This window comes from Brachycentrus maculatus, unplaced genomic scaffold, assembly GCF_059751285.1.
Source record: "Brachycentrus maculatus isolate JH-2025_06_01 unplaced genomic scaffold, ASM5975128v1 h1tg000042l, whole genome shotgun sequence".
NCBI lineage: Eukaryota > Metazoa > Arthropoda > Insecta > Trichoptera > Brachycentridae > Brachycentrus > Brachycentrus maculatus.
The window spans coordinates 1,668,992-1,957,349 of NW_028280796.1; the positions used below are offsets into that span (position 1 = coordinate 1,668,992).

The 288,358-nt window shown below is 31.3% G+C and overlaps 13 protein-coding genes across 28 annotated transcripts in view; 6 read left to right on the top strand and 7 right to left on the bottom strand.

Moving 5' to 3' along the window:
• The first annotated feature begins 9,524 nt into the window (after nt 1–9,524).
• Nucleotides 9,525–50,776, top strand: LOC148312389 (uncharacterized). The gene is made up of 13 exons (XM_088277399.1): nt 9,525–9,813; nt 11,042–12,192; nt 13,528–13,654; nt 42,251–42,451; nt 42,934–43,282; nt 44,462–44,681; nt 45,156–45,339; nt 45,990–46,117; nt 46,303–46,485; nt 47,039–47,366; nt 47,688–47,819; nt 47,902–50,505; nt 50,598–50,776. The coding sequence occupies exons 1-13, from the start codon at nt 9,788–9,790 to the stop codon at nt 50,755–50,757; spliced, it is 5,793 nt and encodes a 1,930-aa protein (XP_088133525.1). The 5' UTR covers nt 9,525–9,787; the 3' UTR covers nt 50,758–50,776.
• Nucleotides 50,777–53,210: 2,434 nt separating this feature from the next.
• LOC148312390 (integrator complex assembly factor Brat1) lies at nt 53,211–62,240 on the top strand. 2 transcript variants are annotated; one of them, XR_015839244.1, is made up of 6 exons: nt 53,211–53,614; nt 54,007–55,430; nt 56,476–56,680; nt 58,560–58,732; nt 58,999–60,065; nt 60,164–60,649. XR_015839244.1 is itself a non-coding variant. In XM_088277400.1 (5 exons), the coding sequence occupies exons 1-5, from the start codon at nt 53,485–53,487 to the stop codon at nt 59,959–59,961; spliced, it is 2,895 nt and encodes a 964-aa protein (XP_088133526.1). In that variant the 5' UTR covers nt 53,211–53,484; the 3' UTR covers nt 59,962–62,240. The 2 variants fall into 2 exon arrangements, 1 of the variants encoding a protein (XP_088133526.1); XM_088277400.1 differs by having other exon boundaries at nt 58,999–62,240.
• Nucleotides 62,241–63,552: 1,312 nt separating this feature from the next.
• On the bottom strand, nt 63,553–73,142 carry LOC148312391 (mitochondrial glycine transporter-like). 4 transcript variants are annotated; one of them, XR_015839245.1, is made up of 7 exons: nt 72,762–73,142; nt 68,231–68,361; nt 67,976–68,063; nt 67,071–67,252; nt 66,240–66,415; nt 64,964–65,840; nt 64,129–64,891 (listed from the first exon to the last, which is right to left on the bottom strand). XR_015839245.1 is itself a non-coding variant. In XM_088277401.1 (6 exons), exons 1-6 carry the CDS (start codon nt 72,843–72,845, stop codon nt 65,551–65,553), a joined length of 951 nt encoding a protein of 316 aa, XP_088133527.1. In that variant the 5' UTR covers nt 72,846–73,142; the 3' UTR covers nt 63,553–65,550. The 4 variants fall into 4 exon arrangements, 2 of the variants coding, with proteins under 2 accessions (XP_088133527.1, XP_088133528.1); XR_015839246.1 differs by lacking the exon at nt 72,762–73,142 and adding an exon at nt 68,475–69,223; XM_088277401.1 differs by having other exon boundaries at nt 63,553–65,840.
• A 7,306-nt stretch (nt 73,143–80,448) lies between these two features.
• Nucleotides 80,449–119,010, bottom strand: LOC148312392 (uncharacterized). Of its 5 annotated transcripts, none has more exons than XM_088277405.1 (19): nt 118,883–119,010; nt 115,143–115,222; nt 114,502–114,600; nt 110,003–110,119; nt 109,118–109,192; nt 108,385–108,521; nt 107,042–107,138; nt 103,997–104,122; nt 103,305–103,533; nt 101,382–101,564; nt 101,168–101,252; nt 100,301–100,612; nt 99,398–99,594; nt 98,751–98,888; nt 97,904–98,060; nt 92,578–92,734; nt 88,751–88,885; nt 81,730–81,839; nt 80,449–80,662 (listed from the first exon to the last, which is right to left on the bottom strand). In XM_088277405.1, the coding sequence occupies exons 2-19, from the start codon at nt 115,212–115,214 to the stop codon at nt 80,515–80,517; spliced, it is 2,574 nt and encodes an 857-aa protein (XP_088133531.1). In that variant the 5' UTR covers nt 115,215–115,222; nt 118,883–119,010; the 3' UTR covers nt 80,449–80,514. The 5 variants fall into 5 exon arrangements, with proteins under 5 accessions (XP_088133531.1, XP_088133532.1, XP_088133533.1 ...); XM_088277406.1 differs by lacking the exon at nt 118,883–119,010 and adding an exon at nt 117,294–117,375; XM_088277407.1 differs by lacking the exons at nt 114,502–114,600; nt 115,143–115,222; nt 118,883–119,010 and adding an exon at nt 110,375–110,492.
• Nucleotides 111,074–114,213, top strand: LOC148312393 (zinc finger BED domain-containing protein 4-like). The gene has a single exon (XM_088277403.1). It carries the CDS (start codon nt 111,074–111,076, stop codon nt 114,089–114,091), a length of 3,018 nt encoding a protein of 1,005 aa, XP_088133529.1. The 3' UTR covers nt 114,092–114,213.
• LOC148312394 (uncharacterized) lies at nt 118,915–164,234 on the bottom strand. Its single transcript, XM_088277426.1, has 28 exons — nt 164,133–164,234; nt 163,243–163,469; nt 161,877–162,040; nt 161,469–161,600; nt 161,190–161,395; nt 159,717–159,942; nt 158,858–159,079; nt 158,047–158,147; nt 157,792–157,960; nt 156,874–157,040; nt 153,751–153,974; nt 153,003–153,166; nt 152,303–152,446; nt 151,841–152,040; nt 150,133–150,364; nt 149,384–149,605; nt 148,154–148,254; nt 147,572–147,740; nt 147,009–147,177; nt 124,582–124,809; nt 123,871–124,028; nt 123,240–123,374; nt 122,273–122,478; nt 121,272–121,500; nt 120,610–120,831; nt 119,985–120,082; nt 119,469–119,637; nt 118,915–119,081 (listed from the first exon to the last, which is right to left on the bottom strand). The coding sequence occupies exons 2-28, from the start codon at nt 163,458–163,460 to the stop codon at nt 118,915–118,917; spliced, it is 4,842 nt and encodes a 1,613-aa protein (XP_088133552.1). The 5' UTR covers nt 163,461–163,469; nt 164,133–164,234.
• Nucleotides 125,791–134,106, bottom strand: LOC148312395 (cytochrome P450 9e2-like). Of its 6 annotated transcripts, none has more exons than XM_088277415.1 (10): nt 134,026–134,106; nt 132,225–132,445; nt 131,330–131,490; nt 131,115–131,249; nt 130,085–130,290; nt 129,203–129,431; nt 128,625–128,846; nt 127,908–128,005; nt 126,934–127,102; nt 125,791–126,521 (listed from the first exon to the last, which is right to left on the bottom strand). In XM_088277415.1, exons 2-10 carry the CDS (start codon nt 132,440–132,442, stop codon nt 126,340–126,342), a joined length of 1,620 nt encoding a protein of 539 aa, XP_088133541.1. In that variant the 5' UTR covers nt 132,443–132,445; nt 134,026–134,106; the 3' UTR covers nt 125,791–126,339. The 6 variants fall into 6 exon arrangements, with proteins under 6 accessions (XP_088133541.1, XP_088133540.1, XP_088133539.1 ...); XM_088277414.1 differs by having other exon boundaries at nt 133,889–134,106; XM_088277413.1 differs by lacking the exon at nt 134,026–134,106 and adding an exon at nt 133,913–133,931.
• Nucleotides 135,806–145,941, top strand: LOC148312396 (cytochrome P450 9e2-like). Of its 3 annotated transcripts, none has more exons than XM_088277419.1 (10): nt 135,806–135,941; nt 138,070–138,319; nt 139,593–139,753; nt 140,483–140,617; nt 140,903–141,108; nt 141,415–141,646; nt 143,056–143,277; nt 144,209–144,300; nt 144,563–144,731; nt 145,460–145,941. In XM_088277419.1, the coding sequence occupies exons 2-10, from the start codon at nt 138,099–138,101 to the stop codon at nt 145,633–145,635; spliced, it is 1,614 nt and encodes a 537-aa protein (XP_088133545.1). In that variant the 5' UTR covers nt 135,806–135,941; nt 138,070–138,098; the 3' UTR covers nt 145,636–145,941. The 3 variants fall into 3 exon arrangements, with proteins under 3 accessions (XP_088133545.1, XP_088133543.1, XP_088133542.1); XM_088277417.1 differs by lacking the exon at nt 135,806–135,941 and adding an exon at nt 137,237–137,282; XM_088277416.1 differs by lacking the exon at nt 135,806–135,941 and adding an exon at nt 137,237–137,279.
• A 2,208-nt stretch (nt 164,235–166,442) lies between the features above and the next one.
• LOC148312397 (uncharacterized) lies at nt 166,443–204,913 on the bottom strand. Its single transcript, XM_088277428.1, has 39 exons — nt 204,785–204,913; nt 202,808–203,029; nt 201,945–202,108; nt 200,706–200,846; nt 200,414–200,619; nt 199,591–199,807; nt 198,567–198,788; nt 197,525–197,625; nt 196,791–196,959; nt 195,279–195,462; nt 190,783–191,001; nt 189,654–189,817; nt 189,059–189,199; nt 188,767–188,972; nt 187,705–187,921; nt 186,781–187,002; nt 186,032–186,132; nt 185,185–185,353; nt 184,912–185,078; nt 184,356–184,409; nt 181,244–181,467; nt 180,339–180,502; nt 179,506–179,646; nt 179,214–179,419; nt 178,831–179,047; nt 177,741–177,962; nt 177,444–177,544; nt 176,797–176,965; nt 176,543–176,715; nt 175,526–175,664; nt 174,237–174,465; nt 172,687–172,850; nt 172,062–172,193; nt 171,786–171,991; nt 170,962–171,187; nt 169,383–169,601; nt 168,601–168,701; nt 167,681–167,849; nt 166,443–166,763 (listed from the first exon to the last, which is right to left on the bottom strand). The coding sequence occupies exons 2-39, from the start codon at nt 203,023–203,025 to the stop codon at nt 166,591–166,593; spliced, it is 6,657 nt and encodes a 2,218-aa protein (XP_088133554.1). The 5' UTR covers nt 203,026–203,029; nt 204,785–204,913; the 3' UTR covers nt 166,443–166,590.
• Nucleotides 204,914–207,410: 2,497 nt separating this feature from the next.
• LOC148312398 (cytochrome P450 9e2-like) lies at nt 207,411–220,671 on the bottom strand. The gene is made up of 17 exons (XM_088277429.1): nt 220,324–220,671; nt 219,836–219,999; nt 219,590–219,730; nt 219,298–219,503; nt 218,678–218,894; nt 217,868–218,089; nt 217,337–217,437; nt 217,081–217,249; nt 216,696–216,859; nt 212,431–212,524; nt 211,493–211,633; nt 211,203–211,408; nt 210,498–210,714; nt 209,701–209,922; nt 209,224–209,324; nt 208,625–208,793; nt 207,411–207,717 (listed from the first exon to the last, which is right to left on the bottom strand). Exons 1-17 carry the CDS (start codon nt 220,539–220,541, stop codon nt 207,539–207,541), a joined length of 2,931 nt encoding a protein of 976 aa, XP_088133555.1. The 5' UTR covers nt 220,542–220,671; the 3' UTR covers nt 207,411–207,538.
• Nucleotides 220,672–227,473: 6,802 nt separating this feature from the next.
• LOC148312399 (uncharacterized) lies at nt 227,474–277,066 on the top strand. The gene is made up of 29 exons (XM_088277430.1): nt 227,474–227,533; nt 231,158–231,377; nt 232,366–232,529; nt 233,318–233,464; nt 234,656–234,861; nt 235,013–235,244; nt 235,965–236,186; nt 237,313–237,413; nt 238,063–238,231; nt 239,295–239,469; nt 244,327–244,554; nt 245,090–245,253; nt 245,366–245,509; nt 245,947–246,152; nt 247,300–247,531; nt 251,317–251,538; nt 252,532–252,632; nt 252,987–253,155; nt 255,357–255,526; nt 256,146–256,314; nt 267,092–267,311; nt 268,458–268,621; nt 269,978–270,115; nt 271,737–271,942; nt 273,743–273,980; nt 275,220–275,441; nt 275,836–275,936; nt 276,248–276,416; nt 276,774–277,066. Exons 2-29 carry the CDS (start codon nt 231,160–231,162, stop codon nt 276,956–276,958), a joined length of 5,082 nt encoding a protein of 1,693 aa, XP_088133556.1. The 5' UTR covers nt 227,474–227,533; nt 231,158–231,159; the 3' UTR covers nt 276,959–277,066.
• A 725-nt stretch (nt 277,067–277,791) lies between these two features.
• On the top strand, nt 277,792–281,799 carry LOC148312400 (innexin inx2-like). The gene is made up of 4 exons (XM_088277456.1): nt 277,792–278,135; nt 279,381–279,569; nt 280,096–280,235; nt 281,148–281,799. The coding sequence occupies exons 1-4, from the start codon at nt 277,877–277,879 to the stop codon at nt 281,667–281,669; spliced, it is 1,110 nt and encodes a 369-aa protein (XP_088133582.1). The 5' UTR covers nt 277,792–277,876; the 3' UTR covers nt 281,670–281,799.
• Nucleotides 281,800–286,390: 4,591 nt separating this feature from the next.
• The window catches only part of l(1)10Bb (BUD31-like protein), a 2,125-nt gene continuing 157 nt past the window's right edge, over nt 286,391–288,358 (bottom strand). Inside the window, exons 1-2 of the mRNA XM_088277458.1 lie at nt 288,341–288,358; nt 286,391–287,912 (exon numbers count right to left, since the gene is read on the bottom strand). The exon at nt 288,341–288,358 is cut by the window's right edge and continues 157 nt beyond it. Of these exons, the coding sequence (XP_088133584.1) occupies nt 287,572–287,912; nt 288,341–288,358 (359 nt within the window). The 3' untranslated portion in view covers nt 286,391–287,571. The remainder of the gene's footprint in view (nt 287,913–288,340) is intronic.

The following is a 288,358-nucleotide window of genomic DNA, read 5'->3' on the forward strand; positions in this document are numbered from 1 at the left end:
TGAGATCTGATCGGGCACCATGTGCATCGAGTGTCGCGGGAAACTTAAACCGAATTGGAAACTAAAGAAAACTAAGAAAGTTTATTGGTTTTACTCGTTTTTTAATTAAGTTAGAAACTTTATTTTAAATATAAGTTTTACATAGCAAATACCACTATTTCTTAAAATCTAATGTGGCGCGCGTTTGGATGCATTCTGCATCATTTTCAAATACCGTATGATGCAGAATGCATCGCAACACTTCACGTCACAATAGATTTTAATAAATAGTGGTATTTACTTAGCAAAACTTAAATTAAAAATTAAAGAGATTTTACCACACAGTGACTGCCGAATAAATCAATGAAAATATAGAAACTATGTTGATAAATAATATATTACAATAAATTTTCACTGAAAGATATTTTTTGAATGTGGAAGTTTTCTATCACCTCGTGTAAAAAAATTAAATGCATTTTTTCAAGACAATATAAATATAAACACACGGTTGTAAATATTGTACATTCATTTTTCTGTATGTGTGTGTGTGTGTGTGTGTGTGTGTGTGTGTATGTGTGTGTGTGTGTGTGTGTGTGTGTGTGTGTGTGTGTGTATGTGTGTGTGTGTGTGTATGTGTGTGTGTGTGCATTAATAATCGGTAATAATCGATTTAAGATTTTGAACGAACGAACATTTACATTTTTATTTATATAAATTATATTATTTAAACTTTAGTAAATTAATTTTATTTAGACCTTAATTAAAATTATATTTTTTTATGGAGATTTTAATTATTTTGTTTACACTCTAATTGTTTTATCGTTGATACAATTGTTTCCCATCATTAGATTTATATTGTAGTATATAACCAAGAAGTTAAAATATATATACGGAAACAGTTTCAATCAATAAAATCATTGTTGTACTGAGAGTAATAAGCTATCATTAAGTATTTATTTTATGATATTAATTAATTTCATTAAGTATATATTTATTATTTCAGCATCGAATCTATCAATTAAGACCAAAACGGTTTTACCAGCGAAACTAATTTCCTCATATAAAACACTTGAGAAATTAAATCAAAATTAAAAAATATATGTAATAATATTGTTTTATCGGAAAATTAATACGATTGATTTCAAAACCTGTTTAGATATTTTTACAATTATTTTGTGTTCATCAATATTGAATAAATATTATTATATTTTTAATTATGTCAACAGCAGTGACTTTTTAAATATTCAGTCTTTTAAAGGCATATAAACATTAACATACTTCGTTTTGTAAAAATATAATACAAAGTGTCATTTTGAAAACTGTTACAAATAGTGCTCTGACGAAAAGACTTCTAGTGCATTTTTATTAGGGTGGTTCCGAGGATTTAATATAACTAAAACTACCCCTCACAATGTCGCAGAACTGCGAGTCGCCCTTCTCCTCCTCACAGAGGGATGCTAACAATAACATGTACTCCGGAGGAGGATGCACAGCGAAGCCTTATAGCAAAGGATCTGGAGGAAGCAATAAAGGATATCAAGTAAGTTTATATTTTTTTCTAAAGTACAGTTTTTAGTTTTTCCCAGTTTAGAAAATAAACCGGGTTTGGATCTACTATACAAATAGTAGGGTATCTGCAGAATGAAATTTTTCTTTATCCAATCAAAGATGGCTGTTGTGAACTCAACCACGGAACGTAATGAGATGAAACATATAAGTATGACTTCCAAAATTTGATTACTGTGGTTGTCAATCATGGATAGAATGGTGAATGTTACACTTGTGTAAAGTGATTACTTAACCATCCTAAGACATGACGTAAGCCCTGTAAACATTTAGACTTTCATATTGTTCTTCATCTATGATAAGATGTCATAAATTAAAATTTCTTTAAAATTAATAATTATCGATGTCAGTCAATCTCGTCAGTTATATGGTGATGTATTTTATAAGATATTATTTTGAAACAAAGATTTATTTAATGAGCAGACTGGTAAACATTGCACAAATATATAAAGTGATCACTTAAACCAGACAAATGTCAGGTTGTAAGCTCTGAAATGCTCAGACTTCAATCTTCCTTCGTAAAAAAAAACAATAAATGCCTCATCTCAGTTGAGGAACCAATAATATGTCTCCTGAAAAATATCATTTCATACTCTGGTAATTGCATTCATCCTCCTATATGATGGTTAGCGCTTTTAGCTACAGTGAATAAGGGTTAATTTTTTCCAGGTTAAATTTCAAGTAAGATTAAAATAAATCAATGTTTTTTTTCAATATTTCGAAGTCATACAGGAGAAAATGACCAAGTGCATTTTTTACGAAAACGTGATCATTGACTATTTGATATCTTACTAGCTTAATATTGCCCTGAAAAAATCCCAACAGATTTTAAACTTGGAAGTATAATATATTGACTTGTTAAAAATGACAAACTACATTGATGTTTATTTTCTTGCTAAGCAAAAGTGACTTAAATGGCCCTCCTGTACATTTTACGTTTTGGTAGTTGGTCACTTTCTCCTGTACGACTACGATTTATTTAATACGTTACCATGGATTGACATCTGAATCACAGTACTTCTTATCTAGCCCTCCTTATTTTTAAAATTATCATAATACCGAATTAGGTGTTAACCTCTTAAAATTACAAACCATTAAACAAACAAATTGTTAGTATCGAGATTAAGCTAAAAATATTTTAATTGAACCGTTTGTTTTTCAGCAACAAGTCACTGCAAAAGTTCTCTTCGGTACTGTGGCGGCGATAAATGAATTAAAACTTCAGGAAAGAGCCGCTAGGGAGGCGCGGAGGACACACTAACAAAATGTAAGTAAATACTTATTAGTAAAAAAATCTCGGAAATTATCAATTTAAATCTTAGTGGTTGAATTTATGGTGCATCTGTCGGAGTTTTCCAAAAGTATTAAAGTCGAGATACATATCCGCTTCCGCAAAGCCCATCTGTCAAGTTAGCCAAGACCCGAACCACGACCAATCACTATTTAGCCTCGTTGAAGTTTAGGAAAATGTATGTAGATGTCATCGTGGTTTGTATTTTTATTATTTGCGTTGTAATATTTTTCCTTCGAGAATATTTATTATTTTTAAAAATAAAACAATTATTTAGTTTCATTTCATTAAATAATGGCTAGGATTTTAATCGATGATTATATTTATCAAATTGGTATTATATTCACAAAAAATCCCTATATGTAGGTACTTGAAATATTTACCAGACATATAATTGCATACAAACATATATCTCTCTCTTATCCGTACATATTAGTGCATAGGGTACTGCATCGTATTGACGCAGTGTTATCTTGATAGTTACTTACATTCTCCTGGGCTTCAGGGACCAGTCCAGGATGTATTAAAATAAAATTTATTAATATTAAACACTTGAATATACCACTTACATTAAAATAAATAATTCACTTTTATGTTACCCCCCCCCCCCCTCTCTGGGAATTTAACCCGGGAATTTAATATAAATGCTCTTTCCACTACACTACAGAGGCAGACAAACATACATACATACATTACATATATTACTTATACTTGTAGAGTATGTAGTTTGAAGAAAAGTAAAAATATTCAGTACATTTTCATATAATTTGTTTATTTTACATGCACACCGTACTATGGAAATATCGTTTTACGATACAATTCAGGCAAACAATCCGAGTAAATGTTTAAAATTTAAATTATAAAATTACAAACACAAAAGGTTTTTTTTTGTTGTTTCGGCATTCACTTTGTGCTACGACATGATCAAATGGTAAATAATAAAAAAAACTAGTTTTATTTTACAATTTTCATTTTACTCAATTGATAAAAAACAAATGTTTTAATTTACAATTTAACACATACGGATCTCTATTCCATAAGTTTTTTTTAAAGATTTATTAGAGTCACAGAGACCATTGCATAATAAATGTTAGATTAGTGAAAAGTGACATTACTGTGTGACCTTATGCGTAATAACGCTTGTGTCACAATGTTTTATTCAGTTTATTGCATTTACGTGTGATGATTTCAAATTATACCAGAAAAGGAAGCATTACGACATGAAAAAAGTCGACAAAATAATGCAAAGCAGATGTCAACAACCAAACGTGCGAATTCAAACAAGTACGGGGAAAAACGTAAATTAGATTATAAACTGAATGTGTCGAACGTAGACGCGACATTTTTATAAATTATTTTTATAAATGTCCCGTTTTAGACTTGACAAGCCATGATTATCTACGGACTTGATATTCTGAAGTTTAAGAATGATTTTCAAATAATTTCATAGATATTGATGATGAAGTATTTTTTGCATTACGTCGACAATTTTCTATTTTCAACTGGGAGTTATGTGAGAAGAATACCATATTTTTTAGTTGAAGGTTGGTTCTACACGGCTCTGCACACATTTTGAATGTTTAATATCACAATGCTCGTGGGTATACAAAACTTCAACAACTGCCATGAAGCAATTCTATTTAACCTCCCACCGGTCTGATGATGTCGTTAATGACGCAACCCAGTCACTGGTCTAATAAAATAAATATTAGTAATGCAGTTCTACCAAAAAATATCAGTCCGAAACTTACGTCTAAAAAAACATTTGTAATAAGGAACATACAAAAAAGCTATGTGTTCTTGTTGCTACATGTATGGCTTCAATCTTCTTTCTATATTTTATAAACAAACTATTGAAAAATAAAATAGGGTTTTCAATCACCCTCCAGCGAACCCTTAGCATAATGAATAGATTTATTTCTTTTTTGTTTCTGTCAACTTTGATTTGCTATTCTCATATATATTCGTCATCATACTTTCGTTTTCAACTAATTTATTTTCTGCATAATCTGTTGGATATTTAAATAAATAACCACTCCTCGTGAAAGATGCGCCCTCTCTAAAAACTTTCGAGAAATATTTGAATTATTACTAAATACCTCTCCATTAGTTAATATTCATTGCTCATTACAGTTTTTAGTGATTATTCGCCATTATCTTGTTAAAATATCCAATTTATATTGCATTAATTATCAGCACTATTTACTATCCACCCATTTCACTTTACAGATTAATTTACATATAAGTTAATATTTACATACTTATTGAACCGTTTATTTACACATTATTTTATCTTTTTTTTTTTAAATTGTATTTTTTTATTATGGTTAGTGTTGCGGACTCATGAGTTAGAGTTGTTCGGTTAGAACCCACTCTACAACAATTCGAAAACTACATATTTCTAATAATGACCTAAGCGGCTCACAAAAATAGTATGAAATTGAAGTATTTTTGTAAATAATAAAATGAAAATAAATTCTCTTTTAATTAAAAATAATAATAATAACCTAGCGTTTTCTTTGGTATTTTTTTATTTAATTTTAATAGAACAAACCAACGATTTCACGATAGTATAATATTTCATTACTCTATGATGAACGTGATCGGTTTATTGATTACACATATCATTTGCTTTCATTGTTGTCTCTGTCACAACAACGCAATTGTTTCATCCATGCATTACTCAAAACAATAGTTCCAATAAGTATCTTCAATGTAAGAGTGCCTGCAAATAATCTACCACACATGTATGGTCACGTTAGAAAGTGCTTTACATTACTAGGCAAAGGTCATAAGTTATAAGTATTAAAACGTGAATCAAACGTTCGTGTGCTTATAAAATCTTCTTCGACCCTTATCAGTACCCGATACTATTCCGAGATACCAATTATGGTATCTCGGAATTTCTATTAAGAAGTAGACTGTATTTTAACACATTGAACTTCCGAGACGTTTATTCCCAAAGAATTAAAAAACTGCGTTGTTGATTGACTTGAGATGAACACTCGTGAATCCCGAGATCTGCAGAATCGACATCACTACTGGTCTTTCCGCTTTGAATGTAAAATAATTTGAAGAAATAGAAAAACACCTTTAGACCCGAGAAATCCATCCCGCAAAAATTATTGCGCATGCTTAAAATATGTTTTATTTACGAAAAGCTGACATTTTTAAAAAAAATCACAAAATAGAAAACAATTTCATAAATTTCAGGTGACAACAATAGTATATGTCAAACAAACGATTGTAAAAAAAATTAAATGACGAGAACAATATCTAGGAATATCTTTTTCTATTTGCTATTACTTCTTACCCTTATCCGCACCCCAATGGTGCATAGGGCACTGCATCGTATAGAAGAAATGTTATCTTGATCGTTAAATACACGAAGGAAAGGTGATCAGCCTTCCGCTTCAGGTACCAGTCCAGGGTCATATTAAATAAATATTAGACTGAAAAATCACTAATATTTATTTTGAACCTCTTGGGAATCGAACCCGGGACCTCCAGCATGGTAGCCAAGCACGCTAACCACTACACCATGGAGGCGGACAAATAGGATTTTTTTTCTATTTGATATTACACACCTTAATAATGATTATTTACCTAAATAACGAAACAAAATACAAAAGAGCTATTCATAAATGGATAATGGGTGTGGGTAGATCTGAAACAGAACGCATCATTCAGCCAATCTTATTAGATTGCATGTCATATAATTTTATAAATTAAGTACTGTGAATTTTAATTTGTAATTATGTGTATAATAAAATAAAAATAAATTATAAAAATATATAAAACATGCGTGTGTAATTAAACTTGACTGATACCTACACAAGAAGCAATGATACAGCTTTTAGGATGATTGACTTGTAGTATGTACACTTACCTACACATTGACAAGTTAACTAACTTTCTACACTAATCAGACAGACACCGTAAGCAGTCAATAACCCTTGAGATTTTCTATTCAAACCTGTATCTTTATACATATTATTACGTACATATCCATAAACTAGCAGAGTATCGGATTTTCTTGTTATTGACATGTAATTTCTATTACTCATTGACTTACACCTTGTGTTTATACAACACTTATAACGATTGATATTATGTCCAAATTTTTATACAAAGTATGTCAAAATCTATGGTCACAAATGCTGGATTAAACCGAAGGATCATCACGATATTATATAAAAATAATAAAAGGCACGAAATATCTTTGATCATAAAAATGTTGATGAACTGTTTTTTTATTTGTTAATATCCGTTTTTATATCGTCATTAAGGTGGAAATCCAGTGCCTGATGAAATTTATAAAAAAATCTACAAGTAAAATCATTTAATCCAAACATCAAAAAAATATATACTTATATACCTTCGTTTGTTACAATTGTTCACGGATTGTTTTGAAATAATGACACAACGTTGCACTCAAATACGCGCATGTTTTTATGATCAACAGATGGCGCGAGGGCAGTGCCATCTGTTTATCATTTCAGCAACACACGCAATACTGAAAATTGCTCATGACAGATAGCTTCTAAAATATTGTATACCTATAAGCATTGTAAAATTAAACATATTAGTAATATATGTTTTCTCTTATCTATGTTTTCTTTTGGCCTGACTGAGGCATACAAACGTGTGGCCTGGGTACAGCTAGTAAAAAAATAGAAACAATATAATGTTTTAGAAAACATTATAAAGTTTCTATTTTTGTCTTTGCTATAGATTTTATAGATATTTAATAGAAACAATATAATGTTTTTCGTTCGAAAAAAACATCAACGCATGGTTTACTCTGAAACCTGTTAGTGTTTAAAAAAAAAACAATCGTTCAGCATTGTTACACAGTTAATATCGTTACTTCTTTTTAAAAAATCAATAACTATTGTTTTAATCTACCTTTTACAATAAATATTAAATTATTATTTGAACTCTTGAATACCGATATTAATAAATGTTATGGGGATTTTTTTTTAATGTTCCAATCAAACGTGTATATTTTATGAGCATTAAACCCTTACATAAAGGTATTTTTCCCCTTAAAGGCTGGATAACGAGTAACTGCATACAAACAAGATGACAGTTACTATTTATACGAGTATAATTACCTTGCATTTTACGACAAGTTACGGTGTAGAGCGGAAACTCGTGAGTAGATGCCAATAACAGAGATGAATTTTTTTGTTCGTAAAATATACAAATCTGCATATATTTTATTTATATATTTTTCGAAAACATTGAATCATGAAATCGTTTTTATATTTTTGATGTGCAAGAAATTTCCCAGGTACGCTTATTTTTTCCTGTAATGTTATTAATACCCAATATTTTGTAATTAAGTTTTATTATTATAGATTTTTTTAAATATATAATATATTTAAGGTGTCTAAACTGAGAAGATGCGTCTATCGTTTACAATATACAAAATAAGATATAATTCTGAGTATTCTAAGGGCTTAAGACCTGGCGTTTGGCTGGTTTAAGTGATCACTATATACAGTTGTGTAACGTTCACCATTCTGCATTTTTAAACATCCGAATTGAGTTATTTTTCGAAAGATGTACATATGCAATGCTGTTGGATTCCTTTCGTATGTTAGTTGTAATTTTGATAGAGGTGGAATCTTTTTTCCCATTAAAAAAAGGTAGACGCTTTGTCTCTTTTGAGACATCTATTATATAAGTACCATAAATAATATATTGATGTATCATTTGTATGGTAAGTAATCTAGTATATTTAATATAATGTAAAAGTAATAATTTTATTTATTATTATTGTAAATCTGTTTTAATCGTATCTCTCTTATTAAATACTGTAGTATCATAAATCTGTTCCTTTAATAATTTTGTAATGATTTTCAATATTTAAAAAATAAATTATTCACAGTTGTTTCATTCTTCACACACCGTTGCCATGTTCGGTACTACGTACGAGTACATAGAAACGTCAATAACATAATTATAGTTCCTACTTCCATGGCGAAAATTGGATCCATCATCAATTATTATTCCGCCTTTTTCCTATTTTGCCTGAAGCGTGTTCGTTGTAACAATTATCTGAATAACAAAACGAACTCCAAACTCCACTTTAAGAGACTGCAATAATTATACAAATTCTTATCCGTATCTCATTCATTTGATAAAGGTTTGTGAATCTAGTACTTTTTGGTTTTAATTACAAAATCCTACTCGGTGTAAATATTGTCTGTTCTACGTATGGTTTTAAAGTTTTTCTTAAGTGATCCTTGATTTTTGCGTGAATAACGCTATTGTAATTCGATCTCCGTGTCTTAATGGTTTCTTGTCTGCTTTTTTTCTTTCTTTTGTCACACTTTTTTCGGATCGAGTTTAACGACATGCGAGATGGTTCTTCCTCTTCCTCTGGGCAGTGCAAATCGCAGCCAGAACAGGATGAGACACAAGATGGCTCAACACTAGAGGTCGGATAACTGTATTTCCATATCGGAGCGTCCGGCGCTTCCTCATCTGGAGAAGTACCTACTCAGGATCAATTCGAGTCAAACTGCTGTTTAGATAAGTCGCATCTCTATTTCAAGTTCAAGTTCAGAATAAGAACGCGGACAAACAAGTGAACGTCACGGACGCCGAATTTTGACGTTTGGCTTGGCGGGAAATCACGTACTATTTTGACATTTCTCTCGGCGAGGAAATTTGCAAATTGAACGTTTTATCTTCCGTTTCGTTTAATTATTTAACATTCTTGTAAAGAGAAAATGCAAATACACAATTTCTCTTCTTGCGAAAAAATGTCAAACAGTTAGTTTGTTTATAAATCAATTATTCAAATAGTTTAAGCTTGATTATTTAGTTAACAGATTACGTAATGTATAACGTAATTTTTGTTGAAGTAAGCAGATGACGTAATTGGTATTTTGTTTTTAAAAAAAAACTAAAAGATTTGTGAAATAGTTGTGTGGCATTATGGATCTGTTTTGTATTTTAAAATGGTGAGTAAATTATTAAAAATGTCCACATAAGTCTTGTTTTTCTCAAATGTTACGTATTTCTTTCGTGGATAATATTTTCCTCATACATATATCGTTAAAAAGTAAGTGATATGTCAATATACTCTATGGAGAAAGTCAAAATCTGCATAATTTCTACACACAAAATTAATTTTTAAATGTAAATAAATGACAAGATGTGTCAAATATTTTCTGATTGTTGGTTTTTATTTATTTTTGGTTTGATTAATCTTTAAAATTCTTAATGTGTTTTTTTTTGTCTTGATTAACAGTTTTTTGACAAGATATTTCTTAAAATTTGAAGGATAAAAATTGAATTAATATTTTCATAAAAACACTTCGTATCGTTGTTAATAAACATGTCGATCATGATAAACAAACATTTCGATGTACTGAATAAAAAAATGTAAAGGGGTAAAAAAGACTGCACTTTATATTTACTTTTAGGTTTCTATTCTTTTTGGTATTTCTTAATGTAAAAAATGTGTTTATCAAATAAAACACAACATTTTAAAAACATGTTATGCAGTTTTTTTCTGACTTTATATGGGCGGGTACATGTGTGTCTGTGTGGGAGAGAAAGAAATGAAAAAAAACATATCACACACAAATATTTATGTACATATGCACACACGTATAGAGATACATACTCATACATCGATTCGATTATAAAATATTGTGACTGATTTAAAAAATAAACAAAAATGCAAGAAGGAAATAAAAAAGTATAAGATCGAAGTGTTACACCTATACAAAAAAGAAAATAAAAAAATCAACGAAAAACAAGTATTCTTGTCAAAAAAGTAATGTTTTTAGCCGGTTTTCCGCTAAAATTCAAATTCGACATATTTATTTGACTTAAGCGTTGTGGATCTCTAAGGTTTATAGTTTGGTAGCTGACATTAGATTTTAAGGTCTCCTTTTTAAATATTAATATATCTTAAGTATATCCCCCTTTTATAAATCATACTACCATAGTAAATTTGAAAATACGAACAACAAAAAATATAATAAAGGTTTCATTAAAAATGGTGCCACATTTTATAATATATTGATATGTCATCCGATGGTGAATAATCTAGCGTATTGAATAAAATGTGTAAATAATTATTTTATTTTATTGAAAATCAGTTTCAATCGTATTTCTCTTCCTAAATCTTCATGTTATTATTGAAATGTAGTAATATTCGTTTTTTTTTCTTTCTTCCAGTTCACCACTCTTCAGGATCGCTACGCTGTTTGCTGCCTTTCTTCTCACTTTCCCTCCAGCAATCGGCACGTCTATCCAGCATCCTGACGCACCAACACTCTCTCCTTACTCCGACCCCGACATCTCCAATCCTTCGTCGCACCAGAGCGACACTAAAACAGAAAGTACCACAGACGACCAAAGTAAATTAAGTCAAAAGCAGAAGTTGCAACACGCTGGTGGCAATCTTTATACTCAGTCAACCACAGAGAGAATTGGCGATGATTTTTCTACCGGAAAAGATTTGACACCAAGTTTCGTAACCACACCTAGCGTAATATTAACGGAAGATTACACAACACAAAAAATACCGAACGAAATCGTTCGACGATTTACAGTTGCAGAAGATAAAACCGAAGGTACCGCTTCAGAAACCGATACATTTTATCCATCTCGCTCCGTTCCGACAGATGATGACGCGCCAATTAAAGCGAAAGAAAATCCACATCACGCAATGCTCAATGGTACGCGACATGTTTCCTCATTTGAGAGAAATGAAAATGGCGTTTTTTCCTCTAGTTATAAATCCCACGATGACACAACTGACAAAAATTATATTACAACAAAACGAGGTGAAAAAACATCGAGACCTGATACGGATATTAGCAATGTCACAATATTTCAATATTGGACAACTCTCTCCAGTGATGTACGAAACAATGAACACACCGAGAGACCGAAAAATAATAAAAACGATACTAAAAACATAACTAATTTATTTAGAATAGTTAAGGATAATAAGCATTTGATTGGACATTTGATAACTCAGGCGTCTACGATTGTTTCAGCAGATGATGATCAAACAACTAACGCTAGTTTAGATAAGAAAACGCCTAAAAATAAAACAAATGAACAATTAATAAAATCACTAGACGAGACATTTAGAAATATCACACCATCTCCAAATATTGTAAATAAAAATAATGGTGATTCATTAATGTCTAAGGAATTTGGAAAAATTGATAATTTTAAGTCTAATGGATCCAAACAAGATTCAACTACTGATAATTCTTCCATAACTGAAGATAAGAACGTTCTTGAAGCAATTGACTATGGTTTGAATAAGATGAATCAACTCTACGGTGTTCAAGAACCGATGCTGTACAATTTAGGTAAGTTAACAAATCTCAGCAAACGGTAATTTTTGTGTATTTTTTTAACCGGTATACTAAATATTACTAACGATAAAAAGTACGAATATAAATTGTGCAATAATTTAATATGTACGTACTATATTAGATTAATATAAATTATTACATCGTTTTCTGCATTTTTCAAACACAGCATTGAAAAACGAATTTAAATATTTACCTTACGTTTTAACTTTAAAATGAGTTTGTTGGAATAAAGTCGCTTTTATTGAGTGAGAAGTGGTTATAAAATGAACGAAAATGTGGAGGAAGATCATATATATATTTTTTTGAAACCCTGTTAAGCAAATATTTCCGTTATCCACATTAAGTGTGGGTTGGACAATACTAAGCACCATATATGACCATGCCAGACATTGAACTTAGGATTTTATTTCATACGATACTTCTAGCTACAGGACTCAGTCTGATTCGGCTCAATGAAGGATTACTTACATATTTTGTACGTTAAAAGCATTGTTAACTTTGTGGTATGGTAATATAACACTCTCTTTATCATCCATCGTTTACTTTGTGTAATAATTTAAATGTTTTTAAGTGATATTACACACAGTGAACGATGATGTGTTTTTTATTATTATTTATTTATTAATATGGTTACAAAAGTTTTTTTTAATAATTCAAATTAATTTGTAGACATTTCTTCTTTTACAATCTTAAAATTAATAGCGCAGTTCCCTCCAATAAAGAGACTTAACTCTTGTGCTTGGAGAGGGACTTACACTTATTATTTATTGTTTATGTTTGTTGGTTTATAATTTATTTTTATTATAGCAATTTTAGTGTTTTTTTTTTCTTTCTTTCTTAGATTAACATGTACACAATTTATTAAATTTGTTTTTTAGCATTTTAATGTCTTCATTTTTTTATCTGTAGGAAGGTTATTGAAGCACTTGGTTTCCAAATATTTAAAGGTCTGTTGGAATTATTTGGTATTGCATTTTGGAATTGAAAATTATTGAAAAGTTCAATTTCGACCCAACATGACGTTGGGTCGGAATTGAACTTTTCTCTACATTTAAATATTATAAACTTTATAAAATTAAACAACTTTGTTTTAATCACTTTTGTATTATAAGTAACTTTAATCTACCGGTTTCGACAAGTACCTTGTAATCATCGGGGTTTTTTAAATTCTAAAACATTAAAATACTCATAATTAATCACATTCCCTTACCAAAAACTAAATCCTCAGTTGGATTTAGTTTTTGGTAAGGGAAAAATGTGCCACAAAGTATCTGCGAAAAACATTCAAGAAATTAAAGAATATAATCCATTTGTATGGTATTTTGCCAGGATTATGGCTGGAGCCAGACAACCCTGCCCGTTACGTGGCCACATTCAACTGGCAGTCGGAGGAGGCGAGGAACCTCTCCATGTATGGATATGCAGCACTGCAGGCCTCCAAACACCTCAAGGACAAGTAAGATCTTTTTATTATTATAACTAACGTTTGAAGCATTTACTTTGTGATTTTCTACTTTCACTTTGTTATAAAATCGGTGTTATTTAATTATGACGTCGACCGGTTTTGAAGCAATAGCTTCTTCCTCTATACTCATTAATACGACAAAATATCTACTTAATACTTTCCTTCAAATGGGACCGATGTCAATCTTCCACCAGCGATTACAAGATGTAATGAGTAAGATGATCTAGAGAAAAAAAACCTAAAACGCATTTGTTTTGTTAATCATTTCTTCAATATTATTTTCGAATCACAGAGAAATTTCACGAAAATGGAGCATAATATACAATCAACAAAAAAATATTTATTATGACTGTTTTCGCACAAATATGTTCGCCTCCATGGTGTAATGGTCAGCGTGTTTAGCTTCCGTGCTGGAGGTCCCGGGTTCGATTCCCAGGGAGGGTGAAAATAAATATTAGTGTTTTTATGCTGTAATATATATTTAATATATTACCCTGGACTGGTTCTTGAAGCGCAAGAATGATCACCTTAACTTCATGTAAGTAACGATCAAGATAACTCTGCATAAATTTGATGCAGTGCCCTATGCATCATTGGTCACGGATAAGGGTTAAAAGTAAAAAGTTTTTGCACAGATAAATGATTTATAGTGTTTAGTTTTCTATTATTTAAACACGGTTTTTTCATGCGGAAAAATGATTTGAAAAACGTGGAAACATAATATAAAAGAAGTCACAAAAAAAATTAACGGATGGAAAAATCAATCATTTGAATATTCGATTTCGTTTTCATATAGCGCCTAACCCACTTAATAAAACAACCATGAAGCATTGTAAAAACAATGAATTAAATAAAAATAATATATTAGATCAATAGAGAAAATGCAAGCGATGAAAATGTATAATAATGGAAGAAATTTCAATGAATTATTATGAAACTGATTGTTATTTAAGTGGGAAATCACCGGCCAGAAAATTGAAACGTATTAGAATAGATACAGACTACAGAAAATATTTACTCGCATTGATAGCTTTGCGTCTATCCAATGCATTATATGATTGAGTGAAAAGTATCTATTTATGCATATTATATGGTATTTCAATGTAATTCTATCCATATTTTAATGTCCGTCCACGGTTGAAATCATATGAAACCGATACCTACAAGACGTTAGCAAAAACTACTTATGCGATATTTACTACTTTCATTTTATCAATTTCAATTCAATCATTTTATTTGATTAATTTTTGTTTTAAATATCTTGTATTTGAGAGTGTTTATTAACGGGCGTATTGTGTAAACAATATCCTTCAACCAACCAAAATATTATATTTTCTTACTTTAACTATAATGAAATTATATTAATTTAAAATCTATCGATATTTAATATGTTTAATAGATGTAATTACCTTTTTTAAAAGAATAGAAAAATCCATAATTAATTTTGCAATTTCCCAGTCTGGTCTACCCAACTACGCCGGTGCGTCTGTAATGTTTTGATGGTATATACTCACTGGTTTTTAAAATGAACCTGAATGAAGGTTATTTTTTATCAGCTTTAGAATCACTGGTATATAAAATTAACTTTAAACTCAATGATGTGCAAAATTAACTATAATCTCACTAGTTTACAAAATTAACTTTATATTATTTTAGACCAGCTTTAGACTCACTGGTATATAAAAGTGACCATACACTCACAGGTTTACGAAATAAACATTATATTATTTTAGACGAGGTTTAATCGTAGTATATGTACATTGTGGTATTGGTATAATAAGGCAAGATATTTTAAAATAAATAAAGTAATAACAAAAATCATGAAATAAATACGTATGTTGGGAAAAAAAACTAATTGCATGTAAAACTTAGCGGGATAATTGATTAAATGATCAAAAATTTATTATTTTTTGTTTCACAAGCAGCAACTTACTAGATTATGTATGAATTAATAACTTTTAACCCTGCACGTTGATTTCGTGAGAAATGAAGAGAAATCTGTGACAGTGTAATTTCGCTTAATTTATATATTATTTTAAAGATGTATTCTTTTTCATTGTTTGAAAAACAAGAGACATAACCATAGAGAAAGTGTTACGCACAAATTGCATAACGTATTGTTAACTTATTTTTTCCACGCTCCATAGATAAACGTTTTATTATTCTTCTTAAGAAAAGAGGTAGCAGCTTTCTTTATTACGAAAATGCGTAAGTTATAAAACGTATTATAGAGGTAACGATGAATTACCGTGAAAATGAATATATTTTTTTAATAAATTTAAGCTTTTTAATAAGTGCACAATACAATGATTTGTATTATTTTATTTCGGCTAAAATACATAATCTAAAATGATGTGGGTGATTTATACTCCAAAATTTATTTAATATTACCTTAGACTGGTCCCTGAAGCGCAGGAGTGATCACCTTGCCTTTATGTAAGTAACGATCATGATAACACGGTCAAAACGATGCAGTGCCCTATGCTCCATTGGGGTGCACCCAAGATAAGGATTAGAAATACCTGAAGCGTAAGACTGATTACCTTGCCTTGCCTAATAATTAACACTCAAATTAACATTGCTTCAATTTGATGCAGTGCCCTATGCAGCATTAATTAACCTTTTGTTATTTTTCATCTACCAAATTTAATGTTTCTAAAAATAAATTTATGTTATTTAACCTTATTTTTTTCTCTTTATACGTAGGATTAGAAAATAAACATACGAGTACAAACGGAAATTCCCTGAAAAAATATTACAAAACTGCTCCGTACAATAAAAGTATCTTATTTATTTCTAATATGATCATTATTATCCATAAATATCAATACAAATATATTTTAATAAAAACCATTACGAATCGTATAAAAATGTTAACAACTCGTGTTACCTTTCATTGCCATTTTTACTATTTTCCCTCTTTTTTTGCAATCACTCAAGAAGTAAGATATACTTTGCACAACAATTAAAGTAAGATAATGAAAAACAATCAGTTACGCTCAAGATTAACAAACTCTCAACAAAATGGTCAGTCATTAATCAGAGAACTCTATTGCCGAGTCAGTTGGACTCATTCTGTTAAGATTAATTTCCTGTGAGAACAGTATTCAAAATAGTCATAGAAAAAACTGTCTACCTAATTATATACATTCATGCAGTATGTGACAATGAATGAGACATGGATCCATCACTGAGGATGGCAACCGGCGAGAGCCGCCAACACTGACCAAAATCCATATCGCTCACTCCTTTCAAGAACGTCATAAACACAAAAATCGTCAATTTTCAGTAGTGCATGTTTTCGGAATGCAAATAAAATGTACTATATCCCAGCAAAAGAGGCATATTTTTAACTTAATATTTACCCGCTACAAGGCAGAAAGTGTTGTTTTTGCATTTTTAAGAAAAGGTATTATTATTTAATTATTTTTTTAAATATTCAAAATATTTTTTAATTGGAGAAAAAACCTTCAAGTTTAACCTAAAAAGATCTGTTGCACGGTAAAAAGTTCAATAAGTGGCTTGATATTATTTTTAATTCATTGTATTATATTTTTAAACTTTAAAAAAGTTCTCCTGAAAAATCAAGTTTTTTTTATTTATGGCGTTCATGAAAGGAGTGGGCGATATGTCAACTTGAATGCGCACGGTATGCCTATTAAAAAAAATTGACATATCAACATAGATGAAGAAAAATATGAAAGTCTGACGGGTTTACGACCGTCATAGGCTGGTTTGAGTGATCACTTTACACACGTGTAACATTCATAAATTCTACTCACGTTTGACAACCACACTACATACTTAAAATCTTGGACTTCTTTATATATTATTCAAATTCGAAACAAAGTACTTGAATTCACTATAAATTCACAAGAATTTCACTAGAGATATATATGGTGAGATGAAAGAAGATTTTTATTAAGCAGAAACTCTTTCATTTGAATGTGAGGTCCGAATCCTGGATTATATTCACATACTCGAGAAACGCTAGAAAACATCCTTTTCATTTTTCATTTTTAGCTTATAATTTGACCAGTTAAGAACATTTAGTTTTGTGAACAAGTATTTGGACACACTCCAAATGTTTTTAAAAATATTAAAGCTGAAACCAAAAATAATTACCTTATTTTTAAATACCAGTCTCTTAAAAATGGTTTAAGCTACACGTCTTTATTTTTTTTAATATTCTGAATCGTCTCTCCAACAAAGCAAATTATTGTTTAAAGTATTAAAATCATTGAAAATTATAATTGTTTGACGCGATTAAAATATCCATTTTTTTAATATTTTTGACATTTAAATAAAAAAAATAAAAAAATTCCTCTCAAAAAATTGCAAAGCCTTCGTCCTTTGACCCTAACATTGATCATGAGAGGCGAAATTAGTAACTAGTGCTGAATTAGTTAATTATATTTTATTTTCAATCCCTTTTTACAATCCGTGAATGAATGAACGCTTCTAAATAAACTAAAAAAAATATAAATTACTCGTAAATTCACTTATTCAACTACAAATTTCAATACATTTTACAACAAAAATAATATTTTTCACATCCCATATACCCTGAGAAAAGAGGAATCATTAATAGCGAATATTATATGGCAATAGAAAAAATTACAAAAATCAATAAAACCTATTTTGATTTCCTAACTGTATTTTATATTGTATGTATTTAAGAAGGTTAGATAGTAAAAATAATAACTTAAAGGGTTTTAAGGTATTGTTTTCAAGATTTAAAAAGCAATTCAACTGGAAAGTGTAGAATTCCCTCTTTTATTTTCTTCAGAGCGCCAATTATGTTTTCTTTTATTTTCTTTTTTGTGTGTTTAGTGAGAGGAAGACTCGTGTTTAAGTTGATAGACAATGGTTGACAAGTTACGGGAAAGGAAACCATTTTAGAGTAGATAGATACGCCCGCACATAACAGGTATGCTTTTATACAATGATGAGAACCGAGCATTAATTTAGTTTAGAAAGTATTTACTATTCTCCATTCTCGTATGGCATGCTAAGCGCTACGTTTTGTGTAAGCATTACATTAGTAGAAATCATTATACAAAGGAACACGATTTTACGTTATTTTCTTTAGAAACGATCCATTTGATGAATTCGATTATCTTTTTTTTCACACGTATGAGAATATATGAACGAGACAAACGCCTCAAGCTCCGAGTCAATCCAATTCAAACAAGTACATAGTAGGCACAAAAGATCTATATTTTATTATAAAATATATTTTTGATGACCCTTGTACTTTGATAAAGATTTTTTATCAATTAACATCTCGGACAATCCAACAAATTTTTTAATATACATCATTTTGAGTGTGTCCAAATACTTGTTCACAAAATCTGGATTATTTCCAATTACAGGAGTTATTATCATATTATTTTTGACATATCATCAAATCATGAAGAATAATATGGAAGTCTGAGCATTTACGGGGCTAACGACCGTCATAGGTTTCTGCTCAATAAAAAGCTTCATTTCACCTCACCAATATATATCTCTAGTGAAGTTCTAGTGATTCAAGAATAATGTTTCAAAATTGGTTCATATATATATATGTAGAACTTCCAAGAATTTGAGTAGTGTGGTTGTCAATAATGGGTAGAATTGGTGAATGTTACACGTGTGTAAAGTGATCACTTAAACTAGCCTATGACGGTCGTCAGCCCCGTAAATGCCCAGAATTCCATATTCTTCTTCATCTTTGATGAGATGTCGAAAAAAACAAACAAAAAAAAAAGATTTATTTTAATAATTAAAATATAAGTTTGTTTTAAAATCACCATAATTATTTATATTGATTTTAAAACAATGTTACATTTTAATTATTAAGAATTATTGGTTAAAAAACAAGGCAGTGTGTAATCGAAGTAGGAATCAATTTCAATAACATCTGCGTAATGTATTATAGCGGTTCCCAATATATTTCTAACCAACCCATTTGAAAATAGGACGCTGACATTCATTTCATACAGTTGACATTGAAAAATGACAGTTAATTAAAAAATCTTTTTGAAAAAAAGTGAAAAGTCTTTAGAGAAAAGTGAACTCACAATACCAAAATGAAATATAACTTAGTATTGTAAGATGAAATATAACTTGACTCCACTGAACTGCATTCAATGCTTTCATTTCTTTTACTGACAGCCACATCTTTTATTGTAGGATTCATTATTTTTTGATTGTCAAGTTTAAAAACAAAACAATGGTAATTTGGAATTAAAAGAATTGAATGCATTTTCTCTTACAATTATGTTCTCATGTTTTTTTATTATACTCGCTTTGATTGACTTTTTATTTTCAATTTTAAAGATTGTACTTTCTCATGGTTTATGTTTATTATGTACAACAGAAATATGTATGTCGTTATTCACCATATTATTCAAGGTATATATAATATAAAACCCTTATCCGCACCCAAATGGTGCATAGGGCACTGTGTCATATAAACGCAGTGTTATCTTGATCGTTTATACATGAAGGAAAGGTGATCAGCCCTCCGCTTCAGGTACCAGTCCATGGTAATTTTGAATAAATATTACAGTGAAAAAATCACTAATATCTATTTTACCCCCCTTGGGAATCGAACCCGGGACCTCCAGAACGGTAGCCGAGCGTGCTGACCATTACACTACGGAGGCGGACAATTCAAGGTAAGTTGTGAAAAATTATATGCGAATTTTTCTCGTTTAAATTAAATAAACTATTAGGTGTATATTGACATCTCAACAAAGATTAAGAAGAATATGGAAGTCAGGCACATATGAAACATGGCTTACGACCTGTCATGGCTGGTTGGCTGGCTGGTCTCATTCACCATTTTGTTGCTATTACACTAGTTTTGAATAACTTTAGGAGATTTTAGATTTTTTAACAAACGAACATTTATGTTTTTATTTTTATAGAAAGAAAAAAAACGCATGCATTTGAATCCAACGTTATGTCGAATTTATAACAATCATAAGTTGACTTTAGGAGATATATCATTTTGAACAAACAAACACTTACTTTTTTTATTTTGTATATTAAAAGCATTGATAACATTGTGGTATGGTAATAAAACACTCTCCATATCATCCATTGTTTACAATGTATACTTGTTTACTTTTTTATACAAATGTCAAATCGTAATGATTTTATTTTAATGACCTGATGATGGAATAATTTTCCGAAACCGGTAGTCACAAATAAGTGTTTATAATAGTTGTATTACATAAAGTAAACAATGGATGATAAGGAAAGCGTTTCACTTATATTTTTGTTTATATTGATTACCCTGGACTGGTAACTGAAGCGCAGAATTGATCACCTTGCCTTCATGTAAACAGCACTCAATACAGCAGTACCCTATACACTATTAGGTGCGGATAAGGGTAAAGGAAGAAGAATAACTTGAAAGTAATATAAATAATCATATATATAACTTGAAAGTCAAAAAATTCCCCACGTTTGGGCACTAGAAAAACATTTTTATATAATACATATATCGGTGTATGTCCTCCTAACATCACGAGAAAACTTTACAGTGCCAACTCGCTTGGCGAATCCGAACGCTCGGTAATCTGAAACGCTTTGTTATCCGAACGATTTGACGGCTTTGATGACGTCGAGCAGCTAATGCCAGTTTGAAAAATTCCACCTTCTCAAGTCGTGAAAGCTTTCGACATAGCATCAACTGGGCTGAAGAAGTCGTCCAGAACACTGAGGAATTTACGGTTTTGAGACGAATGCGTGATTTGTCCCTTGAACACTAGTTAGGTTCGTTATTTCATAAGAGCATTTTCATTAACTGATGTTTTCTTTTTTCTCTCATTTTTCTCAAAACGCTCTGTAATCTGAACGAGCATGATTTACGTTTAGATTTTTTTAAACGTTTCAAAAAATAAGAAGTAGTAAAAAAGTATTTTGAAAAATAGTACGACGACATTAAAATCAAATTAAGTATTTGATTTTTTTTCATTGAAATTTCCCATTGTCGATATGGTAATGACCGTGAACGCAGTTGTCACCGATCATAAATTATTTACGTATAATCTATTGTCGGGTCCAAAGTGTCGGCTTTTTGTTATGCAGCGAGATGTGGTCCGCCGAGAATCGGGGACGACCAAAAAACGAGATGGAATAAGAAAGTCGACTGGTGAGATACAAGAAGCCTCGCATAAGGTACTGGCATAAGCGCAAGAGGAGAAAGCTATCGGGACTCGGTACTGATGGTGTGATACAAATAAACTGATACGTAAAACAGTTTTCAGTTTGCTTTTGCGGCAAAAAACGGAAACTTCTTATTGAACTTTAAAAACTTTTTTTGCAATCGGTGACCGTGTCTTCAAACCCGACGAATATTTTTTGTTGTTTACCTTTTTGCATATTTATTTGTTACAAATCTTATATTAACATGTACTATCATTTGCCATTAACTTTGTGGAATGTACTGGTGGTATAATATAAATAAACCGATAGGTAAATCAGTATTCAATATGCAACTGTAACACAAAAATGGTGAATTCGTCTTGAACTTTAAAAACTTTTTTTTTGTAATTGGCAACCGTGTCTTTAAAACTCGACATAAGACATTATTATCGATTATCTTTTATATAATACATATTTAGTTGTGACAAATTATATATTATTTATTGATTTGCCAAGAACTTCGTGAAAAAACATTTTATTTATTATAAATGCTCTAATATATGTTTTTTTAAGTACTTGACTAAAATATGCTTATGAGTTGATTAATCACAATATTTTTAGTGTGTCCAAATCCTTGTTCACAAGTTTGGGATTCTCTACTTAGGAGTTATTTATATTAACAATTCTACATATATGAAGAAGAATATGGAAGTCTGGGTTTGCAACCTGTCAAAGGCTTGCTTTACACACGTGTAACAGGCATCATTTTACACACGTGTAACATTCACTATTCTACCCGTGATTGACGACCACCAACATTGAGTTCGCTTTTAAGCTACTCAGCTTAAGTATAAAGTGATATTTTTCATCTATGTTGTGAGTTTATGAATGTAAACACAACTAGTTTCTAAAACTACAGATTTACTCATCGGAAACAAGTGAACAGCAGTGATAAAAGAGTTTGTATTTTTACCTGTTGATAAGGGTATTTGTAGTCCTCGGAACTAGTCGTTTTTCATTAATAAACTTAAAAATGATCTTATAGTATTTTTTTATATTTGAGCGACAGATCAAAATAAAGCGTGATAAATGTTTTTTTTATATATTTTACTTCATTATTACATTTCATTTAAAGTAAAATGCTCCTAAATTACTATTTTTATTATTTACTTGACTCTTATCCGCACCCAATGATGTATAGGCCACCCTAATGATTCAATACAGTGTAAAGGTTAGTAAAAATATTTTCACAACAAAAAAATAACACTTATATTTATTTAAACCCCTCGAAAGTTGAACCATTGTCTAACACACTTACAATACCATTATTCACGATGAAAAATATTATTTGTAAAATAACTTACTGGTTAAAAATAATTATAGGAAATTAATTCTACTAAATTTGCAGTCTTGTCTTAATTGGGCAATTTATTAAACATCGAATAATAAAATGAACATAACACCATTCGTTAATATATGCATACATACAATTAATTATTTTTTTGTAGAATGTAAGAATTAGGTAATGGATACACAATGGTGCAGATTTATTTTTTTGATAGCATACTAACTTGTATTTTAAAATAATAATGTTTAATATAACTAGCACAATTAATTGTGCAGTTATCAATAATTTTCTAATAGTATTCGAGGTTACACGGCAGGTGTCAATCACGCCGTATTATTGGCCAGCGGTTCTCAATTTATGGTTCGTGGAATCTTCATTATGATGAGGGACTTTAAAAATATCTGGAAATTAAATGGCGTAGTTGGATGGACGCTTGACTGCGAAACTAGCGTCGCGGGTTCGATTCCCGCCAAGTGCAAAATAAAATCAATAAATTTATTTTCAATTGATCCGGGTGTTTGTGATGTATTTTGACAATTACTTTCCCTATCCTGAAGCAATTGTCCGCCTCCGTGGTGTAATGGTCAGCGTGTTTAGCTACCGTGCTGGAGGTCCCGGGTTCGATTCCCAGGGGGGGGGGGTGAAAATAAATATTAGTGATTTAACACTGCATATTTATTTAATATTACCCTGGACTGGTTCCTGAAGCGCAAGAGTGATCACCTTGCCTTCATGTAAGTAATGATCAAGATAACACTGCCTCAATTTTATGCAGTGCCCTATGCACCATTAGGTGCGGATAAGGGTTATAATAATCCTCCAGCAAGGCTCTTAAAATAAAATCTTTTTAATGATTTTTTTTCTTAATTATTTTTTTCTATTACTTGATCAATTAGTGTTAACTCGTTTAGCTTTTTTTTTAAATATCGTTTCAAATTATTTATTTAAATTGTAATTTAATAATATGAAGGAATTCTTTAAAATTTGTTTGAGTTTACTCTCATTTAAGTTAATATCCTGATTTTGTATTTGATAAACCCATAATAAAATTTAGAATTAAATGAAGTCTTAATCGGTTTTTATAAAATACGTCAATAAAATGAAATGCAATACCTATCATTTAAATAATTCATTCGACAAATTACATCGAATATAAGATAAAACTTAATTTTTAACAAATAAACTCTGATTATGTCGGCATTGAATTCAATTCAATTCAATTTCGCAAGCCGCAAAACCCACAGCGGAGAAAATGTAGTACTTCAAGTAACTTTTGTGAGAGCTACAACACAAGAAATTGATCTGAAAATACCCGTTTAGTTCTAGAAAACAAGATGAGAGCAATGTGAGACTATTTCATGCCGAGTTGTGCTAATGATTTCATCGGATTTGAAGCTCATTCTGCTGAAGTCACGAATAACAAATTGAAATTGGAAACAAATCGTGTTTCAAAGAAATACATTTCGTCGATCTAATTGAGAGCATTATTTGTATCGAATACAAAAAATTGCATTCCTTTTTTCATATATTCATTTAAAACCTTTACTAATCATAATGGGAAAATTACAAAGAATGTTTTTGAAATCTGAAAAAAATGCGTTTAAAATGGTTTACATTTCACTTTGATTATTTATATCTAACCACACATTTCTGTGGCTTGTTTTAGTTAAATAAAAAATAAATAAAATGGAATAAACGCATTTCTAAAATGTTTTATTTCACAATCCTTGTAAGGCATTGAAAATATTATAAATCTATGAAACAACAATGTAGGTAATCGAAAATATTGAAAACGTTTAATGACTGCAGGTATCAATAGAATCGCGTGAGTTTCTGTCACATTTAACAGATGGCGCTGCCATCGCGGTCAAAAAAGTGTTTTTACCTAAAAAGACGTGAAAATTCCAATGGAACGTTGTGTCCAAATTTCAAAGCAATCAGTGTATAACTTTTGGAGATTAATTATGTTGAACAAACGAACGTGTATTTTTTTATGGATATAGATTAATATTGCGCATTGACAACCCTCCATACACAAGACCATTGGTCTATATCAAATCCACGAACAGCAAAAAAAAACATTTGCATATAATCTCAACGAACTTTTTTTCTATTAAATATTAATATTTCAAGTGGTGAATTCGTTAAGTAATTATATTTAATATGTCTACTTCACTATAGATCTCTTTATTTTAATAATGATAAATTGGTATGTGTGGTAACATTGATAAGTTTGACCTTAAGTCGTATCCCGCCGGAACATCCGGCACCCAGTTCCACGCGGCTCCCATTGCCTCATAACACATGTATATTAAATTGATAAACCAAATTCACGCATTCTATTTATCTCAGGAAATACAAACGCCATTTTAAGTAACATCAAACTATAGTACCTAACTTCTTATCGCGTGAAAACTATATTCATCAAACCATACGCAACGGATACATATGAATAAACCGCTGAACTTTCAAGCGACGTTTTACAAACAAAAAAATATATATTTATAGATTTGGCGTTTAATTTGTAGGACTTAATCTTAATTTATATATTTAATGTTAAAATCAAACACGGACTTTTAGAGTCTACTAAATTGTATTTTATCGTTAAAAACACATTTAAATACAATTTGTGACAATTGTTACGCCTTGTTATGGCATTTTCAAACTATGTCATTACATTGTGTCGGGTTGTGGTCCCGTGGTTAGTGTCGCGGACTCTTGAGTTTCTCGGTTCGAACTCACTCTACCACAATTTGATACATATTTCTAAATGAGCCGCTTAGGCTAACAGAAATCGTATGTAATTAAAGTATTTTTGTAAATAGTAAAAACAAAAATATTTATCTGTTCATTCAAAAAACTAAGACTTTGAGTAAATAGCCGAGTAGCGGCGCAATAGCTTATAAACTCGAAATACCTCTGAATTTTCCACCTGTTTTTTACCCTTTTTTAATATCATTTAGTAGACTGTAAAAATCAGTATTTGATTTTAACATTTAATATCTAAACCCAAACGTAAAGGGTGAAGATATAATTTTTGCTCAATCGTAAACGTTAATTTAAATTAGTTTTATTTAATTTAAATTATTTTATTTGTCGCCAATATTGGTACATATTTAGATAGGTACATTTTACGTCTATTTTCTTTATGAGCGAGGGAAAGCCGAGTAGGTACTGTGCAAGTCCTACGTACACCGATAGTATAAGAACGAGTGAAAGCTTTCATTTAATAAGAAAGTAGAACATCTGTTATTGATCACTTTCTCGAAAGCTCACCATAGAACAAAACAAACCGATTCTATAAAATGCTTATTGTTGATTTTTTATGTCTCATAAAAATTAAAAATAAAGATATGACATCCGTTTTTTTTTTTATTTAATCATTTGTCATTGTTTCCCCACATCAATTAATTAATTACCTATCGTTATCACTTTCTTTTTAAAAAGAGATATTTTGTGAATTAAAAATGTTTATTTTCATAATTGATTCTGGAAATAATAATGTATTCAGGAAACGATTTAAAGATTTCGTTTTTAAAAAAAGAAGTATCTTTATTTTTAATGATGTCGTCGTATTAATATCTGAAGTGCCTGTTCATTTGTCTTAACATTACAGGAAATATAAAAAAATTAACTTTCGAGCATAATACATCGATTCTAAAAATATACTCATTCACAACATTTGTGTGTCCAAATACTTGTTCACAAATCTGGTTTTTGTCTATTTAGGAGCTTTATTTTTTTACATCTCAACAAAGATGAAGAAGAATATGGAATCAGGGTATTTACAGACCTATCAAAGGCTAGTTAAGTAATAACACCTAAAATTCCTTTTAAACACATAGATGAATAAGAATATGGAAGTCTGGGTATTAACAGGGCTTATGAGCTGTCGTAAGCTAGTTAAAAGATCACTTTACACACGTGCAACATTCACCATTCTACCCATGATTGAAAACCACACAACTCAAATTTTCGAAACTCCTAGATATATGACCATTTTCATGACACATTTACTGTACTTTCATCTTATATCTAGTTATAGAGTTCCAAAAATTTGAGTAGTATGGTTGCCGATCATGGGTAGAATAGTAAATATTGCAGTGTGTAAAGTGATCTTTTAACTAGCTTACGACAGCTCATAAGCCCTGTTAATACCCAGACTTCCATATTCTTATTCATATATGTGTTTAAAAGGAATTTTAGGTGTTATGGTTCGACTTCGTGAAAAACTTAGAAATATGGGGTGTGAGCCAGCTACATATACTCGTATATGGTCACACTGGTCGCCAAGAAAATGCGATTCAGTTGTCTAAGCCATGTATTCCGCATCCCTTCCAAAAAAACACCATCAGGATAGTGAGAATTTTCTAAAAATACCTCAGAATCTACTATAATGGAAAATTTTAGTTTCGCAATGAATATCCTAAAATATTAAAAATAAAAATATATATATAAAACCCTTATCCGCACCCCAATGGTGCATAGGGCACTACGTCATATAAACGCAGTGTTATCTTGATCATTTACACATGAAGGAAAGGTGATCAGCCCTCCGCTTCAGGTACCAGTCCAGGGTAATATTGAATAAATATGACAGTGAAAAAATCATTTATATTTATTTTACCCCCCTTGGGAATCGAACCCGGGACCTCCAGAACGGTAGCCGAGCGTGCTGACCATTACACTACGGAGGCAGACTAAAATATTACTCAATAATATTATGTATTTCTTAAATATTCGTACATGTATATTAAATCAATTTAAAACTATCCTCTTTTTAACATTTTTGATGAATATTACTTTTTTTATAACACACGCGTGTTCAAAAATGTAAATATTTAATATTTTCAAATATTCTCCAAAATTGAATTAAATATCATATTATTAGCTGCAATAACCGTGAAAGTCTAACACTACTTGCCATCACGCTAAACCCAACGAGGTCACAATCTGAAGTTTATAGAGTGAAAGGCTCATAGATAAATATGTTTATTATTATCTATTTGCAGATATACTGTCCTAACGACAGAACAAAATCCATTTCAGAACATCTAAGTAAATAATAAGGTAACTTTTTGTTTATTCAGGTGTTTTGAAATGGGTTTATCTATCATTTATTTTTTCACTTACAAAATATTAAGTCCTAAGTCAATAAGACCTGTGTTGGTTGGGGAAAAAACACAAAATTAAAATAAAATGAATTTTATGATAAATGTAAAATAAGTTTATTGTTAAAATGTTTAAATGTATATATTTATATAAAAAAAAGTATTTTAAACCGTATAAAAATCATACTCGTACAAAAAAATTATTTATAATAAATATCAAAGGAATGCACGAAGAAGTAACAATATAATATGAAACAAAATACATAATATATTTTTTTATTTAAATAAGACGTTGAGTTGTGGTCCCATAGTTAGCGTCGCGCTTTAAAGCTTTAGATTCTGGGTTCAAACCCACTCTACCACAATTCAATACCTATTTTTTATAATGAGCCGCTTAGGTCACGAAACTACAATAGTTTTGTGTCGTGTTGTGGTCCCGTGGTTAGTGTCGCGGACTCTTGAGTCAGATTTTCTGTATTCGAACCCACTTTATTGGATACCTATTTTTTTCTAATAATGAGCCACTTAGGCTCACAGAAATAGTATGAAATTGAAGTATTTTTGTAAATAATTAAAACTGAAATTAAATTAAAAATTAATTTAATGAATTTATTTTTTAAATTAAAGTACAAAATTAAGAAATGTGTACATACATAACAAAACATTTGTGTATACATGTTTTGTTATGTGTAAACAAATGTGTAAAAATTTATTGTAGGCGTATAAATGTCACCTTGAAAAGGTACCTACCCACTCAGTTACTTTGAACAACTGACCTAAAAATGACTTTGGACTTTGAGAGGATCAAAATCACTCAAATTATTATCAATAATCACTCAAACTATTCAAGGATTTAATAATAATAATTTTAAATAATTTTTTTATGGTAAAACTTACTTTTTCAATCAAACACCGTGATTTTTTTAAACGTAGCTTTAAAAACATTTTAGTAGAAAGCGGGGCAGTTCTTAATAGGCGCATTGTAAAAAATATTGTTTTTCGATGAGTTTGCATTTCCTGCGTCAAATTTCTTGTCGATCAGGCATAAATTATTAACTTTCTATGATGGCGCCATTCTAGATAAATCTGTGTATTTCATATTCCGTTGTAAGCACCTCTTAATTTTTAAACGGGTTCTATTCTCTAAGAAAAATGTGTAATAAAATGAAACAAATAAAAAATAATGATTTAACGGATATTCTTCTACCACATAACTTCTTCATATTTGTATAATACTAAAATTCATACACTCTGTAGTGCAGTGAATAGTGCTTTGGTTACTATACATAACTTCTTAGATTCGATTTCCGATCGGGTCTAAATAAACATTATTTACGAGTTTATTTTCACTCTTATAAAAATAAATTTAATATTAAATTGATCATGAAATGTAGAACTTAAGTAAATAAAAGAGTGAGTTACAGAATCGCTCCATGTATTTATGGTTTGTGACGTACCTAATAAATTTCCGATCAATCCTACCGAATTACGCTCACCGATAGGTACCCGACATTAAAAAAACTCAGCACACATTTTGTCCCATTTTGGAACTAGTTGAGAGACTTTTTGTACATTGAAATTTATAATGACGACTGGTTTTTTGTAAACGAAAACGAAAACATCTGAAATGTTGCTAACACTCCGACGCCGATGGGCGTAATACACAGCGAGATACGAACGATAGCAATGTACTCGTATCTAATAGACACACAATTTATTATTACTATTGTAATACTTATCAGAATTATGTTATAAAGATATTTTGACCTTATTATTCTGAGGAATATTAAACTTATTTACATTTTAAAGAACATTGACTGATTTATCAATTAAACTTCTTTTAGAGAACATATGTACATGGCGGGCTTATTTCTAAGAAGAATATTTTCCAACCAACCAAATTTAAAAGTAATTAATCACATATATCACGACAATAAATAACATATTTACTCTTGTTTCCACGTTTCAAGCTTCGATTATACATATATATATATATATATATATATATATATATATATATATATATATATATATATATATATATATATATATATATATATATATATATATATATATATATATATATATATATATATATATATATATATATATATATATATATATATATATATATATATATATATATATATATATATATATATATATATATATATATATATATATATATATATATATATATATATATATATATATATATATATATATATATATATATATATATATATATATATATATATATATATATATATACATTTATATATATATATATATATATATATATATATATATATATATATATATATATATATATATATATATATATATATATATATATATATATATATATATATATATATATATATATATATATATATATATATATATATATATATATATATATATATATATATATATATATATATATATATATATATATATATATATATATATATATATTTAAATATAAATATATTTATTTAAATACATGTATAAATATATTGCGCAAGCTGAAGCGCAAGATTCCTTGCCTTCATGAAAGTAACGTTGGAAATAACACTGCGTCAATACGAATTGGTTACGAATAAAGGTTAGAAGAAAAAGAAGAAATGTACGGTCAATTAAAATTTTGATTGTAAAATCTAAAACAATTTCAATTAACAATATACGAAATGTGTTAAATGTGTTAAAATTGTACACATCAACTCACTCCTCAATTCCAGATTCATTCCACATTTTTTAACTAACAGGAATGCCTATCGGCTTGACTTGGGAAGATATACATAATAAGAGATGAATAACTTTATTTATCGGAATAAATAACGCAAATAATAACTAACGGCGTGTCAGAATAAATAATAAATAACTTTATGTATTTAATTAATACATTGTGCCCAACAGAGGGTTAACATCCATTTGACTTGGAGTCAAACCGTGATCAAGTGATTACAATTATAAATTCAGATAGTTGTTTGTTATTTTTATAATAAAATTCAGTTTGTCACGGGACTGTATGCTCAATTTGTCATGCTCTCCTGATAATAAAAAATGGCATAAACGGGTTTTTTAAGCATGTATATTAATAAGCGATGGATATTTATGTCTTTATAAAACGTTTCTAATTCCAATAGTCTAATTAACATTCTCTTTCAATCAAATATAATAATATTATCGTGATTAAAATAGTTAATCTAAAGTAGAGTGAGTCGTGTTTCAGAAATATTTTCGTACAGCTAGTTTTATTTAAAAACAAAACATTCTTTCCCCACTCTGTTAAAATGTGTCTCCATCAGCAGGTGGTATCTAAGTGTTTAAAACTTGATAAAAAACGATTCATTGTATTTATAAGTGTGATTCTTTTTCGATTAATTTATTTCTTTATAGCCGCTAGGGAGAATGAATTCAGCATGATTTCTAAGCGGTACAAAGTCGAAATAGAAGACTGATATCGTTTTTACATGCAACGTCATTGTAAGTTATTTTATTAGTTGAATTAATTAAAAGCATGTCTTTTTACTACTTTAGGTATTTATTAGGTGCATTTGAAAGTGCCGTTTTTTTGTTGCTAAATGTAACCATTTTTTTCGATATCAAAGGGAAAAAATACATTTATCAAAATAATTACCGTCGCTAACTACTACTTTCGCCCATTTTTCTGGCAATGAACGGGATATGTGCTGGAAGAAGTCATGGTTATTTAAGGAAATCCATTATTGGACTGTCCAATTTTGAACTTCTTTGTAGGAACCAATGCGAAGTAAAATAATATCCCATATGAAATATTGTTTTATACCATCGGTGTACAGTCCTAAAATATCCAGCGTCGGTGACGTTTTTTTATATTAATTTTTCAAACGCAGTAACACATTCTATAAATAATAATTATCTGCTCTGTTTTAAAAGTGAGTAAGTAGATACCTGTTTTTTTTAATGCCTGGCTGCTAACGTGCGTTCTCATTAACCGATATGAATGGACATATTATTATTATATTCAAAACGTTCGAATTGCAGCTGTTTCCCGCCAATCAAAGCCGTGAACTTGAAACTCGAAAACGAACGTGAAAGTAGTTCAAATATCGAATTTTCAAACATAAAAAAGAACGTTGAAAAAATCAAATCGAATAATCGAACGCTGCGGTTTTAGAATAAAAAGTAGAAAAAGCGAATAGCTTTTTCATAAACCTACTTTCAACGGTGACTTATTGAAACATTATTTGTCATTTTTAGTCTTATTTGACAAAAAATTAGAAAACAATGACATCGCGCCAAAATTATTTTCTATATTACCCTGTATATTTTCCTAAATAAACATGTGAATAAATTGTTGTTTGCAAGACATAAAATGCATCTCATAAATATACAATTCAATATGCCAATGTCAGCTTAGAATCCTCCTCGGCATTTTCGCATTTTTGTATCCATTTTTAAATTTTGTCTTATTTCTTCAATAAATATGGCCTTGCCTTTTATTTATTCAATTATTCAATAAAATCTAGCTTATAAATGATTACTGTTGAAGATAAGTCGAAAATTTAAATGATCAAATCAAATATCAATAACTGTAAACGAAAAACGCAGTGTTAATTTGTGTATTGTATGTTGACCTTATTAAAATAAATATAATTCATTTTATTTACAGTCACACCTTTTTTTTAAGCCCTCCTAAATTCTTATCTCTATTTTCTTATCTTGTTATAATAAAATAATTCTTTATCCTTTTAAAAAAACACACGTTTTATTATATTATCTTGTGTCGTATTTGCGGTTCTTGTAATATTTATTTTTCAAATCCATATTACGCAAGAATTCAACAGCATGAATATTTTTTAAATGTAGTAATAAAATAATATAATATAACTTAACTGACATTTCTAGATCGGTATTTTAGGGATAAGTTTCTTTACGGACTCGAATGAAAAAGAGTTTAATTTAATATATCCTAAAGACATACTTATAAATTATTTTGAATACACAAATACAATACAAAACAGTATTGACAAAATTAAATATACTTAGGAAACTGATAAAAATTCAACATTTTCCTTTAGAAATTAAAAATGTAAAAGACACAAACACTCCAAAAAAGAAACTTTACGAAGACTATAAGCATATACAGACTATATAACAATGATAAAAAACTAAACAAGATAACTTCCTTTGCACCGCATAAAAATATATGTTCCCCAGTCACACATTTTTTTGATGTTTAAATAACATGTTAATATCAACAACAACAAAAAGAGTCCCTCTCCAAGCACAAGAGCTAAGTGTCTTTTTTGGAGAGGCTCAGCGCAACTAAAATTACAAGATTGTGTAATAAAGTATAAATGTTTAAAAAATGTCATTATAAAACACTCTCCTTATTATCCATTGTTCACTTAGTGTAATACCACTTTTATAAACACTTTTTCCTGACTACCGGTTTCGGAAAATCATACCATCATCAGGTCATTAAAATAAAATTATTACGATTCGACATTTGTATAAAAATAAAATTTTGAAAGAAAAAAAGAAGGCAAATGAAAAGATAAAGAAGAAAAATGTGATCATACATATTTTTTAATGAATTAAAAATTAAAGTCAACAAGACAGCCTACTCAACTGAATTCCCTTTTCTTGACGTCAGCGTCGGTTGTAACCACGGGTGGCTGCCATCTGCGCCTTATTTCCTGGTTTCTCACAAAGTCAAACGAACTCAAGGATAAAATTCGTCATAGATATATACTATCAAAGATATATGACAGCTCTGGGCCCTTGTAAGTTGTACCATGCTTCACAGCCGTATAAAATAATATGTAAGTATAATCCAGGCATTGATTGAGCGGTACTTGGTCTTCAATGAGTACAAATCCGATCTCCAGACAGTCTTCGGCTGTCCAAACTTAAAACACAGTAAGGGACATTTTTTTGTAGTACGTTTTTTTTGCATTTTTGGACTAAGTAGAATCTACTTAGCCCAAAAATTAAAAAAAAAGTACTACAAAAAAAATGTCCCTTACTGTGTTTTGAGTTTGGACAGCCGTCTTCATACTGTTGAATGTGGTGCTTCAAATCTTAAATGCACATTTTCTATATTGTGATGGTCAGCACGCTTGGCTACGTACCGTGGAGGTCCCAGGTTCAATTCCCTGGGAGGGGTCAAATAAATGTATGTGATTTTTCACTCTAATATTTATTAAATATTACCCTGGACTAGTGCCTGAAGCGGAGGGCTGATCGCCTTTCCTTCGTATGTTAACGATCACGATAACATTACGTTTATATGATGCAGTGCCCTATGCAACATAGAGTGCGGATAAGGGTTTGAGGAAGAATTTTCTGTAATGTACGCTCCCAACTTGAAACTCTCGAATCTTTTGATGAGCTATGCTAAGCTTAAAATAGAAGACATAATTTGAAATAAAAGAAATAAAATGGAACAAAAGTGCCTTACCTTTTACAAATTATTTTGGAAAAGGGGATATTTTCTTATCATAAACATTTCTCACTTTGGTATAACAGAAATTTAAATTCTACTAGACAAAACGTCAAACTGTTCATAAAACATCGCTCGCTATTTTCCGCTCGTTTTTATAAGAAATTCAAATCAATTAATCAAACACATCATCAAATCTTTGTTCAAAAGGCATTGCATTTGTGTCTCATTACTTGGTATTTTTCCAATCGACCGGACCGTTTAATTGAAGTAATCAGATTATTGTTATAGTAATTGAACGGCATAACTTATCCATAAAAGTTTCAGTCGTCTGTTAATGTTCAGGCTATTTGTATATCGCTTCATATCGTCTATGGTACGTTGGACTGGCAAACACTTTCTACGTGCGACATGAAAATAAACACTCAAAGAATGAATCCGCAACCATTGATTGATGAAACTATTAAAATGGTTTAATCCCTTGGTCGTCAAACTGCGGCCCGCGGCAATAAAATATCCGTTTCCGAATTCGATATAAAAAATGATTCGGATAATTGCGGATGTTACTCTAAATTACATTTTCAATTGACATGACGCGATATTAATATTTGTTTTGAGTTAAGACAGAGATTATCTTTGACTGTTTTAGCACTGCGACTAACTTTATTTTTACAATATTTTGAGTAATTAAAATCTCGATAGAGACAAAGAATATTTTAAATTTATTTCAGGGAATAGCATCAAGTGGCCACTTAAACCAGCCAATGACAGGTCATAAGCCCTGTAAATGCCTAGATAGGGGTAGGGGTTGGCTAGGAGTATGTATAGGAGCTTCGAGCTGGAACCTAGCATGTAACAGTCGGCTATCGTACATAATACCCAATTCATAAGTGTGCGGCCCGCAGTGATACCTCACATTGCCCCATGTGACCCTTGACCAGAAAAGTGTGACGACCGCTGGTTTAATCGCATTTACCTTTAGTTATGTCTTTCACCTGGGCATTTAAACTTACGTGATCCATAATCCATAAAATATATTCCATTCCTATATCGAATGATGCTTCCACAAGGGTCACAATCTCAGTAATTTTGTTTTATTACTTTTATTGTTTTGTACCTTTTGTTTTGTTTTTTTGTGATCAACTTCAGTATTTTTTGTGAACTAAGCACATCTTCTTACATTTTTAAAGATATAAACTAAAAATGCTTCAAATCCTTGTACATAATAGGCAAGGAAAATTTTCTATGGCAACTAACAAATATATTTTTTTAAACCTCAGTAATGATGAGTAAGTCGGAGAAGAAGACAAGAATATCGAATGATATAGGATTGGAATCAATTTGATGTTCAGAACTGATCACCTTAATGTGGTTTTTCATCACGTTAACACTGTGTTGATCCGTAGAGGTGCCGTATGCACTATTGGGTACAAATAAAGTTAGAGAGAAAACGTATGATATGTGTTAGGTACCTAAGTGTTTTACTTAAAATAATTTAGATTTTCGTTCATTTGGCAATTTCAAACGCGATTTTCCACGGGTACCTACTCGTCAGTGAATTCATACTAATGATTGCCGACACCTGTCGTACGCAGGCTTCGCGTGGCACGATGCCTTGTATTTAAAAGATGCACCGTTTTCGATTTCATCAGTAGGCCGCCTTTGGCCATTGAGTGAAGTCGTCTGCGGATAGCTAGTGTCGCCAGTATCATGGTTTATACAATGCAGAGCGGTGCCTTGCTTGAAATGCCGGGAAAACGTGGCGGGAAATTCTTTATTGCTGAAAAGGTAAATCTTCTTCAAATACTTCTTGGAAAATCAAACAAATCTTTATTAAAATAACTTGTGCATTTTAATTTTATAAAGAACATTCCATATTCCTAGTATTTTAGACATTTGTTCAAACTCCTTTGTTCGTAATATAAAAAAAAATACGTTTAAAATATCCATATTATAATTATTATTTTATAATTTTTTCTTGTTTTATAACCATCACCTAAATTAAACACGTTTTAACCACTATTTTTTTATTTTTTTTTAAATTTTAGTATTGTTTCAGTTTTTTTAAGTTATATTTATCGAGAAGCCGTGAAGAAATAAATTTAAATTAAAAATTATTTTAATTTAAAATATTTTTATTCATGAAAAAAAACACGTGTTTTTAAAATCGCATGTTGAAGAAACCCCATTTTAAGGTTAATTTTTTTTTACAACTTTTAACAATAATTTTTAAATATTATTCAACACATAACATATTCAAGATAATTTATTTGGTTAAAAATATTTTAATTCCTTAAAAAAACACGTGTTTTTGAAACCGCGTGTTGAAAAAACCGCGTTTTTCTTAAGCTAGGTATTTTCACAATAACTACGTTTAATAATATTTAAATATTAATGGTGATTAAAGTTTTACTTTACATTTTACAATTTTATAAAGAAAAACTAATATTTAAATAAATATATATTTGTTGTTTTTTTTTAATACAATTCGTATTTTTGATATACCTACCTAACAACAGTCTAAAATTGAAACAAATTCCTTCGATCAACATTTAAAATAAAAAAACATTTAATTTAAATAGCAGAACATAAAACAATAAAGTATTGTTTAAAGCCTGTGTTCATCTATTTAAAAAATTAAAACACTTTTTGTAAACTTATTAATTCTACTCTCAAGTTTTTTCTTTTGTATAAAATTCTGGTTTACTTATTTTTTAGAACATCGTCCTTGTAATCCTGTCTTAAGGTTGCGATATTATTCCAACCGAACAGCCAAACGATTATTTTAATTTGTGTACCTGAGCTGGGTGCAACATAACATAACATTATATGTGAATTTTCTTGCTTTATTTTATCCACAGTGTGTTATTTGCATGTTTAATTTCATTTGATGTGCTAACATATACGGAAAAATAATGACCATATATATTTTTTATACTCTGATGAGTATAATAAAATCATTTTCGAAATTCAGTATGTATAATACCGCAGTATATCTTACCTGTTTTTAGAAAAAAATATTTATATGAAAAACCTTGTTCTGAACAAACCTGTTTTTAGTTCTTAAAATGTTTTTCAATAAAACTTAATATTTTCTCGGCATTTTAGTATAATCTCCCAAATGGCAGATACGTAAAGTAACATAATCTTGAATTAGAAAAAAAAAGTTATATCAATAAAACATTATTAAATATTTTAGAGCAACAATTGAATAAAAAATCTTACCACATTTACTATGTATTGTCGATATGTATTTATATATATATATATATATATATATATATATATATATATATATATATATATATATATATATATATATATATATATATATATATATATATATATATATATATATATATATATATATATATATATATATATATATATATATATATATATATATATATATATATATATATATATATATATATATATATATATATATATATATATATATATATATATATATATATATATATATATATATATATATATATATATATATATATATATATATATATATATATATATATATATATATATATATATATATTTATATATATATTTATATATATATATGTATATGTATATATATATAAATATATATATATATATATATATATATATATATATATATATATATATATATATATATATATATATATATATATTTACATTTAATTTTAAAGAAAAAAATGAAATAAAATTTATATGTTTAAAGTCAATGATTAATTTATACGATATATCACTTTTTTTTATAAAATAAAAATAAACATTGTCCAAAATTCAATTTTACAAAAGAAAAATAAAATATTTCCGTCTCCCAAAAAGACGAGACTATTTTTTTATTCATCGTATTTTTTCAGTGCCATTGTACTCATTTATTTTTAATCTAAATTATTACAAATAACCTATTTGATTCTCAAGACGTTAATTACAGAATAGCAAATATTATCCAATTAACATAGCGATTAAGATAATTATGAAAACAGAGTAATTAAATATATGTTTATACATAAACGTAAACGTATATTTATATACGTAGATAACCCAATTAGACGTACGATTGTTAATTTAAGCTCCAATAATTTCTGGAAATTTAAACAAAATAATTAAATATATTATTTTAATTTATTTTCTTGTGAGTTTGCCAGGCCAACCATATCGTAGGCTTTTATTTATTATACTTTTTGCGCGATATATGTATGCAAAAGTGGCGTTTTTGGATAGAAAAGTTATAAATAAATTCTGTAGTAGGGCGAAGAATGGATTACTCATATGCATGGTATTGAAAAGTTTGTGAAATGTCGCTAAAAGCAGTTCATTAAAGTTCCCGTAGTCACTACATTCCCGTTTCTAGCACGTAATCCGTCAGCAGGGTACGTTAACTCCGCGGTAACACTGAGACGGCACGGTAACAGGGCTCGCAATTTTGACTTTTGCAGTCGAAAAATGACAGGCGCCGTGGCGTAGTTTGGTAGACGCTCGACTACGAAATTGGCGTCGCACGTTCGATTCCCTCCAATTGCAAATTGAATTCAAGAAAGATTTATTTTAAATTCACCCGGGTGTTTGTGATCTAATTTTCACTCCTACCTTCCATATCCTTACTATGTCTTTGCGGGTTCTTCCTTTAAAAAAATAAAAATAAAAACGCCATGAATTGTTCGTTTTTCTTGCAGATTTATGTTATTTTTCATATGGATTTATCAACCAAATAAAAATACAACATAATACATAGTTTATTAGATAACGAACTGCATTTTTTTTAATGTCTGATTTTTTTCTTTAAAAAAACATAGTATTCATTTTGATAATTTATTCAAACTTTGATTAACGGTAGCACAATGATTAGTTTAGTACTTTTCGATCATAAGGTAAACATAATAAGATTTACAATAATTAAAGAAAACACTTTGTTTTTTACCACTTGAGTTTTTATTAAAGACTACATGTTTCAGAAGTTAAACTTCCATCATTCAGGTCTGTATAATAACTATACTATACTGTATAATAACTGTTTTCTTTAATTATTGTAATATGTCTTACCACAAAGTTAATGCCGAAACAATAAATAAAATAATAAGATTTCGTTGTAGCTGTACATTAAGTAGTTATAATGTGTAACCAATCGCTAAATCTGCTTCCTGTAACTGATCAGGAATGCCACAAATCTCACCGCCGCCATGGACAAATCCATCTTTTCATTACAATCCACATCCACTTTCTCTAATATTTTTCTCTTTCATGCTTTTCATCGCGTGGTTCATCTAGTACGCTCATTAATAATAATTAATCTCTGGTAATTTCTCCTAAGTCCGCGTGTTGTCCAGTCGCAGGCGATGGTGGGTAATTTGTTTGCTTGTGAAGATTCTTGTCTGGAAAAAAACTCATCGGGTATGCAAAACACGACACATTTACAAGTGAAAGTCATTTGAGCCGTAACACACTCTCACTAGTTGGAAGCATGTATTGTATGGTACTTTATAGAGACATATGGACGTACGATATTATTATTACTATTTAATGTATTAGATACTGGATTGTTCACCCTACGGATGATATGTCAATATTATCGTCTTTTTTTAAAAAAAAAATTCTAAAAAAATATGTAATTAAGTTTATAAGAGAAATGTTGAGTAACAAAAAAGACAATAATAAATTTAATTTCATCCCATTGATTTTTTGGCATTCATTTTAAAATATATTGATAATAGTCCTATTATTAACATTTATCCACCTCCATGGTGTAATGGTTAGCTACCGTGCTGAAGGTCCCGGGTTTGATTCCCAGGGGGAGGGTAATTTTTTTAGTGATTTTACACTATAATATTTATTTAATATTACCCTGGACCAATCCCTGAACCACCTTGCGAGATCACCTTGCCTTCACGCAAGTAACGATCAAGATAACACTGCATCAATACGATGCAGTGCCTTATGCACCATTGGGTACGGATAAGGGTTAGAAGAAGAAGAATTATTAACAGGATCCTATGTCTGTAACCTTTATTTTATAGTTAAATATGAGAAAGAGAGAGGAATTTATTAGTTATCATTTTTTATATGACTCTAATAACGAATGTACCTGCCTGTTATTTTTTTAAGAACGAGACACGAGTGTAAAGAGAAATTTGTATCGGCGTATTTTATTTCCTATTTCACATATCCGCAGATGTGAAAACCAGAAAACCAGTTGTGCTGACTTCTGAAATGTCCATTTAGCAGCCGGCAGCTAGTCGAGTGGGCAGATGTAGATGCTGCGTGACCATAAACTTGTGAAAGTCACTCGGATATGGCGATCCGTCCGATTCTGTACTGGTTTCTTATGGCGCAGCTCGCATGGGGGAATGCCGTGCGACGTACACACTGCGACCGACGTCATGTGAAATGTTATGAATTAATGCTATCAATATTCAAGTCATATTAGAAAGTGTACAAATGTATGCATTGACAGCTGGTTAAATAACTATCGGATACAAAAATCTAATACGCGATTCTAACGTGTAATTTTCCTTCCTTTATTGTATGTATATTATGGAGCTTATTCATGAATATGTGCATAATAATTTTTGTCGAGTTAATAAACTTTAGTAAAGGACTTAGGGAACAATCATAATGCTAAGATTTTTTTATTGCTGAAGTTTAACATAGACGAAAAAAATGTAAAATTTCGCAAAAAAAAAATTTGAGTTACAATAAAACCACAGATTTCAACTATTAATAGTTTTTTTTTTAACATTTAAGAATAGTTTTTATTTCAATTAGACTGTTTCTAAAGTCTACTATATTTTTTCCACATTTCTTATTCTTCAAACCCTTATCCGCACCCCAACGATGCATAGGGCACTGCATTGTATACACGCACTGTTATCTTGATCGTTAAAACATGAAGGAAATGTGATCAGCCCTCCGCTTCAGGTACCAGTCCAGGGTAAATATTGAATGAATATTAGAGTGAAAAAATCACTTATATTTATTTGACCCTCCCACGGGATTCGAACTCGGGACCTCCAGAACGGTAGCCGAGCGTTCTGACCATTACAATACGGAGGCGGACATTCCTTATACTTGTTATATGTATGTATGTTATATGGTTAGAATCAATATTAAAATTATTTTTAAAAAATTGTTCTCACACATGCCTACACTGACTTACACACGAATACACACTTACATACTAATATTTGTGTTTAATATTGTATGGTTTTTGCGTTTTTATTTTGCTTGCTTTGGTACTTTTTTTTATTTTCTAATTTAGATTATTAGGTACGCATACACAATGAAACTGAATAAAGGATATGCTAGTTAATTTAGAATAGGGTTGCCATTCATCGCGTTACATCGAGAAATGTCATGGTTATCGACAGTATTATCCCGGATATGTTCGGATATTTTTTTAAAAAATCTGAAATCTTCTGTTAATCTGAAAAATGGCAACAAGGAGCGTAAATTATCATCCGCTCTTATCTACAAATCTTGAAAACCCTGAAAAATATTAGTTTGGTAATCTGATTGATTTATTTATTTCATTTTTCTTTTGTCAACAGATTCCCCGATGAACTAGAAAGCCGCATCACACCGGATGAAGAACTCAATGATGATGATGATGATGAAGACGATGATAGTGATGATGAAAGCGAAAGTAGAATAAGGCCTCCGCGCCCGCCGCCTCCCACAGTTCGGGAATCTCCGCTCAGGCAACAGTGTCCCCTCAGGGGTGATCCGAGATGTCCTCCCGCTTCAAAAAGGTAAAAAATAATAATAAATGTAATTTTTAGTTAGGATTTTAATCTTTTTCCTTTAGCCTTTTTTTTAGCCGCAAAATTGTATTCATTTGATACAGGTGTTGGCAAAAATCATCATTTTAAGTTAACTTTAAACTCGCTTACCTCAAAACGACTGCTTTTAACTTGCGGCTATTTTTTTTGTTTTTTAAAGAGAAATATTTGTGTTTTTATTATTTACACAAATATTTCAATTTCATACTATTTCTGTGAGCCTAAGCGGCTTAGAAATAGGTATCAAATTGTGGTAGAGTGGGTTCGAACCGAGAAACTCTGACTTAAGAGTCCGCGACACTAACCACGGGACCACAACCCGACACTGCCCCTTATTTTGCCTTCGCACATTAGAGTAGACTCTAAAAATCGGTGTTTGATTTTAATATTTACAAAATGAATTATGGAGTTCCTCAAATTAAACGTCAAATAATAAAATATTTTGTCGTCAGGTATCGCACGCACGACGGCACGTGCAACAACGCGCGCCGGCCGCGCTGGGGCGCCGCGATGTCGGCCGTGCAGCGCTTCCTGCCAGCGCACTACGCGGACGGCGTGCAGGAGGTGCGGCTGGCGCGCGGCGGGCGGCGGCTGCCGTCGGCGCGCGCCGTGAGCGCGGCCGTGCACGCGGGCCCGTCCGCGGCGCGGGAGCCGCGCGGCAGCGTCACGCACATGCTCATGCAGTGGGGGCAGTTCCTCGACCACGACGTCACGTCGTCCTCCCAGGCGCGCGGCTTCAACGGCTCCGTGCCCAAGTGCTGCGGGAGCGGCGGCAGGGAGTTCATACCGAGGGAATTGCTGGTGAGCACTCACTCTACATTCACTATCACTTTTTATTTTCAAATAATGTTTATAATATAATTTTTTGACATCTCATCAAAGATGAAGAATATGGAAGTCTAGGCATTTACGGGGCTGACGACCATCATAGCATTCACCAATTCTACCCATTTTTGACAACCACACTACTCAAATTCTTGGAAGTTCTATATATATGAACCAATTTTTGAAACATTGTTCTTGAATCACTAGAACTTCACTGGAGACATCTATTGGTGAGATTAAAAGAATTTGAGTAGTGTGGTTGTCAAAAATGGGTAGAATTGGTGAATGCTATGACGGCTGTCAGCCCTGTAAATGCCCAGACTTCCATATTCTTCTTCATCTTTGATGAGATGTCAAAAAATAATATGAAAATAACTCCTGTAATTGGAGATAATCCAGATTTAGTGAACAAGTATTTGGACACACTCAAAAAGTTTTAAATGTTCAAAATGACTCACAGCAACACCAAACCGATTTTCAACAAAAAAGTTAATTATTTTTTGATATCTCAACATAAAAAAGAATCATAGATATGGAAGTCTCGGTATTTTCACAGGGCTTATAACCTGTCATAGGCTGGTTTATGTGAATGTTACAAGTCTGAAAAGTGATCAGTCATAAGCCCCCTAAACGCCCAGACTTACATATTCTTCGGTATCTATGTTGAGATGTCAAACAATAATATGAAAAATAACTCCTATAATTGGAGATAATCCAGATTTGTGTCAAGTATTTGGACACACTCAAAATGTTGTAGAGAAGTTCAATATTATAATACATGAAGGCAAAATGAAATAGATGTAAGGCCGATAAAATCAACTTAGTTTGGAGTTAGGTCCTTACAATATATTGCCTTTACCCAAATTAACGAGCTGCCTGACGTATAAAAAATAGAACCCAATCAGGGATCCAAAATGAAAAAACTGAAAAAATACTTCATGGAACGTATTTTTTTACTTTAAACATGCTTCTTAGTTTATGTTTTTTTATATGCCTATTTACTGTACCTTTTATTGCTTTATATTTTACATTTTTGTGTTTTCTTGTTTGTTACTTTCTTATCTGTTTTTCAGACTTGCTTATCTTAACCCTATGGAGTTAAGTCGTTGCCTATAACTGACAATCAAATATTAATAGCCTTTTGTTCTCCGCCAGCATCCTGAATGTCTGCCAATATCCGTGCACGAAGAGGACCCCTTCTACGGGCCGAGAGGAATCCGCTGCCTGGACTTCATCCGCTCCAGTCCGGCCCCTCGGGCTGGCTGTGAGCTCGGATACAGGGAGCAGATGAACCAAGTGACCGCCTATATAGACGCATCTCCAATCTACAGCAGCTCAGCTAAACAGTCTGATAAACTCAGGATATTTAGAAATGGTAAATTTTTACTTTCACTTTGAAAGCATACTATTTTTAAATAATGTGTCTTTTAAGGTGGGGACTGACCGGAGCATTTCGTCGTAACGGAACATTCCCATCGAGCATCCGAATATCAGATGGAGTACTCAGAACGAGCTCGGCTCGCTGTACTGACTATACGAATGCTCACATCGTAACGTGTTATGTTATAACATGATATAGTATTTATTATTTCATTCATTTAAACCCTTACCCGCACCCCAATGGTGCGTGGGGCACTGCACCATACAAACGCAGTGTTATCTTGATCATTTACACATTAAGGAAAGGTGATCAGCCCTCCGCTTCAGGTACCAGTCCAGGGTAATATGGAATAAATATTACTGTGAAAAAATCACTTATATTTATTTGAGCCCCGACCCGGGACCTCCAGAACGGTAGCCGAGCGTGCTGACGAAAACACTGAATACTGAATCTGTATCAAATTTCCAGGCATGTTACAATACGGCCGACTGCAATCGCGTCGTCCCATCCTTCCCCCAGAAGCCCGCGATACGGAAGCACTGTGTAGAGGAGGTGCTTTGGACGCTTCTTGCTTTAAAGCCGGAGATGGAAGGGTCAATGAACACCCGGGACTTGTAGCAATGCACATTGTCTGGCTTAGAAAACATAACAGGTATTATCTTCTATATAAATATCGATGTTTGTCACATCGTCCTAGTTTATATGAAAACAATTTTTAACCATTTGCCATAATTATGTAAAGGGAGAAAAGCTGTAGAGATAAAAAATTTGTTGACTTCATTTTTTCCTGGCATTGGTCATGGAAACTCATAAGAATTGATGACTATTCACGATCATCTCAAAGTATTTTCCGGCATCATTCTGATGCTGACACCTGGTTTGACTTCACTGTGTTGTTTATCTGTAACTCTTCCTAATGTAAACTCTTTTTTTATATTCCTTTTTTTTCAATGAGTTATAATTTTTGTCTAGCACAGAACTCAAACTACTGAAGCAAATAAGGAAACATTTTTACTATATAATTGTCTTCTAAAGTATTTTATAATGTTTTCTGAATCGCTTATTTAAATTGTGATAAATGGCATCTACATAAAATGGTTTTTGTTAATTACTTCCGTAAGAGAGCGAAAAAAGGGTGTATTTTTTTTATTATTTCAAAGCTAATGATGAAATTCATGCTGAAAATTTTAAAAATGATGAATTTTTAATTCCTCGTTCTGAATGCTTTTGTAAAAAAAATATATAGTATTTTATTCAATTTATAAATTGAATCTATTTAGAATATTTCTTTTTAATACACAGGCTGGCTACAGAACTATCTCACCTGAACCCTAATTGGAGCGATGAAAAGTTATATCAGGAAACAAGAAAAATTATTGGAGCATTTGTGCAGCATATTACTTATAAAGAATTTTTGCCCATCGTCTTAGGTACATATATTTCATTAAATATTTAAATACAACTTTATTCACAGATAAAATTTTACTTTCTTGGTTTATATAAGTTTTTATATTTGAGTATTTTAAAAATATTCTAGTATTACAAGTTACAAAGTAACGCAAAACTTTTGGTGCGGCCGAAATTGTATTGTATATTGTTTATTGTATATTTTCAGGGTCAGAAGTTATGCGCTTGTTTGATTTGGAATTACAAATAAAAGGATTTTACAATGGATATAATTCCAAAATAAATCCTAATCCAGCTAATGCATTTGGAGCCGCAGCATTTCGATTTGGCCACAGTCTCGTTCAAGACTCTTTCATGAGATATGACCGCTTTCATAGACCAATTGATAACAGTAAGTTGAATCGTTTACTCCCTACCACTTTCACTATCAACAAATAATCTGGGTTAAAAATGTTTTTAAAAAATGCCAAAGTAATCTACTTTTGATGATAAGATAATGATGAATTCCTGTCTGATATTATTTAAGATGATGATCTTATAATTCCTCGTTCTGAATGCTTTTCATCATTAGCAAAATACCCACTTGTGTATTTACATTCGTTTTTAATATTTTCAAAAACATAATGAACATAATAATTTGGCAGTATGTACCAAATAAATTTAAACAATTGCTTGTATTTATTCAATGTTTAAAGTGTACAATGTTGAAAGTGTTTAATCCAAAATGGAAAAGGGTATTTTTACATATTTTATAACTCGAAAATTCAATTGGTACTATTCTCAATAAAATCTCTAATGAGTATATCATTTATAGATGTATTTTTAAATTATTTTATCATTTATTATCAAGCTTTATTATTTTTTATTAGAAAAAATCCACAAAAAATAACATATCTTAATAAAAAAAGTAAGGGAGGAATTAAATACATGATTTAAAATTTTAGATGTGCCTCTCCACGAAGAACTTACAAACCCTTCCAACATTTGGAGCTTCGGAGCAGTGGATCGACTCCTACTGGGTCTGACCAATCAACCATCGCAACGGAGAGACGAGTTTATATCACCAGAGCTCACAAACCATCTGTTTCAATCCGGTCGATTCACATTTGGTATGGACTTGGCTTCAATCAACATCCAAAGAGGAAGAGACCATGGCATTCCTCCTTACATCAATTGGAGAGAACCTTGTGGACTTACTCCGGTTGAAGATTGGTCAGATTTACTGAAGATAATGCCTCTTCGAGCTGTGCGGAGCCTAGAAGATGTTTACAGGTAAATATTTCACTTTTAAAGGATTCATCTGCATATTTTTTTGCAAGATCTCCACTTAACTTTGGCTTTCAAAGTCTTAAAAAAAACTCTACTTCTTTAAACTTTTGTCAATGTCACCCACCGGTCTTATCAAGAATACTTATTACTTTTTAAAATTACATTCTATTATCAATGGTGGAATGTTTGATTTGACAGGATTAAAAGCCTTTATTTATTTTTATATTTTACTTGTCTTGGCTGCACATCCCTTTATAATCATTCCTAACTTATCCTCAGGTTGCATCGGAACATAATAGTTAATTTGTGTCATTTTATTTACAGGGATGTAGATGATGTTGATTTATTTACTGGTGGGATGGCAGAACGCCCTGTCATAGGGGGCCTTGTAGGACCGACATTTGCTTGCATCATAGCTCAGCAGTTTTCTAACCTCAGAAGAGGAGATCGATTTTGGTAAACACCGTTGATTTTACCCGTAATATTATGTTAATTATATTCAACAGTTTAATAATTTAACTTGTTTATCTTTTTAAAGGTATGAAAATGGTGGGTTTCAATCATCATTCACCCCAGCTCAGCTACAACAAATAAGGAAAGTTACTCTCGCACAAATCCTTTGTCAGACTATGGAAAATGTTGAGACTCTTCAACCTTTTGTCTTCCTTCCCCCTGACGATTTTCGCAATGAACGAGTTCCCTGTGACAGTTTCCTATTTAACAACTTTGACCTGACCGCTTGGAAGGAACGCGACTTTGAGTTTGACAATGACATCAACAGTTTTGACCGAACGACTAGACAAACCACAGGACAACCAGACTTTAACCAGACTTTAAATAATTTACTCTCAGACTTATTTTCAAATAAAAATACAACCCCTGACAAGAAACCGACTGTTACCCCTAGCCCGATCCAACTTGACGATAAACTTGACATACCTATGAAAACCAAACCTACTAAACTGACAACGTCTCCCCGACCACCAAAACCTAAAACATCCAAAAATCCTTTTTTTACCAGACAAACTGTAAAAACCAAACCGACTTCACGAACTACTACTTTAAAGTTGGATGACAAACTGGATTTTAGCAAAACTTTGCTAGGTAAAAATATGACTGTTGAGACTGACGAAACTAACGTGACAAGAAGTAAACGGTCTTTGGACAATATTTCCAATACAACCTCTTCTAACCAAAAAGACAATCTTCTCAATCAACGTGCTTCTGAGGACAATGTCACACTAGATTCTAGAGAAGGGTTTGTAGATAAACTTCAGAGTGCTGTGAAAACTTACGGAACCATGCTGACTAACGATTTCCCTTTCTTTAGTAATCTATTTAGTAACAAACCAACTACGACAAGACCCCTTCGACCTGTAATTAAACCTCACGTAACTCTTTATCAACAAGACTATCAAACAACAGAAGAACCCGAAAAATACACTTACCTAATCAATATAGTTCCAAAGGCGACCACTCCAAAATATGAAAAAATCCAACAAACAATTAAAATCACAGTACAAGGACATCAACCAAACATACAATTCCCATCCATGAGTTCCTTTTCTTTTAACAAGAAACCAGTTTACAACCAAAACAAACTTGAATACCGCCCGGCTTCTGATTACAATAGACCAGATTCTGGATATAACAATCCCATTTCAGGCTATAATAGACCGATTTCTAACAATAATAGACCAATTTCTAACTATAATACACCAGATTCTGACTATAACGAACCCGTTTCAGGCTATAATAGACCAATATCTAACAATAATAGACCAACTTCTAACTATCATAAACCAATTTCCGACGATGACATACAATACAGCACAAATACCCCTAGTTATTTGAGACCGCAGTATATAAATAGCAGACCTCAGATATCCCAAGACCGCTACGACTTTGACCAAAATCCAGACCACCACTATAAACCAAATAATTACAGACCGACTTACGACTACACCACAGAAAACAACCCTTATGGGTTAGTGACGTTCAGTCATATTGAGACCACTAAACGACCTGACTTATTTAACAGACCCCGACCCCAATACGGATCAAATGACAATCAAAATGACGAGACAACGAGTAACTATGATCGACCAATTATTATATCTGCTGATGACAATTATGGTATCAATACAAGACCTATTCGTCCACAAACTTTAAGACCGATTAGTACAGGTATAACGATTTACATTGACAACAAACCCAAACCAAAACCAAAACCTCCCCAATCTGATGAAGACGTTAATATTAATGACGGATATTCGTCTACATCTTCAGACGATGAAAATGTTCCTCTTTTTACGAGACCTAACTATCAAAGACCTTTCTCCCAAAAACCAATAATAGACTATAAACCAGACCAATATGACAATACTGGACAAGACTCTGACGACCAAACTTACAACAGACCTTTACAAAGTGACCACGGACAGTTTTCATCCTGGAGACCTGATGATAATTACCAAGTGACTGAGAGTGACGATAATGATAATGGATATTCCATTGTGCACAAATCTAAACCAAACAACAACAGACAAACAACCCGACGCCCTTACAGACGTAAACCAGCTGTAGACATTAGTGTAGCTTCGGAGTATGGAGCTCACCACCATAGTGACATTCAAATAGTAATTGATTCTAATCAAAAATATAAAAATACTCCGAGGCCTAATACCAAACCGAGTCACCGAACGACCTCAAAATCAACAACAGTTCAACCGATTAAGCATTTTTACATCGGAAATGTTCTATATAAGTATCCACTGAATCGAGATGCCATGCAACATTATCTTTCCAGAAGTAAAAATGTATCTGAAGAAATATCAACAGACAGTGATACAATCATAAGAGAAAATTATAATAATGTCTGGAAACCTGACAAAATTGAACGCAGAAACTTTTTTGGAGACGACGATGGAAAGGGTGACTTAGAAAAAGACAATAAAGACAAAAGCTTAAATGATAACACATCAGTTAAAACTAATGACCCTGTGCAACGAAAAGATGATTCAAATATTGAATTAACACCATTGGTTGATAGAACAGTGCTTGATAATTCACCACCACAAGCAAAAGCAGCTGATAAAGCAAAAGATCATGTCTTTTTTGAAGTTATGCCCAGCGAGAATAGGTAAAAATTATACTACGTACTGTTTTTAAAAAAATGGCTACTTTTATTATATAATAACAAATTGTAATCATTTTCCTTTGCTTTAATTTTAGTCCAACAAGATGGGCATTTTACCATGAAAAACAGGAAGAAAATCCCGTTCTTAAACTGGCAATGCCGTCAATCCATTCAGACCCGATGGCATCTCATGAACTTCCAAGACCAATGTTTCACACTCCAAAAAATAAAATAAAGAAGCACAAAAATCCATAATAAACATGTTTCAAACCAATCTTTTTAATTTTACTATCATTGAAAGACCATTTTTACTATTGAAGTAGGAACTTAACTTAAAATTGATCTGACTTACAATCCCTAATATTTCTTATTTTAATGCTATCAAAGCAAAGTACCGATAAAGTTTATTAACTATTTAAAGTTTTGTTGTGGCAACCTTTTTAATAATGTAAATAATTATCTTGCCGAGAGTTTGAATCTTGTGTTATTATTACTCATTACTCTTTACCATTAGAAAAATAATTTGTAAAAGAAAATTGAGTAAAAATTGTATATAATGCAACTTTAAAAATGTCTGTAAATAATTTTTTCAAAATCATTAAAATTCATATTATAAATATATTTGTGACTAGAGGGATTTCTAAATGTTTTCAAAAATTGTATTTGTATTTATTTTATTAACTAAATCATATTTACCTTTATAAAACCTTTATGTATGTGTTATTTATTTTAAATATATTTTTATAACAATACAGTGTTTGGTAGGAGAAAAAAAACATTATCATTGAAATGCATTAAATATTTATATTTAATCAAAGGATATATTTATAAGGAAATATTAATATTTTTATTGCTGGCCTGAATTTATGAGTAAATTTTGTATAAATAATTTATTTTATTTTTATTTATTTCATCCCTATCATTGCGCTATATAGCGACATCACATGATTCCTGTTCCTTCCAATTTTTTGTATTTTTTATTAGAATTTGTGTATTAAAATTGTGTCATTGTAACATTCACGTATGCGAGAAGAACAAAGAGACGCAGTTCATCGACTTTAATTCGTTTACATTATCGTGTCCACCACATGTAACTCCTTTAAAATCATATATAAAGGGTGGAGGACAAATTTTTGTGTGCTCTGATTAGATATACCGTTAAACTTAATACGTCGCGCTTGCTCTTTGTCTATTGGCGTCGCTTTGTTCTTCTCGCCCTTATAACTTTTTAATTTTCGTAAAATAAATAATCGACATTCATTTCCATCTTCCTCATCATAAGTGTTCCAATACTGTTAGACGTTACAATTCCCTACTGACCAAATACTATCTTATTTGTATACTACTGGTTAAATATTGCAAATAAAATTCGTATAACTACCGAAACTCTTACTGATCACATTTCGCCAAAAAATCTGATAATAATTACCGTTACCATAGAAAACTATATTGTTTATTTAATAAAATGCATTCTTGATACTAACAAATAAATTAGCTTTTAACACTCAAACTCTTTTAAAATGTGTGTGCATAAATTTTACTTCAATAGATATTTCAAAGTGGTGCAAAAAAAATTAAATTAAATTATTATAACATAAAAACCAAATTTTAGGTCAGACTTTTTTACAGCTTGGTTTTAGAATACTTTCTGGAAAACGGGAATTTAGGATTGTTTATACCTTACATCAGTACAGTATAAGTAACAATTTTATGCTACAAAGTGACCACAAAAACGCCATTTCTACAATTTGTAACTTCACTCACACCTCTCTATTTTTTTTGTAAAAGTATTAATTTTAATTATATATTGCCTCAAACAATTATTATGTTGATAACTAAAAAACTAACCATTATGAAATGGAGCTAAGGGTTTTGCATTAATTAAACTAATTGATGCAGTGTTAACTTGATCATTAATACACCAGTGCAAAGTAATTCGCCAGGTTCTTCAGATAACAGCCAAAACAATTTAACATAAAACGTTAATATTTATAATCTTCATGTTCATAATATTTTCTAAAGGCAAAAAAGTCTTTCAATTTCAGTAAACAAAATAAAAATTTCATTATTATCTTTATTTCACTTTTTTAGTGCCTGTAATATGAAGAGGTAAGAACTTCTTGTTTTTCGAACCCTCATCCGCACCCAATTGTGCATAGGGCACTGAATCGTATAAAAGCAGTGTTATCTTGATTGTTAACATAAGAAGGAAAACTGGTCAGCCCTCCACTTCAGGTACCAGTCACCACACCAGTATTGAATAAATATTGGTGTGAAAAAAATCACTCATATTCATTTGACCCCTCCCTGAAAATCGAACCCGAGACCTCCAGTACGCTAGCCGAGCGTTCTTACCAATGGGTAGCGTAAAGACACTACGAAAGAGGACGAAAGTAAGTACTTAGGTATAGATTATTAGTTGCTTTCTATGAATCTATGGACGTCATAGCGTTGCCGCACATGTTTTTCGATTTTGGAATCCCAAATACACAAAGGACAAAAACTGTGCGCGTTAGTGAAAACTGAGTATAGAACGTTTGTATTGAAAATAGTGAGAAAAAAATAGAATTGACGTGTTCGGATACAGATTTTCTGTAAATTGGATTCCTGCATTCCGAATTGCCCATTCGGAAGACGAAATTAGAAAAATAACGTGTGCGGTTATCAATTATGTCACTTGTTGCGTTTTTTTATCTTTACTAATTTTTGTCTTTGACGTTCTTCTTAATTTTATTTTTTATTTCATAAAATTCATTCAAATGTCATCATTGTCATTAATCGGGGTTTTTACGTTAGTTCCGACACATGTTTGCACTTTTGCATTATTAAAAATAAATAACTGTTATTAAAATCATAAATTTGGTGATTAATAATAACTGTTTTGAAAAATACTGCCGAGGGATTTTAAATGTCGGAACATTTCTGTAACTAAAGAATGGAGATTTGTCTGTAACAAGTCAATATCAATTAGACATACTCAACATGAATAGTATCACGCTGAATGCGAAGCTAAAAGATGTGTTCTGTAAATTATCCGAACCTGGATATAACCCCAATGGAAATTTTTGTTTTGAAAGTCTTCTAACTCATCTTTCTTCGGACAAAATTACAGGTAACATTCGACGGCTTTCGTCAATTAGCTAATTATGTTATGTTTCTTTGTATTATTGTGAATTTGTGGCCAGGCCGATAAATCACAATAAAAACGAGGATATTTTTTTAGTATTCACAAACATAGCAAACAAAATTGCCAACTAAAAACCACCGTTTATTAATTTCTCGCCCCCAACTTTATCAACCTTATTACTTTTATTGAGCAAAAAAATATATATCCATTATGTACTACGACAACATGTTTATTTTTTTTTAATTGGAGAGATCAGTCAGATAAAGCCATGGGTAATACCCATACTCTCTCGTAGAGAAACTTCAAGGGAATACTAATGCTCATATGACCCCCAAATAATTTTGGTTTGTGTGTTCATTGCTTGTCCTTTATTTCAGGGTCTGAAGAAACTCTAATTACTTTACCCGCGGTAACAGAATGGTTAATCTACTACTCGACAGAATGGAATGGATCAATAAAAGAGAGCAACAAATTCATCAAATCTTTTATTCTGCGTCTGACTGCAAAAGCCACGGAAAACAAGACACTCTTTTCCAAATTCTTAGCGAAGAATGTTTATCAAAATACTTTTGCTTCTTTCGATCTCAAGACTGAAAGCAATCCTTCCATCAAACTCGCCCTCTTGGAAATCATGACGGCCATGACCCTTCACGATTCAGGAGTCCAGTGGCTGTATGACAATAAAAAATGGCTGGACTGTATCGAGTTATGTCAGCAAAACCAAACAATATACTTCTCGAGAGCCGGATGCAAATTTTTCTCCTCGCTTATTTGGAATCTGAACGATCAATCTAACGAGATCGCCTGCGAAAACATTCTCAAAGCTATAGCGACGCCTATCTTAGACAATAGGTGGAAATCCAGCACTCTCATAGACGACGAAGAGAACTCGCTGATGCACAACGCTTTGTTTCCTTGCCTGAACATTTTAACTGAAATAATGTATAATATCGAACATTTCGGACGGTCCAATATTATCATTAGAATCTTAAGCACTAACTTTAACTTGGATTGGCATCTTTGCAACCTCATTCAGCTCTGTAGAAGCACAGAACTTCTCGGGAGTATATCTAAACTGCTCTATCTCCACATGCTATCGAAAATATTTGAGAATGAACACGTGATGGAAATAACTAGAAAAGAGCTGCTCGAGTTTGGATTGATCCACTGCAATGCGATGACGACGTTGCTTTCCAAACGTAATTCTGAAAATATATTAGAAGTCAGCAGTTTTGCCTTTATTTTCATGGCGAAAGTACGCAGCCACCATAATTTAGTTTTGGAAGTAGATAAAGATGGCAAATCATTGGAATTAACGAACCAAATCATCGTTATGTGCCTAATGCCTATGTTGTGTTCTCTTCGACTCTGTCAAACGGAATTTGTGAATACTTATGTAGATAAGTTAGTATCCATCGTGTGCGAACACACCACGAGATTGTTATATTCCTTCCGCGACCTTATTAAAGAGAAAAATGACCTCACGGTAATAATCAAGGCGATTCAATATGCCGTGATTTTCCGAAAATATCTCAACCAATCTCAAGCTGTTTTGATTTTCCAATCTTTTTTTTATGGCCTGCAAGACTTTGTTCCGTCGTATGATGAGAAAAATACCCCATCCAGCTATGTGGTTGTTGGTGTTAACAACAAAGAAACTGTGAATCTTGTCCATACCTTATTAGACGCCATTTATATTTACATTGAAGACTTCGGCATAGCGTGGCAAGAATCCGTTGAAGTTTTATGCGTGCATAATTTCTGCGTACGGATAATAAAGACCAGCAACATGGACCCAAAAGTAAGTACCTTTTTTGCACAATTTATACATCATCAGATCTTGACTTTCCAATGTAACAATTAATCATCAAGCATAATTTTCCAAAACTAACATACGTAAATATGTAAACTCAATGTTACAGTAATAATAAAAAGTTTTTTTTCTTATTCTTCATGACCAATCATGTCTCAAAAAAAAAACTCTGCATCAATGAATAATGTAAACAATTTGTAGTAAATAATGATTTTTTATTATAAACATTACTTTTACTAGTGCATTAATTTGCTATAATTTTCTCTAGTAAATTACCAGTGCTCACCCATATGTCAAAAAATTAAATGTATCATTCTACCTCTAAAAAGGTTCCATATATTCTGTATGACGTGCTAAACGAATAAACATTAAGAGGGTCTATTTTCCACATACAGGAATACTTTATGTTTTTGCTCTCCTTTGACATATTGCTTGAATGTCTGCCATTTTTGTATGCAGTGTTCAATTATCACGGTTTTATAAATAAAAATTCAGCACGCTCGGCTACCGTTCTGGAGGTCCCGGGTTCGATTCCCAGAGGGGTCAAATAAATATAAATGATTTTGTTCACTCTAATATTTGTTCAATATTACCCTGGACTGGTACCTGAAGCGGAGGGCTGATCACCTTTCATTCATGTTTTAACGATCAAGATAACACTGTGTTTATATAATGCAGTGCCCTATGCACCATTGGGGTGCAGATAATGGTTTGAATTGAACTCCTTTGAAACAGTATTGTAGTACAAATATAAACGTGTTAGTATAAGCGGGGTATTACTGTATCTGCACCCAATGAAGACCTCATTAGATCAATAGTGTTAACTTTATCATCTATTATATAAATCTCTTTTGTAAAAATGGTGATTCATCCGGTGGTCCCAGGTTCTTGGGTATAGAAATGGCATCATAAGCAGCTACTCAGAAGACATACTGATAAAAATGAATGTGTCTAAAACTTTTATAAAAGGCTTCCTTCCTTTTAAAAAAATGTACTACTATGCTTTACATATTCATTTTATTTTTAATTGTAGCTCAGCATACTTGCATTTAAATTGGCGCAGCTAACAATAAAGAAGTTCCTGTCTCCAAACCTGGCTTTGCTAGTCAACTCATCACAGGGCTCCATAATAGAGGAGATCGGGAAGAATATCTACACAAAATTACATGATCTGAACTGGGGAATACGAGACTCTGCCATGGAACTGTTGTGCGTTGTGGCCGATATAGGGGAAAGCAGTAAGGGCTTTTGTATTTCCTATACTACTTGAACATGAATGTATTATTTTGAGAAATAAATGACTTTGTGTTTTGATCCACTCACATTTTTATTAACCAACTAGTTTCGGCAACAACCTGTTGCCCTCTTCAGGGTTTAATTTATGACATTTTCAGGGTCATAAAATACCCTGATGAGGGCAACAGGTTGTTGCCGAAACTAGTTGGTTAATAAAAATGTGAGTGGATCAAAACACAAAATCTATTATTTCTCAAAATAATATATCAATATGATCTACAAAGTTAATGCTTCCAAAATTCAAAACAACATAAATGTCCCCCTACTAACTATCTATACCAAGGGCGATTGTCCACTACACGGGATCTCACCGTCCGGCAGTCCGGTTTTTAAAGATGAAAACGACTACGACAGTTTAGCGTGATCGAATTTACGCGCAGCGTTTTCACGCACCGATCAAGAGCACCAATCCCAAAAAATATGGACTAAAGCACATGCCAATCCTAGCCAATCGTCGTTTTAAAACGCTAACTGACGTGCCGGACGGTAACCTTCCGCGTAATTCCGTGAAGTGGACAAACGCCCTTACACTAGTATTTGCCTGGTTCCCATTCAAATAGTTTTACTTACTTACTTATAACCCTTATCCGCACCCAATGGTACATAGGGCACTGCATCGAATTGACGCAGTGTTATCTTGATCATTACTTACATGAAGGCAAGGTGATCACTCTTATGGAACCAGTCCAGGGTAATATTAAATAAATATCACTAATATTTATTTTCACCCCCCTGGGAATCGAACCCGGGACCTCCAGCACGGTAGCTAAACACGCTGACCATTACACCACGGAGGCAGTAGTAGTAGCTTATGATTAATTAACCCAAGACCATGGGACTTGTTTCAATGCACCTTAATGCATTATTGTAAAATGTACAACGATGAGAAAAACCAACATTTTACCAAAAATGTTTGGTAAAAACATTAAAAAAATTAAGTAACATGTTTTTCCAGAATTTAAATAAAATACGAACATAAAATATTGGTAAAAGATGTATGCTAGTTGTCACTACATACTTATATATGTTGCCTCGGTGCTCCCCACAAATTGGATGTCCGTTGTAAATTTTATGAATGTCCCGTAACCTAGGGTTAAATTAAACCAAACTCTTTTGAGTTGTTTTTGTTTTACATTCTTAAAAAAAAATATTAATAAACATTTCTGCTCTCTGATATACACAATGTTCAATACTATTTTCAGGTAAACCCTTAGCTGTTTGTATTTGAAAATAGGAATCAAATTATGATGGAGTGGAATCGAACCTATCAACTATATATATATTTTCATGTACCTACTTGTAATTATTATATTTTGTGAAATGCAAAATAATTTTTTAAAAAAGAAAAAAAAATTAGTCTACAATGCATCCATAGAACCACAACCAGACCCAAATTATAAATCTATTTCCTATTTAATTACAATTAAACGATAAGCGATTATATTTCTTCCCATGCTAAAAATGATCAATATCAGTATGTTTGCTAATAACAGTTTGCAGTTTGAAAACTTAGCATATTTAGTAATTGTTCTTTTTTTTTTTTAAATCTTCATGCAATTCTCAAAAATGTTTATTTTGTCACCAATAAAATCCGTAGTTCTTTTTATTTAGTTAAAAACATATTTATTTCACCATCACCTTTTCCCATATTTTTTCTACTAGGGTTGGCTTTGATTATGTGTCTATATAGAATGCACACAGTGGTGTGCATTCCATATAGACTACAGAAAATAAAATATATTTATGGCAGTGGCCATAAATATATTTTATTTTCTGTAGACACTCGTATTTATTTTTTTCAATTGATGTATTTATTTTCAGAATTCCCTCCATTCCAACAACAAATTACAGAGAATGAGCTACCAGAGCTGGTTATCACATTAGCTGTGGATGATTCTGAGCCATATGTGCGCGCAACTGCTCTCAAATGCATCTCTTCAATGGTGCAAATCAAAGTGGTTTGGGACAATCATCTCAAGTATCTCGACTTACCGGTAAGTAATTCCATTGAAAACTGACATTTTTTTGCTAATCCTGAAACTGACACTTACAACATTTGTACCATGTTTATGAAATTGTTTAGGCAGCAATATGCATGAGACTGTCTGAAAACAAATTCACTCACTATATTCTCCCATGTTTATTTCTGTAGATGATTTAGTTGTTAGTCAATTTTGCAGTTAGTAATATGTAACCCCATAAATAATGATATCAGCTGTTTTATCAAAATATTACAAAATATTGTTAATTGTCTTCCCAGGCTAAAATGATGAAAATCTTACACGAAGAGTCGGAAGGCTTAGTACGAAGAGAGGCAGCCAAAGTCGTTACTAACATGTACCAAGGGAAGAAATTTGCTGCCGGTATCCTCGATGACATATTCATCACGATGTTCCACTCTGCCGTTAAAGATCTGCATTGGGAGGTTCAACTGACTGCGCTCGACTTCTGGAAGAAGGTCATCGCCAGCCAAATGTGCCACCAGGGAATGATAGACGGAGTTTTCCCCTCAGTCACATTCTCCAAAGAAAACAGAAAGATTGTACAACTCAACAACGTCGAAATCAAAAAGAGATTAATGAAAATTTTAAATGAGCTAGCACTACGGGGCGGCTTAGGCGCTCTTATTTGCTGCTTGGATGACGAATCTGACATTGAAGTAATGGAAAAATCGTTTGATATTATCTCCGACTTGATGAAGCTTCTGGAAAAATATAATTGCCTCGATATTACCGCAGTTAATACCGATACATCCGTCACTGTTAAACGGCCGATCATGGATGAAAACTTTTTGAAAACTGATGATGGTTTCACTCAAATCAGCAAATTCAGAAATAATGCCGATGTTAGGAGTGATGTAGCCGTTACAGAAATCTGCATCTCGTTTCACAACGACACAAATTCCGATACTATTATCGAGTCTATAGTGTGCTCTGATGATGTCAATCTCTTGGCTAATGTTTATAACAATCAACTGAAAGTAAACCAACAAGAAAAGAATAATAAATACGATTTCGCAAAGACAAACGGTATCAAAGATATCAATAACATGTTTGTCGAGCCCGAAGTCTTCATGAAGACGATTAGAGAAAATGATTATAGAAAAATCATTGCGGATAAGAAAGCATGGAGGACTGGAATTTCAACCGATATCAACTCGTTGATCGAGGATATCCTCGCTGTATATAAAGCAACGGATGTCAATAGCATGGATTGCTATTGATCATGTATACGTAAATGAATGTACCATCAAGTGTATTATATAGTTTTAAATATATATGTAGTTCACAGCACGCAAATAATAATCACTTTTGTAATACCACACTGGTACGTGGCAATCAAAGTGGAATGAGAGTTCAGTCATACGGGACGGTCTTCTATTCCATTCAATTAATCTGGTTAGCACCTGGTGTCACTCACTGAAGATCTACCTCACCTTGACTTGATTTGCAATCATGATAGCACTCAATTAGCCTGATGCTCTGTGCACCATCTGACAAAGGACAAAAAAGAAAAGTGAGAAGTCTAGGGTTGCCAAAATTGCAGTTCATAATTCGGAACTGAATGTGTATGTAGAAATGGATGTACAATTCATCATTACTGTTACTATTACTACTTCTCACCCTTATTTGCATCCCATGATGCACAGAGTGCTGCGTTGTACACAAAGTTACTAGTTCTACACCTTATGTACCAGTCCAAGATAGTATTACATAAATGTTTCAGTTTAAAAAAAAAACACTTATTTTTATGTTGACCCTTCTGGGACTCGAACCCAGGACCACCTGCATGGTAGCCAAATGTGCTAATCACCACGCTATGGAGGCAGACAAATACTGTAATGTTGCACTGCATTGTATATGTATTACGTATTCCATTCTCAAGAGAAAAGAATAAACATTTTTGATAAACATATTGTTTTAGTTTAAGACTACAATTTATAATTATTTTTCTGTTTATATTTTTTTAAATAAGTCATCTGTTATATATTATTCCATTAGGTACTTTAACCTGTTGAGCTGTGAATTTTTTTTTAGTTTTTTTTAATGACTGAAAATGCACTATATGGTTTTATGTATATATGTAGGTACATATTTTAAATATCTTATTTAAAGATTTTAAAACATGTAGGTATGTATCGATGACATGCTGATTTGGAATTAAATAATGTGCACTTTTATGTAAATACTCTTCTAGGTACTAGATAATAGATTACATCTTGTTGTTACAGTTGATACAGTTTGTTCTTACTGTTCCACTGATTAATATTTTGGTTGTTTTATTTTTATCAAGTGATTTTGACACAATAAAACATCATGTTAAAAAATAATTGACGTTTATTTCCATTATAATTAGAAGTTGATTCTACCCAATTACGTTCATATTTGTATACTCTGGGGTGTTTTTTACTCTAAATCACATTATTTTCAGTTGAGTCGGGCTGAAATTAATAGCTACATGGCAAACCTACCACCAGTAGATAGATGTCGCATTTCTATATCTTTGAAAAGTCATTTATTTTTTATTCACTCACAATATTATTTACTAAGCATCATTTATATAACCGTTATAATTAAACACCGTCAATCAGTATAATAAATTGATTCCCATTTCAACGAGCATTGCGCTTTTGCCAACTGTCTTTCAAACAAAACATAACCTCAAATTTTCTATTTGACATAGTAAAAGAATATGTATTTGCACTCGTAAAGTAAGCCATGTTATATTTGTTCATTTATTCTAATTCAATAATAATATTTGTCCCCAAAAATCACAAATATTCACATTGGCATTTGAATCACTTTTCAAATTACCCATTTGATTGATTCTTCAACTGCATTGCTTGCTCAAATTTAAAGAATAATATTTTTTTATACCTAACATACCACAAAAATAAGAAACAAATGCTGTTTAAAAGTCAGAGACTCACATTTATTGAAATTTTTGTAGTAATAAGTGTGTCACATGCATATTATGACTTTAGGGGGGGGCTTGGGCTATGGAGTTATCAACACACAGTTCTGAAGAGTGTTTAAATTGTATGATTCTGAAAACGTGCTTACTTTACGACACATAGATCAGGGCTGTCCAAAGCACAGCCCACGGCTTATATTTGTGTGGCCTGCAACGTGTTTTTGATTTACAGAAAATACAAAAAAAAATCCTATAACAAAATTTATTTCGTAGAACAATATTTTATTTTTATGGCAACCCAAATAAAAATAAAATAAAAAATGTGGACAAATAAACGAAGAACTAGTAAAATCAATGTGTCAGCCCTTAAATATTTTTAGTTATTTTGATTGACCCGGGATCATTTCTGGTTTGGACAGCACTGACCTGTGGTTGCAACTCGGGAAGTAATCACAGAAAGATGCAGGAAAAAGTTATATTTATAAATTAACAGTTAAATCTCTGTGTCGATTTCACCATTAATATCGAACAATGTTGATTACTGTTTTGTATCACCATGTATTTCAAATAAATTATTGTTAATCTTTATGCATTTCTTTTTTTATATAAAAAGATCTGGTAGACCAATTTCGATTATTACTTTTAGCATATTTTTTACATACTAAAAATAAATCTGATGATTTTGTTTTTATTATTTTTGTTATGGAATGGATATTCTGACTTTTTTTTTTGGTTATTTTAAGCTCGGTAAGCTAGGGCATTTTTGTTAATAAATCTAGTTCTGCTCATCTGCTCAAACTCCTTAAATCATAATAAAAAGACAAAAATATTTTATTTTAAATCTTTATTATCAAAAAAATATTACAAGCATATCATGGAAGTATAAGTTTATATAACATGTATTTGTATAGGTACATAAATTCTTAATTTTAATTAAAATTCTCAATAAAATTAATGTCAAACATTCATATACAGCCATGAGTTATAACTAAGTGATATCTAAGTGCAGACTCCAATATTTCATGTGTGATTCGGGCAAAGGTGCACTTTAATCTCATTTACAAAGTAAATGTTGTCTATAATAGTTTATTGATGCCAATTATAATCGTAATAGAATTTACATTGACTTACACATGGTACTAAAAAGTCAATGAACTTACTGTACACACGCAAATGTTCATTAAAAAAATATGATTATCGTAATCTGAATAAATAAGAGGTAAATTAAATATCATTAAAAAAATAATGAAATACACCCGATTGGTATATGTATTTTTGCTGGAATGTTTTGTGAAGAACTGAAATATAAATAAACCTGAATTAAGAAACAAAATGACAAAGCATGTAAACGCTGTTAAAGAAAAAAATTAAGACTTTTTTTAGTTAATTAAGTTTTCATAAAATGTAGAAAATTTGTTACATATTATTAAAAAACTTCAGCCTAAAACCAAAATGTCATTACAGGTCAATCAATTGCTGATTTTAAAAAATCTGACAATTTATTTATTTATAGTATGTTTTGTATATACAAATTGCAGATATAGAGACTAAAAACAGACATCAAATCCCTCATGTAAAGTAGTGATTCTGTAAATCCGACTTTTGTCATTTGGGCGAGTCAAATATACTTAAATACTTACATAAATACTTAGTACCAAATTAATATAATCAGACGTTAGAAAATGTTATCGGTAAAAGAAACAATTTTAAACAATAATACAGAATCCATAAAGTTGAAAACAAAGTGCGCAGTGCTTTTCTACAATCAGCAAATGAAACAACTTGCGGACAAAGCGTGAAAAAGGCCAAAGTTTATCAGATAGAACCATTTATCTGTGTTAAAATTATATTTTCACTACCAAGACGTATTAAATTTACATATTTCGACAGATAAATCCTCTTTTATTAAATTAAGTGATGAATATTGCACTTTACCATTGCTAATGAGATTTTTCCACTTGAAACCTCAGTAAACATGATTTTTATACTAGCCCGTTATCACACATAAACTTCACTCTATATTTTAAATCAATACCACTAAGTTATGTACAATTATTTTAGGTATAATATAGCATTTAATATTAATATAATATCTTTATTCAGCATCCAATACCACTGACAGAATGTTTAATGTAATCACAGAGCATAAAAAGTTAATTTACGATTTTTTTTTGTACTTATTTAAACTATCAAATGTCTTCTTCTAACCTTTATCCGCACCCAATGGTGCATAGGACACCGCATCGTATTGACGCAGTGTTATCTTGATCGTTACTTACATGAAGGCAAGGTGATCACTCCTGCGCTTCAGGGACCAGTCTAGGGTAAAATTAAATAAATATTATGGTGTAGAATATTATGGTATAATATTTATTTTCAACCCCCCCTGGGAATCGAACCCGGGACCTCCAGCACCGTAGCTAAACACGCTAACCATTACACCACGGAGGCAGATAAATGTATGTACTTATTAAAATTTATTTTATTTTGAGTCTTTATTTCATTTGAGTGATAAAAATACAAACAATGAAGTTTTATTAAATTTTGATATTTATTATTATGATAATAATAAATCATTTGTGGTATTAGACGGTAAATAAAGATTTAGTTCCGAATCCTAAGATAGAATATATAATAATATCAGTTTTAAACTTATGCTTATTTTATTGAGACAACTCTCTATTTCAGATTCAAATGCATCCATTACATAATTACATGTTTGAAATTATTGCATTCGCATCCAAAATTTGACAGTTTGCAATTTCCAAAATAATCTTTGGTAAAAGCACTATTTAAGAAAGAAATAATATGTACGTTCATAAGAGAGGCTAGAATTAACAACGTTTAACATTAATAAAATCATGAAAATAAAAAGTATAAAAAAAAAACTTAAGGTACTTATAAAATAACTGCAGATCTTTGAAAAAAAAATTGGTTTTGAATTTATATATTAACTTCATTATATTTTTTGGCATTTTTATTATTAACTGTCGAAATATCAAGGAGTTTTAGTTCCAACATGATTAAACATTTTTGAAAGAATGGCAGATAAACTTAACAAGAATTAATATAAGTATTGATTAATAAAATATGTTTCACATCACACAATTAATAATAATTTTTGAACAACTGAAAAACGGGTCCATTAAATATTGAAAAATAAAAAATGAACACGCTTGCGGCGTTTTGTCATTAAAAAACCAAGAATTGACAGGTAAACCCCACAAACAGATTATACTCTGTATTATATGATATCAAAATAATTTAATGGTTTTTATTGGTTTTCTGAAGAATTTAAGAGTGAAATAAACTCAGTAAAATAATATGATAAGTATTGCAATTATTTAAAAGAATCGTTTTTAAATTACCACAAGTTTTACATGCACTGATATATTATGACAGGTATACAAAATAACAGCTACACACGAGTACATGCAGGTATTTTAATTTTCTGTTGTCTGAAAATACATATCTGTGGTGTTATTCAATTTATGACAAGTAGGTACAATAAAAAAAGAATATGTTTTTATAGTAAGTGACATTTGACACCGAGTACTAGAAGAATGTTTGTAACTAGGAAAAATCTCGGAAAATATGATCAAAAATTGAAATGTTCATTAGTAATTCTTTTTTTTTAAAGGGCAATCTAATTATATGAAGTACTTTAAAAAAATAATTATTTCAATGATAAATAACGCATTAAGAGCATTAATAATAATGTCTCATCTTAATTTATTACCATTATCATAATTTGGCACCACAGATACATTTACTAAAGGGATTCTGAAAAGTCCTGTATTTGTGTAAATGGAGTGTACCTGCATTCATTCGTTGCTTCGGAATTTTATGCGAAAATTCCATTACATAAATCCTTTTCTGTATCGATCCAAACCCGATGTTACTTGAGTCCCACGGACCGAGTGATCTGTTCATAGATGGTCCAGGCCATAGCGGTCATGAGCGTACGACGGAGCATCCTCGGCACGACTCCCTGCAAGTATCCGGAAGGTCCTTGGTTCTGGTTGATGTACAGGATAGCGCTCAGGATGGTGGGGAACTTGTCCGGGTATAACTGCATGCGGGTCTTGATTACATCCGCCGGGTTCGTGACCACAGAGGCCAGAACACCGGCGAATATTCCACAAGAGAAGTAGAGAATGCTGGATTGAGTCGGGGACTGGAGCCATTCTGTGGAAGAAAATAAATAATTCTTTAACAATCGGTCATTCTCTTTTGATCTTCCGTTCATTTCTCAATCCAGTAGTTCTTACACTTTGGGTGTTTGCTTGTCTATGATAGCATTATATATAACAGGAATCGAACATGAGATGTTATATTCGATGAGCAAAATGCACTAAACACTGGAAAAAATTACCGTCAATATGTTTCTTGGGAATTATTACAGTAAAATTAACGAGTAAAAAAAATTATTCAGGTATATAATAGAGGTTGGTAAGGTAATGAATAGAAGGGGGGGAATTTAGGAACGCGACTTTTCGTTAAAGGAAACAGATAATAATGGAGATGTATTTTGAAAAAGCAAATTTATTGCCAAATTAATAAATAATGTTTTTAAAATGTAGTTACCTTTTGGAATGCTCTGCTTCCCTTTAGTGTAGAACATGAGGTAGAGTCCGGAAAAGGGGGCATCCCTGGCGAGGGTGGCCCCCAGTCCGCAGTACAGTCCCCGGACGCCCTCCGAAGCCTTGATGGAGCGCAGCGCCCCCAGGACACTGCTATAACCAAACATTCCCGACTCGAATCTATCAACAAAAAAGGCACCATGTTAGTTTCATTCTAATAATTTTATTATATTTAAACATACATATTATCAAATACTTATAAATGATGTTTTTTCCAAAAACCATCAACATTGCAGATTCTGTTTCCCTGATTTAAATTTACAAATAATGACATTTCAAAAATCATTATGAAAGTAAACCCGTTTCCTTATCTCCACTTTTTTTCATCTAGATACTATAAGCCTACAGTACAATGGACTTTGTGTAATATTTTAACTAAATAACCAACCATCATGCCACTTCTCCACAGGGGTAGGTGCAGAGAGAATAGAATGCCACACTGCTCTGCAACTCGACAGCCTTGCATTATTTCCTTATTTACAATATGCAATTTTTTCTTATGTTTAATTTTCAATTTGGAATGTGGTTATACCAGTTCAGAGATCATCCCGTTAAATACTTAATATTTTAGTTTTCAGTCAACTGTTGATGATTGCTATTAAGAAATTAACAGTGAAAAATTAAACTTCTAATACTAGCGATAAAGTTATATTATAAACGAGTCCACTGACTTCAAACTTAACAGACCAAATTGTCATATCCCAATAATTTCTTTAAAAAACAAAACAGTTAAGTTTTCAACAGGATAAAATAAAATTTTAGTAAAGATTGTTACCTGGTCTTGATGACGGTGAACGGATTGAGGGTTACTCCGGTAACAGTCCTTGCGACTATTCCCAGCCCGACTGTCTGGAGCGCCCCCAACTCTCCTCCACCCTGAGCGTCGATAGCTATTCCCTTCAGGAAATGCAGTGATGAGAAGTACAACCCCACGCCAGGAACACATCGAGTAAGAGACTATAACAAAAGAAATATATTGAGCACATCACTTATGTTCAGAAAAAAAAAAATGTGTATAATAATTTTAAAAAATTAAATACTAACTGCATGTTATTTCTTAAAGAATCATGTAGTATTTTTTTAAAAGTAAAATTTACCTATCTTTTAAAACCAAAGATAGAATCATTTGAAATTTGTATAATTATTTTATTAAATTAAGAGTTTAACAAAACTTAACATTAAATTTAAATAAGCCTTGTAAATATACCATGATACATTATTGAAACTAAGTAAACAGGGTATTTTAGGATGATAATTTTTCCCAAATTAAAACATAATGTCAGTATCAAAAGCTAAGATGTATTTTACAATTATTTATTTAAAATGCTGATATTTTAATATATGGTTACATTTATGGAAGTTCCAATAAAACACTAAATAAGAATAAATTAGTGTGTAACTTATAAAAGTCTGGTATAAAATTAAAATCTCCATTGTTCTATTTTTTTATTGCATAATTTCATATTTACGCATTGTATTCAATGCATAAACGTTTACGTCTTTTAGTTTTGTGCAGGTTCTGCATTAATTACTGTAATTTATTTTGTTCTGATAAGGAAAATTCAACTGTCGGAAATGATTGAATAAGCAAGGCAATTTGTAAAAAAGTTACATCATTATGATATTGTATGTGTTATCAGTAATAGATAATTAATTATGTGTACCATGAACTGAACTTACCGGTGTCATACCACGCCATAATCCCAAGATATGATCCTGTCGTACAATGTTAGTAAAAACATTGATTAATCCATTTTGAGTGCGACCCCTGAAAAAATAAATATTTATAAAATTTTGAGAGTTTAAAAAACATATATTCAGATATTCTTGACACACAAATAGCAAGACATTAATGCCTATCTAACTAACATTTTTTTGTGATTAATTGAGATTGTAATGTGGCTATATTTAAATGTTATTATAAAATATACTTACACTACGGCTGTCTGCATAGGAATGGTCAAATTCTGCAATCTTGTCTTCACAAGATCTAGTGGTTGAAATAAAACTGTGCTGAATGTTCCAGAAAGAGATCCCGCCAAGAATGCCTTGAGGACAGGGTGAAGCTAAAACAACAGATAAAAAGATATTTATTTTCCAGAAATATGCAATAAAATACATACGTTTTTAATGCTTTTGAGGGTTTAAAGGTTGGATGGTGATAAGGAAGTAAACTTACAGCTGTATCCATCTTTTCTAGAAGATTGTGATCCTTCAATAGCGAAATATATCAACTTCAATGGGTATTTATCCTTCTCGATGTAGTCTGGTCAATAATATCAGACGTTGGACAGTTGGACAAATTTAGAATTCTTCCAAAGAGTGAATGTCGAAATAACAAGCCAAAGCGAGAACTATCAACGCAAACTCTCTCAGTCAGGAGTGAACACGACTCCGAAATGCTTTTTGCGCTTGGTGTGCTTGAACTGCAGAAAAGCTGTAAATATTAGTAAGCATATGTCTTTAGACAAGTGCTTTAAATATAACAGCTGGTAGCAATGGTCGTATCCGAATAGTCTGAATAGTAAATTGGGTTCACGCGGAACAAACTGAAATACATTTTTTCCACTGTTGAATCTTGAGTAAAATACATGAAAATTCAATTCAATGTGCGACACTTTTGATATGAAAAGTCTTTGAAGAAAATATTTCGCAGTCTGCTTTTAAAAAGCTTTTCCACGGTTTTTACTACTTTTTGAAGTAGCTCTTTGGAACTTTTGATAAAATCGATTTGGCACAAACAACTCTTGTGTGAGTGAACACACTAATAATTTAAATCCTTCATTGAGAAGCGATGAAATTATATCCGGTTTCTGACAATCTCCAGAGACAGACAAATGTAAAGAACTCGAGTATGGCGTAGAGTCGCGGCGTTTGAAGGAGAGGTAAACTGAGGCGTAGTAATAGCACCGTGTTTGGAATCAAACTGAATGTGGCGGGAGCTGTCGCGTTTATATAAACGCAAGAAGCCCCTTATCTCTAGTGCCTACAGAGATTACGTCCAGCGCAAGAGGGGGCGGTCAGAGATCACCGTTGCCACCGAACCGTATCAAGCCCGTTTTGATTCTTTATTTATGCAAAAACACTTACATGGCTTGGAATAAAAGAGGTCATTTTGCTCATATTTGGTTAAATAATTCGCTGAATAATTAATTTCCAACAAGCAATATTTATGCAAAATAACGCTACACGCTACACCTTGATACACTGTTGGTGAAAAACTGAGCATTTCTACATTTATTTTGGTATACTTAAAACATGACATTAAAAAATATGTAAGTCCACAACCTGAATAATTCTATGGTTATAAAACATTAGATAAAGTTGAGTTGTAAGCACACAAACAATAATTTACGAAAGGTGATAATTTTAAAAAGAAAGGCACGTGTCTCTACAGAAAGATAACACTGACAAATATGATAAAAATATATATATCAAGAAAATAATTGACTAACCTGCAATGTTAAAATGTTATCACTAAAATTTCTTTAGGAAGTATATATGTATCTGAACTTGAATATTAATGATTCATTTACATAAAAGAAAGAATTGATAAATAAACAATGATTTATTATGGATGTAATTAATGTAGTGTGAGAATATCACATTATAATAATGTGTAATTTGTGTAGAAACATTTAATGGCAGTAACATGGATAAGTTAATTGTATTTTATGAATTACACTCATTCATGTAATATCTATTTATAAATGTTTTTGGAAATTTCTGGGTTAAAAAAGTATTAGAGTTTTGTTTAGAACTAAGCTTCATACATTTATGAATTTATTTAACTATACAATAGAAAAAGTTGTCGGGTTGTGGTCCCGTGGTTAGTTTTCGGGACAGTCTCGGAGTTTCTCGGTTTGAATCCACTCAACCACAATTTGATACCTATTTCTAATTATGAGCCGCTTAGGCTCACAGAAATAGTATGCAATTGAAATATTTGTGTAAATAATAAAAACATAAATATTTCCCTTTTTTTTAAATAAAAAATATAGAAATGTATAGTATTTACCAAAATTGATAATGTATTTTTTTAATGTTATAACATACGTAATTGTATACAATTATGTATTGTAGGACATGTTAATGTTTATTATTTCTATTAAATGTACTTGTATTTCACTATCAAGGGCAACCCACATTGTATGTGATAATGACATTGACATAGTAAATACAAACAAATCACATGGTATCTCTCTCATGACTCTAATCCCAAGTGCAGTGATATAATTAATAAAATATGTTTATATAAAATTGAACCACAAAATTCAGAAATCGCAAATACAATTCTTTTTTTCTTTATTTTTTTTCTATATTTTGACAGATTTTCAAGTATTTGTCAATCCATTTATAACTTAAGTTTAGAATATTTGGAAAAATAATTAAATGAAGATTTCAATACCTTTCTATTCTGAACCACTTGTCTTTTCTCCCAGTAACAAAAAAAGGTACCTATTTGTAACTGATAAGAGTTAAATAACAAATAAGCTCAATACAGATTGCAGTGCCTCGAATTTGATATTGATGAACGTATCTATGTTTGCCTGAATTAAATGTTTTTTTCATGGCTATATATTTATCCTTATGAAATTTGCAAGCGTTTTTAAGTGAAATTATCTTTGGTAATAAATAGGGAGAAAAATATTTTTGATTAATTCAATGACCTTTAATATAACCTTTGAGAATTAATATATTTGCGATAGCATATATCAATTATATGGTGCTATAAATACTATTTTATTATTAATATAAAAAATATATGTAGAATGAAAATGTTAATTCAAAATAAAAATTCATTTATATTAACATTAAATCTGGGTAGCATTGAAACAAAATACAAAATATTCCATTGCTATTTTTTATCTCCCTTATAACTACAGCAGTATAACAAATCCACATATTTTTTGTTAAATTTATAAGTGAAATTCTAAAAAATAAAATGAAAAAACAATCATAAAAAAATATTGCCAATGAATAAAAGTAACATTTTTCTATCAGTTACGGCTCTGAATGGTTTTAATTAAAAAAGAAAAAGAATTTATACAGTTCATTGATTCATAGATGTGAAATCAAGTAACTAAAATTTAAAAAAGCATTCAGTGTTGCCTGATTCACATAGTAGTTTATAACAGGTACCCACTAATTTTAGAATTTCTTACTGAACAAAAAATGTGTATTTGACATACAATCAAAATAATAAAGAACCACAACAAAAATATTTTATTACAACTTTCAGAACAAAAACAAATTCAATTGCAAAAAGAGCAAAAAAAATGTTCAGTTACTCGAACTGAGTATATTCCATTTTTGTTATTCTTTTGTTTTCTTTTTTTCTATCTTTTATCTATGAACAAGTCTATCTTTTTGACATCTCTTTTGTTTTTAATAAATAAATGAGATTTATCAAACAGTGAAGCTAGTTTAAAACATACTAAAGGAAATATTATAAAACTTGACAACATAGCAAGACAACTCTCAAAAGATTGAAACCCATAAAATAAAAAGTAGAAGTATTTTATGCTGTGTTCCGTTTGATAAGAGTAGACTGATTAACAATGGCATGGAATTACGGTTCAGATGCCAGTTTAAGGGAAGCTGTTGTGGTGAAACACGCGTAATATGGTAACCCCCGCTAGGAATTGAACCTGCAACCTCATGTGCACTTCCCACTTCACTAAAAAGCCAAACAATGCTTAGCATACAATTTTTAACATATTTAAGTGATATTTGATTTTTCCCCAAAATGTGGAAAACGATCAACCAAATAAATCAATATTAAGACAACAATATAATCGCTCACTCCTTTCAACAATGTCATATATCAAAAATTGTCAATTTCCAGTTGTGCATGTTTTCGGAATGCCCAGAAAATGTACTATATCCCAGCAAAAGCGGCATATTTTTAACTAAATATTTACCCGGGCAGAAAGTAATGTTTTTGCATGTTGAAGAAAAGGTATTGTTTAATTATTTTTTTAAATATACTAAATATTTTTCAAATGGAGAAAAAAACAGTCAGGTTTTACCTAAAAAGGTCTGTTGAACAGTTAAAAGTTCAATAAGTGGCTTGATATTTATTTTTAATACACTTCATTATATTTTTAAACTTTAAAAACGATCTCCTGAAAAATCAAGTTTTTTTTATATGTGACGCTGTTAAAAGGAGTGAGAGATATGTAAACTATATTCTAATAATCTAAAAATTTTAACAATCAAAATTCTAAACAAAGATTAAGACTGGGGTAATTTCTATGAAATGATTATGTATTTAATAACTGATAATATATTCTAACTTCATAGCATACAACACAATCAAATTGTTTGATTCCACGGCGACAGTTGTCGAATTCAATTATTCCGATAACAACAATGTTTGGAGTAATAATTGCGCTACGGGGGGGAGACGTCTACGGGCGCAGACGATAATTAAAAAAATATATATATAAACAATTTGACTTACGTCATGTTTGCTTATCTTCGGCGGGTCACTAGTTGGGGGGTCAGGCGATAAATCGAGAGGGAGACCTTCCACGGTCGTCGGCATACTATATCTTGGCCTGGATAATTTAAAAATCGAGTCACATCATACGTGTTAGGCCAAATGAAAATTACTCGACATACAGGTTATATTTACAAATTGGTTTTTAATTGAAATCGCTAATTATCATAATAGAAGTATATTGATTTGTAAACTATTGACTATTCCTATGAAAGTCCGATTATAATTATTTGTTGACATAACTTATAACACGGTTAAATTTAAGAAAGAATATTGGCATCGCGAAAATTGCACAATTATCTATTTTTGTCTGTTTTTGACGTTTAGCAAGTGACATTAGGTACCATAGATTATGAAATTATTTTGATTTCTAGTCTATGATCAAACTCAAATCAATCAAATATTATTTTTATCAAATTCATTTTGCTGTACATATTTTTCCTTTTTTTAAATTCACTTCTGCCTGAGGGTACAATATTTTGATAAAAAAAATACAAATATATAGAAACCATTGTAAAACTTACACAGCTTCCATGAATATGGATATGCAACCCCAAGTGGCTTAGCCATTATTTCTATTCTACTTGTGCTTATAACGGTAATATACTGTTTACCCTGAAATCATTTACGGATGTCACATGCATCCTATCAAATATATTCCACTACTTTATCCAAGAATCTAGGTTGCAGGACTATTTACTTTGCTTTTATATGAATAATGATCAAACACCTTGTCAACCTGAAACGGCTCCTTATGCTCTATAATGTATCCAAATTTAAATACAATATGTTAAAAATATATGTTACTTAGAAAAAGATAATTATTGCTTCTTAACAGGTAGGTATACGTAAGAAATGTATTTGAATTGCCTATTATTTTGATAATTTTTTTAAGCAGTATGTTTACAAACATTTGCAAAGATTTTCTAAATATTATTATCTCATGTTTAATATAGTGCTCTGATAAATCAACGTATTGATTTATATGAAATCAAAGTTCACTGACGTAAGAACATGGCACGTTGCCTAAACTATTTACAAAACCTTAAAAACAAATCTTAGTGCTGATAAGGACCCCCAGCAAATAGTTTTATCTGTTTTCAATTTGACATGTGACTTGAGACCTTCTGATAAACTCGCAGGGGTCTATTTTTCCAACGCTCAATAACATGACACTCAAGCAATTTTTATGTACTGCGTATCAATACAGAGATAATGAATATATTGCGGGTTGTTATGTTGATTGCAAAAACTCTGCTGTCGTCGAGAAGCTAATAATAGTTTGTTTCTTATTCTGTTTTATGGCAGCTTAAATAATGAAATAAATATGCTAGTCTCGAGAAATTAATGATTTTAATATCAACAAAGTCTGTTTTACATTTTAGTACATATTTGGGATTTCAATATTTACAAATCTCCATTATTTTTATTGTCAAAGCATTTGTCACCTTCCTCGTAAATACATATTTTGTTGTTAATAACTTTTTTTGTGGTGTTTTCTATATCAAGTCAGTCTTACTTGCAGTGACATCAAAGTGGTTATGTTGAATTGGCGGAATTCAAATTATTAAAGTCAAATTGCTTAAACCTCCTTTATCTCTTGTTAGATTTCAATGAGAATATTTCAGGTTGTCTAATATATATTTGTAAAATTATTTTATTTGTAGATTAATTTATAAAAATAAAGATTTCTATTCTGAAATTATGCTCATGATCTCACTTATTAATTGTTTTTAATTTCCACTAAGTACTGAGACCTATTTGTAATATTATATAACATTATACATTCTTAAATAAAAATAAATAAAATCTGAGATAGATATTTTTCAACAAAATAAAGTTTTTTTATGTTTTTAATTGATGCCATTTATCTTATAAAAAATATACATAAATACTTGCGTCGTTGTTCCGCTAGAGCATGGGTCGGCAACCTGCGGCCCGCGAGACATCTTGGTGCGGCCCGCGAGATTCTCGCCGCAACGCACATGACGGACGATATTATACACAATCGAGTGAAAGGAAGCGAGAAAGGGAGCGAAGGGAATCTCATTGATTTTATGAAATACAATAAATGTCGTTAAAATATACACTTGGCGTTTTATTTTTAAAACTAAAATATTTGTACATAAATATTGTATGTATACCTACTGCAAGTGCGGCCCGCACTGATCCCCATGAAAAATATTTGGCCCTTTTACAACAAAAGGTTACCGACCCATGCGCTAGAGCATTGATACTTAACCTGCGGCCCGCGGGAGGCACGCGGCCTACCCAGCTTTTAAATCTGGCATCTAAATTTTGTACATTAGTTTCAATTTTGATGCACAAATAGTAACACCTGAAGAGGGTTGTCATTATGGTCCACACCAGATCTAGTATTCTTATACACTCTCGTGTTAATATTACACACGTTAGATTTATTCCAAAAACAAATTTTTGACAGACAAACGTATGCACGCAAATAATTTTACTGTGAAATAGTATGCTGATAAGCGATATATACTATTATTATTTTGTTTTAGTTTATAATTTTCAAAACAAATTTTTTTCTAAAGGGGGGGGGTGTTTAATGACTTTTTTCGTCATAGCAGTATAATGTTGCGGCTCGCATAACTTTATAAATATATGTTTGTAGCCCGAATAAAAAAAAAGGTTGGGTAGCATTGCGCTAGAGGTATGAGTGATAATTTGGACACACGCTTCCATATTTTTTTTTTCTAAGTTAGCAAATTGATTACATAAATTACAGGAAGTTAAATTTACTACACAGATTGTTATGAAAAATAACTTCTTGTTTGATATTATAAATAAAATATCCCATGACGTATTTCACGTAAAATGCTTACTGATAACGAGGCAAATAATCACTATCTTAAGGTGATCTTCTCAAAAGATAAAAGAATGACATTTCTTATGAATAGCAAAACACTTAAGGATGAAAAACATCTATGACGTTGACTATGATGTATTTTTCAATAGATATAATTTCATAACATGTTTTGATATTTTGAAAATTTGTAATCCAGATTAATCAATAGATTTTCATAATATCTCTTGATATCATATTACGTTGTAAATAAATAACTTTTTTTGAGAATAATAATTTTAAAATATACCTTTGAATTGATGCTTTAACATGAATTGCAATATATATTTTTAACAACAGACCATGGACACCACTTCCATAGGGAAGTTCAAATTGTAAGTATGTGGTGCTGATAACTTTAACATTACTTTTGGATATTTATTTTGAATTACTCTGGCTTTGAAACTGATTATTGATCCGAATCATCAGGTTATTAAAGAGACCAGTTTTAGTTAAACTTATATAAACTTTATAGTTAATGTGTTAACATCTGGTTGAAACACCAATCCTAGGGCTGTGAGGTAGACTGCTGTCTGGGTGTTGTGATATACATATATCTCATACCTTCCTTCCCCATTATTTCTTTCATACACCTACAGATAAGAGTTCAATTTGAATTATAAATGTAATTCAACTTTATGATCAATATAAATTTTTCTCGGACAAAAATCAGTTATCATTACAATGATATATTTTACAATATATACCACCTTAAAACATAAAAATACATCAAAGGAAATCTAACACCATACCTCATTTGGTCAAAGGAACTTTGCTGCTTCCATTATCAATAGTCATTAAATAACAAAAAAAATTAATGAAAAAGCTAGCCATAAAGTAAATAATAATGGTGGGTGGATTTGAAATGGATCATCATTCAGCTATATATTTATTGATTGCAATAACATTTAAGAAAAGTAAGTTTTCACGATTCAATTTATTTAAATGACAACGCATAATACAGTTTGGTCACATTGAGCTACGTAAATAAATTTAGTTATGGCAGCTTATTTTTTTTCAATAAAGTACTTCAATAAAGATTATTGAATATTTTTTCCACATTCATTTCTAAATTGCCCATTATGTGAGTCCATGCTGTATGTTTGAATTATTATTATGTACCCAAATGGTTTTTTTTTAAGCTAACATTTAAATTTTTTAAATTAAAAAAAAAAAAAACAGTTTGTCGAAATGGCACAAAGTCTGGAATATTACACTCAAATATATCTACCTACTCTAAATCAATATTATGTAAGCATTTATAAGCAATATATACTCAGATCATTAAGACCCTCTTGTCCTGTTGCTGTTTAATGTATTTTTCTTTTATATACTCATTTTTATCTGTAATTTTATTTCTTCTTTCTTTTTGTTTTTATTTTATTATCATTTCTTTTTATACTTTTATGTCATATTTACTAATTACATTTTTTTTCTATAATGTATGATATATACGCCATATGAATCTTAAAGACTTGCACGCTCCATTTCAAGGTTTGGATAACTAAATAAATAATAAATTTATTTAAATTTTATGGTATATAAATGAGGAAACACATACTTCCGTTAAAATTTTACTGATAGAATATAAAAATCCTTGTAGCTTTATTGAACCTAATGAATGTCATTTAGCAAATTCATTAATTAGATGTTCACTAACTAATTTAAACATTAGCTGATTGCAGAAATAATTAATACATATTTTGAAATTAATGTCTGGTTGGCAATATACTTAAGCTATTATCTCTCATTTACAATGAATAACCCAAAACACTTAGCATCACCACAAGGTTAATTTTTCTTGACATTCCGTCTTAATGGGTCAACGGTTTGTTTTATGTCCACGTGATCATCGATAAGAAACGCTTCTAATACTGCGGAACAATTCTGAGTCCAACAGTTCTGTAAATAAAAATGACTGATAAATTTTAGCAGAGATTATTTTATTTCATAAAGAAACCCAAGGAGATTTTTGTTGTTCAGATAAGTTAAATTTCTTCATTTCAGTACCTCATGCACAACCAATATTAATGAATGTTACACGTGTGTAAAGTGATCACTTAAATCAGCCTATGACGGTCGTCAGCCCCGTAAATGCCCAGACCTCCATATTCTTCTTCATCTTTGATGAGATGTCAAAAAATAATATTAATGATCGAAGTTAGTTTTACACAATCCAGGAAAAAATTCACCGATTTTGTTGCTATTCTTCTTTTCCGCTTTTGAATTAAAAATACCTACTATTCATCCTTCATTTCCTTTCACATATAGCAGTATCATCCTTCACTGTATCTTATCAAATACATTCTTCCCTAGATCTAAGAATCCAGAGTACAGGGCTCATCACCTTGCCTTGCCTTGCCATATAATCAACCATCAACTCCACACAATGTCAACTCAATGTGGTTATCTATAAGCCGTAGAGTCGGAAGAAGTTTCTTTAGTAAACTCCTTACAAAATGCAATTTCAATTAATAATACCTACTATTTTTGTTTGCTTTTCTTTCCCGTATAGCAGTAATGTCCTTCAACAGTGAAGGACATTACTGATTTATGGAAAAGGATACAGATACTTTCAAAATATTCTACTCCTAGATCCAAAAATCCAAAGTACAGGACTGATTACCATGCCTTGATATTATCAACCATCAACTCAACATCCTGTCAACCTAATGAGGTGTTCTATGCGCCGTTGGGTACGATTAAGGTCAAATGAATTTTTCCTAGTAGACTCTTCACAAAACGTAAACCACTAGGTACTCCGCAGTTTGATTCTCAACAATGACACAAAAAGTGGTCTGACTTCAGACTGTATTGTAATAATTTAAAGTTTGAATTAAATATGTTTTATGTACACTGCACGATGCTTTTATTAATTAAAAAAAATATTTATCACGACGTTTTACTCAAACTGCTGTCAAAACTAGCCTACAGGATATTTTTCGTAAAATATTAAATCAATCACACAAAATTATACCTCCGTTTTAGAGGGATGTCAAATTAATATATGTTTTTAATAGCCGCTGCCCAAAGGAAGATACACTTCTTATTTTTGGAATAACCCAGATTTTACTCTCTAGATAGTCTAAATTAACACCATTCTAGGTTTAATAAATACATCCATATATTAAGCTTCATCCGTAATATTATTTTTTATTTTGTTTAAAAAATCATTATAATTTGTCATTGAATATATTTTTACATGTGTATTGCATGCATCTCAATTAAATTTTCAAATAAAGTCCACAAAGGCATTAATCACTATCTTCATGGCAGGCGGAAGCATGTAAATATAAATGAACCATACTATTGTGATAACTCAGTCCAAAGATATATCCGTATCCTATAAATATAAATTTGCAAGGCTCAAGAATGTCTATGAGAGATTAGAAACGGGAAGCCATTAAACCAAGGGTGGCCAACCCGCGGCCCGCGGGCCGCATGCAGCTCGCCGGGTGTTTACTTGTGCTTGTGGCCCACGGAGCATTTCACACATTTTTTGAGTGCTCTAGTACTCAAAGTGACTCACAGCGACTCAAAGTCAAAATGCTATGTGAAAACTAGTTATACAATAGCCATGATACTAGTCGAATGAAGCATATTAAATCTCAAATGAGAACAAGATTCACTGACGAGCATTTGGAAAACTGTTTGCATGTAGCAACAACATCAATCGTTAACGTATCAACATTGATGCACTTATTTCTGACAAACAAAATCAGACATTCAAAACATATTCAGACTAGAAAATTCAAAAATGTTTAGTTTTTAATTTTAATTTTTTGTATTACCTAACCTTTAATATGTTTGATTCACATTTTTGTTATATCTTCTTTAAAAAAAACAGTATATTTTATGTTTGCTTTGAATAATAAAAGACATTTTGTTTTACGGCCCGGAAAGAAATCTGATTCTAAAATCTGGCCCGGCTACTGAAAACGTTGGCCACCCATGCATTAAACAATAAATTATTAAAAATTACAGATTGATACTTAACAAATAAAAACCCAAAACGACAAAAGAACTTCAATGATATCTTGAGGCTTTATCATTATTCGTCTACCTCCGTAGTGTAGTGGTTAGTGCTACCGTGCTGAAGGTCCCGGGTTTGATTCCCAGTAGGTCAAAATAAATATGTCATTTTCACTCTAATATTTATTTAATATCACCCTGGACTGGTACCTGAAGCGCAGAACTGGTCACATTGCCTTTCCATAACTTAGGTTCAAAATAACACTGTGTCATTGTGATACATTGCCCTATGCACCTTTGGATGCAGATAAGGGTTAGAAGAAAAATGACAAAATCAAAACACAATAGAATAGTATGTTTCTGATAGTTTTTTTTTCCTCAAAATAAAATAAATTGGCATTTTTGAATTTTTTTAAACAATCTATGAAATATTAGCAGACATTTTCATCTCATGATTTCGAGAGTAGTATGTAGTTGAGTAGAGTTATCTTAAGCGAATTGGTTCAATCAAGATTGAAACCAAACAACCTAAGCATGTGGTAAAATAATTAAGAACAAATAAAATGCATTGATAAGAAAAGAAAGCTTGAAATTGTGATTAACTGGGAAATTTAAACAATACTCCCTTTTACCAAATGTACTTTTCTTTTCAAAGTAAATAAACTTTGTAAGTTTTCATGTTATATACGATATTCCTTTAAGAGAAAGATTTTTTTTTATTAATAACATAAATAAAAATCTAAGTCTATGTTTTTACATAATTTAGAATTAATTAAATTTTAAGCCATAAAAAAAAATAATAAAACAAAATAACATCTGAGAATATATATTTACAAAACAATATAAGTACAATTTCATTATGAGATATATATTTTTTTAAATAAAACTTTTTTCAAACTGTAGTAGTATACATCCTTGGTCACAATCAACATGACAATCCAATTCATCGTGTGAACTCATCAGTGCGGAGTCAGACGGCATCATCTCACATTGTAATACACCACTGTTTATTGTGCCCTCATTGCTAAAATAAAAAATAAAAATAAAATTTATTATTCAATTTCTCATACTTACTTATATAAAATTTTATAATTCAGGTTGTTCAAAATTGATACAATATCGTCAAGTTGTTTCTAAATTGATAAAAATAATTAACATGTTTTTCAGTTAATAGATCTGTATTTAATAAATACACTAATGTATCAATAAAAATATTTTATAAGGTCAAATAATAGTTCCATCAAGAAATACCAAACAAAACATTTATGGTACAGATATTTTTTGGGTAATCCCATATTAACTTGATTTTTGTCTTACCAAACCACTGGAAAAAAACACAGAACTCTCCAGAGAATATCTTGCCACGAACTGTAGCCGTGAACATCTATATTTAAAACCAATAATACCCTTTTGTACTTCTGGTAATTGTTGTTATAGGATACGCATTTCCATAGTCAAATGTTGACACATCTGATTATGTATCTTATTTTCTGATAGTACATAAAGACCTTGGTTAAATTCCCAATTATGTCCACATAAAACTAGAGTGTATTTAATACTTTTCATTTCATTGATTCAGCAGTCACTTTTTGGTAAAATATATCCATTTTAAATTAAAGTTAATAATAGTGGTATTTACCGAGTAAAACTTAAATTAAACATGTATTTAACACCTTAATGATGGCACTAGCACTGGTATGTCCACACACTTAATTTCATAAATGATCTGGTTTTAAAGATTCCAGGATTTAAGCCAAATTCGGGAATTATCGTTAAAAAGTAATCATCATTGGATACATGTAGGAATAGGCAACAGACGCAGCAATCCCCTGCAAGTGTTCAGTTGGCCAGACCGCATACTTCACATATCGGACTCTCAAGTGTGCCTCTTTTACACAGCATTAAATCATCGCTGCCTGGTCTACTCTTGACAATTTGTGAGCAGTTCTCAGGACACTAAGAAGCCACTGGCTGACTGAAGAGCCTGGAGGCAGTTTTTGAATTACATACTCTTTACATAGGGAGTTAACATGAATTAAGAAAGTAGGTAAGATATTATTAATACTTATTTAAATAAATAAATAAACCAACCTTGTATTCTGTATTTCAACACTAGTTGGTTGAATATCAACGGGTTGCGGAATTACTTGAAGGTAGTTCGGGCCTCCGCTATTCTGATGAACAAAATACTTGACGGGGGCCTAAAAACAAAGATAACAAGAAATTTATAAACAAAAACATATGTATTATTAATACCACTGGTCTTATTAATTACCATACATGTTGAACGCAATAAATTATATAATACAATATTCTTTATCTTTTCCCACGCGTAAGCAAAACAATATTATGAAAGTACATGTTACTTAATAAAGAGTAAGAATTGTACTATCAATATCATACACAATAAATTATTTGTGTATTTTTATTATAATGTAAAATTCAATACATTTCAGTTGTAGAATTTTACTCTATTTCAGATTAAAACCAATTTTTGCATATATGTATAAAATTATCTTCATACAAAATAAATGAATCTTCAATTATTCCTTTACAGAATTATATTGCATTCTAAAGACCAGATTTTAAATAACTATTTTTTCATTCTCTTTCTTTCGACCACTACTCTACGTATCATATCTACACTTATGGCGTATCATATTCACTTTATTATAATTAATACCTAGCCTCATGGCTAGCTATTTAAAACTACAAGAAAGTTTTGTTTTATTAAATGTATGATGTGTTAAAATACTACAAAAGAGAAAAGCCATCTGGGTACCTGCATTCCTTCAATAGCAATAACATATAGTACATATATGTGCATTGTCCAACTCAAATAAGTTGTGATATTCACACTGTGCGGTGTAATAATGACATATTTTACTTCAATTTAAACACTATAATACTTGAGAAACATATTTTTTTTATTGATGTAACAAATATAAAAAGAATTACAAACCATTTACTTAATAAACATAATTTAGAAATACATAAAAATTAAAATTCAGATAAAACAATAATTAATAATATACTGTTTCAAAATACGTCACCATTATTATCAATGTTTCCTTTCACAAAAAAATGTTGTACCTTAACCCCCCTACCTATATTTATTAACCTATATATACACCTAAATATATTTATATTCGTTAGTTTTAATTTGTACCAGAAGATGAAAACAATTGTCGTTTTCGAAACTAGTCATAAATAAAAATAAAACTCGATTAAGTGGATTATTCAAGTGTTTAATTTTAATAAAATACTTAATAAACTGCTAAATACGGGATTTTTTTTAGAATATTATGCTGCTATTTATTAGGAAGTTAACATACAATTATGAATATGGTTGTATAAAGTTTATGTGTTCATAAACACCTTTATCTATCTTGAGACATCAATAAAAAAATCTAGATCCTCAGGGGACTAACACACAATAATTTAATTGCATTAGGTAGAGAAAATATCTTGTCAATATTTATTCAGCTATGTAAATTGGTTTTGCTCATTTAAAAACTGATAACAGTACAATGAGAAGGTGTGTCAAAATTTTACCTGATAACTGGTTAACAACATAAATGGTCATCTTATCTGTAACAAATGTTCTCTGTTCTTGTTTTGATAATTTTTCACTGCGCAGAAAGCATGACTATAATAGCAACTGACAATTTGCATAATAAACCACATTATATAATAAAGTCATACCCAAATTATCTTCAAAGATTTTTAAGTGCCTAATATTATATTAATATTATTGCCCTGTTGATATTTTTCCCTCAAGTATAAATTATAACAGATGATGAAATACATTATAAATGGCCAAATGTTTATATTCCCATCTCAGTAGAATTTCAATAAAATGTACAATATTATTCTTTTGTTTGCCTTTGTAGTGTAGTAGTTTGCGCATTTGGTTAGCATGTTGGAGGCCCGGGTTCAATTTTTTGTAAGAATTATGTGAAATTTTATATCAACTCATGGTAATTTTTTAATCCATGGTCAAAATAACAAAAGCTGATTGATTTTTTACATGATGAAATTCTTTCAAATGCATCCTCATACTTTCATTTGATAGTCAGGTGATGTAGCTGTTAACTGCTCTTTTTCATGTCTTGCCTGATGTCTGTCAATATTTGATGCGCATATTGAAAGAATAAAATAATAATTTTCATCAAACATTGGTCATTGGTTAGGAATCAGTAAATAAATACATAATAGTACAAAATATTATTAAAAGAATGGTTAAATAAAACAGGCTTAGAATGCATTTAGATTATATATTATAAATTTTTTAACACTCATCCTACACTGCATCATATTGACATAGTGTTTTGTTAATCATTCATTACATTAAGGCAAGGTGATCAATCCTTCAATGTGATCTTACAATATAGTACACCTTGACTTTCTATTTTAACAGACAACATAAACATTAATTAACGGTCTAGTAATGTTATCTTGAACAAACCAAAATAAAAGCAATTACAATGGAAACAATTAATGTTAATGTTTCCATTGTAATTGCTTTTACATTGTAATGTAATGCTTTTGAATTGTAATGTAAATTAAATAATTTACTTACAACATTTTGAGTGTTTCCAAATACTTGTTCACAAAATCAGGATTATCTCCAATTACAGGAGTTATTTTCATATTATTTTTTGACATCTCATCAAAGATGAAGAAGAATATGGAAGTCTGGGCATTTACGGGATAATAATAATATAAGAGTTTCTGCTTAATAAAAAGCTTCTTTACATCTCACCAATAGATGTCTCTAGTGAAGTTCTAGTGATTCAAGAACAAGGTTTCTAAATTGGTTAATAAATAAAGAACTTCCAAGAATTTGAGTAGTGTGGTTGTCAATAATGGGTAGAGTTTGTGAATGTTACACATGTGTAAAGTGATCACTTAAACCAGCCGATGACGGTCGTCAGCCCCGTAAATGCCCAGACTTCCATATTCTTCTTCATCTTTGATGAGATGTCAAAAATAATATATAAATAATTTACCATTGGAAATATTGTTAAAACACCACTAATTAAATATTTATTTGATATTACCCTGGACGTGTACCTCAAGCGTAAGACTTCATATAATTAACACTCAACCTAACATTGAATCAATTTGATCCACTCCCTTATACACCATTGGTGCAGATGGGGTTAAGAAAAATAATTTTAATCAGTCACCATACTGAAAAGATACATTCATGGGTCCTACATGCCGGGAATTTACTATCCAAAATGATGATTTTAAATGGTTAATGGTAGGATACCGAACCTGTGAATATAGTTATCTATTAATTTAGTATGAAATTTTAATCACAAGGTCAAATTTTGAAAGGATTTGTGAATTCCAGTATTAAATAGGCACGCTTTCATAAAATAAAGTATAAATTCACATATAATTATCTGATAATTAAAAAAAATGTGATCAAAATAAATAACTCGTAAGAGCAATGCTCCTTCGAGTTTAAAGACACTAGAAGGTCAAAAATTTATATTAAATCGTACAATTTTAAGGACAGATTATAAAAGTGCGATAATGTTTTTTTTTTAATGAAAAACATTATACTGATGTTATCAGTCCATTAAAAACGTTCACTCTGACATTGCAAGATATAAATCAATTGTATTGGCAATATTTTTTGTTTGCAATATAAATATAAGAAAATATATAAACAAAAAAGAAAGAAAAAAAAGGTAATTGGTCAAATCCATCTTGATATGAAACCATCCATAATGTCACCTAATATTATTCAAAACTTTTAAAAATATCATTACAATAATAATTGGAAACTTCCGGTAGTTATTTATATTTTTAAATAATTTAAATTTGGGTAAAGGTGAAAGAAGTTTTTTTCTTATTAACTATAAATTTAAGAAGAAAGCTTTTATTATTTATATCCTTGGAGTTGAAAAATGATAAATCTACTGTTGCATTTAAAAATAAATACTTAGCATGTGCCAATAACTAGACAATTGATAGGGAAAATGACTGAGATTAAAATGTGCCCTCGGCACGGGAAAACTCAATAAGGGCATATTATTGGAAATTGTAATTATGTATACAGTAGAACCCTGGAATCCAAAATAATTGGGGCTGTGGCCTGTTCGGATTTGGAAAAGTTCGGATTAGCCGAGAAATTTGTAATATAGTACTTTAAACTACAGTAATGTTGCAGGCGCCGCCTATACTGCCTAATATTCAACATATGAATCTATGTTAAGTCATTAGAGACATTAGAGTTACCAGCTTCTAGTACTTGAGTAGCAATACAGGTACAGTACTGTATGCTTTATTAACTTTTTAATAATTTTTAAACAAAATTAGGTTATCTATAATAACTTTATGTAAAAAGAAATGTGTTCTTCGTTTTTTTCTTATTTTTCAAATGTATTCCTACAAATATTTTTCTTCAAAATATTGTTCTGATTAAAATCAGAACAATATTTTGAAGAATAAATAAAAGAATAAATCAGAACAATATTTTGAAAACTCTAGAAATCCGATACCCTAAAGGGTATCGGATTTCTAGAGTTTCACTGCATGATAAAATAAATAAATACATGAAGAGAGAGGGAGTCAACAACATCATGGTTTATCCCACCTACCTAATATACTTATAAGCAGAGCTTTTTTTGAAACAAAAAAAAACCAGAACTCACTTCATGTCAAGCTTTTTTCTAAAAAAAATAATATTCAAATATCATTGAAATATTCATTACAATACCACATTTTATTAATTTCGACAAGATATATAAATATAGATTGTAATAAGGTAAGCGCAAACATCGTTTCATCTAATGAATATTGAAAATTTAAAAACAAAAATGTAAATATATGTATATATAGGTATATATATGTATATATATGTATATATATATATGTATATATATATGTATAAAAATGTATATATATGTATATATATATATATATATGTAATAAAATAACTAGGTACCTACCTATACATTTTATTAAATACATTTTACTAAGTACCTACATAAAACAGTTCTACCAACAGATGTCGCATGCGTCACTCAGAAGAAAACAAAAGACTTCCGATAATATTATTAACTGTCAGAATCATATAGATATAAAAATTATTGTAAAGATTAATTAAGAATAAACTTTTATTGTCGTTTCTTTAATTACAAAGCAACACATTGTTTATTTTATTATTATACACCCACTTTACATATTATTTACACTTAATTTTCAAAAGGAAAATATTACCACGTTATAAAACGACAATTTTGTTAATTGGAAATGGATTATGAAACATTAGATATATTAAAACAATTACTACAATATGTTCGGAGTGAGAGAGAAAAATTAGAAGATGATCAAAGAAAACGATTAGAAGATAATCAAAGAAGACGTGGAAATCTAAGAACTAGTGATAAAATTAAAGATAAAAGTCCATGTAAGATTTGTGAAAATTTAAATAAGGGAACTCGATATCACCCTGAAGCAAAGTGCTGGTTTAAAACAAAGGAGGATGATAAGATTAATAATAAAAATGAAGATTTACAAATTACACAGAAACAGTGCTTGAAGAATGAAAATAAAAATAAAGTAGAAAAAACTTCTACGAAAGATAAAATAAAATATACTCCAGGAAAGAAGAATTTTGAAGCAGATTGTATGAGCAGGAATCCAGTATTAGAATCGAAGGAAAATGCAGATGAACAATTAAAAGTTGTAAATTTGGTTAAATTAGAAGATATTTTAAAAGATCAGAATAAAAATGAAGACATACAAATAACACAGAAACAGTGCTTGAAAAATGAAAATAAAAATAAAGTAGAAAAAACTTCTACGAAAGATGAAATAAAATATACTCTAGGAAAGAAGAATTTAGAAGTAGATTGTCTAAGCCGGAATCCAGTTTTAGAATCGAATAAAAATGCAGATGAACAATTAAAAGTTGTACATTTGGTTATATTAGGAAATACTTTAAGAGATCTGAATAAAAATGAAGGAATTCAAAAGAAAAAAACAAATGGATTGAGAAAAACTGTGTCTACTTTAAAAGGGTCAAGAAGAAAAAAAAAATACAAAAAAAGAAAGAAAAAAAAGAACGGAAAAAAGAAAAAAAAAAAAAAAGAAAGAAAAAAAAAACAAGAAAGAAAAAAAAAAGAAAGAAAAAAAGAAGGAAAAAAGAAAGAAAGAAGAAAAAAAAAAAAAACTTTATCATATCACTAAACTTATACCAGTCCCTTCACTACAAGAAGATGATCCGGAGGACGAGTGAAAATTTTACTATGAATTTTCATCCCCAAGGGGGGAGATGTAATAAAATAACTAGGTACCTACCTATACATTTTATTAAATACATTTTACTAAGTACCTACATAAAACAGTTCTACCAACAGATGTCGCATGCGTCACTCAGAAGAAAACAAAAGACTTCCGATAATATTATTAACTGTCAGAATCATATAGATATAAAAATTATTGTAAAGATTAATTAAGAATAAACTTTTATTGTCGTTTCTTTAATTACAAAGCAACACATTGTTTATTTTATTATTATACACCCACTTTACATATTATTTACACTTAATTTTCAAAAGGAAAATATTACCACGTTATATATATATATATGTATATATATATATATATATATATATATATATATATATATATATATATATATATATATATATATATATATATATATATATATATATATATATATATATATATCCGCCTCCGTGGTGTAATGGTCAGCGTGTTTAGCTACCGTGCTGGAGGTCCCGGGTTCGATTCCCAGAGGGGTGTGAAAATAAATATTGGTGATTTTACACTGTAATATTTATTTAATATTACCCTGGACTGGTTCCTGAAGCGCAAGAGTGATCACCTTGCCTTCATGTAAGTAATGATCAAGATAACACTGCGTCATTTCGATGCAGTGCCCTATGCACCATTGGGTGCGGATAAGGGTTACAAAAAACAAAATATATATATATATATATATATATATATATATATATATCCGTGAAAAAAGGTGCCGAACCACCAATCCATTGCGTTACATGAAAAAAAAAATTCCTACTTATAAGTAAATATACAAATTACAATAGTAAAAATAAGTGCTCACCTGAACTACGGGTTCGGCTGTAATGTCAGGACAGCAGGTCTTCATGTGCAAAGTCCTGAGGTCCGAACGAGTGAAAGCTCCTCCACATTTAGGACACGTGTAAGGCTTCTCTCCGGTGTGGTTTCGTAAATGTATCTTAAAGAAATACAAATATATTGCACAACTCGTAACTTAATTATCGTAAATTATTATAAATCTAAACAAACTTCACAAACGGAATTGAATAATCAAAAAGGGTGCTTTCGGTCAGGGATGCTTTTCACAGTGAACTAAAGAGTGTAGACTTCCAACAAAAAACGTCCAACAAAACTCCCAAATTTTCTTGGCTCCTATCCGCACACTGATGGTGCATAGAGTAACACGTTAGACTGATCATTAATGATAATGCGGGCAAGGTGATCAATTAAATTAAAGAGTTCAGGATAAATGACTAAGAAAAAAGGAATAATTGTGGATAGGAAAAGGAGAATAGCACCAATAGGCTAGGTTAGGTTAGAAAAGGTTATGTGGTTAGGTTAGGTTAGAATAGCAACAATGACTAGGGCACTTGTGGTTGGCGCACTCAGAGAATACCAATAGTCCTACAAGCTTGGGTAATTTTTTGTACACACAAACCAATGGAAATTTGAATGTATTTTTCAAGGATAAATGAATCTTATTAGAAGAAACCATGTACCTTATTGATATTTTTTTAAATATATATATATATATATATATATATATATATATATATATATATATATATATATATATATATATATATATATATATATATATATATATATATATATATATATATATATATATATATATATATATATATATATATATATATATATATATATATATATATATATATATATATATATATGTATATATATATATATATATATATATATATATATATATATATATATATATATATATATATATATATATATATATATATATATATATATATATATATATATATATATATATATATATATATATATATATATATATATTTATATATATATATATATATATTTTTTTTTTAAATATATACAAAACCTGAAGGTTGAATAAGATGGTAAAATTGTTTAAGCTTTTTCTTTATACGTCTTAAAAGATGTACGTATAAAGAAAAAGCTTAAACAAAACCGAACGTGATTCCAAAATGATTTTAGAATAACAAAATGCAAGACCAAGCAATTCCAGCAATACAAATATTTGGGAATCAGATATTTGAATAACCTTCCTAAGGTTATTCAAATATATATATATATATATATATATATATATATATATATATATATATATATATATATATATATATATATATATATATATATATATATATATATATATATATATATATATATATATATATATATATATATATATATATATATATATATATATATATATATATATATATATATATATATATATATATATATATATATATATATATATATATATATATATATATATATATATATATATATATATATATATATATATATACCTACAATTTATATTTACACCCTCCTGTATCACCAAAAATGACCCAATTCAAAATTCTAATCCATAGCCTCTCATGATGCATAACGCTGTTTGGTTTTATATGGGAGTAGAAGCGAATATTACAGTGTACAAAGTAATCACTTAAACCAACTAACGGCAGTTCATAAGCCCTGTAAATGTCCAGACTTCCATGTTCCGTCTACAAAAAACTCCTTACACTCCATTGAGACTATATGTACTTATAATATCATGTTTATACATTTTTAACAGCAATTTTTTTATAATTAATTTTCTGGAAAAAAATCTTATCACTTTTATCATTATTTACTATATTTATCTGCACTATTGATGTTGAAAAAACCAACTCCTTAAATGAGATTATATCATATGAGATAATGCATTTTTTAAATACATGATTGATAACTTGATAAAAAATAATAATTAGACATGCGGAAAATTTAAAAGTAGATTAAAAACACATCAAACATTTTCTGGATTAATTTCAATGCATAAAATCTGGTTTTAGGATAAATATCTACCTTGCCATATGGCGCCATCAATTGGTAATGCGACAGATTATTGAATAATAAATTAGCCATTAAATAATTTCAAAAAGAATAATAGACCAAAAAAACATGTATCCATAATGTGAGCCATATATAAGTTAATGATACATTTTCCTATTTTTTAAAAATTTTCAATGCAGTTTGATTTAATAACGGATTCACATAAATGAATATCTATAGTAACAAAATTATGCAAATAATGTTGAATTAAAGATTATTAATTTTATTTTTAGCGTACAGTTGAGATTTAACACAATCCAAAACTTCAAGACTGTGTAACTGTTTGTAACATTTTACAATGCAGTTTGATTTTATAATGGATTCACATGAATGAATATCTATAACAAAATTATGCAAATGATGCTGAATTTAAGATTATTCATTTTATTTTCAGCGCACAGTTGAGATTTAACACAATCCAAAACTTCAAGACTGTTTTGGGGTTGTAGGAGCCATTGTTTGGTGACTCAGATAGGTCCCAAACGGACAGCGGACCTGCCTAGCCAACAACAGTGAGTTAGCGAGAACAGTGACGTAGTGGAGACTATAAAAGCCCTTATACACTTACCCTCTTTTCACCTTCCCGCTAGATCAACTGCATTCAGAGCCAAGACCTTTGCCCAGCAAGATTATTGTTGACTTAATTCATAATAATAATAATAAAACCCTTATCCGCACCCCAATGGTGCATAGGGCACTGCGACATGTAAACGCAGTGTTATCTTGATCGTTTACACATGAAGAAAAGGTGATCAGCCCTCCGCTTCAGGTACGAGTCCAGGGTAATACTGAATTAATATTACAGTGCAAAAATCATTGTATTTATTTGACTCCCCCTGGGAATCAACCCGGGACCTCCAGAACGGTAGCCGAGCGTGCTGACCATTCACTACGGAGGCGGACAAAATTGCCCTACTACTTATTTGTTGACTTAATTCAGTCAAAATTGCCCTACTACTTATTTGTTGACTTAATTCAGTTATTTTAATTTTTAAGAGCGAGGTATTCACACATCATCATATAATATTCTCACCTCAACTGGTGACCCCGAACACCTCAAATGTGAAATGGTTTCCACGATCATGTGATTTGATCTACGTCTAAAAGAGGAGCCATATCCGAACTGGAGATTTATAACCAGGCCTGAGGATATCAAAGCAGGACTCCGGGTAGCATAGACCAGGGGTCAGTAACGTACGGCTAGCGAACCACATGTGGCTCTTTAAGGAATTTATATGGCTCTTTCTTTGACAAATTCAAAATGATATTTTTTACAGAATTTTTAATTATAATTTTTTTAACTATTCAGCGCATAAAAATAAATCAATTTTATATTTGTACTTTAGTTTTATTCTGTCTCCTTAACTTGATAAATTAAAAATGCATAATCAAATACATAAATCATTGAATGTTAAACGGTACCCTTAAATATTTTTTTAGTAACAGCGATACATAAAAAAAACTGAAAAAACATTTTGATATAGGTTTTGTCAAAATGTTTTTTCACTGATTTATAAATCTATGATAAAAGTATTAATATGCGCAAATAAGTATCTCTGATTAAAAATCTGTTACCTAAAACATACTTGTATGTAAAAAGTACTTGTATAAAATTACTGTAAATTAAAAATTGGCTCCTCAAAAATTTCCAAACTGTTTTTCTACTCACATTTGGCTCTTTTGGTCCAAGAGGTTGCCAACCCCTGGCATAGATCCATCTAGATTCCCGACTAGAGTAAGATGAGGGATTACCTTGAGAGCGGTAGAAGTAGCGCATGCCTTATTGCAGAAGTGACATTGGTAGGGGCGCTGGCCAGTGTGCGTGCGACGGTGCACCACGTAACTGGAACGAGCCGTAAACGCCTTGTCACACGATTCACACTTGTAGGGACGCTCACCAGTGTGGACTCTACAGTAAAATAAAACCATTACTTTTATTTAAACAATAAAATGTTGTAAATAAAATAACCGGTCAAATTATAAAATACATAAAAAAATCATGTTTTCAGGCAAGTAAGTGAATTTATTACAAGATTCGGACCTTATATATAAATAGAAAGAGTCTTTGCTTAATAAAAGGTTTCCCCATTCCAACATAGATGGCGGTAGTGAACTTACATAAACTGCGTCACGAGTTTGATCAATAAATCTAGGAGTTCCGAAAATTAAGAAGTGTGGTTGTCAATCATAGGTAGAATTGGTGAGTGATCACTTGTGTACAGTGATCACTTAACCAAGCCTATGACGGTTATAAGCAACAGGTCTTTACACATTTACAGAAATACTCAGATTTTCATATTCTTATTCATCTTTATTAAGATGTAAAAAAAATATATATATATTTTTTTGTACGCAAGATATTTTTTTATTAAATATGTTTATGTATTGGTTAGCGAAAAATGTATTTCCCCGAATGACGCTAAACAGATAACCTGATAATTTAAATCTATGATTAAATATATATCAAAGTGATCGATCTTTATAAAATCAATAACAATTTCCCAATTAAAATGTCATAATTTATTTCGAGATAAGAAACCCAATCCTTAATGAAAAAATGAACAAACAGATTTCAAAATACTGCCATAATTTCATTTATCAATATTTTCCATCATTCAACAATTTCCATTGCAAAACTAGCACTTTTGCCCGTTCAAAATGAGGGTATAAAACAAGTCCAATTGGAAATATTTTAAATTTGTTTTGTTGATTTGCATTTTTGACTTTTAAGAATCTGCAATAATATCTTTTTAGCCAAATTCTTATCCTGTGGTAAGTGGCGCGGATGCTGAGTCAGAGTTTCTAGGTTCTTCGCCACAACTTGATTCTTATTTTCAAGCATAAACTCAGGTTTACCTGAAAATAGTGTTGATTTTTTAAATATTTGTGTCCTAAAAACTATAATATTCCTTTTAACTAAAATATGTATATCTTTTAAAAATAGCTGAGTAATTAATTAACGGGCTAATCCTATTTCAAAATTTTTTTTGGGTCATAATTTTTTTTAACACAAGAAAAGAATGCAAGGCTAAGACAAGCATTATCGATAAAATTAAGAAAGGTGTGTTGAGATGATGGGCATGTAAATCGAATGAGTGAAGAAAGGATAGTTAAATAAATTCGATCAACCATATTCTGTGAATGTGGCTGTTGAAAACGTGGCATTATCAAGTATTTCAAATACTTGAAAGTGGTCAGGTCAGAAGTCGAAATAATCAGCGTGTGTGTATGAAAAGACAGATGTATTAATGTGGAAGAGGCGAAGATTGTGAGCAAAGACGTTTTATTCTTTTTGCCTACCCCTGCGGAGGAACGGCATGATTGTTAGTTAGTTAGTCATAAAATTTTGGGTACCCCTGGCATAGACTTATTATAAGTTCACAAGTAAGGCGTCTCAAGTTAGGATTTACTGGTAATACTAGTATTTTCCAGGACAATAAGTGAAAATTTCGGCTACAATATTATGTATGTAAAGGTGGCATAGAATCATTTACCTAAGAATCTTTATAATTTACAACTGTCAAATCTATAGGAATGAGACAATGCTTTTTTCCCAGATAAGGCAGCAAGTAACCGTTATCACAGCAAGCAAAAAATATGTTAAATTATTTGTAGTGACTCAGTACTGAAGCTATCTAAGCACTATCTAAGCACATTCATTAAAAAAATGTTTATTAAAATTTACATTCTTGTTGCTACAGGCTAGAGGAGATTAATTTTATCCTCTGCAATGCAGTAATTAGTACTATACTACAATGGAAGATTGGGAAAATCCAGAATGCAACCGGATAGCCATATTTCATTTTTGCTAAAACAGCTCTGGTTTACGAGATTCTCACAAATGTAACACCAGGATGGAATCAACACACTTTTTATTGGAATATTATGAACATCTCTATTTTGTTGGATCTGGCTTGTTAAAATTTATATTATAAGCATTAATTGGGATATATTTATTATGTTTAGATGGTCAGCTGGAGTGTCTCTTAGAGATAAAATAAAGGGTTCACACATTCGCGGAAGCCTAGGTGTAACTGATATCAATACATAGTAAGGTAGAGGAAAGGCAATTGAGATGGTATGGGCACATGGGGTATACAGAACCTGAACATATTGTAAACCAGGTGATCGCCATGAATCTTCCTTGAAAGACATTTAGAAGAAGATAAAAAATTCATAAATGCTACAGAAAGATAACATGATTCAAAGGCATGACCTAGGTGACATATTATATGATAGAAGGACCTACAACCTGAGTAAGAGGAGAGCTGACCCTGACACTCTACAAAGACATTGGGATGGAGCAAGGAAGAAAAAGAGTTGGGATATATTTATAATACCAATTTTAAAGTTAATTGCATAACAAAAGTTCAAAAAATATATATTTTGAAAATTTTCTGCTTTCATTTGCTTCCCTTATTTATTTGAATATTCAAAACCATACTGCTTCTTTTTTAAGTAAAAAGCAGCTGCAGCTGATGAATACAATTTGATTAACTTTATTTAATTTATTCCTTAGCAAAAACCTACTTTTTAATTGTACAAAAATATTTTTATAAAAACCTTTAATATATGATATTTTGAAAATATCATAGTGTATTTGGGTTACTTACATAATTCATCAGACATATATATAGATACATACATAATTCTCTTGTCATTCTGTGATAATAAATTGATATAGACATCTATAAAGATTAAATAGTAACTAAGACAATATTATTATTAGGAGAATGTGTTCAATTTTGATTAGAAATGAAAACAAAATACTAAAGCAGCATTTAATTCTACACACATTAAATTCTACCAGAGATAGCTTAAGATACATACAAAACAAAAATCTTTAATTTATTAATCACTAAGCCTTAAACAATGTGAAAATGAGCCTATGATAAAAACCTCCACAGACTCTCACAATATAGAAGCGTACTGTATACTAACAGCATTTTATTTTTAAAATGTGATGCTATTTTTTTTAAATCATAATTTTGGTAAAAACACCATCATACGGTGGATTATATATATTTTTAAAGTATTTTACACATTTAGTAGTTTAAGATTTATATATGAAAATCGAGATTTAAAAAAAAAACAGAATGTTGCACACCGCTAACGCAAAGAAGAGCAAGCGAGACAAAATATGCCAATCTGTGCTTAAAAATTTTATCGAGTTTTATATCTATGTTTAAAAATGACATGTTTTTCTTTTATAATCTCACTTAGATCAGAAGACGTAAAACACAATAATTATGAGCCGCCCGGTAATTTATAATAAAAATGCCATCTTTTGAAATATAACTTATTATAAATTTCATGTGCTAACATACAGGGTTTTTATTGGACACACATACAGATAGACAAAATGAAATTATTATTAGCATACTGCGAAAATTCCCTAGTCAAAACAAAAACTAGAGGAATTTAATGACATTATACTTAATTATCATAGATTTAAGTTCAGAAACAAGTTTCAAACTTAAATGTGTGAGTGTATTACCATAGAAAATAAATATTTTAAGGTAGTGAACTCAATAAATGATAGATAGTAAAATTATTAGGGTATCTGGAGTTAAAATTAACATTGATAAGAGACAAGTTTCATAAATCTGCCCAATTAGCCTAGAAAGATTAAACATGCAATGTATCAGATACAGTTATCATTCTTCTGGTACTTGTCATACCAATTCAAAGGTTTTGTAATTCAAATTATAATATAACGTGTTAAATTTGTATGCGGATACAAAGTATGCTTCTAATGGGGCCTGTGTACGATGAATAAAAGATTGCCAATGTGTTTTCGTGATTGACAGTTTTTATTGAAGTAAGATCGCGGACTGTCCATGTTTCGTAAGTATGCATACATTATTTGAATGTTACTTTCCGAAACTCTGTAAAATTGCACTATAGTTTCAGATAAATAAATCAGGACTGGGGTTTGTGTTTCATTTTTATCTCACAACATCAGTACAATATCCAACAAATTAAACACAAAATTGGAAGAAAATTATTAATTCTCAGACATAATTTGGCAGTCATTTTCCCGCCATATACAAATTATGGACACCTGAGATAAGTCGAACAATAAGAAGTCGCAAATATTAATTACATCAATTGCTGCTAAAGCAATCAATTCACACAAAAAATACAATCTTATTGACCGTCCCCAGGGCATGTAATATCTTAAATAATGATACATTAACATTCCGATTTAACCTTTGCAACATACAAGTATATCTGTTGAAGTAATTAATGTATCATAATGAGAAATAAATTAAATTAATTAATTTACTTGACCGGAAGAGAACTCAATGATGACATGAAATATAAACATAGGTTCGAAGATCATTCGGGAAATATATTTTGGTTGAAATAATCCAAGGCTATTTGAGTAAATAAAATATGAAATTGAAAGCTAATAAAACACATACTGAAAGAAAAAGTTGAAGAAAAAATGCAATATAGCAATGTCCATTTCTAACGCTAGAATCATGGGTGTCCTTCGAATATGAAAATGTTGATGATTTAGATACCGTTTTTGGAATAAAGAGTTTAATTATTTTTTTTGCGTTGTGGCCCTTGGGCATTTTACCAGCGATATGTTTGGTACCTATGAAAAACATATTTAAAATTGTATTATTTACTTGTTTTTAAATAATAAAATTCTATTTAAAAAATACAAAAACTATTACATTAAGTAAAAAGTTTAAAATATTTAAGATTTCTTAAAACTATCAATCAGTTATATCATGTTTGATCACAATAACATTTTTACCCACAGTATTAGTTAATCCATGATAATGTGAAAAAATACTCCCCTATTGGATACAGTTTAGTTATTTGCCAAAAGTCGGTATTACAGAAAACTGTATAAAAACATCAAGAAACTTTGAAATCATATTCACAGATGTCACTTCAAATCCCATTTATTTCTGTAGAAACACAAATTTGACATGTCTATAATTCTTTAGGGCTAATTTTGCGGACAGTAAAGTTCCTCCATACCCTCCGAGGATTTTTGGGGACCTTTAAAATCCTATTTTTTCCTAGCGATTCCCAACAGTTCTCATAATTAACTAACCTTTTATGACGCAAAAGCTGAGAGCAATCCGAAAACTTCATTTTGCAATGATGACATTCATAGTTTTTGATTCCCGAATGAACCATCTTGTGTTTATTCATAGAGCACTTGCGATTGAAGCCCTTCCCGCATAGGTCGCACATGAAAGGAAATTCACCTGCAATAAATATTAATTTTAGAAAACATAGTTTGTGAATAAACGTAATTCATATCACAAACCGATTGCTCGTTGAGGATTTTTTTTTTATTGCTGCGTAGTAAGTGTTTTAAAGTCAGATTATACAACTAAACTATCTCAACTGGTTGGCAACACCTTTTCCTGTGAGGATAATTAAAACCATGCATCTTCCCATTTTTTTCCTTTTCCCTAGATAAATTGTAAGCAATATTTGCCAAGGGCATAGGAAATCTCAGTGAGGATATCTTTTTGCAAATTTTATTAGTTTATTGCTTGTATGATTATTGCTAAGTTAGATATCTAGGCAGGCAGACAGGTGCAGAGAAGCAGACAAGCGTGGGACTGATCACCTTGTCTGCATATAATAAATTATTAAATGAACATTGCATCAATTTGATGCAGTGCCCTATTGGGTGCAGATAAGAGTCAGTAGTAGTATATACCTGGTTTATACCTTATAGTCTACTAAATTACTAAACACAGTTCGGTGAAGTAAACTGACTTATAATTCCAAGACTCCTTTAGGGAAAACCAGCATCCCTTTTATCTAATTCTGAATAATGTAAGTAAATTCTATTTAGTTCACCGCCTTCAAAGGGTATATTTATTTTCTTCAGGAGAAGGCATATGTACAATGGATTCAAACGTATTATTTATGAATATATGAACCTGTATGCCTTGTAAGATGTTGCGTGAGACCAAATTGCTGGTTGAAACCGACTCCACACTGTTTGCACTTGAATGGTTTTTCTTGGGAATGGGTGCGGATATGGCGTGTGAGATCTGATTTTCTCGTAAAAGATTTACCTGCAAAATAAGACAAGAGCATTCTATATCCAATCAAAACATACAAAACCTCAAACACAATGAGAAAGCTCTATATTTGAAATTTTTTTCCATATTTTGAAAAATTATATGGACAGATTTTTGTTCTATGTCTTATTTATTAGTCTATTAAGAGTCAACTCTTTACCGATGGTAGGCACACAATTTGTGAAACTTTTGAAAATACCCCGCACGTTTAGCACATAGATTGTGACTGCACAATTTTAACACGTTGGGTGCTGACATTGTATTAATTTTTTCATCAAAACTATTTTAAATATTATAAAACTATTTTAAATATAATTTTGAATTATATTTTATTTATCATCAATTTACGCTTTACTATTCTAACAATTGGCTACTGTCATAATATCTTTCATTTAAATTCTTAGGGGAAAGTGTTCATTTATAAATCAGAACAATTTTCGATACCGGCTATCTTCATTTACATATTTCATGAAATTTCTATTATCCGTTTTAAATTAACTCACCGCACTCTGTGCAGAGCGCCCTTTTATCGGGAGAATGAGCGTCGACGTGTTCTTTTAGTCTTTGTGGATTGGCAAAAGTGCGCCGGCAGCCATCTTGCGGACACGGCAACTTGTCACGCGGATCGTGGATGGACTGGTGTTTCCGCCAATCTGTCATGCGAGTAAAACTTTTGCCGCAGATTAAGCAAGGGAAAGGTCTGTAACAATTGTGACAATGGTCAATACACATTGACAGCAAGGTGAAGCTTTATTTTGTATTAATGGTTTGGCTAAACAAGATAAGGTGATCAGCCCTCCACTTCAGGTACCAAAAAACTAACTAACTAACCATCACGCCGCTTCCCTGCAGGGGTAGGCAAAGAGAATAGAATGCCACACCACTCTGTCTTTGCAAACATTCTTCGCCTCTTCCACGTTCATACATCTCCTCATACATACCCGCTGATTATTACTACTCCTAACCTGACCACTTTCAAGTATTTGGGATACCTGATCGTGCCATGTTTTTCTCGGTCTTCCTCTGCTCCTTTTTCCAATTACATTCGCCTCATAAATTTGTTTTACCGTTCTTTCCTCACTCATTCGTTCTACATGTCTAAACCATCTCAACACACCTTTCTTAATTTTATCGATAATTCTTATCTCAGCCTTGCATTCCTTCGTCCAGAGTAATATTTAATAAATATTAAAAGTGAAAAAATCACTAATATTTATTTGACCCCGGGGATCGAACCCGGGCCTCCAGAATAGTAGGCAAGAGTGCTGACCGTTGATTACACTACGGAGGCGGACAAAAAATAAATAATATGCACCACAAACTTGAAGAAATATAACATGAAATTTCTCTCCCTGAGAGTAAAAGCCTTTCGTTAGATCTGATATAAAGAATAATAGGCGAGTTACCTCTCGCCGCTGTGTACCGGTTTGTGCACAAGCAAGCTCTGTTGAGTCGCAAACTTTCTATCACATCCTTCCACGTCGCACAAGTACGGCTTCTCCCCTGTGTGGATTCTCAGGTGGGATTTTAAGAGCTCCTTGGATACAAACGCCTTACTGCAGTGGTCACATATGAATTTCTTCTCACCCGTGTGAGACCTGAGGTGGATCTTCAGCTTCGCAGAGCTTGCGTAAGTCTTATGGCACAAGTCGCACTGATAAGGTTTTGCACCAGAATGACCCGACATATGAACGACTAGTTGCTTGTAGAGATTGAATCTGTAATTAAAATCTCATATTATAAAAAAGAATCATAGCTTTAATAGTGGTTTGTGGGTTTTAATGATAATAATAATTTTGGATAATTTATATAGCGCCATTTTTGTATAATAGTACTTCAAGGGCGCTCACGCAGACGTGAATTGTGATATGAAAATGTTAATGACAGACAAAAAAACTTTTTTTTTAAATGTCGTCAATCGACTGAGTCTGAGGAAAGTGGAGCTGCCATATTATTGCACCTTCTCCTTGGCCTTCATGAGTTGAAGCATGGCTAAGCAGGGTGTTTCTCTGAGCGATGGCCACGCTGGAGAGCAGCTTGTGGAGCAGTACCGCCAATCGTATTGTAGCTTTCATAGTGTGATCAGATTCAATAGACTTATTAGGTCAGTATAAGTACCTTTTGCATTTACAATTTTTACTGTGCTGCACTCTTTACCTTTCTAGCATTTTTGCATGACGGTTATGTCGTATCCTATCCTAACTTCAGCAAATAAAAGGGAAAACAATAATTTTATATTTATTTTATTATTTAAAAACATACATATATCTCACCCTTTTCCACAAAGTTCGCATACAAATTCTCGTTTATTACTATGCCTTAACATGTGTTCCTTTAACCTGTAGGAGTAACAGAAACCTATAAAGAAATAATTAACAAATAAAACAATGGCTACCGAGGATTAAATTTAATTTTTCTTTTAGACAAGTCAGACTTGCAAAGTTTCAGAATTTAGGCGCAGTATAAAATGAAAAAATAAGTACCTACCTTTAGAACAAATTTGGCATTTAAAGGGTCTATCCTTGGAATGAGACTTGAGATGATTACTAAGATCATATTGCCTGAGATAAGATTTCCCGCAAACTTCGCAGGTAAAGTTACGGTCCGGGTGGGTCTTCATGTGAAGCTCCATACATCGGACGAGCTTGCCGCAAACTTCACAATATCTGGCTGCAAAAATAACCAAATCGCATTCTGGCAATACCTGTCTTTGAATAAAGATAAGCCAAATAAAAACTTACAAAACTCTACACATTGACTCCTACATATAATAACAAAAGCCACAAATTGATGATACCAAATTATTTTTATAGACTTTGTATTTTATTACATTCCAATTTCCATAAAAAATATTTTGCAATTAATTAAAAATTTTATATAGGTAACAATGTGAATATTTTCAACATGAAAAAGCATTACTAAATAAAAGTATTTTATAATATCAGATACCAAAGTTCTACTATCATTGAAACAATATTAAAATACACTTTATCTGCTAATACGCAAAACAGGAAACAATAAAGAAAAGCTGAGAGACGACTGCATATTGAGTGAAAATTGTGATCAATTTGAAAACTGTTGAGTTTGATAACAATAACTGGCTGAATACATTTAGAATTAGATAAAATAAAATAAAAATAATGTAATTTAAATAAAATAAATTAATGTAATTTTGTTTCAGGATTCACATTGTGGTAAGACAGGATTAAATTATAAATGAAACACTTGTTTTTTACCACTTGAGTATTATATTGTTATGACTAGTTTTGGAACCTACAAATGCTACCATCTACGGATTTAAATTTTAAAAAATCTTTATATTCAAACCCGCAAATGGAACAATAACTTTTACAGGCAACAGATAGCCTCCGAAACTAGTCAAAACAATATAATACTCAAGTGGTAAAAAACAAGTGTTTTATTTGTAATTTAAAATATATTTTACTAAAAAAATTATACATATTATACAATATTGATAAAAATGTCAAAATTTATTGTAAAATTTGTTGATTGATTCGTTATTTGAGCTTAATAGCTGCCAATAAAACTTCCTATCTAAATACATGTTCCTGGATATTTGATACCCTAGATCGAATACTAAGGCAAAGATTTAGTAAGAAATTAGAAAAATAGAGAAATCAACACACGGATCACTTTGTAATTACCAATCAGTACATCCATTATCATTAAGTTGGAGACTGACCGGAGCATTTCGTCGTAACATAACGTCGAAACATCGCTTGTGGCGAGCACCACTGAGCATCCGAAACTATGGATGGACCGTTCGGCTCGCTGTACTGACTGCCTGAATGCTCGCGTCGTAACGTAACATGTTACGATGCGAGCATTCAGGCTCCGGTCAGTCTCCGCCTTTAGATAACCAAATGGTGTAGTGAACAATGAACCTATAACCCTAAGTGCAATCATTTTACCTTTCCTGAAGCTTGTATAACGGAAATGTCAATTAACACATAATTCGCGAGAAATGCTCAAAAGTTTCTATTACATACTGTTGGTAGATAGCGGGAAACGCTTGTAAGCGTCCTATTTGCTTTCTTTTGATAGAGCGCGAGAGACTAGTATACTAAGGGTCAGGAGGCAAACTGTCTGAGAATAATTCAGGTTGATGAAAAAAACGCCCGATAACAGTATTTTAAGAACCCTTTAACAAATAAATCATTTTAAAGTACTTAATTTATGCTTAAAATTTTTATCACAGTGTGAGAATTCCTCAACGATTCCCATCAATATGTAGCCACCAGAAATGATAAAGAATAAAGGAAATAATTAATTGGTTATGGGATTTTGGGACCAATGATTATGATAAAAATAAGCAGATTTTATTATTAAAATAAGCGGATTCTACTGTATAATCACACTACTTAATTCATTGATCTGAATATCACTTACGTCTTCCCATTTTCTTTCTAGGCACTCTTAGTAACTCCATATCATCATTTTGCAATAGTAATTTTTCATTTCTATGAACATTACCATTATTGGAGTCAGTTTCCAAGTTATTATCTATATTAACTTTTTCTTCAGTGTTACCAGGCGATGGGACATTTTCCATATCTAAGAGCATTGTGTTTAGTTCTTTTTTTATATAATTTGATTCTGAATCATCTTTTTTAACAAACTGAAATTTTATAAATGAAAATATTTCAAAATAATGGATCACATAGGAAACCAAATTAGATTTTTAAATGATAAAATTAAATGATAACTAATTTAATTTATTTTTTTTAATTGAGATTTTCTCTCTTCACCTACATCTTAAAAATAAGAATTAAAAAAAAAACAACAAAATATCAATATTTTTTCAATAACATCAACATAGATGAAGAAATCTATTTGATAAAATGGAAGTCTAGGCATTTACACGGTTACAAGACTTTACGACCTGTCATTGGCTGATAGTATATATCATATGAATTATGATAAATCTCAACACTGTTTATGTACTTAAAATATACAAAATTCCAAGTTACACAGTAACACAGTTCGGTATTATTTAGGAAATGGATTACATATTTTGTAATCTACGCGACCACCCCAAGATTAAGTATGTTGTAAAAATTAACAATAAATAATAATCCTACCACTCCAAAATATTGCTTCAAGACAATGTCCGCATGCTCACATTGCTGCTTAAAACAGTATGAAAATGTTGCACTCTGCAAGCAGTCAATGCAGATAACATTTGGCAATTCATCATTTATTGTGATCTGAAAGACAAAACACCAAATATATACTTTGCTATTAACGATAAGTTAATAAAACCAAGAATTAAGGTTGAACCTTTATATTTGAAAACGACATCAATATATCGGCAATGGTTCTTGACACACCATCAATTTGCTCCTCTGAAGATAAGCAAATCATGTTTGTATTTTTTAATAAGCAAGCGCGACAAATTTCCTCGAAATTCAATGGAATTTCCATATCTGAAGATTTAAATGGAATTTTCACCTCCATACTATTTCTCATTAACGCTTCCATGATTTTATTTGGAATATTGCTCACTGTAATATTTAATAGACTTCCTTGTACTTTTTTACAGTCAAAATATGCATCATTGTGAAATCGAAAATTTTATCAATATAACAAATTTTATATTGGACTGATATTTTGACATCGACCGGATCGATATTGACATTTCGTTTCTTTGACGTTTATTTGTTGTTATTTCTGGTTTTAATCTATGGAGTATACTATGGACCGACTTTTTTTGTAGTAGGTAAGTTGTTCATTTCATATCAAGTGTAAATAAATACGTAGGTACCAGAGAAGGAAGAAACAAAATTATTTCGTGGAAAAAATATTACTTTAGGTATTTTTAAAGTTTTAGAAATTCTTAAGTATACAAAATACATTATTTATTTATTTATATTCAAATATAAATCGTTACATTTTTTACATACTATTACATCTGATCTAATATTTTTTAGGGTGCATTTCGCCAATTGGATACCATCATTGCCTATTCTGATTGTCTAAAAGTGAACATTTACATTCAATTCATATAAATCTTTTTACATTTATTTTAATCATATGATTTGAAGTTTAACTTATGCGTAAATTAGATCAAAAACTTTATCTCTTTCAAACGCAATACAAGTTTGTTTTGTTGGTGATGTGAGGAACTAAATTTTCTGAGTGATTAATCAGGTTCAATAAATTTATGTTTAATTCCTAAAAACCGTCAACATAAAATTCTGAAAAATTGTAAATAGTTATCTCCTGAAAGCATGATGTTTGAATTTAAATTTTTTAACCATCTTTATAAAACACCTTTCATAATTATGACTATATTATTAAGAAAATGAGGAATGTTTTAGTAGAGTAATAATAACAATTCATCCTTCCATGGTAGAGGTGGGCATTATTTGAATAAAAAAATATTCCAATATTCGCAAATAAGAATCTGTAAATATCCTAACTTCTATATTCCCTACTCATCTCTATTGAGAAATCGATAAAACAAATCTTGAAAATAGAAACATTATGAATTTTAGCCAGCCCGGCGAATACAATGCTAACTAATTATTAAAATGACTGATTCCATGGTCTTTAGAACCCTCCTAGCTAACAAGTAATATTTATTTATAAGTAGTAAATAGCTGACCGCAATATCCTAATCATAATTTATTTTTCATAAAAATAGTAATACATAATAATAATAGAAATGAAATAATCATGCATGCTGGTTAATGTTTTATTTTTCATATTTACAATTACTTTCTTTTATATATTTTTGGTTGATTAAACATAAATAACAATTATTTATAAATAATATGGATGAATTCTGAAAGAATGAATTAACATTTTAAAATATGTATTAACTTTATACTTCCATTAAATTACTTATTTACATTAAAAAAATCATAACTAACGTAATTATTCATCTTATATTAAATATTAAAATTGCGAACTCATTGTATAATTTTGTACTATTTACAGTCTTTACATCTTTAGTAAAACATAAAAAAAAATACTTCTAAATACTGGAAGAATACTACTAAATACTGGAGCATACCATCATAGATCACAGCTAATGGTAAAAATTCGTTAATTGTACTTCCTTTATATGTAATAACCTGCAAAGTGTATATTTCACAAGCCTTTCTGCTGGTAGGATAGTAAGGATGGAGAAGGACGATATGAAAACATATCACAATCACTCAGACCAATTAAAAATAAGTTATTCTTTAATTATTATTTTTTAAATGGCAGGAATCAAATATGCAAAACTGCATGTTGTATATGTTTAAATCTTGTTGATTTCCTAATAAACGGTGCGTAACTGAAATATTATATCAATTGCATTTTAAAATCTTCATTATTTACATGTGTAATAAACATTTTGAATGTTGATTTCTATAAAGGGTCAAATGTATTTAATTCGGAGGATTCATGATATCGAGTTACTAATTTTGTTCGAGCCAAGAATACTGACAACAGTGTCATAAGTGACTGACAGGCAGCAAAACTTAGTAGAGTTATAACAATTGGTTGACGATATCTCCTAATATGGTTGATCAATGCATCAAAACAACCCTGAAAAAAATACGATTCAAATCAACATAAAAGTTTATCAGTCATAATATGTTATAATTCACAATAAATTATGTAACAGGTTGATAAAATGTTACTAATATTGAAGTATTTACATTGTGGTGATATTTTAACAGACTTATTGACCACAGCTAAAAAAAACACACACTCACACACAAATTGTAAGTTATGTAAGTATAAAACTACTTAGTGAGTCTTAAGTCTATCAATTTCTACTTGCACCCATGTTTTTGTCAGTACAACCAATACACCGCATACAAACAGTAACATCACAACCAAACCACTATTCAAACACCTCCTAACTACAAAAACTACATAAATTATTATATCACATGCTAGACTATCTGAAAACCAAAATGTACATTAACTTTACCCACATTCTTTTAGACACTTTAATGATACACCCAATTTAACCCATTGACTTCTAATTTGGTAAAAACAAAACTATGATATCATGATTTTTTTATTATTATTTTAAATGTTTACATTAAATTTACAAATAGTAATAGAAATTTTGGGGAATTCCTGGGGAATCAACCTATTAAAAAAATAAATAAACACAAATTTACCTTTTTATATGGATTGCATTTATTATTGTGAGGGCGACAGCATGATGCAGGAAACATGGTACCCGTCATTTTTTGGAAATTGGTACCTTGGAAATCACTAGAAATAAAATTAATGTGGATAGGTATATCTGGTACAGTCAAAGTTGAAAATAATATAGTGCACATACAGATGCATGGATAATGTTTACTAAGCCTAAAGCACAGTTAGAGTATGTTCTTGATATTTTGGAGAGTTACGCAAAGGAACGTACAATAAAATATTTATCATATATACAACATACAGTAGACTATTGATTTGACGGGATGAATGGTAAATAAATTTTCCAGATAATCAATTTTATTTTTTATTTAATTATTGAAAAAATATATAACAATTACAATAATTAAAAAAATAATAATGTCAATTTTAACCCGCCAGCATTCTGATAAATATTAAAGACTTAAAGATAAGGCAACATCAAATAAAAAAAACCTTTTTTAAAAATAAGGATCGTTTTTATAACATGATGATATTTGTCTAAATGCACTCCACCACTTTACACCGTCATCAATTTTGGTCCTGACTTATTAAGTTGTTTTCAAAATACAAAACATCCCGATTAGTCGGCTTTCCAGTTAATCTGACCCCGGTAAACTGACTTCTTCTTCTAACCCTTATCCGCATCTAATGGTGCATAGGGCACTGCATTATATTGACGCAGTGTTATCATGAATATTACTTACTGAAGGCAAGGTGATCACTCCTGCGCTTCAGGGACCACTCCAGGGACTATATTAAATAAATATTAGAATGTAAAATCACTAATATTTATTTTTAACCCCCTCTGGGAATCGAACCCGGGACCTCCAGCACGGTAGCTAAACACGCTAACCATTACACCACGGAGGCAGACAAACTGACAGTTACTGTATAATACACACTCCTGAGTATATATTTATTATTTCTTCTTTTATAATGTAAAAAATACCAACTTCGTAAAAAAAAATATAAAATTAAATTTAAAAAAAAAACAAAACAAAACAATTATTTCTATACAAATAAAAAAACTTGGCACAATCAGGTATGTCAAATACTTCAAAGCGGCTGGGTCAGGAGTCGTAATAATCGTCGGGTATGTATGAGGAGATGCATGAATGTAAAAGAGGCAAAGAACGTTTGCAAAGACAGAGTGGTGTGGCGTTCGATTCTCTCTGCCTACCCCTGTGGGGAAGCGGCGTGATGGTTAGTTAGTTAGTTAGTTTAGGTTTCAGGTTTGATTCCCGAATGCATGCGTTTTTTGTAAGAGTGTTGAAGAGTGAATATAAGGTGAAGAAGAAAAGAAGTAACTAAGCAAGTTGTTTACCTGTAGCTGTTGACTCCACAACACTTCAGAGAGGTAAATATTTGGTTCCACAACACTCTCTTGGAACTCGGAGATGTTGAATTCCCATATTCATTCATCATATTGTCTCGGAGCCAGGAACGTCCTTTCATCTCTATCTACACAAAAATATTTTTGAATCTCAATCGAATTTTCTGGAATCCCTACATTTGAAATACAGATAGTGAAAACCTTTATATTACCCGTATTTCTTTACAGATTATTATAGGATTTTTCATTAATGATTGTCTTTTTTTTTTTAATTAATTAACCTTTACAAGCCTGATTTGACTATATCACATACAGGCAAAAAAATGGGGCTTTGCAGATTTGCCCGTACCAGGTAAAAATTACCTTAAACCGATTTTACCATATAATTTTATGAGGTAGTTGAATATTTTCTCACAGGGTAGCTTTATGTGTTTGTACAGAAGTAGACTCCGTCCCCGAATGCCGGGTGACATATTATTTTATATGTTTTGAACAAATCTTAATAATGAAATTTAAAAAAAACTTGTCCTTTTTCCAAGTAAAATCTTCATTACAACTCATCACTCAAAAGGTTCATGACTTTTTATCAATCTCTTTGCTAGTATATAAAAAAACATCATAAACCTTATAATCCATATGAGATTTACTGTCAAGGTAACCTTCTTTGTGCTGATAAAATGGAAGGGAGACATTAAAATATAATAACTATGGTCCATAATCTAACCTCAGCTCTGTACATTGTAAGCCCAAATCCACACGATAACTGCAGCAATATACTAACTGATACTATGGCAGCATACTGAAATCAAACAAAATAATAATATCATACATTTTATTCTGAAAAAATGATCACATTAAAAATGTTTGAATAGTGAAATAAGAAAGAAATGCAAAGCTAAGATAAGCATTACCAATAAAATTAAGAAAGGTGTGTTGAGATTGTTTAGACATGTAGAACAAATGAGTGAGGAAAGAACGGTAAAACAAATTTATTTACCGAGAAAAACTTGGCACAATCAAGTATGCCAAATACTTAAAAGCGGGCAGGTTAGGAGTCAAAATAATTGGCGGGTATGTATGAGGAGATGCATGAACATGGAAGAGGCGAAGAATGTTCGCAAAGACAGAATTGTGTGGCGTTCTATTCTCTCTGCCTACCCTGCGGGGAAGCGGCGTCATAGTTAGTTAGTTAGTCACAATATTTTTTTTTTAAATCTTTTTTTTAACACTAGATTTTTTTAATAATTTTAAGGCCATACTGCACTTTTTCTTAGTGAAGAGTAGTAAAAAAACAGAGCATGCTATACTTATGTTATACTTAATTATAATAAAATTATGATAAAAATAAAAGCTTTCAATTTAAAAAGAAATATATTTCTAAAGGACCGTTTTATAAGGTATGAATCTTAAATGAATTTGCTCTCAAAAAAATTCCCTTATAAATGGTGTGTATCAATATATCTTCTAATCTAAAAAGCATAATACTGAATGCTGATAAGCTGACAAATCTCTATTATAATTGTTTTCCAATTTTTTGTCATTATTATTAGTTTAATAGAATAAATATTTATTTTATTGATGATAAATTCAATTTAAAAAGTAAACTTACAATATACAAAAGACCAGGTCTTCCCAAAATAGCTCCACAACATCCAGTTATACCGGGGATAAAAAGAAGACAACCAGCAATTGCCAGAACCACAGTATCGAATGCTCCTTTTGATATCTGTAAAACCAATAAGTATGCACCAATAATTCATACATTTGATAATCTGTAACCATAATAACCAGAAGAATGAAAATTGATGACAGAAAAGAATGTGTAGGAAGCAGGATCAAATAAGGAAATAGATATTAAAAATATGTATTTAAATATTCGCAAACTCGTTTGTATGTACAATTTTTTCGTACTAAATTTTAAATAATTGGCCAACCAATCAAATTTAAAAATAATAATAAATTTTCGCCAAAATTAGGTCACCATTTTTAACGATTTTCGAAAATATTTTTGGCGCCAAAAGCGCTATTTCCTTTCCATGGGAATCCTAGTACGATTCTCGGTGGATTAAAAATAATCTTAGTTACAAAAAACGGCAAAAATCCAGACTTTCGGTTGATAACACTAAGCAACCGACTTCAAATATTATTAATACTTTAGTATATTTTTTCTAGTTATCTTTTGATACTTTGTTCCCAGCTTAGCTGTGCACGTAGGTACTAGGAGTGTAACGGGCGTTCGAACAGAGAACTGCTCAAACTGTTCATTTTATAGCAGTTCAGGCACTCGAGTGACAGCGACCGCGGCCATGTTCAGTGTTCGTTTGCGCTGACCTCAATTACAATTATCACGGTTCCAAAACAAAAAACGTTATTTTGATTTCTACAATTACAGTGTTTTCCATGTTAATAACAATTTGAAAGTAGTTTTGTATGCATTTTGACTATTCTCAGCATATTTCGTGTGTTTTGGTGAGAAGAATCGAGAACTCGAACGACATTTTGACATTCGTTTATAGCGGTGGTCACGAGTTGTTGCCGGACTGAATCGAGAATCGGGTACTTCTTGTACATGTTTATTTCCGATTTAAAGATTCGTTTAGTGATTTCGAAGTGAAAATGATGATCGCGTACGTTATTTTTTACACATTCGATTATTAAGTGTCGAAATAATCGCCATATTATGCGTAAGAAGGTGAGTATTGTATGGAACTATTTCTCGCTGGTTGACGGAGAGGAGTCAATAGTCGTATGCAAATTATGTAGTCAGGCATTGAAGTACACTTACTCGACATCTAATTTAAGAAAACATCTCGCTAGAAGGCATCCCGAAGTGTCTCTCGTCGAAGAAACAGATCACGAGGAAGTCGTCGCTGGAATGGAAACGGAAAGCGACGAAACGGATCCGTTTGCGGATTATCAGATGGAGATGATAGTCGTGGGGGAGGAGGAAGTGGATCATGAGACGGACGCGGCGATCTCGAAGAAGAGAAAGAAAAGAAGCGCTATCTGGAATTATTTTATAGATTCTGTAGACCAGATCACGGCGCAATGCAAGATTTGCTCCAAGATCTTGGCTTATAACTCGGCCACTTCCAATTTGAGAAGACACCTCGCTAATATGCATAAACATCACAGAGTACCGGACGAAGGCGAAATGGGCATGTTTCGCGAAGAAGACGCTGTTCCTCCTCTTCCGGCTCGCCCGAAGCAGCTGGACCGAGAAGGCGCACAGCGCAAGGCGAGCGGCATCTGGAACTACTTCAAAGAGTCCGCCGGTGATAAAATGGCATCTTGCAACTATTGCCAAAAGATTCTTTCGTTCAAGTCCTCGACGGGTAACTTAACTCGGCACATACAGACACAGCACAGTGATCTTGTCAAACAAAACAAAGTACTCTCGGAGGATTTACACGAAAGCGTCACTCCGGAGGCACCGAAGAACTCCAGAAGAAAGAGTGTCATGTGGAAGTATTTTGTAGACATTCCAGAAGAGTATCAGGCGAGATGCAAGTTTTGTAGTCGCACGATACGCTACAAAGGGACGGCTTCCAATTTAAAGAGACATTTGGAATTGAAGCACCCTTTCAGGGTGAACTTCAGCCAGAACCAGCCTCCAGAAGTAAACGATGAAGAGTCGCTACCGGGTTCGGAAGATGAAGACTGGAAACCCTCTGACCTGCGTACTAGGTCAGCTGTGACCGTGGCCTCTCCGATCACCACTCTCAATAAGAAGGAATCGTTCCTAGAATTTAAGAGAACCAGCGAGATTTGGTCTCACTTCATATCTTTGGGAAACAACATCGCAACTTGCAAATATTGTCACAAAAATCTCTCTCACAAGACTACAATTACCAATTTGACGAGACATTTGCAAAGAAAACATCCGAAATTGGCTGTGGACATTGAGGAGTTAGATATGCAGGAAGTAGAGGTAGAAGAACAGCAAATGGACGAGGTTGAGCAGCGGGTGGAAGTGAAGACCTCCTCGATGGAGATAACGCCCCAAGAGTTGGCCGCGATACAGGAACAGCTGGACATAGAGAGCGAAAAGATCTCCCAATCCCTCGGCAGCGTGAGTACTGTACACGCTGAAAACGGTCGACTAGCGAACCAGTCTAAAAACAAAGTCAAACTGACTTTATACACTCCCAAACATTCTGTAGCATCAGACAAGAAAGCGAACATAGAAAACGCCATATTGAAACTTTTCATTTATGATTTACAACCATTTAGTATCCTAAAAGATAGAGGTTTTCGAGGACTTTTGAATGCTTGTTTCCCAGCCTTCGTTATTCCGGATGAAAAATATTTTTCAGATTCCTTACTACCGTCCTTATATAAAAATCATCGAATAAATGTTCGGAACAAAATGCGGGCCGCTAAAACTGTTTGTCTTACTACAGATGTATGGACGTCCGTAGACAAAGACAACTTTATGGGAGTCACTGCGCATTATATCTCTTCCGATTATGTATTCAAGAGTATACTGCTGGAATGCGTTCCGCTACTCGGTAACCCTACCAGTGCTGCTATTGCGAAAGAATTAGACAGAGTTATAGAGGAGTGGGATTTAAAAGAGAAAATCTTGATGGTTGTGACCGATGAAGAAATCAACATGAAAAAGGCTATCCGAGAATTGCTCGGCATGAGACATTTCGTTTGCTACGCAAACACTCTAAATTCCATCATGGAAGATTCTCTTAAGGAGGTAGAAGGAATTTTGGAAAAAGTTAGAAAAATCGTAGCTTATTTTGAAACAAACTCTAAAGCCACGCAAACTCTTTTAAATGTACAAAGAGAAGCCGATATAACTCGACCGAAAACACTGATCAGAGATACTCCCACACGATGTATAACTATTAACTCCATGCTTCAGAGATTTGTGGAAATTCACGAATCAGTGGATCAGGCTCTGACATCATTAGACCCTGATATAACACCATTAAGTGCGGTAGACTTCGAAACGTGCGTTAAGATTTGCGAAATTTTAAAACCTTTTGTGGAGATCTGCGAAACTTTAAGCCGAAGCCAAATTGTTACTGCGAGTCAAGTCATCCCCATGTCTCGGGGTTTAAAAATTGCTATAAAGAAAATGTTATACAAAGAGGTTTACAACAATGAAGCCGGGGAAGTCGTAAAGAATCTGCAGATCGGTTTGAATGATAAAGTTTTTTACTTAGAACGAGATGATACCTTTGCGATGTGCATGTTTCTCGATCCCAGATTCAAGCATTATTTTGAAAGTGAGGAAGCGGCGTCCAATGTAAAGCAGATTGTCATAGCGCTGGTGACCTCGATAATCATAGACAAGGAAGAAGAAAGTACTATCGCGGGTACAGATGATAATCAAAATACAGCCAACGGCCAAGATTCTTGTATTTGGGAAGAGTTTGACAAGTTGACATCCAAAATAGCGAAGCCAGCGGATGCTTTGAACACTTTGGCAAACTTGGAAGTGGAACAGTACATGAGAGAAGGAGTCCTGCCGCGAGAGAAGAATCCGCTAGATTGGTGGAAGTGCCATGATCACCTGTACCCAAACTTGTCGCAGTTGGTCAAACAAAAATTCTGCGTTCTGGGAACTTGCGTTCCTAGTAATACATTGTTTTCTAAAGAGGGATACATCCTACTAGAAAGAAGAAAGCGTTTGAATTCTCGAAAAGTTAATGAATTGATGTTTTTGAATATTAACTCGTAAATATTCTTATTATTTCATTATATTACAAACATTCATTTAGTTGATACCGTGTTAGCCTCTCGCTAACAGGTGAAGTGTGATCGCCATTCAAGATATATGTAAATATAAAAATAAAATAAAAACATTTAAAAAATATAAATAGTGGTTGTGAAAAATCACACAATATTGTTTTTGGCTAAATTATTATGTAAAAAAAAACGCAAATGTTTTACATGTTTATTAAAAAAATAATAATTGATGAACATGGAAATCATTTTAATAAATGGAAATATTATTAAATACTTTATTTATTTATTTATTATGTGATTAAAGAGTTTTTTTTTCATCATCTATAGCCTCAATTTTTCAGAATCCTTTTACATAATATAAGAATTTTTAAATCAAAAGTATAATTTATATGAATAACTCACATTAGCCACTGCCGGGTTAATTCCTTTCAGCGCAATATCCAGGCTGGATGGATGAAACATCGTCCAAGCAGAAAAGCACAAGAGTCCGAGTCCGGCAACCTTCAAATTTTAAATTAAGTTATCAATATTAGTAAAATGACAAGTCACGCTATAAAATGGATGCCTACTTTTTATTATTATTTTTAGTTAAATTGTGCATGCACTTAATTAATTTGTTTTCCATAAACAGTTTGAAGAAAATTTGACATCTTTCAATGAAATTCTGATTTTACGTTCGAACGCCTGTTTATTTTTTCTTTTTATACAAAATCGTAGCCTATTTTTTTTCTCATATTATCATGGGTTACGAATCCTAACTACGAATAATTTAGATTACGAACATGGAGTCACATGCTTCACAAACTGAGATCTATGGAAGATAACTGCAGTAGAGCAGCTTCATTAAGGCCAGCAAAAAGTGTTTCAGGTCGCTAACAATTTGTGTTACAATTTCATTACCCGAGGTTCAATTATATTGGGTAAAAAGGTAAGAAAGGGACAGAAAATTTATTGGATATTTGAATCAGTCGATCATAGTATCATGACAAATAGTACATAATTAGAAAATCATAGATAAATAAAAAGTATATTCTTCCATTTACCACAAACGCAGAGTTGAACAATACCAGTAGAACCCTTGCAGTGTTGGCACCGCATGCCATTGAAGTTACCATGGTTGAATCTGAAACAATTATTGTAGTCTACAGATTACGACAAAATTATGCAAAGAACACTGATTAAAATTATACAGTTTCATTTTGATTGAAACATAATTATTGGGGCTACATACCTACATACTATTACTTATATTCAATGGACTTTTTTAAAAATAGTAATCGTTTTTGTGAAAGTCGTAACAATATATATAAAAAATTCTAACCCTTATCCACACCCAATGGTGCATAGGACAATGCATCGTATAGAAGCAGTGTTATCTTGATTGTTAAATACACAAAGGAAAGGTGATCAGCCTTGCGCTTCAGGTACTAGGTACTTCAGTCCAGGGTGATATTAAATAAATAGAATAAATGGAAAAATCACTGATATTTATTTTGACCCTCTTGGGAATAAAACTCTAGACCTCCAACATAGGTGGCCTAGTGCGCTAACCACTACACTAAGGATGCGGACAATATTTACCGTTTTCATTAATAAAGTTTTTTTTTTTAAATTCTCTTCATATTTGTAAAAGTCTAAAATTTTAGTAATCTCATTTAAAGTTATCACTTTTATTAGCAAAATTCGCTTATTGAAACACAGCATTTTAGTAAGTTGGCTACATAATGCATATATGTACTATCAGAAAATTAGTACTGTTACTGCTAACGGTACCGGAACATTTTTCATTGGGAAGACGAAAACGCGCAAATGAAGACAATCATTTATTTATTAAAAATTACAAAGTTATAAGTGTAAAAATAACAAAATTACACCAATACATCGAAAATTACAAAACTCAAGGGGCGAGAAGAACAAAGAGACACCAATATAAAAACAGAGCGAGCGCGGCGTATACACGTTTCGAATCTTATTTAATCTGAGCACACAAATATTTGTCCGCCACCCCTTAAATACTATTTTAAAGGCGTTGCATGGGGTGGGGACAGTATTTGTAACATTTAAAACTTACTGAACTGCGTCTCTTTGTTCTTCTCGCGTACATTTATTAATACTATTTTTAATACATAATTATTCTGTAAAATACACAGATTTTGGCCGAAACAAGTACTAATGGCTAACCTAATGGTGTACAGGGTTAAAAACTCAGAAGCATCTTGTGGAAACAATAATGGTGTGATAACATTTCTTTAAAAAATTGCGGTGTTGACTCTTGCGATACCCATGTACACCAATGATGTCACAAAAAGGATGTAAATATCTCCTTTATTTCTTTACAGATTTTAATAAGATACCAATTGTCCCTTGATTTTTTTAATAAGTTTATTTACCAATTAAGAAAACATGATAATTGCATATTATGTAGGTACTTGCATAGATTTTAATGCATTTATTGACATGAGTATAGTACCTACTTCACTGTTTGGAGGGTATTATGAATTTATGATTCTCAAAAGTAAATATTTACTAACTCTTTAATTGTTCAGTGCAATAATATCCGTTGTGTTTTTGCTGTTTGTTATTGATTTATTAATCAACAACCGCTGCAAAGGAAAGAGTGTTCACTGTTACACAGGCATAAAGCTTATAGGATTGTAATATGTGTATGTACTTTAATGCACAATTATATTTAATTTGAAATTATCTCTTCCTTTGTTGTGCAGAATCAATCAATCAGCACTCGATCATTAGAATTAATGCAGTACTGCATTCATTTGATGCAACCGGAGCTGTCTTTTGTAATTGATTCAAATGCTCTGGTTTTTATCCTGAAGCTATATTTTCCAGAATCGCAAAACCGAAGCTTGAGTTTTGAATCATTCTTGTCCATTTTGACACCATTGTGTTTTTTAAGCAAATCTTGGGCCATACTGTAATGAAAAAATCTCATATTTCCCGATCTAATAATCAAATCAATATTTCGTGCATGGTATCTTAATGACCATAGAGTTAATTTCTGTGAATACATAGTCACCGTTTTCCTTTATGGTCATAGAACATTGCAAATAAAATATTGATTGCTGCATTAGTCCAATCTAATTTGTCATATTAGATCCAGTAATTTATTATTTAAAAGTACAAAAACCCAAAACAAACATATACATTTTACAAAATTATTATATTCACAGTTATACCTTTATTTAACTGGGGGCACTAAATGGTTTCTTTGATTGATAACATGTCACCAAAATATGAATATCATTTTTGCACATAAAATGAACACCCAACAGCACTGACGAAAAATAACAAATTAATGAGAGGCTTCTGTATACTTGTACAGTGTCTGTAGAATTGGTGGGGGCGCCACTGTCTCCATTGGTGATACAAAAATGATTTTGACCATGCAAAAATTTGTATTAGTGTATGAAAAGATGTTAGTTCCATATTTGACCACATGTAGTACTTATATGGATATATTTTTAAAGAGTTTTATTGATTATCACAGACAATCCCAAAAATCGTCAGTCTTTTTTTAATTCTGCTTTATAAATTATGATATCTTAAAATTACAGACAGTCGAAAATGGGAATGTATTCCATTTCAGGAATTTTTTATGGGGTTCATGCATTCAGAATTTTGAATGAGTAAAACACCGATTCCCGGAGTGGTAATGAATTTTTGATAAGGATCAAAGACAACATTCGAGTATTTGTCGCAGGTTACCGGATATTAGTAATGTAATAATAGGTTTGGTGTTTCGCCATTAGTTTTGTTTTTTAAATTAATATAAAAATTAAACTTTACATCCACCACCGATTTTGGCGCCATACGATGCTCAGTTTAACTGACTCCGCTCTACGATTTTGGTATGTAGGTATAAATAATAATATGAATCACAACATTTTGAGTGTGTCTAAAATCTTGTTCATAAATGTGGGTTTCTCCACATAGGAATTGTTTTTACATTTTGACATCTCAACATATTCTTCTTCATCTATGTTGATATGTCAAAATGTAATAATATTATTTTTAATGATAACATTCATCAATACAGTGTAGAAGGTGATCACTTAAACCATCTAATGACAGATCGTAAAGCTTGTAAATTCCCAAAATTTTCCCCCAAAGTTTCCGAATAGTCTTTTCAATACGCTTCTTCATCTATGCTGTATTATTTGAATAACTCCTATTATAACATTGGGTCATTCCATGGTCACTGAAGTTACATTTTACTCCAGCTCGTAAATCTCTCATGCAAATATTGTTAATATTCCATATTGTTATATATTCTAAATTATGAAAAATCAATATGCATAACATTTAATACCTCAACACAAATTATTGATATAAAATGAGTGTTTTTTTTTCTTCATTTACTCCTGTCTCATCAGTCGCAGACTTTATTTTTTTTTCATATATGCAAGGTGGAGAATTCCAATCTTCTATTTAGGATAGTATAAAAAAACAATAAATATTTTTATAATTAAAAAGCAAAGAAAATATTTATTATTTTTTACAGGTAAATAATATTTTTATTTTAATTATACATATTTTACACAAGAATTATATTTTTAAAAGGTAAATATTTATCTCCTTTCATTACTGTGACTGAAGCATAGATGCAACTCTTCTTTGTCCTGTTCATTTGATTGTGGTCTTAATCATGAATGGCATGAAATGGATACCCCATACATAATAGCAAAAATACTAATCATTACACTACAGAGGCATACAAGCACTAGTATATTTTAGTACTGTAAAACAAATTTATGTTACTTCATACTTTTTTAAAGTATACAAAACATCGCTCAATTATCAATTCCTTGGTTTTAGGGCAATCCAAAATCCATTTTTTGGTTTTAACGAAACAGAAGTGTTTTTCATTTTTAAGGGTATCTCAGTTTTCGAAGTCACCAGAAACTCAAAATCTGCCAGAAGATAAAATATGATCGCTTTTGCCTGCATAAGAGCAAAGCGGGAACCTGTAAAAATAAGTTAAATTATGCAGTTTCATTTAATTATGTTTTTAAAAATATATTTGTCTTCTACTGACCGACTCTCATCTGTATCCAATGGTATATGGGATAAAGGATACGACATTGAATCAATGTATTAGCTAAAGCATTCATTTATCTCATAAAGATGAAGTGATCAGTCTATTTGGCAATATTAAAACAATTTCAAACTGAAAAAATCACTTTTATTTGTTTTCACCCCTTGGAAAATGGAACGCAGGATCTTACACTGAAATAAGTCCGCTTTTTTATTTTATTCTGAAATATTTAAGTCTTCTACATGAACCCATCATTTGTGTTGGACTGTAAAGTGACAGGTTATTTGAAAGCGAGTCAAATATATATTTTATATACCTATACAATTCCTCGGACCTATCCCAAAAGGTACAAATGAATATGGTATGATAGATCCCTTGTTCTCATCCGAAAATCTCTCTGGATCAAATTTATCTGGATTTGTGAAGTACTTTGGGTCATGATGCATGGCATACACAGGTATCCAAATAGAATCATTTTTGTTTAACTGAAATAAATAAATAATAATAAAACCAATAGATATTTTGGAAACATGGTAATAAAATCAATATAGGAAAGCTTTTATTAATTTAATAGCTGTGCACCAATTCTACAAAAATAACATATAACTTAATAAATGCCCACACAATGGATTGGTATCTCTGAAATTGTCGGTTACAGTGGTTCAAACAACCACTCATTGCACGCCTTTCAGCTCTAGCCTTTCCTCAACCAAACCCTTCTGAAAATATTATCAATATCATCTGCCCATCTCGTTAGTTGTCTATCCTTTTTCTTGAATGTTAATATTATATCATACCACAAAGTAACAATTAATTTGAATATGTAAAATACCTGATAATTTATTCCTGTACCTTGGGGTGGAGGAAGAGTATATGACTTAACACACACTCTATCAGTTAATCCTACGGGTGGCCAATGTCGTAATGTTTCTAAAACCATAATTATATATTTGAAAGTAAATAAACTAGTAAAACTCCTGGTGTTTTTCATTGCACTGAACCAACATGAACACTCAGTATAAACGAGAAACATTCTGAATGCGTTAGAAATGTGGTTCTAGAGACAAACATTACACATTTCTATGAAACGGTCTTGTCGATCTCGCAAGACACACAAACCTCTTTATCCTCTAGGAAGTGCCAGTAATCAAAAAACTCTCAGCAACATTTTAGATATTACAAAGAAGAATGCAAAAATCCCTGAAAAACTTTAGTAATAGTAATAAAATTAGTTGAGAATGTGAGAGGACATTCACCACAAATTGGACCAAAAAAAAATAAAATAAAAATTTCTCCTTCAATTTGACCCAGTTCTGGTAGCAATTGATTGGAATCATATACCTAGTATAAAATATCTCAGATGCTCATGATATTAATTTGTTCTTAAATAAAGCAATGTATAAAATTGTCATTAATATACATACTTAAGGCTGCTGGGTATAAAGTGATGTTTTTACCTGATATAACCATATCCAAGTATTTAAGTTTATGTAAATCATCATATGTCAGCTTTCCCTTTAGACCAGGTTTAACTGCATCTATTTCTGCGTGAACCTTGCTCTGAATATCAGGATTTGCAGCTAATTCGTGGGCAACAAAACTCAGCAAAGTAGAAGAGGTCTCAAATCCAGCAATGAAGAACAGGAGTGCCTGAGCTGTTAGATCATCATCAGACCACTCTATAAAAACACCATCTTAGTAAGATTTACACATTACAGCAGTAAAACATTCCAGAAGTGATCTAGCTTGTCTAATTAAATAAAATAAAAATATTTAATTGAAAGGTGTCTCAATTGAAACAAAGCCTCTAAGGTTTTTTTTTAATGTAAAAAAAGATGAAAGTCTGGGCATTCCAGGACTTACGACCTTGCATTTGGCTAGATTAAGTAATCACGTTATACACTTTTGTAGTTTTCACCATTCTGCGCATTACTGAACACCTTTGTTCAATAACATTGTTTTTAGTGTTCTTTTTTTATACAATCAAAAGTTAAGTAAACCTTTCAAAATAAATAGTTTAAAATAAACTGAACATTTACTTCTTTCGTAATAAAAAAAAACATAGATTTGATAAATGATTTAGTCGTAAATCAATATTGACTGAACCTTTATACCATACCTCTTTTAGTAAGGCTATGTCCCGTGGCAACATCTTCTGCTGTTGCAAATCCTACATCTTGTTTGTCTTCCAGCGAATCTTGCTTCAGAGATCCTTTCTTAGCTTCCATTAACAGGTGTATCATATCCTCTCTTATTATATTATTTTCCTCTCGGTTCTTCATCGTACTTTGCACAAGTGTCCGGAAGAAATTAATTATTTCCTGACTCATGAGAGGAATTCCTAAAAACTACAAATAAAAGATTGATGAAATAATATTATATTTGAGGGTAAAAAAAATAGCAACAATATATGGTACCACTTCTGTTCAGTTTGTAAGCATGCAATTTTGGTTTTAAGTTTATAATATTTAAAAAAAATACATATTTTTATAAATTTTTAAGAAAAAAACATTAAATTATTTACAATTAATTTTATGTATCCAAATTTAGGTTTACAAATACTAGATTTGCTCCATTTTGGAATTATTTTTATCAAGATTTTTATAGACGAAGATCTCATTATAGATGAAAAAATCTTTTGAGGTTTCGACCTGTCATTGGCTGGTTTTCCTAGATGTGAAATCCTTTGGGAAAGAATCGCACATACATTTCATGAGGGCTTCTAAAAATAATAATAAAATTACTAATGTCAACCATTTCAATCGTAAAATGGAATTGATCTTTTCAATTGAAGCATAAATACAAATTTCTGAAATTTTAGTAAAGTTATCAACCATGGATAGAATGGTGAATGTTACACAGTATATAAAATGATCACTTAAACCAGACAATGTTAATTCCTAGACTTCCATATTTCCACCTCAATAGACTTCTTCATCGATTTCGGGATATCAATAAAAATCTGAATATTATATTCTTATTTAATTTAAAAGATATACCAGAAACAATTGACATTATTTATGCCATTGTGCATAACCTAAAAATTTTGTCATATAGAGAAAAAACAATCAATGTTCTTAATTGACAACTCCAAATTTATGATGTTATTTTTATACCAACCTTCATCAATTTAGGCATCAGGCTGTAACCAATGAATTTGAATAAAGTAGAAATCTTAAATTTTGAAAACTTAGTTCCCATAGTGAAAAAATCATTATTTTTATCTACTAATGAGTTTACTTTCAATCCAAAAGCACATGTGGCAATCACATCATTTGCATACCTTGTGAAGGTTTCTTTCATTTCCAGATCTATTGAATGTTTCTCTATAAAAGAAATAGCATATAATTCAAATAATATTATTTATTGATGTGGTTTTAACATGATTTAAATATAAAAATAATACAGTTGTATGTGACCACTATTGAATTTATTATTAATGTACGCACTACTATTTTTGAGAACTTCAGATTTTATCATTATCGGGTGAAAATACTAACTGTTTTGTTTACATCAATAAAATCAAAAATAATCCTAAACAAGTTTTTTTATTTTTATATTTAATTAAAATAAATTATCTTTATTCATTGCTCCTTGCATTCTTGTATCATATTTATTAATCGAATTTCACAATACAAAAACATGAGTCTGTATGCCAGTAATGATACAATGTAACACATCTTGTATTGTGGTACACCGTTTTGACATTGACCAGCAGTATTTACAAGATTGTATGGTAGTACTATTGTGTTGAAATATATTACTACGGTTGTCATTCACCCCTGAAACCTAAAATCTTAAAAAAAGTCTAAATCTTTACCCCATCTATTAAAAATGTTGGGTCCAGACAACCTCAACATATGGGAACCTAAACTACAACCATTTGACATCCATTTGACACCTTTGTAAATTGTGTGAACTCTTTAATAAAAGTATACAAATGTGGTGCCATATTCATATGTACATATAATTTGTGTAGAATGTATTTTAAATTATATGGTTTCTCACTAGTACTAAGTAGTGCACAGTGTGCTTGATAGTATGAATGGAAGAGTGAAGAAATTCAAAGTTAGTTTTGTACATGTACCTATATTTTTACTTTCTTTTTTATAAAACATTGCTGTTTCTTCTGCGCATTCAACAACAAATGTAAACATGGATCTCATTTTTGATGATGTAAATGCTGGAGTCAAAGTTCCTCTCATATCTTTCCATCGTTGTCCTTAAAAAAACAAAATATACATTAATAACAAAGCATTAACTGGAAGATTTGTAATAGATCACATCGTTCAGCTATGTCGTATTTGATTGCATGTCATAAACAATTTTATTTTATTTTAAAAATAAGCATTGTTAAATGAAAACTTAGTTAGAGCACATTGTTGTAAATTGTATGTAATTTATAATTATGTGAATGATGAAAAATATATAAAATATAAAACATATTTCAAGCATAATTATTTTACTTATAATTTAATACAAGTATGTGTTATAAAATACAATTGGTGAATTATTTCCTCATAATTTTATGTGCAAGACTGGTTATTATAAAAACACTAAGCGATCCATTGATTTCATTATCTGCAATCACAATAATCAGATTGTAGATGATAAAAATAAAATGGATAATAATCAAGTTCTGATTTAAATAATCATATCCATCTCAATGACCTTAACTTTGCCACATAGACAATATTATATAATATTAATGATTTTACCTTTCAGTGCAAATAAGTGTCTTGAAAATATAGAATCATCTTCATTCACCCTTCGATGGTCCGTAAAATGGTCAAAATCTTTGATACATAATTTCTTTATTAACTCTATGTCTTTTAACATGATGACACGCCTGCTGAACTCAAAACATCCCACATACCTAAAACGTTAGACACGATTTATATGTTTCACACACACACATATATAAATTTGGAAGCCTTATTTTAAAGGTTTTTTTAATGAATTATGTTTATTAAATCTAAATTTTCCAGATCTATCTTAGTATATTTAGCTTATTAAAGTATTATTTTGAAAAATATGTTCATATATAAATAAAAATATAAGAGTTGTTAGTAAACTGCCATTATATTTAATGCTCAGTCTTTTCTGTTAAGCATCTGTCGCAGATTTTAAATTGTTTTTTTATTGGAACCTGTAAAGAAATAAAATATGAACTTATAAACTTTTGGAAATTATGACTAAAACTGTATAGGGAATTCCTTGAGATTATCCTTTTGTTACTTTAGTAAAAAATCAATATAAATAGATCCTCATGAAGTTTATCTATAGTAGTGCAAATAGATTTATATTTTGGAATATCTTATACAGAGATCTCGCACTGGAACCAGCACCCATCAGTGTAAGCTAGGCATCATCATTCTTGATTTAACATGTTTAAATGAAAATGCGAGTAACCAATTTTATTATACTACCTTTCTTCCGGAAATACGTTGTATACTTTTTCAATGACTGCAACAAAATTTTCCTGTCTGGTAATCAGTCCAAAAAAATTACCAAACAGTGGCACAGACGGCTTAATACATTTAATTCCGTATCTTTCAAAGTATCCATATTGATATTTTGCATAAAGAAATGCACATCCCAAAATACATCCAATTGCAGTAATCCACTCCCATAATGTAAAAACCATTTTCTGCAATATTTTCAATTATTTTATTTTGCAGAATATGAAAAAACAAATACATTGATTAAAAATTTTAACTCGTTTTATGATTAATTTAATGGAATAGAATTGAAAATATTCCTAAAAATAAATTGATATATTACTTACTAAAATTGGATATATGTAGTTAAAACAAGATTTAAATCAATTAAATAATATTTGTTTAAAAAAAACACCTGAACAAAATTGCATATAGTATGAAGTTGGGACTAAAGCTTTAAGTCGTAACACCTGTACTACTTTTTAATTCCCATCTCAATCACTTCATCTCTGTTGAGGTATGAATAAAAATATTTACAACCATAACCTGTTTTTTTAAAGTACTTATCTGCTTATTTTCACTATTGACAAAAAAAAACCCTCACTTCTTACTGTTATGGATTGTACTTGTATAAACTGTTGTGCAATATAAACTGAATCAATATTACGCTTATCTTTTAACCCTTTATGGAACAAAAATTATAATATTCAATTTTAAAATAATAATCCACACACGTTGCCAGCACACGCGGGCTTTCAAATGGTGCTTTCTGCTTTTGAAACATTTATATAACAATATTCATTCATACAATCCTTTAACATATTAAAGTAATGTTTTTCGAATAAAATCACTATTTTTATATACATAATCTGAAGAAAAAAATCACATGAAGATTGCAGCCTTTTGAATGATAATACCCTATATATATTTATTTATATAAAATAAATCTTGTTCTAGTATAAAGATTGTCGCAAATAATTATGTAACTACTAATTATTGTAATTTAATTTTTTTGTTGGCAAACCTTGCACTACACACACATACATTCAATATTATGCACAGAAACTTTCACATATTCGGCTAGGCTAAAAATAAAATGCTTATCTATATTTTGTCGAATATCATTGCACAAGTTCTCAAAATTTTCCAATAAATAAACTCCAATAAAACTACATTATCTTTATAAAAATAAATCAATTTAAATTTTAAATGTTTTATTGAACTCCAAATTATAAAAACATGTAAATAAAAATATATAAAAGTAATAATAATTTTGGATACTTTATATAGCGGCATTCTTCAGCGTTAGTGACATCAAGTATTATATTTTAATGTATCAATATGCGAAACTGCAGTAACTAAGGGTACAACTATGTACAGAAGGACTTACTATTCATTGCCGTCATCTTTGTTTGGGAAAATAACTAAACTTTTATTTTAGAGTAATAACTCCCCTTCCCCAAAGATGGTTGACTATGGATGTTGCTGAGTATTTTTATACAAAACCAGGTAAGTTTCGCATATTTATATTTTAAATTATTTGTTGATACATTAATTTGGAAGTCCCGCAGCCAGTTTCTCGAACAAACAATATTATAGATGGAACTCATCATTATTATTTTATAGTTCAAACTTCCATTTTTGAAAAACGCATTTCAAATTTATATAAAAAAGTTAAACACTTATATTGGTAAAAGATTGAATGAAAATGACTGTATAAAATATATTATACATATGGTTTGTATATTATATTTCCAAATTTGAATTTCTGGGTTTTAAACCTAACCAGAAACCCCCATCGGGCTTCATAGAAACGGCATTTTTACTTAATTTCAATGGAATCATAGTTTTGGAGGTCACATGAAACTCAAAATTTGATAATAAATAGAAGAGTACTGCTTTCACTTCCATGAGGGCAAAACGGGAACCTGGAAAAAGTGTTCAATCATTTTAAAAGACAAATTTTACTGAAACTATTTTCACAAAAAATAATAGATTATGATGACTAGAAAAAAAAACAACTGAATATCTAAGTAAATTTTACAGTCTAATATTAAAACGAGGCATTTTTAGTATGAAATTTTAAATGTCAATTAATTGATATTTCAACGAAAATGAGTTTAAAGTTTCTTAACTATTTTATCCTTCCGCCAATGACAAATTTTACCACGTGCCATCACTAGTTCCAAAGAAGCAGTTTATTGAATAAGTTTGGGAACTGGTGGTACCTATATCTCTGTTAGGAGAGGAGATATGCACTAATTTAACAACAAAAATGTTTAGTTTGCCTTTTGTACAGGTAATGCCTAAAGTTTACTCGGTAAAATGTATAATATGTACCAATGCAGTTTCTTGGTCCAATCCCAAATGGCAAATAGGAGTATGGCTTGATAGAACCTTTATTTTCGTCTGAAAATCTCTCTGGATCAAATTTTTCAGGATTTGGAAAATGTTCAGGGTCACGGTGAAGGGCGTAAATAGGGATCCAAATGGCATCATTCTTGTGTAACTTAAATGCATAAAATAAAAAAGATTTACTCATCAATTTATGTGTTATCATATATTGTTATTTTCATACTTGACAAAATTCAAGATCTTTTTCACCGCTCTGATAGTAAATTATATTATTGTACACTGTTTAATGGTCAAAGGTCTTGTCAATTGTGGATCAAAAAGAAAATGTACTGATTCAAAGCAAGATAATAACCAAGATACAGTAGAATCTCTCTTGTCTGCTTTCGGCTGGTCTGCCACCTTTGTCCGTGCTTAAACTGAACTTGCAAAACAAAAACTGACTTTTATGACTGTTTTTTTTTACTATAGGATACCTTCAATTTTTAAGGTGGAAACTGACCGGAGCATTTTGTCGTAACATAACGTCGTAACATCGCTCGCGGCGAGCATCACCGAGCATCCGAAACTATGGCTGGAGCGCTCGGCTCGGTGTACTGACGGTGTTACGACGAAATGCTCCAGTCAGTCTCCACCTTTATATGTTGATATTATTACATATTTATTTATATTTTGTTCTTTTTAATAAAAATAACAGCTTTTGTGCAGTTTATTGCAATGTTTTTAATGTAGGGAACTATACATAGTTATTTTTTTGTTCAGAGATTGTTTGTTTTGCTGTAAATCTATATTTTCTGATGACAGATTAGAGGAGTTCTACTGTATTTAAATAAACACAGCTTTTTCCTACCCTGAAGCAATATTTAAGTGCTTCACAAAGCGAAGTAGTATTCCAACTTGCCACAATCTATTGCGATTCCTGATATCAAGTTTAGTGATTCTCACAAGTATATAATTTTCACCTGGTATTCTCTCCCTGCATCATGTGGAGGTGGTAAAGTGTATGGTTTTACACATATTCTATCTGTAGCTAAACCTGGAGGCCAACATCTTAATGTTTCTATAAGAAATATGTATATATTTAATAAATAAAATAAAAACTCTATATAAAATATTAATAATACATGAGATAGTGAGATAAATCTGTGGGAATGAAATATTTAACTTTCATTATTTCTTTAAAAGAACATTAACAATTAAATTACTCAATACAATTCGAGCAGTATTTTTTAAGGTTCTTCAACACCTTTAGATCTGAATTAATTTGATCGGATGAAAAACATATTTTTGGAGTCAAAGGTAGGTATTGTCAATGACAATAGAATACTGGTAATTATAAAAAAAATATTAATAAAACTATATTCAGACAATTATACCATATTACATGTAAGTTATATTATGATCATATTTTCAGAATAGTATTTACGAATAAGTAAAGTACATAATTTCAAATAATTAATATTGCCTTGCCAATTTGCCATTTATTTTAGAATCACAGTTTGTAAAAATTATATTTTTTAAAAGTTAATCTTATCATACAACATTTTACTTCTCTGAATATGACTATGAGCATCAAGACGTGGAGCCCAAATTTAGTATATTGCACATTTTATTTGCAAAGATTAATATGTGAAATGTTATTATTATTTTTGAGTGATTTTTCAAAAGTTTTTTTGTACCTGAGATTACCATATCCAAGTATTTCAGTTTCTGCAGATCATTATAAGTCAGTTTTCCCGTTAAACCAGATTTAACATCCTCTATTTCAGCATGGACCTTGCTCTGAATATCTGGATTTACTGCAAGCTCATGGGCAAGGAAACTCAGTACAGTGGATGAGGTGTCGAATCCGGCAATGAAGAACAGAAGTGCCTGAGCCGTTAGGTCATCGTCTGACCATTCTTTTATATGCATGTGTAAAAAATGTAAATTTTAATATTAAAAACAAAATTTGAATCCCTAAAGCAATATAAAAATGAATATTTGCATCCATAAAAAAAACAAAAGATTAGTTTTTTTGTTTATATTGCTGACATGATATATATTATGTTCTAAATATTCTCCTACCATAAAAGACCTCGCAAATATTAGGACATTATCTGTGTTGTCTGGACACCACATTTAATGATGGTGACATGTTCAAATATATCAGGATAAATAACAATCATCCTTTTTAAATAAATTGTAATAAATACTATATTCCTTTTTAGTTTTCATTGCTTAAAACATAATTAATGGCCAGTTAAGAGTTACTTACCATTTTTATTGTCACCATGTGCTATGTAAATGTCTTCAGCCACTGCAAAACCTGCATCTTGTTTATCTGTATTCAGCTCGTGTTTGAGAGATCCTTTCTTAGCTTGCATCAGCAAATGTATCATATCCTCTCTTATTATATTGTTTTCTTCCCGGAGCTTCATTGTTCCTTCGACAAGTGAACGGAAGAAGTGTTCCATCTTTTTATCAGCAGGGCTTATTTTCAGAAGCTGTGGTCCCAAATGAAGGTTAGTAAAAGCTACATATATACTATTAACGCCAAAATAACCATTTATATGGTACCTAGTTTAGATTATATAAGAGGCTGAATCTCTTTCACTAGTTTAAGCATAAACATCTTTCACTTTTTTCCTTCCTTTTGGCTCTTTTTCTGAAATTCTTCATACTGTAATATTACATTTCAATTCAAAATGGCTGATTTTTATTAGTAGTTATTAATAAAATTGGCATATGATCATTTCCTTTTTTTAATTTTTTTAGATCAATTTTAATAAATATGTCATTCACAATTAAGAGACATTATTTTGAGTGAATAAAAATACTGCGTTTTCATAAACATTAATTCTGAACCCCGCTCTGATAAAAATATACAAAAACAATCTTGGAATGTAGTCTTAAAAAAAAAAACTTAATTTTGGTGTAAAAAAATCATGGAATGCCTTTGTTTTAAGTGAATAAAATATTTAAGTGTGAAAAATTCTTATATTTCATACATAACGAAGTTCGTTTTTTTAAACAGATTATAATATTTATCTAACCTTGACTTATATACTTGTAGTATTTATATTTTATAAATACCCTATACAATGTAACTGCCCTGTTGAACTTGCTTATAAAGTATGATAAAATACAATTAACATACCTTCATAAGTTTTGGCACTAGACTATAGCCAAAAATTTTCAGAAGCACCAATATGGTGAATTTCGTTAATTTTTGACCCATTTCAAAGAAATCATTCTTGACATCTTCAAAGGAATTAATTTTCAAACCAAATGCACACGTTGCAATTACATCATTTGTATATCTTGTAAAGGTGTCCTTCATTTCAATGTCAATCATTTCTTTATCTACAAGAGACAAATACTTCAATTATTCTGTAGAATTTCTAAGTATTAATCACATTATTATAGTTAAATCATAGGTTAGTAATAATCCACTTCCATGCTTTGTGTTACTCAATTTCTAGGTATATTTTAACCCAGAATAATAACTGTAACTTGGGAAACCATATGAAATCATTGTTTAGATAATTTTTATAGTCTATAATTTTTTAAGACAAGATCTTCATCCATCTCAATGCAACCCGAGACAAAATAGAAAATGTAAGTATATCATGCTACGATAAACATATATTTTGCTTAACCTTTGGACGCGTAAATTGACTAGTCGCCTGAATGTTTTTCTCTTTTGGACGCGTAAATCAACTATATTTGTTTCAGCCATGTCCATGGCTTTTACAAGCCATGGACATAGCTTAACCAAATAAAAGGAAATGAAAGGAATTTTATACAATACTTTATTTTTTATGAAAAATTAGCATTTTCCAAATCAACTTTTATTTTTTGATTAACGCGTTCAAAGGGTTAAGGTTCGAATAAGCAATATAAATTATGGAATTTTTATAACACCAATTTTCAAGTAAATAGGTAAATGTTTTTTTGTAAAAACATCAAGTATCACATAAAATCGTTTATATTTATGAAAGAACTCGAGAAAGAAGACACAAAAGTGTGAAAAGTTTGGATGGCGCAAGTCAATAGTGGCATATCTTGTATATATATGTTTTTCAACTAACCTTGAACATTTAAAAGAAGAATAAAGCAATTTGTTACATGATGGAAGGAATAAAAAATTAAATAAAAAAAAACAGTATTATTCCGATATGTCTTACCTGATTCTTTACACTTGCTAGTGTAAAATCTAGTCACTTCTTCTGCACATTCGACAACAAAAGAAAACATTGATCTCATTTTAGATGATGTAAATGCTGGACTCAAAGTTGCTCGCATATCTCGCCATCTTTGACCTTAACAATATTAAAATATTGATGACAGGAATCTTACCAAGCATGAAAATTAATATTTTATTTCTTGGTATTTTCATTACCTCTTAAAGCAAACAAATGCTTTGAAAATATTGAATCATCAAAATCAGTAAAACTTCGGTGATCTACAAAATGATCAAAATCCTTTATACATACTTTTTTTATAAGTTCTATATCTTTCAACATTATAAGACCCCTGGTAAACTCAAAATATCCAACATATCTGAAACAAAATTATATTTAAAAATATTGGCTCCGATATTTTGTGTTTTTGTGTAAAGGAAAAATCATTTACGTTAGGATAAGACATGATTTACATATATTTAAAGTGTATTTACTATATTAAAAATACAATTATGCCTTGCATGACGAACGCCAGTCCAGGGTAATTCTTAATATCAAATAAATATTAAAGTAAGAAACACAATTTTGGTACCCCTGGGAATTGAACTTGGGACCTCCCAATGGTATGGTAGTCGCGGTAACCACTACACTAAGGCCTGTAGTACAGGCCTTAGGAAATAAAATGGATGACTGGGAAGTGACAGTATATTTCTATTCATTTTCCTAGAAATGAGGGACATATTTATTTTTTTAATATTTGATGAATTCTCTGAAAGTCTAAAATATGGACATCATAAATTATTCAGAATAGGACCTTTTTACACCTTCGAATTTCGTAATGTCACAGTTGTGAAGATTGGCAGGGCATTTTGTAAAAAGGAGAGAGTTAAAAAAGAAATGCGTCCAATACTTTTGACTTCTTATGATGATAATCCATCGGTGAGCCTTTTAAAATATTCGTATTTTTAAAAGAGAAAACGTAAATGAAAACATAATCATTATTAGAATTATACAACTTACTTTACGTGTGGCTATTAGAATCATAAAAATATGCTGTAAATATTCAATATATTTAAAACAAAACATTGATTTTTAAAATCCTATTGTACTTACTTTTCTCCGGGAAAAGCGTTGTAGAGTTTTGATGTTATCGTTGAAAAATGTTCCCGTCGAGTCAACATTCCAAACGTATTCCCAAAAAAAGGAACAGATGGCTTGATGTTTTTGACTCCAAGTCTCTCAAAATGCCCATAAGCATAGTTTCCATATATAAGGGCACAAACGATAATACTTGCTATCATAATTCCCCACTCCCATATGGAAAAAGACATTTTCTGTGAAGGAAGAACACTTTACATATTTCATAAATATTTAAATTTTCAAACAAAAGTACTTCTCACTACTAAGTGACGGGTCAGACATTGGACCAGCTAGTGTGGAAACACACTCACATAATATCTAATATAATTAATTAATTATCAGTTAGTGTGGAAACACACTAACTGATGAAATATTCTTTCCAACTTGTAAAACCACATAATACGAGAAATCTGAAATTTTATTTTAGTATTTTAAGTTTGTCCAAACATTTTAAGTACACTAATACTAGATTTATTTCATCAAAGGATTGCTAATGAAATGAAATATATTAATAACATTAATATTATGATTAACCGCGGGGCTTTAAATCGACTCTATAAGCATCAAATATTATTACTGGTTTGATCAATTTATATTCATGATTTTTTAGGAGAAAAATTGGACTCTATCCATTTATTTGCATTTATTATGATGCTCTATAAAATTTAATTAGCACTTTTAATGTGTACAAAGTTCAAAAAATACGAATGACCTAAACTAAAATTTTATTTTAGTATGTACTAAAATTTTTATTATTTAAACCGGCATATTTTTTCTCAAACGCGTACCTAATACACTGCATAAAATATTTTTATGCACTTACAATATTAAGTTAATTTTTTACTTATTCTAGTATAAAAAAAGGGTGTAATATAATATTTTTTACATTTATTCCTAAAGACAAAATGGTTGAAATCAATGCAAGTTTTTTTTTTATTTACCTAACGTCCAAGTGACTGAAATCTAGCTACATCTTATGCAATACCGTTTATCATGTCCCTACTCAGGCTTCAACTTTATAAGTTTCATAGCTTATGCCTACTTGTGAGTAGTTTTACTATTTATGTTTAAAGTTACTATAATTTCATGTAATTCATGAGTGAAAATTCTAGGCAAAAACACTCGCTAAATCAATGCAAGCAAAGCTTTTTTTATTTAAATCTAGAAAGCGCTGGAATTACAACACACACTGATAAATTTCAAACGATGTTTTGACAGTCAAATTTCCCGCTATTATTATGTTTACAGACGCAACATGTCATTATTTACGTACCAAATATCAAAGAAGTGAGCCTCAAATTGTGTATATACATATACCATTTATTTAGACACACAAAAAATAGATTTAAAAACAAATTTAAAAAACCAAACCTTAATCTGGTATTTAAGTCCAAGGTCCTTGACATATTGATATTTCGTCCTGAGAGTTAATTTTTTTTTAACACAATAAAACACAGGAATTTAAATATTTTTTTAAGGCTTATCATATCTTGTTATTTCCTGTGACTGGAATGGAACAGTGAGTAAATATTGTTTATCTAAACAAAATTATACCTACCGTCAGAGGTTATAAGAATATATATTTACATATAACATATATAAGTGTCAATTGAAATAAGTATAAAGATAGGTATTACATAATATTTAGTACTAAAATTTACGTCAGAACTAGGTGGGTACACTTGTTTTTAGCACTACATTGCATAACTGCGAGCAAAAGGGCTTTGAGATCTAAACTATGCTCTACCGCCCGAATCTTAACATCTCAAATTACCTCTTTTTTATTATCGATGGACCGGTATTTTTCGCGCACCTATTTGTTTACGTCTTTAGCCAGGTAAACTTGAAATATAAAAGTGAACCGTATAATCCGCGAGTCGATCGTCGATGTATAGGTATTATATGATCAGCGATTCTATATCTTTTTAAAAATATAATCTCCGCGATTAAAACTGGGTAAAAATATTGTTTTGTTTATTATTTTTTTATTTGTTCAAATAACCTTTGATTCAGACATCTATATGATTTTTTTTATCTAAAATAAAGCACGAACCAATATTTTTTCGGTTTATCTCTGTATAAATGTTTTCTTCTAACAATGTTCCAGTCATCCTTATAATTTAACAAACGAACAAAAACAATTATAATTCATATTGATTGAACTTTTAAAACGTAATGAAATAAAAATAAATATATTAAAAAAAAAAAAAAATTAAAAAATATATATATATACATATATATATATTATATATATATATATATATATATATATATATATATATATATATATATATATATATATATATATATATATATATATATATATATATATATATGTATATGTATATATATATATATAAATATATATATATATATATATATATATATATATATATATATATATATATATATATATATATATATATATATATGTATATATATATATATATTTATATATATATATATATATATATATATATATATATATATATATATATATATATATATATATATATATATATATATATATATCTTCTCCTTCTCTTCCCCATCTAACTTCTAACTCTGTCGCCAAGAGTTAGGCCTGCAATAGGTCGTAGAGTCTTCATTTCCGATGTCCTAAGAAGGCTTTTTGCTCTCGCAGTGTCGGCTCTTGTTGTCCTAAAACAAGTTATCAAAATAAAAATTCTGAAAAAAGTCGCCTCCCCCTGTGCATAAAATGTTTTTTACATCCTCCTTCTGACTAAAATTTTTCACATCCCAGCAGGTTACATATATTTTTTATCAAAATGAAATTAAAAGCTGAAATATTATTTTGTGAAATAATTGTCTCATTTTCAAGTTTTAAGCTGGCAAAATAAGTAATTTTAGAGGTAATTATATGAATTAAATAGCAGCAGCAGTGTTTTATATATGTGCATTCTATTTATTAAATGATAGATGATCAATACTGATAAATAAAATTTATAAAGTCTACAATGGCCATGACAGTCAGTTTATTATTAGCTACTGACTATGGCATTGTCTGGATGTAATACCTACTGTGACTGACAAGTATGCCGTTGTAAGTCAATGAGATAAGTGTTCGGGGGAACGTTATTATTCATTTACACTTGACACCCTAAAATGTCTAGGGCACAGAATCAGAAAATGCGCCCTATGCAGCAGCAGCCCATTGTCACTGATCACCTTGTCTTCATGAAAGTAATAAGGTGTGGATAAGGGTTAGAAGAAAAATAATGTATGTAGGTGCTGTAATGTAACCAATTAATCTTGATGTAAACATAAATTGAAATATCATGTAAGATTTGGATATCATTTTTCATATTTTTTTATTATTTATGGGGCCTAGAATGAAAATATTCTAAGACATTTCACTAAGCTTCTGAAATGATTAAATATTAATTTCAATTTATTCTGATTTCCATTAATTTGCAAAGCATGCGCTATATTTAAAAAAATGAACTCCTCGAATTGTGTTTTAATTTTATATTCAAAGTTTGATAAAAGCAAACTGCATTGCAGTCTTGCAATGACGGCCATGTCTAGAAGAAGAGGACACCCGCAGATGCACTGAGCTGATAACCTTGAAAAGGAATACTGGATTGAGGGATGGGGACCACCCAGGATAGGAATCGCTGGTGGAGTTTGAGGAAGATCTCCAAAGCTGGGTGCAAAACGGGGCCTAAAGTAAGTATGGCCAATCGTAAAATTGGAATGTAGTCATCTGTAAATAGAACTACGTATTTCACATAAATAATACATTTTACCATATTATGCTGGTCCTTTGTTATTCTGGGGTAAGACTATAAAGAAAATTTGTTAGAGATATTTGGATTATTTAATTTCTCAATGTGTATTTAAACCTCCTGATTCTAAATACAAAATACGCCAGGCAATCAGACGAAATGCTTTAAATTAGGACTTGCAATGATATACCTTTTAGCCAAAGTATATAATATGACCACAATACAATATATTATGTACCTACAGACACATGTAAACACTTATCTCAATTAAATATTAAAAAAGAACCATCCTCTTTATTACATGTTTGTATAAAGTACAGGGCTGGAATCAAGGCCGAATTAAAACCTAAAAAACTTAATTTAGTTTTATATATTTGTTTTTTATTTCTTCATTGCATGTATTTTCATTCACTGTTGCATTTGCGACTCAATATTTAATATGTTTAATGTTTAATTTTTTTTTACATAGGAACTATTAAAAACTTCATTTGTTCTGTAAATATGTAAAATGTTTTAATCCATTCCAAACTCCCAAAAAACTACCCTTTTAATATTAATTTGTGATAATGCATAATAACGAGAAGCCATCTGAAAACTAATAATTTGTTAAGATAAAAAAATTTGAAATATATAAAAGGTGCTTAAAAGAAATTAAGATTCTAACTTCACAAAAAATCTATCCAGTGATAATTTATGTATATTTGGATTTATTAATGACACAGAATTAAGATATGGCATTAAAAAGATTTATAACACAACAGAGACCATTTTTTCTCAAATTTCGGCACACAATTCCATTTCACACATATTTCGTTCATCGAGGACTAGAAAAATCATTCTTATATGAATATATGTCTATATGAGGTATCTATTTTCTCCATCACTGTATTTGTTTACTCGCTATTTTATTTCTTCCATATGATTTCTTGGTTGTAACCAAGTATTCTGTTCGCAAACTGAGAGACATTTTGTCTTCCGAATTTTCTTCATAGCCCAAATTATTCAAAACCTTTGTAATGCAATTTCTTTATAAGCCTTGCACCATTACTCTATAATGAATATACAGACTAATTTACTTGAATTACATTACAAAGACTAACATGTAATTATCAATGTAAAGACTTTATTGTAAATTAATATTGACATAAAATGCAATTAGTATGATATAATTGAGCAATAATTCTACCCTGTGTTTAAATGTCCTAACAACAGATAAAACTTAATTCACAACATGTCAGTATCATACGCTATATTGAACAGTCAAGTTTAGTGTCAAGAGGTGGTAAACAGTTTATTTTATATTATGAAGCATCGCGAGATAGTACTTTCATATATATTTCATTTGCTTTCTAAACTCATGATGAAATTAGATTACCGAGAATCAAATCATTCACATACTACTATCAAAAACCTATTATTTTTATTTTCAAAGTTATTCATCCTAACAATATTGATAATTTTGAGTAAAATTCTCAAGGTTTTAACAGAAGTACCTAGAATATTTACTTAGATCTATTTTTTAGTATTTTAAATACATATTTTTTATGTGAAGAGTTTAGGATAAAATTATTGTTTTTTTTAAACGGGCTTAAATTAACTGGGTTATTACTGACTCCCTTGCTTTTTTTTACTTACTATTTTCATATGTAATATGTATATGTATGTATATTTTTATGGACTAGAATTACAGTGAAAATATTTAATTAATAGCCAATTACTTTAACTTTACTTCTGGACTTTTGTTTCTAACGAAATTGGCACTTTGGGACTGGTTGTTAATTAGTGTTTTCAGGAAATTTATGATACTGTTAAGAAAATTTATGAATATTTAGTTTTTTTAGCAAATAGCGGTAAAGTTAAAGTTATCTACAATACACAGTTAACACATCTTTTCACTGCGATTCCAGCCCTGATTTTGACACATTAAATTATGATGTATTATATTATCAATAGCATCATTAAATATTTATTTTTATCCAGTATTTGTGTACAAACATTTGGCCATACCCAAAATATTATTTGGTGTCTTTTTTTAAAATTATTTTTACAAAAATGTTAAATATTAACAGGACAGAAGAATTTGATACTTTCAACCACAATGTGGACGATATCTTGGTTGGATGTGACATTATTTCTCTTGGGAATTGTCACATTGTTAATATATTACTATGGAAAAAAGGGCCATGACTTTTTCAAAAGAAACGGAATAAAATATATCAAGACATATCCCTACATTGGCAATATGCTTCCATTGGTCATGGGAAAGCAGCACTTGAATTTCATTATTCAGGATGCATACAATAAGTTTGCAAATGAAAAGTAAGTGCCTTATACTATTCTTCTCTAGCTGAAAAATCACAACAGGCATAATAGTTACTTCTTTTAACTCTTATCCGCACCTAATGATGCATAAACCACTGCATCATAAAGAAGAAAAATTATCTTAATCGTTAAATACACAAAGGAAAGGTGATAAACCCTGCACTACAGGGAAGTATTAAATAAATATCAGGAATGAAAAATCACAAATGTTTATTTTCACCCTCCTGGGAGTCGAACCCTGACCTCCAGCATGGTAGCCTAGCTATATTACAGTAAATATATATTGTTAGGCTGTTTCTGTAACACAATAGGGCTATTTTATCACAACATAGCCGGGCATATTTCACAGTTAATTTTATACATTGGGATTCGCTTATTGTGATAATTTTTTAACCAATTATACTTATAACTAAAACTACCTGCTAACTAATGTTACCTGCTAACTAATGCTTAATAGCAGAAGATAAAATAAAACATTTTTTTAAAATAATTATTTTTATTTCCGGATTATTTCATTTAAGTATAAATATATTGATAAAAAAATCACTTATTAGTCAATTGTCTATTTTATTTTAATTTAGTGACACTTTAATGATTTCTATTTGACTATTTATATAGTACCTCCTATTTAAATATGCCTCCTCCATTTCTTTTCCCATAAAGAAGTTATGTCCTTCAGCTTGAGCTCCTTCAATTATGTCATCCGCATCCTATCCATCATATTCTATTCCCATATCCATGAATCTGAAGCCATCGTCTGACCACCCTTCCTTCATAAATAACGATTGAGTCAACACTGCGTCGATTCTTTGAGGTGCCCTATGCACCACTTGGATGCAGATAAAAGTCAAAAGAAGACAATTGTTATATTATCTATTTGATACAAATTTTGATTCCTCTATAATTATTTTATATTTTTCACTCACTTATTAATTGTAGGTATACTGGCAAAAAACTTTAACTAGAATATATGAAATTTTCACTAAATGATGCGTATTATAAAGTTTTGAACGTTCTATAAACTGGAAAAACACATTTAGTAGTTTGAAATGTTATATTTATGTGATTTTAAAAGTAAATTTAAGTTTAATAGCGGGTATTTTATGCCGGCTAAAAGCTTTCAAGAACAGGGATTATATTATTATTAAGGATTTAGAGTTAACGTTTTTTGCCCATTTACTTATGATATGGTACTTTACGAAATTGGAAGTTATTATTTGTATTTCATTAAGCATTTTTAGTTTAATTTTATTAATGTCATTTTTCACAGGTATTTTGGCATCTTTTTTTTCCATTATCCGGAGCTTGTCATCAAAGACTTGGAGTTGATAAAACGCATAACGATAAAAGACTTTGATCATTTTACGGATCATTTACAAATAGCTGATGAGAAAGATCCTCTTTTTTTTCACAATCTATTTAGTCTTAAAGGTAATCCAGCTCACTAAGCTAAGTAAAAATTTCTACGATTTAAGCTAAAATTTAAAATGTGCTCAGATCAGATTACCATCCTTAGTCATGATAGCAAGGAATCACAGATGAATAAATATGGGGCAGAAATGCAGAGCTCTCGATCCAAATAAAGTCCCTATCAATGGAGAGGTCCACTAATAGATTTATTAATGTCATTATTACTGTCATTCTTAGTATTAGAACTTGGCAGTAGATTTAACATTTTTAAATATTTGTTGACATGCATGAAATATTGTATGTTAATCTGACATGTCACATATCGCTCACTCCTTTCAAGAACGTCATAAATCAAAAATTGACAATTTTCAGTTGTGTATGTTTTCGGAATGCCCAGAAAATGTACTATATCCCAGTAAACGAGGCATATTTTTAACTTAATATTTACCCGCTACAAGGCAGAAAGTGTTGTTTTTGAATTGTGAAGATAAATGTATGGTTTAATTATTTTTTAAAATAAACCAGTTATTTTTCAAATGAAGAAAAAAACCTTCAAGTTCAACCTTAAAATATCTGTTGCACAGTAAAAAGTTTAATAAGTGGCTTGATATTTATTTTTAATAAATTGTTTTATATTTTCAAACTTTAAAAACGTTCTCCTGAAAAATCAAGTTTTTTTTTATTTATGACGTTTTTGAAAGGAGTGAGCGATATGTATATGTATATATTTTCAAAGGAACTAATTTTTAGGTCAAAGATGGCACCACATGCGAACTACATTAAGTCCTGCTTTTACAAGTTCAAAAATGAGAGGAATGATGCCATTTGTGACAGAATGTTCGGATCGTTTTATCGAATACTTAAAGATTGAATGTCAAACTCCAGGTTATTTACTTTCTATATATTTTTAAGTACGTAATGCAGTATTTAAGATTCAGTTTGAAAATGCCAATTTAATTTTTCGTACCCTGTATTATCTTTCCACGGCCATTTTTTCTTGAAAACTTGCTATTTCAAATCAAAATCAACAATGCATTTTTGGTTTTCTTGGTAAGAAATCACGTGAATTTTACTCAATACACCATTCTTTATTTGTTTAACACAATAATCAATTACAATAAAAATGAGTTGTTCTTGGATCAAATAAAACGTAATTCATTAATTTTCCAGGACAGGAACATTTCGAGATTGAAATAAAGGAAATGTTTACTAAGTTTACTAATGATGTTATCGCATCTTGTGCATTTGGTATCCAGACTGACTCATTTTCTGACCCAAATAATGAATTTTTCAAAATGAGCACCAAATTAACAAACATCGAGCTAAAGGAAGCATTGACATTGTTTGTCTTCAAAATTTTTCCCTTTATACGAACGGTGAGCATTTTAAAATCTTGATATCATAAAAGTCGAAATGTATGTTTTCAGGCCATTATTAAATATTTAGCATTATAATTGTTGCTTGTTTCTGACTATTATATATAACTGCAATTGACAAAATGACTTTGTTAAAATTCATTAGATTGAATAAGAATAAAACAGTTATGGATGTCTTTAGAAGTTATAACACAATAGGTATTCACCAATTTCACTATCAAGATAGCAGATTAGTCCGAGATTGATTTCCCCTGGAGATTTTTGTTTGTTTTTTTTAAACAATAATTCATTCATTCTATATCACAGATTCTTACCTATTCACTGATGGAAGACAAGATAAGCAGCTATTATAGAAGCACCGTGATGGACATTATAAAACAAAGAACGAAATCTGGTGTTATAAGGAAGGACATGATACATTTATTGATGCTAGCCATGAAAGGCTCCTTACATGATGATGAGCATCCAGACGGTCACAATGACGATTCCGGATTTGTAACAGATCACGAATATTCCAAGGAAAATACCGTGAAAACTGGTAAGCTTAATTAATTATTGATCAATCACTTTCATTTCTGGAGGTGACATTCATCACGGCTGTTTGGAATCTGGAGATTCGAGTGAAACAGGAATTTGATACTCAGTACTAGTCTTCGCTTCCTTGGCGCCTATTTTTTATTTTACAAAAAATTAAACTTTCGTCCAATCTCATATTGATAAAAAAAGTCATTAAACTACCTCGACCCTGCTCCCCTAAAAAAATCCATCTTCCACCGTGTCTTTGCTTTCCTTGTATATAAATAATTTTCCAATAATTTACTTCATGTTCACATAATCTGTAAAATTAGTATTTCTTATTCGACATACGTCGGCTGTCCAAATTCAAAACACAGTAAGGGTCATTTTTTTGGAGTACGTTTTTTTTGCATTTTTGGACTAAGTAGATTCTACTTAGTCCAAAAATGCAAAAAAAAACGTAATACAAAAAATGTCCCTTACTATGTTTTAAGTTTGGACAGCCGACGTGTATATTCAAGATTTTGTATTTTCCAATATTGGAAATTTTTATGCATTTTTTTTCTCTCGCTAAATAACACTAGTGATAAGATCATTATGTCGCTTGATATGTCTTCTAAACTTCCTGTTTTCTATAGTGTCCAAAAAATTTGTTTTTCATCCATTCCAAATCTAGGCAAATGACTCTTCTTCTGCGTTCTTGTCTTCATTGCTGACGGCCGTGACCATCCTTGTTTTCAAAATTTTTGGGGCATTTGTCTTCCACCTCATCCGACACACCGCCATCTGCATCGCCCCAACTACTGATGATGAAATGATTACATAATACCCACAAATGGCGTTAAACTGAGATATCAGAACCACAGTGTTGATTTTAACTGCCAAAATATCCAAACAACAATATAAAGAAATTAAAGTTACAATATAAAGAAATTTAAATGCATATATATATATATATATATATATATATATATATATATATATATATATATATATATATATATATATATATATACATATACATATACGTCCGCCTCTGTAGTGTAATGGTCAGCACGCTCGGCTACCGTTCTGGAGGTGCCGGGTTCGATTCCCAAGAGGGTTAAAATAAATATTAGTGATTTTTTCACTGTCATATTTATTCAATATTACCCTGGACTGGTACCTGAAGCGGAGGGCTGATCACCTTTCCTTCATGTGTAAACGATCAAGATAACACTGCGTATATATGACGCAGTGCCCTATGCACCATTGGGGTGCGGATAAGGGTTTTATATATATACATATATATGTATATATATATATATATATGTAAATATATATATATATATATATATATATATATATTATATATATTTTTTTTTTATTTATATAAACAAAGGTTGTTTGTGACAAATGTGTTAATATTCTAATATTCCATTTTCTTTTAAGCCTGGACTGATGATGAAATTACAGCGCAGGCTGTGATATTCCTGTTTGCTGGATTTGAGACAACCTCAACTCTTCTGTCGTTCATGTGTTACGAGTTAGCTCTCAATACAGAGGCCCAAAATCAACTCAGAGAGGAAGTAGATCAATATATTAGTGAGACAGGTTCCATGATCAAGTATAACGACATACATAACCTGACTTACTTGGACATGGTCACTTCAGGTAGACTTGTTTATTTGTGTTTCTAAGTAAATTTGCTAAAATTATTTTGAAATTAGAAAAAAAAATCTTTAAATAGTTTAAATATTTTTTTGTTTTTTTTTTATAAATCTTATAATGCAACAAAAATCATCAGAAAAATACAGTGGAATCTCTTATAATGAGCTTAATTCATTCCAGAATCTTACTCGTTAAGCGTCCCGGATCATAAGTTCATGTTGTAAAAAAAGGACTTGTCCTTTCTCTGTAATTATTTTTTGACATTTCATCAAAGATGAAGAAGAATATGGAAGTCTGGGCATTTACGGGGCTTACGACCGTCATAGGCTGGTTTGAGTGATCACTTTACACACGTGTAACATTCACCAATTCTACCCATTATTGACAACCACACTACTCAAATTCTTCGAAGTTCTATATATATGAACCAATTTAGAAACTTTGTTCTTGAATTTTGAATTTAATTCATTTAACCAATTTAGAAACTTTGTTCTTGAAACTTTGTTCTTTCTCTGTAACTCGCTATGTGAAATTTCGAAAATAAAAAGTGAAAAAAGGGTGCAACTTTTCACTTTTTATTTTTATTTTTTAGTTAGAATCCATTGTGCGATATAAAGAATAGAATATATTTTTACATTTATATTTTTTATTAACAAATCCCTGGACGGAAATATAAATTGGAAGAAAATAACATACTTTTTTTGAAAATAGCTTAAAACTTTTTTTTTACTAATAAATATATTCATTTTGCATCCTGGTCACTTACAATACTATAATATTTCTATTATTGAGAACCTATTAACAAAAGTTTTTTTAGATTTCCGAGGTAAGGTACATTAAGAAAAAAGATTTTAGCTTGATTTGGAATTAAACTCCACGTACATAAAAAAATTATGCATAACATCTCTGAAAAACAAATAATTGTTTGTTTCAGAAACTCTAAGGTTATGGCCTCCTGCTGGTAATTTGGATCGAGTGTGCGTAAAACCCTTTACTATACCTTCTTCTACTGGACCATCTTATACGGTATATTATAACTGTCTTTTCCCAACATATTATAGTAATTATATATATTTTTTAAAACAGTTGTAAAACGGTATTTTAACACTGCTTTATGGTAATTATTTTAACTTTAAAAATCCACAAAATATGTTTCTTAAATTTAAAATAAATAAAACAAAAAAATTTAAATGTCGAAAAATTAAAAAAATAAATAAATACAAACTGATTTTTACATTTTAAAATATAATATTATCTTAATATCAAATTATATGTTTTATTCTTTCAGATTCAAAAGGATGAAATTGTTTGCTTGCCAAGTTATTCAATACAAAGAGATCCAAAATACTTCTCTGACCCAGATAAATTCATTCCGGAACGATTTTCAGCAGAGAACAAATCTTCCATCCACATTTCAGCATTTCTTCCTTTTGGCATTGGACCTCGAAGCTGCATCGGTAAGCTTTATATTTATTTCGAAAAGTAAGCTTTATATTTATTTCGAAAATCGTCAGAAGACGGTTCTTTTCACAAATTGGGGATGATTATTATTTTAGATTTATTGATTATGATTCAAATAAAATTGGTATAATAAAATCCAGAATGTTTGTATGCATTCATATATTTGTCTAACTAAAGGCTTGAAGACAAAATACTCTATCAAAATAAAGTTTTCTTAGATTGATCAGACATTAATTTCTATGCATATTTATAATTTTTATATAAATATATTGTTATTTTATTTATTGTTTCGGCATTAACTTTGTGGTAAGACATGTTACAATGATTAAAGAAAACACTTCGTTTTTTACCACTTGAGTTTTATTATAGACTACATGTTTCAGAAGTTAAACTTCCATCATTCAGGTCTGTATAATAACTTATTATACAGACCTGAATGATGGAAGTTTAACTTCTGAAACATGTAGTCTATAATAAAACTCAAGTGGTAAAAAACGAAGTGTTTTCTTTAATCATTGAAATATATTGTTTATTGATTTTTGAACCACTAACTTTGTGATTTTCCATTTTCAACTTATAAATAAACTAGATGAAGGAGTCAGGAATATTTGACAACTGAAATTATCTGTAATTGCTGATCAACTCAAAAAATAGTAGATTTTTTAAAGCAGATAGTCAGATAATACACTCATGTATACGGTATTAAAAATATTATATTTTTCAGGTAATCGATTTGCCCTTATGGAAGTGAAAGTAATAATGTTTTACCTTTTGGCCAATTTTGAAATCGTACCGACACAAAAAACACAAGTACCCATGGAAATCAAGAGCCATCCTTTTAATTTGCATGGTAAAAATGGAATCTGGGTGGGATTGAAGAAACGAGAAAGAGCAGTCTAAGTCAATTCATATAATTTATTATAATTTGTTTGGTTATTGGCTTCAACCATTGATAGATTTTTAAAGAAGTTAGTGACACTCAATACAATACAATGGAAAATAAATATACATATAAGAAAACTTGAAAAGGGACTGTGTACTGTTTGGTGAGTTCTAGCAAAGTTTCCGCAGCCTAAATTTGCATTCCAGCTTTATGGTAACCAAGTTTTTTTTTAAATATGTTTTATGATTTTTTTTTATAATAATTTTATTTGATCTAATTTTGTGGGAGAATAATATAATAATTAAATAAATGATTGTTAACCATGATATGTTTTTTTTTTCTAATGTACATAGCATTTTTTTTAAAATGAAAAGTACATTTGTATTTAAAAAAATACGAATGAGTCCAGAAAAAATAGGTTAATAGAAAACCAGTTTAGTTATAGTGAGATGAAGAATCAAAGTTGCTTTCATCGCTTGAATTCATATACTTATATTATGAAGTTTTTGCTATCAAATGTTATCAGAAGCAATTTATTTTCCCAGTATTTTGATTACCTTTTCCTTTTGTATTGGTTTATGGTCAATATATTTTACAAAAAGGAATTATGCACGCATCCAAATCAAAGGTTTGATGCATACTGACCACAGATTATCCTAATGATTAACTTCAAATTATGGTAAAATCCATAACCACTAAAAAAAATGCTCTGCGTCTTGGGAAGCATTTACAGCGCTTTGACTTTTAGGTAGTCGTATACATTAACATATTGCCCTTCATATAATTATAATACCATATGACTACATTACAAGGTTATAGTGCTTCATATGTCCCATTGAAATGTATCAGTTTATTTGTCAGTCACATCTAGTTGGGAATAGCCAATGTGCATTATTGATAAAACACCACATATATTTTTTTTTGTTTTTAAAAATCAACAATTAATTAAAAGAAAGAAATAAAATCATCTTAACTATAATCAAATAATGGTTTGCATTACAAGTCAGAATTTAATATTTGAAAAAATGAAGTTATTACGAAAATAATTAAGGATCCATCCATCCATAGATGATTTAAAAACTGCATGCAACAGATTACCTTATGGTTATTAATAATAATTATTAATAATTTTGTTATTTATATATATTTTATCACATAAATAAATGTAGAAAGTTATGATGATAAAGTAGGTACTATTAGGTAGAGGAGACCTCTATAGGCAGTCCGTGCATATTTCTGGTATTGCCAAGTACGTAAGCACCACAATAATAAACATATATTTATAAAAATAAAGTAAAGAGTACTCAAATAATTTATGACGGAACTGCATGTTTCCGCTGGTGTTAGTTTTTATAAGTGCTACTAAAATACTTATTGCTTATATTATTACTTTAATTCTCTTGGCTTCAATCCAATAAGTAAACCATTTGCAGAGTGGAGATTAACAGTGCTTTTAGAAATGACAGGAGGTATCTCAGTATTGGCTGTAACAACCACTTCAAACTTTCGCAGAATCTTGTATACTATAGACTTAACGACCATGAGGGCGAAACGGGAACCTTAAATAATAAACAAGAAAACAATAAATAATAACACAATTTGAAGATATTACTCCTTTCTACCTACCCGTATATCATTACTGATTGCAGTGGTAGCTAATGTGGTCACAAAACATATTTGCCATAGTTTCTTACTTTTTCTTATATTGAGGAAGATTTTAGTTTATTTGAATCATAAAATAGTGTGATTCAAATAAGGATTATTTAAGGAGGATTGGTGTTTACTTCTTGTTTGTCAAACATTTAAGCAGCGAGTGGAATATTATTTAATAACACCCTGAATTGCTTCAGTTATGTCATTTGTATCAAATATATTTCACTTTCATATCCATGATCACATTACCTTCATATAATTGAATGATAAAGTTTAGAAATATTTAGAAAAATATATTACCTATGCAGTTTCTCGGACCAATACCAAAAGGAAAGTAGGCATTCACATTAATATTCCCTTTGTTTTCATCTGAAAATCTCTCGGGATCAAACCGTTCCGGATTAGGATAATATTTGGGGTCGTGATGAATGGCGTACACGGGAAACCAAACCACTTCGTTTCGAGAAATCTGCAATAAATATATGGCAATTTTAAAGATATACAAAACGTTTAAAGCAACATTAACCATTCTACTTATGAAGGAGTAACTACATATTGTAGTTTTAAAAACTTTCAAATGACGTATTAATTACATGTGTCAGATATATTTGTATCAAGTATCTACTTTATTAGAGAGGTAGAAACGTTATATATAAGATGTTCTGTATATTTACCTATTTTGTATTTCAAAAATGTATTTTTGTAAAAAAAAAATTAAAAAAAAATAAAAAATAAAAAAAATTCTCATTTTAAATACAAGTATCAGTGCTGCTGCCTGTTAGAATTTCATGTTTGAAGTAAAACCTTTATTTATGTAATTTGCATAGGTTGAAAGTGTTAACAATCAAAATAAAAATGCTAACGTAAATTATTGATACTTACTGTGTATTCCACATCACTTGTATCGGTTGAAGGTGGAAGATTGTAGGATTTAGTGCAAAGACGATCCATAACAACCAATGGTGGCCACATCCGTAATGATTCTTTACAAAATTTTATTTACATTATTACTATACAGGTTTAAAAATGATCTGATTGGTTCACTGAGTGAATAAAATATTTTTACTCAGGAGAAATAATGGATTTAATATACTGTACATATCAGGTTATTCCATTCAATTTTATGACTTTTACGACAGCAAATACATTACAATTAGCAAATAATTTATTTTTTCTTCAGTAACTCCTGTCTATCCAAATAACCAAGATTATCCAAGGAATTATCTCTCCATTTTGAGGATGCACTATCTCTGATGACCTTCAACATATCGCTCACTCTTTTCAAGAACGTCACAAATCAAAAAACTTGATTTTTAAGGATAACGTTTTTAAAGTTTAAAGATATAATTCAATGTATTAAAAATAAATATCAAGCCACTTATTGAACTTTTTACTGTGCAACAGATCTTTTTAAGTAAAACCTGAAGGTTTTTTTCTATATTTGAAAAAATTAAATATATTTAAAAAAAATAATTTAACAATACCTTTTCTTCAAAATGCAGAAACAACACTTTCTGCCCTGTAGCGGGTAAATATTAAGTTAAAAATATGCCTCTTTTGCTGGGATATAGTACATTTTTTGGGTATTCCGAAAACATGCACAACTGAAAATTGATGATTTTTGATTTATGACGTTCTTGAAAGGAGTGAGCGATATGTCTGAAACATAACTATCTATCCCCAGATCCCGGCTGTCTATTATATCATTCCTTCTTTGCATCTTCTTTCTCTCTCCCCTTAACTCTAACTAACTAACTAACTAACCATCACGCTACTTCCCCGCAGGGGAGAATAGAACGCTACACCACTCTGTCTTTGCATACATTCTTCGCCTCTTCCACGTTCATGCAATTTCTCATAGATACCTGACAATTATTATGACTCCTAACCTGACCACTTTCAAGTATATGGCATATCTGATTGTGCCAAGTTTTTCTCGGTCTTCCTCTGCTCTCCTTAACTCAATTTCATCTATTTACAGTTTAATGAATAATTAAGCATTATCAGCTACTTATTTCAAATATACAACCCTTATCAGTACCAATGAGCCCACTTGTGTACATTTATTCTGTACAAAAATTGAATACATATAAATTAATTAAATTTAACAACCTGAGACCACCATGTCTAAATATTTGAGTTTCGGCAAATCGAAGTATGTGAATATGCCATCATTTGCCGAGTCAAAATGATCGATTTCATCCAGCAGTTTAGTTTGTACATCAGGGTTCCTTGCCAACTCGTATATAAGCCAAGACAGTGAGGTAGATGTTGTTTCATAGCCTCCGAGAAAGAAGAGAAAAGCTTGGGCTGTCAGCTCATCATCAGTCCAAACTAAAAAAATAAATATTCAATTAAAAATGATAATAAGGAATACACATTACAAATTTAATTAATATCTACCTCAACATTTTGAGTGTGTCCAAATACTTGTTCACAAGTATGAACAAGTATTTGGACACACTCAAAATGTTGTAAATAAATTATCTGGTCAAATTATAAGCTTAAATAATAAACATGAAAATGATATTTTCTGGCGTTTCTCGCCCAGTTATCCAGGATTCGGACCTCACATACTAATATAAGAGTTTCTGCTCAATAAAAAGCTTCTTTTCATCTCACCAATGGATGTCTCTAGTAAAGTTCCAGTGATTCAAGAATAATTTTTAAAAATTGGTTCATATATATAGAACTTCTAAGAATTTGAGTAGTGTGGTTGTCAATAATGGGTAGAATTGGTGAATGTTACACGTGTGTAAAGTGATCACTTAAACTAGCCTATGACGGTCGTCAGCCCCGTAAATGCCCAGACTTCCATATTCTTCTTCATCTTTCATGAGATGTCAAAAAATAATATCTACCTCGTTTCACAACACGTTTCCCAATGGCCGACTCCTCAACGGTCGCGAATTCATCTTGAGATGTGGTGTTACTTGCAGATTCGTATTTCAAGGATCCCTTCTTTGCTTCCATCAACAGGTGAATCATGTCATGTCGTACTATCTTGTTCTGCTCTCTGTGTTTCATTGTCCCTTGCACAATATTTGTGAAGAAAGCTTTCATGGTTGGATTTACTATTGGAATATCTAAAAACTATAAAAAAATATGTGACTAATTTTTTTTTAAATATTCATTAAAATAATAATTGAATGGTGATTAAACATAAGATTTCTTTTTCATATCATTTCTAATTATTTCAATTATTACGTTCAAAATCTCTTATCTCACAATCAAAAATAATACATTTGTGTTTTGATTTATGATCAAATAAATATATTATTTACAACACTTTCCATAAAAAAAGATAATGAACATTAGATCAGGGGTTCCCAAAGTGTGCGCCGCGGCGCCCTGGTGTGCCGTAGAAAGTAATGAGGGGCGCTGTGAGTCAATCCTCTATCGTTATCCGAAACCACAAATTTTCTCTTTTTTTCTGTTCTCTGTTTCAATTCTGAATTAAGAATTCAGAATATAATAAAACTCAATATATATATATATATATATATATATATATATATATATATATATATATATATATATATATATATATATATATATATATATATATATATATATATATATATATATATATATATATATATATATATATATATATATATATATATATATATATATATATATATTTAAATATATTATATATATATATATATAAATTTATATATATATATATATATATATATATATATATATATATATATATATATATATATATATATATATATATATATATATATATATATATATATATATATATGTCCGCCTCTGTAGTGTAATGGTCAGCATGCTCGGCTACCGTTCTGGAGGTCCCGGGTTCGATTCCCAGGGGGGTCAAATAAATATAAGTGATTTTTTCACTGTAATATTTATTCAATATTACCCTGGACTGGTACCTGAAGCGGAGGGCTGATCACCTTTCCTTCGTGTGTAAACGATCAAGATAACACTGTGTTCATATGAAGCAGTGCCCTATGCACCATTGGGGTGCGGATAAGGGTTTTATTATTATTATATATATATATATATATATATATATATATATATATATATATATATATATATATATATATATATATTTAAATATATATATATACATAAATATATATATATATATATATATATATATATATATATATATATATATATATATATATATATATATATATATATATATATATATATATATATATATATATATATATATATATATATATATATATATATATATATATATATATATATATATATTTATATATATATATATATATATATATATATATATATATATATATATATATATATATATATATATATATATATATATATATATATATATATATATATACATATATATATATATATATACATGTATACGCAAATAGCTTACTAAAGTAGGGCGCCAATACAAAATACTATACTTGTAAGTGCGCCGCAAGCTGAAAAAGATTGGGAACCCCTGCATTAGATTATTAACTTAACTTAACTTCAAAAAATCTAAGATAGTGTCACCTTAAAATAATCAATATTTTATTCAAACAATTATATACATACTTTCATGAATCTAGGAAAAAAGTTATACATAAAGACTCTGAGTAGTTTAATTCCCCCAAAATCACAGGCTTCTTTTACATTTTCAAAGAATTCATTCTTTTCATCCGAAATGGACTGAACATTTAATCCAAAAGCGGTGCTAGCAATTACATCATTTGTGTAGTGAGAAAATAATGTCTTGGCATCAACATCAATAACACCTGAAATAAAACAAAGCATGATTATTTAAAAAGAATATGTTTGAAAAGAATTTAATACAATCGGAATGTGGATTTGATTCAGCTTCTATTTATCTTCAAATTAAAATTTTTGTTTACTAAAAGGATTTATCAAAAAAGCTACTGTTTCTATCTGTTTTGGCATATTTTTTTGTTTGCCTAAGAGTGGGGAAATGATGACTCTCCTAAAATTCAAGACCACATGCATGACAGCCAAATGAATAAAAATATAATCCCGACAGACCATTGAATCCCGGTTCTGTCGTTTTCTTCTTCAGATGATTGACTAAATTTTCGGAGCACTCCTGAACAAATGAGAACATGTTTTTGATCTTTGAACTTGTGAATGCGGGACTCAATGTCGCTCTCATATCATGCCATTTTTCACCTGAAATGAAAATCAAACTTTTGAGAAATACTTTAATTTTAAATTCATTTATTTTTTTCTACTTAAGGAACTGATACATTTTAAACGTTTGACAATGTTTTACTTCTCTTTCTTTGTCATAAAAAATATGAAGTATGGCAAAGAGGGTAAATTTCCAAATAAATCATAAAAATGAAATATATTCTCTGATTTGTAAACAAATGTTAAGCTTATTTTAAGCATTTCTTATTTTCTAGGATTTTCTTAATTTTATAGAAAATTAAGAAAAAAAAAACATATTATAAAGACTGCTTATCGTCAACTTAATACTCATTTTAGAGTTAAACATTTGACATTCACTACTGTCTATGGAATTCAAAGTGTTATTCTTAACATCCGTATTTTGAATACCTCAAAATGGATTTAATTTGATTTTATCATATGCGTTACCAAAACGTAGTTAACACTAAAACAATATTGAAAGATCATCTGCAAAAATGCAAAACCTTAAATAATAAATCAGAGAATACTGAGGGACTTTACCTCAATCACAAAGGAATTTAAGTTGTGTGGATACCTTTTAATGAAAGTAATATATTTCCAAGTATTGGATCAGCTTGTTCATCCATGTAAATTCTGTGGTCAGTAAAATGGTCGAAATCTTTAACACTAATTTGTTTGATCAACTCCACATCTTTTAACACTACCAATAACTGTGATCCTTCTAATGCTCCAAAATATCTGTGGAAAAATAATCAATTCTGTAAATTTGATTATTGCATGATATAGATTATATAGATAAATGTATGGAAGTAAAGCATGGGGTTGGCAAAAGACTGATGAAGGTAGACGAAATACAGTCCAAATTCGTTCTCTCAGACAAAAGTGCGGCAAAATGATATATCATAGATGTTCGGATGGTGATATAAGGAAGGAATGCAAGGCTGAGATAAGCGTTATTGATAAAATGAATTAAGGTATGGTAAGATGATTTGGGCACGTGAATTGAACAAGTGAATAAAAAAGAGTAAAACAAATTTACGACGCGAATGTAGCTGGTAATAGAAACAGAGGAAGACCGAGGAAAACTTGACATGATCAAGTATTTAAAATACTTGGGAATGGTCAAGTCAAATTGGATCCAAAGAAATTAGATTGCCGTGATTCTAATTTCATTACAGACTACTATTGAAAAACCGTTTTTTCAAAGTTACTGAAATTTACAGTATGAAGCGAAATCATACCATTATTTAATATAATTTTACAAACACATTTCTGATGGATGAAATTATTTTAATAAAATAAAGAGATAGGGAGGTACTTACTTTTGATCAGGAAAGTGGTCATATTGTTCTTGAACAACCTCCATCAGATGTTTTCTTTGAAGAATAACATCAATAACACCTCCAATAAATGGAACACTTGGTTCAATATATTTTATTCCTCTTTTCCTAAAAATAGTATATTTCCACTTTCCATACAAATAGATAACAGCTAGTAAAAGGCACACGCCAATTAACCACACAATCATTGTTTCAAAATAATATATAAATCAATGGTAGAAACTAAAAATTTAAGTTAAAAAGTCTGTGTTTTGTACAAGAGCCTATACAAACTCTTCTCAGAGCTGTTGATATGAAAACACTGGGAAAACGCCCAAACAAGCTCATCAATATTGGTATCTCACATCATACTAATACACTTTTATACTTACTTGTATATATGTACAGTGTACCCATCACACATGGCCAATCAACAGTGTTCTTCAAACTTTGGTTTTGTGCTTTGTAAAAAAGTTAAATTTCACATATTTAATATTGATAGATACAGTTGCGCCAGTATTTAATAGTGTCTGTATTTAACTCCTCAGTTTTCTTGTTTTTCAAAGCGCCCCTTAAAAGCCAAACTTTTATCAAATTTAATCCCAAAAAAATGGTTTTTATAAAAAAAAAATCTGTTTCATTATCCCTAAGTATAAGGAACTTCGACGAATGATTTTTTTCTCCAATACATTTTGACTTTTAAAGCTTTTCAATTCATTCTGTGTATCAATCATTATTTTCGAGTTTTCAGAACACCATTTTCAAACAACAAATTACAGCGAATCTAGTATCATATAATTTAAAATGTCCCATTTTACATGTGGCCTGAAATAGATAACATTGTTATTATGATTTATTTTGGTTTAAAATGTGATAATTTTCTTTATCATGTTATCTTATCTTTAAAAAATTATGAGTATAATTCTATTTTTCTGACTGCTATCCGCTTCCAATGGTTTATAAAGCTCCATATTGAATCAATGCGCTGTTAACTTGATGGTTATAGTATAAAGGCAAGATAAATCACCCTTGAGATCCAGATTCTTGTTTACAGGAGTAAAATATGATTAAAATGATACAAATGACATAAGTGAAGGAGAGCAGGGTGAAGGACACCACTATTGTATGATAAAGGTAATGGAGGAAGATAATTGGAAACTATCAATTGAGAAGAATAGCAGCGACAACTAGGACGCTTGGAGTTGCTTACCCATACTTGTATAAAATTGTATAAGTTAAACATCATATATAAGTATTGTCAAGGTTTAGTCTACGCTTTATGTGTTAGCCCATGGTAACGTGTAAATCATTATGGTAGATGTAAAAGCACTTATGGTGATCCATTTGATTGGAAATTTTGTATGGATAAATGATTTAGATACTTAATTTTTTTATCTGTGGGATATAGTCAATGTCTCCAATTTGCTTTTGAATGATATAAATATTTCGTTTAATATCCATAATAATAATAAAAAAAATACTGTTCATCTTAAAACAGTTTGAGAAAAGTTTTTTTTCAGAGTTAATCCATCGTAACCATTGATAAATTTATTATACATATTATGGTTGAATATTAATTCTGGGTGTTCGTAAATAAAGACCTACTACCACAGACATCTAAATATATCTTATTACTGAACTAAATATTTGTACAAAAAAATAGTAGAAATCGGAAAATATGAAAACTGCAACATTGAATTATGTTTCCTTTCGCTGTTTGTATTGAAATCGTAATGCCATTTTAAACCTATTTTTTGCAAAATTTATTTGTATGAATATTTAAATGTTAATTAACTAACTAATACTTACTTTTTATAGACAGACTGCATATATGGATAGTAATAAAATTTTATATCAGGAATTCGGAATAGGAATTTTATATTTTTTGTAAAAAAACTTTTTTTTTAAAATCATGTTTTATATATTTAGAAATAAAAAGTTTCACTTCCATTCATCTCAGAAAATAACAATTCTACATATCTCAGATAATAACATTTCTAAAGGTGGAGGCCGACCGGAGCATTTTGTCGTAACATAACGTCGTAACATCGCTTGCGGCGAGCATCAGCGAGCTTCTGAAACTATGGATGGAGCGCTCGGCTTGCTGTACTGACTGCCTAAATGCTCGCATCGTAACATGTTACGTTATGATGAAATGCTCCGGTCAGTCTTCACCCTAATTCACATATAATATTTTTCATACAAAAATAATGTTAGTTTACAATGACTAAGTAATTATTATTATTATTATTGAAGACGTCTGGTAGAAGTGGATGTAGTAAAAAGTCTTTTAGACATTTATTCTCAAAGCATTTAAATGGCGGCTGGTTGAGTTGGTCAGGAAGATTGTTTCATTATATAGAAATCCGAAGATCGGAGACTAATAATACTGATCACTACTGATCTATTACAGACTCAGATTAACTAGAAGAGGATGCGAGAACGCTCTCACAATTTATATACTTCCTGATTTATCCTAAATGTACAAGTCTTAAGTATTGAGGGTCCTATCCACAGAATGTCGAATTCTATTTGTTCATTCATATTGTTGAGTGGTTTTACAGCAATTATATAAATGAACTAAATAATAAAATAAATTGGATAATTCAAAATGATTTTAGTGTAATTATTATGTTACAATAGGTATCATAGTTTTATACAAAGACTATAACTAACACAAAGTGTAGTTGAAAAATATTATTATTCTTCTGCTAAACCCTCCTCCTCACCCAGTGGTGCATAGAGCACTGCATCGTTTTGATGGAGTGTTATCTTGATTATTACTAACATAAAAGTAAGGTAACCAATCCTGCGCTTCAGGTAATAATAAATATTTAGGTCCAGTGTAATAATAAATAAATATTAAAGAGAATAATCTTCTTCTTCTATGCATGTCATGTCAGGTCCCCTCTGATGGCGACTATCACTTGAAAGTAAATGCCTTGAGCAGCTTTAAACAGCGCTTCGACGGTCCTGATTCCCATTCGATCTCATATACTCCCGAGCCAATAGATGAATAATCACAAATATTTATTTTAATCCCTCTTGGGAATCGAACCGCGGGCTTCCAGCCTGGTAGATAAACTCACTATATGGAGGGGGACAAAAAATAATTATTACTTATAGTTTCTCCCTCAATTTCAAACCAACCCACACACCGTTCTCTGCATACATATGAAAAGTATTTCTTGCAAGTTTCAGAGGAATTTGAGTCTTAGATGTAGCAACAATATCAAATTTGGTCAACATGCTGAAAACAATCGCTTTCATAATCATCAGGGCAAACCGAGAACCTGGAAAGAAATTTTACAGAATAAATTCATAAAAATAGATTACAACATTACAAAAATTCAATGCAATAAAAATATAATATTTATCCTACAAATTAGCAATTTGCTTTTTTTTCTACCTAAGTAGGTACTCGTGAATGTATTAAAATGTTGCCATGTTAGAACTAATTCATTTTACTTCTGCCACACTGCCCTTGAATGCCAACATGATATCTTTTTATTACTGTCAGGAGTTGAAATTGTGTATTTCATTTATTTATTTTTGTTTTCAAAAATGCCAAAAACCAATTGTTTGTAAAATTAACTTTTTAAACACGTGTTTAATTGGTCAATGAATGCCAAAAGAAAAGGGGCTTAATTTTGCCCATTGCCTTTTTGTTGCAATATTAAAAAAATAAAAATTCATACCCACAGAATGTTTTCTTTATTTTTCATTTCGTTATTGGTATCTTCATTAAATAAACACAATCTGTATTTATTGCCAGAAATAATCTATTTTTTTGCTTAGTTAAACTATTTTATATTGTAAGCATAATTAAACTATTTTATATTGCGAAAACTAGCAAAGTCTGAAAAATATCGTTTTAATGAGTTGCCCTGACTGAACTGAGTTGTTCAGAGAATAGTTTTAAACCTTAACTAGAATTTTTTTTAATAAGATTGCTTGGCTTGGTCACTTTTGGCAGTATGCTTACGATAAAATTAAAAAATGAATAGCCATCGGTTATAATAAGCAAAAATATAAAATACGTACCAATGCAGTTTCGCGGTCCGATTCCAAAGGGAATATACGATAGTGGATGAATAGAAGATTTGTTTTCATCAGAAAATCTGTCTGGATCAAACTTTAACGGGTTTGGGAAATACTTGGGGTCTCGGTGTAGACAGAATATTGGAATCCAAACTCCATCATTTTCTTGGATCTGTCAAGGAATAGAATGGACAGCTTACAAACAAATTATTTTTGATAGTATTGTTTCCAATATGAGTTATACTGTAAAGTTTTTACCTCATAAGAATTGGGATTAGACTCCGAAGGAGGGGGTAGAGTAAACTTACTGGAAGCGACTCTATCAGTGAGTATCCCGGGGGGCCAGAGGCGCAGGGATTCTGCAAATAATTATATTTGTATAAAAATATGAGTATTCAACCCGGTCTGTTGATCCAATTCTGCTGCCAAGAAGCTAAAATTTAATTTAAAAAAAAAAAATCCTTTTCGGTATTGCAACATACTATTTTCATACATGTTTTTTTACTATAAACTCTTGATTTACAAAAAGTTTATTTTGGAATCAGATTGTAAAAAACTAGATAAGAAGTAGTGGAGTAAATATACTAAATATTTACGTTCCTTTCATATTTCATGCCATGATTGTACATTTATCTGTAAGATTAAACAATCATTTAAAACAGAAAAAAACAGCGCATAACTCTGTTGAACAATAGACCGGGAAAATCTAACAAAATGTACGCTTTAAAATTATATTAAATTAATATTTAAAAAAATATATATCTTCTTGCTTTTTCCAAACAATCATTCATAATGCTTATACATACTGAATATTATTTCAATGATGCAAAAGTATTATTTGTTTGACAAACAAGGCACAATTCAAGTCATTGTGTTGATATCACAATAAAAAATGGTCCAAATGATAAAAATCAAAAGATTGTCATTATTATTAAGTTATTGTAGAATGTAAATAATATTATATTAAGTTAAGTGTTGTACAAAAGAAAGTAAATAATAATATATATTACGTGTTTAATTTATTGAGTAAATAAAAAATTATTGAATTTAACAAAGGATGGTTACTTACCAGAAATGACCATATCCAAATATTTGAGTTTGGGCAAGTCTTGATATGTGAGGCTATCTCCGGTTTGAGATTTAAAGTCGTCAATTTCATCCTGAAGCCTCTTCTGTATGTCGGGATTCTTAACCAGTTCATAAATCAGGAAAGTCAATACTGTAGATGTCGTGTCGAATCCGCCCATCAAAAAGACTACGGCTTGTGCGACTAGATCATCATCGGTCCATTCTGGAATATTAAGATATTCATTATCTGTGGCTAACATTATTCTAGGGGTTCCTTGCCTTTAATAGTTCAGAGCACAGATTTTAGTATCAACAATCAGAGACTAAAAGGAATGTGTATTTGATTACATATTTCTTTGGTTTGTTTCGTAATATGATTGTTATTTCTGAAATTATACAGTGAATTGGTTTGAATATATATAATTAACAATTACCTGTAAATAAAGTTGGCATAGATTTTTTTACATTCCAATACACAGGACCAACCTGTTGTGGAATATGCCTGTTAGACAAGCTACGTCTATACTGAACAGTTAAGTATTATCAATTGATCTGTTCTGTATCTCCAAAGGAAAATTCTTTTACTCACTCCTTCAATGAAGATTAATTATAAAAATTTTAACTAACATGTGAAAGTACAATTTTTTAATTGACTTTTTGAATTGTTCTTGAATGAATGTTTGATTTGAACATACAAAATATTGCTAAAAGACGGTATTTTCATGGCACAAAAATGGGACAGTCATTTCAATTATGTAATATCAGATAATATTCACATATAAAATCAGTATTGTCAATAACTGGATGGATATCAATAATGCGCCCGTTTACCCTATGTAAATAATGTTAACATGACTCACTTCTTTCAACTTTTCTTGTCCCGATACTAGATTCCTCCACAGTGGCAAATCCCGCGTGCTCTCCAGAAGGAGTGTCGTGCTTCAGGGAACCCTTCTTGGCTTCCATTAGTAGGTGAATCATGTCATGTCGGACTATACCACGCTTCTCTCTCTCTATCATAGTTCCGAGCACCAAACTGGTGAAATATGTTCTTACTTTTGCAGGGATTAAAGTTATTTTAGCAAGCTGAAAAAAATACAGATACTTAAATAAAGTAGAAAAATGATTCAGAATTTTCTTCCAAATGTGTTTTGGATTATGTTTAAACAAAAAGATGGGCATTTCAATTATATTTTAAACTTACACAACTGTAGATGTAATTCATATTCTCCAACTATGTATATTGTCAGACTCATAGATAATTACTATAAGAAAACTAAAACAGTAAATTTCCCCTACTGCCTACTTATAAGTAAACCCTTTTGGTATAATTATTTTCCATAGTTTTGTATTAAATATCATCTTTATAGTGTAATTACTCAATGGTATATCCTTTTTTATTTTAAGTGAGTTTTAACTTATCTATACAATATATTTGTTCCAAAAAAATGGACTTGGCTCACAAATTATTTGCAGATTTCTATTTGACTGAAGTATTCAAAGATGCAAATTATCTGAGGTGGTCCAATGCACCAACACAATGCAGAGGTATAGTAAGTGTTAACACAAACATCTCTGATTCCTATCCGAACACAGATGGTGATATGGTTCCGCATCGGACTGACGCGGTGTTAACTTGGTCATCAAATTTATTCAAGGGAAGTGATCAGACTTGTGCTTCGGATTCATGAATTTAGAAATGAAGTATATTTGAGAGGATATGGATGACGAAAGTGAATGAGTTCAGTAAGAAAATTACTGCTATATGAGAGGGAAATGGAAAAGGAATGAATGATAAGTAGGAAAAGGAGAATAGGTCTAGGGCACTCAGGGTCGTATACTAGTACTCATGCTTATGTAACTTATAATTGGGTAACATAAAATGCTATAATTGGGATTAAATAAAATTATTCTTACCCTCATCTGAACCCAATATAATATAATATAATATAATATATTCTCATAGGAGAATACATCAAATTGAGGAATGGTAAGTTAATTGTTAATTTTATGAAGGCACTGTGATCAGTATTACGCTTCAGGTAGCAGTCTAGGGTAGTACGAAATAAATAATTGTGTCGGGTTGTGATCCCGTGGTTAGTGTCGCGGACTCTTCAGTCAGAGTTTCTCGGTTCGACCCACTCTACCACAATTTGATACCTATTTCAAATAATGAGCCGCTTAGGCTCACAGAAATAGTATGAAATTGAAATATTGGTGTGAATTAAAAAACACATATATATATTTTTTTATTAATATATTAGAGTGAAAAAACATCTAATGTTTATACCTTGAAACTTTGTGAATCTATTATTTAAAGCTGATTTTCTTACTTTCATTAATTTCGGGAAGATGGCTAAAGCCAGAAACGTCATAAGTTTTGTTCCACTAAAATCTGTGGCGATTTTTCCAATCTTGTAAAATTCACAATCCGGATTTTCCAAGGAATCAACTTTCAGTCCAAAAATAGCCGTAGCTATGACGTCATTAGTGTAATGAGAGAATACATCTTTAGCTTCAATGTCAATGATCGGTTTTTCTAGAAAAAAAGGTGATAATTACTGAAAATTTTCTTTGATAATTATAATCTCTTAAAACATATTTTTTCAAACCTGTAGTACACAGTGGAACATAATGATTAGCCATCTGTCTGGAACATTCCTCGACAAATTCAAACATGTTTTTCATTTTGGAACTTGTGAAAGCAGGACTCAGCGTGGGTCGCATATCTCGCCATTTTTCTTCTGAAAATATTTCATTTCAATTTATTAATGTAAAGAAAATTAAGTTTTTAAGTATCTTTAATTAAATATAGAAAATAATTGGTCATCTGAAACTAATCCATCTCATCTAAAATTAAATGGAAAGAAGAAAGTTTTTGATGAGATGTGAGTATTTTGTTAAAAGTAAGTCTTTAAATGCAATTAAATATATTTGCATTTATATCTTAACCATGACAGTAGTAAGATATCCTAACTCTTACTGTCTGATCAGATAAAATAAGTTTAAATGGTGTTTACCTTTCATAGCAATCAAAAGTCTTCCGTACATAGGATCAGTATCTTCATCAATATATCCTCTATGTGCATTAAACGTATCAAACTCCTTGATGCCAATCTGCTTTATTAGTTCCAAGTCTTTCAAAATAATTAGTGGCCTGGGGCCTTCAAAAGTTCCAATGTACCTATGATTATTAAGCATTCAATCACCATTGTTCATTTATCGAAAATCAGAATTTTAGAGTGTTGGCATATTTCTATTATTGAAATTTTTTTATATTTTTTTTAATGTTTTATATTAAAAACTAATTCTATATTAACAACTCACTAGGTGTAATCCTTATCGAGGCATTTATTTATATTATTTAAATATGCTTATGGCGTTTAAAAAATATATATAAAACAATACATTTACATGCAAATTTAAATCTACATGTCCACAAATTATAGTAATATAAAAAACGGCTTTATCATTAGTAAATATGTACATCAATACTGTTGAGCTGAAAAACAAGCCACTCTCTGGGCTATTTGGCACTTCTACATCAGCAAGTTCCTGGTAGCCCAACATCCTCATAAATACAAAATAATTAAGGCGATATCACAGATAATATTATATTCATCAAAATAAGGTATGGGTACAAATGCAAAACATGATATGCAGCAATTATCTTTATATTCACTAATCTATTATTTGTTACTAATCTATATTGCATCATTACCAGCACATAAATGTTCCTACTCCCGTCAATTTCGATTCCCAGTACAAAATACTTAAAAAAGGGTTCAAAATTTCCAAGGTGATGTACGGTGTTTGTAGCATTGTTTGCAATTCAACCAAAAAAGTGAGTTTTTTTGTTAGATTAATAGTAACAGTAATTAACTTTTCACTCGCAGACGGTGTGCAAGCTGTGAAACCTTGTGGAAGGAAACTTGGCACAACCAATCAGAACCTCAAATCTGGTTGTGTCAAAAGTCTATGTATGGACGTAACCAGAGTGTGCGTACAACTAGATGTCAGAATGTAGAGGAAACTAGGAGTGTTTGTCAAGATAGAGGATTGTGGACATCCAAACTACTCTTTCAGAAAGCAGCGTGATGGTAGTAGTGGTCGTAGTAATGTTCCTCCTACATTTCTTATCAGAAGTACATGACCTGCAAACTGGACTCCATCACTTACGTCATCTGTACTCCATCAAATATATCCCACTCCTAGATCCAGAATCTGGAGCGCAGGACTGATTACCTCACTTTTAGATCATTAACTTTCAAGATACATGATAAGATAAATGTTAATCTGTCACGATGCACTGAGCATGACTGGGATAGCAAAAGAAAATAGCTCATTTATAGCTCATTTATAAGTTCATTCATTGAAATTACTTACTTTGCATCAGGGAATTGCTCGTAGATTCTTTGCAATAATTCGGAAACATGTTGCTTATGAAGTAAGGTATATATTCCGACTCCTACATATGGTATTGGCGGCTCCACATGCGGAATTCCTTTTCTTTTAAAGTGCTTATTTAGCCATTTTCCATAAGCAAAGAATGCTAATAATACTCCTAACAGTATCAATCCCACGCCTGTCCAGCAAAATGCCATAGTTTATTCCTGAAGTACAAACATAATCAAAATTATTTGATTTATTTATTCATTTGACGTTTAATTTGTAGAACTCCATTTTTATTTTTGTATTAATTTTTAAATCAAACACAAATTATTTGAGTCTGCTAAGTTGTATTTTATTAACAAAAACACATAAAAAAATATTATTGTGACGGTTGTTTCGCCTAGACATTAATACATTTTTAAAAAATGGAATGAAAACAAGCCAGTTATTAGACTCCAAGTAAATCAGTTGAATAAATAATGCTTTACATACTTATGTAAATCATTCATCATATTTATGTACAATGCACCTTTTATTTCTTTTTTGCTTATATAAATGAATTTTGTCCACCTCCATAGAGTAGTGTTGAAAGCGTTTGGCTACCATGTTGGAGATCTCGGTTTAGATTCACGAAGAGGTGAAATGAATATTAAGTTTTTTTTACTATTACATTCTAAACCACCACAAAAGAAATATAGAATAATGACTTCTGAAAGCTGTGCCATGATTTCATTGATTATAGTGTCTAATTTCATTCCCCATTGGTTTTATTGAGCATACACTTTGTTAATGACTAAAACATATCCTCAGTCAATGTTTAAAAATCAAAATAACAAGAGTTTATAATAATTAATCATAGTAAGATTGAAAAAGAAAATTCTCACACTGTTTCAGTTTGTGTTCAAAGTATTGATTTTAACCACGGAACACAAACACAAATATAAGATCAAATAATACTGAACCAAAACAGAGCCACTCCCACTTTATGGAATACATGCTCACATACACATATGTACTAAGGTTACAATAACAAGCCTAATTTTAGCCTCATGATGGGATGTCAGAATAATGCAATGATTCTCAAACAGTTTTATTTATGATGAATTTAGTTACTGGGTCAAAAACTTAAGTTTATGTTAATTAATATCAAAATACTACCAGTTACAGGATAATTACATATTTTCACTTTTAATGTAGATATTAATATCTTTACTGGGAACAGTCAATATGTAATGAGAATAAATTATTTCTTACAAACTAACCTATTTTACTATTAAATACTACTTATTCACTTACTCTTATATAGTATTACTGATGACTTGTTAGATTTACTGACCTTTTTTAATTGGAAGCAGACCACTAATATACAAGTCTGGTTACATAACTGTCAATAATTATTTATTTTTACTCTTAATAATTATTTATTCTTTATATTTTTTGCATTATTTTATAGACTAATAAAACAGTAATGAAATTTAAATTAAATTTTTCCACCAAAGTTAAAGCATAATATGTACCAATTGATAACCAAGGTCAATTCCAAATTACTGTGTGAGCCACATAAAAATTTATTAAATTTTTAACCTTGACTGCAAATCATCAAGTCAAGGTTAAGTTAAAGGTTTACCAATTTTTTTACACTAGTTTTAACTAGTGTAAAAATAAAATTAAAATAATTGGTACACCTCCAATGTTTATTTACCAATACCAAGGATCTTCAGAGTGCTATACTCAGTACTGGCCCTTCCATTCTAGTATTGACTGATATTTCATGTTTATTAGTATCCCTATTAACTTGTAGACCATAGGTTCCCAAAGTTGACTGAGCCCCAACCCATCTAACAAAAATTTACAATCTTGGTTTTAGGTATGCTTTAGTTTTAGCTTTAGCCTTTAGGTTTAAGTAATAGCCCACCTCTTAGCTTAGATTCTTATGCAAGTGCATGCACACAACTTCATTTGCAATCAGAGCTAAACTTTGTCTTGCGCACAGCGTTCAAAAAGGTAAGATTGGCAGTACATTTGTTGATTCAACCGAGGGTATATAAGCATGTTTGACTACCATGGATTTGATTCCCATAGGGTCAAAACAAATAGAAGTCAGACCTAAAGCTAAGAAGTGATCACCTTGTCTTTATGTAATTGACAATCAAGTTGACAATGCCTTCATCTGGTGCTGTTTCCTATGCATGACTGGGTGCAGATCAAAAGACGAATTGTGTAGTAAGAAAGTTTTCTCTAAAATGTATCAAAACTAAATATTTAGTAGAAATTGAGTTTTTTTATAGATTAAAAATTTTGCTAGTAAAATTTTTTTTAACTCACTGAATATTGCATGAGTCACTTTTAAATAAAACATCAATAGACCCGTTTATAATAATCATATAAAATGTTATTAAAATTTGTCTTTGATTTGTAAAAATCCACCTATAGCAATGAAACTCATTAAAAATTAAATTAATTAAAAATCCACTTATAGCTATTCTCATTAATTATGGTAGATGTGAATCAATACAAAACGTTATTGGGAAGTTCTTATTATATGACAAACATTCTAAGCGTAGTTAAGTTTCAAATTCAATAGCTGTACAAAGGGTGAATTTGGAAAGAGATAACACTTGACGTTATAGTTTTGGTGTACTGAAACACTAAATTTTTTTATTTAACAAGGACACATTTGTAGGTATTTTTAGAAGACCCCGTGTGTGCGTTATAACGGAGGTCACCAATTAGGAAACCCGGTGTGTGTTATTGTGCGGGAAGCCAGAGCAGGATATTTAAAAGAAATGCTTACTTACAGTTGGTTTATTGATATAAAATTCTTCCACTTTAATTACTATTGATATTAACTTATTATACTTTATTTAATCGATTATGGAACTTTGAATTAAATATGAAGCTAAAATATACGTCCTTTAACAATCAAGCGATGGCAGGCGATTCTCGCTGGCGCGCTCCGGTTGGCCGCTTTTGTTGAATCCGCTCGGGTTTGCCAACTTGGTAGTAGCAGTAGTTCAGTGTTGCCAACTTGGTAGTAGTAGTAGCTACCCGCCTACATATTCAATAAAGAGTATGAAATTTTCAGAAATATGTGTTATAAATATGAAGATTTTATTCAACAGTTACTAAACTCAACAATAAAAAACAAAAATTTGCTTATATAATTTTTTTAATGTAAAAATTGTAAAATGTTTGTATTTTTGTAATAAATTACACGTAAACAAAAAATATTAGATGCTTAAGTATATTTTATTATATTTTTTGCCTTATGTTATTAGCAGTTTGTTATAAAAAAATAATAGGTCCTAAAGTGACATGCGGATTCCACTGTAATCGAAAAACTTATAGTTTCTCCCTCAATTTCAATCCAACCCACATTCCTTTCTCTGTATTCATATTGAAAGTATTTTTTGCGAGTTTCAAAGGAATTTGAGTTTTGGATGTCACGACAATATCAAATTTGGCCAACATGTTGAAAACAACGGCTTTGATAATCATCAAGGCAAACCGGGAACCTGTAAAAAATTAAACAGTAAATAAACAGAATTTTAATTTTAAGTCTGCCTCTGTAGTGCGATGCTTAGTGCGTTTAACTACATCGCTGGAGAACCCAGGTTCAATCCCAAGGGCGGTCAAAATAAACATTAGTGATTTTTTAGCTTTTATTAAATATTACCCTGGACTGGTACCTGAAGCGCATGAAGCCTTGCCTTCGTGTAAGTAAAAATTAAAATAACACTGCATCAATATGAAAGTGCCCTAAGCACCATTAGGTGCGGACAAGGGTTAAAAGAAGAGGCCTGTACCGGAAAATAATAGTATTTAGAATGGGGCTGTATTTCTGGGTCAGTGTTGAGGACTCTAGGTTTGAGACCCTACTCTGCCACAGCTTGAATCATATTTTGAAAAAACAAGCCACTTAAGCCAACCGAAAATATCACTTAAATGAAATATTTTTGTTTATCATAAGAACACAAATATTTATCTTTTTGATATATTTTTTCCAAAGATCATGATTTGAAATGCACAAATTTCTTATTATTTTTTGACATCTCAACATAGATGAAGAAGAATATGGAAGTCTGGGCATTTACGGGGCTGACGACCGTCATAGGCTGGTTAAGTGATCACATTAAACGCGTGTAACATTCACCAATTCTACCCATTATAAACAACCACAATTTTCTTATTGAAAAACAGTATTTTAGCTTTGCTCAGTAAGTTTTGTCTACTATCTCGGAACTAGTTTGTAGATGGTGCACTGATGGTCTAATTTAATGTCATGAGCAATTTAAATGTCTAGATCTAGAGTTTAATCTTTTGTTTCTTCCTTATTTCTTTAGATTTTAATAACAAAAGTACAAATTTAAAATATTAGTCATTGAATTATGTTACTGGTTTGTTATCGATAGTAAATATGAATGGTATTAACCAATGCAGTTTCGCGGTCCTATTCCAAAGGGCATGTATGACAATGGCTGTATAGAGGATTTGTTCTCATCTGAAAATCTATCGGGATCAAACTTCAGTGGGTTCGGGAAATACTTAGGATCTCGGTGTATATTGAATACTGGAAACCAGACTGATTCATTTTCTTGGATCTGTAAAAAAAACATTAAACTGTTGTACAAAAGTGATTGACAATTCATTTTAAACATGAATAAGAACAAAACTTATCGCTGTTTTGTCTCTTCAACTGTCATTGAATGGGGTGTGTTTTGGTGACATTTTCAAAGAATAAAATGATATTTTATCTTATATTGGTTAGATAAGGTTAGGATGAGTAAAATAATATTTATCCTCTAATATTGATTAGGTTAGTCTGTTTTGTCTCTTAAATCTGTCATTGTATTGCATGTATTTGACATTTTCAAGAAGAAAAATTATATTTTTTTATCAAAAGAAAAATCTGAAAAATAAGTACATAGTAAATAGCGATTGGACAATAGCCTGTCAACTGACATTTTTTTTGCACCTAGACTTAGTCCTAGGTTTTTTGCACCTAGTCTTCTTCGAATGTCCAGCTCCCAGAATTATTGTTCCACAAATGTCATGTGGTGTCGCAAAAATGTACATTTACTCACGCTCTCCATGTTGTGCATCTTGCCAGCTTTTTACTCATTTGAAAATGAAAATGCAAAACCAAAATTAAAAAGTATGCGCAATCTGATGTGGTGCGAGTAAAAAATAATTGATATGTCGTTGATACATTGATTTTTTTGCTTATTTAAAAGCGTTATCATACTCCTGGTCAATTTTTTACAAATGGTTTGCAGAAAGAAATAGATAATAACATATAACAGTTGGCAATTGCCTATTTCACTACTTACAAATGTAATGTAATTGTTTTACCTCATAAGTATCAGAGTTGGATCCTGAAGGAGACGGTAAAGTAAACTTATTAGAAGCAACTCTATCAATAATTGCTATAGATGGCCAGAGGCGTAGGGATTCTGAAAAAAAAAAAAAAAATTTAATTAATAGAAATCGATACAACAACTTGTACATTATAAAAAAACATAACCATACAAAAATTACACAGAAAACTGACATAACTAAATGATGATTTTTGGCTTAAAACATACTATATATTAACAATCTTCATACTACTGACATCTGTGAAAACAATATTAATTAAAAAATACAATTTTGTAGTTACATGAAAAAATGAAGCTATGTTAATCTCAGTAGCCACCGTAATCAGGCAAAATATGATTGTATCTAGCTTCAGCCTCATATTGAAATAGAATTATCTTCTTCAAAGCTTAAATCGGTTATTTACTATTTAAATTTATTTTATCAATGGTTTATGACTTACATATTTGCTATTGCTATTTTTGAAAATCAATAGCTTTTATGAAAATAATTGTTTCCAATAATAAATAAAAGATGTCATTATTGTACTCCATGATGGTGTAAATGTCACAACTAATTTGAAATGCAGTGATCTGATTAAGTCATAAGATTACACTCGTAATATAATGTATAACAGTATTTCCTTACTTCAAGTTTCACGACCCGTCACAATAGATCACGGGTCACGGTGACATAAGAAGCTTTATCTGGCACTACTATGCATCTAAAAATTGCACTGCACTTGTTAATTATTGAAGTAAGAAAACGTGATTACGTACCAGAAACAACCATATCCAAATATTTGAGTTTGGGCAAGTCATTATACGTGAGGCTTCCTGTTTCAGATTTGAAATTGTCAATTTCATCCTGCAGTTTCTTTTGTATGTCGGGATTTCTAGCCAGTTCATACATCAGAAAGGTCAACATTGTAGATGTAGTGTCAAACCCGCCAATTAAAAACACTACAGCTTGTGCGACCAAATCATCATCAGTCCATTCTGAAATCATATTAAAAGGTTTCCAATAAATTTAAACATAAAATTGATTTAAAATTGTAAGCGAAAATTGTAATTTTGATACAGATAGCATTTGAGAGGTATCGTTTCTTAACAATCCTAATATACTTGGATAGCTTGAGTCTGGCTGTACACGACGGATTCTTCAGTTCTTTGGACACATTGCGCGTGGCAATGTGGATAGCCTGGAACGACTGGTTATGATCGGTAGCTTGGAGGGGAAGAGAGGGAGAGGAAGATCCCCACACGATGGATGGATCAAGTTAAGATAGTAGCAGGCACCTCGGTGGTTGGAGCGCTACGTGCAGCGTAGTGAAGGGATAACTGGAGAAGAGTCATTTCTTCGACAAGGGTCTCAACCCTCAGTAATAAGGACTAAGATGGAGAAGAAGAAGAAAGAAAATAGCAGAAACAGAAGGAGAAAGGGAATTACTATTTGAAAGTCATTTTCCATTACCTGCCATAGTTACATGTTAATACCTCCCCAGAATTCATATCGCTCACTCCTTTCAACAACGTCATATTTCAAAAATTGACAATTTTCAGTTGTGCATGTTTTCGGAATGCCCAGAAAATGTACCATATCCCAGCAAAATCGGCATATTTTTAACTCAATATTTTCCCGCTATATGTCAGAAAGTGTTGTTTTTACATTTTGAAGAAAAGGTATTGTTTAATAATTTTTTTTTAAAATACTAAATATTTTTCAAATGGAGAAAAAACATTCAGGTTTTACCTAAAAAGATCTGTTGCACAGTAAAAAGTTCAATAAGTGGCTTGATATTTATTTTTAATATATTGTATTATATTTTTAAACTTTAAAAACGATCTCCTGAAAAAACAAGTTTTTTGATATATGACGTTGAAAGGAGTGAGCGATATGTGAATATAACTTATATTTACATACATTGTTATTTCAAGTATCAAATTTTAATTCCATGAAAATACTGTTTGTTTTATTAGTATTAATTTTCTTAAATTATTTGTTACTAACTTGACTCAACATACATATGTATATTTTTTCCAGACTATGTAATATGTTTTTTTATTAATTTGATAAGAAATGTTGACAACAGGTTATTCTACCATAGTATGCCAATTTTTATACTCAAACGTCTGTTTTTTTTGCTTTGAGCTTTGGTGAGAAACTACAACTCTCATCTGTAGAACAGTACTGTTAGGATTTGAGGATTTGAAATATTCGATACTTAATTATTATTAGTTGGCCTTCTGAGTCTCGATATTTGCAATTTAATATTCATTACCATTTTTAGAATCATAACATTTCCAAATACTGAGGGACCCTTTTAAAGTAACAATTTTGTAGCAGTTCACAACTTACTTCTTTCTACCTTCCTTGTCCCGATACTAGATTCCTCCACAGTGGCAAATCCCGCATGCTCTCCAGAAGGAGTTTCGTGCTTCAGAGAACCCTTCTTGGCTTCCATCAGCAGGTGAATCATATCGGGTCGGACTATACCTAACTTTTCCCTCAGCATCATTGTTCCGAGGACCAAACTGGAGAAATATGTTCTATCTGTTGTGCGGATTATAGACATTTTTGCAAGCTAAAACAACAACAGAAAGGTTAATGTAAATGTTGTCATTTGATGTCTTGCAATAAGCGATTTAGTATGCATGTTGGCTGCAAGGATTACAGTGGGATATCCCTCTCGAACATAAAGTAGTGTAAATTTTTCTCTCATTTTTGAATATTGATTGTTCAGATTTTATTTTCCCTAGAGATTAGACAAATCTACATGCAGATTTTCATAATTGTTACTTATGCTTCTAATATAAAAATGTGACAAATATTTTTTTTTTTTAATTTCTTCTTCTTCTTCTTTTTGATGGCTTTTCACCCATCTTGGGTGTTATAGCCAGTGTCGAGTTATTTAAAAAAAAATTGTAAACATTAGTAAGTATTTACTTCCACTGATTATAGTGGAAATAAATACAGCGCATTAATTGTCATTCACATTTTTGATAAGGGAAAGTGCAATTAGTTCTATCAAAATTTACAGTCTTATTTCTTATTAGGTTATGTTAGATAGAAAATTATTTAACAAAAATGATACTGATTTTCTAAAACGTTGTATCAAAGAAGGCCCAAGCACTTTGAATGGTATTTATATTTGATGTTGATACCTTTGTTAATTTTCTTACCTTCATTAGTCTTGGAAACAAGGCAAAAGCGAAAAACTTTAAAAGTTGCAATCCACTAAAATCTGTAATGTTTTTACCCATCTTGTAAAATTCACAATCTGGATTTTCCAATGAATTGACATTAAGTCCAAAAATGGCTGTCGCTATGACATCATTTGTATAATGGGAGAATACATCTTTAGCTTCAATATCAAAGATAGGTTTTTCTGGAAAAAAATAAAAGTAATAATTTCTGAAGATTATCCTTGATAATTATTATTGAATTTTTTTTAAAACCTGTAGTACACAGCGGAACATAATGATTAGCCATCTGTCTGGAACATTCCTCGACAAATTCAAACATGTTTTTCATTTTGGAACCGGTGAATGCTGGACTCAGTGTTGGTCTCATATCTCGCCATTTTTCTCCTGAAAACATTTCATTTCAATACAAAAATATAAAGAATATATCTGAGGATCTTTAATTGATGACAAACATCAAGAAAAATTATGGCCATCTATATTTCAGTAGGTCTTCCAATAGTCGAATATTATATAACAATTAAAATTTTTTAAATTTTTTAACCATATTTTCAAAATTCTTATTATGTTATTGTTAATTAATGAAAATTATATTGCATTTATAATTTTCTGTGTTAAAATGAAAAATATAATAAAGGAGTCGATACGCCAACCCTTCAGTTTTGTATCAGCATTTTATTAGATTATCGTGATTCCTTTATGAAATCTGAAATTCTTAGTGAAATCTCAAAAACAATCGGTGAAGCACCATAGGTTAATGGCACAAGATTGATAATTAAATTTACATAATTTTATTAATTTTTCCATATAAAAATGAAAATAAATAAAGAGACATATTACTTTGTGTTTCTCAATTATGGTCGGAAAGTATGGTGTTTACCTTTCAAAGAGACTAAAAGTCTTCCATACACGGGATCAGAATCTTCATCAATGTATGATCTGTGTGCATTAAATGTATCAAATTCCTTTATTCCAATCTGCTTAATTAATTCCAAGTCTTTTAAAATTATCAGCGGTTTGGGTCCTTCGAAAGATCCAAAATATCTAGAATTATGAACATCAGTCCGATTCCATTAAGATGATAATGAATAAATAAATGAGTCAAGCTGCAGTCTCTCACATTAGACATTCATCGTGTTAACTCTTAATGCTTCCGTCACATTCTCGGGTTCAGTAGAGGAACTCATGGCTTCCATTAGGACTCACACATGTAATAACTAGTTATATATAATAACTAAGTATTTAACCTCTCAAGTAGTAATGATATAAATAACATTTCAAAACATCGTTTGTTCATCGTTTGTTCGTTTGTTCAGTCGGTAAAACATCTAACTAGCCGATAAATCATTCAATTGTATTGGATCATCAATAGACGGCGTTGGTAGTCCAAATCCTGCCATAATATGGAAACATTCAAAGAGTAATCTCTATGCCCCAAACGTGTGACCATACGCTATCTAACCTGCTATTTTATGGCCCCACGGTTGGGGCGATATGCACGGAGAGGTTAATCAATAATAAAGGATTTTGCTAGCAAAGATAATAATAACAACTGATCTTGCTTTCCCTATCACTTTGGCACAGCACAATGTATAATCCACAATGTTATCATATTAACTAAGCTAAACATTCTGTCATCTAAAATGCGAATTAATTAATTGAAATTGGGAAAGCCATTTTTTTAACACCCACTATGATCAAACATCCCAAGTTATCCAATATTTTTTTAAATAACCCGCAATGCCTATTTTTTTAGAGGCTTATAAGGCAGGTAGGATAGGCAAGGTAGGTGTGAAAAATATCAGGAAAACCTCAGAAATATCCGGTACAATTAAAAGTAAATATATTTTTTAATTAATTTGCAATTGGCAAGAATCAAACCTACGATACCAGTTTCGCAGTCGAGCATCTACGTAACTATGCCATGGTACTTGTTTTATTATTTTTTTTCCTAAGTCTATTGTACCCTATTTATTGTATTATTCATACTTTTCATAATGTAGACATAAAGGAAAACTCATTGCTTTTTCTTGTTTTTAGTTAAAATTTCTAAATTAATTTCAATAAAAGTAATTCAATGTAGTACACGATGCAATTTTTATTACAGTATGTGATGCAAGTAAAATTAATTACTTGTAAGAATTATTTTAATACAACAAAAGTTTTTACATTTCTTGTCAACCTTTCAATGTTTTCATTCATGTAATAAAAGACTATGAAGTCCTCATCACGTTACCGTGGCTACCATGGATGAGGTGAAAATAATTTTCAGAGGTTTTTGCATTAAATTAACACCCGAAGCTCAGGACTGATAACTTCGTCTTTGTGTAATTAATGATCCAGATAATACTAAGTTGATCTGATGTGGTGCCCTATTAGGTCCAGATTATAAAAATAATAAAATATTTTATGATAAAAATCTTTTCATACTTCTCATTTGGAAACTGGTTGTAAATTCTCTGCATCAAATCAGTAACATGTTCCATTTGCAATAAGCAATATATTCCGATGCCAAAATATGGTACTGGCGGCTCCACATATGGAATTCCTTTCCTTTGAAAATGTTTGTTTAGCCATTTTCCATAAGCAAATATTGCTATCAATACTCCCAACAGTATCAATCCCACATCCATCCATGAAAATAATCCCATTTTTATTTCTAAAGGATAAAAGAATAAGTTAGTACTAAATTAAATATGAATACGGGTTTTTCACGATCAATGTAATTTTTTAAAAATACATAAATGTACTGCATTTTTCTTTTTTTACCAACAAAACCTGAAATGCAATTCCTTACTTTTTTGTTTGAGTATGGCATTTTTATGTAATAAGTACAAGCAATGATTAATATCTTATTTATATTTTAGAACTGCATCAGCATTTTCAATTTTTTTTTTTTGACAACCTGTACATATATTTATAACCTTAAAAAGTTTGATTTATTTCAAAGATTCAACTATAACTGTATATAAGCAATTTATTAAATTGGCAAAACATAGTTTTATTGAATATTTTTATCAATAAAATAATAATACTTTGAAACCATGATAATGAGGTCATGCAATAATTGAAAAAAAATGTTACTTACACTGTTTGTGCTCAAATAATGTATTTTATTAAATATTTACTGCGTTTAAAAACACCACAAGTGTCAGATTAAATAATAAATACTCAGCATAAACACAGCCACTCCCACATTATAGATTACCTACTGAATTATTAATAAAGAGATAATTTATAATCAATGTGACAAGGTCATGTCTCATGTCCAGACATATTATATTACGATTGCACAATCATTTAAAGATTCTCAATCATTTGCTTTTAAGAAATCATTACTTTCAATAAGAAATTGTTGATTTATTAGTATAGGTAGTTTAAGTGTGGTAAATCTTTAAAAATACTGTTTTATTTCAGAATTTCCTGTAAATATTTCAAAAGGACCTTTTCAGACATATTTTAAATATTTTGTTTCATCAAAAAATAAGGCAAAAAATATGAAGACCATAGTACTTTTATTTATTTTTTATAATGTCGAACAATTTTTGTTGTTTAATATGGATAATGGATATGTCAAACTATTGACAAAATTATATTTTTGCACCTTCCAAATCAGATAAACGTAAAATAAATCAAATTACTTGAGATGACACACAAAGGGGAAATTTAAAAATATAAAAGCAAAAAATAAATGGAAGAAAAATATTACTTTTAGTTACTAATTAGTGATAGTAAGTCTTCTTCAGATTCGTGAATATAGGAGTGGAATATGCTTGATGGGATGTAGATGGGGAAGGAGCTCAAGGGGAAGGAAATTACTGCTACATGAGAAAGGAAATGGAGGAAGAATAGAAGGTACTATAGGAGAGGAAAAGGAGTGACAATGACTCCTTCTCTTGGAGTTGCATACCTGTACTCACACTAGCTTGTGCGAGTTGTACTCTGCTTATACGTACAAGCTCCTTAAGGATAAAGGCTCCTAGTGTAAGGCGACCATTTTTGAAAAATTGCCAACTAGAACCTTTTCAAACTTTCACTCTTTGGGAGGACAGTAGCAGTAGAATCAAGTAAATTGCTCAGATTGCGCTGCGGACCAATTTCTGAGAGATGTTTCATGTAGTCAATTTTATTAACAGATAATTTTGACTGTCTTGGATACAGCTTTCGGAATACCAGGACCACTTGTAAAAACGGAACAATAATGGTCATAATATCGTAGTATGACTATTGTCAATACCTACTCTTACTAAAAAGTGTATTACAGTGTAGTACCTATTTTCATAGATATTAATTAAAACATTCTCTCCATTCTATGAAGACTTCTTCAAAAATTAAAGGTTAATAATAATTTTATTTATATTTTTTATTTTACGGTGATTATTTTTGGTTCTAGTTAAGTATTACATATGTATGACATTAATAAGTAAAATTATTATGCTAAAAGACATTTGTACGAAAAAAGTATATAATGATGTCCATTATGTGGAACTACTTACAATAATATAATGAACTAACTAAATAAATTAATATGTTACATGCAATAAAACACACAATTTTAAAAAAAATTATTGTTCTTAGAAGGTCATTTGAAACACAAAAACAACTCATTTTACATGTTATAGTACTCTTGACAGGAACCGAGTCGTGGGAGAGTAGGAAACCAAATGCTGCACTTCAGATATGAACTCTGACACACTACTGTGGAACCACAAGCTGATATCATATAATATTTATTAAGGGATATGCTTTCTTTTCTGCACACCGACCCAGAACCCCTTTTCTGCCACCATATCGAAGATATGATTCTTTAGCTTCATGGGAACTGGAGTTTTGGGAATGCGGATGAAATCAAACTTGGACAGCAAATTCACCATCAGGATCTTGGCTTCCATCAAGGCGAACCTTGAAGCTGCAAACACAATGAATCAATTCCCTTTATTGCAAGACGATACTAATGTTTTAAAGTAAATAATTTTAATAAAATAACTACCTATGCACTGCCTCGGTCCGGCACCAAATGGAAAATATGTAGATGGCTTTATCGAATCCTTATTTTCATCAGAGAACCTTTCCGGATCAAACATGTCAGGATTTTCAAAGTACTGGGGGTCTCGGTGGATGCACGTCAATGGGATGAAAATTATATCTCCAATTTTTAACTGAAATTCAATAGTAAAATTATGATTTCAAGTTCATATTAATGTCGCCATTGATTTGAAAATTAACTATGTGCAAAATATTTACAGTGTCTTGCCAGCATACAGAGGTTCTAAAACTGAGAATGAAAACTATATATAATTTATATCTGAAGCACTAGCTTTGTGATTTTCCATTTTAAAATTAAAATGTAACTTTGTTTTAAAATCACTTTAAATATTTTATTGTAACTTAAAATGTCTACCCGTTTCGAAGCTAACCGCTTATTTATCAAGACTGATTAATAGTATTAATAAGTTACATTTTAATTATGAAAACTATATGTATGACCGCCTCCAAAAATAGCATTTAGTAGCAGAAGACACGTAGGGAGTAGCGAGAAAAAAGACTTTGTAGAAAGGCCTGTCTAACGGTGGTTATAGATAGTATAACATATAAATACATATTATGTTCACTAATTATCAAAATGGAATCACAAACCTTGTGTGGAAGGGATGTTGTGTCATTTGGCGGAGGTAGTTCATACGACTTTACACAGACTCGATCTAGGTTAGGATTACCTGGCCAGAGGCGTAAGGTTTCTAAAAAATAAAATAAAACATAAATTCCAAAAATTTTATAGAATTTACTTGTCTGCCCAAAACTAAGATCTAGATATAAAATCCAGCAAACTATGATATACAACATGTTGTGCATGCCAGTTTTTGCCTTTTCTTTATATATTACTCAATAACTTTCTCAAATAGTTGTTTAAAATATAAGCAAATAAAATCTTACCAGAAACCACCATATCAAGATATTTAAGTTTGTGTATTTCATTATAATCGGCAACTCCGTTGGTTGATGCTAATGATTCATCAATTTCCTCTTGTAGTCTCCTCTGCACATCGGGATTGAGAGCCAATTCGTAAGTCAAGAAACACATAAGATTAGCTGACGAATCAAAGCCAGCAAACAAGAAAATCATCGCTTGGGCTACTATATCATCATCGTCCCACTCTAGAAAGTATGGTTATTATTATGATTAAGTAAAATCAATGAATCACCAATAACATATTTCTGTAATTCATGTGTATAATAAAGGATCTCTTTTATGAGAAACCATCTAAGTCTTCCTCCTGCAAAATTTTCTGCACTCTAATAATAATACAAATTCCATATAACAACTGTAATGGATGTTTTTAAAATTTTCTCAACAGTTTTATTACATTGTTTTTATTTTAATAAATGTTCTTTGAGGTAATTTACTGAAACTTGTGTTTCATTTCTTCGTTCCCGAACTTCGAGACCTCGCCGCGCCGCCAGCCTGGACCGCTTCGCCTCTCTAAACCGATTCACGGACCAGTTTCGGAAAGCCATTTTCAGGGCTATTGTCGGTCAGGTTGACTTGTCGGTCCAGTGCTTGGTTCTTTCCGGCTCGACTTTCTAGTCACCTCCGTCCGTATCCAGTTTACAACTGGGTTCAGCGGGGCTGTCTAGAACCCTCGTCGATTTCGACCGAGGCGTCATCAAGCGGTACTCATGCCACCGCCAAACCGTCGGAACATGCCCCTTCTTGCGCAGAAGACCACAGATTACTGTCTTGTACAGACGGAAGACGTCTCATACAAATTGGTACAAATTACAACCATACGACAAAGCAGAATGTTACTTACAAAATATTGTCCAGAGAAATTAAAGTTTGAATGTTGTGTAATGCGGTGTGTGCTACGCTGTGTGCATTATCCAAGACTCCCAACCATGGATAAAGAGGTTAAAAGCACTGAGATTGTATGAATAGAAACATTCTACAACCAGAGTGTAAAAACAGTAAAAGAAAATTGATCATCTCTTACATACTTTATTTTTTTAAGTTTAATTTTCATACCTATTTTTTTCCCTTTTGGGGACAATTCCACATGAGAATTTTCTTGAGTTACTTTTGAATTAGAATCATCCTCTAATTTTCCCTGCTTTGCTAACATCAAAAGATGTATCATGTCCGGCCTCACAATATTATGGTCCATTCTCTCCTTCATATTTTTAGTGAAGATGTTCCGATAGAAGTCATTCACATGCTCTTTGGTTAATTTCACTGGTAAATTCTGGAATTTCAATAAACTAGGCTTTAATATTGAGCACTTCACCCATGTCGTGGTGGCAGTTGAAATACATAACGCTTGACAAAGACATAGGGTTCATAATTCTTAAAACACAGGTCTTACTTGATTATTTAAATATTTGTATTTTATTTTTCATAAATGTACTAACCCGCATAAGAGATGGACACAATGTATATAGAAGGAACAATAGAATGTCTTTATATGAAAAAGTTGTGAATTCTTTAGTCATCATATAAAATGTATTCTCCCTTTCCTTTAAGGAATTAGTTTTAATTCCAAAACCACAGGAAGCGATTACATCATTAGTGTACCTAGTATATGAATCCTTCACTTCTATTTCCAGGCAATCTTTACCTAAAACATTATTAATATTTATAATATTTGAAAAGTGAAACATGTAATTAAACCATCAGTTATTATTGAGTACTGAAATGATGAACCTTTATCTAAGTTGTCGATTTGTTTATTGAAATCTTCTACCAAGTTATCAACACATTCTTGCATGAAAGGCAACATCGCTCGCATCTTAGAACTGGTGAATGCTGGACTTAAAGTACTTCTCATTTGCCTCCATTTTTCACCTAAAATTAAAATAGGTTTGTACATTGTACCTGGAGTGGATATATGTATGGATACCAGGAAAATAGAAAGAAAATTTTCGAGTATTTTTAAAAAGTTGGTGCTTGAGGTAGATGTTACACATCCTCAAGACACACAAACCTCTCTGTCTTCTGAGAACTATCAGTGACTGAAAGACTCTCAAACGATTCTATCCTACTTTAGGCATATTACCAGAAAGAACAAGAAGTCTTGAAAAGCTGGCAGCAATATGGACATTTGAGAGAAAGCTCACAACAAAGATGGATTTATAAAACAGAGGGGTCAATGGGATATTTTCTAAATGCTGCCTTTAGTTAGGATAAAGGCTGTTAGGAATGAAAGAGAATCATATACCAAGTGTCAAAAATTCAAGTAGACAACGATTTTTACTGTTTATTTTAAAATACTGTATACAAACATAATTAATAATGACATGATCCGCGTGATGAGCAGTTGAGGTAGGCATCTGTGCACTGTCCATCCGCTCACAAAAAATATAAATTGGGGACGGGGTGGCAAGCTGCAATCTGGTGGTCTCTATTCAAAATGTATAACCTGATAATGAATTCAGTGGTAAATTATCCCTCTGAGCTGAATGTGTTTAATTTGTAATAAGACTTCTATACACCCACAAGAAATATGTAAATGTTTTTAATTTAAAAGTAAACCATACCTTTCAAAACAAATATCATTTTGGCAGTTAGAGGGTCCACTCTCTCATCAGTCATATCAATGTGATCAACAAAATGGTCAAAATCTTTCACCATTATTTTTCTAAGCAGTTCTGAGTCTTTTACCAACAACATGGGCGTGCTGAAATTGAACATTCCTACATACCTGGAAAAAATAATGTTAATACTTACATTTACAGGCTCTCTTGAATTTTTAATTTGTCTGTTTAATTAACAGATATTTCTCAGATTTTTAACAACCTTAAAAGGTCTTAGCATTCCTTGTGCGTTTGATCATAAAACATTTCACAGCTGACGCGATAAGGTTTCTTAGGAATCTCATTCTCTCCATTTGTTCCTAAACTACAAGTCACACATTTGATTCCTCTTTCATAAATGCACAATTGACAAAACCCTTTCTTCCTTGTTTACTTTTTGAAGGCAGAGGCATTATAATAATATGTGGTCCAGGGAATCCTCAACAGACGCCTATCTATTTTCCGTGCCTACTCATTTTGATCTATTTTACATCTTTACTATTCCAGCCTTACTGTTTATGAATCAGTTCTATACAGAAATATTGAAAAGATTTCTTTACATGGAAGTACATAGATAAATTTGGTTTTCCAAAATTAGGAAGATTGGATATATTAAAATGGAAGAAAGTCCTGATTCATTATTTTGAGAGCATAAAGTTCAAATTATTATCATAAACTAGGGTAAGGGAATGTAATGTTATTTGTATACATACATATATACAGTACAACACATTTCACAAGATAATTTAAAACAAAAGGATGAATTTAGTCACTCGACATATGATTAGAAAAATTAGATGATCCTGTATTAAATACATGTTTTGAATTTAGCAACCATTGTATAAAAAATAATATAATGTATGAATTACCTGTCATTTGGAAATTTATCATATATAGATTTAAGCAAATCTACCATGTGCTCTTTTTGAAGATAAACCTTTAACATATTTCCTACTACAGGATATCCTTTAGCGTAGTTAAGGCCTGTATCTTTGAAGTATTGAGTTTTCCTCCAATAGTAATAATAAAAAATGCATAGCAACGAAACAACTAACAAAGTCCAGTCCCAAAATCCAAAGGCCATTTTTATTTGCTGGAATTTGAAAAAGATTAATAATTTTCTCATTAATTGTTGCATATTTATCTTTATTTTTTAAAGACCGTAATAAAACATGTAAATTTTTATGTAAATTAGCCTAGCAAGAAAAGCAAAACGCTCTGAACATAGTATTTTTATGAAAATGGTGCTACACAAATTATCCAAAAAAATTATTTATAAGTATATAATTATTTTATAAGTATTTTTTCAAATATATCATCTACAAAAATAAATCAATGTAATTGGATTACCATAAAATACTAGTCGTGTTTGTATTAATTATTATAGATAACAAAGGCGGAAAAAAACACTTGAATCAATAAGGTCCCTTTTAAAAATTGCATACTAAATCTGTCTCCTATTCACACCCAATAGTATACAGGGCACAGTGTCAGATTACCTGGTGTTATCTTGATTAAATAATTTTCAACATTCTATTCTGTAAAAAATATGTGTATCAGTGTATGTGATGAGTTGCCATGAAGTATGTCTATGTAGAATCTATCCAGTAAATTATAAGAGGTCTGAATGATTGATGAGTGCACTAACTATTGCATTTAAACTGCTGTTCTGTTGTACTTTGCAGTATAAAATATGTCTTGTCATGTATTTTGCACATCTTACCCACCTCAATAGAATATTAAAATTGATGGTAGAAAAGAGTTTGAGACCAACTAACCCTCTGGCAGTTTATATAAAGTTACAAGCCTGAGTTGAAAATTGCTATTATGATACTTTTCGCTAGGTGTATTTTAAGCTAACAATACAATTAATTTTAATTACTAAGGAAATAACAAGATACTCACATTTTTTTATCCAGTGTGCGTACTAAATATTTTATAATTAATTTACAGTTTATATTGTGTTAAAATAATCTTTACATTATCATGACTGTCTAAAATACACAACATCAATCTTACATAATACACCCATCCATGATAACCACAACTGGTTTATGAGATCAGTTGGTTCTCAAACCATAATTTATTATTTTTCAACTATTTACAGCTTACTGTAACGTACAAGTATAACTTTAAAAACAGAAAAAAAAATACAGTTAAGACAGATATTAACATCACTATAAAGTGATTTTAGTCAGTATTGATTGAAAATTAAATCATCCATCATATCACTGTACTATTTTGTAGTTGAAATAAATATTCGGTTGTTATAAACAATTTTTTATTTTCAAATATTTAAAATTTAAGATTTTTAAAAACACTTTTTATGCCAGTTATCATTTTAATATTTTACTCAAAGGGCTCATAAGGGATTACGTAAGCTAGCACAAATACTGGTATGCAACTCTAAGTACCCTAGTCATTACAGTTATTATTTTTTCCTACCCACTCTAACATTTCCCTTTCTTGTAGTTGTAATGTCTATCACCATGAGCTTACTAATAAAAAAGGACTTAGTTAACACTATTTTGATCGAATGTGATGCCCTTTGCATCATTTGAATACATAGATGAAGTCAAAGAAAAGAAAAACAATTTATTCATTAAAACTTAAAAATTCATTTAATTTGAACATTTTTTAAAACATCCGCAGTCTGACAGTTTAACATGCACAACAAACCAAATAAAAACTACGTTGTGTAGGTTGGATGTGTGAATTTAGTATGCGGCCCACAGTAGTAAGTAATTCACAGTTGACCTTGTCAGCTCGTTAGGATATACAATCATACTTAAATTTGCCAAGCCAGTTAAATAAATTTAGAATTATATTTTGCAGTCAATAAAATAGCTTCTTTGTTGTCAAGAAAGAGGAATCTTAAAGATGCCGCAATAACTATCAAATTGCCTGTTTTAAAACATTATAATTTTTAATTGTATGGCTCATTGTGCAATATAAAAAATATGTATAAACAAGCAATTAATCTCTTAATAGGTTGATATGTCACACTGATTACTTCATTTTTCTGCTTAATATTTTTGTTTATAAAAATTGACATAGAAATACTGTTTGTAGTTATTCTTACACTATATGACTAATGGAAGATTTGCGCAGTTCAAATGGCAATGGTTGGAACAAAGATGGCAGCCTTAAAAAAAACATTAAAAGGGAATTTATGAACACAACTTTTTCAAAAATCATCATTTTTATTGTTTCACACGTATGCTTCAAATTCCCAAAAATTACATTTTTCCCACACGATGATGTTTGGACCATTTTCACAACCTATAGATTTCATAAATATGAAAATCTAAGCTGCAAGTTGACAGCGTTTACAAATGAACATAAATTCAAACCATGAAGGCAGTGCCTTAAACAGATGCAAATTGTATGCTCCTATACTGATGTAAGGTAAATTATGTCAAGCAGCAAGGAATGGTCAATGTTGACCTCAATGGTGCAAAGGGCACTGCATCATATAAACACAGTGTTTTCTGGATCGTTAACTCATGAAGGAAAGGTGATCAGCCCTCCACTTCAGGTACCAGTCCAGGATAATATTGAATAAATATTAGAGTGAAAAAAATCACTTATATTTATTTCACCCCTCCCCTGGGAATCGAACCCGGGACCACCAGAACGGTTACCATTACGCTACAGAGGCATATTCCCCCTCTTTCAATTCTACTTTTTATTCACCAATTTCCCTTTCCCAACAGCAATCGACAACCAACGGTCTCTGCATCTAGCTAGTTATTAGTGTATCATTCGCTGTATAAGCGCGTCAAAGGTGTTCGGCTGTCCAAACTCAAAACACAGCAAGAGACATTTTTTTATAGTATATTTTTTTTGCATTTTTGGACTGAGTAGAATCTACTAAAAATGTCCCTTACTGTGTTTTAAGTTTGGACAGCCGTGTTCTAGACTAGCATAAACAATGCCAAGCATCCAGTAATTTTCTCTATCCTACTAATTTCATCACACGGTCCATTCTCTTGCATCTACATCCAGGTAGTCATCTGCAGAGCTCGTACACATCTGTTCAAATTTGCTTTGGGTCAAACTTATTGGATTTCTTTAAAACATATTTTTTTCAAATACAATATAATACATGAGTTTTCCTTTTTTTATATATTTAATTACAGTAAAATAATAAAATAATAATTCAATAGAAAATAAGGAATAAAAAAAACACTTTATACAAATATTTTTATTGTTATCTTAACATAGATGAAAAAGTTTATTGAAATGGAGATATGGGTAATTATAGGGCATACAACCTGTCATTGGCTAGTTTATGTGATCAAATTATACACATTGTAACATTTAGCATTCTACTCATTTTAAAACCATATGGCTCAAATAATGTTTTTAATTTGTGTTATTAAGTTCTTAGTTTGTGTTAAGCAGAAACAATTTTTGTTTAAAATAATTGCACTCTTTTTCTGGACTGAGTTACATCAAAGTATAAAAAATGACTCTTTGTCATATTGTTATTAAGGAACAATATCCAAATATTTTATAAAAATTATTTAGAGACATGCTTTCTTTTCTGAACGCCGACCCAGAACCCTTTCTCCGCCACCATATCGAACACAGAATTCTTCAACTTCATAGGAACTGGAGTTTTGGAGACACGCACAAAGTCAAACTTGGACAATAAAATCACCATCAGGATCTTGGTTTCCATCAAGGCAAATCTTGAAGCTGAAACACAATCAATCAGTTAACTAAAAAAATACAAGAAAAACACAACTATTTATCAAAACTGTGAGAGTATTCTGATACGTTCAAATAAAGTATTAAAAAATACCTATACATTGCCTCGGTCCAGCGCCAAATGGAAAATATGTAAATGGCTTTATTGAGCCCTTATTTTCATCGGAGAACCTTTCTGGATCAAATGTATCAGGATTTGTGAAGTACTGTGGGTCTCGGTGAATGTCCGTCGTTGGGATGAAAATTACATCTCCAATTTTTAACTAAAATTTATAAATAAAATTACGGTTTCAAATTTATATTAAAAAAAAGGTTATTTTATTTAATATTAACACATTCATTGTCACTTTCTGGAACACGGAGATTGGTGATGAGATATATGCTGTGGTTTTTTTGTTCAATTGGAAAATATTGCACATTTTGTGAAATTTTTCGAGGTGAATTAAAATCATAAAAAATAATGCACGAGAATTGTTGTGATTTTGAAATCGTTTTGCTGAGTGTCCATATCTGCTTCTTATACAGAGCATATGGAGTCCACAAACCGCCTCCAGTCTCCTCTGTCAGCTGCCATCTTCTTTGTGTTCTGTCAGTTTTACATCCAGTACTTTGGATATTACCTTTTAAATGATATACTGAAGACGAATTTCCGCCTTGTAGAATGAGAATAAAGCAGTATCAAATGACTTTAGTTTTTGTGAGAGACCTTCGTAAGAAAATAGTTCTTTCAAGCGAATGTTTACATTTTTATACTGCGACAGCTTCAAGCTACCTGTGCATTCCTGGATTCAGTCACTTACTCTTAAAGCTATGAATAGCTTTAAGAGTAAGTGACCCCCATCTAGCCATTCTGGGGAAACATGATAAAAGACAAAATTCAGGCATTAAATAATGAATATTATTTTATTAAATTATTATCTATTGTAAATGTAAATACAAACCTTGTGTGTTCGGGATGTTTTGTCATTCTGTGGGGGTAACTCATAAGGCTTTACACAGACTCGGTCTAGATTAGGAGCACCAGGCCAGAGGCGTAAGGTTTCTAAAAATAATTAAAAATAAGAACCTTAAACAATGCTTATGCATTTCAAAAACCTTATGTTGTGGCGGTGTGTTAGTGGTTACATTCTTCATCTTCATATACGAAGAACATGTCTTAAAAGTCTAATTTGTTGTCATGTTTGCTTTTGCCATGTAGCATAGGCATAGGTGAAAAAAAATATAATCAATTATTTACGATCATCGTTTTTTTGATGCAATTTTTATCGTCCGTGTGTAATTACATTTCTTTAGGAAATTTCACAGTAACCACGTGTCAAGTTTGTGATTTTTTTTTCCTTCTCCGTGTTAGACTTACTGTTATGAGATAAAAATCTTTTTCTCCTTAAATATTATGTTAATTTGTTGTATTTATTTATAACATACCTAATTCTTGAAATAACAATGTTTAACATAAAAAATATATGATGAATATTTAACTACAGAATATTAATTAATCATTAACTAAAATGCGGTTTGAAATTTCCATATATTGTATTTCATTTTGGAATCTAGTTCTATGAATGTCTTTTTTTCTGCTTTAAGTATGTAAAATACACGATTTGCAAAATTTAAATGCAAAATTTCAGATCGACTACATTGAAGGGAAGTGGGTCAAACAATTTTTAAACAAATAAAGTTAAAATCTCACCAGAAAAAACCATATCCAGGTATTTAAGTTTTTGGATTTCATTATAATCTATAACTCCATTGGTTGATGCTAACGACTCGTCAATTTCTTCTTGCAGTCTCCGTTGCACATCCGGATTGACAGCCAGCTCATAAGTCAAGAAACACATAAGAGTAGCTGACGAGTCAAAACCAGCAAATAAGAAAATCATCGCTTGGGCTATTATATCATCATCAGTCCACTCTAAAAATAGTTGATTATTGTGATTACAGTCTTGTAGGTTGAATTTATGATAATTGTATTCTAAAGATTATTAGTTTTAGAAGGAAAAATCTAAATTATCAGCATAAAACTTCTGTTGGCGGTGGACTTTGTCATTTACACACTCATTTTACTTTATACAAAGTCATTGTTAGATTTTCCGAAAGCCGAAGACCAAACTTGGATCAAGAGCAAAGGATGTATCAAAAGACATTGTGAACTTGCGTTACACATCTGCACGCCAGTACCTCTTGAAAAAATAACATTTAAATTTAATTCCAATATGGAACTGATTTAGTAACAATATACAAAGATTAAGATTATTGACATCCTATCTATCCCCAATGGTATATATGGCACCACATCGGTTTGATGTTGTGTTAACTGGATCGTTAATAATATAAAAGCAAGAATATGGATTGTAAATAGAGAGATAATAGTTGGTAGGAAAAGGAGAATAACATGCAATTTCTAGGACACTGGAGTTGAATATACATTCATATTCCAGCATGTATAAGTCTGACACGAAGGTATGCGTGGGTCCTTAAGGAAATAATTCAAACCCTTTCTTTTAAAAATAATGTTTTTTGACATTTATGACTTTGGTGTTGTTTTAAAATTTTCTGAAATATACTTATTGGATAACGGTTATAATCTTTTATTGACCTATTTAATTTTTCATACCTGTCTTCTTTCCTTTTTTTGCCAATTCTGTATGAGAATTTTCTGAAGCGATGGTTGAATTAGAGTCGTCCTCTAATTTCCCCTGCCTTGCCAACATCAGAAGATGTATCATGTCCGGCCTCACAATCTTATGATCCATTCTCTCCTTCATATTTTTAGTGAAGAGGTTTCGATAGAAGTCATTCACATGGTCTTTGCTGATTTTCAAATTAAAAAGCTAAAATTTTATACCGTGTTTAACATTTAACTGAACTAGATGAAGTTAATAAATTAAATTAAATTATGTATTTTGAAAATGTCACAAATTTACGAAACACACTTTCACAAGGGAGTGAAAAATACTCAATGAGAATGAGAAAATTTTAGATACTGTTTTTTTTTATATAAAAGAGAAATATTTGTGTTTTTACTATTTACAAAAATACTTCAATTCCGTGCTTTTTCTCTGAGCTTAAGCGGTTCATTATTAGAAACAGGTATCAAATTGTGGTAGAGTGAGTTTGAACTGAGAAACTCTGACTCAAGAGTCAGCGACACTACCACAGGACCACAACCCGACACTAATGTGTTCTTTTTTCTTATAACCCTTATCCACATCCAATGGTGCATAGGGCACTGCATCGAATTGACGCAGTGTTATCTTGATCATTACTTACATGAAGGCTAGGTGATCACTCTTGCGCTTCAGGAACCAGTCCAAGGTAATATTAAATAAATATAACAGTGTATAATCACCAATTTTTAATTTATTTTCACCCCCCCTGGGAATCGAACTCGGGACCTCCAGCACGGTAGCTAAACACGCTGACCATTACACCACGGAGGCGGACAAATGTGTTCTTTACTTAATTAAATTCCATTTGTGAGAAGAGGAGTCATATGTTATGATAATAAGACTTGAGGAGTATTGAATTTAATAATATACGCCTGTACACCAAGATGCGGAGGGTAGATAAAGACAAGTGCCTAATTTATTCAATTATGACCGTGGAGCTGCTGTTGATAGTAATCCCAATTTAATTTCCTGTTATGTCCCACAGGACTGCCTTCAATAATACATACCTTAACAATAGGAGGACACAAGGCATATACTAGTATCTTCAGCATATCTGTATATGAAAAATTTGTTAAGTCTTTAGCCATCATATAAAACGTATTCTCCCTTTCCTTCAAGGAATTGGTTTTAATTCCAAAAGCGCAGGATGCAATTACATCATTTGTATACCTGGTATATGAATCCTTTACTTCTATCTCCAGGCAATCTTTACCTGAAACGTAAGCGATACTTATAATATTTGAAAGGTGAAACAAATAGTAAAATCTTCAAATGCTATTCAGTACTGAGATGATGGACCTTTATCTAAGTTGTCAATTTGTGTATTGATATTCTCCACCAAGTTATCAACACATTCTTGCATAAAAGGCAACATTGCTCGTATCTTAGAACTGGTGAAGGCTGGACTTAAAGTACTTCTCATTTCCTTCCATAAGTCTCCTGTAAACAATGAAATTATAACTTTTATGTTTTTATTCTTGAGGCACATTATATATTGTAGCGAACGATGCTTATTGGAGAATCCCGTTACAAGATTTAATTTTAATTTGTGTTGTAAAAATTGTACCTGGGTAAATGGATTAGAATCATAGTAATGGGTAGTTTGATACATTGGAAATATGGTGCTGACAGCAAATGTTACCATTCTGGAAGAGATGGGTACATTTTTTCTCTCAGTTTGTTATTGGCTCAGGAAAAAAATGAAACAGCTGATGAAGTATAGAGTTATGTGAGATCACCATCTTCAGTTTTAAGATACTACCAAGAAGTACCTAGGTACCTCATTTTAGTTGTTTATTTCCATTGATTTATTATATGCATATTTCCTTTACTAAGTGGTATATTGGAGAGGTAATACCACAAAAATAATAACACATTAGATTTCAAACCTCACCTTTCATAGCAAATACCATCTTAGCCAATAGAGGGTCTACTTTTTCATCGGCAAAATTAATGTGATCAAGAAAATGATCAAAGTCTTTCACCATTATTTTCCGAAGCAGTTCTGGGTCCCTTACCATATACATTGGGGTGGTAAAATTGAACATTCCAACATACCTGAAAAACATATGACCGTAAATTAATAAATTTATGACACCTTTATTACATTACACTTAATAGGTGCACAATCATAGCAGAATGACTATTCTAATAGTGCATTAAGTCCCTTTAAGCCTCGCTTACAGTGATATGGACTTTGAAAGCATTAGTAGTCTTTTTTTATCTTTGACTGCAAAAAAACATTGCATGATTGATTGAATGCCAATAAAAGATTTTAAAAAATAAAAGAAAGGTTTTTTTTTAATAGACGGGTCCGAATGGAAACCAAGAGTTTCTAAACTGGACCTGGAAATATGGCGGGAGCTTTCATATTGTATTAAGTCATAACTCAAACAAGTATTCATAGGTCACAAGACTTTAAATGCTCACACTTTCACTTTTCTTTCTCAAGAACCTCATTCATTTACGTTAACCTTTCCCTTCCGGTGCTAAAATAAAATGCGGTGTTGTCCCGGTCCCCAGTCCTGGTGTTGGGTAGTCACTACACAACAAAAAATTAGCGATTTTAAATCGGAAAAATTCGGACATTCAAAGCTAATCCCCCTAATTAAATATAAATGAAGTCCAAAATTAGAATTATTTAGATTTATTTGCTGAAAACATTAAAAAACCATCTGGCAACGCTCACGGAATAAGCATCGGTCCACTCTTGTCGGGAGTCCGAAAGCTACTGCCGCTAGCCAGAGAACATTGAGCTTTGAGCTCTTCACGCTTGCACAGTGCAAGTATGCAAGAGTGAGATGCGAATAGCGAATATAATGTCGAGGTTGCGTAAATATGTAATGGAGGAATACCTAAAATCTTAGCCTTTTATTTATTATATTTACAGAGACGTTATGGTTATTAGAAGCAATGTGTACAAGGTACACAACACCGGGAAGGGAGGGTTAAGATACCTATAATATAATACATTGTAAAACCTATTGGAAATAGTTTTGAAGAAATAAGATATCAATGATTACCTATCATTTACAAATTTGTCATATATAGATTTAGATAAATCCCGCATATGTTCTTTTTGAAGATAAACCCACAACATGTTTCCTACTATTGGATATGGTTTGGCGTAGTTAAGGCCCGCATCTTTAAATTTTTGAGTTTTCCTCCAAAAGTAATAGTAACAAATGCTTAGCAACGAAACAGTTAGTAAAGTCCAGTCCCAAAATCCCATGGCCATTTTTATTTACTGGAATTTGAAAAATTATAAAATATTAATGAAACATAGTCTTACAAAATCATTCCGGGTAACCTTTGGTGAATATTTTTACCCTAATAACTGGTGCAGAGTACTTGATACAAACATTTTAGTAACTTTGATAAACGTGCAATCCTGCTCTCAGATGGTGCTTAGGTACTGAGTCGGATTGATGGGTTGATCATTGATGACATGGAAGAAGAATATTTTTGTTGGAACACAGATGACATAAATTAAGGAGCTTAGGGTGAAGGAATTCCAACTCTTGATAGTTTTGTTTTAGGTAGAAAATAAAACAGAATTAATAAAATTTATTGATTCAAATATATTCTCTGCCTTTCATGATTTAACCTGTAAAATCATATTAGGATTTACAATGATGCTCTACGTTACCTTAATTAACCAGGTATTAATAGCTTACCTTTAATTTCAAGAATATATTTGATGGTAGAATTTATAAAATTCGCCTAAAAACCAAATACTTATATGTTACTTGATTATCTATAACTTTCATAACAAAATCTGTTCAAAGTTACCCAGATTGAGTTAATTAAATGAGTCAATTATTATTTTAATTAGCATGGTATTTTTTATGTCAATTAGAAATTAGTAATATAATATTCACATCTTTCAATATTTCTAATTTTTAAATATTCATTTGCGAATAAAACAATGTTTAAAAATGCCAAACATTTTACATTAATAAATAATAAAAATATATTTTTCTCTTTTCTCAACCTGGGAGTAGGCAGATACTATTTTGAAATACAATTATTTTTAATTATTATAACCTTTTTCTCTATTGCAATATTTAAATATAAATTCTTACTTACATTATATGTTTATCCAAAATACTTAAGATTTCATCAAATAAAATATGAAAAAAAAAACACACAGTAGTTCTTATATCAAAAATAACAGTTACATAATCATGACTGTCTGAAATACAGGGTCTAAATGATAAATAATACGACCATGCATGATAGCCATAATTGATTTGAAATACACTAGTTGGTTCTCAAACTATTATATTTATGATTTTTAAAGTATTTGTAGTTTATTAAAATAAAATTATAGAGTAAAAAAAACACATTGTCATTTTTTATTGTTAGCCTTGTAAAAGAGGCAAGCTTCATTGAAGCTCAAGTTTGCATACAGAGCACATGGCCTAACAACTGAATGGCCTTTTTTGCTGACAGCTGTGACCTTGGGTTACTATATCCTACACCTCATTTCTTCATTCCTCACAAAGACAAACACCCCATAGCTCAAATGTATTGTAGACATGTATTCTTAAAGCTGTTCAAGATCTTTGGTTTCAGAATGAAAAAAGAATGTGAATTCATATCACAGGAAAAACCATATTGTCACTCTGGGAGACTACAATGCGAGACATTGAGCAATTTGATTATGATAAGGAAGAAGAAGAATTTCTTATTCTTCTTTTTTAAACCCTTATCTGCACCCAATGGTACAAAGTGTACTGCATCATATAAACGCAGTGTTATCTTGATCATTTTCATATGAAGGAAAGGTGGTCAGCCCTCCGCTCCAGGGTAATATTGAATAAATATTAGACTTAAAAATCACTTATATTTATTTGACCCCCCCCCTGGGAAACGAATCCGGGACCTTCAGTATGGTAGCCGAGTGTACTGACTATTACACTATGAAAGCTGACAAATAATGTGTAATTTGATTGAATTACTAAACAATAGTGGAATAATATATTTTTTAAATACAGTGAAATTGATATTCCCACTGTTGGAGGGTAACTACACCGCAGGACAATAAAAATTGTGAATTCTTGAAAAAAAAACTTAAATTGGCAACTAATGAATTATTCTTGATATTTAATCAGTTTTTTGTATTGTTTGACCTTTGTGATGACTACTCGTTACTTTAAGGTTAAAATATCTTACTAACTACTCGTTACTTTAAGGTTATAAAATCTTACTCATGAATTGTACCTAGAAACTGCCATTATATATCAGGTATCAGATTACCCGAACCTTAGAGACCCATAACGGATTATTTATGGTCGAGTGGTGGTGGTATGGTGTTTGTGATGGAATAATAAAAGACATGTAATTTTTTTAATTCATATTTAAGAAGTAGGTTCTTATTGCTTTATTTTAAATTAAGGTATTTTACATTAAAACATATTTATAACATTTAAAAATATTTAATACACAGTGAATACACCTTTATTTTTTATAACACGTAAAATTCTATTATTTAACAAAGCGTAAAGCGAATCTAAAATTTCTGATGTTATTTTTTCTTCCCAAACTTGAATCAAGTTTTTTTTAATTCCTCAATGTTTTTTTTTTTTCCCGACTTTTTTTTTCATAATCGCCCATAAATTTTTTATCGAGTTCAAATCAGGACTATTCCTGGGCCACGTCAACGATTTAAAGCCAATTTTATCATTGAATTCATTGATCTGTAAAAAAAACAATAAATTATTTATCAAGTGGTCACAAAATGCATTAAAAAAATTAATATTTGTACTCACAGTGCGGGCTCTATGGCACGGCGCAGAATCGTCCTGAAAAATCGGGTCCGCGGTATACTGCGTAATATCCTCGATTGTTGGAATAAGATGGTTTTTCAAAACTTTTTTGTACTGGATGGCATTCATCGTACCCTGAACAAAATTTAGAGGTCCCAAACCGTACGCTGTCATGCACCCCCAAATCATGACGTAGGGTGAATGTTTAACGGTTAGAGTGACACATGACGGATGGTATCTTTCCCCAGGTTTTCGATGAACTATCTTTCTGCCGTCTGGACCAAAAAGATTGAATTTTGATTCATCGGAGAAACTAACATTTTGCCAATCCTCCAAGGTCCAATTCTGGTGCTCCTTCGCCCAATCCAGTCTAGCCTTCTTCATTTTGTACGTCAGTAATGGTTTCTTTGCGGGACTTCGTGCTTGGAAACCATGCTCCAACAGCCGCCTGGACACTGTTTTTACTGGAAATGTTGACTGCACCTCTCAAACTGGTAGACTGCACTCTGCGTGTATTTAAGGTGCCGTTCAAAATCGATCATTTTTTTTTATTAAGCGATCATCTCGGGCAGATGTCATGCGCCAGTTTCTTGGATTTTTTTAAAATAAAAACCTCACTGCACCTTCTGAATACCTAACTTGACGAGATATTTTACAATTAGATATGTTTTGTTGCGACTATGTGATTATTTTGGATTTTATCGCAATCGACATTTTCTTTGCACTTTCCATGATTGTTGTGTTATGTTCACTGAAATGCGGGTAAAACAAGACTGTTGAGACATTTTAAAATGAAAATATTGTAGAAAGGTGACACATAGTGTCCTTAATTTATCGAATAAAAGAAAGAGGTATCGATAAAGGATTTCCTCAAAAAAAGGTTCAGTGAAGTCAAGGGGTGCGGTAGCAGGTCAACTCGTAATTGTTTTTGGCTTGCTGTGTATGTGTCAATTGACAAACAAGGTCAATTCCAATTATGAGGAAGGTCAAGATAAATAGTAGATTATAATTTACAGATCATAAAAACATATTGTCAAAAATTGTAAAATACTTTAAAGGGAATAAAAATTCATCTTGATTAAAGATTTTTATTGACATTTATAATATATATTTATTTATTGTTAAAACATTTTTTTATTACAAACACAAATATTTAATTTTTTATCTATTTTCTATGTGTGCCTACTGTTTTATAAAATATTTAAGTTGTGACAGAGTGAGGGATCGAACCACAGACCTCAGGGATAGAAGCCCACAACCCGACTCAAATTAATTAAATATTACATAATCATTGTAACTTACTTGTTTGTATAATAAGTACATCCCATTAAAATTAAACTACATATATACTTAGCACACTTCTAATTGATTGATTTTAAAAGTATGATTAACACTAGGTAAGCACTAATAGCTTGTTGCTAGAATTAGCGCTTGTTATTAGCACTTCTTATAGAAATATTGGAGAGAAAAATAACAGACCATGTAAAGAATTGAGTTTCTGTCATTATTTTGCCATTAGTTTGTGAGACTTACTATTTATGTCATCTACTATGTTTTCAAACCCAAATATGTAGCACTCGAAGCAGAAAGTGCCGGAAATTAATTATACCAGTTTTAAAGAAATAGTACCAATTTTCCGAAAACATACATACTCATTTTTCAACATACAACATCAAAATCAAATAAAACAAGTAAGTTTGTAAGTCAATATGTATAAATGAAAATTAAAATATGCTAAAATATTTTACAACTTTTGTTTAGAAGGAGGCTTTCTTTTTTGGATGCCGACCCAGAACCCTTTTTCTGCAACCATATCAAAGAAGTGACTCTTCAACTTCATAGGAACTGGAGTTTTAGGAATCTGGATGAAATCAAACTTGGACAGCAAGTTCACCATCAGGACCTTGGCTTCCATCAAGGCAAACCTTGAAGCTGAAATTTAATCAGTCAATTATGTACCTACCTACAATTCTTTAACAGGGACCAAAATAACATTTATTGTACCTAATATTGGTTTAGAAATTACAAACAAAAAACAATTTTTATTATGGATATAAATTTAAGCGTTATTACACCATTTTATTTGCACTTTTTCATGATGTTTCAAATCATATTTTACTGCCAACGCTGAATGTTTCAATGAACGTTTGTCATTGAATCACAACATTTTTAAATATTTTAGTTATAAACTTACTCGCACAAGACAGGGAAGAATGGAAGAGAAGAACAGAAGAAATTGCTACAAACCAATCCCAGGATTGAAACCAGAGAGAGAAACTTACTCGAACATTTTATTTTATTTTATTAGTTTCTAAGGATAAAATACATTGAATAAAATGATAATTAAGTTATTATATATGGATAAAGCCCCTAATAATAGAATGGCAAAGGAGGTGTCATTTGTTGCTCCAAACCAATCTACAAGATTGAGACCACAGAAGAAGATAGTCCTTTATCAAAATGTAAGACTCGTTACCTTTCAATATAATTTCCTCCTTTTATTCTACCCTAAGACGTTTTTGTAAAACCAAAATGGGAGGCACTTTAATAATAATAATAATATTTTTAAATAATTTATATATGTAGCTCCATTTTTGTAAAATACTGAATTAAAAGCGCTTATACAGGTGTAGATTATGATATGAAAATGATAATGGTAGATAAAAATATATATGTTAAAGAAAATTGTCATCTTTATTAAACATAAAAAATATATTGAACAAAGCTGAGTCTAGGAGGGGCGGAAGTGGAGCCGCCATATTATTGCGACTTGAATGCATGTTAGCTTTTTGGTATCAAACAATGTAAGGCATATAATTTAATATTTTAAGTTGGTGTAGATGTGTAAATAATGCTAATAATGGTTTGGACTGCCTCTGTACTGTAGTGGTTAGAGCATTTGGTTACCATGCTGGAGGTCCCCGATTCTAATCTCAGGGGGGGTCAAAATAAATATGACTGACTTATCACTCTAACATTTATTTAATATCACCCAGGAGTAGTGCCTGAAGCGCAGAACTGATCATCTTGCCTTCATGTAATTAACAATTAATGTAACACTGCGCTATGCGCTAACAGTACGCTATGTATCATTTAGTGTGGTTAAGGGTGAGAAGAAGAAGTGGTGTGTAGTGTTGTTTGTAAATCGGTGTAGCGGTTTTCCTGATCATTAAAATATCTGACTAAAAAGTATATGTGTTTTAAATAGGCATTCTTTAAGTTGCATTAAGCATTTTTACTTTTTTAAAAGAAAGTTTTACCTATACATTGCCTCGGTCCTGCACCAAATGGGAAATATGTAAACGGCTTTATTGAACCTTTGTTTTCATCAGAGAATCTTTCCGGATCAAATTTATCAGGGTTTTTATAGTACTGAGGATCTCGATGAATAGCAACAGTTGGAATAAAGAGAGTTTCTCCAACTTTTACCTAAAATTTAGCAAGTAAAACAAACTATAAGTTCTTTATCTATATGAAAATTTCATTGTTGTATAAAAATTACTTTTTTATAAAATAACAAATGTGATGCTACACCTTTATTTCTTCTGGTTAAATGATAAATTGTCATTGAAATTGAGCAGCATTCTAAGTCACATTTTCTTTCTCATTCATATAATACCGAATACAAGTATTCACTACTTCCTCATGTTCATGAAATAAATGTGCATCTCTTTATATCGTTTTAGTTTCTATGCGTGATAAAGTAGAGAAACTTAAATTTTTCTTTAAATCAGTGTGGAAAATGACTTTAAAATAGATCAAAGATGAACAGTATTCTATGTCACATTTTCTTTTTCAATTTGTTTGATGCCAAAATTAAATATTTACTACTTCCGCACGTTTCTGAAGAAATGTGCATCTTTTAATTTATTCTTTATGCATGATAAGGTTGCCATGCTTCAGGATATGTCCTATCATCTTCTTGAGTCTAAATTATATTATGTTTATTAGAAGTAAATATTTAAATAAATAAATAAAGGATATAAATTCAAACCTTGTATGTTTTAGTTGTAGTATTATTTGGAGGGGGAAATTCGTATTCCTTAACACAAACTCTATCTAGATTAGGAGCTCCAGGCCAAAGGCGCAAAGTTTCTGAAATATTTACGATTATTATATGTTGGTTAGTACTTGAAACTTTCGACCCAACCAGCGCATTGAAAGGGTCGAGAGTTTCAACGCGACTGTAAATGGCAGCCTTCAAAAGGATCTGGGAGTACGATTAGGACTCGCAGGGTCCCCATTTAACAGTATGAAGGCTGTCTGGAGATCGGATTTATACTCGGTGAAGACCAAATGCCGTCCATACAATGCCTGCATTGCTCCTGCTCTCTTATACGGCTGTGAAACATGGCACCTTACAAGGGCCCAGAGCAGCCGTGTACTAAGCTTCGAGAATAGGTGTCTGCGGAGAATTTTAGGCGTGCAGTGGTTTGACCTTGTGAGGAATGGAGAGATAAGGCGTAGGACGCAGCAAATCTTGGTCACAACTGTCGTCAAGAAAAGGCGATTCAATTGGCTTGGCCATGTACTCCGCATGCCTCCTGAGAGCCTTAATCAAGCTTGCCTCTTTTACAAGGCATCAGGTTCGCACCGCCCAGGACGACCACTGCTGACAATTCGTCGGCAGTTCTCGTCAGAACTTCGGGATGCGGATCTGACTTGGGAGGATGCAAGGGAGCCGGCAGCCAACAGAAAAGCCTGGAGACAGTGTGTGGACTCCATATGCTCCACCTAGGGAGCGGATATGGTTTAATTAAAAAATATTATATGTATCCATATGGTATAAGCAAAAGTGCGACATAACAATAATCGAAAACAAAAATATACAACGTGTTCTATGATAACTTTAATAAACTCGTTTTTACAACATTTGTCATTAATAAAATCAATATAATAAATGTTTTTTTATTACATACGTCTCTCAAGCATATAAACATATTATGAATATGAAAATTTATTCAACTTTTCCTTATAGTCCAAAAAAAATATCAATCTGGGATTTCGAATGTGAAATGATAATATAATCAACTTACCAGAAATAACCATATCTAAGTATTTAAGTTTGTGTATTTCATTATAATCAACAACACCATTCATTGATGCTAATGATTCATCAATTTCCTCTTGTAGTCTCCGCTGAACATCCGGATTGATGGCCAACTCGTAGGTCAAGAAACACACAAGAGTAGCCGAAGATTCGAAACCCGCAAATAAGAAAACCATCACTTGGGCTAGTATGTCATCATCATCCCACTCTGAAATAATGAATTTAGATGAATTAGAATACATTAAAATATCGCAAGATCAATTCAGATGAAGCTTACTGGAACTAAACAATTTCATGGATCGATGGCAGAAACATTTTAAAAAGCGAAATTTCTATATATTTTTTTTTTAAATCAGTAAGATAAAATCAAGATTTTCTTTCAAGTGCACGAGTACGTAGAAACATTACTGCAGTAATTTTAACATGAACGTATCACATAACAGACTTTTACATTGCACAAATAAGAGATGTTTGAAAATGTACTAATTCATTTTTCTTGGCACCACAATTAGTAGGTAAAATAATAATCCCTTACCGCACCCCAATGATAACACTGCTTCATATAAACGCAGTGTTATCTCGATCGATTACACATGAAGGAAAGTTGATCAGCCCTCCACTTCAGGTACCAGTCCAGTGTAATATTGAATAAATATTAGAGTGAAAAAATCACTTATATTTATTAAACCCCCCTGGGAATCGAACCCGGGACCTCCAGAACGGTAGGCGAGCATGCTGACCATTACACTACGGAGGCGGACATAACATGTACATGGTAATTATAACTTTCTATTTCCCATATTAAGGATTCAATTGCATTATTTTATTTATTTATGGTTCACAAACAATGAAAAACATATTACAATAAACGAAATACAGTGCAATACAAATAGTTTTGATGTTTTTCATCAATTAGATGGGATCATCAATAAGATAACTGATTTTTTGGATGAAAATGAGATCCGGTGGTAACTTTGAATATGGAAAAGAAATGTAATAGTAAAACATACCTGTTTTCTTGCTTTTTCTATTCAATTCTGTTTGAGATGTTTTGGAAATTTCATTTGGATTTGAGTCCTCTTCTAATTTTCCCTGTTTTGCTAGCATGAGAAGATGTATCATGTCTTGTCGGATTATTTTATGGTCGATTCTTTCCTTCATATTAGTGGTGAAGATATTACGAAAGAAATTGTTCACTTCGGCTTTTCCCAATTGCATTCGGAAAAGCTGAAAATGCATTAAATTTTGAATTTTAAATATTCGTACTACATTACATTCAATTTCTAGAGAAATATCAACTTTATAATTACTACACAGATTACAAACATTTCTCACTTAAAAACCACAGAAGAAGTAAAAAATTATCCACATTGATCATTAATATTTAACCTTGTCACATTCATTTATGCTGCTGTGGCAAATGTACAAAGCAGCAAGGAAAATGTGTGTAAAAGGTGTGTCAGGGGTTGTAATTCATAAGAGGCTTTCAACATAGTACAGGGGAGTGCTCTTAAAAATAAAAAGTTTATGTATTAATGGAGAGGGTTTAGAATGCCCTAACAAGTGTGGCATACAAAGAGGCAATAGGATGAATGTCAACTACCATCACTGATTGTGCTGAAAACTAGAGAGTTGCCATTAATTATGCAGTGTGTTCTCTGGCAATTAGTCATGGTTCTACTTCAAATGCTCAAATAGACTTGACATCATAAGTATGTGTGAGATGAATGCCGAGAGAACTTACCGCAGAGCACGGTACAGGTTCCCAACCAGACCAGAGGAAGGATTTTGAATAAAAAATATAATAAATTATTATATGCAATATAAATTCACCCTTGAAATAGCTGGACAAAGTAAATATATCAGAAATTTTACAACGTCCGAAAAAGACGTATATGTTAACTCTTTAGCCATGATATAAAATGCATTTTTCTTATCCTTCAAAGAATTAGTTTTTATCCCAAATCCACAGGACGCTATTATGTCATTTGTGTATCTGGTATACGGATCCTTCACTTCTATTTCCAGGCAGTCATTACCTGGAAAATTATTGATATTTGTGATATTTGGAAAGCCGAATAAATAATAAACTTCTCGATCATTATACTTTATTCATATTACGAACCTCTATCCAAATTGTCAATTTGTGTATTGATATCCTCCACCAAGTTATCACCACATTCTTGCATGAAAGGCAACATCGCTCGCATCTTAGAACTGGTGAATGCCGGACTTAAAGTACTTCTCATTTCTTTCCATCTTTCACCTATAAATAAAATAATTTTACATTAATTAAACTATAAAAAATATTGTACATAATTTAAAAAAACAAAAATTCGAATTTTACAATTTAAACTAATTTGATAAAATTCTACTCTAATTATGTTCACACATCGCTCACTCCTTTCAAGAACGTCATAAATCAAAAATCGACAATTTTAAGTTGTGCATACTTTCAGAATGCCCAGAAAATGTACTATATCCCAGCAAAAGCGGTATATTTTCAACTTAATATTTACCCGCTACAGGGCAGAAAGTGTTGTTTTTGTATTTTGAAGAAAAGGTATTGTTTAACTATTTTTTGAAATATACTTAATATTTTTCAAATGGAGAAAAAACCTTCAGGTTTTACCTAAAAAGATCTGTTGCACAGTAAAAAGTTCAATAAGTGGCTTGATATTTATTTTTAATACATTGCATTCTATTTTTAAACTTTAAAAACGTTCTCCTGAAAAATCAAGTTTTTTGATTAATGACGTTCTTGAAAGGAGTGGGCGACATATTAAAATATTTGTTTGAGTTTCTAAGCTATACTTACTATCTATTCATTATTCGATGGAACAAACGCGTTACTTTATCCATACGGATAGTTTTTCTATATGTTGTAAGTTCCAACGATACCAGAAAATCTCAAAATACTGGGCAATGTGACAATCTAACCTAATTTTAAACTAAACAAAAATATTGATCTAATTTTTAATATAAAAAGAAGTGAAAATACTATAAGCGGAAGGAGTTAAACGATGAATGACTTGAAATTTTAAATTGATTTGGTATAAACTAGTCCTTGCCTGATCGTGCCTATGATTTGAGTAGTACTATTTGAGATTAGTATTTTTGGGTTCTCATTTGTTCGAAAGTAAAAATACACAAGAATTTATATAAAATAATCCATACTCAAATCACAAAGCTACTTTTATGATAACCTAATAATACAGAAGGCAGTGAGATATTGCTACCACAGTGCCGAATTCAATACGATCAATATACATATTTATAATTATAAGAAATTTTAATGCTTTTACAATATTCAGGATTAAAGTATATAATGGTTATAATAAAATACTTAATGTAGAAACTTCACCTTTCATTACAAATACCATTTTAGCTGACAGAGGGTCCGTTTCTTCATTGGCAAATTCAAAATGATCAACAAAGTGGTCAAAATCTTTCACCATTATCTTTCTAAGCAATTCCGGATCATTGACCACCAACATCGGTGTCATTAGATTAAACATTCCCACGTATCTATAATAAGAAAATTTTATTACTTGTTGCTATTAAGTTTAATATTTGTCAGTGGAAACAGTCCTCTTTTATTTTTAGCCTTCACTCGTTCACGAGTGATTTTGGAGGAAACAGTCTTAGTAATAGAGAATCAAAGAAAGGTAGAAAATAAAACTCAAGTATCCGCTAGCTTCAATTGGTTGACACAATTGGCATGCAAAACATATGAATTGTGTAGATTTTTCAGTTGGAAATCAACTATCAAGAAGTTGCCAAATTAAAAAAAAATATATATATATTTTAGTTTAATAAATTTCTGTTTTGAATATTGAAAGCATTAACTTTGTGGATCATATTGATATATTATTTCGAGAAATAAAAATACTTTGTGTTCTGATCCACTCACATTTTTATTAACCAACTAGTTTCGGCAACAACCTGTTGCCCTCTTCAGGGTTACATTTATTACTAATAATAGTAATAAATAATAATAATAGTAATAATAGTATAATAATAATAGTAATAATAATAATAGTAATAATAGTAATAATAATAATAATAATAATAGTAATAAATGTAACCCTGAAGAGGGCAACAGGTATTTGCCGAAACTAGTTGGTTTATAAAAATGTGAGTGGATCAGAACACAAAGTATTTTTATTTCTCGAAATAATATAATAAATTTCTACTGTTTTATAAATGTATCCACATTATTATTACCTGTCATTTGGAAATTCATCGTAAATATCTTGCAATAAATCCTTCATATGCTTTCTTCCTAAGTACACATCGAGCATATTTCCAACTATAGGAAGTGCCTTGGCATAATTGACGCCTAAACCCTTGAAATGTTGAGTTTTTCGCCAAAAATAATAAAATGCAATGCATAGCAATGTAGCTATCAGCAGAGCCAAATCCAGTAATCCGAAAGATACCATTTTGCTAAAAATAAAACAAGTAAAGGTGTGTTTTACTATAAAATTCATAAAAAATTATTTGAATTCCTTTCATTTTTTTACCTAATACCAATTGACTAATTGATTAACAAAATAAGATAAAAGATAAAAAGTAGTCTTACATTAGTTTTGTATAGAATAGTGCATATTTATTATTATTTTTATATTTAATATAACATCAAGTATAACTCGATATGTGAGTTGGAGTAATGAGTACGATATCAAGCCCCACTTGAAACGGAAAAGGCAAGAGTAAACAACTAAAGTGCCCTCCACATGGGTGATGGATTGCTAGATAGAGCTAAAATCCATAACTAGGGACCTTAATCACGAAAAATGGATATCAAAAAATTATTAACCCTTGATATTTTTACAAAGAGACCCCATGCAGAGTGGAATTTACGATTTAGCCGAGAAACTTATGTAAAACAAGAAAGTTTTTGTAAAGTGACCTAAGCAGATGGCAATTTCTGGCAGAGTCCAGAACCACCAAAAACTATTTAATTTCACATAAAAAGCAACGGACTTTAAGACTTTAATTAGCTAATAAATTATAATAAAAAATCACAGGACAACCAGTACTTTTTTTAATCTTTAGAGAAATAAGGGAGATACAAGGGTTAAACTCTGGTCATTTTAATAAAATTAAAAAAGAGGATTTTCATTCCCGACGTCAAACTCTGTTGTGTGACGCCATCTCCTCTTTTTGGTTTATAGCATTGATACTCAACATGTGGCCCGCGGGCCGCATACGGCCCTCCAAATTTTTGTGTGCGGCCCATTTATTATCAGGAACATGATTGTTATTTAAATCTGGCATTTTAAATTTTGTATATCTTGAGATTCGTCTCGACTTTGACGCATAAAGTGACACCCGAGGACGATTATCATTATGGTCCACATCAGATCTAGTATAAGAGTGTTGCTATTGCACACGCTTTAGCGCTATCTATTAATTCCCATAAAACAAAAATTTGACAGACAAAAGTACGCGCGAAAATAATTATCATTATAATAATAAGTAATAATAACAGTACGCTGATAAACGATATGTACTATTATTATTGTTTTAGTTTATAATATTTAAATCTCATGAATGTTTTCTTTAAAGGGTGGGGAGTGTTTCATGATTTTTTTCGTCATACCAGTAGTGTTGTGGCACACGTAACTTAACAAATATATGTATGTGGCCAGAAGAAAAAAGGGTTGCGTACCATTGGTTTATAAAATAGCTTCCTATTTTTATGGCTTGTTTGTTTACGGAGTGCCAGCTAGTCATTTGTCATATATTGTTAAATTACGAGCCGTGCGTCATCGAGGTTATGTATTCAGCCGACAAAGCCGGATTTCAAAATAATTTTAAAGAAACTATATGCTGTTAAAATAATCAAATATTCCGGGCACCCGTCAGTCTATTTCTATAAATGGCATACCAACATTAAAATAAGTGAATCGATCCTGTAATTAAATTTAATGCCGACTTACGAAACCGCTGTTTCTTAGAAAGCTTTTATTTCAAATGAAAATATCAATAACTATTAACATGTCAGGAAATTCACGATTTTTGTCTTGTTAAAATAACCAGAATTTAATCCTATGTACCTCCCTCATTTCTTTATGTATTGCAATAAGAATATAATCGATTGTCATGTGATTTTTATATTCATTTATTAGTTTTTTTTTTAAACTTGAGAAGAACCGATTCAACTTAATTTGTTGAGTGTATTGAATAATTACTAACCAGTTGTAATGGATATTATCGAAAACACATAATATTATAAATAATCGATAAAATATAATATGCTTTTACTTGTGTAAATGCTATGTAAACAATGTTCACTCCACTCTCGTGGAATTCACAAATACAACTGATCCAACTGTTATAATTAGATCTTTTCTACGCAAAAACACTCGCTAAAATTAGATATCTTAATGGTTCGTATATGTATATACATACATATATTGCAATATATACACAAATTGGAGTGAACATTATTTTTAGAAATCATATAACCCTTTGGTTACCAGGACTTTTGTGGTCACTGTGCTAGAAAAACCACAATTTAAACATAAATAATTCTAAAATAAAATGTGTTCCATAATTTATAAACACTCTGTGCCATTGTTATATCTTGGATGTGACGAAAATATCTCTCGATTTTTATTTAACTAAATGTATGCAACATCGTGATCCAGTATTTCTCGCTTGAGTACCGAAAGCCGATATATCGGATTTTGGTAACCAAATGGATAATGTAGAGGAGGATTAATATTTAACTCAACGGTTTAAATAACCTTGATCAGCCCCATCGTTATTTGAAGTATGTTCTTCAATAAAATCCATGTTCCATTATTTAGCTACTAACTAACTTCATCTCTCTTTCACTACATTAATAGTGACTGAGAATAATGACTGAACAACTGAGAATTCTATATCCTTCTTATTACAGTAATAGGGTACCTGGTCATGAGACCGCTAAAATATTAATTCCTGTATGTTAAAAATATACCGACTTAGATTCTTTCTCTTTCAGTAATGGGGATATCTGTAAACCAATACATTGTGAAAAAATGTCAGACTCTCTCATTATTTAAAGCGTTATTTTAAAACGGTTTCAACTAACTTTTATTTAAGGAACGATATTAGTTATAACGGGTATCAAAATATAACCTCTAAGCACAACACTAAATATAAATGTTTACTGTGCACTACTACATACTATATTACTACTACTATGTTATATTGTACATGAAGACATTAATTTATTTACTAAATTATAATAATATGTAGTACAAAAAAATCATTTTCTGTAAATAATTATGATAGCAGAATCATTTTATAATTAAAACCTAATCAATCAAAAATGTACAGATAGAACTTTTTTGATGCATTACATTTAAATATAAGTAAACGGGAGGGTCGTCCGATCCAGCCTTTGAAGGAAACTCGCTTGCACAGCAAATACTTTTCTGATTTAATTTTTTTATTCTTTGCCCATATCCATTTCTTATATGGAGCATATGGTAATATTTCCAGACTATTCTGTTCACCCTCCCAAGATAGGTCTTCGTTCCTTTATTCAGATGGGAACTCCAGACGGATTGTCAACAAAGGACACCGCCAGGCGGGAACCAGATGCCATGTAAAAAGGCGAAGTCTTTTTGGATATGAAAGCCACAATTAAGGAGCTCAATATTTAGCCCCCAAAGATTGTCACCTGACAAACTCTAATTCAACTTTGCTCCATGGGTGACTTTGTGGGATAGATGACAAATAAAAAAGTGACAAGACCATAATCCTACTGTTTTTTTAAATGTTGTCAAATTTTGTCTTCTTATTTTTCTTCTTTTTATGGGTTTTCGCCCTTCTAGCCAGTGTCGAGTTATTTTTTATTTACGCTTTTTACATTTGAATTAAAAATATTAGTATTTCTGTTAGTGGGATAAGTTTTATTAGTAATTTTAGTTTTTTTAGTGAGTTATTTTACATTATCATACACCTTTCCAAATTTATAAAATTAATTTTAAGATTAAATTTGTTAGTGCTCATAAGTAAATTGGAGATGGTTTAAAAATTTATTTGTTATTTTAGAATGTAGTTTATTACATTAACCCTTGTTTTAATACTGGTGGATAACTCTTTTATTAAGGTTATTTCTAGGACATGATAAAGAAAGTATAGTTCTCACATAATCAATGTTTAATTTTGTAATATTATCAAAAACTCTTTGAATACTCTGTGACTGAAATAAAAAGGTATCTTATTTGTTCCTTGTTTAATTATATTATCAGATAACATTAAAAACACATTAATCAGGATCAAATTGGATTATATAGATGGATTATAAAGAGTTTTGTCAACTTGCTTATCATTTATACACAATCACAAGAATTAAAACTATTTATCGGTATATATATATTTTTATTAAATAAATTTGGCATTAACAAAATAATGTTTGTTAAAAAACTTGTAAAACTCAGGACCTCTTCCTTACAAGATTCTTTACCAGTACGATAAGAGAGTAAAGTGATAAAATTTAATTAAAAAATATTCCATTATATATGATTAGAGCGTCCCAAGTGACAATTTAATATTTTAATTAATTTTACATGAAATAAAATCAGAGCGGCTTTATACAAATGTATTCAAAAATGTGTTTACCTATTCAAACCTCAATTAAATATTTAAATAAGTTACTAGGTCATTTGCAAAAATATTTTTGAATTAAATATATATATATATATATATATATATATATATATATATATATATATATATATATATATATATATATATATATATATATATATTTTACATAGGGAGTTGGAAATATAAATGAATTATACTAGTTTTAATGGAAAAAGTACCAACATTATGAAAAAATAAATAAAAAGTATAATTTTGTAAGATGCAATATCAAAATCAAATAAAACAATTTGTAAATAAATATGTTTATAAAAAGTGAATGAAACATGCACAAATATTTTATAACATTTATTTAGAGGCATGCATTCTTTTCTGGATACCGACCCAGAACCCTTTTTCTGCCACCATATTGAAGAAGTGACTTTGTAGCTTCATAGGAACTGGAGTTTTAGGAATCTGTATGAAATCAAACTTGGACAGCAAGTTCACCATCAGGACCTTGGCTTCCATCAAGGCAAACCTTGAAGCTGAAATTTAATCAGTTAATTAATTATCTGAGAACAAAACAACATTATTTGTACCTAGCTATTGGTAATAAGAATTTTTAAAAAATAACAATGTTTGTCATGAAAGTGAAACATTTTTATTTATTTCATAGTTTTTTTTTAGTAAAATTTGATACAATTTCTATACATTTATACATATGGTAAACTTATAATTTTAATTTCACTGTGCTTCTCCAAAAAAGAGACTGAGCTCTTGTGCTTGGAGAGGGACTTACACTCAAGTTTTATTGTTTTATTTGATTAATGGTAAAATAGTATTTTTCTTTTCTTTTATATATTTTTAAAAAGATTTATATGTAATGGGTATTGATTTTTTTCTAAAGAATCTTGATATCTTCTAATTTCTTTTATTTTTTTAGGGATTTAATTGAAGTATTATTAGTATTACTTCATAAATATTTGAAGTTTTGTTGAAATTGTTTAGTATTACATACATTTTGGAGTTCATTTTAGAATCTCGAATATAAACCTCATATATTTTACATAAAAAAACACAATTATTTCGGCTTAAAGTCTGTCTTTTATTCATTAGTTCCTAAGGCTAAAATACACTCACAAAATGTAAATAAGTTTTTATTTTGTTTGTCATATTAGCTTTAGGTATTAAACAGTCTAAGGCATACAATCTAATATTTTGTGTAAGTGTAGGCATAAAAATAATACTATGGTGTAGTGTATATTATTATTTGCATGTAGTGTAATGGTTGTCCTGATAAATGAAACTGGTAAACTGAAAACATCAGATATTATTAAAATATTTAACTTTAAAATAAACGCCTCATGTGGTAAAATTAAAGTACAGGCGTTCTTGAAGTAATCAATATTTTTTTGTTTTGTTTAAAACAAAGTTGCAAATGTAAAGTTTTACCTAAGCACTGCCTCGGTCCTGCACCAAATGGGAAATATGTAAACGGCTTTATTGAACCTTTGTTTTCATCAGAGAATCTCTCCGGATCAAATTTATTTGGGTTTTTATAGTGCTGAGGATCTCGATGGATAGCGACAGTTGGAATGAAGAGAATATCTCCAACTTTTACCTAAAATTAAGCAAATAATACTTATAGTTTCTTTATTTATATCAAAAGTACATTGTGAAGATAAGATGACAGTGCTTATTTTTTCTATAAAATAATTAATGCAATAAACGATGCTCCACCCTTGTTCCCTCTCGTGTTAACAGAGCGGACATTTTTTCTATAAATCTCTAGAGAAATTTACTTTAAAATAGGTCAAAGATGAACAGTTATCCATGTCACATTTCATTCCTCATTTGTTTGATGCCAAAATTTAATATTTACTACTTCTTCATGTTTCTAAAATAAATGTGTATCTCTCGCTTTATTTTTTATGCATGATAAGGTCGCCATTCTTCAGGATATATCTCATCATCTTCTTGAGTCTAAATATGTCATATTATTTTATTAACAGTAAATATATAACTAAATAAATAAAACATATAACTCAAACCTTGTATGTTTTAGTTGTAGTATTATTTGGGGGGGTAAAATCATATTCCTTAACACAAACTCTATCTAGATTAGGTGCTCCAGGCCAAAGGCGCAATGTTTCTGAAATATTAACAATTATATATATATATATATATATATATATATATATATATATATATATATATATATACATATATGTGTGTGTGTGTGTGTATACACATATATGTACCATATGTATCGTACAAATGAAAATGTTTTCTTACAATAATCAAAAACATTAACAATTAAGTGTTCTTCAGCGTAAATTAACTCATTGTCTCAATTGAAATATTTTTATATTTATTTTTTTTTTCTGCATTTTGGTCTTTTTACAACATTTATCAATAAATAGTTTATAAATGTACATGACGTAAATATGAAGACTTTAAAAACTTTTACCTATAGGGCGAAATAAGATATCAGTTAATATGAAAATATAGGTAAAAAAAAAACTCACCAGATACAACCATATCCAAGTATTTAAGTTTTTGTATTTCATTGTAATCTACAACTCCATTGGTTGATGCTAATGATTCATCAATTTCCTCTTGTAGTCTCCGCTGAACATCCGGATTGGTGGCCAACTCGTAAGTCAAGAAACACACGAGAGTAGCTGAAGATTCAAAACCCGCAAATAAGAAAACCATCACTTGGGCTAGTATGTCGTCATCGTCCCACTCTGAAATAATGAATTTAGATGGATTGGAAAATATTCAAATATCACAAGATTACTTCAAATGTAGCTTAACTGAAACTATTCTAACTAATAAATGAAGTATCAATTGCAGAAACTAACTTTAAAAGCTTTATGTGTATTTATTTATTGAAGCTATTGAATTCTTTGTGGTAAGATTAAATCGAGGTTTCCTTTTAAGTGTATGTAGAAACATAATTGGAGCATTTTTTGATGATATGATTAACAAGGAAATAAAACAGTGATTTTTTTATGTCACATTTTTGACAGACTTTGACATTGTTCACAGTGGTTGATAAATACAAATAATTTTTTGACTCGAATACCACGCACTCACATTCATAAAGTATTTTTTACATTTTCGAGTACTTTAATTGGTATTCGGTAGGTAAATGGTTTTCATTACTTCAAATATCCTATATCGTGGATTCAATTGTGGAGTTTTGACTTTGTTTGTGACTATCGCCTCTCTCTTTAACAACATTCCAATTTTTTTTAGCTGACAATATGATCTGGGGGTAATTTCAAATATGGTAAAGTAATGTAATTATAATAAGTACCTATTTTCCTCCCTTTTTTCTTTAATTCTGTTTGTGATCTATCGGAAATCTCAATGGCATTTGAGTCCTCTTCTAATTTTCCCTGTTTCGCTAGCATTAGGAGATGTATCATGTCTTGTCGGACAATGTTATGGTCGATTCTTTCCTTCATATTAGTGGTGAAGATATTACGAAAGAAATTGTTCACTTCGGCTCTTCCGAATTGCAATTGGAAAAACTGAAAACGCATTGAAGTTCATATTTTAAATATTGGTAATTCTTTCAATTTTATTCCTAGGGAAACAGTTACAAACACTCCTTACTACAAAACTACAAAGCAAGTGAAAAATCATCTGCAAGTAAAACCTTGCCACCTTCGTTTTCCTGGTTGCTGCGTCCAATGTGCAAAGAAGCAAGGAAAATGTATGTAAAAGGTGTACTAGGGGCTTTAATTTGGGAGTCCTCTTAAATAAAGAGTGCAATTAGTAAGGATGGAGAGGGTTCGGGATGCCTTAACAAGCTTGATACAGTAGGCTGTAAGATATATGTCAACCTCCACCACTGATTCTACTTCAAATGATCCGCTGTGAACTTGATATCCATAAGTAGGTGCCAGATGGATGCCGAGAAAACTTTCCGTAGAGCATGGTGCATGTGGCCAACCAGACCATGATTTTAAGAAGGATTTTCAATAAAAATAAATTATTATGATGAATATCAAATTACCCTTGAAATAGCTGGACAAACTATATAAATCACAAATTTTACAATGTCTAACAAAGACATATTTGTTAAATCTTTAGTCATCATGTAAAAAGCGTTTTCCTTATCCTTCAAGGAGTTAGTTTTTATCCCAAATCCACAGGAAGCTATTACGTCATTAGTGTACCTGGTATACGGATCCTTCACTTCTATTTCCAGGCAATCTTTACCTAAAAATTTATCGATATTTATAATATTTGAATGGCAAAATAGAGAATGAATACGTCAAATTATTCATTATTAATACAATGAACCTTTATCCAAATTGTCAATTTGTGTATTAATATCGTCCACCAAGTTATCAACACATTCTTGCATGAAAGGCAACATCGCTCGCATCTTAGAACTGGTGAATGCTGGACTTAAAGTACTTCTCATTTCTTTCCATCTTTCGCCTATAAATAAATCAATAACTTTTAATAAACAAAAATTCTTATTTGACAATAAAAATTTATTGAACAAAAATTTCTAGTAAAATTATGTTTAAATATTTTATATTTAGGGATTTAGTTGATAAAATATTGTGTCGACTCAGAATTTGTTGAGTTTTTAATCCATACTTATTATCTTTTGATTAATTAATTGAACAAACGCATCCGTCATCCAAGTTGAATAAATTTTAGGATTTATTTGAGTTTCAAGATTTTATTTTTAGTTTTTGATTTTAGTATTTATGAGTTGTTCTACATAGTCTTTCAGTAAAGGTACAATGAATTTGAAATTTTGTAAAAATACAGTTGGAATTGATTAGGCATTTTTTTAAATAATCCATACTCAACATATACAGTACCGTAGAACGGTGCTACTTGAACTTTGATGTGTTAGTTGAGCCCAGTACAAAAAAAATTAATCTGTATTTGGTCTACAATAATGAACGTATTGTGACAATAAGTGTCACCTGCCAGGGAAACAATGAATCATGTCGATACATTCATTATTGTAGACTAAATACAGATATTTTTTTTGTACCGGGCTCAAGTAACACATTGAAGTTCAAGTAGCCCCGCTCTACGGTACCTGTATTTATAATATAGAAGGCAGTGAGATATCACTACAGATACTGCCAAGATATTTATGAAAAACAATATAAAAATATTAAGAAATTCTAATGCTGTTTTTTTTACTTTCAGGATTATAGCATAAATAATGGTTGTGAATGGTAATAATCAAATACTAAACATAGAAACTTAACCTTTCATTACAAATACCATTTTAGCTGACAGAGGGTCCGCTTCTTCATCGGCAAATTCAACATGAATATTCAATGAACACAAAGTGGTCAAAATCTTTCACCATTATCTTTCTAAGCAATTCCGGATCCTTCACCACTAATGTGGGTATCATAAGATTAAACATTCCCACGTATCTACAATAAATTTAAAAAAAAAATTCTTAATAATACATAATTGATCAAAGAGAGGTAAAAAAACCAATGTAGCCACAAGCTTTAATTAGTTATGTAGAGAAAACAATAGTTAATCGGATGAGGTATTCCTGCAGAGCTAGCTTGTTAAAATGACCAAGATAAACAAAAAGGAATCATCTGAGGGAGAAACCTTGTCAGGGTTGACCTTTCATAACCTTTTTGACGTAGGCTAAACAACTAGATGTTGATGAACACAATTGGCATGAAAACATATTGATTGAATAGATTTCTCAGTTGAAAATCAGCAATCAACACAAGTTAGAAAAGGTTTCTTTTCTTCTTTTTTTGAATTTGTATATGGTATATTTTCAATCCAATAAATTTGAAATGTTGTTTTACAAATAAATATACATTATTTTTACCTGTCATTCGGAAATTCATCATAAATATCTTGCAATATATCCATCATATGCTTTCTTCCTAAGTACACATCGAGCATATTTCCAACTATAGGAAGTGCCTTGGCATAGTTGAGGCCTAAATCCTTAAAATGTTGAGTTTTTCGCCAAAAATAATATAATGCAATGCATAGCAATGTAGCTATCAACAAAGCCAAATCCAGTAATCCAAAAGATACCATTTTACTAAAAATAAAATAAATAAAGATATTTTATTATGAAAATCACAACATTTTGAGTGTCCAAATCCTTGTTCACAAACCTGGGTTTTTCCACTTAGGAGTTATTCATTTTGATGTCTCAACATAGATGAAGAAGAATATAGAAATCTGGGTACTAACAGGGCTTATGATCTGTTAGGCTGGTTTAAGTGATCACATTATACACGCTTAACATTCACCATTCTACAGATAAATGTTCCACATGTATAAAGTGATCACTCAGCCTGTAAAAGGTCATAAGCCCTGTAAATATCCAGAATATAATTAAATATTCTTCTTCATCTATGTTTAGATATCAATTATGAAAATCATTAAAAAAAAATTGATATTTATTATTTTTTACCTACTGCCAAATGCCTGTTTGTTTGAAAGAATAGAAAAAAAGGCGTCATACATTTTGTATTGGAACAGCGTAGAGTTAGTACTATTTTTTGTTTTAAATAATTTTAGAGTTTCGTGAACATAGTAGAGTAGAGAATTTTCATGAACAAAGTACTAGAAATAAAGATAAAATAAGACATTTAAAAAAAAAACAAGTCGTAAAATGGATAAGGGTTTGAAAATTTATAACGAGATGCCTGAATGTATGAAGAATGAAAAGAGTCGGAAAGAATTTAAAAATAAATGTTTTGTTAACTGTAAGAAGATGTAAATATATATATGATGTAAATTAAGTTTAAATAATAGTTTTTATTAAATGTAAGAAATAAAAATTAAAAAAAATTAAAGAGTACCAATTCGCTCACTCCTTTCAAGAATGTCATAAATCAAAAAACTTGATTTTTCAGGAGAACGTTTTTAAGGTTTAAAAATATAATACAATGTATTAAATAAATATCAAGCCACTTATCGAACTTTTTACTGCGGAACAGAACTTTTTAGGTAAAACCTGAAGGTTTTTTCTCTATTTGAAAAATATTTAGTATATTTCAAAAAATAATTTAAAAAAAACCTTTTCTAAAAATGCAAAAACAACACTTTCTGCCCTGTAGCGGGTAAATATTGAGTTTAAAATATGCCTCTTTTGCTGGGATATAGAGCATTTTCTGGGCATTTCGAAAATATACATAACTGAAAATTGTCAATTTTTGATTTATGACGTTCTTGAAAGGAGTGAGCAAATTGTCTTATCATTTTTTGATTTTTATTATTAGTTAGTTATAGTTTCAAGAAAACCCTTAAGAAGAATCCATTCAACTTAATTCAATGAGTGTATTGAATAATTACTTACTTGTTATTTTGATATTAACACATAATATTATCAATCAACAATAAAAGACAAAATACTTTTATATGTAATGTAAACAATGTTCACTGCACTCCTGTAAAATTCACAAATACAACTGATTCAACAGCTATAGATTGTTGACTGAATATTTCTTACATCATTATTTTTAGCAATCATATAATGCAGAGGAGAACTAATATTTTTGTAACGGTTTAAATATCATTGATTTAGTCCGATCGTTATTTGGAGTATGTTCCTTAGTAATATATGTACTATGTTACGTTATTTTTTAACTACCTTCATCTCTCTTTCACTGCAGTAATGGTGGTAACTGGACATGAAAACTCTCTCTCCGATGGCACTACAACCCATATCGAGACTTGACCTCCTGGACATAAGAATGCTAGAGTTAATTCAATACATTAACATTGAGAAGCCCATCTCTTGCGCACTACAGAAAGGTAGCTGGGCATGAAACCGTTAGTTTTAATTTCATCAACGTTAAAAAATAACGACTTCGATTCTATCTTTGTCTTACTACAGTAGTGAAGGTATGAGCATGAGACCACTAGGATTAAGTTAATACTTTTCAATGAAATGTAAAGGAAAATATGTCCATTATTCTGTTTCCTTTAATAATTTCCGAGCCATTTACCAACATTCGAAGTGCCCAAAAATAGAAAATAAATATATATGGGTTGTCTCAAGTTACTTCCCAAAGTGGGGTTTTATGAGACAGCGATGTAAAATCTCATGTTTGAGAGTTAAATAAGTAAAAAACGACACATTAGTTTGTTTATTTATTTATTGACAAGTCATCAGTCTTCAAACTTTAGAAAAAATGTTCCTAGTAAAAAAGTTATACATTTTATTTTATTTTATTTGTTCAGGAATTGTACAGCTTTACATTTAACAAAGTATAATAAAAAATAGTTACATTAACAATAATAGTTACATTGATAAAAATAAAGGCAATTTAACAATTACACATTTATGTTATAATAACATATAAAACACTAAGAGATAAAAATAAAAAGATAATAATTTACATAATTATATACATAAAAAGATAATCAGTAACAATTAAACTAACAAACTAATTTTAGGGAGGCATATCTCCCTCTGAAGACCTTATCTGGCTTGATTTTTTGATCTGTATTGATCTGTATCTCTATTGAAGTATTTGATCTGGAGTCACTGGTTGGATGTCGTAAACCACGTGAAACACAAATGCGTCTTCCATCTTCGTGGATTTTTGCATTAATTTCACATTAATCACACCCTCAACTTGAGACCTATAAACCTTTTGTGTGTTATGGTAATAAATAAACATTAAAAAAAAAAAGACAAATAATAATTGTTGCCATTATCGAAGGCATAAGGTATTGGTTGCTGCCATGTAAGCTCCAGGCTCAAGTTAGAAAAGGAACATGGACTCCTGTTTTTCATGAATTTTATTGCTATACAATCATAATTCTGTCGCGAAATAATGGTTGCAGATACGGTAAGCAAGCTTAAGGCTTGAGTGACGACAGAAATAGGGGTCGCAAGCTATATATTGATTGATGCTTATTTATTAAATTAGCAACAAATATTTTGCCCAACAACAAATGTTACATTATATTGTTAAATATAATGAGCTATGATAATTTTCATAATTCTTAACAGTTTTGAAGTCATACAACTCTCAACATTAGAAAATCAGTAGGGGACATATCTCTACAATATAAGTAGTGTACATGAACATGTACATTCGGTTTCAGTTTTACCATTTTAAGGGTGGTGACTGACCGGAGAATTTTGTCGTAATGTAACGTCGTACCATCGCTCGCGGCGAGCATCCGAAACTATGGATGGAGCGCTCGGCTCGCTGTACTGACTGCCTGAATGCTCGCACTGACGAAATGGCTCCGGTCAGTCACCACCCTAATAGAGAGAGTAGCACTGTTATGTACATGCTCATGTCTGAAAGGGTTAATTATCTATTTATAAATCAACAAAATAACAATAAAAATAAAATTTCCTTATCAATAAAGAAAGATAATTAGAATATTCATAGAAAGAAAGCCTTGTATTATACTACTGGTTACCATTTGTTTTTGGGTGCACTTATTTGATATAATGTAATATTTTATTCATTTATTTATCTTCATTCTTCTGACAAATCGCTAATTAAGAATGATGTTTCCTCTTCTGTATGCCGACCCAGAACCCTTTCTCTGCGACCATATCGAAGAAATGATTCCTTAGCTTCATGGGAACCGGAGTTTTGGAAATCCGAGTTAAATCAAATTTTGATAGTAAGGTCGCAATCAAAATCTTCGCTTCCATCAAGGCAAATCTTGAACCTGTATCACAATGAATAAATTACCAACAAAATTTTCATAAAAAATAATCGACCATTTCCAAAGATATTCCAATAATAAAATACATTTCAAGTTTATACATAAGGCAGTTCCACAAGGGAACATTTACACGAAGAAACTATTGCCGTAGCAAATCCAATATTGGATTTGCTTAGTGGAATGTCAATATATTTCAATGTTTTAAAGCCACAAAAAAAATATACCTATACATTGCCTCGGTCCATTTCCAAATGGAAAATATGTAAACGGTTTTATTGAACCTTTGTTTTCGTCAGAGAATCTTTCGGGATCAAATTTATTTGGGTTGTTATAGTACTGAGGGTCTCTGTGGAGAGCAACAGTTGGAATGAAAAATGAATCTCCGACGTTTACCTGAAATTTGACCGATAAATAATTAGAGCATTTTAAGAATTATTTTAAATTAAAGAGAAAATTTAGATAAATATTATACAATTGAACCTTGTGTATTTTAGTTGTAGTGTCATTCTGCGGAGGGAGTTCGTACGGCTTTACACAAATCCTATCCAGATTAGCGATTCCAGGCCAGAGACGCAAAGTTTCTGAAAAATATTGATTATGTTGAATAATTATATCCTTTTTTTATACCTAGGCTACGACCTTTATGACATTTTGTACAGTGATAACACAATCAAGGGTTGGATTCTGAAATCTATGCAGAAATAATTTATATTTATGAACTTTGGAATTATTTATTTATTTATAAATGGTCAAAAAATATCCCTAATAACATTATAGTAGGGTAGAGGGCAGATGGGGCTTGGGGCATAAAAGAACATCATGGCTCAAAAATCTTCTACAGGGGTTTGGAATACCAGAGGCAACAAGCCTCATCAGGCTGGCCCAGGATCGTGTGGAGTTTAAAAAGATGGTCGCCAACCTCTGATAGGAACGGCATGAAGAAGAAGAATAACATTATGCGATAACAACACAAAAGTAATAATGAAATTATTTATAATAATGAAAACTCACCAGAAACAACCATGTCCAGATACTTAAGTTTATGTAATTCATTGTAATCTAGAACTCCTTGTGTTGATGCTAATGACTCGTCAATTTCTTCTTGTAGTCTTCTCTGCACATCCGGATTGACAGCCAGCTCATAAGTCAAGAAACACACAAGGTTGGCTGAAGATTCAAAACCCGCAAATAAGAAAACCATCGCTTGGGCTAGTAAGTCATCGTCATCCCACTCTGAAATAATTTCATTAGTTTGTTTAATTATGAGGTCGCTGATAAATTACAACAATTCACAAATTCTACGTGCTGAGAAATGCTCTGCCAGTTTATGTCAATTATTTTAGATTGGAAATGCATGTTTATATATAAGACTGTAAAATCATAAGTTTGAATTTATGAGGAATGTGGTAATAGGCAACAGAAGCAAACAACTTTCGGTTCCCTCCACAACAAAGCTTCAGGTTCCCTGTACAATACAATGCGGGCATTGTATTGCAAAAAGGACCTGTCAGTCGACAGATAATCATCATAGAATAAAATAACAACTACATATGTAATCTTTTCCACATGAATTTTATTTGACCAGCAACCGGGTTTTGTCATAATCGACCTCATCAGACTGGTAGTGTCGGTTACGACCAGTCTGACGATGTCGGTTACGACGAAACCCGGTTGCTGGTCAAATAAAATTAATGTGGAAAAAATTACATAGTTGTTATTTTATTCTATAAAATGCAATTTCACCAAGAAATGTCAGTACAAAACTGAAATCTAATAAAGGGTAATGATAAGTAATAGTATAGGAAGCTAATCTAAATATACCTATTTTATTTCCTTTTCTGCTGAATTCTGTTTGAGGTTTCCCAGAAACATTGTCAAGAATAGACTCGTCTACTAATTTCCCCTGTTTTGCTAGCAACAAGAGATGTATCATGTCTTGGCGCACAATGTTATGGTCAATCCTCTCCTTCATATTGGTACTGAAGATGTTACGAAAGAAATCATTCACATGGGTTCTACCAAATTTCAAACGGAATATCTGAAAATTTTACCAATTTCAATTTCAGCTTTCATTAAGACCCCGCTCACATGAAAAGTGACTGTCGCGCAATAGTTATATGTCTAACTGACACAAATTTATAACTAAATACTAGGCCCATTATTGTTCATATGGCGATGCATATTTTTTTAGTTGAGTTATAGACGTGTCATTAAGTGTTCACATGGGAGACACAACAGTCACCTATATATACATTCCCTTATTGCCAAGACTTTATTCCATGTCATCATTATAATAAGTAGTAATATGACTACTTAATAAAGTTCGCGTTTTAAATGCGTCTACTGAAAAGTAGCCATTTGTCTCTAACGCTATTTTGGCTGGGAACAGTCGGTATACATATGTATATAATATAATATTTAAGTATGAACCCAATTATTACCTTTATAATAGATGGACAAACTATGAATACAATGAACATCAGTATGTCTGAAAAGGTAAATATTGTCATTTCTTTAGCCATTTTATAAAATGAGTTCTCCCTGTCCTTCAAGGAATTAGTTTTTATCCCGAATCCACAGGAAGCTATCACGTCATTAGTGTACCTGGTATACGGATCCTTCACTTCTATCTCCAAACAATCTTTACCTGAAACATCATTGATATGTATGATATTTGAAAGGTGAAACAGGTAATAAAACCAAGGGTTATCATTCAGTACTGAGATGATGAACCTTTATCTAAGTTGTCAATTTGTGTGTTAATATCCTCCACCAAGTTATCAACACATTCTTGCATGAACGGCAACATAGCTCGCATCTTAGAACTGGTGAATGCTGGACTTAAAGTACTTCTCATTTCCCTCCATCTTTCTCCTACAAACAGAAGAGTAATTTTTAAATATATTTAAAAAAAAATATTAATATTATTTGTTTTTGTCAATTTCGATTTGCGAAAAATAATAATATGCAGAAAATCACCTTTCATAGCAAACACCATTTTAGCCGACAGCGGATCTGTTTCTTCATCAGCAAATTCAATATGATCAACAAAGTGGTCGAAATCTTTTACCATTATTTTTCTAAGCAATTCTGGATCCCTTACCAATATTGCTGGTGTCAAAAAATTAAATATTCCCACAAATCTATAAAAATAAAACATTTAAAAATAACAGGAAATGAATGTTTCATTAAGTTTTTGCCAGTGTTAATAACAATCTTTAACAAGACACATGAGAGAATTGAAACAAAGGATGTGCCAATTTTGTTCAATTGATGGTAAACAATTTAAATGCTCAATTTAAAATCTAGCAAGGGGTTCCTGCAGAACTGTTTATGAATTAATAGATATGACTTTTGAAAGCTCCAAACATATTTGTCACTTCAGGTACTAGTCCTGAAAAGTAATTAGGAATTATAAATAGCTGGAAAGTGGTTTCCATTAAATAGTCGAGCAATTTAATAATCACCTGTCGTTTGGAAACATATCATAAATATTCTGCAGTAAATCTACCATGTGCTGTTTTTGAAGATAAACCCACAACATGTTTCCTGCTATCGGATAGCCTTTAGCATAGTTAAGTCCTATATTTTTGAAGTGTAGAGTTTTTCGCCAAAAGTAATAAAATACAATGCATAGCAATGTACCAATTAATATAGCCAAATCCCATAATCCAAACGAGACCATTTTGATTATCTGGAACTCAAAAAAAAATATTTTGGAATATACTTTGATAAAGTGTCCTCAATCATTTGAGAAAAACTAATCATTTTATGAACAGTGGTAAAGATTTAATTCCAAACTTTAATTTTTTAGAAACTCTCTAAAAAAACTGTCAGGTAATTTTTAAGTCAAATTGAGGGTTTTAAATTGATAATTTTACAAAATCATATAATTAATCAACAACTAAAGAAACAACACTCCACTCACATGAGACACACAATTGGAACTAATAAAATGATGTAATATTTGATGGTACAATAGGTATATGCACTAAGCTAACCACACATTCTGCTTTAACTGGGATTGTAAAACTCAGTACAAAGGTGTATCCTGAAGTCACCTAATAGTCACTGAAGAGAAAAAGAAATAAGAAAATCATAAAACTAATGGCAATGTCTCTTCAACGACAAGGTCTCTTTACCATGGGGGAATCTGAAATGTAAAGAATATTTTTACTAACTTAGAATATTATATTGTAGAAGGTGCGTGACTGAGACTCACCAATGACTTCAAAAATATAGCAAATGCGCAGTGTCACTAAAGCACGAAAATAATAAATCACATTTGTAACATCACAGATCCAATGTACTGAAGACCTTCATTTTTGCAACATTAAAAATATTCATATTTCAATCCATTCAAAAATTCGTCAAACAGTGCTTTAATTATTTATTTGAGAAGATCCTTTTGAGCGATGATAAAAATAAAAACAAAATTTATGAACCTTAAACCTTTGTCCCTTGAAAAGTAGCTACCTTAAAACAAAACTAACCCATCGTTTTGAGGTGTAATTTACACAAGAACATATAAAGATTTAATTTTGCTTTACAACAACTGAGGATTATTTATTTTTTTATAGATTTTCCCATACATTTTTATTTTATTTTCACTAATTAGTCAATATTTTCTCATACTTTGCATTTGGAATCCTTCTATATCAAACTGACAGTGTCCCATTTTATGGTGAGGGAAATATGGTAACCATACATATTTTTTATTTATTGCACAGTCATCATATTACATAGATATATCAATCATGTAATATGAATAAACATGATTTTCAATTTTTTTTATAATTTAAGTGTTGATTTTTTAAAGGTATTTATTTATTCTTGATAATATTGGATATTGAGATAATATGAAAATCATATTCCTTAAGTATAAAATTATCATATCATGGGCTCAAAACTAAAACTTTATAACTGGAATTTTTTAGTTTTGAGTTTTTTAGATTAGAGTGCTCATCAAAAGCCCTTTCTGACGAGATAAATAGGTTTATTAAAATATATTTGTCAACTGAATTATTTTGCATGTTTATTTTATTTTATTTAATAAGGTGGGGTATTTTAATAATATGGAAAAAAAAGTAAAAAAAAAAATTTGATGTGGTGTTAAATTGATGGTTGATTATAAGAAAGTAAGACCATCGAATAGTCCTATGTTCGAGGTCATCAGATCCAGGAGTGGAACATATTTAATGGGACACAAATAATGTAAAAGACATAACTGTGACATAGGAAAAAAATAGGAAGAACTGCAGGTAGGTACTGATGATTAAGAAGAAGAAAAAATAACAGCGGCAATGGCCCTGGCCTTATCTTGGGTTGCATATCCAAATTTGTACAATGTTTATGAGCTCTTGAGGAATAGGAATACACATATCTGACTATGTGTTCATTTCTTCTTTCTTTTCGACGTGATGACTCCAGGACTACTGAAAATTGCAAGGGATATATGCATACGACCGCACATTTTTGGACAAAATTGTGATTCTCGTAAAATTTACTAAAATTATATTTTTTTAAATTTATGGTTGACTTTTATTAAAGCTGTTGGAGAACTGGTAAGTCACAGTATGATTTATTAAAATAAAGCGTAAAATATTTATGCTTTACACTGTCAATATGTTTATTAGCTAAGAATTTATAATCTATTTATTTAGTCATTATGTTTTACGAGCAAAGCCATTTTGGACAGAATGTCAAAGGTTAAATAAATGTTTATCTACTTTGTATTTTTAAATTTTTATGAACAAATGTGAGCTTGTACTGAACTTCATGAAAGCATTCTTTATTGCAGGAAACTTTTTTTTCCTTTGAGGAATCTATTAATATATCAAGTCAGAATAATCCTTACATATTTCATCAAACCCTTTTCCGCGCCCCTATGGTGCATAGGGCACTGCATCATATAAACGCAGTGTTATCTTGAAGGAAAGGTGATCAACCTTTCGCTTCAGGTACCAATCCAGGGTAATATTGAATAAATATTAAAGTGAAAAAATCACTTATATTTATTTGATCCCCCTGGGAATCGAACCCGGAACCTGGAGAACGGTAGGCGAGTGTGCTGACTACGGAGGTGGACAAAACCCTTACATAGTAACTGTTAAATAAATTAAATTGCATTTTTTTATCTTAATCTAATGGAATGACTAGACACATTGGCTTAATATGTTTATAGATTTGTCCGGGTTTAGATAAGATAGTGATAAAATAAATATTTGTTCAAAAATATATTTGGGTGTTTGTACTCAATATTTTATGACCCTCTTAAAACAAAGGAGGAAAATTCAGTTGTAATGTTTCCGATCATACGCTCAATTATATCTCTAATATTATCTGTTTAAAAATGTCCAACAAACAGAAACAGCCAAACAAAAAGTTTATTTTAATTATGGACAATACAGACTGTAAATTTTTCTCTTGGAAAAGAAAAGGTCTAATCATTCTGTCTAAGTCTTTTGGGTCAACAGAGGTAGATGCTTCAAGACGACAGAGATAGGTTTTTCATAACCAAAAATGTCGAAATTACGAGCCAAAAAATAAAACCTTTTTGACTAAAATTGATCAGCTAAACGGGTCTGTAATTGGATTATATATTTTATTTTACATACCCAATTTTAGAACATTTATTTTTCTCATTTAGTATTTAACCTATTATTTGTTTTATTTATTTTTATTTATTTATTCGGGAATTGTACAACTTACATATAAAAAAAATGATATAAAACAATAGTTACATTAACAATATTAAACATTACATTACATTGACAAAAAATAGTTACGTTAAAAAAAAAGCCAATTAAACAATTCCACAATTATGTTATAAAACTATTAAAAAACATTCAGAGATTAAACAAAAAACAAAAAAACAAAAAAAAGGGTACTATATAAAATAATAGATTTAGCAGGAAGGAGAAGGAAAGGAGAGGAATAAATAAGGGTGGTTATTAATATTCAGTACTTAAATATTTTATTGAAAAAATAAAATTTGTCTAAAAAAAGATTTTTTGTCATATTTATTAAAATATAATTTACTTATATTTTATCCCGCATCGATTGTTAGTTTTATTATTGAAGTTAAACCAGTTTCAAATTTTCATTGTCAGACAGGGTTGTCACACTGAGTCACACATGCACGTTTTTACTTAATTAAATATTAAAACTAAATAATAACACTAAATATTACATAATGATGGTGGAAAATTATATTTAAAAAAAAACACAAAAATTGAGAAAGATAGAAAAAGAACCCCTTGGCATTCAAAACAATAGATCAAAATACTGATTTGTTTATATAATGCGTAGTAAGTAATAGCCCTAAAATATGACATCTGTATACTGTCAGGTGAAACAGTTTTCGAAATTTACCCTTAAATCACTTAAAAGTAAAAACTAACTAACTAACTTAAATCGCTTATAAGTATTTGGGAATTTTATAAAATACTTTGGAGAACTTCAACAGATGTCAACGTATGTATTGTTTTCACCAGATATATCTCGTCTCGTTACCGGTATATCTCGTCTCTGGCAATACGGACACTCCGTCTTTTACTGGTATATCTCGTCTCTGGCAATACACGGACACTCCGTCATTTACCGGTGTATCTCGTCTCTGGCAATACAGACACTCCATCATTTACCAAGATATCTCATCTATGGCAACCATCGAGTTAAAAATATATATTTGGCTGATTGCTTGATCCTCAAATTCGAAATTTTAATTATTTATTTTCTGATTTATAAGTTTTTTTCTTTAGATTTTGGGTACATAATTTAATTTTTTGTATGTCAAGGTTATCAATCTTGTTAATTTATTTATTTTTTGTACAATTTTATGGTTAATCTAATTTTGTTGCTTTTTTTTAAACCACCAGCTGAAAAATAAATGAGATGCTTGTATGAAATCATTTCTGCAAAAGAGAAAGGTATTGAACTGTTAATTTATTTTGACCTGCTTGAAAACAGGACAGAAAATAAATTACAATTCTATCAAGTACAAAAAGAATTGGCCGCACAAGTAAACACATTTTTTTTCTCAATAACTGCAGTTTATCTGACTGACCGAAAATCTAACATAATTCCTTCGCATCTCTACCTCTCACTTTTAACCTCCCTCATTAATTCAAGATAGCGCAGTAAAAATTTATTACATATTTCATCTACATCAAATCTTCATTTTTATTTGGTTTTATAGTTGTAATGTATCCTGTATTATGTGCAAATTTTAGAATCTTTTTCTTCATCCAGGATCGGTCCCTAGGGGAGCATATGCTACTATAAGTCGTCTTCAGGCCACCCTGTCACGCGCCATTGTCCAGCATCCCAAAGTTCCGCTGAGTACAGTCAGTGAATGGTGATCGGCGGTGATCTGGGGTGCCGAAATCTTCATGGTTGGAAGAGATACGAGGGATAAATACTCTCATGCGATATTCCCAGGACGTGTCCTAACCATGTCTATCTTCCCCTTTCGAGAGTTTCCAATATGAGAGACTGCTGCGTTCTTCACCTCACTTCTTCATTCCTGAAGAAGTCATACCATCTTAAACCCAGTATTTGCTTCAGCCAGCTGTTAACAAAACTTTTTTAAGTTTTTTGCTCTAAGTTTTAGTAAGGCACCACGACTCGCATCTGTTAGGATGCAGGCATTAAAGAGGAGACACTTGGTTTTTATCAAGCAAAGCAGCGAGTCCCAAACATTGCACATTTGATTCAATATGGCTCCTGCCATTCTGAGTCGTATGTTCAATTCCTTCTGAATACTACCATCCTCAATCATGTTTTTTTTATCATAGATAAGCTGAATTGCACATGATAATGGTCTTTTTGGAATTCACTCAAAGGCCTTACCGATCAGAGTTTATTTGGAGGGAGTCAATCATCTCTTTCAAGACTGATCGATATTTCCGGACTCACTGTAATTTATTGGCAAGGAGTGATGAAGAGAAACAGATCTAGTACTCGACCTTGCTTCACCCCAGTAGAGATTTCAAAGAGATCACTGAACACATCATCAATTTTAACACAGCATTCACAGTTAGTGTGAACCGTCCGATAATGGCTACAATCTTGACAGGAACTCCAAATGCTGCGATGATGTTCTAAAAAGCAGATCTGTGCAAGTTATTAAATGATTTTTCACAATGTACAAATTTAGTAGACTTTGTTTAAAATAAAGTAAATCAAATAAATATGCATACAGTTCATTATTCTTAAGTGACCTAAATGGCATTTAAGGGTCATCACAACGCAATATTTTTAAATATATTTTATATTATGAACTCTTTACTCATAAAATTCAATTAAAAAATTACACATAAATAAAATTTTATTAAAATGGTTCTATTTTAAACCAATCATTTCTATTTTTATAGGTGATATTCCCAAATCGGAACACTCAGAAATCAGAATCTGAAAATATAAATTCAGTTCTCAGATTTTTTTAATTTTAGCGTGATAATGATTTTTTTAAATTAATATATCATCCAAATGTAAAGGGTTTAAGGTTGAAGAACTATGAATAAAAATACAAAGTTGCGATGCCCCTATATATAGTATTCGATCTGGTCATTAGTTTTATAAACATAAGAGATAATATTGTTTTCCCTTAAAGATATCAAAAGAGGAAAATGGGGTATTTTTAATCATTAATATTTTTTCAATCGACTTATAATGGAAAACTAAATAATAATAACTACATCAAGAAACTTCCTTGAGTTCCTAACCGAATTCTGCTTATCTCCGTTTTCCACCTATTACTTATTTTTTATTATATTTCCTATAAAGCGGTTATGTCCTTAATGGTCATTTATATCTCGTCAAATACATTCCACTGCTTTATCTAATAATATGGACCACAGGATGATCACCCTGCCTTCATAAAACAAATTAAAGTTATTGTTATATGAAGTGTATTGTTAGGCAAGTTAGCTTGAGTACACTTACATAAAGGTCTCACTAATAGACAATACGATATTCTTATTACCTGACTGCCTCTAAATAATATATATATATATATATATATATATATATATATATATATATATATATATATATATATATATATATATATATATATATATAAATGCAAGGGAGAATTCACTTTATTCTACCTATAGTCCGAGCTATTATTTGATTTGAGTGTCACAAAAACTTGGAATATACAATGACAGGAATTAAAAATTATAATAAAATGAAAATCAAGAAATAAAAACCCTTATTGGTACAAAAAAAAACTTACAAGATTTTAAAATTATATAATTTTGGGAAGCCAAGTTCTATTTTGGGAATATAATCTCCCAGTTGATCTACAGATCGAAGTTGGAGGGTAAATGTAATATACACTTTCATAACTTTAATCTCTTGCATCTCGACTTCAACATTGTTTGGAAGATAAACATAGAAATGAATGCTTTTTATAAGGTATTTTTCAATGCTGATCCAGTTTCGGTTGGTGACCGCAAGAATAAATATCAAACGCAAAACTTCTTATGCTGGTTTGCTAATGTCGTTTATTAAAAATGAATTTAATAAGTGCTAAAAATTTTTGAGTTCATTTTACCCAGCATTACTCCTTATTATCTACTTATAAAGAAACACATTGAGATGAGACTCAGTGTTATTAAAGTTATTAGACAAATATTATCATAGAAAGTGGAAGGAACATATACAGAGGTAAACATTGTCATTTCTTAATCTAAAACTGTTTATACTTATAAATAACTTTCTACAATAAAAACAACTCATCTATAAAGACTAAGAAAGCATAAGTAAAATTTGTGCCATTATTGCTTTTTTGGAAATTGTGGATAACTAGATATGCATTTCAAACTTGTGCGTACATAAACAGATGTTAAGTTAACTGAATTTTGTAGAATTTACAAAGCCATTCAAAAACTGTTTGCATTTACCTAGATTATTATCCCGTGTATTGTTAGCACTTCTTTCCAAAATTTTACATTGCACTGCAGTGCCCATCTAAGCTGTTTTAATCAAAATAAATGTTCTAATACATATTCTTTTTATAAATATATTAGATGGAATCGCAACGCGTTGAAGTACTTCAGGAGAAGCACTTTAATATCACTTTAAACGTGCTGAATACATAAGAACTTTTCATTTAATGCACTTGTACTCGTACCGAGTACGTTATTTTGGCTGCAATAGAATATTGATATTGTTGATCATGAAATAACCAAATGATCAATGACACGTTTTGAATATTAAGATGTATAAATTATATTTCATTCAATTTATTCTGTTACTAATCAAAAAACTTTATCTCCCAGCATAAACTATTGAAAAAACATCAATCGGGAACTTGGTTATAGTATTTATAGCTTGTTCCACTTGATCAAAACAGTCACCTGTGGAAATGCGAGATTATCTTAAACTGTTTTGGTTGAAATTGTATAGTTTATTAACGATAGTAGCATACAACCTGTATCACATTTTACTTGATTATTTAATAGTTAAAAAATATCTTTATACATAATTATATGAAAACTGTAATGATGAAAAATTGGATTATTTATATAGCTACTCCCATTACACAGAAGAGCTCAAAGTGCTTAACTATGAATAATATTGAAATTTTAAATGGAAAAATTAACTTAAATTTAAAAGTACTTTTATGTTTCTAATGTTAATTGGTAACTTTTCGATATACAAGGACAATTTTTTATGTAGTACTTAGAGATCAAGTATATATAATGAGTAGGTGCTTTTACTCAGTACTTCTTGCCTGTATTTGGAACTCCTATTGTCCTATCTGAAAATGAAAAATATAAATTCAAACTCGCTAAACAATAAGACTTGTATTATATTCCTTTTAGATCGATTATTCTAAGCGGAAAAATAATTAGACTAAAGTTTTGTATTGATATTTCTCAATATAATTGCATTTAACAAAATAAAACAAACTTTTATGTCATATATACAACCCCTACCTTGTTTGTATATAAAATAGAATTTTGTCTAGCCTGCCACCAGTCTGATGATGTCGGTAATGATGAAACCCGGTCAGTAATAAATTAAATAAAACTGGAAAAAACTTTAAATTTTTTGTTTCATTATAGAAAAAAATATGTATAATTTGGTAAATGTTCTCTTAAAATTTAATGATCTTCATTTGATGTTCCATAATCTCAACAATTTAAATACTAAGATAAAGTGCTAATTGGAATATTGCACGGGTAATTATACTCATATACTCGTGCAGACTGACTATAAAACAAAGATTACAAATATTAAGACAATGTATCATATTGAGTACTAGTCCATCGAAACTTATTCGGCCAAATTTCAAGCTAACAAGTCGGCAAACTAGTCGGTTCAGCACACAAGTGAGGAATATTTATTAAAAGAAAATAAATTGTCTTTCATAAAAGTGAGTAGAAAAATTAACTTTTTGCAATCAAGTACACCATATTAAAAATAAGAATAGAAATGTCTCAGAGAGGAAGAAATTGCTTCCTCTCTGAGAGACATTTCTATTCTGAATATGGAAATCTAGAGGACATGGAAATCATTAACATTTAGATGGCTTACAACCTGCTACAGGTGGGCTTCACTTTTTTGCCCATGTTTGAATATCTATTCATTCAAACCCTTCTCCGCACCCCAATGGTGCATAGGGCACTGCATCATATAAACGCAGTGATATCTTGATCATTAACACATGAAGGAAAGGTGATCAGCCCCCCGCTTTAGTTACCAGTCCAGGGTAATATTGAATAAATATTAGTGAAAAAAATCACTTATATTTATTTGACCCTCCCTGGGAATCAAACCCGGGACCTCCAGTATGGTAGCCGAGCGTGCTGACCATTACACTACGCAGGCGGACAAATCTATAGCACTTGATATTTAAATTTGAAGTCCAATATATTCAATTGATTATTACTATTATCAATAAGAGATGAGTTGTTCTCAAGTAAGAAATCAAGATGGCCAAAGTACCAATTTAATTTTTGACACATCACTCCCAAGTATTTTTATTATTTCTTCTAACCTTATCCGCACTCAATGGTGCATAGGCCACTGCATCGTATAGAACCAGAATATTAGCCAGTCCAGGTTGATATTAAATAAATATTTGAGTGAAAAATCATATTTATTTTGACCCCCCTGGAAATCGAACGCTGTAGCGAAACATGCTAACCACTAACTACACTATAAAGGCGGACAGTACTAACATTATGAGCAATTACATTGATACCAATTAACATAATTATTCGATAAAAATCAAATTAAAGGCAAATATTTTCATTGATTTATAATAATTTCAGTTTTTTTTGTGCCCTGTACTTCTTCAAATTTTTTTAGGTATGCTATTATTTCTATTGGTTTTTTTTTTAATGTGTGTTATACGATGTATAACACACAATGAAAAAAATGTATTTACCTTAAAGTCTTGCACATTTCGCATCAAGGTTTGGAATAAAGATAAATAAATAAGAAAATGAAAGTGTATGTTACTATAATAAGAACCAGTTTATAAATGTTTTTATTGATCTACAGTACAAGTTTACTCTGCAGGAAGAAACATTGTTTTCTTGTATTAATTTTTTTTAAATACCTTATATTATTATGTACTTACTTAAGTATTAAGAAATCTGGGTCATAAGACAAAATGATAAAGTCAGCACCTCCAAATTTTAGACAATGCCATCGTTCTTATCTTGATCAAACATACGGGAATAACACCAGAACTGCAATTGATGTTTATCCAGATTTGTGACCCATTTTTCGGTTCTTATCACTGATTTTATATTTGCTAAAATCTTTAAATAATCTTTTGAAAGTATCATAAAAAAATAATGGAAATTTTTAATACATACATACTATTTACATATATCATATACTAAGCTAATAAATACAGGTAGTTTTACAAGGTTATTGGTAATCGAAAATATTTCTTAAGAAATGTTAAAGTATTGGCTTTAAAGTATTGTTTGTAAAAATATTTTTTTACTCATGCATGATGTGGCCATTTGTATGCAATGGTCTTATTGTCAATCTATTTCTTCTCCATTTCCTTTCCTATGTAGCTGTAATGTCCTTTACCCCAAACTCCTCCATTTATGTCATCTACATCCTATCAAATATACTTGTAGAACCAAGAACCTGAAGCGCTGGACTAAATCATATAATTATCGATCAAGTGAACACCGCTCAAATCTTATGTTGCACCTTGTGAACGATTGGGTGCAAACACTGTACTAAGTGAATCTAATTAAAAGGGGCTCTACTATCCCTAAGCATATTTGGATGAAAAATGCAAAATTTTCTTTACAGAAATGATATTCGGTCTATGGGATTTGGCGATTCTAGCGATAGGCTTATTAAGTACCCTACTGTGGTATGCAAATCATCTCAATGCATATTTCCATCATCGGGGAGTCATCAGTACTAAGAATGCCCTTCCTTTCTTTGGACACATGTTTCGGATATTTTTTGGGAAAGAGCACATTCTGCAGACGGTTTATAGAGCTTACCACTCCCATACGGACGACAAGTAAGTATGAACATTGTCTTTCATATTTTTAAGTAGAGCTTTAAAGATTTACATGTATGCTGTTGCGAAAGTTGTATCATATTATTTATTATAATTTAGTTCACTAGTATGGCCTTACAAAAGTGATGCCGGAGTGAATCCAGATCTCGTTACTTCACTTGGGAAATCTAATACTAAATATCAAATACAACCATTAAATATCTATAAGAAATCAAAAAATGGAAGAGGATTATAGTGAATACAAACTCTTACTGTTTTGTCACTGTTCTGACTAAATCTCTTATCCACAAAAGTTCTTTTTAAAATCCTAAAAAACTGTTGTCTTTATTGTAATAATATTCTTTCAATGTTATTTGTTTTTAAAAATTAGTCTAACTTTTTTTACTGTATTTTTAGAACAAGTGTATTAAGTGAACAAGGTATATTATGGTGGAGATTGACCGGAGCATTTTGTGCACAATGCGAGCATTCAGGTAGTCAGTACACCGAGCCGAGTGCTCCATCCATAGTTTCGGATACTCTGTGATGCTCGCCGCGAGTAATGTTACGACGTTATGGTACGACGAAATGCTCCGGTCAGTCTCCACCTTTATAGACAAAAAAAGAGAATGTGGGAAAGAAAGCTGTGATTGGCTGGTATGAGTGGTAACAAACAGCTATCAAAGAGCAATTACCAAATTTGCTTTACAAAATATGTAAAAACTATGGATGAGATGAATGACTGAAGTCATTGTGCATCCTGTATTCTTCTTTTTACCCGTTCAACATATTCTTGTAGCAAAAAAAAAATCTTATAAAAAAAACTGCACACCATATATGGGTACAAACAAAAATGTACATTAAACATGGAAAAATATTTATTAATTATATTAGAAAGGTTGAATTACTTGTTTCAATAAATAGTATATAAATCCACAATTTCTATAATTAGTTCAAAAATGGTACAAAATAAGAGTCATCATGTTTGTTTAGAAATTGATTCTTGCAGATTTTTTGGATTTTATGCCTTCAATAACCCGACGATGGTTATAAAGGATTTGGATCTTATCAAAAAGATAACTGTCAAGGACTTTGATAGTTTTATGGACCACAAAGTGTTCATGGATGAAGATGCCGATCCGCTATTTGGAAAAAACTTATTCTTCTTAAAAGGTATTTCCATTTCAAACTACATTAATACAGTCCCAAAGATATTGCATCATTTATGGTGGTAGTTGATGCATTGGTGCAAAATTTAACAAAAACAACTGCAACTGTTGTATGTAAATTTATTTAATATTTTTTCTGATATGGATTATGTGAATAAATCAATGTCATCCCAACTGCCTAAACTTCCGTCCACATTGATTTTTTTTGTGACTTTTTACATAAATTTCATGAATAAAAATTTTATTCATGAAATTGCTTCAAACAACAAAAAAAATCACAGCAAAATAGGTTTATAACACCTATATAATATTAAATATATTAATGATTATTATTATTTGATTATATTTGAGTCCGCCTCCATAGTCAGCATGCTCGACTACCATACTGGAAGTCCCGGGTTTTGATTCCCAGGGGGGGGGGTCAAATAAATGATTTTTTTACTCTAATATTTATTCAATAATACCCTGGACTGGTACCTGAAACGGAGGGCTGATCACCTTTCCTTCACGTGTTAATGATCAAGATAACAATGCGTTTATATGATGCAGTGCTGTATGCACCATCGGGTGCGGAAAAGGTTTTGAATTTTGAAATTGAATTATTGAGAACCATTTTTGTTTTTGTTTAATGTATGATTTACCATTTATGATGTAAAAATGGCAAATTTACTTTAAGCATAGAAAATATTAAGAAAATTTTCAAATTCTGATCTAAAAGAGATCTAACTGAATATTTATGATGTGGCAAATCATGATTGAGGACTGGTTTAAAATATTTATATTTACTTTTAGGACAAAAATGGAGAGATATGAGAATAGCAATGAGTCCGGCATACACCGGGTCCAAAATGAAAAATATGCTACCATTTGTATTGGAATGCGCACAGCAAATGATCGTATATTTTAAAAGAGAAGCGTTGCAAGAGAAAAATACTACAGGTGAAATTATCTTCTGATACTAAAAGTAATATAATGATTATGTCCAAATTTGTTTAGAAAATCTCAGATTTTACCAAAATATGTAAAAAAAAAGGTTTTCTCTATTAGTCAAAATTTGAGCATCCATCTCACTTCTTACCTTTTTTAGCAATATGCTGTACATTTTTGGAATACTACAATGTGTTTTTTTTTTTATAAATATAGTTGATTCAGATTAATTGGGACACAAAGGGACTGGAACATTTGCCCCAATTAGCCAAAATGAGTACAAAATTAAAAGAACTATATTTTATATCCTAATGGGCGTTGCATTTTAGCATTTGCCTACATATTATTTTTACTAAATTAAAGGTTTATACTATGTACATCAGATGTACTGTGGTCTTAACACATTTCGGATGGGTGTTTTTTACACCTGCCGACCACTGGCGACAGGATTATATAATTGTGTACATATAGTTTGGACCTTAACAAAGAGATTGGTACATAATATTCATATAAAAACTTGAAATATTTCTTTCCTTTTTGACTTTAAAATGAGGCTGGCGCAGAATGTAAAAATTCCATTCCCATCCGTAAATTTACTTAGTATTATCCCAAATAAGCAGCATAAGTCACCAAATTTTCCCTAATTTCGTTTGGTTATTGTTCCTTGGGATTTCGCCTTAATAATCAGCTGCCCCAACAGACTAAATTCCGATATTTTTAATTACACTTTTTTTTTTCAATGAATAATAAGTATTGCTGAATTTAATAATTCCAAAAATAATCTCCTTCGTGTTCCTGTAAACTAAGCCCTGATGGAGTTAGACACAATGTGCTGCTATGGGTTCGCACCGGTTTTGATATAGAGCAATTTGAGTGCACCATATAACAAAAAAATTATGTTGTGTCAATAACGTAAAAAGACAGTTTTAATTCAACAAATTGTATAAAAACATAAATGTTACTATGCACTTTTTTTTACACTTTCATAAAAATTATCAGAAGCTACTCACTTTAGAAACCAATAATAAAAAATGCACAATTTTGTACAAAATTAAAATGAGAACATTTAAAAATGTGATTACATAATTATTTTTTTCAATAATAAAGAAAGATTAACCGGTGACCAAATCAAATCAAATCTTGTGTATTTTGTGACCCATTCATATAATTGTTTTACATGTATTTCGTTATACCCAACTCAAGGTAAAGAATATCTCCAAGTGGAAATGAAAGATGTCTTCACTAGATTTACAAATGACGTCATCGCATCCACCGCTTTTGGAGTACAAGTCAATTCGCTAGAGGAAAAGTCAAATGAGTTCTATTTGATGGGGAAGAGGGCAACAGACTTCAGTGGAATACAATTTTTGAAGTTCTTTGGATATTCGGCATGCCCTAAACTAATGAAGGTAAAATTGTAACAGCAATGGATTGCAACATTATGAAGTGTTTCATGAGAAAAGTGAAAGGAAATAATAAAGTTTATAAAAAGAAGAAGACTGATTAGATTCCATAATGTGATTTGGAAAGCGTGAGAAATATCTTAATCTATTTTATTAGTTTTTAGGCATATCCCTGTTTCCCAAGAATGTCAAAATGTTCTTCCGCAATATAGTCGGCAGGGCAATGGAGGCCCGCGAGAGTTGCAACATTATCCGGCCCGACATGATACATCTCCTGATGCTGGCCAAGAAAGGGTCTCTCAACTACGACACGGATCCCGCCTACGCGGACGAATCAGACTTCGGAGTGTACAAAGAGAACACCAGGAAAGAGGATACCGTCAAAAGAGGTGCATATATAATTTATTACATTTGTGCAAAGATTTAATTTTATATTTTGATATAATTAATCTAACCAGCTCCTTCTTCATGGTTTTACAATTTTTGTGATGATTGGCTTGCTTCTTACATGGTCAGCCTCTTCCTCCGCTCTTCTCTTTAACTCGGCGTACCCACTAAAACACATGTCGGAGATAATTTGGTCCATGTAGGTTAAGCAGGGTCTTCCTGTGTTTGTGCCTTCGCACATGCCCTCCGCAACAGTAAGAAGCAGACCTGGGTGTCTTATATTATGGCCTATCCATTTGGCTCGCTGTTGTATTATTTTATTTAGTAAGCATCCAGCCCTGCTTAAAACCTCATAGTTCCCTACATGTTCCAACTATACCTCACATACGTTGACATTTTCATTAATTTTTACAGGAACCTAGTTTTGAAATGACCGACACGAGTCTGACGAAGTGTAAACAGAAAAAATGATTTGAAACTTCATTTGTAGGAATAAAATAAAAAATATGTGTTTTATGTTCATGGTTGAAAAATCCATACTATTTTTTTCAAAACTGCCTATGGTCCTTCTATGAAAGAATCGTTTTTGCCCCTTACCAATGTGACAAAATAATAAAGTAATAATCTTATAAATTCGACTATTAAATCAATCAACTTTGTATTTGATCTAACAGCATTAGAAATATTCCTCACTATGTGTGAATGAATTCCTAAATATTCAGATTGGACTCACGACGACCTGACAGCGCAAGCTGTGGCCTTCCTGCTGGCTGGCTTCGACACGTCTTCCACACTGCTCTGTTTCACGGCGTACGAATTGGCCCTACACCCTGAAATACAGGAGAGATTGCAGGCTGAGGTAGATGAGGTCATGACCGCCACGGGAGGAAAGCTTACCTACATGGAGCTGCAGAAGATGAAGTACATGGACATGGTCGTATCAGGTAAACCCGGGTCAGGAATGCAAAACCATATCCACTAACGTAAGTTAGTAAAGTTTTTATTTTTTTATTATTTTTTTTAAATAATAACTCGCAAAGCCTCTACTTTTACAGGCTTGACTGCAGGTAAGAAATGGAAGGTAAATGTGAAAAATACATCACACACACCCAGACCAATTTAAAATAAATTTTTCTACTATAATTATACTTTCTACTTTAAGTCTACCCAACTACGCCATGGCGTCTGTCTATTAAATTGTTAGATAAATTCTGATTCATCTGAGTGTCCCTCTTACAGCTTCCTGAGACTCCATTCTTTCCGGCAATATGCTTAAAGTAGAAAACAATCCTTTGATTTTTTTTATTACAATTGATAGTTCCTGGACGATGGAGATGTTTGCGCGTCTTGCAGTCCCAAGATGTAGCATTCTTAAGGTGTTATTATGAGATTGAAAAGTACTTACGATATTCTTACTGCGTGCAGATGCTGTATCTTGTTTTGAGTCTCTTCAAGACTAGTATCACATCACTGGCGTACCACCAAATACCTGCTTCATGTCTAAGAACAAAATAAATGAAACATGCAAATCAGCTTGTGGAAATCAAACTGTGAAAACTGGTTATCTTACTAAATAAAAAACCCTGTTCAGAAAAAAATTATGTAAATATCTAGTTTTTGCGATTGATCTTCTTATTTTATAACTATCAATACTGCTCGATATAAAAGCTTACTTTGAACACTTCCAAGAAGAAATTTACGAGGACAATAATTTAGAAACATTTTAAAATCCAAGTACAATAATTTATACCAGCTTACTTTGTAGCAGACAAAAGTGTACTTTTAAGATATTATTTAGATATATTTCTGTTTTTTGATCTTGTAATGAAAAGCTCTAACAAAAAAGATTTACCAGATCTTCATGCCTATATTCATTCTACCCTAATCCATTTAAAATCGATATTTTTTATAGTTAATTACTACTGCTCTGTACACCTCATGTGCATAACATCTATATAAATGCAACCCAATTTGTTATGTTTAACGCAATTTGCGAAGATAAGTAGAAATTTAAAATAACTCTATTATAATTCTTGCACTTTTAATAGGCTTGCAATGAAATAATTTCAGAATCCCTGAGAATGTGGCCGCCAGACAGTCAGTTAGAAAGAGTATGTTCCAAGCCATACACCCTACCTCCACAGAACGATGTTACTTCAGTGAGATACCAGGTAAAGTCCTTCATGGGAAAATAATTCAATATTACCTAAACTAAATTTAAAGATGTTCTGCTTTGTCACTAGTATCGAAGCTATTATGTCACTAGTTTTGGAGCTATAATGTCACTAGTATCACAGCTATGATGTCAATTATATCAAAGCTATGATGTCATTTATATTACAGCTATAATGACGCTAATGATATTGCTAGTATTTGAACTATAATGTCACTAGTATCGGAAGTATGACAATACATTCCCCGAGTGTTCATTAATTGCAAAATCTAATTTTTATTTTAGCAGTGTTAATAAGATCAATCTCAGTAAGTTTAAATTCCTGGGTTTGAGGTTAAACAAAACCAATTTTAAAAATATCCTTGTCGTTACAAAAAATTTCTAAATATCTAGATATAATCTAAATTTTTTTACAGTATTGATGACCAGTTGCAACTCTGAACTATTGTAATAAGAAGAAGATATAGGATTTATTAAACTTATTGAAATTATCCGTGTATCATTATAAAAATATTAAAAATTACTATGATTTAGCGTTTTTTTAATAGTTTTATTTAAAAGTTTATTTATAAAGACAAATAAAAACATGAATGTATTGTTTTTCCCATTGTATGATTCAACATGTTTTGATGTAATTTATTTGACAGATAAGGAAGAACGATGACCTCTGGATACCAATCTATTCCATCCATCACGATGCCAAATACCATCCAGAGCCAGAAAAATTCGACCCGGAGAGATTCTCGGATGAGAAGAAGCCATTTATGCAGCCATTTTCCTTCATACCATTTGGTGTAGGGCCCAGGGTTTGTATAGGTGATTACACATTTGAAGCATTGAGTATTTATATTCTGAAGGGGACACTACAAAACCACTGAAAATAATTTTACCAAAATGGTCCGCTTATTAGTGGGCAATAGGTTTAATCAGTCCTATAACCTTTTGTATGTGTCCAAATACTAGTTCACAAATCTAGATTATCTCCAAAAAGCAGTTATTTTTTACATTATTTTTGACATCTCAACATACACTTATGTTGAGACGTCAAAAATAATGTTAAAAAATCCTAATTGGAGATAATCCAGATTTGTAAACACGTATTTGGACACACTCAAAATGTTGTAAATAAATTAGCCGAATTATAAGATTAAATAGCAATTTAAAATCATGTTTCTAGTGTTTCTCAATTATGTGAATATAATCTAGGATTCAGACCTCACATAAAAATGAAAGAGTTTCTGTTTTAATAAAAGCTTTCCTCATCCCCTGTGTTTCGAGTTTCATTAATATATCGCTCACTCCTTTCAAGAACGTCATAAATCAAAAATCGTCAATTTTCAGTTGTGCATGTTTTCGGAATGCCCAGAAAATGTACTACATCCCACCAAAAGAGGCATATTTTTAACTTAATATTTACCCACTACAGGGCAAAAAGTGTTGTTTTTGCATTTTGAAGAAAAGGTACTGTTTAATTATTTTTTTAAATATCTTAAATAATTTTCAAATGGAGAAAAAACCTTCAGGTTTTACCTAAAATAATATGTTGCACAGTAAAAAGTTTAATAAGTGGCTTGATATTTATTTTTAATACATTCTATTATATTTTTAAACTTTAAAAACGTTCTCCTGAAAAATCAAGTATTTTGATTTATGACGTTCTTGAAAGGAGTGAGCGATATCTAGAAGTTCCAAGAATTTGAGTAGTATGGTTGTCAATCATGGGTAGAATTGGTGAATGTTACACGTATGTAAAATATTCACTTAAACCGGCCTATGACGGCGCAAGCCCTGTAAACGCCCAGACTTCCATACTCTTCTTCATCTTTGTTGAGATGTGAAAAATAATGTTAATCAGTCCTAGTAATTTTCATTGTTTCAGGGGCGAGGTTCGCAGTCATGGAGGCAAAAGCGATGATATTCCATCTGCTGGCGACATTTGATATTATAACAACGCCAAATACAACAATACCGCTCAGAATAGCCGCCGACACATTCACATTGCATTCTGCTGATGGATTTTGGCTCGGAATGAAACTGAGACAGCATTCCTCATAAATAAATCATATTTATCTACATCATCATTATTAATCAATTTAATGTTAAGGTGAACTCTGATTACTCATAAGAAATTATAATCCTGCGCATTTATTTAGGATACGTTGCTTTCAGTAACTGTTTTTTACCCGATAAATAAATTGTGATCTGAAAATAATTTGTAAGAATTCCAATAAAAAACAATTAAATTGCTAGTATGTATATGAAAAAACCCATATACTAGCAATTTAATTGCTTTTTTTTTAATTTGTATGAAATTTTGTAAACCATTTAGAAGGCAAACATTTTTTTATTTAAATATGATACTCATCAAATATACTTTGTGCGTTTTTTACCAAACTTCAGAGATAGACTTAAAAAAGAACTATGCAACAATTATTTTATGTTTATATCCATACTGTTTCTTTCTCTAAAGACAAATATTTAATACAGATTGTTTCAAAATTTGAATATAGTCCCAACGAATGAAAAAAAAATACAGAAAGAAGTTGATCCTCAAACGGTATAAACATTTACATTGAAAATTGGGAGTTTAATAAAAAAAAAATAATAAAATCTATCCACATTGGATAAATTGCTCAAATAAATTTATTATTATATAAAAGAATAGTGTAGGTATGTAGTTTTTAAGGAATATATTATGAATTTTATCAATTAGATATAACAATTAAATTTTAGAATAAAATTAATAAAAAAAATTATCTTTGATTACCATCAACAACTGACCCTACATGTTTTCCTTTTAACACCCACCGATAACACTTTTTTTTCAGGGGGATTTAAAATGTATTTTCATACATATATTGTTTTGATTGACATATTTATAAAACTAAATCCAATTTTTTTCCAATGTACTACTGTTAAAAAGCTATCATTTTTCCTTTCAAAGTTTTTCACATTAATAACTTATAAAATAAGTAATAACACGAAAAACTTTCATATTATAATAAACTAATTAAAAGTAAACATTGAAAATAACTTTGAAAATAAAAATAATGGGGTTTTAAATTTTTTTTACAGAAATTGAATTTAAATTAATTAAGTATTTTTTATAAATCATATGTAAGTAAAGAGTATGTATATGTTAAAAGAAGCATGCATGAAAATACTCATTAAAGTATGTATGAAAATAAAAGTTGTGATGATCCTTAATGCGTCTAAATAACAGACATTTATCTTATCTGAATCATAGAATTACCTTAATTATTTTCTCCAATATCATTTACTTAAATTTAAATAAAGCAGAAAAACCAGATTTTTTTTATGATTGTGTCAAAAATTTTGTGACATCGTTACGTGTATCATTATCGACAAATATATTTTTTCCTTGTAGTGGCATTCTACAATGGCATTTTTGAATGTGCAAAATGACTTATATTTGACACCAGTTTGAGTAAAACATGTTGGAATTTTTTTATGAGAATAATTAAAAAATCAAACAATGTAAATTTGTTTGTATTTTAATGACACAAATGATATACAAAATATGCAAACCACTTGTCCACACAAACACAGCAAAATGAGCTCTTTAATTAGGAGAGGTAGGACTGAAGATGAGCACCCCTTAAAATGACATTGCTGCAGAAATAGTTCGCCAAATACTATAAATATTAAGCTCTAATATTTTGGAATTTCTTGTAGAAGAATGATTCTTAATCAGTCAATTAATGAACTATGATAAATATTCCTGCAAAAGTTCTGAACTGCCGTGTAGTAGAATGACGAGATAATGTTCATATCCCTAGCTACGTATGAAATTGATAATTTTATTGTAATGGGTGTTAAGGTTCAAATATTTTATATGACAAGAATATTTGTGACACATCATTAGTAAGACTAGTATATAATGATAATGGTTTCTATTTTAATACCATATGAAGATAAATCAATAAATGAAGAAAAATCAGCAATGCATACAGTCTTTTTACTGATAATGCATTAAAATAATGTGGCTTTTGCCAATGAATAAAGCAATGCATAAAGAAGTCTTTTTAATGATAATTCATTCAAATAAAACTCCTTAAAACACAACCCATATGGGTGAAGAAGAAGTCGGAGCCTCACGCAAAGTAAAGTAAGTAAAATAATGTGTGGGCTGGAAAAAAAGAGCCGTGATAAAAAAAATACATATTTTTTACAAAAACAATATGGATATCAAAAATCTCATATTTCGTTAATAAATGCCGGATTAATATCCGGAACTTATTAACGAAATATTTTTCGTGTAGTTCGATTTAATAATGTTGAAATTTCAGTGATAAAAAAACATTTTCGTAGTACAAAACTATTGGTCAATCATTCAATGATAGACCAATAGTTTTGTAGTTCCATTCAATGATTAATCAACACCTATGAAGTTTTACATATTTCTTCTTCTTCTTTTTCCATGTTCGCTCCCTAGGTGGAGCATATGGCCAACACGAGTCGTCTCCAAGTCACTCTGTCACGCGCCATCTCCTTGGCTTCCTCCCAGGTCAGTCCGGCGTCTCGAAGTTCCGCTGAGTATAGTCGGTGAATGGTCGTCAGCGGCCTTCCGGGGCGCCGGAATCCTCGGGGTTGGAAGAAGAGACATGAGGGGTTGATACCCTCAGGTGGCATTCTAAGGACATGTCCCAACCATGTCCACCTTCTTCTCTTCAGGACTTCCAGTATGAGGGGCTGTTGAGTTCTTCTCCTCACATCGTCATTCCTGACGAAGTCATACCACTTTATACCCAGTATTCGCCTCAGGCATCTATTTTCAAAACTTGCTAGTTTCTTGCTTTGAGCTTTGGTGAGGTGCCACGACTCACATCCGTACAGCAACACTGTGAGAATGCAGGCGTTAAAGAGACGACACTTGGTTTTTGTCGAGTAAAGCAGTGAGTCCCAGACATTGCGCATTTTATTGAATATAGCTCCTGCCATTCCGAGCCGTACATTCAGTTCCTTCTGGACACTACCATCCTCCACCATGAGTGTTCCAAGGTATCTGAAGGTGTCGACTCGAACGAGCGCTCGTCCCTCACAAGTAAGATGTTGATCTCGGTCCGGACAGGCTGAGTTGCACATGACATTGGTCTTTTTGGCGTTCACTCTTAGGCCTAACCGAGCGGAGTTTATTTGGAGGGAGTCAATTATATCTTGCAGGGCTCCGATCGATGTATCTATTAGAACTGCATCGTCCGCATATTCTAAATCGCATAATTTCTGAGCAGGACTCACTGCAATTCCTCGATCCGGTGGAATTGACATTCGTAGGATGAAGTCAAACATGATGATGAAGAGAAATGGGGCTAGTACACAGCCTTGCTTCACCCCAGTAGAGACCTCAAATGGTTCACTGCACACATCATCTATTCTAACGCAGCATTCGCTGCATATTTAATAATTAACTAATAGTTTTGTAGATTCAATCGATGACTGACCAACACTTTTGCAGTTTTATTAAATGATTAACCAATAGCTTTGTAGGTTCATTCAATGATGAATCAACACTTTTGTAATATCATTAACAGATTTACCAATAGTTTGTAGATTCAATCAATGATTTATTAATACATTTGTAGTTTTATCAAATGATTAACCAATAGTTTGTAGATTCAATCAATGATTTATTAATACATTTGTAGTTTTATCAATGATTAACCAATAGTTTGTAGATTCAATCGATGACTAAACCACATTTTTGCAGTTTTATTAAATGATTATTCAATAGTTTTGTAGTTTCATTCAATGATCAACCAATAATTTTATTCATTCATTCATTCAAACCCTTATCCAAACCCCAATGGTGCATAGGGCACTGCATCATATAAACGCAGTTTTATCTCAATCGTTAACAAGTTAACACATGAAGGAAAGGTGATCAGCCCTCCCCTTCGGGTACAAGTCCAGGGTAATATTGAATAAATATTAGAGTGAAAAAATCACTACTATTTATTTGACCCCCCCCTCTGGGAATCGAATTTCGGGGCCTCGAGAACAGTAGCCTTGCGTGCTGACCATTAGACTACAGAGACAAACTTTTTTTAAATTCATTTATCATCCCACAACTAATTGAAGGTTAACCTCATTTTTTTATAATAAAATAACTAATGTAAATATTCGAACAATGCTGATATTGTATGAAATTCATGTTGCTATGCCCGTCTATTAATGGATGCAAGAGCTGTTGGTACAAGAGTCAGATAAGACCTTATCTCATTCCATTGCTCTTAAACGTTCAGTAAACAAAGTTTGAACAAAGTAAACAATTCAAACTTATTCATGCAGAATATTATCATTTGAGGCTAAGTCAATATGAACCGAATGTGACTCTTTGGGTATAAAAAAAATAATACCTAAAAAGCAGTCAAGTTTCAGTGGTTATTTTGAAAAATACTAGTAAAAGATATTCTTTGTTATAATAAAAGAAGTGAATTCTAAAGTTCAATGTGATTGGAAGGAAACATCTAAAGGTGGAAAGGAAATTTGATATAAAGAATAGTGTTTTCATCCAGATCCATCCGGGCTTTGTATTGTTGTGTTATTTTATGGAAATAGTTTAGCATTACGTTTATCGAGAATTCTGGAAGACATAAGCTTAGAAAATTTATCTGTAAAACCCAAGGCTCAAAAAAGGGAAGCCACTTTGATTCGATTTCATTTTTCTATTTTTATGTTTAAAAATATTTTTTTTTTGGAATTGATTTTTTTTACTGTATTTTAGCTTATCATAGTATAAAAGTGGAGATGCCATATATTTGAAATCTAGTTCAAATATAGTTGGCATCTTTTATTGTCACAAATAAAAAATGAAAGAGAATCAGAAATTGTGTTTTCGATTTCAACAGTGAAAATATTTTGTTTTACTAATTGACACATTAATATTTCAGCTTTAAAAGCATGGCGTGGAATCTTTGGGAATGGATTTTGCTGCTAGTAGTTATTGTTGCATCCATTTTGTATTATGGACATTGGCTAAACGGTCACTTTAAGAGAAAGGGCGTGAAATACATAGAGACAACAATTCCATTATTTGGGCACATGTGGAACATATTTCTAGGGAAGGAACATTTTATAGAAGCCGTCTACAAGACATACAATAAACATACTGATGAAAAGTAAGTCAAATATTTAAAGTTTGTCAAAGATGAGATAACATGACAATGTACAAGGCCCCAGGTGGGTCAGTAAAAATGCCCTGGAATGGCTTTGTGTAATTCAGAGTCAGGATATACAACATCAACTGTCAGATTGTGAAATTTGCTTGTGTTTGCAACAATCAATTGTGAAATTTGCAACGAACACCGTAATTATGACATATATTATTTAATATTTGATCACTGATTTTCTTGAGATCCTAAATTAAGTATTTATCTGTTGGCACACATTCTGATACCTTGATAATATCCACCGTCAATATGAGACACAGTTTATTTGCTCAAACCTCAGTTTCTCTGTTGGCTTAAAACGTAGCTGATTTTTGAAACTATTGACATCTGTGGAAATAATTATAAAGATTTTTTTTTGTATATAGTTCCATAGTAAATTTTGAACATATACGTTCTAGAAGCGTGATGTTATTGAAGGTAGCTTCTAAAGTTCCTGGTGATACACCAATTCGTAGATCCTTTGCAGGTAAAACATTGATTCTAGGTATGTGGGTTTTTATGCATTTCGAAACCGCATTGTCATCCTTCGTGACTTGGAGTTGATAAAGCAGATTGGAGTAAAAGAATTTGATAACTTCATTGACCATAGGATATTTATGGATGAGGAAGCCGATCCACTGTTTGGAAAGAATCTATTCTTCTTAAGAGGTACCTCTGTAAATTTTTACATCATAATATTTTTTTGCATCAGAAAAATATACTTTTAAAGTAAGCACATTTATTTAAAGTTTATATAAATTGAATGTGGGGTATTATGCAGGTCAGAAATGGAGAGATATGAGAGTGTCCATGAGTCCAGCCTACACCGGATCAAAAATGAAAAATATGTTTCCGATGATTGTGGAATGTGCGGAGCAAAGTGTTGCCTACTTTAAGAAAGTGGCTAAACAATCTCCAGCTAAAGGTTTGTTACCATTACTTGATAAAAATATATTTCACTCATTTCAACACACAATAATAAAACGCCACAGAAATATTTTATTGCGGCAGCAGAGCGACAGCAGAGAGGCACTAAGATAAACATTTGTAGCTCAATTTTATCATGTAACTGTAAGAAACCGTATTTTTCAGTAGAATTTCTTGTACAGTTACTGAAAAGCACGAAAGTAAAGCTATTCTCTATTAAAAATTTCAAAACCCATGGATTTTGTATTTGTAGAAGAAAGACTTGTTGACTGAGATTAAAGTTTCGATATTTGCAGTTCAATCTTCTACCATTGTGCTTTTACTTTTATAGGACCATAAAGCCTCTTAGTGCCAAGAAACAATTGTGAGTGACAAATGCGTAATGGATTAAATAATTTCACAAATAAGTTAAATTTGCATGATTATATTTTGCAGAGGCTGGTTACATCGAGGTAGAGATGAAAGATGTATTCACAAGATATACAAACGACGTAATAGCTTCAACGGCTTTCGGAATGAAAGTAAACTCTCTAGAAGAACAAAGTAACAAATTTTACTTGATGGGCAAGAAGGCCACAGACTTCAGCGGAATACAGTTTCTTAAGTTCCTAGGATACGGGTCCATGCCTAAAGTTATGAAGGTAAATTAATATCGATCGGTAGAGTTTGACAAACAAGAAAATATGAATGGCATTTTTTGCCTACTACTTTTCTCTCAGCAATCTGTTTTTTTTTCATGGTCCATTCCTTAACCGAAATGGCTTTTTACATATTTAATGACACCTTAATTTTGTAGTATTTCTACTCTCCTAATATATTTATTGCAAATACAAATAAAGAAAAATTTACAGTTCTAGCAAACTGGTGCGAACCGGCTGAATCCCTTCACTACCAATATGTATATATTTTACAATATAATATACACTTTTTTACATAAAAATTAAACAAATAGAAATTAGAAACATTCATATCCACTGATTAATTACAGTAAAAATTTTCATCCAAAAAGAATATTGTAGACTGATTTCAACTTAATAAATTAAAACCCAGATTTTATTCATTATCTTATTTATATAGATTTTAAAACCGTTTTCAACCCATTTAGTTCAAAAGTTTTACGCAATCTACCTTTGAGCAGAATTCATTTATGATCATCTTAAAAATGCACATTCACTATCTGAATTCAAAAAAGATGTTAAAAATCTCGAATTTCAGTAGACTAATGAAGAATATACATATATGGTGATCCAATTTAACCAACCTACATAAACTACAGAATATATCGTTTTGCGCTTTTCAATCAAACCTTTTATACCATTAGTATTTCGAAAAAAAAACAATTAAAAATACAATATTTGTAAATATACAAAAAATCTGAAATTGGCAAAAAGAAAATTTCTTAAAGAGTAATTTGCTGTTTAATTGAATTATTTATATTACCTTTAGTATGAGAGAGAGAAAACCAATATCCACAAAGGTGCATAGGGCACTGCGTCATATAAACGCAGTGTTACCTTGATCACACATGAAGGAAAGGTGATCAGCCCTCCGCTTCAGGTACCAGACCAGGGTAGTATTTAATAAATATTACAGTGAAAAAATCACTTCTATTTATTTGAACCGCCCCTGGGAATCGAACCCGGGACCTCCAGAATGGTAGCCGAGCGTGCTGACCATTACACTACGGAGGCGGACGATGACCATTACACTACGGAGGCGACCTTAAGTATACCATAAGAATACTTTTTTTTATTATTTTTTATTTATTACCTTCCAATGGAATTTCAGTTCTTCAAAATACCTCTTTTCTCGGCTCCGGTGGCCTCCTTCTTCCGTGGCCTTGTACACGACACCATGGCGGCACGGGAAGCCTCCAGCGTCAGTCGCCCTGACATGATCCAGCTGCTCATGATGGCTCGCCAGGGCTCCCTGAAGTATGAGAGCGAGCCCTCCGTGGCAGACGACACGGGCTTTGCCACCATCAACAAGTCGGCCATGAAACAAGACTCTGCCAAAAGAGGTGACACTTTATAAATAAATAAAAATAGATAAAAATATTAGATTGATTTATTAAATGCGTACATATGTATAGTTTGTGTGCCTCCATAGCATAGTGGTTAGCCCGCTAGGCTACCATACTGGAAGTCCCGGGTTAGATTCCTAAGAGGGTTAAAATAAATATTAGTGATTTTTTTATTTTATTTGACCCTGGACTGGTACCTAAAGCGGAAGGCAGATCACCTTTCCTTCGTGTATTTAATGATCAAGATAACACTGCTTCTATATGATGCAGTGCCCTATCCACCATTGGGTGCGGATAAGGGTAAGAAGTATATACAGTTAAAAAAAGGTTGCAAATCGCAAAACTGTAAACACCGAGACTACTCTCAGCTAATGAGTTCATATGCGTCCGCATGGATTTTTTAAAAAGAAAAAACTGATTGCCTTTGTTTTAACATTATAACATGAAAATTTTTAATATTATTGCTTAACTGCCAAAAAGATAAATATAGCTGTGTCCATCAATAAATTATCACATCTCAATGTCATAATTATCCTCAGAGATGTCTCTGCGTGTTCCAATATTGAGACTGCCAATAAGACTTGACCTTGACTAGCAAAATGAGTGGAAAAGTGGTATGTGTAAACAAACAAAAAATATATAGCCGGTGTCCAAAACCCGGAAAAACAAGACGCTTTTGCACAGCTCTGGCAGTTAAAGATCTGTCAGAAAATACTGTAGGACAACTGCAGTTCGACGGTTAAACACTTAAGCAATTAATAGATGACAAAAGCGACATTTTCAAATAACTTTTTCTGAATATTAAAAATGGCAGCCATTTCACATTGACATTTTGATCTTTTTTCTTCGTTGTACAGAGCTGCCTGTATTACAAAAGAATCAGTAAGTGGAGCACAAAATTCGGAGAGAAAAACCTCTAAATATACTGTAGTGTCAAATCATAAATGCGCTACGGTTTTAGAAGTCACAGAAGTTTATATGGAGAATCTCTGATACAGTTTTGTGCCCATAATGAACTTCGAATCAACAACACATTCTTTCCGCACAAGCAACAGCATAAGTATACATTCGAAAAGACTAGAGGAGAAAAATTTGTTATTGACTTTATAATCACGAACAGGAAAATACACCTATCGGAAATTATTGACGTCCGAGCATTAAGCTCAGCAAATATTGGCTCGGACCATAAACTTATGATGCGCAAAATCCGAATGGAAAGACCAAATTTCCGGAATAAGCCCACAAACTATGTTGAAAAATAAATTTGGAAGACCTTGAAAACGATGATAAGCGGGGTGATTATAAAACCAACATAATGGAATGTATAGCCAATAGTCCAATCACGGAAAATGACGATGTGGAAACGGCATGGAGTAAAATAAGAACACATATTGACAATGCATCTGAAAATGCACCAGGAAATAGGAAAGTAAATCTGAATGAAGGAAAAAATACAAAACCTTGGTTTATAGAGGAGGTTAAAAAACCAGCTTAAGAAAAAAGAATAGCATATTTGACATCCAAAAGCACCGTCTCTCCACAGGCATACCAGATATATGTAATAATAAGGAATAGAATAAATTCAGAAATAAGAAAAATAAAAAGAGACTACTGGACAAAATTCACAAAAGACATGGAAAATTATCTATATGGAGCTCAGAATAAAATATCGAAAATGCTCAGAAATAAAAAAAACCAATAAGCGAATATGTGCAAACAAAGAAAATATCCATGGAGGAATGGGAGAACAATTTCCAAAACCTTTATCAAACAGATGGAGAAAATCAATCAGAAATTACAAGTGTTAACGAAGTGAGCGAAATTGAGTTAGGGGAAATTATGGCAGCAATAAAAAAACTTAAGAACCGAAAGGCACCTGGAGTTGATAATACTAACAATGAACTGTTGAAGTATATATAGTATATAAATACGCAGGGGAAAATTTGAGTGGAGAACTACATAAACTGTTCAACAAGATACTAACAACATCTCATATACCAGCCGATTGGAATACTAGTATCTTACTTACTTTACTTTAAAGTAAAAAAAGTATCACAACTCCTATATTCAAAAAAGGACAGAAAAGTAACCTGGATAACTACAGTGGAATATCATTGTTATATTCAACTCTTATACTTTTCACACAGATCCTGAAATCTAAACTAGAAGTGACCATACAAAATAGCGAGGAGCAACAAGGTTTCCGAAAAAATCGTTCCACAACAGATGCAGTATTTATAGTGAGGCAAATAAAAGAAAGGGTTATGGGATATAATAAGCCAGCATTCATATGCTTTTTTGACCTCACTTAGGAGTTTGACTGAGCCAGACTTATGATATATGAGTATGATATGTATGATATAACATAAATACTGGCTGAAAGACGAGCGCTCCCGGAAATAGGCAACTCAACTCTAACACAAACACCAGAATCAGAGCAGATGGTAAACTCTCAAATCCTGGAAAAGTCGCTACTGGCATCAGGCAGGGCGACAGTCTGAGTCCATTCCCCTTCAATCTTATCATGGATAAGATTGTAGAGGATATTAAAGGACACATAAAGGATACAGACTGGGAGAGAAAACCATAGATGTTGTCTAGTATGTGGATGACGCTGTTGTATCCACTGAGACTGCGGGGGACCTGCAACTACTATTGCACGCATTCCATCTTGCTAGTCAAAAATACAACATAAATAAAAATACAGCTGACTAAATCAGCTACAAGGACTAAGAGCATAGTGTTCTCTCGGATCCCAGTGGGATGTAGTGTGACTGTGGATGGCGTCTTCGTAGAACAGGTGGAAAAGTTTAAATACCTGGGTGTGGACCTGTGTGGTCAAATGGATCTGCGATTTGAAGTGATGGGGCAAGTGAACAAGGCTGCAGCCATCTCGGGATGCCTGAAAAATTATAAAGGGAAAAATCCTGAGATGAAGATCGGCAGCAAAATTCAGATTTACAAAACTCTGACCCATCATGACGTTTGGGATCGAAAGTAGAGCGGACACCGTTGGCACAAAAAACGCTCTTAGTGTCAGAAATAAAGACTTTAAGAAGCATATCAGGCAAGAGTCTTCGAGATAGAATAAGAAACACCAGGATCAGGGAAATATGTGAGATTGAAGATGTCGTTAGGAAGGCAATGAAGGAGACAATGGTATGTGTAAGGAAATGGAACCATCCAGACTCCCCCACATCGCACTGTGCGGTCAACCTTATGGTAGACGACTCCGGGCAGACCACCAAAGAGATGGATCGATAGCTGGGAATCGACATCACAGGAGACTAATCCCTCTTAAAAACAAGCCACAAGGCCTACACCAAGAAGAAGAAGCTATCAGGGAAAAAATAATCAAAGAGTTAAAAGTGTGACATTTAAAAACATTTTTAAAAATGCTGCTGATTTTTATGTATTACATAGACCAGACATTATCTTATAATGGACAGGCACCATGGCGTAGTTGGGTAGACACTCGACTGCAAAACTGGCATCGCAGGTTCAAGTCCGCCAATTGCAAAATGAATTCAAGAAAGATTTATTTTCAATTGGTCCGGGTGTTTGTGATGTATTTTTCACATTTACCTTTCCCATCCTGACTATACTACCTGCAGACAAGCATCCAAAATAGACACATTGTGGATTATTCCTTCAAAAAAAAATTAAAATTAAAAATCGTTTGACATTATACCCAGCTTTTGAATAGAAAATGGTTTAGAATCATATTGATGTGTGTGTATTTTTGTTTCTGTAAAAAAAACATTGGAAAAATTGATTAATAGAATGGAGCGATGATGACCTGACTGCCCAAGCGATGGCCTTCCTGCTGGCTGGTTTCGATACTTCTTCCTCTCTTCTCTGCTTCATATCCTACGAGCTCTCCCTCAACCCGGATATACAAACCAGACTCCAGGAAGAAATAGACATGGTACTAGCCAATAATGGCGGGAAACTCAACTATACAGAACTGATGAAGATGAAATACATTGATATGGTCGTATCAGGTATGGCAATAGTAATTATTAAATGAAACTTATGAAATGGTACACTATATGTACCTCTGTAGTAGAGTGGTTAGAACATTTTGATCCCAGATAAGATTATTGAGTAAACTTAAAAAATATTGTTTTTTACCTTGGACTGGCACCTGAAGAGCGGGACTAATCACCTTGTCTTTGATTTATCATCAACATAATATTTGATAAATCCATTCCAACGCCCAATAGAAGAAAAATCAAATTTCATAAAAATATTATTATCAATAGTACATTTATTGTTTCGGCATTAACTTTGTGGTAAGACATGTTACAATGATTAAAGAAAACATTTGTTTTTTACCACTTGAGTTTTATTAAAGACTACATGTTTCAGAAGTTAAACTTCCATCATTCAGGTCTGTATAATAATTAGTTATTATCCAGACCTATTATATATCATTGTATCAATAGTACAAACAAACTTATGTCTTACAAAGAAAAACTAAAATATGCGTGTTACATTTTCGCATTTCTTAACATTTAATAATGCAGGCATATACAATTTTTTGTAGTGATATATACAAAAACTTAAGCAGAAGAGCTTAAATTGTTTTTGGCCATTTTACATCAAGTGTTTTATTTAGATCATTATATGGTTACCCAAATCACCAGATTTTTGTGCTGCTATCTCAAAACAAGGTGTAGATATGTCAATCAACATATCTGATGTATATGTCCAATTTAAAGTCAACATCCCAATATTCCGACAGGAAAACCAAGCCACGTCATTGAAAATGCCAAAAAAAAAGAGGTGACCATTGCCAAATGTGTTTTTTCATTACCTAAGCAAAACTAAATAATAATGTGAATAAAAGATTTTTATTTATCAATCGTAATTTGTTTTAGATACCGAGTTGTTTAACAAACAAATCATTCACTACCTAATGACTCACCCTACAGCAGTATAAATAATACACATTTAAAATTAACTTCGTAAATCGAAAACAATATTATTTTCAGAAACATTAAGAAAATGGCCACCAGATGGTCACCTTGATAGACTCTGTGCAACGTCCTTCACCTTGCCTCCACCCAATAGTTCAAGTAAAACTAAATACCATGTGAGTAAATATCAATCAATATGCTATTTTTTCTGACAATATTAAAATATAACACATTAAAATAATAAAAAGATTAAATCGCATTTAAAAAGAGATTTCTCACCAATTTGTGAACACCGAGAGATGACTGTATAGGTATAATGTTTTTCTTATGAATATACATCAATAATGCACTTCTGTGAACTTCTGTTACATTAGTGCATCATTGATGTTATTATTATCTCATATCATCACAGAACTGTCCTCAAACGGAAATGTTGCTGACTTTTATAAATAATTCATTACGAAAGGAATATGTTACATTGATATAGAATATGTTACAAATATGAATTGCCAACATTCAATTGTTAACAGCTGAAAAAGGGAGACGACGTATGGATTCCGACATATTCCATTCATCACGATGCCCGGTACCATCCGGACCCGGAGAAGTTTGATCCGGAAAGATTTTCCGATGAGAACAAAGCCTCCCTGACACCGTTCACATTTATACCTTTCGGGATTGGCCCAAGATTTTGTATCGGTAAGTTTTGTAATTAATCGCCTTGTGAACTACATTTCAATATGAAATTTTAGGTCTAGTAACGCTTTAGTAAAATGTTAACTGAACCAAACTGAAAATATAGAAGAGTTTTAACGAGATTCTGCAGTACCATAGAAATATAAGCCCAGACTATTTTGGCTCAAGCATTTTTAAACAAAAAATTCAATAAATAATTAACGAAAGATTGTAAAGTGGGTTATTTATCAGATGTGGAATATTTACAATATGCGTATCATTTTGGGATATTATTTCAAATATTTATTGCTGAGTAAAGAGCTGGGAGAAGTCTTTTCATTATTCTTATATTTGACCTAGCAATTTTGAACATTTGCCTACGAAATAGTATATAACTGTGAATTTCATTTAATAAACATGTTTTATTAAAAATATTAATAATAGGTAAAATGAAAATATACAAAACATGTGTTCGACCAATAGCCACTTATGGGATTGAGGCAAGAGCAGATACTTCCAGAACAAAATCTCGACTTCGAACCTCCGAGATGAAGACTCTCCGATCCATAACCGGAAACACATTGCGAGACCGAGTAAGAAATACCGACATCCGGAGCATGTGTAAGACGGAGGACTTCGTGAGGTGGGGACAACAACGAAGGCGATACTGGAATGAACATGTAAACAGAATGACTTAGACAGATTTCCACGTATCGCCCTTCAAGATAACCCTGAAGAACACAGACCCCCAGGCAGACCTCCGAAAAGATGGAAAGACAGCTCGGCTGTCCAAACCCAAAACACAGTAAGGGACATTTTTTTTGTTATAGGTTTTTTTTGCATTTTTGGATGAAGTAGATTCTACTTGTCCAAAAATGCAAAAAAAACGTACTACAAAAAAAATGTCCCTTACTGTGTTTTAAGTTTGGACAGCCGAGCTGGGAGTTAACATCCCAAGAGTGACATGCGGAGGCACAAACAGATCCTTAGGATCTACAAAAAGAAGAAGAAGAAGATTTTTACCTAAATATAATATATCCAATAAAATGTTACATAATCCAAAAGCACATGTCTGACAATGCAATTTAATTTCTTTGGTTCTTATAACCAGAAAATGGCTCAATGATTGCAATATTACGACAGATGATAACACAAATTTAGATGTCCATTTTTAATGTCCAAGGATGGTTCCCGCCTCTAGCGTCCCGGCTCATCTGTAGAGAATACCATCTATCTAGAACGGTCCTGCGCTGCTTCTTCAACTGGCCCTGTTGTTAACAATATTATTATTATATTAGATACCGGGTTATTCGCCCTACAGATGAGATGTCAATTTTAAAGATGTCTTAACTTGATATGAAACATGTATCATTCTTCCGGTATGCGGAGGGATCTAAGACTACTGCACATTTATAGGTTTCATGAATACATGCAATTTGGATGTTCAAAATGCGCAGAATGGTGAACGTTACACAAGTGTATAAAGTGATCGCTTAAACTAGCCAAATGCCAGGTTACGGACCTGGCATTTGATGCTCAGACTGCCACCAGGCCCTGGGATGCTCAGACTTCCATCTTCTTTCATAAAATAGGGAAGAATGATAGATGTTTCATATCAAGTTGAATCACCTATGAAATTGGCACTGTTTTTTTTTTCAATTCAATTTATTTATTTCAATTAATATATACATTACAAACTATAAAAATTTAAATCGTATACATTAAAATACATTAAAATAAAATATATGCAAGAACTATTGCTAAAGGTGTAGAAGAATCCCGCTTCGGAAAACTCCTTCAGACACATGCAACAGATCGATTTCCAATGAGATATTGTTCAACATAGCGGTAGCTCTTCCTACAGGCATAACCATTGGCAGGTTGGTCCTGTGTATAGAAATGTGAAACAATCTATGTCGACGCTATCTTAGGTGACTATCGGGAACATACAGACCAATGTTCCGGATAATTTCAGGAGTATCGATCATACCGCGCAACAATCGATAAAAATGTGTAATCAAATACATATTCCTTCTAGTCTCTAAACTATTGTAGCCAAGCATACCCTGGAGAAACTCAGTTTATCTCCGTCAGCTCCGTGACCTAGATCAGTCCATCTGGTTGATCATACCCTTGGTCAGATAGGGTTCTCCAGGTTATCGGGTCTTCTTTTGGAGATACGACCAAGCTATGCGCAATAACTTTCAACTATTCTCTTTTCCCAGGTGCCCGGTTCGCTGTTCTGGAGGCCAAAGTGGTAATCTTCCATCTCTTGGCCCACTTTAATATTGTGACCACACCTACCACGACCATCCCGCTCAAGCTAGCCAGGAACACTTTCATCATGCACTCTGAAAATGGATTCTGGCTCGGATTGCAGCCGAGGAACAAGGACTAATGCAGAATCGCCAAAATAAATGTTAATATTAATTGTAAAAAACGTAGACCTAATATATATGTTATAAAGATTTCAATAAAATGTTATTATATTTGAAAACTTTTATTATATTTGAAAACTCCGCCAATGCCGGTCCCAAGCACGGATGCAAAAGGAGGAGAGTTCCTGGATGAGGTCAGCAGCCTACCTAGGGTAAAAAAAAACAGCAAGCTCACAGCCCGGAAAACCAAGACTCGGAACACGGTGGATCCCCAAAACTGACCAATGGAAGGAAAAGGATAAAACGATTTCGAAAACAGAATGAAACACGATTGGCGTGCTGGAATATAATGTCACGGAACAAAAAAAGCAGGAAATAATTGCAGAACTGAATCATCATAAGGTGGACATTTGCGGAATATCAGAAACAAAAAAGAAGGGTAAGGGAAGTTCAAAACAAAACAAAAACGAAAGGGAGACATGGCGAGAGAATGATCCCTACACCTTTCGAAGTGGAGACATCGTATGGTATACGGATGGATGGAAAAAAGATGGTCGGGCAGGCTCTGGAATCTTTGGCGTCCACCCCAGACAGAAACAATCAACTTGTATGGGAGAATACGCCACTGTTTTTCAGGCTGAAATGAGCGCAATCATGGAGTGCGCCCACATGAACCTATACCAATCATACGATAACAAAAAGATCTACATCCTCTCGGACAGCCAGGCGGCGCTTAAGGCCCTAGGCTCCGTTGAGATAAGATCTAAACTAACCCATGATTGCATAGAGGCTCTAAACCGCCTGGGTGAGAGAAACGCGGTAAGGCAGGTTTGGGTGCCCGGGCATTGTGATGTCATGGACAATGAGGCTGCCGATAAACTTGCAAGAACTGGTGCTGAGAGGCCACCAATGGGCCCTGAACCCATATGCGGACTTACACTCAACACTATCAAGTTTAATCTGAAAAACTGGGCCACGGATAACAGCCCAGAAATCTGGTCCAACAGCTCAGGGATGAAACGCGCAAAGGAACTGATCACAGGGTACTCGCGGAAATTCACCACAGAAGCTCTAAAGCTTAGCAAAAAACAAATAAGGATCCTAACCAGGACCTTGACAGGACACTGCAGACTGAGGAAACACATGACAAAAATCTCACTTCATGACTCCCCAGTATCCAGATTTTGTATGGAGGATAACGAAATGCCAATCCACATTCTCTACAATTGTGACGCACTCGCTCACAAACGAAGTCACATCCTTGGAGGACCTCTACTGGACTCCGAGAAGGTGAAGCTCCTACCACCAAGACAGGTCGTGAGTTACATGACTCATGTAGGTCTTGGCAGTGAGCTGTAATACAGAGGGAAGTCATGATAAACCTAATATGATCGCAGTGATATAAGGGATGCAAGATCCCTTGACCCCAAAAAAAAAAAAAAGGGAAGTTCAAAACAACTATATCTTGATTTACAGCGGAAAGGAAAAACACCTCAGAGCCAGCTCAGGTGTGGGTCTCCTCCTACATGAGAAATACGAAGACTCAATAGACAATATTGAATATGTAAACCATCGAATACTTAAAGTATCACTAAATATAGAAGGCGTTCGAAAAAATATAATTACCATGTACGCTCCTGACATTACTAAACCTGTAGAAAAATCTGAAGAGTTCTACTCACAATTGCAGGAAACTATAGACCTCACACCAGAATCAGAAAAACTGATCGTGCTGGGAGATTTTAATGCCAGGATAGGAGACGCTGTTCTAGATGGCATAAAATAAAGATTCAATGAAACTACTTTAAATGCTAATAGACATCTGTGCGCGAAACAAAATGACAATTTGTAACACATATTTCCCACATAAAATCCAACATAAATACACATTTGAGAATACAAGAGGTGATAAATCTACAATCGATTACATCATAACTAACAGAAAGATCCACCCATCTACAATAGAGGGTGTGAGAGTGTTATCTTCCGCAAACATAGGCTCTGATCATCATCTGGTACTCCGTAAATTAAGATTAAAACAACCAAAAAGAAAAAACAAAAAACCAAAAATCATTAATAAGATTAATATTCAATCTATCAAAGATGAAAGCACACGGGCTCTATACATAAACAGAGTTAACAGGAATATAACACTTTGTGAAATATCCGATAACGATGATGTAGAAAGAGCTTGGGAAAAGGTGAAATCCAATATACTTAACGCAGCAAACAAAACCCTGGGATAAAAGAGGTTAAATATAAACGCTAAGCCTAATAACAAGCCATGGAGCGAGCAATGAAGACGTCAAAACACTCACAAAAGAAAAGAGAGACTGCTATCTCTTGTATAGAAGTAACCCTACGACTGAGGAATACAGAAAATACAAAATGACACAAAATAAGGTCAATAACGAAATAGATAAAATAAACAAAGAATACTGGCTCTAGTTCACCAAGGACATGGAAAGAGACCTCTACGGAGCGCAAAGGAAGGTCTGTAGTTTGCTTAGAAAACAAAAGAAACCCATAGACGAGTATACACAGACACACAAAATCTCCATAGAAGAGTGGGAAAACTATTTTATAACCCTATTTAGCAATACAACGCAAACAAGAAATGTAATGCTGGAAGAAGACGCAGGGCTCTCTGTGACCCTTAGTAATGACGAGGTGATCTCAGCCATTAAAAGATTGAAAAATAGAAAATCCCCGGGAATCGATGAGATCCCGAAAGAATTAATAAAATATGGTGGGGGAAAAGTATCTACAATGCTGAAAAAACTGTTTAACAAAATATTAGAAGAAGCTGCGATGCCCAAAGAATGGAAATTAAGCATAACTATCCCAATTTTCAAAAAAGGTGCAAAAACAAACCCGGAGAACTATAGATGAATATCTCTTTTAAGTGCAACTCAAAAATTATTTACTTGCTTTGCGGACAAAACTAGAAGAAAACAGAGACAAACAACAAGGATTCAGAAGGAACCGCTCTACCACTGATGCAATATTTGTGGTGAGACAATTAAAGGAAAAGTCTATAGAATACAACAAACCAGCTTACATGTGTTTTGTTGACCTAACTAAAGCTTTTGATAGAGTTCTCCTGGAGGATGTTTTAGACATTCTGAAAGAGAAAAATACACCGAATCCAATCATTAAAGCAATTAGGAATCTAAATACTGAGAGTGGGAAATGATCTCTCAAAGGAAATCCCAGCCGCAGTCGGCATCAGGCAAGGAGACAGTCTGAGCCCTTTCCTATTCAATATTATCATGGATAAGATAATTGAAGATGTCAAAGAATTAGGGCTGGGCTACACCATAGGGGATAAAAATATTGACATAATATGCTATGCAGATGACGCTGTCTTAATTGCCAATTCCGAAGACGATCTCCAGAGGCTGCTTTATAGATTACACCTTTCATCTCAAAGATTTAACATGAAAATCTCCATAAACAAAACAAAGAGCATGGTCACTTAGAGACATCTAATATGATGCAAACTTGCAATTAATAATGAAATCATAGAGCAAATTATGCAATTCAAGTATTTGGGTGTCAAAGTGTCCAGCAGCAATAACCTGTACAATGAAGTAAGAGAGCAAGCAAACAATGCCTCTGCTGTAGCTGGATGCTTAAAAAAATTTGTATGGAAAAATAAATACATGCTGAAAGAGAGTAAAGTGAGGAGCTATAAGACCTGCGTAAGACCGATCTTGACATACGGCACGGAAACAAGAGCCGACACCGCAAGAACAAAAAGCCTTCTTAGGACATCCGAAATGAAGACTCTACGACCCATTGCAGGCCTAACACTTCGCAACAGAGTTAGAAACTCAGAAATAAGAAAAATCTGCAATGTTGAAGATGTTGAAGATGTTGTGCGATGGGGAAGAAAAAGAAGACGTTTCTGGAGAAATCATGTGGGAAGAGCGAGTTTGGATCGAGTGGTGAGGATAGCAGCGGACAGCAGCATAAGCGGGATCAGACCCCCAGGAAGACCACCTAAACGATGGAAGGATAGCTGGTCTTCCACATCCCAGGAGCGGACCGGAGAATGACAGGACTTAGTCCTAGAAAAAGAAGAAGAAGAAGAAAACTTTTGTATTATTCTTTGAATCCTCCCAATCAATTTAATACATACATACAGAGACTCAAAAGTAAAGGGACTCAGTCCATTCTCTTGATCTAGGAATGGCTCTCCACAGCTAGTTTTTTCTCACTACCGATTAGTACTCGCACAAACTTTCAATATGCGTCATAATAATGCGTTGCTTTTTTTTTAATTTTAAGCTCTAACCTTCATATTCCACGATCATTTTATTCATTTATCAATTCTGGTCTTAAATTTGCTTACGACATTGTCCTGTTGTACCTACTTGAAAAATGAGTTGAAAGGGTGACGATTTGATGATTTAAAGCTATAGGTGTCTCAACTTGAGACAAAGCATCATCGTATTTATATGAAAGAAAATTGAAGTCTGAGAATCCCTTTGTATCCATATATCATCTGTTGGGTGAATAATCCAGTAGCTGATAATATAAATAATTAATAACAGATCTGAATAAATAATAATAAAAAAGGCACTCCAGAAGTGTTTTCAGTAATTTTAAAAAGAAAAAAAACATAAGATTCATTACTTTTGGAATTGATAATACATGCAGAATTATATAATTTGTGTGGAGAATTTTGTATACGTTCATTCTCAAACAAATATTTTCATTACGCATTCATTTTATATGTTTTATGAAAAAAAATGCAAATTTTGCGAAAAAAGAACTATAAATTAAAAGGATTAATTTTTGCAAATAAAATTCACGTGGAAATCTTTTACAGATGCATGTAAATAATGATAAAATAATATTCACAAACTCTGATAACATGCTAAATACATATATGGAAACCTTAAAAATACACTGATAAAGAAGCAGCTCAACAGTCACTCTTATGGTAATAAACGTTCGGAATGTAATAAGAAAATTTCAAGATTATTACAGGTCACAGTAAATACCTAAATATGTATAATATAGTGTCCATCAATTAATGCTTGGTATCTGAAAAGTAGGCCAAATGCATGCTTAGTATCTGAAAAGTAGGCCACGTGCACATTTTCAATAACGTTTTAAGACAAAGCAAGCATGAAACAAGCAAAGATTATTTAATAATGACATAAAGTACGTGTGACAGGTCATGAGATTTATCCACATTAAAAAAAAATAGAGAAATGAGATGAAAATCAGGTGGTATGGATGTTCAAAACATGACCAGAATTGTAAAAATTAAACAGTTGATTTTTTTTAAGGGACCACTTAAGTCAGACGATGACAGGACGTAAGCCCTGCAAATGCCGAAGATTTGATATTTCCTCCAAATAAATTTCTGATTTTCTTTGACACATCTTTAATAAAAATTAAATCATATTCGCTATTCTTCACTTTGTTTTCATGTGTAAAAATATAATAAAAACTTCAAATAATTTTGGGTATTTTTTTTTGTAGATGTTCTTTTTTATTGGACGTATTAATATGCCATTCCTTCATATAGTTAGATATAAACAATGACAGATCATTAATCATTACGTATGAAATGGGGGATTTTATTATGCAAGGGTTATCCCACTTCATATCAATATTGAACACAATAATATAACATTATTTACACATATATTGCCTTCATTTTGCCAGTGTTTCTTCTGGGAATGATATTAAATTATAAGAAAACAGATAATAAACATAAGAGCTAGGATTCAATTTAAGCCTACGTCAAAATTACACAAATCGAGTCGGTCACTTTTCGCAGTACGTTCGCAAAATATGTATGTAGGTGTTTTACAAAAATGTTGTGTAATATGTGATAAGATAGTGAGACGAGTAATTAGAATTGCCCTTGTGAAGACTAAGAGAAAGATAAAATAGAATACATCCGCGAGTAAACAAAATATTGTTTACCCACAGATAAAAGGCATTCTTTTAACCTGATGAGATCAAAATGGATGTTCGTTTTCCAATCTAAATTCAAACAAAATTTGTATATATATGATTAAATGAAATTAGCTTTTTAGACTGGAATTCTGAAAATTGCCGTGCCAGTCAGCGTGTTAATTGCAAGAACAATATCGCAATTCAAAATTTATGATTTTTAGAATATGTATTTCAAATGCTATAACTTCGTCAGGTAGTCATACATATTTTAGAATAATTTAATAAAAATCTTGGTTTTCTGCTGTCGTATTCTCCAGAACATTTTTTAAAAACCTCACATCAAAATCTAACTTCTAATTTTTAATTCTGGCATTATTTTCATAAATCAGGAGTATGGTCAAATAATCTCTTTTGAACATTGAGCAAAAAAAAGGTTATACATTTATCAATAAAAAATAAAAATCATTCTCAAAAACAGTACTCTACTGGCAGAAACATTTATATGTTAGATATTTAAAATGTCATTATGTTATATCAGGTAATATTTACATATTATATTAAATTCAAATTAAAACCCTTATCCGCACCCCAATGGTGCATAGGGCACTGCATCATGTAAACGCAGTGTTTTCTTGATCTTTAACACATAAAGGAAAGGTGATCAGCCCTCCGCTTCAGGTACCAGTCCAGGGTAATATTGAACAAATATTACAGTGAAAAAATCACTTAAATTTATTTGACCCCCCCTGGGAATCGAACCCGGGACCTCCAGAACGGTAGCCGAGCGTGCTGACCATTACACTACGGAGGCGGACAAAATATTATATTAATAGGGCCAATAAGTGGGAAAAGGGGACAATAACTCTGTTTATCCCATAAATGAAAATGTTAATATTTCCTTACTGTTACATGTTATAATTACATAATATTATTTTTACTTTTGGTTGGTTCATGGTGCACAATATAATAAAAAATATATCACTTTTTTATACAAACTATAAAAAAAGGCATTATGTAAAATAAATATCTACATTTCCACCACTGTATCCTTTGAGATGTTATGTCTGATACGAATTGGACTTAGAAGCTTACAGCATCTGTTACTGATAACATCGGGCATCTCAATACCAAGTTATGTTATTAACAAGAAATACTTAAATATAAGTTTAGAAATTCAACAAATAAAATAGTGCAATACAAAATTATTTAAAATAATAAATGTTCTGGATTTGAGTAAGTAAATTTATACTATTCTATTGTATTAAATTTATTTGTCGTTCCAAGGGGTAGAGCAATTCATGGGAAGGGAAAATGTAAGTCTTGAGGAATAAGATTGGAAAACGAACGTTGATTCTTTTTTTAGGTCTTGTGTCCTGTTGTCGGTCGGAGAACTTTATACACTCATGTAACCATTACTGTTCTGGCCATATCTCTCGGAGGATTGGTCATACTTTATTTATTTATTTATGGTTCGCAAACAATGAAAAACACATAACATGAAATGAAATACAGTGCAATATAATACATTTAAATGTTTTTTATCAATTAGATGAGAACACAACAAACTGAAAGAAACAAGTAAAAGCACAAGTTAAATACATATGTACACAAAAAAAGAGTAATAATAATAAAATGTAAAGAAATTAAAAATAAACTAAAATTAAAAGCGAAATCAAACTAAGCTACAAGATTAAGGTGGAAAAATTCAAGACTCTATTTCAATTCGATTTTACCAATCTGGTAATAGACCTCTTTAACGCGGGACCAGTTATGTATTAACCACCTCACACTCGTTTTTTTTTAAGAAATTAGTCCAAACGAATCTATTATTTTTATTTCATTTTAATTTTGTATTCGTAATTTTGAATCAACGTTTTTTGTATGAAGACATCAAATGCGATAGAGCGCGGATATAACGCCAAGTGAGCGCGAGAGTATGAATCAGTTAAGCTATTGATATAATCGAAAACTTGAATGTTAATTGAAATATGTATGAAAACAGGGTTTAATTCTTTAAAATTATTGTATATGCCATTCTTCATTCTTCAAATATATTTGCGACTGTTGAAATATACCATCAGAATCAGACAAGGAGATAGCCTCAGCCCATTTCTTTTCAATTTAATAATGGATGGATTGATAGAGAAGGTAGCCAAAATGAACCTGGGCTACCGACTGGGCGGTAAAAGAATCAAAAATGTCTGCTACGCTGATGATGCCGTCATTACAGCAGAATCCGAAGACGACCTCCAAAGAATGCTTTTCAAGTTCCACTTGACTCATCGGTAAAGTTTAACATGGTGATATCCATTGACAAGACTAAAAGCATGACCATATCAAAGAGTCCAGTAAGATGCAAATTAGTTGTAAAAAACAGAACCATTGGACAGGTGATGGAATTTAAGTATCTTGGAGTTGACGTTAGTAGCTACAGTGATCTCAATGGTGAGACTCAAAAACAAATCAACAAGGCTGCAGCTATATCCGGATGCCTCAGAAACTCAGTGTGGAGGAACAAACACATGAGAATAGAATGAAAAATGAAGATATACAAAACATGTATTTAACCACATGTACAACATGGATTCACTAGAAACAGATAGCACGAAAATTCTTTACAAAACAGACTTATTAAACAAAAATCGCAAAATGCTGTTACCGAATCTGACAATGTAGATCAGGCATGGGAAAATATAAAATCTAATATTGACAATGCTGCTAGAGAGGCTCTAGGGAAACGCACTATAAACATAAATGCAAAGAGACAAACAAAACCTCTGTTTACTGATGAAGTTAAGGAACTCGCCGAAAAAAATAAGCTATCTGAAATACAGAAGCTCACCGTCACCAGAAGAATATGCTAAATATGTGACAGTAAGAAACCAAGTGAACTCGGACATAAATAAGATCAAGCAAGACTACTGGATGAGATTCACAAAAGAAATGAAGTTTGACCTATATGGAGCCCAAAAGAGGGTCTGGAAGATGCTGAGGAAATGTAAAAAATGAATATACACAAACTACAAAAGTAAATATAAAACAATGGGAAGACTATTTCAAAGGACTTTTTAGCACGGCAGAAGAATATCAGGATCATTTTATACATAACAGTACGGAAGAGGTCACTGAACTAGAAGTGAAAAAGGCAGTCAAAGGACTAAAGAATAGAACATCACCCGGGCTAGACAACATCTTGATGAGTTGATCAAATATGGAGGAGATAAAATTCATACAGAAATATATAATCTTATATCAGAGATATTTAAAACATGTAGTATACTAACAGAATGGCGAACAAGTGTATCTGTATTTTAAAAAAAAAAGGTGATAAGAGAGACCCTGGAAACTACCGAGGTATAACTCTCCTTAGCTGTGCTCTAAAACTTACAACCACAATTGTCAGAAATAAATTGGAAAGACAAATCACCAATAGAGAAAAACAACAGAGGTTTAGAAAAAACAGATCAACAACAGACGCCATCTTTGTTGTTAGACAAATAGCTGAAAAAGCAATAGGAGTTCAATAAGACAGCTTACCTCTGCTTTATAGATCTTACTAAAGCATTTGATAGAGTCAGATTAAAGGACTTCATGTGTAAGACGGAGGATATTGTGAGGTGGGGACGACAACGAAGGCGATACTGGAATGAACATTTAAACAGAATGTCAGAAGACAGACTTCCACGTATCGCCCTTCAAGGTAACCCTGAAGGACGCAGACCCCCAGGCAGACCTCCGAAAAGATGGAAAGACAGCTGGGAGTCAACATCCCAAGAGCGACATGCGGAAGCACAAACAGATCCCTAGGATCTACAAAAAGAAGAAGAAGAAGAAGTGTTCGACCAATAGCCACTTATGGGATTGAGGAAAAAAGAGCAGATACTTCAAGAACAAAATCTCGACTTCGAACCTCCGAGATGAAGACTCTCCGATCCATAACCGGAAACACATTGTGAGACCGAGTAAGAAACACCGACATCCGGAGCATGTGTAAGGCGGAAGATATCGTGAGGTGGGGAGTACAACAAAGGCAATACTGGAATGAGCATATAAACGGAAAGTCAGAAGACTCTATCGTAGACCGTATAATAGAGCAGTGATTCCCAAAGTGGTCTATATCGACCCCCAGGGGTCTACGATAACTTGCAAGGTGTCTATGTTTTAATTTGAATTTGATAAAATGTATAAAACCCAACAAGTATGGTTTTTAATTTTAACTACACTTCACTACCGTTATAAATTCAAATATTACAAGTGAGCAGCACTACATATACCGGCTGTCAAATAAACATTTGAAGTGTTTTTTTAAATTACCTAACGTCCAAGTGACTGAAATCTAGCTACGGCTTATGCGACACCGCTTATCATGACCCTACTCAGACTTCAACTTTTAAAGTTTTATAGCCTATGCTTACACGTGAGTGGATTTACTCTTTATGTTTAAAGTTACTATAATTTCATGTAATTTATGAGTGAAAATCTAGGCAAAAACACTCGCTATTAATGAATTTGCTAAAAATCAATATCAGGTAAGGCGGGGGTCTAATCAAAATCGAAAAACATGGCAAGGGGTCTACGAGACAAAAAAAGTTTGGGAACCTCTGGTATAGAGTATCGCCCTTCAAGGAATCCCTGAAGGACGCAGACCCCCAGGCAGACCTCAAAAAAATTCCAAGAGCTACATGCGGAGGCATAAACAGATCCTTAGGATCTACAAAAAGAAGAAGAAGAAATATAACATGAACACTATTGGTCACACTTAAGTAACACCACATAAACACAGTTTACATAAGCACGATCTTTAGAGGTGCAACATTTACTAAACCACACTTTGGATTTGCGCAAGCTACAGTTACGCCACCACACTCTGTATACTTATTTATACAAATCTTGTATACTTATTTATCGGGGGATTAGATCCAATATTATCACACTTTGGAAGGGAAAGGTATTTCTACCCGCTTGGTCGATTATGCTTAAAGACGGGAAGGATATTTTTATCTTCTGCACCAGCCTCATTTTTCAAAGTCAGAAAAGAAGGAATTACATATTAAATGTTTTTGAATGAATATAATGTACCAATCTCGGTGTGAAGGTCTATATGTACATAACTATCAAATCCTGTCACCAGTGGTCCGCAGTTGTAAAAAACACCCGTCAGAAATGTGTTAATAATATCTTACTTTCTTAATTCATGTCCACTCCCTATGTAAAGAATATGGAATTCAAAAATTGCCTCCAGGCTCTTCAGTCAGCCACCAGGTTCTTAGTGTCCTAAGAACTGCTTAATGTGTGTTAAGAAATATGCAGTGGTATTTACTAAGTAAAACTTAAAACTTTAGTGTCGGGTTGTGGTCCCGTGGTTAGTTTGGCGGACTCTGGAGTCAGAGTTTCTCGGTTCGAACCCACTCGACCACAATTTGATACCTATCTAATTGTGGTAGAGTATACCTTCTAATAATAAGCCGCATAGAATCACAGATATAGTATGAAATTGAAGTATTTTTGTAAATAATAAAAACACAAATATTTCCTTTTTCATTCATAAAAAAAAAAAAATTAAATTAAAATCAAAAAAAGACAACTAGTTGGAACAATTAGCGCAATACAAAACTTGTATGTGTAGCCGGGCTTTTATATTGTAAATAGTTTACTTACAGCGATGGCGTTCACACTGATGGACTGGGCAGCGCTGATCGTGTCGCTGGTAGTGCTCGCCTTTTCCCTGGCTGTATGGAGAAACGGTCACTTCCGGCGGAGGGGTGTGGCCCACTCCCAACAGCCCCTGCCTTTCCTGGGCAACATGAAGGAGATCTTCCTGCACAAGGAACACTTTGTGGAAACCCTGCTCAGGGTCTACAACGAGAACTTCGGACAAAGGTAAAACGTTTTTTATGTCATTCAGATACTTACGTGTTTAAATCTTAACAGCAAATGAAAATATAAAATTTTACGGGAGAGCAAAATGTACAAACTTTATTTGAAATAAAAGTATAATATAATCAGTTATTTTTCAGATGTTGTGTTTTAAAATAAAGAGTGATAATATTATATTTTTCAGTCCTTTGAGAAATTTAAATAAATGCTTAATTGCAATATTCTAAGAAAGATAGCAATATTGATGCAATTATGAAAAAAAAAAAACCTAAAAACGGTTTTGTTTTCAACATGAAGCTTCGTAAAGTAAATGCTGAATCAACGAGCAGCAGGATTGTAACGTTTTATGGGCTATTATGCCATGTACTTGGTGAAATTTCAGAACACATTGCTGATCAGGGCAAATGATAAATGCTGTAATGCCACTGAAACACCAACAAAAAGTGCATATAACATGGTATATAATCCCTTTCACTCGCCACTGATATTTATATAAACATCTCTTTTTAAAAAAAAATTAAATCTATTTCTATCTTTAAAAAATTATTTAAGATTAATAAAGATAGACATATATTTTCATTTATTAATATCAAAAAGAAACAATTTTGAAGATTGGACACTTTCAAAAATCAGAATAAATAATCAGACTACTTTTTTTACATTACTTCATTCTTGTACCATAGCACCCTAAAGATAGGACTTGTAATTATGACTAAAATGTCAGGAGGAAATGATGCAGGGGTCAACCTAAATATATATGTGATTAACAGTAACCATGAAAAATCTATATTCATATGTGTATTATTGCAAATATGTTGTAAGAACTATAAATTATATTATGTTGGCATTTAACTTTTTGTAAATTCACTAATGTACTCTCAGGACTTCATTCCGTTTAATTATAATATAATAAAAAAGTATTGAGACATGATTTTTATTTTTCAAAATTTCTTCATAAAACTCTTATCCGCACCATGTGTTGCATAGGGCACTGCATCATATAAATGCAGTGTTATTTACAGAGCTTGAAATGTGTCAGATAAAAGTAACCATTTTTAAGTCACACCCTTTTGGCAGACAACGGTACATATTATTTTAGACTATTTGATGCTGCGTGATGTAAGTACTAAATTGAATTGATATTTTAAGATACACGGGATTCTTTGCGTTCACAAAACCAATCATAATGATAAGGGACTTGGATCTGATAAAGCAAGTTGGAGTTAAGGATTTTGAACACTTTACGGATCACAAAGTTTTCATGGATGAAGAAGCGGAACCACTATTTGGCAGCAACCTATTTTTCCTATGTGGTAAGTTATCAAATTCTTAAAATTTTATTGATAATAAAGGGTTTAACTTAATTTCCAATAAACAAGTAAAAATGAAATTTAAATTCATCTTGAAACATTTTTTCGAAAACAGCAATAATTCTGAGAAAATATTTATATCACAATATCAAGAAAACAAATCTGCAGAGATTTCTAGATAACAAACATAATTTCTGAGAAATATGTAACACGTAGTTGTACAACGGAAAGCGATCTCTATAATAATATTTACCTTTTTTATCTAGTGTTTGTTATTCAATTGTTTATTATTCAATTGTAGAATCTTTATTACCGTATGATATTACTGGATAGTGGTGTATAGAACAATATTCTAAATGCTACTTAAATTGTCCTTTCAACACTAAAATTTTAATGTACCTTTAATGAACAGAATTCACAAAATGTGCTATTTTATACAAATTAATATAATACGTGCCCTAAATAGTTTTACATATAATATTTACCAAGAACTTGTTTTCACATATTTGTTTAAAAAATCTCCCGTTTGAATTAAAAATATTGAAATCGTTAAATTTATTCACAAACATAAAATGAATATTTGGAACTAAGTAAAAAATAAATAATAAATTATAATTGGTATAAATCAATTATTTTTAATGTTTAAATTATACGTTTATATGTTTAAATTGTACTGTTTAAAATAAAATATTTTTATTTTTGTACATGTAGCTTGATATAAGTTACAATAATGTTCTATTTCCATAATTGTTTATGATTAACAATTTAAATACAAAAGTAAATTTAAATATAAATGTGAATTATTTTTTTTCTATAATACTACTGAAATGTTCATGATTTATATGTATTTATCAATACATTTTATTGATAACATATCGCTCACTCCTTTCAAGAACGACATAAATCAAAAATCGTCAATTTTCAGTTGTGCATGTTTTCAGTATGCCCAGAAAATGTACTATATCCCAGCTAAAGAGGTATATTTTTAACTCAATATTTACCCGCTACATGGCAGAAAGTGTTGTTTTTGCATTTTGAAGAAAATGTATTGTTTAATTATATATTTAAATAAACTAGTTATTTTTCAAATGGAGAAAAAACCTTCAGGTTTAACCTGAAAAGATCTGTTGCACAGTAAAAAGTTCAGTAAGTGTCTTGATATATTTTTTTAATAAATTGTATTATATTTTTAAACTTTAAAAACGTTCTCCTGAAAAATCAAGTTTTTTGATTTATGACGTTCTTGAAAGGAGTGAGCGATATATTAATATTAAATTATAAAAAACATAAAATAAAATAATCGAAATGATAAAATAAATAAACTTTTTTTTAAATGTTGTTAATAATGAATTTTTTCAGGACAAAAATGGAGAGACATGAGATCTGCTTTAAGTCCAGCTTACACAAGTTCCAAGATGAAGAGCATATTTCCTCTAGTTTCCGATTGTGCCGAACAAACTAGAGATTATCTTTTGCAACATGTCAAAGAGCACAAAGGTAAAACTAATTAATCCTTAATATAAAGCATTCTTAACACGTTGACTGCCAACTACGATTGCGTTCTTTGTTAGGACGCCGACTACGAGTTATCTCGTACTGTGTTTACTTGCCATATTCGCGCAGCTACGATAAAATTCCTAGTATATCAGTGCTAACATGGACAGATGGCCTTTGGGAAGAGAACTAAAAATCAATGCTGGCTTACATGAACAGAAAAATTATTAATTAATGGACAGAAATTATAATTATGTTATTAGAGTTTTATGAAATTGGCTTTTTCCTAACAGAAATTTTGAAAATTGGCAAAGCAGTCAACATTTTAAATTCATTTGTTTTTATTTATTTCTAACGCAAGAAAACGAGTACAGTTCCTTCTGATTAGAATTTTGATATTAACATAAACATTTTCTCGAGATTTGGACAAATCAAATGTCCAATTACTATTGTTTATTTCATGCAAGACGTTCACTCCACCTTTCATTATTACTATCCAGATATATAGAATCTTGAGTTCAACAGAATTTCCAGTAGATGTTCAGATAGGACAAGCAACAGTCACCAGTCATTAAACTAATTGTGTAATTCATTAATCAATGAGGGAAAATCACTGTTAGGAAAGTAAATTTTTAATTTAAACTTTTAACCGGATCCACGCGGCTCGCATAACCATATGTGTTTTCACAAAACATTCCCCGTACGCGGCTGACATAACCGTAAGTGTTTTTACTTTGATCCAAGTTTCGAACCTCAGTTCAACTTGGAGGGATTTTTTCATGGTGTGGAACTTTGGATAAAATAATATGTCAATCTTTGGCCTTATGACATCTGTTGAAATATCTGACTAATAATTGGTAACATCACAAGGATAAATAAAAGAACAGATCCCTGATTTTTCTTGCGGTCGGTAATTAGTCCGCGCCATAATCATGCCCTATATCTATCTCACTCTCGACGCTACGCATCGCCAGTGGGTAAGAGTGACACACGATGCGTGCTTTGATTTATTTACGTTACGATCTTATTTGTTTATATTACGATATATTTCAAGAATAATGTGACGTGAGTGTACTATAGAGTACCAAAAAAGCACAATGAATCCCATTGAACGTTTTTGTTTAGGAAAATAAATTGTTTCTTAACTAAATACATGATAAAAGTAATCATTTAAAAAACGGCGAAATACCGCCGCGCACGGGCGTCTCTCAAGAACAAAGTTAACGCGGTTAAAAGGTTAATTAGATTTAAATTTTGTACTGACATTTCTTGGTGGAACTGCATTTTACATAATAGAATAATAACTATGTAATTTTTTCCACATTAAATTTATTTGACCAGCAACTGGGTTTTGTCGTAACGGACACCAGTCTGATGATGTCGGTTACGACGGAACCCGGTTGCTGGTCAAATAAAATTAATGTGGAAAAAAGTTGTTATTTTATTATATTGACTTTTAATGTCTATATAGTGGAACATGATTTTGTCTGTTTGTTGCTATAAAATAATAAAATAAATACTATTTCTGAACATATCGTTGATGCTTAGGATCATATATTAAGATGTTGCATTGCTTAATTCAATACATAACATTAAGATAATATGATTAATTTCTTCCAAACAGGAAAAGATTTGGCAGAGATTGAAATAAAGGAAACATTTACAAGATATACCAATGACGTGATCGCCTCTACGGCCTTTGGGTTTAAAATCAATTCATATGAAAACAAAACAAATGAATTCTTCATGATGGGCAAGAAAGCGACCAACTTTAGCGGATGGCAGTTTCTCAAGTTCCAGGGATATGCCACGTTCCCTAAACTTATGAAGGTGCCCAATACTTTATGTTAAGTATCGCTTTAAATTAATTTATTGACACTAATATTCTGTAACAACAATATTCTTCTTCTTCAAATCCTAACCCACACCCGATGGTGCATAGGGCACTGCATCATATAAACACAGTGCTATCTTTGATCCTTAACACATGAAGGAAAGGTGATAAGCCCTCTGCTCCAGGTACCAATCCAGGGAAATAAATATAAATGTGAAAAACCACAAATATTTATTTTGACACTCCCTCTGGGAATAGAACCCAGGACCTTAAGTATCGCTTTAAATTAATTTATTGATATTAGATAACAATATTCTTCTTCTTCTTCAAACCCTTGGATGAGGGACCATCGAGTGCGGATGCAATCAATAATGCATAGGGCACTGCATCATATAAACACAGTGTTATCCTTGATCCCTAACATATGAAGGAAAGGTGATTAGCCCTCTGCTTAAGGTACCAATCCAGGGTAAAATTAAATCAATATTAATGTGAAATATCACAAATATTTATTTTGACCCTCCCTCTGGGAATCGAACCCGGGACCTCCAGTATGGTAGCCTAGCGTGCTGGACATTACACTACGAAGGCAAACACAATACAGAAAACAATATAACTGTTTTCAAAATCTAACAAATTATAAAATATTGTATGAAAAGGGTTTTTTTGATAAATCAGTGAAATATAATATTAAATAATTAATACTATAGAAAATTAAAAGTGAAAGTATTTTCCAAAAAATATGAAAGATCAATATAGATAGACGGCCTGGTAGATAAATGTAAAAATATAAGAAAATAGCATGATAGCAAGTTATAGTCGGTAAAGATCAGAGGAGAAAGTTCTTATATTTGCAATCAGTGTACATTTAAATATTGTGGACAGTAATAAGAAGATATCATGATGGTAAGATAGATAGATGGTGCATAGGGTTCGGCATTATATAATCGCAGTGTTGTCTTGATCGTTAACACATGAAGGAAAGGTGATCAGCCCTCCGCTTCAGGTACCGGTCCAGGGTAGTATTGAAATAACCCGCAAAGCCTCTATTATAGTCTAGTCTGCAGGTAGAATGGTAAGGATAGGGAAGGTAAATATGAAAAATACATAACAAACATCTAGACCAATTGAAAATAAATATTTCTTGTGAATTTTTTTTGCGATTGGCGGGAATTGAACCAACGACAATGTTTCACAGTCAATCGTCTACCCACGGCGCCTGCCGTGACCTAGTTGAGTAGACGTTTCACCTAATAAATATTAGAGTAAAAAATCACTTTAATCGTTGAGCATGTATGAGGAGATGCATGAATGTAGAAGAGGCGAAGAATGTTTGCAAAGACAGAGTGGTGTGGCGTTCGATTCTCTCTGCCTACCCCTGCGGAAAAGCGGCGTGATGGTTAGTTAGTTAGTTAGTTAGTTAAAATCACTTATATTTATTTGACCCCCCTGGGAATCGAACCCGGGGCCTCCAGTGCGGTAGCCGAGCATGCTGACCATTACACTACAGAGTGATTTTACAATCTAATATGTATGTAACATTACACTGGAGTGGTGCCTGAAGCGCAGCTTGCCTTCATAAAGATCAAGATAGCATTGCGTCAATACGTTGCAGTGTCCTATGCACCATTGGGCGCAGATAAGGGTTAGAAGAAAAAATTACAAACAATAATCAAATTCGAGATACACGAAGCACGAGTGATACCAGGAGACATTTTAAACTTGCACTCCAGCTCTAGGTCAACCATGAGGCAGACATTTTAAAAATAAACTACGGAAACCTTTGAATGTTTCAGCTGTTCAAGCTCCCCCTGTTTCCTCTGGATGTCGCCACATACTACCGCAGGCTGGTGCACGAGACCATGGCCACGCGCGAGGAGATGGGCATCGTCCGGCCCGACATGGTGCACCTGCTCATGCAGGCCAAGAAGGGCTCCCTGCAGTACGACACCGACTTGACGCAGCCGGACGACTCCCGCTTTTCCAACGTCCAGGGCGGCCCGAGCGCCGTCAAGCAGGAAGTCCTGAAAAGAGGTAGACTAAATCACAAACCGTCCTCTTGTCCGCTTTCATAGTGTAATTGGTTGGCATGTTTAGCTACTGTGCTTGAGGTCGATTCCCAGGGGGGGTCGAAAATAAATACTAGTGATTTTCTCTCTCTAACCCTTATCCTTGTCCGCCTCCGTGGTGTGATGGTCAGCGTGTTTAGCTACCGTGCTGGAGGACGCGGGTTCGATTCCCAGGGGGGTAGAAAATAAATATAAGTGATTTTACACTGAAATATTTATTTAATATTACCCTAGACTGGTTCCTGAAGCACAAGAGTGATCACCTTGCCTTCATGTAAGTAATGATCAAGATAACACTGCGTCAATTCGATACAGTGCCCTATGCACCACTGGGTGCGGATAAGGTTTATAAGTAAGTACACCCTTATCCACACCCCAATGGTGCATAGGGGACTGCACCATACAAACACAGTCAATCTGATCAACTCACCGCTTCAGGTAACAGTCCAGGGTAATATTGAATAAATATTAGAGTGAAAAAATCACTTTGTGATTGAGTGAAGAACCCGGGACATCTAAAACGGTAGCCGAGCGTTCTGATCATTACACTACAGAGTGATTTTACACTTAATATTAATTACACTTGATATTCATTTAATATTACGCTGGAGTGGTGCCTGAAGCGCAGGTATGAACATCTTCCCTTCATGAAGTAACGAGCAAGATAGCATTGCGTCGATACGATGCAGTGCCCTATACACCATTGGGCGCAGATAAGGGTTAGAAGAAGAAATTACAAACAATAATCAAATGAGAGATACGTGAAGCATGAGTGATACCAAGAGACATTTTAAACTTTTAAACTCCAGCTCGTTTTTTTTTTGCAGTATTTACAGTAACTTACAGTACTCCTAGTATATAATCTTTTCAGTAATCTTTTACAATAATTTTAACTTTGTTACAATAACTGGCTACCATTTGAGCATACCATGTATTAGAATTCACAAAATGTGCAAAACCAAGCGCGATTGGAAATTTAATGCTACAAATAAAATAATCAGACGTATAAATTTTACGATTAATTTTATTTTACTCACATTTTTTCAAATATTATTTTCTTATTTTCAATTATCCAAACTCTTGTTTTTCTCAAGTTTTCACTATTTTTTCCAAATTTCCGCCATTTTTTTAAAATCCTCATTAACTTGTTTGACTATCGACTCATTTAGAATATTAATGTTAATATTATTTTTGTTGTTGTCAGAGTGGACGGCAGATGAAATAACGGCACAAGCTGTGGCATTTATGATTGCCGGATTCGGCACTCCGTCCTCGCTGATGTGCTTTATGGCGTACGAACTGGCGAGACATCCTGAAGCACAACGTAAACTACACGAGGAAATCGACGATGTTTACAAAAAGGCCGCTGGAAAACCGACTTATTCCGATCTTTCAAACATGAAATACATCGACATGGTTATTTCAGGTAAATACTAGATTTTAGCACAAGTGATGTAACAATATTTATATACATACAATCAAATCAACAAATTATCACACAAACATATTGCAAAATAAAATTAAATCTACAAAACGTCAAACTGCGTAATAAGAGAAACGACCGCGATTTGAAATGGAAGCCAAATTTTGATTTCCGTTTACGAACGAACTTCCGTATAATAATAAAAAATAAAAATAATAAAAAGGTACTAAAAGGTACTTACTCAACCATTTTTTTTGTTTCCCATACACTGCAACTACCGAAGCTTATCAATAGAAATTAACCAACGTACATAGGTGATGATATTAAATTTACTGTGTTTAATGTTCACAAATTATTTGCAGATATTATAAAAGTTTATTTTTATATTTGTTTTTAGAAACTTTGAGATTATGGCCGCCAGATGGATTTCTGGAAAGAGTCTGTGTAAAGCCATATACACTCCCACCACAAAATCAAAATAGTTCCAAAAATTTACACGTATGTTTTTTTATGTTTTTTGTACAATCATTGCAAAAAAATACTTTACTTTTTTTTTTTCATATAATGTTCCTTTGAAGTTGTTGAACTTCGGAGTGGACTATTGATTCAATATTTTCATCAAGAACTTGAAATTATTACTGGGTCATTTATGATATGATTCCCACATTGAATATTCAGAAATCTATTGATGATTTATTAAAATTATCCGATTAAACTTTTAATCTTTTAAAATTGGATAAAACTTACTGGATTCTAATGAGGATCGCGTTCGATATGAATTATGTAATTATTATTATTACTATTTCCAGGTTGGAATTGGTGACGAACTCTTAATTCCAATATATTCTATACACCACAATCCTGACTATTTTCCTGATCCTGAAAAATTTGATCCGGAACGATTTTCCGAAGAAAATAAATCATTAATTAAACCGTTTACATATATTCCGTTTGGCGTTGGACCACGACTGTGCATTGGTAAGAAATTAAAATATTTATCATTTTAATTAAGATATAGTTCTATTGTAGCATAAATTAATGACCTTAATTATTACAGTCCGGTCAATGCATATGTATTTAATAATATAAATATCCCTTTTACCCTTTTCAAAACAAATTTGATTCAAAATATTTTGTTTGTACATAAGAAAATACGTGCATACGCACCATTTTAAACATTCCTTTGAATAATACAAACAGGCGAAACAATGACGCATCTTAGTGATGCAAATTCAATAGCATTAATATGCTGATGGATATGTAACATTTTAATAAAATAATTTCATCCACGTACAAGTTTTTAAAAAAGTAATTAAGTGTTATTCTTATTTTTAGGAGCGAGATTCGCCTTAATGGAAGCAAAAGCTGTGTGGTTTCATGTTTTAGCCCACTTCGAACTAATTGTTACGAGCAAAACAACTATACCATTTGTATTAGCAAAGGATACTTTCAACATGCACCCTGAATCGGGATTGTGGTTGGGTCTGAAAGCACGAAAAACCCATGAAATATCTACGTAGTTAAAAAGTTTGAATAATTTTATCAATGAACCACGATTATTGTTTTAAAGTATTACATTATCGTAGAGAAGTTATGTCAAAACTACAACTCTTATATTCAATAAATGCTTAAAGGAAAATTTTATAATCTTTCTTTTCTAAATCAATATAAAATATCTTCATATTCAATATTTCAATATTCTCAGGCACCATGGTGCAGTTGGGTAGATGCTTGACTGAGAAACTCGCGTCGGGAGTTCAATTGCCACCAATTACAAAATTAATTCAGGAAAGTTTTATTTCCCATTGGTCTGGAATGTTTTTGTGTGGTGATGTATATCAAATGATACTTTTATTTTAAAAGGACGACTTGATGTTTGAATCTTTGAACATAAATAATATTAAATTAACATTTTTATTTAAGATTGGAAAAATAAACGGTATAATTTTCTAATTATAATTCTAACAACGTCAACATTCGAGAAAAAAAAAATTACCCTGGTCAAATAGAAAAATTCATTCTTATCACATTGTAATTATTTAGAAATTCTATTTTTCTATATCTATTTGGCATATTCTGATCATTTGGACATAATAAATTATGGAATTTCAACAATAAACCGTTGTTTTATGGTATATTTGAAAAATAAATCAATTTCTTGAACCGGATAGCGTATGACTGGACCTTTATGTTCTTACACAATCAATTGAAAGTAGGTACCTTCCTTCATTAATTTTAATATTTTTTAATTATGGAAATACTAAAAATTCACCGGCAAATTTCGCCGTTAGCTAACTTGTGAATTCAGTTTGCAGTTTGAGAAAAGTTACTTTTCATCAAATTAATGGTTTCTTGTTAGATCTTCCCTTCGTTCGAGAGTAAAACGATTTATCTGTGTTTTATTATTCCTTTATTTTAAATAATAATATTCATTCAAAATGACCACCATTATGCCGGGATTATTCTCATATATTAAAGTGTTTTTCAATTTTAATGAAGTTAGTACAGACAATAATATATTTCGATTACATTATAGAACCACCGTAATTTTGTTTACTATATTTACGTTGATAGTGTCAACTAGACAATTTTTCGGAGAACCGATTCATTGCATCGGACATAACTTAAAATTTGTAGACGCAATGAATAACTTTTGCTGGATTTTTGGTACTACCACTGTGAAAAAGCATCTCGTTGGTAATTATTTTGCACATTTTTATCTACCATTAAACAATTCAATAACTTATTATTCATTCTATTATCAAAATTCATTTTTAATTGTTTCCTTGTGATTATTTGTTTTTTGTTGTTTTGTACGTTATACTATTGGATGTCCATTTCTTTATTATTTATCCATAAAATAAGTATCTGGGACCTATATTATGGACCTAAATGCCGTCATAAATACCGATTTCATGCATTTACGAAAAAAATGCAATGTGGGAACTGTTTTATGAATTTTGAGTCTCCCAAGACATTTCTAGAGTACATTACTATTACAATTAACATTTTATGTAAATGAGTATTACTAATACAATTAACATTTTAATGTGCTCACAACCCCTTAGAGCAGGGCTGTCTAATCTTGCACCGATCTGGTAAACATTGAACAAAACAAAAATATTTGGTTTATCAGCTTTTACCTCCCTAAAAACTGATGAGGTAAATTAGATGCAAAACATTTTTATTAACTTTGATAAATTCTACTTTCATATAATTCAAATGTAACCTGGTTTTAAAATGACTACAAATATTTTATTATACCTAACTTATTTATTGTAACTGCAGACAGTTAGAAGAATTCCATATTGAATTGTTGGGTAATATATCCAAAATAAAACAAGGTTTTTGTTGGATTGAATTCTACATTTATTTATGTATATCTTTATACGTGACGCGTTTCGTCTTCTTAGGACATTATCCCTAAGAAGACGAAACGCGTTACGTATTAAGATATACATAAATAAATGTAGAATTAAATCCAAAAAACCTTGTTTTATTTTGGATATATTACCCAACAATACCTACCTTAATTATAATGTTTACCGGTTTCGAAGCTAACCGATTCTTTATCAAGACTAATTAAAACTAATCGTAGTACTAATAATAATAAAAGAAGCGGTTAGCTTCGAAACCTGTAGACATTATAATTAAGTTATAATAAAATATTTATAGTGATTTTAAAAAAAATTTACATTTCAATTATAAAATGGAAAAACACAAAGTTAGTGCTTTAAATATAAATTATAATTCTACTATCCTTCTGTATAAAAAAATTGAACATGAAAAAAAATATATTTACTTACTTTCTTATAAATGTTAACAAAAAACATTATTTTTTTATTTATACAAAATGATTAATAGTTTTTCTTGTATATCCCAGAAACTCCTTTACTGGAGAGTTAAAATTTTGCGAGTAATACCCTCTTATATTATGATTAGGTGAAGTAGGTAAACACATGGCCCATCCTGGGGTAGGACCGAAGGAGGAAGGAGATGAAGAGATCGTTCACCAGTATTACCAGTGGGTATGTCTGATTTTGCCCCTGCAAGCCGCATTCTTCTACTTGCCCCATGGCCTTTGGAAGTTATGGGAGGGAGGGAAGATCAAGACCCTTACTGAAGGTTTACGTGAGTATATTGCAAGAGACTTTTTACTATACCAAATATTTAAATATGTCGATACACAAAACTCATAAAAAACACGCAAATAATCTTTGATATAAAAAAAATGTTTTTTCATAACACGATTCTTTTAGAGATCCAAGAATGTAATTATCACAATTTACGAATCCCAATTTCACATCATATTCTGTTACAGATCATAATACTTATACCATTTTTCTGGGTTAATATACTCTATCAATTATATTTTTTGCCTACATTTCAGCCACCATAAAAAGGCCCATATTTAGAGTGCTATGGTATTATATTAAGTAATTGTAAAATTAAAATTTTCAAATATCACATAATTTTGGTGGTGTAGCATCCTGAAGGTAGGCCATGTAATGGTGACCGAAACTACTAGCAACTGAACAACTGAAAATCTAAAAAAAATCAATTCATTTTAGTACCTTCTAATGATGTTTAATCATGAAATATCCACAAAAAATACATGATACGTTTTTTTTATTTACTCTTATACTTCCAATATTAGGATCGACAGTTTTACCAGACACATGGGATGACGAGCGCAAACTGCAGGTGATAAGGCACCTCATCAACACCAATCTCTACACCAGGAACCTGTATGCCTACCAATTTGCTTTCTGCGAGTTGCTGAATCTTTGTAATGTTGTATGTATTACTTCATTTTACTGCTATTTTAAGGGGCTAAAAGTGATAAGTATACCAAATTATGGTTTTTCAGCCCATCCTTTAAAGTTTTATTTTTGGAATAAGTTTTTTTTGTTAGTTATAAAAAATATATATTGGTATGCTTTTTTCATTGTAAAAAAATATTCGAGTTCTTGTTAAATTTGATATTTTATTTTTGGTCCTAATTATAAACAAAATAGAGTTATCTAAGTTGTTGTAGAGTAGAGTCAACCTAGAAACATTGGCTCAGAGTCCGCAACATTAACCACTGTACTACAATTCGTTACATATCGGCATTTAATATCTCGATTGTATCATTATTGGTACCGTTGATAGAACGTATCAAAGTAAAAAAAAAATTATCAATTGCCAATATTCTATGTGACTTACATTCAGTCTATTTCGCTTCTTATACGTCATGTTTTTGCCACGTTGACAGTATTGAATGTCGAGCGACAAATAAACAAATGCAGCTTTCAGTTACAAAAAAAGGAATGCTCGGCAAATTTGTCTTCAGGTATATGGCAAAATAATTGTATTTTTTGTATGTATGTGTATGTAAACCCTTATCCGCACCCCAATGGTGCATAGGGCACTGCGTGATATACCGCAGTGTTATCTTGATCGTATACACATGAAGGAAGGGTGATCAGCCCTCCGCTTCAGGTACCAGTCCAGGGTAATATTGAATAAATATTGCAGTGAAGAAATCACTTATATTTATTTGAACCCCCCTGGGAATCGAGCCCCGGACCTCCAGAACGGTAGCCGAGCGTGCTGACCATTACACTACAGAGGCAGACGAACATTTTTTACATATGAAAATCCTTATACAGTGTGTGATATGGTACAAAAATGATGTGCGACACTGAATATTTCAATGATTTACAGGTATTCCAAATGGTTTTATTGGATAAGTTTCTTGGTGGATTATTCGCCGGGTACGGTTCTGCAGTGGCCGCCTTTTACCAGAACCCATATGATCCTAAAATCATCAATCCGATGGAGCAAGCGTTTCCCAAAGTCACCAAGTGCTTGTTCCATTTCTACGGAAGCTCCGGTACCATACAAAACTTCGATCTCTTGTGCGTCCTACCTGTAAATATAATAAATGAAAAGATATTTGCTTTCATTTGGTTCTGGTTGATTTTCCTCGCCATCATATCTACCCTGGCTGTTCTGTACCGCATTCTTGTGTTACTATCCCCGTGTCTCAGAACCTACATCATAATGGCGCAGGCTAAATTAGTACCCAAGCATCACATTTTTAATATTACAAGCAAGTTTAGAGTGGGAGATTGGTTCATCCTACATTTGATGGGAAAAAATATAAATTGTTTTGTTTACAAAGATTTGCTCATTCTCTTAGGACAAGAATTGGAAAACTCTGGCAAAACACATGATTTCATCTAAAAATTTCCTAAAAATTTTTTTGGTACTAATTTTTTAAATAATATTTTATTTTCATTTTAAAAAGATAATTTGAGTTTTTTGGCACATATTATATTGCCAAGGTGAAATACAATAGTGTATCTAATGTTATTTAGGCAAAAAAATTGTAAAAATATTTTTTTTTAATGTCAACAAAAAACTTTATTTTTTATTATCAATATAAAGCAATAATTATTAGGATTTGATTCAAAATTATTTCAATTATGAAACACAAATTTGTTTTATTTTTTCGTAGTTACATTAGCAACCTTATAAATGTATGATTTAGTCTTATTTTATTGTGTAAATATTGGAATAAGAGACTTCCATCAATATGGGTGATTATTTCTTTAAAATAATTATTATTTATTTATGTTAAATGACTTTACTCTTTTTCCATAAACTTAACATGAAACAATATTATAGAAATTGTATTAGTCACATTTGAAAATTGAATGTGTAAAACTATTAATTTATTTTAACAGTCACCATTAGAAGAGCGGTGACATTTACCTGAACATGTGCTGTTCTTAGTTATTTGTTTTATGCATAACTCAATATTTAAAAACAAATTGGTTAATATTGTAAAACCAAAACTAGTTTAAAATGTTAAAAACATTTAATTTTTTTAATAGTCTTATGGTTAATTCACTTTTTATTTATTACAAGAAAATATATGCAAACATTGTCAATGTCACCCTTGTAACTTTTTCATCTTTGAACTAGAAAATGTGTTTTTGGTCACGAAAACAAAAATCTTGAAATATCCTCATTTAAAACAAAGTACAGTGAAACCTGTTAGATTGAACACTTCCTCTGAATGAACACCTCCCTACATTGTATAAAATGAACACACACACAACTATTTTCTCACTAATTTACCTTTTCTAAATGAACACCTCTATACTTTGAACATTGAACATTAAAAATAGTATTTATCATATAATTACCCACTGTTAGAATGAACATTAGATAATTTTAGTTAGCTAAATATTGGTAAAATCTGTTAAATTAGCAAAATGAACTGTTTGCTTGACATTGTGACATGAGTCAAAAACTGTATATAAGGACTAGGTGAAAAACAAATGCGAATTTTGGCTCTTTACCCAAAACTCATTCTTAAATACTTTTACTAACTATTTTCGCTTATTTGCAAAAATTGCAATTCATAAATTCCGGCCTTACCAGGCACTACAATTATTTACTTAAACTCGCCCTTTCGTTCACAACCACCAATCTATCATCTATCTTTATCTATTTTCAAATATCCTTCCTTTTTGACTAACATCGCATCTATGCACTATCCAAAAATTTCAACAAATTCTTTGTCCCCCTTTACTTTTTTTTATTTTTTCACCTTTGGCTATTGATAAAAAAGTATAGTCACAAAAAATCTAGCTGGTAATATAATCTGCCTACTTGGTTTAATTGGTTTGATAGTGTAATTGTGTTAGTTTTTAGCATTCATAATACCGTTGAGTTGCTCGTCACATTTCCTGGTCACTGATATGTAGAAGGCTAACATTCGAAGTGTATAGGCCTGTTTCCGACACCTGATAAAAAATCAAAGTTGTAAATTTTTTCTCAAAGAAACAATAAATATTTTTATTTAAATTAAAGAAAACATTTACTTGTATTTGCATGAATTGATTTTTTTCAAATTTTTAAATTGAACACCTCCTTACATTGAACATTTTTTTCAGTACACTAGTGGTGTTCAATCTAACAGGTTTCTAAAATGTAAAAATTTATGATTACCCTATTTACTATTAAACCTAAATCTACTTTTTCTAGGAGTTATCTTTTATTTCATGGAATGTCAAAAGGGATAAACTGAACACTTTTTGGACTGGTGTATCTTTCGTAGTTACTTGTTTCACAAATGTGACTACAGGCCCCTTATGCCAATGCAGTTATTTTTGACAAACTGGACATCTCTTGTCTATGACGCATACCCTAGCAACCTTTAATGTCACCTACGATGCTGTAATTTCAATTAATAAGTGTTATATTACAAAATTATTTATATAATTATTACTACTCTAATTTTAACTGCAGTTAAGCTAATATTTTTTTTATTTATTGTTTCGGCATTAACTTTGTGGTAAGACATGTTACAATGATTAGAGAAAACACTTCGTTTTTTACCACTTGAGTTTTATTATAGACTATAGTTTTATTATATGAATGATGGAAGTTTAACTTCTGAAACATGTAGTCTATAATAAAACTCAAGTGGTAAAAAACGAAGTGTTTTCTTTAATCATTGTAATATTTTTTTAACTATGATAAGTAAAGTTCAGTGTTATTTTAAAAACTATAGTTTTTTTTGCTATGATAGCACATATTTAATTTTAATGTAATAATAATAAAAACGCATTATTTTTAGTGATGCTCAATTCAGAAGTAAAAAGTAGATTAAGAGTCTATTTTTACACATATTTCACGTTACTGAAAACGACTTAGTATATTTTTATACTTAATTAACACATTGTTGTCGGGCGGATCTCCGCTCTTGTTAGTGCCAGAAGCGGGTGTTTTTTTTTATGTATTTTTTAAAAATTATACATTTGTGTATAAATCATCATATCAAAAATATTTGATATTTTGTGATGAAAGTTTCTGTGTAGTATTTACCATACCTATTAGTGTATAACAGAATTATTGTCAGATACACATATTGTTGTTTGAAAATTTATTCATGCAATATAACAAAATATATGTATAAAAATATTTCCTTCTCATAGTTTATCAAATATAAACATAACTATTAATTCAAAATACGTATAAGCACCAACACTGTAAAACAATTTAACATGCAAGATGACCAACATTACAATAAAATAACTAAATATGGAAATGGAGGGACACAGAAGAGGCGTATATCCACCAGTGGAGAACAAAAGGCTAGAGAAGAACCAACAAAGTAATTTAACTTCAAATGTTTATGAAATTTCACTGCTGTTGACAGTCTGATACCTGACCCTGAATAGTGTAGAGTGTTTCCGTTTTGAATATTGAAAGCATTAACTTTGTGGATCATATTGATATATTATTTTGAGAAATAAAAAGGCTTTGTTTTTTGATCCACTCACATTTTTACTAACCAACTAGTTACGGGAACAGGTTATTGCCGAAACTAGTTGGTTGGAAGTCTTTTTATTTCTCAGAATAATATAGTGTTTCCATTTGATGTTATCAGTTGAATCGTTGGTTGTGATGTGGTATTTCGCGCTTACATTCAAACCTGTATATATATATGTGCCTCGCAAAAAATCAACAAGACAATTAGAAAAAAAAAGTTTTTATACGTAACCCACTTCCTGCGCACAATTAAGAAAAAACCTTTTTATGCGTGTCCCGACAACGTGTTAATATTATTAAAGATATTTTTGTATTGGTATCCTTTTTAAGTTATTTAATAACTTATTCAGACGGATGATGAAATTCTACTAACTACTTTACATTCCTAATATGTACATAACCAAGTCACTAAAAATAATGATTCATATGTGCTTCTATTGTTACTAAAAATGTATACATAAAAGACTAAATAAATTTTGTTTATTGAATTGTTTTTTCACTGGATTAACCTTAAAATATTTTCCAATTGGGATGCTGAAAATATTCATAATTAATACATAATAATAACCTAAGAAAATATTATTGGATACATTTTCATGCCTCTAAAGTGATGGAAATGCTCTATAACAATGGAGAAATGAGCAACATAATAAGAGGCCCGAAGTACTATCTCTTCCGGACCATCGTGCAAGGGAAAATGGAGGAGAAAAAATGTCGGATGTCGGACTCTTGTTTAACCCTTCCCTTACAGTGCTAAAAACTTCCATGTGCACCGGTGATATGTATTGTGTACACCATATGAAAATGTGATTTAAAAACGGGAAAAATGTAAATATTTCTAAATGTTGCTTTTATTGACCATACTTGAAGTTGAAATGTAAAAATTTTGTAATGTTAGCTCTGGTAAGGATCTAAAAAAGGGGAAAAAATACATGGCAAGTACCGCAATAGCTGGCGTATCGACACAACCGTCGCGTAAGTTGATCTGGGCAGTAACGCAGTCAACACGTTATGACATGCGCGTATAGGTACAAAGCACGCCACGCGCGCACACACAGACACGTTTGTGTATTGGTGATTTTATCTCTGATTATTTCACAAATTATTTATTTTCATCGCTGCAAATGAATAACTTTATATTAAAATACATTCATGTAATACATGATTATATTACGGAGGAACACAAAAATTCTGAGCCCGTATTTATTATAAATTCCCATTTTAAAAGTTGAGTTGTAGTAAATACATATCACCAGGACAGGAGGAGAAGGTTAAGACTTAGAGATATGTACGAAAATTTCTATCGAAAACTATCTTCAGAGTTCAAGAACTGCTCCAACTGCCAAGGGATCGAGCTAGCATAAAGAGATGGTGACTACTCTTGTTTTAAGATAACGGGTGGTAACTTATACCCAGGTTTGTATACATTTTAACTCTTTGAAGCATAAAATTTGAGACTAAAAAAGGCTGAGTTGCGCAGAATTTTATTTATTGAAAAATTTACAGAAGTATGACCATGCACTGACAAGTCTAAGATTGCTGGCTTTGCAAAGTATGTATGCGACACTTATTGGTGAACGTTGTTAACTGTTATTTGTGCTTCAAGTTATTTAATTTTTTTGAGGTGGTATAAAGAACATCCAATCGTATATATTTAGATATTAAAAAGGTGGGATCTTTTTAATTCTACCATGCTTAATGCCACTAGATTGTTTAATTTCACATAAAATATTTTTCTAACAAGCTATTCTTGGGATATTATTTACTTGGAGTATGATTTCCATGCTCCCATACATAGTGCTACTATATTGATGAGCCTAAAGGTGGACTGACCGGAGCATTTCGTCGTAACATCGCTTGCGGCGAGCATCAACGAGCATCCGAAACTATGGATGGACCGCTCGGCTCGGTGTACTGACTGCCTGAATGCTCGCATCGTAACATGTTACGTTACGACGAAAACGATATGCTCCGGTCAGTCTTCGCCCTAATGAAAAACATCAGATGTACGAATGAGAAAATGGTTTTTAAAAAAAAACAAAGCAATTCTTTAAAAAAATAGTTTATTAATTCGCTAATTTAATGTAATAAATCTTAGCTTTATTCCTACTTACAAGACAGTTGAAAAGTTGGACTTATTTCATCATCACCATCAATTGCATACAAAAACCCATGGCTTATTCAATTTGCACTTTTGGATACCATGATAAAAACTCATAACTATAAATTAATACTATGAACAACAATGCTATCATTTTGATGACTATTTCATTCGCCACATGAGGGTATTATTTGCAAAATTATGATTCTCCAGTAAAGAAATTTTTGAAATATTTATGAACAACCAAATCGGGGACAATGTTTTAAAGATACTTTAAAATTAAAGCAATATGATTCCGATCTTATGTCAGGATGTTGCTGTTTCAAACGTGACAAATTGACCACGTTTCATAAGAGGCGTATAAAATGCGTTTGAAAAAGCGGCATTTAGCATGTCATAAGCTTTTTGCTCGGCAAAATATCATTTTGACTACAGTTAAATAAATATATGTAGTTCACACTTTATAATTCATTTATTTTAAAGTGAAAATACAATATTGCTGCAAAGATTCAAAACTATGCATGTCATGTCGCATATTTTGAATATTCTGTAGTTTGCAAAATATATTATTATTTCAAGTTTACAAAAGTGCACTGATTAAGAATGATAATCCATGTAAATAACATTCTATACATTTTCCAAATGGGGTTCTTAAAGTCAATATTATACAATACACTGCCCAGTAGAATGAGAAAATAACTATCCCGAACAACCTCTGCAACCACAATGAACACATTCAACTATTCTCCCTTCTTCTAATTTACTTTTTGGTACTCTGCAGATGCAATTAGTTCCAAAGTTGGTGTCTCTCGTCTGAATACACCTGAGGCAGCACAAATTCTCATAGCCGGTTTTCTTCCACTTGGCAATCAAATTCCCGTCAGCGATTTTCTCACTCAGGCAGTAAGCGTAGAGATCCCTGCTTATGGCTTTACGGCGGTAAAACAGATCGTAAATGTAACGAGATTTCTGATAATGGATCTTAAATATTGGCCAGAGAGACTCTTGCTTCCTTTTCCCTTCATGCGGTTCCGTTTCAGCTAGAAAATAAATTATAATTGTAGACTGAATATTTTTTTTTTTTTTTTTTTGGCAAAGCACCCAATTTTGGGTGATACCTGCCATACTAGTGATTTTATATACTTAAATAATATTTTTTTTTTTTTTATTGATTTTTTTTGGGGTCACACGCTTTTGCCATACTTTTTTAAATGTTTAATAATCGCACCGTTAACATTTTTTGAGTTCATTGACAATAGGTGTTGGACATTCAGCGGGAAGGACAAACCCTCAGACCGAATGTCCTGAATGAACTCAAGGTTAGGGAGCAAGGGGCAGTTGAAAAATACGTGGTCAGCAGTCTCATCCTCCTGTCCACACGCGCACAACGAACAAGTTAGAATATTAATCCTTAGACTGTAGACTGAATACTGAGGGGAAAAAACTTATGAGCGTTCGCTTTGCTTACCTTCCCGCATTTTTTGTT

Coding starts and splice junctions, on each gene's coding strand:
- LOC148312398 (XM_088277429.1), bottom strand. CDS start 220,541: ATGGTCTCGTTTGGATTATGGGATTTGGCTATATTAATTGGTACATTG. Junction 217,438..217,867: donor TCTGGACATGGTTGTTTCTG/GTGAGTTTTCAT, acceptor AATATTTTTCAG/AAACTTTGCGTCTCTGGCCT. Junction 209,325..209,700: donor CTTGGATATGGTTGTATCTG/GTGAGTTTTTTT, acceptor TTAATATTTCAG/AAACATTGCGCCTTTGGCCT.
- LOC148312397 (XM_088277428.1), bottom strand. CDS start 203,025: ATGGTATCTTTCGGATTACTGGATTTGGCTCTGCTGATAGCTACATTG. Junction 171,188..171,785: donor TGTTTCCAAGACTAATGAAG/GTAAGAAAATTA, acceptor TTGTTGTTTTAG/CTTGCAAAAATGTCTATAAT. Junction 166,764..167,680: donor AGGACCGCGAAACTGCATTG/GTTAATACCATT, acceptor AATTTTTTACAG/GTTCCCGGTTTGCCTTGATG.
- LOC148312394 (XM_088277426.1), bottom strand. CDS start 163,460: ATGGCATTTTGCTGGACAGGCGTGGGATTGATACTGTTAGGAGTATTA. Junction 152,041..152,302: donor GACAGAACCGGGATTCAATG/GTCTGTCGGGAT, acceptor GTTTTATTTCAG/GTGTTATTGATGTTGATGCC. Junction 124,810..147,008: donor TTGAAGCCAAGAGAATTAAA/GTAATAATATAA, acceptor ATAATTGAAAAT/ATTGCAGAAAATGGTTTTTA.
- LOC148312392 (XM_088277405.1), bottom strand. CDS start 115,214: ATGGTAACTTCAATGGCATGCGGTGCCAACACTGCAAGGGTTCTACTG. Junction 99,595..100,300: donor CCGGTACACAGCGGCGAGAG/GTAACTCGCCTA, acceptor CAATTGTTACAG/ACCTTTCCCTTGCTTAATCT. Junction 98,061..98,750: donor ACATCTTACAAGGCATACAG/GTTCATATATTC, acceptor TATTTATTGCAG/GTGAATTTCCTTTCATGTGC.
- LOC148312399 (XM_088277430.1), top strand. CDS start 231,160: ATGATATTCGGTCTATGGGATTTGGCGATTCTAGCGATAGGCTTATTA. Junction 232,530..233,317: donor AAACTTATTCTTCTTAAAAG/GTATTTCCATTT, acceptor ATTTACTTTTAG/GACAAAAATGGAGAGATATG. Junction 273,981..275,219: donor GCAGGAAGTCCTGAAAAGAG/GTAGACTAAATC, acceptor TGTTGTTGTCAG/AGTGGACGGCAGATGAAATA.
- LOC148312395 (XM_088277415.1), bottom strand. CDS start 132,442: ATGTCTTTTTCCATATGGGAGTGGGGAATTATGATAGCAAGTATTATC. Junction 129,432..130,084: donor TAGTGCCAAAACTTATGAAG/GTATGTTAATTG, acceptor TTGGGACCACAG/CTTCTGAAAATAAGCCCTGC. Junction 127,103..127,907: donor ATGCAGGGAGAGAATACCAG/GTGAAAATTATA, acceptor TATGCATTTAAG/TTACACAAGAATGATGCCAT.
- LOC148312391 (XM_088277401.1), bottom strand. CDS start 72,845: ATGCCGACGACCGTGGAAGGTCTCCCTCTCGATTTATCGCCTGACCCC. Junction 67,253..67,975: donor TATGGCGTGGTATGACACCG/GTAAGTTCAGTT, acceptor CTTTTGTTATAG/TCTCTTACTCGATGTGTTCC. Junction 66,416..67,070: donor TTCACCGTCATCAAGACCAG/GTAACAATCTTT, acceptor TTTTGTTGATAG/ATTCGAGTCGGGAATGTTTG.
- LOC148312390 (XM_088277400.1), top strand. CDS start 53,485: ATGAATAGTATCACGCTGAATGCGAAGCTAAAAGATGTGTTCTGTAAA. Junction 55,431..56,475: donor CCAGCAACATGGACCCAAAA/GTAAGTACCTTT, acceptor TTTTAATTGTAG/CTCAGCATACTTGCATTTAA. Junction 58,733..58,998: donor TCAAGTATCTCGACTTACCG/GTAAGTAATTCC, acceptor TTGTCTTCCCAG/GCTAAAATGATGAAAATCTT.
- LOC148312396 (XM_088277419.1), top strand. CDS start 138,099: ATGTGGACGATATCTTGGTTGGATGTGACATTATTTCTCTTGGGAATT. Junction 138,320..139,592: donor AATAAGTTTGCAAATGAAAA/GTAAGTGCCTTA, acceptor CATTTTTCACAG/GTATTTTGGCATCTTTTTTT. Junction 143,278..144,208: donor CTTGGACATGGTCACTTCAG/GTAGACTTGTTT, acceptor TGTTTGTTTCAG/AAACTCTAAGGTTATGGCCT.
- LOC148312393 (XM_088277403.1), top strand. CDS start 111,074: ATGCGTAAGAAGGTGAGTATTGTATGGAACTATTTCTCGCTGGTTGAC.
- LOC148312389 (XM_088277399.1), top strand. CDS start 9,788: ATGGATCTGTTTTGTATTTTAAAATG. Junction 9,814..11,041: donor CTGTTTTGTATTTTAAAATG/GTGAGTAAATTA, acceptor TCTTTCTTCCAG/TTCACCACTCTTCAGGATCG. Junction 46,118..46,302: donor ATTTTTGCCCATCGTCTTAG/GTACATATATTT, acceptor GTATATTTTCAG/GGTCAGAAGTTATGCGCTTG.
- LOC148312400 (XM_088277456.1), top strand. CDS start 277,877: ATGACCACCATTATGCCGGGATTATTCTCATATATTAAAGTGTTTTTC. Junction 278,136..279,380: donor TGTGAAAAAGCATCTCGTTG/GTAATTATTTTG, acceptor TATTATGATTAG/GTGAAGTAGGTAAACACATG. Junction 280,236..281,147: donor TGCTGAATCTTTGTAATGTT/GTATGTATTACT, acceptor AATGATTTACAG/GTATTCCAAATGGTTTTATT.